The 244,887-nt window shown below is 42.3% G+C and overlaps 13 protein-coding genes, 1 long non-coding RNA gene and 1 other non-coding gene across 26 annotated transcripts in view; 5 read left to right on the top strand and 10 right to left on the bottom strand.

Annotated features, from left to right (window-relative positions):
• Window positions 1–2,561: 2,561 nt before the first annotated feature.
• On the bottom strand, window positions 2,562–23,458 carry LOC132993946 (WD repeat-containing protein 37-like). Of its 4 annotated transcripts, none has more exons than XM_061063941.1 (15): window positions 23,308–23,458; window positions 20,811–21,066; window positions 16,791–16,887; window positions 16,602–16,697; window positions 15,479–15,543; window positions 15,126–15,209; window positions 12,301–12,439; window positions 11,932–12,003; window positions 11,733–11,777; window positions 11,527–11,603; window positions 11,127–11,361; window positions 10,885–11,026; window positions 6,508–6,642; window positions 6,156–6,270; window positions 2,562–5,690 (listed from the first exon to the last, which is right to left on the bottom strand). In XM_061063941.1, the coding sequence occupies exons 2-15, from the start codon at window positions 20,961–20,963 to the stop codon at window positions 5,559–5,561; spliced, it is 1,587 nt and encodes a 528-aa protein (XP_060919924.1). In that variant the 5' UTR covers window positions 20,964–21,066; window positions 23,308–23,458; the 3' UTR covers window positions 2,562–5,558. The 4 variants fall into 4 exon arrangements, with proteins under 4 accessions (XP_060919924.1, XP_060919925.1, XP_060919926.1 ...); XM_061063942.1 differs by lacking the exon at window positions 23,308–23,458 and adding an exon at window positions 22,804–23,105; XM_061063943.1 differs by lacking the exon at window positions 15,126–15,209 and having other exon boundaries at window positions 23,308–23,447.
• Window positions 23,112–27,488, top strand: idi1 (isopentenyl-diphosphate delta isomerase 1). Of its 3 annotated transcripts, none has more exons than XM_061063945.1 (7): window positions 23,112–23,245; window positions 24,399–24,553; window positions 25,217–25,389; window positions 25,482–25,574; window positions 25,674–25,804; window positions 25,904–26,008; window positions 26,522–27,488. In XM_061063945.1, the coding sequence occupies exons 2-7, from the start codon at window positions 24,402–24,404 to the stop codon at window positions 26,732–26,734; spliced, it is 867 nt and encodes a 288-aa protein (XP_060919928.1). In that variant the 5' UTR covers window positions 23,112–23,245; window positions 24,399–24,401; the 3' UTR covers window positions 26,735–27,488. The 3 variants fall into 3 exon arrangements, with proteins under 3 accessions (XP_060919928.1, XP_060919929.1, XP_060919930.1); XM_061063946.1 differs by having other exon boundaries at window positions 23,119–23,245; window positions 24,286–24,553; XM_061063947.1 differs by lacking the exon at window positions 23,112–23,245 and having other exon boundaries at window positions 24,539–24,678.
• A 1,073-nt stretch (window positions 27,489–28,561) lies between these two features.
• Window positions 28,562–40,233, bottom strand: LOC132993945 (copine-3-like). Of its 2 annotated transcripts, XM_061063940.1 has the most exons (17): window positions 40,094–40,233; window positions 38,312–38,460; window positions 37,461–37,640; window positions 36,584–36,658; window positions 36,432–36,503; window positions 36,238–36,318; window positions 35,728–35,817; window positions 34,212–34,310; window positions 33,969–34,055; window positions 33,482–33,541; window positions 33,216–33,349; window positions 32,377–32,431; window positions 32,217–32,268; window positions 31,989–32,122; window positions 31,541–31,777; window positions 31,106–31,218; window positions 29,753–29,893 (listed from the first exon to the last, which is right to left on the bottom strand). In XM_061063940.1, the coding sequence occupies exons 2-16, from the start codon at window positions 38,441–38,443 to the stop codon at window positions 31,108–31,110; spliced, it is 1,599 nt and encodes a 532-aa protein (XP_060919923.1). In that variant the 5' UTR covers window positions 38,444–38,460; window positions 40,094–40,233; the 3' UTR covers window positions 29,753–29,893; window positions 31,106–31,107. The 2 variants fall into 2 exon arrangements, with proteins under 2 accessions (XP_060919921.1, XP_060919923.1); XM_061063938.1 differs by lacking the exon at window positions 31,106–31,218 and having other exon boundaries at window positions 28,562–29,893.
• Window positions 40,234–41,066: 833 nt separating this feature from the next.
• On the bottom strand, window positions 41,067–56,386 carry LOC132993944 (copine-3-like). 3 transcript variants are annotated; one of them, XR_009676607.1, is made up of 17 exons: window positions 56,318–56,386; window positions 53,113–53,306; window positions 52,810–52,986; window positions 52,606–52,680; window positions 52,443–52,514; window positions 51,882–51,962; window positions 51,671–51,760; window positions 48,912–49,010; window positions 48,664–48,750; window positions 48,248–48,307; window positions 48,003–48,136; window positions 47,850–47,904; window positions 47,682–47,733; window positions 47,196–47,329; window positions 46,741–46,977; window positions 46,466–46,635; window positions 44,745–44,882 (listed from the first exon to the last, which is right to left on the bottom strand). XR_009676607.1 is itself a non-coding variant. In XM_061063937.1 (17 exons), exons 2-16 carry the CDS (start codon window positions 53,272–53,274, stop codon window positions 46,525–46,527), a joined length of 1,626 nt encoding a protein of 541 aa, XP_060919920.1. In that variant the 5' UTR covers window positions 53,275–53,306; window positions 56,318–56,386; the 3' UTR covers window positions 44,746–44,882; window positions 46,521–46,524. The 3 variants fall into 3 exon arrangements, 2 of the variants coding, with proteins under 2 accessions (XP_060919919.1, XP_060919920.1); XM_061063937.1 differs by having other exon boundaries at window positions 44,746–44,882; window positions 46,521–46,635; XM_061063936.1 differs by lacking the exon at window positions 46,466–46,635 and having other exon boundaries at window positions 41,067–44,882.
• A 1,002-nt stretch (window positions 56,387–57,388) lies between these two features.
• On the bottom strand, window positions 57,389–70,714 carry LOC132993948 (copine-3-like). Its single transcript, XM_061063949.1, has 16 exons — window positions 70,592–70,714; window positions 68,445–68,875; window positions 68,177–68,356; window positions 68,011–68,085; window positions 66,511–66,582; window positions 66,206–66,283; window positions 66,031–66,120; window positions 65,229–65,327; window positions 65,055–65,138; window positions 64,847–64,906; window positions 64,216–64,349; window positions 61,860–61,914; window positions 61,415–61,466; window positions 61,198–61,331; window positions 60,848–61,081; window positions 57,389–59,223 (listed from the first exon to the last, which is right to left on the bottom strand). Exons 2-16 carry the CDS (start codon window positions 68,859–68,861, stop codon window positions 59,104–59,106), a joined length of 1,884 nt encoding a protein of 627 aa, XP_060919932.1. The 5' UTR covers window positions 68,862–68,875; window positions 70,592–70,714; the 3' UTR covers window positions 57,389–59,103.
• Window positions 70,715–71,749: 1,035 nt separating this feature from the next.
• rmdn1 (regulator of microtubule dynamics 1) lies at window positions 71,750–77,724 on the top strand. The gene is made up of 10 exons (XM_061064870.1): window positions 71,750–71,987; window positions 73,936–74,041; window positions 74,686–74,770; window positions 75,071–75,230; window positions 75,392–75,481; window positions 75,562–75,617; window positions 76,122–76,209; window positions 76,933–76,963; window positions 77,070–77,203; window positions 77,427–77,724. The coding sequence occupies exons 1-10, from the start codon at window positions 71,853–71,855 to the stop codon at window positions 77,466–77,468; spliced, it is 927 nt and encodes a 308-aa protein (XP_060920853.1). The 5' UTR covers window positions 71,750–71,852; the 3' UTR covers window positions 77,469–77,724.
• A 1,058-nt stretch (window positions 77,725–78,782) lies between these two features.
• LOC132994486 (NEDD4-like E3 ubiquitin-protein ligase WWP1) lies at window positions 78,783–114,977 on the bottom strand. 2 transcript variants are annotated; one of them, XM_061064858.1, is made up of 25 exons: window positions 114,808–114,977; window positions 105,063–105,119; window positions 104,725–104,816; window positions 103,358–103,496; window positions 100,835–100,959; window positions 100,488–100,640; window positions 100,185–100,257; window positions 94,461–94,642; window positions 92,064–92,511; window positions 91,754–91,849; window positions 91,267–91,441; window positions 90,120–90,174; window positions 89,762–89,846; window positions 87,391–87,519; window positions 86,593–86,665; window positions 86,422–86,493; window positions 85,975–86,063; window positions 85,679–85,838; window positions 85,405–85,538; window positions 84,856–84,996; window positions 84,637–84,757; window positions 84,421–84,525; window positions 84,202–84,298; window positions 82,726–82,798; window positions 78,783–82,296 (listed from the first exon to the last, which is right to left on the bottom strand). In XM_061064858.1, the coding sequence occupies exons 3-25, from the start codon at window positions 104,792–104,794 to the stop codon at window positions 82,197–82,199; spliced, it is 2,895 nt and encodes a 964-aa protein (XP_060920841.1). In that variant the 5' UTR covers window positions 104,795–104,816; window positions 105,063–105,119; window positions 114,808–114,977; the 3' UTR covers window positions 78,783–82,196. The 2 variants fall into 2 exon arrangements, with proteins under 2 accessions (XP_060920841.1, XP_060920842.1); XM_061064859.1 differs by having other exon boundaries at window positions 92,064–92,508.
• A 17,391-nt stretch (window positions 114,978–132,368) lies between these two features.
• Window positions 132,369–139,960, bottom strand: LOC132994374 (agouti-related protein-like). 3 transcript variants are annotated; one of them, XM_061064691.1, is made up of 4 exons: window positions 139,699–139,960; window positions 138,445–138,806; window positions 135,413–135,495; window positions 132,369–134,626 (listed from the first exon to the last, which is right to left on the bottom strand). In XM_061064691.1, the coding sequence occupies exons 2-4, from the start codon at window positions 138,578–138,580 to the stop codon at window positions 134,438–134,440; spliced, it is 408 nt and encodes a 135-aa protein (XP_060920674.1). In that variant the 5' UTR covers window positions 138,581–138,806; window positions 139,699–139,960; the 3' UTR covers window positions 132,369–134,437. The 3 variants fall into 3 exon arrangements, with proteins under 3 accessions (XP_060920674.1, XP_060920671.1, XP_060920673.1); XM_061064688.1 differs by having other exon boundaries at window positions 132,369–134,629; window positions 139,699–139,953; XM_061064690.1 differs by lacking the exon at window positions 139,699–139,960 and having other exon boundaries at window positions 132,369–134,629; window positions 138,445–139,220.
• Window positions 139,961–165,550: 25,590 nt separating this feature from the next.
• Window positions 165,551–175,641, top strand: LOC132994496 (uncharacterized). Its single transcript, XR_009676704.1, has 2 exons — window positions 165,551–165,654; window positions 175,410–175,641. It is a non-coding gene; the product is annotated as an uncharacterized LOC132994496 (long non-coding RNA).
• On the bottom strand, window positions 175,480–190,807 carry snx16 (sorting nexin 16). Its single transcript, XM_061064869.1, has 8 exons — window positions 190,653–190,807; window positions 188,309–188,882; window positions 187,429–187,515; window positions 183,367–183,515; window positions 183,193–183,262; window positions 181,644–181,780; window positions 181,254–181,376; window positions 175,480–178,853 (listed from the first exon to the last, which is right to left on the bottom strand). The coding sequence occupies exons 2-8, from the start codon at window positions 188,729–188,731 to the stop codon at window positions 178,736–178,738; spliced, it is 1,107 nt and encodes a 368-aa protein (XP_060920852.1). The 5' UTR covers window positions 188,732–188,882; window positions 190,653–190,807; the 3' UTR covers window positions 175,480–178,735.
• A 928-nt stretch (window positions 190,808–191,735) lies between these two features.
• Window positions 191,736–199,851, bottom strand: LOC132994268 (leukocyte elastase inhibitor-like). The gene is made up of 10 exons (XM_061064509.1): window positions 199,713–199,851; window positions 199,049–199,302; window positions 196,671–196,868; window positions 196,190–196,330; window positions 195,091–195,208; window positions 194,841–194,983; window positions 193,172–193,249; window positions 192,952–193,041; window positions 192,261–192,441; window positions 191,736–192,167 (listed from the first exon to the last, which is right to left on the bottom strand). The coding sequence occupies exons 2-10, from the start codon at window positions 199,232–199,234 to the stop codon at window positions 191,941–191,943; spliced, it is 1,362 nt and encodes a 453-aa protein (XP_060920492.1). The 5' UTR covers window positions 199,235–199,302; window positions 199,713–199,851; the 3' UTR covers window positions 191,736–191,940.
• A 2,171-nt stretch (window positions 199,852–202,022) lies between these two features.
• rps20 (ribosomal protein S20) lies at window positions 202,023–204,176 on the bottom strand. Its single transcript, XM_061064507.1, has 4 exons — window positions 204,018–204,176; window positions 203,238–203,337; window positions 202,985–203,058; window positions 202,023–202,244 (listed from the first exon to the last, which is right to left on the bottom strand). The coding sequence occupies exons 1-4, from the start codon at window positions 204,018–204,020 to the stop codon at window positions 202,062–202,064; spliced, it is 360 nt and encodes a 119-aa protein (XP_060920490.1). The 5' UTR covers window positions 204,021–204,176; the 3' UTR covers window positions 202,023–202,061.
• LOC132994717 (small nucleolar RNA U54) lies at window positions 203,128–203,194 on the bottom strand. Its single transcript, XR_009676738.1, has one exon. It is a non-coding gene; the product is annotated as a small nucleolar RNA U54 (small nucleolar RNA).
• Window positions 204,177–205,917: 1,741 nt separating the features above from the next.
• On the top strand, window positions 205,918–218,217 carry LOC132994488 (ankyrin repeat and SAM domain-containing protein 6-like). Its single transcript, XM_061064860.1, has 18 exons — window positions 205,918–206,532; window positions 207,355–207,573; window positions 207,660–207,858; window positions 208,445–208,595; window positions 209,918–209,962; window positions 210,081–210,285; window positions 210,371–210,477; window positions 211,685–211,836; window positions 211,916–212,144; window positions 213,254–213,303; window positions 213,449–213,643; window positions 213,750–213,912; window positions 213,997–214,217; window positions 214,307–214,499; window positions 215,254–215,321; window positions 215,466–215,582; window positions 216,363–216,459; window positions 216,557–218,217. The coding sequence occupies exons 1-18, from the start codon at window positions 206,204–206,206 to the stop codon at window positions 216,607–216,609; spliced, it is 2,793 nt and encodes a 930-aa protein (XP_060920843.1). The 5' UTR covers window positions 205,918–206,203; the 3' UTR covers window positions 216,610–218,217.
• Window positions 218,218–225,809: 7,592 nt separating this feature from the next.
• Window positions 225,810–244,887, top strand: part of ahrra (aryl-hydrocarbon receptor repressor a) — a 77,170-nt gene continuing 58,092 nt past the window's right edge. The window contains exons 1-3 of the mRNA XM_061064865.1: window positions 225,810–226,302; window positions 226,627–226,722; window positions 228,917–229,098. Coding sequence (XP_060920848.1) covers window positions 226,661–226,722; window positions 228,917–229,098 — 244 coding nt within the window. The 5' untranslated portion in view covers window positions 225,810–226,302; window positions 226,627–226,660. The remainder of the gene's footprint in view (window positions 226,303–226,626; window positions 226,723–228,916; window positions 229,099–244,887) is intronic.

The raw sequence follows: 244,887 nt of genomic DNA, 5'->3' as shown, positions 1-244,887 counted from the left end.
GTTTCATCGCAGCTTTATTCGATCCATAAAACCAGATTTACAGATTTATTTTGAGAGATATTACATATAAGGCATGACGACTGATCGGCAATATCGTATCTCAGAGTATAAATATGTAAAGAAATGTATAAACCATGTTGACACAGATGTGACAGATCCTCAGATGTTTAAGATGTAAATAGAGTATATGAAGAACTGCTGCTAAGGTCTGTACAGTCTGCACTTCAGTAACGATTAAAAAGTGAATGTTTGTACTGTACATGTGAATAAAAACACTAAATCTTCTAATTTTACCTCGTCTGGGAACTTTCTTTGGAGAACAAATCTGTTTTATGTCAGAAAAAAACAAAAGATGTTCATCTTTGTCCACATTGTCAGCTGGTCTGTAGCAGCACCGAGCCTGCAGAGCATTCACACAAATATTAGAAGAGTTCTCCCCCCCCTCCTCCTCCTCACCCCTCCTCCCGTCTCTCCCCAGGGAAATCCACGGGGAAATGGTTATCTCTGTTAGGCTCTGCGGCAGGTGTCACACACCAAATTAGCCTGCAGGAAGAACGAAGCGAGGAGGAAGAAGACGAAGGTGAGGAAGGGAGGAGGGTTTAGGTGTGCATCCTCAGCTGCATCCCTTCATCCCTTCATCCCTCCCCCTCCTCCCCCTCCTGGCCCTGGAGTCGACTTTGCTCTACAATAAACATCATAATTGAGAATTTGCCATGGCGGCCGGTCACGGTCAGCCGGCTGTGATCTAATGGACGAGGACAGAGAGCAGACTACTCTCTCTGTCACACTGTTTCCAAACCAAATCTGAAAGAAAAACTATGACACCATTTACACACGAAGACCCACATAAAGGTGTGTTACCTGGCTTTTTAAGTGAGCCCAGTATGTTTAACACGCATAGACTGATTTTAAAATAATGACTTCAGTGTTACCTAATCAGGGGCGTGTCCAAACAAACATCTGCACACTGAAAACTATGAGCTGCCTGTTGCAACACAGCCTGAATAGTTTCAGTTTCAACCTAAGTCCCACCTCTGGCAAGGCAAGTAACCAATCACAGTTAAGGAATTTGGGGGGGCACCTTGGGTGGCCAATTTCGTGGGGGGCCCATGCTACCCCTGTGGACACACCCCTGTATCTTTGTTTCTCCAGAAATCCTAAGTGGACATCCATTGATACACTTTATTTAATTAATTTTTGGATGATAATGAGTCATTTTCCCAATATGTAGGGATAACGGTGCTTGTTTTCTCGTGATAATGGGTTAATTTCTGGTGATCTTGGAAATAGAACAAGAGTCAGTTCCCTGTGAGAGGACGGACCACGTCACTCCAGGTGAGTTTAGCTGTTGGTTGAGTCGGATATCACTACAAAGGTCGTTCTCTGCAGGCAGGTACATATAGTGCACTCATTAAGCACATTAAATACATATTTACCAGATGCTACATACATACATACATACATACATATGTTGAAGAAAACGTTAAAAAGGACAAACATACCTATGACAAAAAAAATGGAAAAACTGGTGTGGAGGGCCTGCTGACCTGCCTGACTAGCTAAATGTTAAAGTGAATATCTCTACCACAACAGTTCAAGCATTGGGGCTGTAAACATAAAGACTGTTTGATTAACTGACTGATGGATTATACATTTATACAAATATATATCCTTAATACATACATACATACATATATATTTACGACCATTTATCTATACAAAAATACATAAACTCACAAACACATATACAAAGTTACACACATAAATTTCTACATTCATAAATACTATACTGTATAAATATTGTATATTTCTTTTCTAATCTTCTGACTACTCAAAGCTCTTTAACACTGCAGGTCACACCTACACATTCACACACTGATGGTAGAGACTGCTCAGTAAAGACTCCATCAGAAGTAACTAAACCATATGCTGGGCAACTTGGGGTTAAGTGTCTCGCCCAAGGACACATCGGACATGTGGCTGCAGATCGAACCTCCAACCTTACGGTTGAGAGGCGATCCACTCTACCAATGAGCCACAGCCGCCCTTAATAGAAATAAACGGACATACAACCACGCAGACTGCCATCCAATCATACATAAACCCAATCATCAACACATACATACATATTTACATAAATACAACCAAAGATGTTTTATTGATTATCTTTTTTTGTGTGTATCTCTCAAGTGTTGTGAAATAGTCCACCTCATTGTTAGACTATTTGTTCCTTTTTGTTCTTGTTCACCTGGAGAAAATAACAGATGAGGGTCCAAGACATTTTACTAACACAGATTTTAAATTGAAGTTTAGATATTTACATTTTAAAGAACACCAGTCATATGTGAAATTATTTCCCTTTTCCACTTTAAATAAAACTCAAACACCGTCTGGCTCCTTTCTCATTAACACTGGGTTTCATTATCCGTCACTGCAGCAGCATTCACATCCTCATGATTAAAGTGTGACTTCCTAAATGATACATATCTTATAGAGCTGAACAAAAAGGGTGAGAGAGGTTTCAGTTAAATAAGATGAAAAGGAGACACGGAGGACTGGGGGGGGGGGGGAAATCACACATTTTTCTTTATTGGAAAGCGTCAGAGAGCACGTACCCGTCACAATAAAGAATGCAAAGTAGATCACATAATGCTGCAGGGAAGCGAAGCCTGTCCACTTTGAATCTGACACACAATAATTTCATATATCAATCCAAGATCATATTTCCTCAGAGTTGTATTCAAACGTGGGCTGCGGATCGGACTCTACCTGCAGAGCGATATCTGTGGGCGACAGATTAGTTCTTTAACAAGGCTTTGATAAGGCTAATGCACCTTCTTTTAAATGCACTGGTAAGGCATTTCAATCACATTTTTTAAGCACGTTTCTATAAATCTATCCTGACTCTATTGTCGGGAGAAGCAGCAGCGTGAACTGAAGCCTACTTTTCGGGTAACGAATACACACGTCTAGATTATACGCTGAGCTACACCTGCAGCAGACACACGAGATCATCGTAAGGATCCCTTACAGCACTGACATGAAGTTAAGAGTATGACTTCTTCTCAAGATATTGCACAAGAGTAACAGAAAAATAAACTTCCCTGGATTCAGACGAAGCCAGACTTTAGTTAGAACTCTTTATGTTTTTCAAGTCACAGTAACTGAAATAAGAAATGATGCTTCACTCAGAGCACGGGGAAACACCGAGGATCTGGGTTATTGCTTCTGTGTTTGGATAAAGAGCGACTTTCACACTGGGGGGGAAAAAAAAGCGACATTTACAGCAAGAGGTGCAAACGAGGCTGAAAGTGTGTTCAGACCAAAAGTGAAGCAAACGAATGAAATCTGAAATAAATAAAGCGATTGCAGAAACAGAATGAGATGTGCAACTGGGATGAGAAACGTGCACATTTGTTTGTTTGAGCAAAACATGAAACATGTGATGAGGGGGGCCTTTCTGCAACAAGATTCTTCTGCTGCTTCATCAGCTCTGACTGGGGTGTTCCCGGTCGTCTTGCAGAAACACCTGACCAATTACAAAGTGCATCCTGTTTTAGTTCAGCATTTTTTTAAACTGTTCTCGGTCAAATCTGTTATTTGGGTTCATAGCGCTGCAGGAAGACAGATTTCAGAAACTGTCACTCAGTGGAGACAGATGGAAACCCCCCCCCCCCCCTCCCCGGCTGAAACAGAGCACCATCAGTGAAATCCTGACCCGAGCTAACAGGTCATCAAACTGGGACCTGGTACTGATCCAGGCTAACAGGTCATCAAGTCGCTGGAAGCAGCAGCACAATTCATCCAGACCCAGTTCATGAAGGAGGAGGGAGATTTACTGATGTGATGATTTTTTATTTTTAATAAACACAAATGAACCGGCGACATCTGCTTCTCTTTTGGTCTGAAAACATTTTCCCCCTCAAAGAGTAAACACAGGGACATCATACTGACCGGCTCTTTGTGAAGCACAAAAAAAAAGAGCAGTAACAAGTTCACTTTGGGATTACAGCAACACGGGGCTCTGACAGGAGGAGTCAGTACTCCACCAACACGAGGAATAATCAGCAGAAATTATGGCTACAAGTAGTGACGCCTTAACCCGAAGCATTCAGAAACTATGATCAACATATTCACAGACCTACTGAAGGAGTGCAGTTGTTCTCCTGTTATTGCTCTGCTCAGAATAAAGCAGTGGATGATTAAAAAATGAAATCCTACTGTAAACATGGAACAAGGCAGAGTATCAGCATCGTACGTTTGAAATCATCACAACATGAATCTTGAAATATTGAGGCTGGATGTGAACTGAAAGCATCATAAAGGTAACAGGTGAGGACTCCAACGTTCACACAGGACAGCAGATTTAAGACTTTAAACCGCCCTGCAGGCTGCGTGCTGCACAGGTCATCTGACAGGTATGATATGTTTGATGATAAAAGAACAGAAGCATTTCACAGAACATCGTCACCTCAGCCAAACTCCACTCAAAAAGATGGAGAACTGTAAGACACTTAATCCAGGAACTAGAACGACCTGCAGGTCCTTTAGTCAGGCCACAACATAATATATACATCAGTTCTGTAGAGCGTCTTCTCCACGCTCTGCAGGCCTTATGACTCTATATTTATAACTCTACATGAACATGTATCTACATGCAACCACTTAGCAGTAACGTAACAACAGTGACGTCAGCAGCGACTGTGGACTCAAATATATACTTTATACTTCGGGGGGGGGATGTGGGGTCAGCGTAGCCATGTCACAATTCACAATTCATGCTAAATAATTTAAGGGTTTGCTCACAGGAGATGAGTTCTGTGGCCTCGCACACACGTTCAAATGCTGGAACTAAGTCAGTCACTTAAAGGCTGGATGCAGTGTTTTTAAATCAAGGTGGGATTTCTGTTTTAAATGAAGTCTAAAGGACTAAAAGGTTAAAAAGTTGTAGGTATTGATCAGGTAGATTGTTTCAGGCGGCAGCAGTGCAACAGGCTGTAACGATTTAAATCCCTCAGGGGGGAAGACAACCAATCAGAGCACGTCCACTGAAAGTTGTTTTTGTCAGTGACCAGCTCATATTGTTATAATAGATAGATAAAAGTATAGCGAGATAGACGTTTACATTTTGAAAGAGTTAGATGATATTTTTAACCGTGAGCAGGGGATGACGTCGCTCTCCTAAAACACACCAAAGACTCCATTGACAAAAACAGCGGACGCACTTGAATGGAACAAGGATTATGTTGCAGCCATCGCAGCATGTTTCACATCTGAAGTAATCTATTAAAGAGATATCAAACTGTAAGTACACATTAGTCATTTAGACCCCAAAATATGATCATGCTTAAAAAACTAAACAATTTAATGAACAATCACACGATGTAGCAGCCTGACATCAGAGAAACACATCAACAACTAAAACGCTTCACAGGTTAAACACGTGCGAGGCCACAGATTACTCCTGCTTCACTCTGTGTGTGTGTGTGTGTGTGTGTGTGTGTGTGTGTGTGTGTGTTTTGTTGTGTGTGTGTGTGTGTTTATGTGTGTCCGTGGTATCACTTCTCCTGCAGCAGGGCGGGGATGTTGATGTTCCAGCCGATGGCCTGTCGGTCGAAGCCGCAGGTGAAAAGGTTGCACGACTGGTTCTCCTCGTTCCACGCTGTACAGCACACCATGCGCCTGTGACCCTGCACACACACACATGCACACACAGGTTTAAAATGTTAGTTTGTATGGGGTGCAGATGTCCTAGCAGTTAGGTCCCGCCCCATGTAAGGAGGCTATAGCCCTCCAAGCGGGCAGCTGGGGTTCAAGTCTGACCTCTGGGTCCCCCCCCTCTCTTACTGGTTTCCTACTCTATCCACTGTCCTGTCAAATAAAGGCAGTAACCCCTCAAACCCATGACTGTTTATAAGAAGTGGTAGCAGCCTCTTTGAAGCCTGGACTGTGTCATCAGGACACACTATCTAGGGTTTTGTAGAACCGGATATGACCATATTTGGAAGAGAGGGTGGAGCTAGAGAGAAGCGAGGGATGCATCTGTCATTCAAGTTAAACTTCAGTAGACAGATTCTATATTTGAGATCACAATTATCAAACAAAATTCAATTAAATCCTGAAAAACAGGAGGATCTGTCTGCTTCTTTTCTCACCATTCTGTTGCTGCGTGGAAGTCTGGCCAGCCTCACTCCGCTCATGTCAAACAGTCGGACTTGTCGATTGTCGTGCGGCAGAGCGATGATCCTTTGGTTTGCAGAGACGCTTATCCTGAAAGATCAAAAAGAAAAAGCTAATTACTGGATCCTCTTAAATATGCTCACTTAAACTCTTTACTCTAAAACTCAGCACTAGATTTATACAAGTATGGCAGTTTGACTTCATCAGAATTCGTCTTTCTTTTCTTTAGTAAAATCTTTATTAGCCTGCAGAGAATAAAAAAAGTAGAACTTCTTCTTTCTTCGTCAAATGCACCAAACAGCCAGCGTCCTACCTCCTCTCACCTACCTGTTCACAGCTGAATCAGTGCGGATGGTTGCTATGGGCGACCTCATGTTCTTCAGATCCCACACCTTCACCGTGCGATCGTCGCTCCCTGAGACCACGTTGTCCCCGACTGTGAACACTGCAGACGTCACCGTGCTAAAAAAACAGGGCACACACACACACACACACACACACACACACACACACACACACACACACACACACACACACACACACACACACACACACACACACACACACACACACACACACACACACACACACACACACACACACACACACACACACACACACACACACACACACACACACACACACACACACACACACAGAGAGAGGAATGGTTACACAAAGAAAACTAATCTGAACAATTTAAAGTGAAGGAAGTTTAAAGGGAAGTGGAGGTGATTCCTGTACCACTAGTTCTGCAAACAAAGGAAAGTTTTAGGAGGGAAAACTTATTCAAAGACACTGTCATCATGCTCTCCCACATTCCCTGTAATTACTCGTACACCTAAAAGACGACACACACACTTGCAGTTATGTGTGTCCATTTTAACTTCAGAGTTAACAGTGTGCGATTCTTCATTAAAATGTGACTCCCTGTTTAAAAACTTGTCGAGGTGTCACCTTCACAGTGAGGCACCGAGGTGTGGGCAGGGTGACACCTGTGCTGCTTTCCTGTTACATAAGTGTTTGCATCAGAAACACCTTGATTTGTTAAGAGACGGCTCACACTGTTCAGAGTGTTCGAGGTGACGTGGAAGGCAAGTTTCACTCGTCTCTTCATAAGTTTACAGTCAGCTTCATGGAGCGTTTCGACGCTTGATCAGATGCATCAATATTTATATTTACACTTTGATGTGATTTGTTCATTGCAGAGCTTCACTGTGGTAGCTTTTCATTTCTCGGGGTGCATTAGAACACAGCTCACCCGGTCAGCCACAACATCATGACCACTGACAGCTGAAGTTAAGAACATCTTTATCGCTTTACAATGGCACCTATCAGTGTGTGGGAGACATTAGGCAGCAAGAGCACATTTTGTCCAGATACCACAGCACACCTTCAGAGGTCTGGTGGAGTCCAGGTCTCGTCAGATCAAGGAGGTTTTGGTGATGACTAGAAAATATAAATAATGCCAAAGAATATATTTTGCTGAATCATTTCATCAGCCATGTTGCTCACATTAGGAGCACCCAGCATCATCCTCTTCCTCCTCCTCCGCCCTCACCTTTAACCAACCAGGCGTGATGCACTGCTCCACATGATAGCACTGAGGTCCAGACCCTTCTTCCTCCATTATTTACAGAAAAAAAAATCTCTGATTATAGATTGAGATTAGCTTCACACGATCGAGCATCGTCCAGAGTTCCCCTCCAATCTTTGCTCCATAAAACTGGCTTCCATCTTAATTCAAACTGACATGGCATTAAGGGCTCATTAGGGGACTACACTGTGCCCCATTAGAGCGGCTGAGGCTGCAGGAAGGCGCTGCATCGTTACAGGAACCCTCTGACACTGCGGGGAACAGCCCACCTGGGAATCCAGAGGGAGGAGAGGAGGGTGGGAGACCTAATCAGAAGAGGTAATTGATTAAAAGGTTGATTAAGGTTAAAGGGTTTGTAGACTGGGTGCTGAGGAGAGGGGGGGAGCAGTGTTACTTAATGGTGTCTCTGCAGTGAGTCTGACAGCCAAGGTCAAGACTCCTAATAATCGGAGACCTGGGGAGTGAAAAAGGAAGAGAGGGAGTAACTGCCAATTTCCACATAGTCTGTGCGCGCGTGAGTGAAGCCGCGAGCAGCTGTACACACATCACAGGAGAACCAAAAGATCACAGGAGAACTACAAGATCACAGGAGAACTACAAGATCACAGGAGAACTACAAGATCACAGGAGAACTACAAGATCACAAGAGAACTACAAGAACAACAAGATCACAAGAGAACTACAAGATCACATGAGAACTACAAGAACAACAAGATCACAAGAGAACTACAAGATCACATGAGAACTACAAGAACAACAAGATCACAAGAGAACTACAAGATCACATGAGAACTACAAGAAGAACTACAAGATCACAAGAGAACTACAAGATCACATGAGAACTACAAGAACTACAAGATCACAAGAGAACTACAAGATTACATGAGAACTACAAGAAGAACTACAAGATCACAGGAGAACTACAAGATCACATGAGAACTACAAGAACTACAAGATCACAAGAGAACTACAAGATCACATGAGAACTACAAGAAGAACTACAAGATCACAGGAGAACTACAAGAAAAACTACAAGATCACAGGAGAACTACAAGATCACAGGAGAACTACAAGATCACAGGAGAACTAGAAGCTATCACACAAACACACACACATGCTCACAGACGCACACACATGCACTTCTCTCAGCCACTATCCATGTGTGTGAAGGCATCTGATGGCAGCAGAGACAAACGGGACATGGCGTTGCGTTTGTAGAGCAGGTTTTCTGTCACTTCTCGTTCGCTCTTGGCCGTTTCGTTAGCTCATGTTCGCTCGTCGTCTCTCTGTAATTATGCCATGGTGGTGGGATAGAGGGTGTGTGTGTGTGTGCTGCACTTTTAGCCGCCGTGGTTTCGCTGTCAGAGAGCGTTAGCTGTAATTGCCGGTGAAGTCGGTGGAAACGAGAGAGGCCGTTTCCCCTCCAGCTCTCAACCTCTGCCGCCTGTTAAACCATTCACACTCTTAAGTTTCTGCAGGAGGGAGGACGAGATTCTGCAGTTCATGAGAACTCGTTATGAATTACTGGAGCGTCTGAAAAATGACCCAGAGAAACGGCAGAGAGACGGGAACGTGTTGTTGTTGTTGTTGTTGTTGTTGTTGTTGTTGTTGAACAGGTTGCACGGAGAAAGGCGGGAATCTGTCCATCAGAGTTGTCATGATACCAGATTGTAGTAAACATTTAAATATCACCACCTGTTTAATTACCACGGCAACAAAAATAGAAGTCCCAAACACCCAATTCATAGCTCTCCTAACTTTTCACCCCCATATGGGACCCCTGAGCTCAAACGTTGTGTATATCACACTCTGAAGACCATCTACTGCCTTTTGGGAAGAGAAGAAGAAAAGAGCCGAGGTGAAACAAAAAGGAGGCGGGCTGCTGTAACCAGTGAGACGCTGCAGCTTAATCTCATTACACCCATTGTCTATGGAGAGAATTAGAGCGGGATCTGCAGGAATTATACATGTTGGGGTCGTACATAATGAGCTCCATGTAATCCCCACACTCGGAATAAAAGGCTGCCAGCCAGCGCACACAGTGTGGCACACACAGACACACAGACACAGACAGACAGACAGACAGACAGACACACAGACACACAGACACACAGACACACAGACACACACACACACACACACACACACACACACACACACACACACACACACACACACACACACACACACCTTATTCCCTTTTCTTAAAGAGTGCTGCCACTGAAAGCCACAGACGAGCCTGACTGTCATCATTTCAAACTGAGCGGCTGCAATTGAGTGTTAACAGCGAGCGAAGTGCCAAATTACACAGAGTGGAGGATTAACGCAGAAACGGACAGAATTATGAACAGGAGAGTGAGGCAGGTAGAGAGACAGAGAGAAGCAAAGCGTCAAAGTGAGGAGAAGTGCTCGATAATGAACGAGAGGCAATTGCAAGGTTTGGCTTAGAGCAAAAAATAAAAAGGTCTGTCAATTAATGTTTCACTGTTAAAATAAAAGTGCAGAGGAGGGAATGACAGAGCAGAGAGATGTTACAGCACCACCCTGTGGACAAAATAAGAACGGCAGGAACCATGGAAGAGACAGATAAACCTTTCACACATGAATTCATCATTTAAGGACAGTCAGGTCCTGATGAGAGCGTGCAGGAGGAGACAGACTGCTTATTAGGATCAGGGGGCTTGCAGGATAAAGTCCTGGTCGGGTACAATCACTTCTATCTGAACCACTTCTCTTGACCGCTTCCATCGCTGCAACACCTGTTGGTTTGACCTGATAACTGGTCTCATATCTGGCAAACCGAGGGGCGTCCAAAACGGCCATGTGGGGATTGCCTTAAACCCGCCTACCTTCTCTGGTCCAAACAAATCCAGATCATTCAGGACCAGAATCTAAAGTTAGAAGGAGGACATACTGACTGCTGCATTGTTGTCAGAGAAGCCAGCACTTCAACATAGCATGTTTCCTTAATGTCTGATCAGATAGTAAGATCACTTTATCATTTCACTCACTACACATGCTGATTGGACCTTTAAAACTGATTGGACCTTTAAAATTTCAGGAGATTTTCAGGAGTGGGAAATATGTGTGACAGGTGTCAGACTTACTCGGTGTGTCCCTGGAAGACGTTGACAGAGTGGATGGACGGATCCCTGAAGTCCCACAGTCTGAAGGTGGTGTCTCTGGAGGAGGTGACCACCAGGCGCTGGGTGGGGTGTGTGCAGCAGTGTGTCAGCTCCTGGTCATGACCTGCAAACACACACGCCATTAAAAAAAAACTTGTTTTCACCAAATATCCTGAACCACTCATCTATTGTCTGATGACGATATGCGCGCTCTGGGAACATACCAGTAAGTGCATGGACCAGTTCAGACGTCTCCACCTCGTACAGGTTTGCAGCTCGATCCCAGGACGCCGTCACCACCTGTCGGCCTCCCACCAGCCAATCAGCTGCGATCACAACGCCCTGGTGGCTCTTCAGGGTTGCTGTGGCGACACGGACCGTGGGGACCTCAAAGGGCCCCTCTCCGTCCACCTCACCTTCCTCTCTGTCAGAAGAGTCCTGGTCTTCATCACACGGGGCCTTCGGGTGCACATAACACAAGTTCAAAGCTACAAAACTGTGAAATTAGGGGCTCATTTTAACGTCATTCATTTACCACAGTAAGACAATGCAACTGTCTGTATATGTTCTTTTTTTTTTTCTAGGATATTCCAGTAAGGAGGAGAACTGTCGATGGATACTCACACTGACATCTGGTGGCGGCTGCGGGGCAGGAAGCTGCACCATGTAGCGCCAGATGTGAGACGTCTGGTCCCCGGAGGCTGCAGAGAACACGAGCACACGTCAACAAACACACACAACCGTCAGATTTGCAGGAAATCATCAGATAGAGACGACAGAGGCCGAGAAAAAAAACGATCAAACAGTCACACCAAGATGTGAACTCTTACCTGTGAGCGCCATCTGCTCCGTGGGGTGAAACTTGATGGAGTTGACTGTTTGGTGAAAGATGAAAAATGTTCATTTGTTATATAACATGTAAAGTAACCTGCTACATTGATTATCATTATTTTTGTTTAAGAACGTTATGCATTACTTGGCATGTCTATGTTGTTGAAAAGTGATGTAATTCAAGCCTGTGAGTATTACCTGATCCTTGATGTCCAGCGTACCTCAGCAGACATTTTCCTGTCTCTATACTCCACAGCAGAGCAGAGTGATCTGTGAAAGGACGGCAACGTGAGCTCCCCCACATTGTATTTCATGCAACAACTCCATGACTGAAAAAGCTCCAAACCGAAGATGGTGTCTTCCACAAATGCTTGGGTTTAAGGACAACAACCAACATTTGCAACATCTCGTTTAGAAACTAAAATTCAAACTATTGGCACTCTAACAAACCAACGTCTTCATCAAAACTAAAAAAACAGATACCAGGAGCACAGTGATGCTCTTCTAGCCTGATGAAACAACACCGCAGTGTGAGACAGATCAGAGAAGTCAAGTGAAACGGTGTACCTGCAGAGGCCGTGCCGAGGACCACCGGCTGAGTCCGTGTGACGCTGAGGTCCCAGATCCCGTCCCGGTGGCCCACGTACTCTTTGAGCAGCTGACATAGAGCACGCGACCCTGCGGTGGCTTTAAAACTGGACACAATCTGAGCAGAGAGGAGGAGAGAAAAGGTTTCATGGAGGGGAAAAGACACGGGCACCAAATTTAAACCCAACAAGGTGTTGCTTAATTCAGAGGCCAGGTGAGATTAAAGTACCTACAGGTGCACCAATATGAAACCTGCAGAGATGATGCTGATGCGGATTTCTTTGGTGAAATATCCTGATCCTAAATACAATCATATGTAATGCTTAGTTAACAAGCACTCGGGATCCTGACAGGTTATACGTTTAATGACAATAAGATGATGCGTGAAGGTTGAGGACCACCAGGCTGAAGAACACGTTTCCCCCCCGATCAGTCGCCCTGAGCGGTGGGCACTACATTTGTATCATCATAACTTCAACCATCGTATCACAACCTTCAGCACAGTGTGAGGATGACAGGAAAACTGGATCCAGTATCTCAAACATGACACAGTTCTTTTTTTTTTAAGTTTTATACTTTCTTGCACCTCTCGTTTCTTAACCAGCCACCCCGAAGGTCACTTTAACATTTCATATAAAGGTGCAGCAGAGACAGGAAACAGACGGGGGTCCTCAGAACTGATGCAAAAACAGGGTGGGGGCGGTTGTTCTGCCTTTATTGAAATAAGACAGTGGATAGAGTTTGAAACTAGGGAGAGAGAGAGAGAGTGTTGAATGAGGCGTGTGAAAGGATCTGCAGGTCAGACTTAAACCTGGGCTGCCCGATTCAAGGACAACATCCTCTGTACATTTTTATGTTTTCACAATCCCTTTTGGCAACATGTTTCTCCTGAACCCACGACAAAAAAACGGAGAGCAAGATATACTCGAGACCAGAGTGCTCCGAGACCGAGACAAGACTAAGACCATAAAAATCACTGAAAAATCATTCTCCTGTGTGCAGTGTGTCACTCACTTAGACCGTAACACGGTAAGGTTGCAGCCGTAGAGTTATATACTGTACATACATATACATATATATATATGTTAGTCATTCTTTTAGAAAGGGGCGTTTTCCTTCTAATCATAGTAATGACGTGGAAAGTAGCCCGTCAGTGGTGATCTTGATTTAAAATCTAAAGTCTGTCCAGTCTGAGACCGAGACAAGACAGAGTAAAAATGCTTTTGATACCGAGCGAGAACAAGACCAGTCTTGAGACCCAAGACCCATATAGAGGTCTTGGGCTGAGAGTCTTCCTTGCAGCGTCCATGGGTTTGAATCAGACCTCAGCCCTTTGCTGCACCCCCTCTCTCTTCAGCTGACCTATCTAACAAAGGCAAAAAGGCCCTCAAAAATAACTTTTAAACACTGTTTGAAAGCATCAACATTATGTTCAGGTTTCCATCTAAGATTTAGAAGTCTGCATACTCAGTTAGAAAGCATTGCTAGTTTACTAAAAAAGATAATTAGTGTGATTCATTCAGACTTCTGTGATGTGTTTATCTTCTTGGTGGCCTTCGTTACAGCCTGCAAATTCAATAGTTTTCATCCTGTTGCCGTATCCGAGGATGTTTCTGCAGAGGCACACAAGTTGATAGCTTCAAGTTCCACTAAAATGACTATGTGTCACTGCAGTTTGAATATTAACTATCTGACCTGCCGATGATTCGAGTGGTGCACATCTAAAAATATCTGGTGTTCAGTTACACATGTCAGGCCTCCAGATGAACTAATAAAAGGCTGAGCTGCAGTTTCAGTTGTCACATAGAGATCATAAGCTGCACCGTGCATGCTGCTGCAGGCCGACAGATGACCACAGCGGTAAGATCACATCACTGGCAGTTATGAGACGCAGCAGCAAAAGCATCTGCTCAGGCTGAGTTAATGAACGCTCTCATTCTGTCTGCGCGGTTCACATTCATGTTACAGTAATAACAGTCTTATTGTTTCAAACACAATGAAAAACAGGAAGCACAGCCCAGTCCTGTCAGGGTCGACCGAGCACACTCTGGAGTTAGTGCACATCATTAGTGTTGGGTCATGTTTCTCAGACAGCTGATGGTTAGCTGTTTGATTATAAAGCATCTAGTTCTGTCAGGAGATTGACGAGTCTGACCTTGACCCTCTTTGCTGACATTCAAATCAGAAGAAAAACCGCCCCTTCTGCTCTTCACCCAGCTGAGATTTTGATGAACAGGAAACATGCAGCAGCAGGTTCATTAGAGCACGGAGATAGTAGAGGTGGCGTGCAGACAGTCTATGGTCGTGCAGCGATCACAGGGAATAAAGGTCACCACCCCCTACTACTGGCTCCAGGGTAATTCTCCTGATTATATCCTGCTGCGTTCTCACATCAGCTCACTCTGACTTTCTGCAGAATAAATACGAGGAGGCTGGAGGAGAAACTCCGGGTGAGGTCAGAGAGAAAAAGTTGTTTCAGGGCTCTGCATGTCAGGAGGAGTTCCACAATTTGTGCAAAGACTTCAGGGGTCACTATGGTATTTCTTTTCTCTCGCAATTCCAGATGTTTTTGCTCCTACTAGGACAAATAATACCTTAGTTTCCCTTCAACTCTGACATGTCAAACCTGATGTACTTATTAGGTTTGAGGTTTCAAACTTTAAAAGCTGTGTATTATTTAAAAATGATGAGACCGGTCTTTAGGATGCATCAGAGTGGAGCAGACGAGGAGTCAAGGTCAGACATTAAAAGTAAAAAACCAGACCCTCCCATGATGCTTTAGCGACAAACATTCAGGACGTTACCCATGAATCTCCTCCCCACAACTCCCATGTGGCCACCCTGAAGTTGCGAGGTCCGCCTATTTTTCGGTGGAGTGTGTACAAACGCTATGTCGACAGGAGATTAAACAGCAAAGAGTCAAAAGAGAGGGAGTTTCCTGACAAACACTGAAAGTTTTAACCTGTTTGAATCCAAAAATCTGATCATTAATGCATCAGCTCTTATAGGTTTCATGTATTTACCCACATCTTAGCATCTCATGGAGCTTTCTTGTCAGTCTGGTAGCTTTACCCCAAAGACTTACAGCCCAAATAATGACACAGATAACAAACATCATGACCGAGATGGAAAGTGGAGGAGAGCGGGATGGAGGTACCTTGCTGGTGGAGGCTTTGTAGGTTGTCTTCAGTTTCTGTGACAGCTGACTGGTGCTGTGGCTCGCTGTGTGACAGACACACAAAGAGCAGTGTTTGAAATTCACCACCCAGTAACAAACTGGTTTCACTGCTGCACTAATGGCCCATTAAAGTGTCAACTCTGTGAACTGCAGCCTGACGACACAAAGCCCCGGGTGTGTTTTCCTGTTATAAGCTGTCACTTTTGTCTGTTAATGACTAAACCAGTGCAGAGGAGTAAAGGCTGCGTAGTCAGCAGGGGTGGAGGTGTGTAATTAATGTCCGGGAGGTTGTTGAATAAAACAAGATTAACAACTCTAAAGAATAAAAAAGTATTGCTCTCTCTGGACACACTTCTTCCAGTAAGGATTTCATTTTACAATCATGCTGCCAAACTCAAACACAAAAGCCCTTTTCAGACTGTTACTTTAGCAAAACTGCATTAATGAAGCTCAGCTGTCACATCTTTGTACGGTCACACTGATTCTGCGACGGCCTCGTCTGGATATCTGTGATGCCCAAGAGACGGTATGATCTGCAGAGGGATCTGCCAGCAAACCCTCTGCAGTCAACTTCAACGGGCAGGCCCCATGTCTTCCATCTGTCTGCAACCAGATGTGCATATCTGGCCTTCTTCCCCTCAGTAGCCTCCTCCATCCAGTCTTCCCATGTTCACCACCTGTCTTGGTCTAAGGGAGGTGATTGTGATGGAGTCAGGGAACAGGAGCCGTTTCCACGGGTCGACCACTGGCTCCGCTGATCCCGTCTCACATCTGTAACGCCTCTGTTACAACCTCTGAAGAAGCTTGTAACAGCAGTCTGAAAAGGGCTCAAGATTCTCCCTGCAGGTCCCTCTTTGCTTATTTGTCATATTTGTGTAATTAGATTCTGAGCCAGTGCAGCAACTCATTTCTATTTTCATTTTTCAATAACTTGACGATTCTTTCTGAGATTATTTCATTAATGGTAGGGATTCTAATAAATTCCTGCAAAACTGATTTCAACAAACATGCTTTAAAATACACTTCAATCTAAATGAAGCTACCTTTGCACCACAGATGAAGCCAGGCAGATTGTGTACAATGACGGTATGAATCAGCGTACCTTTGGTTTTCAGAGCTCCCTTTGTGGGGTCTCCTCCCTCGACCGTCTGTCCATCTCCAGTCAGACGCTCGTTCAGAGAGTCGATCTCTCGACGCACTGAGACGTTGGCACAGAGACGGGACATCAGTGACATCATCACCTGAAGATCGATACAGACTATGTGTGTGATCATAGAAAACAGCTACTCACGTTCAAGGTTTTCAATGTAGAGGTTTTCAAACTCGCGCTCAATCTGTCCGAATAGGTCGAGGAGGTTGCTGCGTAAGGCGAGGGGCAGTTTGGAGTCCTGAAGAGACGGAAAGATAAGAACAACAAGTTAATATAACGGACAAAAGGCTCTTAAAATAAACATATTATAAAATGTAAGAACACTGAGTAGTGAGATATCAGGTTCATGTACTTAGAAGCGCTGTATTTAATTTAAAGCTGGTTATTAAACGGAAATGAAAACAGATGCCTCTTTATGACCCGTACGACCATCATGAAAAATATTTAGCATCATTTATTATTGGGGCCATCTGGTTGGTGTCAGGAGAGGAGATTTACAGCACGCTGCAGAAACAAGTGTGTACATAGAGTTTCAATGCAGAAGACGGAGAGATGGAAAAGAAGAGCAAAATGAAATGGGATTTAGATTTAACTGCTTTACAAAAAAGTGTTTAAGTTATCGTCTGAGTTTACTACAATACAATTTGAATAATCAGAACCATATAAGCACTTAAGTAAAGTTATAAAAAAACATTACATGGCATCTCTCCGCTTTAATATTTAACAGACTGTAAATATTGATGTTTGAGACCTGATAACTGCTCTCATATCTGGCAAACCGAGGGGCGTCCAAAACGGCCGTGTGGGGGTGCCTTAAAACCGCCTACCTTCTCTGGTCCAAACAAATCCAGATCATTCAGGAGCAGAATCTAAAGTTAGAAGGAGGACATACTGGCTGCTGCATTGTTGTCAGAGAAGCCAGCACTTCAACATAACATGTTTCCTTAATGTCTGATCATATAGTAAGATCACTTTATCAGTTCACTCTCTACACATCTCACTGATTGATCCTTTAAAACTTTGGTACTTGTTTAAAGGTCCAATGTTTTGAATTCTTACTGCAGACCCCAGGGGTCAGAGTAACACATTACTCCTTTCACACTATCGACCACCGCTTAAATTACGGTTCTTTCTTGTTTTGATGCTCCAGCTCTTAAATTACTGCCTTGCTTCCTGAATGCTAATTGTAGCTTTTAATACTCATGTTCTTTCACTCTCTGCTTGCCTATTGCTTTTCATATTCATGATCATGTTTTCTTAATTCTGAGTCATTCTGAGGTTTAAATGGAAAGGGTGAAAAACATCATGACTCAAAATGTACAAATGTTGAGACATGCAAACAATCAAACGATGCCGCTAGGAACACAATACAACCTGCAAGTTTACCTGATTAAATCAGCAGCCAGCCGTGCAAACACTGAGCATAGAGAACTACGTCTAAACTTAAACTCATCACTTTTAACTCACCTCCATGCTGACCTCCTAGAGTCACCAGTAAATATCTGACCACCAGTCTATGCTGCACTATCATGCAGAGAGAGAAAGACGTAAAAAAAAGCTGCAGCCAAAACAAAGGATTCAACAGGCTGCGTTTGACAGCTCGCCTCCAGAGAGCTGCTGCTAACTTCTCGAGCCACCTGAAACACGAGGAAACCAAACACTCAACTGTCACTCTTCCTCTTGGCTCGCGTTCAAAACCAACAGTTTGTCACGGTGACGTTTACCGCCTGACCATTCTGTCAACACACTTTGTGAATGAACACACAACAGGCGGACCCTTATGGATTCAAAGCTGCTTAGATGTGGCTCTGAAAGCTGCTGCGGCTAATAATGACAGCATTGAACAGACTGTGTGTTATATATACAGTATATAGATGTGTGGGTTCATAAAGCTGTCTGCGTGAGCTGCAGGGGGTCCACGGGGTGCCTTTAAACAAAGCCGTCATGTTTGGCAAAAGACAAAAAGGTCCGGTGAAAAGACTCATCAGACCTGGACAAACGGCACATATTAAAACTTGATGAGACAACAGGCGGCTGCAAGCTGAGCTCTGGTTTTAGAGGCCCAGAATTCAAGGGCAGAGAAAGTAAAGGCTAAAGCAGGGCCATGGTCAAAAGCAGGGCTGGGAAATACTGACAAAATCTCATTATTTCAGATACTTCGATCCAATAGTTTCATCTCCAACATCCAAAAACACGATACGATATAACTCAGCGTAACTGCACATATTCAAAACCTAAATTTGGAACTTTGTAAGACCCAAACACAGATTCCACATTATTCCATTTTTGCACCACTTTTCTTTTCAGACGTTATGTTGGACTCAACGGCTTTGAGTCCCATTTTCTTGAGTTTAAAAGCCTTCATGCACATCTTGCAAGTTTTCCTCATAATCGTCGTTTGTACTTGCTAACCATTCTGTGGATTTTTCATCTGATGCATTTACCATCTTCTTCTCTATTTCGTTCACAGTTTGTGAATGTGTACGTAATTCTCTGCCGTAAAAGCTGTGAAAAAGCTGTGAATACCAGTTACAGTTTGTAGTTACTACTATCAAAAAGTTTTATGAAGAGTTATGAAGAACTTGAAGCCGTTTGGTGAAATTCTTGGTTTCATATCGGGGAACTATGGCGTGATTAGCAGAACAAGCCGTTTATAGCGCGCTCTGCTGACTCAGCCTGGGATTACTCCAACATACGTTTTCCTCATTATCTGAAACTTTGCCCACGTTTAGTTTGAGCATCCAGCACTGTAACACTATAAAAACGCAGAAAAAGTCGCTCACAAACACTCTTTATTTTAGAGGTCACGCACATAAATATCTCTCTGCAGCCAACTCCCAGCTAACAAGGCAGCAACCAGGATGTTCTTGATCAAACATGAACAGCTTTTATCATCGGAGCTGCTGCAGACAGTTTGCATCAGGAAACGCCTGCTCGTATATAACGGCTTACTGTCCTTCCTCTCTGCAGGAACAAAATCAATGGTAGCTTCCACTTGATAAAACAGGCGAGTTAATAGCTAACTACATGACTCCAGGGAGCTTGAATAGAGGCCTTTGTTTTAAGTAACAGAAATCAGTAACTTACATGTTCATATGCACACGTTTAGAAGAGAGCCGGACTGATCGATATGTCGGTCATTATCTCCAGTTACTGATGTATAGTTATGTTATACATATGTTCTATGTTCCGTTAGATTTCAAACATTTTAAAAATAACAAATAAATAAAAGAAGCCAACAATACAAAAAGACACAACTTCTGTAAAGACTCCATTTATATCGAGTCTGTTCAAGAAGGGGTCCAGGATGAATTCAAATAAAAGTATCTGGTCCTACCCTCTTTATTCCTCTTAAGCTTTATCTATCGACACTTTCAAAATAAAGCTCCCAGCACTGTCTGCAGCACATGGAGCACAGCATCAGGGCTCAGCACTTTCGGTTTGTTATGTAAAATAATGTTTAGAGTTTTTGGTTTGAGAGAGCAGCCTCCAGAGAACCTTCAGAGAGTCGTATCAGTGCTAAGTCTGAATTTCCTGAGGGAACCTTCCCAAGGGATTAATAAAGTTCAACTCTATCTATCTATCTATCTATCTATCTATCTATCTGAGTGCAGAATCCACACGTGATGGTTTTATTTTATTCTGGCCAAAATGTTCTCAGTATATGTTTTTGTATCTTTAGACTTTTCTTGTCTAAAACAAGTATCTAAGTAAAACATCCCGTTTCAATCAGGCTCTGTTGAGAAAATGTTAAATCTAGAAGATGACCCACAAACAACAAGCAGGAACACGTTCACTCCAAAAGCGCTTCTGTGGTTAACTTAACATGACACAAACATTTCCTTCGAGGAGAAACCGCATACAGAAACAAATTGAAGCATGGAGCCTTGGATGTCGCAACACCCGTATAAATATAAAAGCAATGCAGTTAAACCGGCTGGTACTGTACTCTGTCACTGTCACTGACGAAGAACAGCTCTGCTACGACACGACAGCATGACACACAAAACACTCAAGAGTAACTTTCTCTTTTCAGCAGATTATGACTACGAGATACTCTGCCTTTTGAGCTGCAATTTCACCAACATCTTAGTCTGCAGCCATCCTAGTGTGTATGTGTGTGAAAGAGAATAAAAGCATGTGTGTGTGTGTCTCCCTCACCTGTCCCTCCAGCATGTCTCCTCTTGTGATGCCTGGCGTCCTCTCCTCTGTGCTGTTCGTGCGCCGGATGGATAAACTGTGAGCTTTGCGCTTCTGCTTCGGGTGACGGACAGCAGAAGCTGAGCCGCTGCCGCTTCCTCCCTCAACAGGCATCCCTCCTACCTGTCAGGTGGCCCTGCCCCCGACTCACCTCTCACCTGAGAAGCAGGTAAACAAACGCCAGGCTTGCTAGTTGGATTAGGTTATCACCAATTGCCTGCAGATAAAAAAAAGGAGGTAAAGTTCAGGTTCACAGTCTCTGCAGGAACCAATTAAGTGTTCCCAGAGATCCAGACCATTTCAAAGAGACATATGCACATAGAATAGAACAATAGAATAGAATAAAACACAATAGAATAGATCTTTATTGTCTACCAAATGTGGAAATTTGTCCTAAATTCTCCAGATATATATAGCAGATGAAAACATTCAGGCTAGGGCTGCATGATTCTTGCTAAAATGTGGATCAGGATTCTTCTCCCTGAGTTTTGACAGTTCCGTGAGTTCAAAACACGTGCTGTCTATTCTGAGGTCTGATTATTGAATTAAAAATGTGTTTCGCTTTACGTTGTGTGAGTGTGACTAAAGTAGCACTGGAGATAGTTGTGAAGCATATAAGTGAACACGTAAATTATTCTGAACACACGGACGAGCAAGTGAAAAGCCTTCATCTAGAAATGAGATCCCACCTATAAATTTTTTTTATGATTAATCATGCAGCTCTTATTCAGGCAGTCAATAAGACAGACAAACCACATAATGATTTAGATCTCATCAGTCAATGTGTGAGGTTAAGGATGTTTATAACACTTAAATGACTTCTTAAATACAGTTTTTAGTTGACGGCCTCTATAGAGCCCCCCTGAGCTCAGAGGCTCAAACTGGCAGCAGAGAGGTTGGGATGTATCTGCTTGGATGCTCCTCACTTTCTTCCTTGTCCTATCAGGGAATATTCATGGTTGAAGTTTTTCATGTTTTTCATTTTCATTCATTATTATTCTGCCTGCTGTTAACACGATCTTAAAGAATGAATACTTTAATTTCTGAACCCAGCAGGAAGATTAAGATTTACTTTATTGAAATTCTGTTTTTACACTCTGTAAGTCATGCAACACACACATAGGCTGAAATACACACATGCAGAAACAGGATCCTATGGACATGCACTAATGGGGAGGTCTCAGAGTGACGGAGCTGCTCACAGCGGGCGCTCCTGAGCTAGTTTGGTGCCTTGCTCAAGGGCACCTCGGCAGTGCTCAGGAAGCGATCTGGCACCTCTCCAGCTTCCAGACCAACCATATTTGGTCCTTACCGGGACTTGAACCGGTGACCCTCCCGTTCCCAACCCAAGTCCCTACAGACTGAGCTACTGCTGCCCCTAGCTAGCCAGTTGGGGGGGGGGGGGGGGGCAGGTGTGGCAGAGTTTAAACCACAGAAGTGGCTCAAAATGTGCAAGTTTTCAATGACAGAAACCCCCCTAAGGTGGCCCCGTCTGACAGCACTCACTCTTGTTTCCCTGTCAAGCGTTGCTTGCATTATTGCTATGAATACCTACATTTGAAAATGAAAGTCAATATATTTTTTGTTGATGTCAAAACATTTATGACATAATGGTAATGAACGCTGGTTGGAGGGGCCCCCTGTGATTTTATGCCTAGGGCCCCTGCAGACTGTAGGATCGCCACTGCTCATAATATCGTTATGAAGGTGTATGTTTATAATTAATATGATGGCCAACAGGGCAGTGCATGAAAGATACAGCTAGATTAATTTATTTAAAGGCTAAAGAGCAGAATTTACATAATAGTGACATGTTATCTTACGTTGTTATCCCATTTCAAAGCAGTTATAGTAAATATAACGCATGCTAAATAAATATCTAGTGTAGCTGTCATCATTCAGGATCAATTATAGATTACATTTTGACATAAATATGTAAAATAAGGAAACTCACCGCTCACTGATTTACAAGCTAGCACAGGCTAACCACCGCGTTTCTAACGTTTAAAATGAGTGAAAACAACATTACGGAGGAGCTGTAACCTTCCTCACTCGATGTGAAATTATGTTAAGCCTTCAACTGGAATATATCGACATGTTGTCGACTTATTTACGAACGTTTATGACGCGTTTTAGTTTGACAGGTATTAGCATTAAAGCTAAATGTGGACACATCACGGATTCTATTGGTGACGTAGTTTGTATTTGCAATATTTGTAGCCAATGGGCGGCCACGCGGATGTGAAAGCGTCCAATGAAAAGCCGTGATCTCAGACAGAGGAAGTGAAAGCTGGGTTGTTCGACACAGGCTCTCACAGGCTCAAATGATCGTCGTAGATAAACGCACTAAACGTTAACGGACGTGTTTCATCCACCGGGAACAGATAACTCTCTGTGTGAGTAATATGACGTCTTATCGGGTTCTCTGTAAGATGTAAATATGGAGTAGAGTTCATACTTATGTCCAGTTGTCAGAGGCCTGGGTGGAGCGGGCTCTGCTGTGGTGTGATGGCGTGTTGACAATCCGGGTTCAGTGGAAGTCCCGGACTGGGTTTCTTTGGAACGGGTCTACGTAGTCTTACATACCATAAATAAATGGCTAAATGCTAAAGAAGAGGATTAGAGCAACTCAAAATATTTTTGGAGGTCCTAAACCACCAAGCAGCAGCCTCAGTGTTAAAAAATGCCAAAGTGCATAATCCTGCAATTCTTCAAGTGTCTACTAGAGGCTGGCTGCGAAAGCACAGGAAGTCACATACACACCCATTAAAAAAAAAAAGCCTGTTTTTACAACAGAGATTAACATGTTTACAGCCTGGTTCAAAAAAACAAATAGGTGTGATTAGCTCATGTCTCGATCGACACACACTGTACAGGGGGTGAATGTTTTGATGACTCATCAGTTTTGATTTGCTGAAGGATAAGAGTTATTCACAATAAGGCGTGTAGCTGACCTGATTGACAGGTGAGCGCGGTGTAACGGTTTGTCAGGAGGTTTAAAACCCGCCTCAGCTCCAGTTCTCAGTCTGTTGTTAGGTTGACTGAAAGTTAGACTGAGACAGCATTTCCAGCATGGAGACCGCCATCGATGGGACTCCAGCGCCCCCTGCAGGGACAGACGGGGGACGTCACTCAGGCTGCATGCATTAATAATTACAGTTTGCTAAACCTCTTGTATTATGACTGAAAATAAAATAAGCTAAGATTTTTTTGAGTCATGTCTTGTATTATCAATGTATTTTTTCATTTCATGGGGACTTTGAACTATTGAAGAAAATAATAAATATTCTGCCATTTTGTTAAATAGTTACCTATCAACCTAAAATGTAGTATACTTTTATATGTTTAAAAGGTCTTTCAATTATGTAAAAAACAAAAAAATTGGACTCTGATTTTATGATCATTCATGTCAAAGTTCATCCTGATCCCCTTTTAGTCCAGTAGGTATCTTGTGCAGCGTGTCTTTCGATCCTGATTGGCTGAATCCAGTCCGGGTTTTCCCTCCGCCCCTCAGCTTCAGTCCCGTGATTGGTGCTCTGTTTCTGTCAGGCCATGGTGCGGGCCGTGTGGGCGGTGCTTCGAGTGATGTCCTGTCAGGGAGCGGCTGCACTGAAATCAAACGTACCTGCTTCCTACAGAGCTACACCACCGAGGCCAAGAGCTGTGAACACACCTTTCAGCGCGTGCTGCAGAGCGACACACAGGTAAAACAGGCCGCTGTGAATTGTGGATTAACCCGGGATAATCCTGCTGACTTTAAACCGAGTGAACGCTGTCTGTCTGCTGAGCTGCACTGAATCCTGTCTGCACACGCTGTTATACTAAAAATGTAAAGTGGAACCAAACTCCATTTACTAAAGTCTTGAATTTGATTCCGCTTTGCGTGTATTTAACATTTTGAACTTTCGACTAAATAACTCAAAGACTGAGTTTATTCTCTTAACTTCGGCTCGTAAAACTGAAGCTAGCAGCTTATTCTGCGGTATTATTTTAACATGTACTTCTTGTAAACACTGTGGCCGAGCTAAAACAGGTGATGGCTAAAACAGGTGATTTCCCCGTAGACATGTCAGACCTGCTCAAAAGTTTTGTTCTAGTCTGGGGGTGGATTCCATGGGTGGAGATACCAGGGGAGGGGAGAGGATTTTTTTCTTTTTACCAGAGTCCCACTGTGACATCACAAGGAGCACATTTGAAACAGAGCATTTTTCTGTGTTGTAAGACTTATGCAGACCACAAACAAAGGACTGGATGGGTTTATATCATATTCTATGGGTCGCAGCGTCTGTTTTTACATGACTTTAACAGGTTTGCAGCTCTTGACTTAATGTTCATACCCTGCCTGTTACTGCTGATGTGCTCTGAAGTCAGGTGAGACCCCTTCAGTCTGCAGTCAGAATGCCTGAGATCACCACCGACCACCTGGACGAGAAGCAGGTGCAGCTCCTGGCCGAGATGTGCATCCTCATTGACGACAACGACAGCAAGATCGGAGCGGACACCAAGAAGAACTGCCACCTCAACTCCAACATCGACAAAGGCATGTCTCTGACACGTGGCACCGCGCACACCTGAGTTACTACGAGCACTTTTGAAGTTCTGATTTAAGCTCAATTGTTTCTGTTTTATCAGGTATGTTGCACAGAGCGTTCAGCGTCTTCATTTTCAATAGTGAAGAGAAGCTGCTGCTTCAACAGAGGTCTGATGCCAAAATCACTTTTCCAGGTAATCAATGAACCTTCCAGTTAACCTCCTCTTATTGTCCCGTGTCCTCATGGCGTTGTATGAAGTGTAACTACTCTTCCCCGTGTCTTCTGCTCACAGGCTGTTTCACAAACACATGCTGCAGTCACCCGCTGCACACAGACAGCGAGCTGGAGGAGAAGGAGGTGATCGGCGTGAGGAGAGCCGCTCAGAGGAGACTGGAAGCTGAACTGGGAATCCCCATGGCACAGGTAAGCTCTGTGCGTGTGTGCGTGTGCGTGCATAGAAGTCCTGGCTGCTGTAATTAAAGAGGATTATGGAGGAGCGTCTGATCTCTACCTTCCTCTCAGGTGACTCCAGACGAGATGACGTACCTGACGAGGATCCACTACAAAGCTCAGTCAGACGGCGTGTGGGGAGAACACGAGATCGATTACATCCTCTTCATGCAGAAGGTAACACTGTCCTGTCTGATGATTAACATCACAATACCTGATGGGTGTTTGTGTGTTTATCACTTATTCACCTGGAGCCAGTGGGAGGGGTTTTATTCCCTGTGATCGCTGCACGACCATAGACTGTCTGCACGCCACCGCTACGATCTGCATGCTCAAATGAACCTGCTGCATTATATTTCCTGTTCTTTTATTTTTATGTTGTTGTTGTGTAAATTCATATAGTCTGTGTGTGATGTTTGTTAGCTTGTTCTTGCTGTGTCGTCTTTGATCGGAGAAAATCGCAAACTAATAAGTTCCAGTCCAGGAAGATCTCCTGTCCTTACATGTTCTTGGATTTCCTGTTAAATCAAAAAGAAAGAAGAACTTGAACATTGAAGTGTCGGTGTGCCGGTTACTGGATAATAATTAGCTAAAAAAAAAACGCTTGACGCCTGTGACGATGAGAGTATGTCTTCCTGTATTATGTCGTCTTTTTATGAACTTTAACATTTTCAATTTGTGTCTCTGCAGGATGTGGAGTTGAGTCCAGACCCGAATGAGATCCAAAGTCACTGTTACGTGAGCAAGGAGGAGCTGAAGGAGATGTTGGAGAAGGCGAAGCGCGGCGAGCTGCTGATCACGCCGTGGTTCAGACTCATCGCAGAGACCTTCCTCTTCACGTGGTGGGACAACCTGCACAACCTCAAACAGTTCATGGATCACAACAAGATCCACCGCATGTAAACCGGGCAGGGACCCGGTTCACCTCGGGCCGTGTCACACTGCACGCTGATCACCTGCAGACCCTCAGAAGAACACAGGAGAGATGTAGGACGTCTATGCTTACAGAGGAGCAGCGAGGGGTGATGTGGTTTAACGGCAGAGGAAATGTAGGACTGGAGCTCTGAGGTGTACTCGTCTACATGAGGTGACTCAAGTAGACCGACTCGTAGTCTTAAATTCTGTAGAAAACACTCATCAGGTAGCCGCACGCTGGATTTATAGACTGATGGGGAGACATTAAAAACTTATTTACAACTGTATGAAGAAGGAGAATATTTTTTTATAGAAAAACGTAAAGTGCCTGAGTCCAGAGGTGTGTGTTAGGGAGCAGGTTTGATTTTAGCATGCAGATCTAAAAAGTCTGTATCTAGATCAGGTTGATCCAATCCAACTTAAAGCCGAGGGTGACCTGGAGTCACTGAAATTTGGATTTGCAAATAAATCTGGATCATTCTGATAAACCTTTTGAACATCAGAGCCCTGGATCATGTTATCATCATGTGTACAGATATGAAAAACCAGGATCCTCTTCTTCCAACATTTCCCAAATTAATGAAAAACCTGGATTCTGATGATGTGAATGTAAAGGTACCCAGAAACGTCTTAATGTGCTGATGTGAAGCCTCAACAATCACTGTCACTCTGTAGATAGTAATAGTGTCTGGACATAAGCTGCATCTTTGTACACTTTTACACAATAAAAAGTTTGATTGTGCTCAGTGGCTGTGGATGAGTCTGTTTAAAACTGATGCAATGCACACCTGAAAACTTCTAGTGACTTTCAGAAGGACTGCTCGCTCACAGCAGGAGACTATCCCTCCACACATCAAAAAAATCTGCAGGTTGACAGGTTAATTTATTCACTTTGGCTTGCAATGCAAAGAAATGTATGTTAACATTGATTTCTGAAGCACTTTGTAAATGATAAAAAAACAGAGTTCATATTTTTCAGACTGCTCGTCTTCATTGGCTAAACACTGAAGCTTCAGTGTCCACCACATGGCAACCTGTGTGAGCATCAACTCTAGAGAGGCGGGGGGGGGAGACAGATCTCTACAATGTTTAGAATTTGGACTGCAGTACCCATTTTAAACACTAGGGGGTCAGTAACATATTGCTCCTTTAATGTTAACCTTATCTAACAGTTGATTACAAATTTTTTTCCCTCAGCTTAGCCTCATCAAATACATGTAGGATTGTTTTAGTTAAAGAAGTGTCGAGTTCAGTGTGTAATTGATAAAGAGCTTTATTAGCAGGCTGATGACCTTTTGCACAGAGGCACCTCATTACCCGTCATGTTAGATCATAAAGCTGCTGCACAACAGAAAACATGTTTTACAGCAACATGAAAACATTTAAATCACACCTTAAAATACATGTTTTCCTGCAGAACAATGCATATATCTTTCTATGTATATTATACTGTAAATCGTTCCTACGGTTACAGCATGGTTAATACTGATGGTTATCTATATAAGATATAAAAAAGGATATAATCTAAACTTTATGGCCACATGATTGAGTAAAAAAAAAAAGTCCACCTGGGTCCTGTGAGTTCTTCTCTCGAGAGAAACAACTCTTTGCTGATCTACATGTAAAAGGCAAAAATAACTGGCACTAAGGTCGACCACAGAGATCTCAAACAATATTATGACTGACTGACTGACTGATGGCAACAAAACAACCTAACCTACAATGACAACACTTTCTCGCTGTAATCACAACATTTTAGGATCATACTGTAAGATCAGGGTGTAAACTAGAGCCCGACTGATAATATCGGTATCGGCTAATTTGTCTCCGATACAACCAAACTACAAATGAAACGAAGTTATTTGTTCTTTTAGAAAGAGGCGTTTTCCTTCTAATCACAGTGATGACGTGAGAAAATAACCTGTCAGTGGTGGTCTTAATTTAAAATCTGGAGTCCGCCCAGTCTGAGACCGAGTAAAAATGCTTGCCATTCTGAGTCGAGACCTTCAAAAACAGGTAGTCTAGACCAGTAGACAACACTGCTGTTATTCTGGCCAATTGTAAAATAAATCTTGTCTTCCTTATAAATCTTCTTGAAAAGTGTCTATCTATCTATGAAGATCGAAGTAGATCTAAGAAAGATATCGGCCGATAGATCGGTATTAGAATTTTTTTTCTCTACCAAGAAGGTATTAGTACCGGCCCCAATTCCCGTATCAGTTGGGCCCTGGTTTAAACACGCTGATTTTGGCAACTCATGAAGTCAAATATATAAATCTTGGTTTTTGCAGTTCATGATGTAATGTTAGTAGAGTGCATAAGAAGCATGTGCAACATTAAACATTAATTCAAACATTTACCTAATGTGCCAAAACAGCAGCTACTACACACGCTACTCTGCTACATGCACTTTATAATGTTTGTAACAGAGCTGCAGCTGTTTGTCTCAGGATGTAAACATCATTTTGAAGGATTTCCACTTAGTCATTGGAACATTTGGTTAATCTTGGCGAGTATAAATGTTTACAGAACTGCTGGAACTCGATGCTAAAGCCCTGAAAGTGACAGGAAAACTAAAACTTAAAAACCACAGAAGGCTTATTTCCAATGAGAACCTCGCTCAACTACAGAAACAAGAAAAGGTTAAATCCTAATAAAAAGTGAATCCTGCAGAGCATATATGTTCTTTGGTTAACTATTTAAAGAGTGCGTTTGCAAGCCAGGCGACTTATTCTATTAAAAATAAAGGAATGATTGTTTTTTAAAGAATTACACCTCAAATGAACAAACGTGAATAAAACATATCTAAGAACTATTCTGACACTTAACAGAAAACACAGGTTGGTCTTTAGACTGGAGTGTTCATGTTTGATGCATCGTTGTCCTTAAAAAGGTTTCCTTGGCAAAGCTGCGTGCTGATATTTCATAGAGGTCGAGTTCAGAAAGCGTTTGAAGGACTGCGAGATGAGATGAAGCTGCGTGTGTCCTTAATACCTGCAGGAGATAATGAACGGATCAGATGGTCCCTGCAGGGTCCGCAGCAGGATTGTTGGACTGTGGTGGTTTCAGCTTCATGGTGGTAAAAAAGTCCACAAGCTGAGCGGGAACTTCTGCCAACACACTCTTTGCCAAAGCTTCTCGGGGAGCCTGAAAGGGGGAAAAAAAAGGGTTAAAAAGTAGAGAACGGTAAGGAGAACACAGATTTCATAATGCAATATGTGAATATTATCAGCACTGATTTATTGAATGAAAGGAGCATGAACGGGAAGCAGAGAGTAATGCAGAGGAAGACGTGAAAGGGGAGAAATGTTCCTGATATTTCAAAGATTTTCATTTGTTTTTTTTTAATGATGCTACGTTTGGGGGGAAACCTCGAGAAGAGTTGCTCACACGTGCTGCACATGATGCAGTGAGCAGCAGCGACAGAAACTAAAACTGCAACGACAAAAAGGTTTCTTAATTTTCTCTTAGTTTCAAACCAAGTAACTTTGGGAAAAAGCTCAAAACTCTACTTGACCACAGAAAACTTAAAACTAATGTTAGACTATCAGGGCTGTCCCTGAGGGTTACATCCTGGTGTTACTGAGAGACATACTTCTCACATGCATTACACACACTACACACATGCACACATGCACAAACAGGACCTGTGGACATGCACTAATAGAGAGATGGCAGAGTGAGGAGATGCCAGAGCTGTGGGGGGTTTGGTGCTTTGCTCAACGGTACCTCTGCAATGCTCAGGAGGTGACCTGGCACCTCTCCAACTTCCATATCGTTGTCGTTACTAGGACTTGAACCGGCGACCCTCTGGTTCCCAACCCAAGTCCCTACAGACTGAGTTACTGATGCCCCTAAACCGTTCATCACAAGTTTGACCACCAAGCTTTAGATATTTCTGATTCATGTTCAGTTTCTGATGAAAGAAATTGGACTTTGCAGCATTTAGCTCAGCTGGTTTAGCTCTGATCAAATTGACTCGTTGCAGGGTTTCATTTGGTCAGACGTCTGCACTTACACTTTATATATAATGGACACAGACACCCTGGTGCTATGCATGGGTTTGTCAACTGAGTTTATAAAGCCTGAAGTCTGGCATCATGGCCGTCGCCATGTTGGTAATTCATTAGCTGTTATAAAAGATAGTTAACCATTGAAGACTGCCGTTTGTGGAGATGTTAAGACTAAAGACTAAAGATTCCCCTCAAACAATACACCTAAAAATGAAGACTGTATCAGCCCTCATTTTGTTCTTAAGAGAAGTCTTCTCTGCCTCACTCTGCACTGATGATGAGTCTTAAGCGAAGCAGAGGTGGATGAGTTGGAAAGAAGACATAAAAAAGGTTCAAAAAGGGGTACCCCTATGAAGGAGTGGGATCGTGAGGAGGCTTCAGTTTGAATAAACTGAAGAAGGAGGCCACTTGTTGAGGTAACTCAGCCAAAACACTTTGGGCAAGAGCCTGGCTGGGCGCCTGAAAAGACAAATACAAACAGGCACACAGATGAGCTAAGTGCGCTTGCATTTACAGGGCTGGGGGTCGCTGGATCTGGATACTTTTTAAATGCTGCTGGATGGGGAGTTTATTCTGTGTCTGGATGTGTAACTGTGAAGCAAGTTTAACTGAAAATGACGCAGTGAAATGCTCAGAGAAAAAGCTTGATTCATGCAATGTTTTTGTAGCAATGAGTCAGATTGTTGACAAAAATCAGCTGAAATCACAGCAAACACCCGTCACATCTTTTATCTCAAACAATAACAGATATAAAAGACGTCTTCTATCGACACCGACTTACATTTTGAAACTGTCTGAATGGAACAAACTGCACGATGTCTCTCATGGCCGACTCGCCGGACAGAGAGCGCAGCCGTCCATCGTCTCCATCCAGGAACTCCATGGCGCTGAAATCCGCACCCCCGACCCCAATGATGATGATAGACATGGGCAAGCGGGAGGCGTTGACGATGGCGTTGCGGGTCTCATCCATGTCTGTGATCACTCCGTCAGTGATGATCAGCAGGACGTAGTATTGCTTCAGGAAAAAAACAGAAAACAAAGAAACGTTAAGTTTGGATAAAGACTCACCTGGATGTGACGTCGGCTCACATGATCCAGGTGTTTCAGCTGCTATTGGTAATTGTGTGTGTGCATGCGCAATGCAGCAGCCCCCCCAGCTCGTCATAACCAAACAGTTGTGAGTCTACCGTCATGTTCCTATTGTGTCTGAACAGATAAACACTCACTGATGCGGTGGTCTGCTGCAGGGCTTGCTTAGCGAAGCAGGCAACATGGTTGATGATCGGGGAGAAGTTAGTGGGTCCGTAGAGTTTGACCTGAGGCAGACAGACCCTGTAGGCCTCCACCACACCTTCAACACCTACAAACACACAAACATAAGAGATCAGACGCACATCAACTCAACATATCAGCCTGTCTCAATGTACCTGTGGTGCCATGATTAGTGAACATACCTGCACAAAATGGATTTGAAGGGTTGAAATTAAGAGGGAACTCGTGAGACACCTGTTTAATAAAACAAAAAACATCTCATTTCTGTTGCATAACCCCACTATATCCATCATGCATAAAGGAGACAGATTTTCTTGCATGCAGGTAAGATCTAAGTCTTACCTGCCATGTGGGAGGGATCTGAGCTCCAAAGCCAAAGGCAGGAAACATCTTGTCGCTACACAGGAGGGACAAACAACAGTCATGCATAAGTGACAGAATGATTTGACCAGGAATACCCTGTATGATTGTATAAATGTGGTAGTGGAAGGTCAGCTCACACTGTACAAGTGAATCGTTTATGGAGCACAAGCAAAGTTCACGTATGATGCGCCCACACTGTCCGAGTTAAATCAGGACGGAGCATTCACAATGTAAAGTTTTTTATAGCTATTTTCACATCTGCACTCCTGAAAATATCTAGATCATTTCAGGAGGACTGCTCTGAATATTTTCCTGACATGGATGTTCACATATGCACCTCACAGCGGGAGACTATCCCTGTCAAGCAGGAGGGGGGGCGGGGGGTCTCCTGAGGTAAGACGTGACATAAAAAGAACAACGCGAAAGAAGCTGGCGAAGCAACAGAGTCCTCTACACGACTATATAATGAGAATATGTGCCTTTGTATCAAAGCTACATGTAGTTGAAGAGAATCTCAATGTGAACTAAAGAGTGGAGAAGAACATACTGGAGAACAGGAAACATGCAGCAGCAGGTTCATTAGAGCACGGAGATAGTAGAGGTGACGTGCAGACAGTCTATGGTCGTGCAGCGATCACAGGGAATAAATGTCACCACCCCCTCCCACTGGCTCCAGGTGAATTCTCCTGATTATATCCTGCTGTGTTCTCACATCAGCTCACTCTGACTTGTCTCATATATACAACTCAAACACTCTTTAGTGCTACGTCCACGTCCGTCTGGTTCAAATTGGTCTGTATGTCCAGAGTCTTACACACCTGTCGTAGTCCTGGACGACGTTGCCCACAGACCAGATAGCAGACAGGTACTCGTTAACGCCCTGAGGACTGATGTAATGCAGAGACTGAGGAGACTTGGGATCCCCATTTGAGCCGGTGAAGTCAATCGCCACCTGAGAAAAAAAACATTCAAAGAGGAGGCGGACATGCAGGTGAATGCTAGAAATGACAAGTGCAGATATTATCAGTCTCATTAGGGACATGAAGAAATAAAATGAATTATTATTAGAGAAGCAAACACTTACAGTGAAGTTTATTTGACAGCCTCCCATAATATAATCCAGAAAGGTGTACTCCTTCACCACCTGAGAAGAGATGGAACATCAGTTTTATACAAAAAACTAAAATGTCAGCTGGAATTACCTGAAGACAGAGTCAGCTGCTTCTTCCTTCAAAATAAAGTACAGACTTCTCCTAAAGTGAAGCTGCTCCATCGTCACTTCTGGGCCTCCATACATGTGTGGTGGTGACTGTGTCTGCAGAGACTCTGTCCTCTGACTGGATTTTACTGTTCTGCTTTGTTCTGGTTGACTCTGGATTTTTCTGGGCGGAGTTGGTGTGTTTCCTCCAGCCAATGACAGCGCAGCAGGTGAGTTTAGAGTGAGTGAGATTAGTGAGACCAGGAGGAGGGGCCCAGTTTGAATGATGTGTTTACAAGCTGCAACGTAAAATGCTGCTGACTCCACCTTTAAGGATTAATCACACAAATAAACACAAAACAGCTCACTTTACCTGGCAGTGCTTCACGCTCACAACACCAGAGTTCTTGTAGCCTTTCTTCTTCTGCTTCTTTTTACTGTTGACACATTCAAACTCTGCCTGCAGACAAGAAAAAAAGGGTCAATGCAACAAGAGCAAAACATTAAAAGTAGTGCATTGAAAATGTAACATTTTCACATGAAACAAAACCTAATTTATTCACAGTATCACAAATTAAAGTCTTTCCAATATAAACGTACACAATTAAATTCATACCGGGGATGATCGTGATGCTTCTTTGAGGCGTGTCATTGTGGTCTCAAAAATCCCGATTAGATCATGTGATCCATCGTTATCGTAGTCATAACATTCAACCTGGAAAACATGTAAATACACTCAGAGACACTGGAGGAAAGAAAACTGTCAAATCGTTCACGCAGGAAACATGACTAGCCAGATAAAAGTTCACCCAAAACCTCCAAACAGAAACTAATCTTCTACCAAGAACAGTCCAGTCCTTAGCAGTAGTTTGGACTCCTTAAACTCTTATTATCCTCCGTTTTATAGGTCTGAAGGCAGATTCAATACATTTCTGCAAATAAAAAGAAACTATCGGCATGCTTAGGTTTCACAAAAGAAAAAATGTGTGTGTTTTGTATTTTGAGTGAATTCATCCTTTTTTTCAAGCTCATTGAAAAAAACTGGAGATGTAGAAAACAGATGAAACAAAAACGTGCAAAAGTAAGATTGAAAACACAACGTTTCGTTTTACAAGTTAGCCAGACAGACGCTGGAAATAAAATGACTATGAGGGTGTTTTCACATTAGGCTGTTTCGTATCGAGCACACTTGCATATGTACAAAGTCACGTAGTTTGTTTGAGAATCCGTTTAGAATCAGAAAGAAGAAGCAACCATGGCAACCACTCGCAGGCTACATTTGTTTCTGTCTTGTGCGGACAATGGGCGTCCATCCTGCTACCTTATACGAGACGTCAACAATGACCCTGTCCTTACTTCCACGTCTACCGTGCAGCTCAGAGGAAGAAAGGGGCTCGTACTGAACGAACACAACGGTTTTTGAAGAGACAAGAGACGTTCAGAATTTTGGATGTAGCGGTCCACTTCCTTGTTTGAGTTCGGTTGCGTTCACATCTCCTGCAAACCGTGCTTGAATACATGAGCCGTGCCGGAGACCACCTCTTCAAGCGGACTCGGGCATGGTAGGCTTCTGTTCCGATTAAATTAACTGGACTTTGGAGTCAAGTGTGCTCAGATCTGGGATAGGGTCCCTAATGTGAAAGCACCCTGAGAGGGAATCAGGAAAATGTGTTCAGACAGGACTCAGCTGACTAAAGGAAAGTTGGACAGAAGACCCTTCATAAGTGGTGTCTTGAATTCCCCCCCTCCCCATCGACCCTACAAACACACGGTTCATCCCTTCAGTGATGGTAAGATGAAGAAAGACAAACACTGTGACACGCTGGGAAAACTCACTTTTACTGTTTGTTTGGAAACAGCTTCCTTCCTGACATGTTTGCTTCAGAAGTTGAAAAAATTATATATTGATCATCAAACTGCGACATACACAAGTTCATACGTCTTAAAATATCGGACAGAACAAACTAGTTACACCTCCAAGGAAAGTTCTCTGGACCATGCAAGTATAAACTGTAGAGTCTCCAGCATCCAAAATGACCTGTGCGGTTTCAGGTGAGTGTCAGTTTTAAACCAAAGTTTGATGCTCCAGGTGAGTCAGCACTTGAAGGTTAAAGAAAAGGTATCATAGTTACCTTTATAGGTTTGTCGAGGTCTCCTCCACACAGCGACTGCAGAGGGATTCTAAAGGGTCTCCATGTCGGATTCAAGTTGTTCTTCACCACCTGAGGAGAGAAAGAAAGTTCTAACATTGCAAAATGGTGAATGGAGCTTGAGTTCATCAAAACATTCACCCCCCGTACAGTGTGTGTCCATCGAGACATGAGCTAATCACACCTATTTGGTTTTTTGAACCAGGCTGTAAACATGTTAATCTCTGCTGTAAAAACAGGCTTTTTAGAATGGGTGTGTATGTGACGTCCTGTGCTTCTGCAGCCAGCCTCTAGTGGACACTCGAGGAACTGCAGGATTTTACACTTCAGCCTTGGCTTTATTTTTCAACATGAGAGGTTGCTGCTTGGTGAAAACCGTTCAGTTAAAGATCAAAACCTAATTGTTCATGTCCCAACATTTTTATTAACTCTTTCTGAGAAATGAGACGAGAAAATCGGAGCTTGCTTTTATTTGCACGAGTATGTATATACCTCCGTCCTGTGAGCCAGCTGCCATCCAGTTTCTGTCTGTTTGAAGAACTCGAGGTACGGGTCGGACTTCCCAAATAAATCCTGAGAATGAATAAATGCACATCAATAAAAAGCAGAATGCATAATAAATAAAAAGCACCTGATTAACTCAAATGTAATGACAACTTCCAAGATTTAAAAAATAATCAATTTACCTTTTTGTCTAGTTTCCTCGCTTCCACTTCTAAATTCACCACCCGGTTATCTTTAATTTCTTCAGCGCTGATCTGCAACGGAGGAGAAACAGATGAATGAATATCAGGACAATTTAATAAAGTTTATCTGAAGTTTTCTCGAAGACACTCACCGTGATGGTCCCCTTTCCTGCAGGAGACTTGTTCTTCAGGACGAGAGGTCGAGTCAGTTTTTTACTGGACACAACCTTAAAGAGATCGACAAAGACGTAGGGAATAAAGATCAAGCTCGCTGCAGCCTGCACACCACAAGACAAATATCATCAAACAATCCTGCAGAGTGAACGTCTGCGGTCAGGTTACACTTAAAGAGTCGACACAGCAGCAACTTATCAGCGATGTTAACTCTCGATCTCTAACACGGCAAAACAAAGGTATAATGTTACACTGCAGCTTGTTACCTGACACCGTCAGTTTATGCAGCATGTTGCAACTTCAGGAGGGTAAATCTGGGCACTTTTTTAAACATGTTTATGTGTGGTCTACATTTCTGTTGATTAGAAAAAGTTCTGAATTGCTCCAGTGAAATGATTCAGCCAGTGAGGAACTGAGAGGGACCACGATGGTTACTTCCTTCAGTTCTGCCAGATCGAGGTCGGTTCATGTTGTTACTACAAATGAACCCCACCAGAATCCGGAAAAAAGCGGACAGAGACCCACATTTTCAAGCGATCTCTGTACAGTTGTTTGGTCCGCACCATGGTTTGATTGACAGCTTTCCCAGCAGCGCAAATGAAGCGCACTAACTTGGCAAACGGACTCAGGGTTCGTTTAAACTGAACCAAACGGGTAAGGTGTGAAAACGCTGTCAGAGAACAATCAAAACCTGTCAGCTGCAAAGACAAGCACCTTCAAGTGGTACTGGATCAGGGGTACATTTGTACCACAGGATTTTATGTAGCAACCATTACAGAGAGAACAGCCGTTTAGCAACACTGATTGACAAACACTTCCTCATTTCCTTCCACAAGACAAGAGTTAAAGCCTCACCTGGCCCAAGGTGCACTCCAGATGCCCCAGGAAGTCGTCATCACTCAGGTCGACGGATTTGTTGTCGATGTCATAAATTCCGAACTTTAGTTTCTGCACTATTTCAAAGTAGTAGTCAATGACAAACTTCTTCGCAAACTTTGGGCTGAGGCAATTCTGGACCTTCTCAGTGCGATCCACCTGGCAGGAAAGGATGGAGAAATAACATCACGATAAAGAAAGAAGGTAGAGAGAGAATTTCAGAAACCGGAAAAGGACAGGATGTGACTGCAGCTTTACATCACACTCACATTTCCATCATAATCACCACACCTTTGTCATATATCCTGCAGACTACGTTTCTTGCACAGAAGGTTTCTGAGATCTGATTTTGCCATTTAAATATAAATGTTTTTTAAGGACTGATAACAAATTCAAACACCACTGTAGTGGCAATCTAACAACCAAAAAGGCCAATGGAGGGAACTTGAAGAAATTTCCAACTGAAATTTCCAAATGGTGGGTAAAAAACAACGTCCGTCATGGAAAACATGTCAACTCTTTATTGCCAATCAATCATCTTAAAGAACACCTCCAAAAAGACAAGTGTATACTGAATAAAGTAAAAATGACACTACACAAGACAGGACCCAAAACACACATTCACACACACGGTTGAAAAACTGTGTGGCTTCCTCTCATTCCACAGTGACTCCCTCTCCTTACTGCCCGTGTCTGTGACTAGCGCCTACGCCGAGATGCACAGATGACTTACCTGACGTACCACACACACATTACAACACACATCAAATTAGCAATGACAACCACTTTACAAATATCAACTGTAAATCCGTCATCTTTGGGCTACTGACCTCATACCACTGGGACTCAGAGCTGCTCATCAACAGGACACACAGGGGGTCGGACTTGGAGCCGATGTCTTTGTCCAGCAGGTTATCACAGCTGATGGTCAGCTCCACCTTGGTTACACACTGAGCAGCCATGTCTGACTGGTAAGGAGCTGCAGAAACAAAAGACATTATGAGGGTTAGTGTGGACTTGTTCACGCCCAGGGGGAAATAAAAACCATAAGATCCCTGCCCTTTTCCGATCTAATATTGATTCTGTCCCGCCTGAAGTAGCCTACTGATAGTCGTATTAATTATTTACGCTGGGGCAAGTTTGGACTCTCCCACATAATCATTCACATTTTGGACAACAAGGTTATAGAGGTTTCTTTTAAGTGTAATCATCAATGTAGGACTCAGAGGATGGGAAAAATAGAATGAGGAGGAAAAATCTGAAAAAGAGACAGAGGTAACTGCACGGATCAATTATTTATCTGTTGTAGTTTGTTATGGATGGATAATAGTAACGTCTGTTTCCCAATTCCTAATCAGTAGCTCGAGTTAACATCAGTTATTTCCACTGTACATTCATTAGGTAAAGATTATTCATGTTAATAAAATAACCAGTGTAAGTAAAACACTTCTTTTGTGAAGTAGGCTACATTATGGACACAAAACCTACTTATATATTAAAAGACATCTCTGTATTTAGTTAGCTTTCACTCTAGTCGACTAAAATGTTTATTTCCACCTCCTGTTGTCATTCATACTTTTAAGCTCTTTAGAGTATTTATGTCTAAGAGCATGAATGCATTTTGTGATAGAGTTCCTCTCTGAATAGATATGTGTGCATGCTGTAGGTCTGGTTGTAAGGAAAACGTTTGGCCTCACCTGAAAAACTATGCTGAGGTTTCTGTACTGCCCTGAAGAGAAAATAATATTTTGTTTTCACACTATATTATAAAATGCAGATTGTTCTAACATTTAAAACCATCCCCTGCTGTCCCCAGGCCGTCTGTGACCACTTCTGCTCCCTGCACTGTTTGATATTGTTTGTTCTGTTACACTAGTTATTTGTATTTATTTATAATAAATATTAGCGTTATTACCATTTTATTCACGTTTGTTTAGAAGTATTTTTTATTTTAAAATAAAGAAATTATGTTAAATATAAAGCTGTATGCCAGTTTTCTTTACGTGTATGAATATTGTGATTAGTGGTCAAAGTGTGTGCAATAGAGGGGGTAACCACAGTAGTTAGAGCTCTGAGGTGTAAAATGTCCTCTACCTATCGTTACTTCCGATATCTACCTGAACGTTGACGTTAGCTACATGACCTGACATTGCGCTTATAAAGAGTAAATAAATAGTTAATAAAAACTGAAATAAACCCGTTGTGATTTTGTTTAGCTCAAACGTAGCCTGGGGAATAATTAACTTCAGTATGTCTCATGGAAAATGCGACACATTAACCTGAGAGCGGGCTAGGTGTTCTGGTTTAACCAGTGACTCTGTTAACTGGTGACGTTCAGCCTGACCGCGTCAGTGGTGGTCGCAATTTAAGCAGCTTTAACCCTCACGCGCCCCGTTACCACGACAACCACCGAACGAAAATCACCAGTTGACAGGGTCACCCTTTAAACCGAAACACCTGCGATGAGGATACAAACTGTACAGTACAACACATTAGCTAACATTAGCAGTTAGCTAGTGCTAACAAATGCTAAGTTTCTATTTTGGAAACTAGCTGGTTAAACATTTAAACTTCGCACATACAGAAGTGAACATATTAATAAACAAACTTACCGTTGACAGTTGAAGATGTGTTCCCTTAGAGGAAGAAAGTATCTTGTTAGGTGAAGATATAGTGCCTCAATTTATTACTCGGCAAACTGGTAACGCCCTTTCATCTCTACAACTATCGCGAGAAGTCGTAACGTCACGCCCTGGTGCTGGAAAATCCAAATATGTGGAACGCCCAAAAGACCACAGAAAAACAGGCATCACATATGGAACAATTTATAAGTTTCCAAATTATTGACAATTATACAATAACTAAAACACCAGAAGGATTATTATCTCTCTGATCAAGTCCAGTGTTACAAAAACTAAATATAAGATGTGCTAGGAAATAACTTAAAGGTGCACTATGTAGATTTGGTAGTGACATTTGAAAGTTGGAGAAGTGAAACAATTCTCTGCTCTATTTTCTGAACTAAATACACAAAATTTACTCAAAGAAAAAAATGGCTCCCTGAACACTGTTTGGACCTAAACAGCTACCAGGAGAGTTACAGTTTCACTGCTGCGGCCCCCCACCATAACTTCTTGTGCAGCTTTTTATCTTCAAACAGTTCAAGGGACCAAATTTTCCTCTGTGCATTTCTCTAACTTTCACATTTCTATACCAAAACTACATAGAGCACCTTTAAGGTGGGGCACCAAAGATCCTCAGGGTCCTAAGATTTTGCACCTATAAACTAAATTCAAAGTAACACTTTGGTTAGAACAAGTGTGTGTAGATATATTCTGTTGGGATTTTTATCAATGACAACTTTTAAGATTTATGTACTTATGATCTGTCGGCCATGTATCTCCCCCCACCATTGGGTCGTTGGGGTTTCCCAGCTTTTCTCAGATACAAGTGAAAACGTTGGGTCTGTGGACTATGCAACTCATCTTTCTCATATATTAAAACTATGTTTAATCAAATGTTTCCTAAAATAACTTTCAATTTCACTCAAGGATGTGCGACAAAAATAAGGAAATGAATCACAGCTTTGTGAAAATAAACAAAGATTTTTAATGTCAGTAGACAAACACAAGAGCTAATCTTTCCAATAATACAACACTTAAACATAATGTAGTAAAAGATGGCTTATTTCTTCTTTAGTGAATCATATTTACATCAAATACTGATCAAAGCAAAGTCGATGACAAAGACAGATGAACAACACAAAGCAATGCTACGGTGCAAACAAACAACGATATAAATACTTTGACACTAACTCAAATGTATTATTCCATTTGATATAAAACTCAGTAAAGAGAGCGGTCTGTACCTCCTTGTTTTAAGACAGAGTGAACATCTTACATATAGAAGTGTAAACGTGCAGTTAAGAGTTGTTGATAAAAATGTCTTCCAGATTTCCTTGTTGTTTCATACATAAGATATAAAATAATCTGTTAATCAAATATGAAACTGAATTTAAAAAAACCAATAACTGATTGAAGTAGAAAACAGCAGCAGAGACAGACAATACAGCTCTCGAGTAAAGTTACAAAATGTTTCATTTAAAGAGACTCGTTCATCCGTTTTGGAGGCATCCAGTATGTAAACATGTCCGAATTGTTTTTGTGTAGCCGTAGATTTGTCCAAGATTTAAATACAAGGTATTCTTGATTTCTGAGGGAATGGATGCATGAAAAATAACAAATGATGATTGTGTTAGGGAAATACTGGAGGAAATGTTAGCAGTGTAGTCAGAAGACTAGAAAAGCACGATACAAGCTCAAGTCCATTTACCATTTAAATCTCCAGTTGACATTTTCTGTGTTTTCACACATAAAAAAAAATGTGTGAACACGAATGGACGATTTTTCCACTTAGTTTATACCTGGAATTTTCCCAGCCAGTTAACCGACGTGTGAATGCAGCAGGAAATGTTTAGAAAAATACACAGCAATAGAGAGATTGTGACCGGGCCGGGTGATGACGTTTAAACCATGCAACCAGGTAACTGTCAGGTTCTTCATGCACGTGAAGCTGCTTCATCCTCTTTTCTGCTTATGTGTTTTTTTTCAATCATGCATTGTTACTGTGGACGTCGATTGATGCATAGCATTGATTTAAAAGCAAAAGCTGTCATCCAACAGGGAAGGTCTCCCGCTGTGAGGTACATGTGCTAGGTGATAGTGCTTTCACTCCTGCACAAAACTCCTGAAAAACTCCTTAAGTTTTCAGGGCGAGCTACATTCTGTGAACGCAAACAGCCCAATTATTCAGATAATTAATTACAATTACATCAGAGTGAGCTGATGTGAGAACACAGCAGGATATAATCAGGAGAATTCACCTGGAGCCAGTGGGAGGGGGTGGTGACCTTTATTCCCTGTGATCGCTGAACGACCATAGACTGTCTGCACGTCACCTCTACTATCTCTGTGCTCTAATGAACCTGCTGCTGCATGTTTCCTGTTCTCCAGTATGTTCTTCTCCACTCTTTAGTTCACATTGAGATTCTCTTCAACTACACGTAGCATTGATACAAAGACACATACAGTGGGTCTGGAAAGTATTCAGACCCCTTTACATTTTTCACTCTTTGTTTCATTGCAGCCATTTGCTAAAATCAAAAAAGTTCATTTTATTTCTCATTAATGTACACTCAGCACCCCATCTTGACAGAAAAAAAACAGAAATGTAGAAATTTTTGCAAATTTATTAAAAAAGAAAAACTGAAATATCACATGGTCATAAGTATTCAGACCCTTTGCTGTGACACTCATTTAACTCACATGCTGTCCATTTCTTCTGATCCTCCTTGAGATGGTTCTGCTCCTTCATTGGAGTCCAGCTGTGTTTAATTAAACTGATTGGACTTGATTAGGAAAGGCACACACCTGTCTATATAAGACCTTACAGCTCACAGTGCATGTCAGAGCAAATGAGAATCATGAGGTCGAAGGAACTGCCCAAGGAGCTCAGAGACAGAATTGTGGCAAGGCACAGATCTGGCCAAGGTTACAAAAGAATTTCTGCAGCACTCAAGGTTCCTAAGAGCACAGTGGCCTCCATAATCCTTAAATGGAAGAAGTTTGGGACGACCAGAACTCTTCCTAGACCTGGCTGTCCAGCCAAACTGAGCAATCGTGGGAGAAGAGCCTTGGTGAGAGAGGTGAAGAAGAACCCAAAGATCACTGTGGCTTAGCTCCAGAGATGCAGTAGGGAGATGGGAGAAAGTTCCACAAAGTCAACTATCACTGCAGCCCTCCACCAGTCGGGGCTTTATGGCAGAGTGGCCCGACGGAAGCCTCTCCTCAGTGCAAGACATATGAAAGCCTGCATAGAGTTTGCCAAAAAACACACGAAGGACTCCCAGACTATGAGAGAAGATTCTCTGGTCTGATGAGACCAAGATTGAACTTTTTGGCTTTAATTCTAAGCGGTATGTGTGGAGAAAACCAGGTACTGCTCATCACCTGCCCAATACAATCCCAACAGTGAAACATGGTGGTGGCAGCATCATGCTATGGGGGTGTTTTTCAGCTGCAGGGACAGGACAACTGGTTGCAATTGAAGGAAAGATGAATGCGGCCAAGTACAGAGATATCCTGGAAGAAAACCTCTTCCAGAGTGCTCAGGACCTCAGACTGGGCCGAAGGTTTACCTTCCAACAAGACAATGACCCTAAGCACACAGCTAAAATAACAAAGGAGTGGCTTCGGTACAACTCTGTGACCATTCTTGACTGGCCCAGCCAGAGCCCTGACCTAAACCCAATTGAGCATCTCTGGAGAGACCTGAAAATGGCTGTCCACCAACGTTCATCATCCAACCTGATAGAACTGGAGAGGATCTGCAAGGAAGAATGGCAGAGGATCCCCAAATCCAGGTGTGAAAAACTTGTTGCATCATTCCCAAGAAGACTCATGGCTGTACTAGCTCAAAAGGATGCTTCTACTCAATACTGAGCAAAGGGTCTGAATACTTATGACCATGTGATATTTCAGTTTTTCTTTTTTAATAAATTTGCAAAAAACTCTACATTTCTGTTTTTTTTCTGTCAAGATGGGGTGCTGAGTGTACATTAATGAGAAATAAAATGAACTTTTTGGATTTTAGCAAATGGCTGCAATGAAACAAAGAGTGAAAAATGTAAAGGGGTCTGAATACTTTCCAGACCCACTGTATTCTCTTTATAGCGTTGTATAGAGGACTCTGTTGCCACTTCAGCGTTTTTCTTTTTACGTATCCCCCCCGCCCCCCTCCCCCCCCTGCTGTGAGGTGCATGTGTGAACAACCAGATCAGGAGGGTTTCAGGGCAGTCCCCCTGAAAAGTGCATACGTGAGGAAAATGTCTTTGGACTGTTGGATGGACTAATGAGAAGGCTGATATTAGCTGCCTCAGTCTTTTCACAAAGACACTTGTGTCAAGACACACTGGTGTCAAATAATTTTTCCATTCATCAATAAAATATAAAACTCCAAACAATTCTGGCACTTGATACATAATAAATCATGTGTAAAAATCACCTATATCTATGTTAGACACCTGTTAGAAGATGATATCAGTGCACTATGACCTTGTACTGTTGGCACTAACAAATAAAAACATGACTGGATGCTGCATGCTTACATGACATTTGAATAAAAGATCCATTAAAGACTGAGTGTCTGTGCATTTTGAGTTACTGGTACACTAAGGGGAGAGGGTGGTCTGAGTCAGGATGCATCACTCGGGGGTGCGGACGCTGAGATGTCGGGGGGAGTAGTGCCGCTGTTGGGCGGCCTCAGGCTCATGGTGTTGAAGAAACCGGTCATCTGGCCGGGAACTTCTGCCAGCACGCTCTGAGCGAGAATTTCCTGAGGACTCTGAAGAGGAGAGACAAGAGTGACGAGGTGAGAGCCAGAAACATATGAATGAATTAAAAAGGAGGAAGCGGGGGAAACTGAAAGCAGCAGCCACACATGGGAAGCAGAGTGAGCCGTGTGTGAGAACAGTTCATGGATCTGATTAATATTAAGTTATGATTAGTAGGAAAGTGTCTATGCGTTGCATCTGAACAGCACACATGCCTAACACAGACAGTGTCACCTATCATGCACCAGCTGTTTGTTAATTCAAACTTTCAAGCCTTGTATGATCTCTAACTGGATGGAGTTTACATTACACTCTACTAACATGTTAGTCGTTGCATCAGCCGAGATGGTTCCAACATAGATAGAAGTTACACTTTAAATCTTACACCTAGCTCCTTGTAGGTATGAGGTCCTTCATACAAACAAAATGGATGTCATGGTGATGGTTAGAAAAGTGTGAAAACTTTGAGAATGAGGAGGAGCAGAGGATTTTACTGGCTTGTCAGCAGTGTGTTCTCCATTAGTTTAGTTACCATTAGAGGTAAACATCTAATGTTTACCTCATAAGAGACACAGTGAATTTAGTTAATCTGCATTTAAACAAAAAAAAGTAAGACTAAAAATCTGCAGCTTTTTGGGCGTTGTCCGACTGTTTCTTGGCTTTTGGATTACCGGGTATGCAAGGAAACCAAGTACGGTGGCTGGGAGTGAAAACCCAAATGACAAAATGTGAATCACTTTTACAAACCTTGAGACAAATTTACAGAGCAAAACAAATTTACAAGATGCCAAACACTTGTAGGAGTGCTGAGACCAATTCACAAACGACAGAAATTCTGCACAGTCTGTTCCTAGATAAAAGTGTTTTGAATCCGTAATCTAGTTTCAGTAAAATGTTTCACGAAATGTAAATTTGTGTAAAGGTTTATAAAAGTGTTTCACAAATTTTTGAAATGTTGTTTTGCACTTCCTAGCCACCGCAAAAAAAAACGCCTCTATTACATTAAATTTTCCCTTAAGTGAAACAATCCAAAACCTCATTTAAGATGGTGAGCATTCTTGATTTAGTGTTTTAGTCACCCTGATGCTAAATAAACTTAACCATGTTTCTCTAACTCTAATATGTGTCCCTAGTCTGTCTACAAACCCCCCAATGATGAGAAAAGTCCATCCTCTCCGTCTTCAGCCTGCTCCACTTTTCAGAAAATGTGTGCTCAAACAGGCTGTTTGGAGATTTTCCCTTCATGACATCACAAAGGGCAGTAGCCCCTCCCCCAGGTGGGTGACACTCCCACAGCTAGGTGTTTGTTCTGCCCTCTGAGTCTGCCTTCTCACCGTAAACAATAGGACATGGAGTGAGAAAGCCTGAGAGACAAAAGCCTTTCCAGAGAGGGGGCGTGGTCAGACACAGCTCATTTACATATTTAAAGGTACAGACACAGAAACAGCCTGTTCTGAGCAGGGCTGAAATAGAGGGGTTTATAGACATGATCAAATACAGGATCAGAGTGGGTTTAGAACAAGAAACTTCACACACATGTTTTGAGGAGCTCTGAGACTTATTTAAACTGAAGAAGAGGAGGAGAATATGTGACCTTTAAATTGAATGTGGCAGAGAAGAAAGGGAGCATGTCGCGGGGTTAAGCCTACATTTCTAGGATGGGCTTGGCTCGCTGGGGGGCTTCAGTTGCAATAAATTGAAGAAGGAGGCCACTTGATCGGGCAACTCTGCCAGAACACTTTGAGCAAGAGCCACAGTGCCTGCCTGAAATTAGACGTGCAGACATTTCAATGTATGCATGGTTTCAGAGTTATAAAGAAGATACCGTGGTGCATGCCTGCAGAGTTTTTGTTTTATGATGGAGCTTACATTTTGGAACTGCCTGAAAGGAACAAACTGCACGATGTCCCGCATGGCAGCTTCTCCTGTAGCCGAGCGTAAGATCCCGTCGTCTCCATCCAAGAACTCCATAGCGCTGAAGTCCGCCCCTCCGACCCCGATGATGATGATGGACATGGGCAAGCGGGAGGCATTGACGATGGCGCTGCGAGTCTGATCCATGTCTGTGATCACTCCGTCAGTGATGATCAGCAGGACAAAGTATTGCTGTGAAATTAGAAAGTGAAGAGAGAGGAAACAACACAACAGTCACAGTAAAGTTAAGTGGTGGGGGTGTAAAGATTCACCGATCCAAATTTGTAAACAATCTTAACATTAATGATCTGAGTGAATCAGTCCGCTGTGCTATGAACCTCCTCCAAACCATTCAATTCATTCAAACATTTCATTCTGCTTTGATTTATGTCAGACTCCAGCTCACTCACAGAGGCAGTTTCCTGCTGGATGGCCTGTTGGCCGAAACAGGCAACATGGTTGATGATCGGGGAGAAGTTTGTGGGACCGAAAAGCTTCACCCGGGGGAGGCACTGCTGGTAGGCCTGGACTACGCCCTCTATACCTGAAAATAAAGGACAAAAACACGGGTGAACGGAAATAACTCTCAGAGGACAAAAAAAAAACACATATTTGTCCCTGGGGGTCATTCGAAGGCACTTCGAGAAGAAGCATGAAAAACAAAAACAGGAACAGCAAAGACTTTGCAAAGTAAACTAAAATATCAAATTAAATATAAGTAGACAGTGATCAGACTAGCTATGAGAAACAAATGTGTAAACTGCTGCGGGGGGTACACCAAACTCCTGAAAAACTCTTGATATCTACATCTTTGCTGAATTCACTCGGGTTCTGTTCAGTCGACTTCAAAAAGCAGCAGTTTGAGTTCACATTCGTTATTTTGGGTCTTCTATTACCTGCACAGAACGGGTTTGATGGGTTGAAGTTGATGGGGAACTCATGAGAGACCTGCAACACAAAAACATTTAACTGTGATTTGAGTTTCATCACTGAAAGATTTTCATGAACAAGAGAACAAAATGATAAGACAGAGAAGTGCTTTAATATCAAACACAAACAATCACCTGCATCGTAGGAGGGATCTGAGCTCCAAATCCAAACGCAGGAAACATCTTGTCACTGCAGGGAGGAAGTGAAACGGGCATTAACGATTCAAATAGTTTAAATAGTTCTACCTAGATGACATAAAGCTAACACTCACACAGTATTATACGTACCTGTCGTAGTCCTGGATGACGTTACCCACTGCCCAGATGGCTGCCAGGTATTCATTGTAGCCCTGAGGGTTGATGTAATGAAGGGACTGAGGGGTTCTGGGATCCCCGTTCGAGCCGGTGAAATCAATGGCAATCTGTCCCGAGGAAGGAGGGATGGACAAACACAGAAAATATAACTTACAGTTCTGATGACATCATATTAAATGTTAATAATGATGCTTCACAGGGATCGATGTAGTACTCACAGTGACGTTAATCTGGCAGCCTCCCATTATGTAATCCAGAAACGTGTACTCCTTCACAATCTGAAATATTATTCATGACAGAAAACAACACAGCTGTTTAATAAACTAAATAAACAAACATGCTGGGGTCGTGAAAATATAAATATAGACACATCTGAAAACTATCTCTCCATCCTGCAGCTGACTGTGGGCATTATGCCTGGTGCACACTCGACGATTTTTAAACCTCTCTTTAAAATATTTTAAAGGCATTAAAGACAATACATTTAAACTAATCGATGAATGCTGAATTCAGAGAATCACCGGGGATGTCGGGGGATGTGGGAATCTGACCCAAAATCTGACCATTAATCCTCCAGTGTGCAGCCAGAATAAAACAATAAGTACAGAAAGTTAAATACATAGAGCCTACGTACCTGGCACTTTTTTATAACGATAGCACCAGAGTTTTTGTATCCTTTCTTCTTTTGTTTCTTCTTGCTGTTGATACAATCAAACTCAGCCTGAGAGGAGCAAAAATACAGACGAGTCAGACACAAAAAGTGGATCTAACCGGTTTAAAAATACCTGGTAATCTTTATAAAGTACTCGTTACAAGAATAAAATGGTTTTTAAGATAAACGTCAAACTATCACAAAGAGAGCGACGGAGAGTCGGAGCTCACAGCGTATGTTTGTGATGCCTGCAGTATTTGTGCGAGCGTGGTCTCAAAGCATCCAATGAAGTCGTGAGATCCGCTGTTGTTGTAGTCGTAACAGTCCACCTGGAGAGACACAACATAAAACAACACGCTGATTTGATGCAGAAAGAGTTAATCGAATGAACCAATAAACTATCATCAGTGTTTGAAAATCAAAGCAGTCAAACCAAACCATGCTTCAGGTGAGGAGTTGATGTCGTACAAAAACCTAACTAGAGCCCGACCGATTAATCAGCCACCCGATAATACCGGCCGATATTAGCATATCAAGTGAACATTTTATCTTAGTTGCACCGATATTTCTAGATTTATTTACCAGTCAAATAGCATTTCATTTGAGGTTCATTGTATTAGACTTAAGTTGTCTGTCACCAGCAGAGGGCGCTATATGGATTACAACAAGCATCATCACTCCGCAGAGTGTCAGGCGGTGAAGCATGTATATTAGGGCTGTGCTCAAAAAATCAATATGGCAATATATTGTCATGTATGGATGCAGGTGTTACAGAATCAATATGGCTGCAAAGCTGTCACTAGAGATCGATCATAAATCTAAGAAAGATATCGGCCGATATGTCGGTATTGGATTTTCCTCTCTCCTTAATATCGCTATCGGTCGGGCCCTTAACCTAACATTAAAAGGACGAGATGAAACTCACACACAAACCTTCTAACTAAATAAGAACAAACCCACTAAAGAAGAATATACCTGATCAGAATCTGCAGCTTCTGAGCACCATCAGTGTGGAGTGAACAGGTAAAAGACAAACAGGTGGAGATGTCATGGAGCAGTCAGTGCAGCCGAGATAAACTGTGACGCTACAGTCAGTCTACGAGATAAGGAACTCGGAGAACTAAAGAAGGGATCTATCTTAACGGGAAACTTCTACCTGACGGGACATTGTCCTGTTGGTTAACTTACCAGTTGAAAACACATTTTAATTTAATTATTTATCATGTTTTTAAAGCATGAGTATTCAAAGTGGAGGCCACAAGCAGTGACAGATAGGAAGTAGCTTTATCTTACAGCAACAGATTTATATGTTTTCTTTACTTATTCTGCAGAAAGTCAGGGTGAGCTGATGTGAGAACACAGCAGGATATAATCAGGAGAATTCACCTGGAGCCAGTGGGAGGGGGTGGTGACCTTTATTCCCTGTGATCGCTGCACGACCACAGACTGTCTGCACGCCACCTCTACCATCTCCGTGCTCTAATGAACCTGCTGCTGCATGTTTCCTGTTCTCCAGTATGTTCTTCTCCACTCTTTAGTTCACATTGAGATTCTCTTCAACTACACGTAGCTTTGATACAAAGATTCTCATTAAAGCATCGTATAGAGGACTCTGTTGCTCCGTCCGCTACTTCCACGTCTTATTTTTTGTTGATTCTGGTGGTCCTCTGACAGTCACCAATCAAACAGAGACACACCATAAAAACACGGGATAAGTTAACCAACGAGCAACATTTTTTTTTGACATTTTCCTTTAAGATAGATGTAGATGCGTCCCCGTCCTGTCACAGACACTGCATCCTCCTCCGTGAAGAAAGAGAGCACTGAAGGCGAGGACAGAAAACTCACTTGTCTGTGGACTTGAAATCATCTCTGTGTGCGTTTACGGGGTAAGAAACAAAAAAAAACAACACACATGAACTAAAGCTTAAACACATTTCCTTATCAAAGTCATCAGAACGCATGATATGCTTAAAGAGTTCGATGTCCTCTGACACAGAGCTGATAAAAGCTAATCTAAATTCATGGACATCTTAATAAAGTTGGTAAATTCTTGAGATTTTCCCAGTTGTGATATTTCCTGGATATCAGTTTTACAAAGTCTCACATATTCGTTACATTACTTCCCTGAAAACAGCTGTGGAAAATTCTGATTTACTCGTAAAAGTTCATCTCAAATGATTAGAGAGATGACCTTCCTCTTTATAAGGTTATGAATTGTACTTTCTAGCATTACTAACGTTACTAAACCTGGATGAGACAGGAGGGATTGTACAAGATTGCAGCAACAAACATCAGAAGAATATTTTGACATTTTGTAATTTCCTCCTGCTAGCAACCCGACCACAAGGTGGACAGAACTGAAGGCTGTGTCTTAAGGCTGGCAACACACGAGACGATTTTCAAATCTTAACTGATCTTAAAAATGTGAGAGACCACAGACATGAGGACCGTTTCAACCAGTTTTTAACTTTAGAATCCTCCGAACACACACCAAGACGATTCAGCCAGACTGCAAGACCACACACATGGAGGACGATGGGCGTGGTCGGCTGGCTGAGTGGTTTGTCTTGATGTTGTTGCCATGACTCCACAAGCTTCTCTTCTTCTTCAAGACTCCCCTCGGGGCACAGTTGTGTTTATGTTCGCCGCCACGTTTGTGAGCTGTAAAAGTATGCAGCATCCAGTTGGCTGCGCTTCCTGGTCTGCTCGCTCTCATTGATTGTTGCAACTATTCTGTCAGAGGCAGCCTGATCTAGAATCATAGGTTTGATATTTACGTTTCGAGAGAGGGGCGACTCGGACTCGATCAGGAGCAGTGAAATAATCACATTGACGCCAAACGCTTGAGGATTATTTGGACAAATAACCGGTTGAGTCAAACATCTAATTAGGCCACGCCCCTACGGTAGTAGTAATCTGACCTAAAATCATCTAGTGTGTCGCCAGCTTTACAGGTGTTGCAGTCCACTTATGCCTGTGTTTGTACCTTTATGGATTTCTCCACGTCACCTCCACAGAGTGACTGCAGAGGGATGCTGAACGGTCTCCATGTCGGGTTCAGGTTGTTTTTCACCACCTACAGTAAAAACGAAGCACATGCATGAACTTCAAAGTGTACAAAATACATTCCAGATGTTGCTCCTGCAGTGTTAAAACCTTTGAACTAGGCAGCATGCAGCTCTACATGATATCTGTACCTCCGTCCTGTGAGCCAGCTGCCATCCAGTTTCTGTCTGCCTGTAAAATTCCAGGAAAGGGTCGGACTTGCCAAAGAAATCCTGAAAGTAAAGGAAAATCAAAACCTGTGTGCTATGACATGTCATTGGTATAAAAATCTGACCAGACGACTGGAGTTTAAAATGAGCTCGCTGGCTGACAACAACAAATTCACAGAAAAGTTGACTACATTGTTGTTGAGGTTTTAAAGAGTGAAATTAAATCACATTATTGCACACAAACTGTATTAGGAAAAAAATATTATTTACGGTTCTTACAGTTCCTGAGATTTCTAAACATCCCTGAAATATTCATGCTCTGAAACTAAAGACACTTTTATTATTTAAAAAACACAAGATTTTTCTTGTCTTCTAACCCAAACATGTTTTTAAACTTAATGAAAATGTTAAAGATCTGATTTCTCTTCATAGAAACGTATCCCCAGTTGCAGAAATAGGCTGCATCCTCATCATCTTAATATTTCTGAATGTCTTTTAGTCTTTTTTAATCTTTTAATTCAAATGTCTCAGGATTACCAGTACCTTTTTATCCAGTTTTCTAGCCGCAGCTTCGAACACCACCACCCTGTTGTCTGTTCTTTCTTCAGCACATATCTATAAAAAACATTAAGCAGCAGTGAGAAGTGGAAAGAAACACTGTTACTCTCAGATTTATAAACTGTCACTTTGAAAAGAACAAACTCACAGTGATGCTTCCTCTTCCTGCAGGTCTCTTGTCCTTCTTTACAAGTGGTCTCGTGAATTTCCTCGAGGACACGATCTGGACAGAAAAAAACTTTTTCAACTTAAAGAGTAAAATAAGCTAAACCAGGGAAATGAAACAGCACTTTATAAGATACAAAAGCATCAGGATTGTGCAGGATCTGTTCTGACAGCAGAGAGGGCTTACCTGTCCCAAGGTGCACTCCAGTTCGCCCAGGAAGTCAGCATCCTGCAGGCTGTTGTCACTGTCGATGTCGTGGACCTCGAACTTCAGCTTCTGCACCATCTCAAAATAATAGTCGATGACAAAAGTCTTGGAGAATTTGGGATTAAGGCAGTTGCTGATTTTCTCCGTCCGGCCCACCTAATGCAGACACAGAGAGATGTTTCAGGGTGATGGATTTTCTTTTCTTTTCCCTTAGTATAACTTCTTTTTTTTTTACAAACACTTGATATCTTTGCAGAGAAACAACCTTTTTAACCTCCTTACCTCAGTCCAGTGGGGCCCTGAACTGTTGTTCATGAAGAGAACACACAGAGGGTCAGACTTAGAGAAAGCATCCATGTCAAGCAGATTCTCACACGAGACGCTAATCGCCACCTTGGTCACACAGTCAGTAACTTTAGACCCCGGGATTGCCACTGCCGCCATCACAGCCTTGAGGACTCACACGTATATACAAACTGAAACACATGAAAAAATGACTTTTTATATGAGAGGGAGAAGTTAGAGTCAACAAAGTTATCGATATCTGAAGATACTCAAATCCAGGGTACTGGAGTCAGTATTAAGACTTCAAACATGGTGACGCTTAAAAAAGAACAGCATGACACAAAACAAAGAAAAGAAATCAACAAAAGTAATAGTTTAAGAAAAGGAGGATGAGAACAGAGTTTGTTAGCGGTTGATCCCGAGAGAAATTCAAAGCATCCAGTAGCAGGTTACAAAAACGAGGTGAGTTTTTAAGGATTTCTTGAATGTGGAGTGTGTGTGTGTGTGTGTGTGTGTGTGTGTGTGTGTGTGTGTGTGTGTGTGTGTGGGGGGGGGGGGGGGGTGTGATGGTGTGTGATGGCTTTTGAGAGTGAGTTCCAAAGGGTAAGAGCAGGATGATCAAGATATGTCTTTTAGCTCTCACATCAGTAAAGTTTCAAGAACAGCCTACTTTTACCTTCGTAATATATCCAAGATCAGGAATATCCTGTCGCAAAGTGATGCAGAAAAACTAGTTCATGCATTTGTTACCTCCAGATTGGATTATTGTAACTCTCTTTTGTCAGGGTGCTTTGGCAAATCTCTAAAGACTCTTCAACGGGTCCAGAATGCTGCAGCTCGTGTACTGACCAGAACCAGGAAATGGGACCACATTACTCCTGTCCTGGCTTCTCTGCACTGGCTCCCTATACAGTCTAGAATAGAATTCAAGATCCTTCTTCTCACCTACAAAGCTCTAAATGGCCAGGCACCATCTTACCTGAAGGAGCTACTAGTGCCGTACTGTCCCTCGAGAGCGTTGTGGTCCCGGAGTGCAGGCCTGCTGGTGGTACCTACAGTCTCCAAGTGTACTATGGGGGATAAAGCCTTCAGTTATCGGGCTCCTCTCCTCTGGAACCGCCTTCCAGCCGGGGTCCGGGAGGCAGACACAGTCTGTAGTTTTAAGATTAGACTTAAAACTTTCCTTTTTGATAAATCTTATAGTTAGGGCTGGTGCTGGTGTAGACCAGCTCTTAGTTATGCTGCTATAGGCTTAGACTACCGGGGGAACTGGCACCCTGAGCTCCTCTCTCTCTCTCTCTCTCTCTCTCTGCATATACAGTACATCATATTACTGCATGTATCTATCTATAAATCTCAGTCACTAACCACCTACTTTCCTGGGAGCTCTTGAGCTCTCCTAGGCTCCTCAAGATCGTCGGTTGACGGCTTGCCAGAACAACCCCCACCCCACCACTACCCCCTCCCCACCGGATCGTGGGTTGGCGGCCTGCCAGAACAACCCCCCCACACCCCCTCCCCTCCCCACCGGATTGCTGATGGACGGTCTACCTCCCCCCACCCCCTTGCTCTCTATCCCTCTTCCTGCATCTTATCCCATCTCTCCCCCTATCCCTTTCCAAGCCCGGCGCAGTCTAGGCCTGTGAAGACTGTTTCGTCATGAGCCGGGGATCCGGCCGAAGATTTCTGCCTTTTAATAAGGCAGTTTTTTCTTACCACTGTAACTTTTGCTGCTTTGCTAAAGTGCTCATGATGGATAGGCCGGATCTTTGTAACATAGCAATAAGTAAGGTCTTTTACCTGCTTTTTGTAACATAACAATGAGTAAGGTCTTTTACCTGCTTTTTGTAACATAACAATGAGTAAGGTCTTTTACCTGCTTTTTGTAACATAGCAATGAATAAGGTCTTTTACCTGCTTTTTGTAACATAACAATGAGTAAGGTCTTTTTACCTGCTTCTTGTAAAGTGTCTCGAGATAACACTTGTTATGAGTTGACGCTATACAAATAAAAGTTGATTGATTGATTGATTGATTGATGGCCCTGTCCCCCCTGGGCCGATGGTTAGACCTGCAGGAGGGTGGAAGGAGGAGGTTTGCAGGGGGGGGGGGTATGGAGGGCGTTGTAGGTGATAACAAGGAGAAGTGGATACGCTGGAGGATGCGGGGCCAGTGGAGGTTATGAAGGCCGGGGGTGATGTGGTCACAGTTGCATAGATGAGACTATTGATCAAGAATGTGTTGGGGGGGGGGGGCTGGCAGGCATTTGGTGATGTGTTTGATATGATATGTTGGATATGTTATTATCACTATTATATGTTATTTTATGTTCATGTATTGCTCGTTTTTCTAAGTGTTCAGAATGTTAAGTGTAATAAAAGCATGTGATGTAGATGTTGGAAAATAAATGCCTTGTGACCTGGAGCCATTGCCACATAAACTTGAGTAAATCATTTGCTCCATTACCTCAGCAGACGTTCACATATTACATTTGGCCAGATTTCCATGTAACAAGTTGCCACACCCAGAAGTGTTCAGCCTCTGATGATGGTGTTTGATTGAGTATAAATCAACTGCATTTAGATTATGTCTTATAGACATTATGAGTCTGTATGTTCGTTTCTTCAATTCGGCTCATTTAGTTTCAATGAATGTCATGTTTCTTCATCATGGTGCTGCTTTTAAAACGCTAAAAGTTTGGTGCCAAACGCAGCGCATGGACCTGCAGAAACCTGCAGGAAACAGACAAAATATGAACTGACTCTGGAGATGAAGGTGAGACTGTCCCGAACAGAAACAGCGTTTGCTTTAGCCTTTAACAATACATGATAAGAATAATTAAGTCATTAAACAATAATAGAGGATAAAGGTGTTTTATAATGTCTGCCCAACATTAAATACAAAAAACACTTACAGACGTTAACTTTCCTGAACATCGATAACTCACTTTATTATAAAGGAAACACTAACAATCAGAGCTGTCTCTGCTAATGTAAACATGTTGTTTTATTTTATTTAATGTTTTTATTTCTGTTAAAGTGAGTAACGGTTAACGCCCATCTACACTTTATCAAGCTGACGGTCACATGATACGTGTCAGCGACACAAGTTAACAGAAGCTGTTTAAAAGTTCAATTATTAATCTAATTTGATGACAAACTCTACGAAATGTCAACGAAAGACGCCAGTTTTTTGTCCTTACCTTGTTAGCCAGCTGAGTTAGCTAGCAGCTAGATGTGCAGGGCGGAGCATTCATGAGAGCAACTCATCCGGGTACTTTGCCCAAACGATGCCGGCCCCGCCCCTTTCTGAGTGAAATCATTCCATCTGAATGAATGGTGGTTAATGGAGAAGTTGGGGTCATTACCGATTTAAAGTCTTAAAAAATGAAAACCGTAATTTAAAACTGTAAGTATGAGCCTAAATCTGATGACCAGTGATGTAAACATTTAAAATATTTCTGAACAGAGACATTTCTGAACAGAGATCGGCATCATAACGATATAAAATTAACCATGTACGTGAGTGTTCAGTCTCTCTCCGTCAAACTGCTCAAACGAGTCATCAGAGGAAACTGACTTTAAACACCTGATGAGTCATTATTAACCGAGTTACCTGAGAGGGATCTTTATTTTTAAATAATATTTATTTGTAATAGTTTCTAACAGTGTTCAAAGCTGTAATGGAGCCCCTAGCGTGACGGAAGTGACGTTTTAGTTTGTTTTTAATAAGTAAATAAATACATAATTACATTTGTTTTTGTTTTAATTCTTCGGAGATTGATTAGTCTGTTTTATGACAATTCTTAAAATGTTTTATAAAAGCTGGCTTGACAAACTTGATAGTTTGTTTTTGTTCTGGGGGGGGGGGGGGGTTCATTAGACTTTACTATGACAATTCTTGTATGTAATATAAAATTACGATAAACCAGTCCCAGTGTGGACCATTTCTGGAAATTGGTCTGGTATAGTGGGAGGTGCTATATCACTTCCTGAGCACTGCCGAGGTGCCATTGAGCAGGAGCGCTCGCAGTGTGCACCCCACTCACTCCGACAACTTTCCATTAGTGCATGTCCATAGGATCCTATTTGTGCATATGTGTTTCAGCATATGAGTGTGTAGCATTTTCAAGTCAATAAAGAAATGGTGAGTTGAGGGACGAGTAAAAAGGAAACCATCAAACCACCAAAGGAAGTATGAGCATCAAGAGGAAAGTGGGTCAGACATTTTAAGATTATTTACACAATGTGTTTAAAAAGACAATAGATACACATTGATTCAATGGTTTTATTGACAGATGCATAAATTAGCACATATAATAAGTTTTTAATATATATTAATTTGTAAATGTAGAAAAACAGCTCGGATAGATCAACGGATATTTTACACAAATAATCCCTTTTTCCCCCAGCGTATAGCAGCAGATGATTGTACATCACTTGTCAGCTGTAAATCAAATTAAACATTTTATTCATGCTTACAAATATTCCCTGTGAGCCAGTCGAGAGTTTAAAAAAATCAAGGCAAAGCTCAAGCTTGAAGAGCAAAATGCTCACCGCTCTGGACAAACTGACACATATAGCACAGACATTAAGAGCTCACTTCAAATAAATATTAAGAAAAGTAATGACTTTAATAAAACATTCATGGTGTCATCATGCACTTTACACGTCATCATATAATGTTTATTTTACGCACAAATTAAAATAATTACAGGTTTATTTTGTGGTTAGTCATCTGATTAATAAGTATATCTTTATTTATTGAGTGATTTTTAATCCAACATTCAACATCATGCTCTTTAAATCAAGATACATCTCAAACATTTATACTTTCAATCATATTTTTTTTTCTGTCAGTGTTTACTGACGTTACCAGGAGGGTTACAATCATAGCCACAGACACTCAACAACATCGCAGCCAAACCGTTGGCGGGTAGCAAGCAACTCAAAGCAGGACCCTTGAAAATATAAAACATCTCAATGAGAGCTCATCTCAGCTCCGGGTTGTCACGTAAAAGCCGTAACAGCGTTGAAGGTTGTTTTTCTTCCATGGAGACCAAGAGGTGATGACATGTTGTTGTTGTTGTTATTTTTTAAAGATTTATTTTGGGGCTTCTTGTGCCTTCATTGCAGAGACAGGACAGTGGATGGAGTCAGAAATCAGGGAGCGCCACGCAGGAATGGAGCCACAGGTCGGATTCGAACCCATGCCGCCTGCTTGGAGGACTACAGCCTCCACACACGGGGCTTGCACACTAACCACTAAGCCAAGATGCCCCATGTTGTTATTTTTTTAAAGGTACGTGCGCTTTCTGTTTCTCGCACCCGTTTCATAGATTGCGCACGCGTTTGAGCAACTCGCTCGTACATCTTTAAGTAAATAAATACATTTTAGATTTTAGTCACCGTGGGAATGTGGTCTTTATAAGTCCGGCTCTTGGGCTGCAACATAAATTGGCGAGGCGAGACGAGATGTATGCAAAATTAAGATTAGATTTATTGAAATAAATAATTAAATACTGGGACAAACAAAAAGGGAACAGCCGCACCGCGATGCTCACACAAGAAGTGTGAGAGCAGATGGGGAGACATGGGGAGGGGCGGCTGTGCCTCAGTGGTAGAGTTGGTTGACTCTCAGCTGGACAGTCGGGGGTTCGATCCCCAGCTCCTGCAGCAACACGTCCGATGCTTCCTTGGGCAAGACACTTAACCCCAAGTTGCTCCCGCTGCTTTGTCAGTGGTGTATGAATGTGTACAATAGCCTCTACCATCAGTGTGTGAATGTGAAGGTGTAAATTACTAAGAGGCCCGAGTAAATAATAAAACAGGTGCACAAAATAGAAAACATACACGCTTTCATCCATGTCACCTCCTGGGCATCGCAATAAACTTCTATTATTTCTGAAATTAGTATTTTAGGTCTCACACTGATTGTTTCTCTGCCTGCCGTACATGATACTCAGACTGAAACATACAAGTTTTTCTTTTAGGAGGGGTTAGAAAGATTATAAACATTCGGGGGTTTCAGATTGAAAGAGTTGAAGAAGGAGGAGACTTGATCAGGAAGCTCGGCCAGGACGCTCTGCGCCAGAGCCACGCTGTTTCCCTGAAACGACAGCATGACAACAATGAGAGCATGACTGCTGACATGACTGTGTGTGTGTGTGTGTGAAGCTCATACAGACCAATTAAACGTTGGTAAGCACGAGCTGGTTGCATGATTATGCATGCTGGTTGATGGTCACTTTAATATGATGAGCAATAAACTACATAATGATCATAATTATCTATAACGTTTTTCCCGCTCGGGGTCATGGAGGGCTGAAGCCGATCCTGATAAGGGGAGGCGGGGTTACACTCTGAACTGTTCACCAGCCAATCACAGAGCTGACATAGAGAGACAGAGACCCTTTCTGAATTGTCACAGTTCAGTATGCAGTACATACTTTTCAGTAGGGAGTTTCAGTATACTGAACTCTCGTGGTCATTCAGTATGCATTTTTTGGGTCCACCTCAGTATACTGAACATTTCAGTATGGATACTAACTTCCGGGTTTCATGCAGTATGGATCAGATGCGTGCTTTCAGGAAATTAATTGTATTTTATCACCCACAATGCTGTGCGAAATTATACGTAAATCGTCACTTCATGTCACTTCTCCAAATCAAAACAAACGAGCGTGGATTAATTTAATACATTTTTAATCTAGAGTTAAAGTCCTGACTGAAATCACTACTTTAAATTAACAACAGAAAATAAAACAAATGTCTGCATTATTATAAAACCTTTCTCCCTCTATTTAAATAATGATTTCACTATTTAAATGTGTCTTTATTGGTTTATTTTATATTCTGTATATTACTGTCTTTCATTTGTTCTTTTCTTTATGTACTGTATGTGATTTAGTTATTTAATCTGTCTTTTACTTGATTTACATTGTGATATTGTTTTTTGTTTACCTGACTGTATATGCGCATTACTCCTCTTGAATAAAGCTAAAAAAATATATATTTTTTTAAAACGGGTGGATGCAGCCGGTTCGGGAAACGTAAATGACGTCACTTCCTTACTGAATGAATCAGAAGAAGTAGGAACACATATCTGCCTACTGTGCGTGCCTACTGAATAGTAGGTACTAAACAGTATACAGCACGGATAGTAGGTACTGACTACTGTCTACTGACAGATTGAGTAGGTACTTGGCAATTCGGATACAGCCACTCAACCAGCCACACTCACATTCACACCTACAGACAATTTAGAGTCAGCAGTTAACCTAACGAGCATGTCTTTGGACTGTGGGAGGAAGACGGAGAACCAGGAGAGAACCCACACATGAACGAGGAGAACATGCAAACACAGAGAGGCTCCTGTCAGACGGGGATTCAAACCAGGAACCTCCTCACAGAGAGGCTCCTGTCGGACGGGGATTCAAACCAGGAACCTCCTCACAGAGAGACTCCTGTCAGACGGGGATTCAAACCAGGAACCTCTTCACTGTGAGGGGACAGAGCTAACCACTGCAGCGCCGTGCAGCCCTCTTTCAATAATCTAAGATTTAAACCTGTGACTTTAAGTCCAGATCTTATTAGAACACGATATGAAAGGAGCAGTATGTAACTCTGACACCTAGTGTAAAAAATGGGTACTGCAGTCGAAATTCTAAACATTGTAGAGCTACCCGGTTCTTTCTCTGTTCCGGGATTATTGAGGTTGATCTGTTTCTCACCTGGAAGCTCCTGAAGGGCACAAACTGGACGATGTCTCTTGAGGCGACGTCACCGTTTGGAGCACGGAGCAGCTTGTCGTCACTGTCGAGGAACTCCATGGCGTCGAAGTCGGCCTCGCCCACCCCGACGATGATGATGGACATGGGCAGTCGGGATGCCTCGACGATAGCGGTGCGAGTCTGGTCCATGTCTGTGATCACGCCGTCTGTGATGATGAGCAGCACAAAGTATTGCTGCAGAAGACCAGAGGAAACAAACGCAGGACATAAAGTCAAAACAACGACACAACGATTTCAGGAGAATCTGATGAAAAAAAATTGAAAAAAATGAATGGTTAGTGGCGACTTACTGAGGCCACGTTCTGCCGGAGAGCTTGTCGGGCGAAGTGCACCACGTGGTTGATGATGGGAGAGAAGTTTGTGGGACCCCAGAGCTTCAGCTGAGGTAAACACTTCTGGTAGGCGTCCACCACACCCTCTATACCTGCAACACACACCATGAACACACACTCACACATCAGACTGTCACCACAGAAGCTTCCAATGAAAACACAAAGTTTGACTGACCTGCACAGAACGGATTGGCCGGGTTGAAATTGATGGGAAACTCATGAGAAACCTGTGAGCGAGATTTATATATAGGACAATGTTACACTATGACCTACATCTTTAAATGGATCATGTCAACCCTACATTATTCTCATGTCCTCCTAATCAGATTCATAGAAACTTGAGGTCTTTCCCCCACCATGCGGGAAAGGAGCTACAGGTCGGATTTGAACCCGGGTCAGGTTAGGGGGCCGCCCGCCTGGAGGACCATTGCATCCACACATGATACGCGCGCTCTACCCACTGTTTCAAGTTTATTTTCAGGTTTTCTCTAAATAACTAAAAGCTTAATGCAGAACTCTGCCAGCAAAGTGAGTGACCACATAGATGGAGGAAAAAAATCACAATACTATGAGAACAAACGTGTAAAAAACAAACAGTTAAGGTTGAAATATGTTCTTGCCTTCCAGGAGTTTGGGATCTGGGCTCCAAACCCGAAAACAGGAAACATTTTGTTACTGCAGGAAAAGAGAGAAAAAACATACAAAAGGGTCTGAGACAATCTGCTCAAAGATTCAGAGACTCCATGAGTCAGTCTTTGCAGGTTTAACAGCATCGTCTCCGACCCTCACCACACTCTGAACATGAGGGTCCCACGTTTTCATACGCTCAGACTGAAGCACTCTGTTGTTCAGCAGTCAATCCTGTATTTTCTTTTGATGCCCCAAAGTTCAGGAATCTGATTTCTGAATTTGTTTCAAATTGTGAGTGTTTTCGTTGATCTCAATGTGTTTCTTGTTATTGATATTTAGCGTTTGTTGTTGTTTTTTCTTGTTTTAATACGCTTGAAGTCTCTACAGTGTTGGAAATGAGGGAATCCCCTTCTGTACACTCAAAAAAGATTAAGTTCAACGATTCTTCTACTGCAGGAAGAACTCTGAACCCCAGACTTGGAGAACGTCATTTCCTGAGCACTTGAAGTATTCTAGAGCAGTGGTTCTCAAACTTTTTAGACTGCGTACCACCTCCGAAAATATTTAGCTCTCCAAGTACCACCATTATAGTAGATGTTAAAATACACTGTAGGCCTATTTCTACACACATTTTACACAGGAGGTTATTTATTATTGACTGTTGGCAGCCACACTGTAGGACTACTAAGGGATAGCACTAGAACTGACACTTAAACTAACACAACTCTGATATTTGCCCAAATCCAAAAAAAGTGCAGCACAATACAAATGACAACTTAATACCAACAACCTGTTTGAGAATATTTAGTCTCCAGTGTTTCCCACACAAAGACGATACCTGGGCCCAAGTATATCCCACCTGTTCGTATTTAATTTTTCATTTATTCATAAAATTGCTGCGCGCCTGAGAGAGAGAGAGAGAGCGGGGGAGAGAGAGAGCGTGCAGGCGCGCGCTCTGCAGGCTCCATGCAACCAGAGCCTCTGTATTATAAGTCTCTGCGTTCAACATAACAAAACTGCCTTTTTTTTAAAAATCCCTCTCGACTCCTGCGGAGTGTTAACACTAGAACTGCCAAGACCGTGTGACGGTCGCCTTCATATTGACAGCAGTTGAAAATGATACATTTCCCTGGATTGTTTTCGCTCGTCGTTTTCATTTGTATTAGTTATTGTTTCTATTTATAGACTTCATATTTATGCGCAGGAATTGAACAAAGAGCGACAGATAGATAGGATATACAAATAGATAGATAGAGACCATAGACAGATAGATACATGCTCATTCTTGAGCCGGCAAAGAAACAGAGAGAGGAACACCTGCGTGTCAAGTCCAGTCTGACGTCGGTGCCCACTGAGCCACAGCATCCACAAGAGCTGAGAAGGAGGCAGTGTCAGACAAACACGCACTGCAAGAAAAACATGACCACTGTCTCCTGCAAGGGGTGCAAGCACCCTGTGAGTGGGAAGTGCACCGTAAAGGTTGAGCACTTGTGCAGCAGGTTTGTGCATTACGTGCCGCGGCGCTGTCCAAGGTGCTGATCGTTCATTTGTTCATCTGTTTGTTTGTTCACCACTGCATCTGTTATGGAGTTCTGCAGTTCTTTTTGTAGGCTATATAGTTTGTCATGCCCATAGATAGCTGTGTTTTTGTTGTTGTTGTTGTTTTTGGCGTGTGTGTGTGTGTTGGTCAATGATTTCCTTTATGTCGGGGAAACAAACCCAGTTGCAGAGAGGAGGAGGAGCATTGGTGTTTATCTCTTTATTTGCAGTGTTTTTATTAAAATGCATAGCCTAATATAGTCAACAATATAATAGACTGAAAGTTATGTCTGTTTGATTATTGTAGAATGTGTAGAATCAACGGGAGACGTGGAGCAGCAGTACAAAACGGTGCACTAAAAAAGCTGACAGATATTGTAAATTGACATGCGACATTTAAAAGGTTACCAATCCTGCTTTATGCTGATAGTCTATTTGGTTTGTAGATAAAAGTAAGTTGTATTTAACTTCATCAAAAAAAATGCATTATTTGTGTGCTTCTGAGCACAAACACTTTTGGGCAGATTAAAGTTGTTTGTTGCAAAAACTAGATTAATTTAGAGGGGAAAACACATTTGATATTAATACAACTCAATAGATACAAGACAGATAAGAGTATGTCAAAAAAAAATGGCGTTTTATGCTGAACAGGTTTTTTTTTTTATATTGTGGAGATTTCTTTGAGTACCACCACAGGGAGCCCGCGTACCACCATAGTTTGAGAACCACTGCTCTAGAGGTTGGAAAAATCAAACAACACACACACACACACAGGTTAGTGTAGGATGAAGCAGAGTTAGAGTTTACCTGTCGTAGTCCTGGATGACATTTCCCACCGCCCAGATGGCCGTCAGGTACTCGTTATATCCTTCAGGGTTGATATAGTGGAGAGACTGAGGGCTTCGAGGGTCTCCATTAGAGCCCGTGAAGTCGATGGCGATCTGGAGCGGGTCAGAGAGAGGACAGTGATCGAGACATGGTTACAAAATAAAAGATACAGAGCTTCTGCAAGTTTGAGAGAGGAACTTCACCTCGTATCGTATCGCATGTATCATGTTGAATTGCGTTGTAGCTTACTGTATCACACTATATCACATTGTAACACATTGTAATCACATTGTAACATACTGAATTGAATTGCATCGATTTGTATGATATAAATGTAAATTTAAGGACGGATAGAAGAATAATTTATTAATCCCGCGAGAGGAAATTCAATTTAACACTCTGCTGTTGAGTACTCTGAAATCGGTCTTGGTCTCCAGACAGATGCTTTGCATCATATCATATCGTATTGCATTGCACTGTATCCTCAGGCATTGTATCGTTTTGTGAAATATCCATTTTATCCTATCGTCAGCCAGTGTTACAAATTTGAGCTTAAAAAAATAAAAATACTTAAACAGTAACTCTTTCAGTTTGATATTTGCAGACTCACAGTGAAGTTGATCTGACATCCTCCCATGATGTAATCGAGGAAGGTGAACTCCTTCACCACCTGTGAAGGTAAACATGATGTCATCTTTGTGCAACAATGAAACAAGAAGTTGTCTTCAAAACGCCCGATGCAGCAGCTCACAGTGAAAGAATATTGTCACATGGAGGCGGAGCCGAGGTCTTACATGTCCTCCTCTCTTAATGTTTACCTCGCATCGCTTAAAGCAGACGACCCCAGAGTTTTTGTAGTTCCTCTTCTTCAACTTTTTCTGATTAATGCACTGAAGCTCTGTCTGCAAGTGAGAACGTTATTAATGCATGTCTAAATTAAAGTATCAGGTCAGAAATCCAACACACACACACACAGACTACAAAAGTCTCACTGGGCAAACGTGACTTCCTGTTTGCATCTCTGCGAGCGTGGTTGTAAAAGTCCCGATGAGGGCATGGGAGCCGTTTACACGATAGTCGTAACAATCAACCTGAGGACACAAACAGAGATTTACATTCAATAATCAAGCACACATTCTGAGCTCAGACGCTGCTGAGTGTTAAAACAAGGTGGGTAGATATGGAGGATGTGGGGGAGTTTTCAGTTTCGTCAGGATGTGAAACTTTTTATGGAACTTTTTTGAAGTCTTTCAACAAGGGCAAGATTGTAGATTTAACATTTTAACCTGACTACAATGTACTCAAAAAAAGAGCCTGACCAACAACTTACATAGCAGTTAATTTATTAGTTTGCAATTTTAGAAATCATTCTCGTCCCTTATTGGTCGGGCTCCAATAAATAAGCTCCACCCCTCATCCAGAAATATTCATATTTCACTCTATGTAGGTAATTACAATGAAAATAAAACCAACTGAGTAAAAAGAAAAACAGCAGAGCTTCACACCTCGTGTCGTGACGTCACAACTCGTGCAAACACACACACAGCGCTCATCCAGCCGGGTCACAAGCAGCTCCCCGCTTTACGTTTGGGAGCATCGTAAGGTGAAAGGAACATGCAGCAAAAAACATGAATTATTAGTTTGTTAGAGAATAAAAATGGTCAATCGAGCTGATATCAAACGTAATAATGAAGCATAAAAGTTCACACAGTTTTCAGGGGATGTTTAATTTACGGGAACATGGCGTGTTAATCGGCTGCATTGTATAAAACCGGACTGAAAACAAAGACATACCTTCACAGGTTTCTCCACATCTCCTCCACAGAGAGCTCGCAGGGAGATGCGGAAGGGTCTCCATATGGGGCTAAGGTTGTTTTTGACCACCTACATGAACAGGTTGAAAGGAGCCGAACGTTAATTATCACTTATTATGTACGAGGAGGAACGAGTTGTTGGTCAATATTTGTACCTCTGTCCTGTGAGCCAGCCGCCAGCCAGTTTCTGTCTGCTTGAAGAACTCCAGGAAAGGGTCGGACCACCACAGATACTGAACCACCACAACAAATTCATTTTTACAGTTTAGTTCATCTCGTGAAGGGGAGACATGAGTAAATATCAATCATGCAACTGTCCTTCCAAGGGAAAAAGAGAAGATCTTCTTGTCTTCTTGTCAAGAAGATCTTCTTGTCGTCATTTTGAACAGGTCTAACAAGTAGATTAACAGGTTGCAAAAAATCACGATCAAACAAAACTTATTAGAAAGAAATGAAGTACCTTTTTGTCAAGGCAGCGTGCTGAAACCTCAAAGTTTGCAACTCTGGTGTCAGTTATTTCTTCAGCACGGATCTATCGTAGAAAAAAAAAAGGTGCAGTAAAGTTCGGACAATTCCGCTTTGATATTTAAACCAGGCAGAAAGTTAAAGACGCTGTAAAGGCAGTCCAGGGAAGTGGTGGATGGATTATTGTGATTACTTCATAATATCATTTGCCAGCACTCAGAAGCCTCTAAAGACTCTTCAGCTTGTCCAAAAAGCTGCAGCACCTGTACTGACTTAATCTAGAGTGCATATTTTTTCATAGCGCTGTAATACTCCTTTCGAACTCCTAAAATACAGGCCTGCTCGTGGTATCAGCTTCAAAAAGAAGTATCGGAGGTAGAGTCTTCTGTTATCAGACACTCCTTTGAAATCATCTATTAGTCAGGGTCGGGCGGGGGGGGGGGGGGGGGGCAGACACCCTCTCTACCTTGTGTAATGATAAAGCTTATAGTCTGGGCTGACTCGGGCTTGGAGCAGCAGCTAGTTATGCTGCTATAGGCTCATACTTCCATTGCATATGAATATAGATACTTACGTTTTAAACAATACAATACTCCCATGCATCAGAAAAGTAGCATTCCCTCAGTGCTCCATCTACACCTTCCCCCTCCCCTCTGCGCTCCCTCATAAGCCACGCCCCTCACTTACATGCACGAGCATGTCCGATGTCCGCCCAGCTGATCTGTTGTGGTCGTCTGTCCCTGTGCCAAGGCGAGCTAGCATCATTTATATGTTTGTAGTTCCTACCCAACTCTCACAATCTTTCCTCAAAAAGTTCAACTACTTTCCAAGATATTCTTCTTTGTTATGTTTTTCTGGCCTGGCTTGAACTGTTGGCTACTCAACACTGCCCCCCTACGATTTCCGCTGGTATTGCAACATTCGGTCTGAATCTGTAATTTGACAGAAGACTTGCAGAGCAACAAAATGACTGCAGAGTATAGACAGCAGGCTCCGTCCATATCTATATGCTCATTGGGTGTAGAGCATAAATGAGTCTTTTGACTTCCGGAGTCCCAGCACACTGAGCTCCTGCCTCTTTCCCTCTCTCTCTGTCTGTCTGTATGCAATAATATCATTTATATCTGGGACTGGTTGGAAAGAAGACATCCCACTGAGAGGCAGCAGGTCTTTACTCTACTCATCCAAACAGGAAAACTGAACCTGGAAACAGACCAAGACCGTTTCTTTCAGCCCCATAATCACCAAAGTAAGTTCTGAAACCACTCTATAAATCCTCATATATATCGATCCGCAACTAGAAGAGATACTTATTGGAGCACATGTTTCATGCAATGAGAAACTTAATGTGTTATAAGAATCAGAATCAGCTTTAGGTATACTCACACATGAGGACTCATTTGTGAACAGCTGCTGTGAAACATGTGATTCATGTATTCATGCATGTACATAAGCTTGTCACTTATTTTAAGACACGAGGAAGGCGTCCACTGACCGTGATGGTCCCATGACCTGCAGGCCTCTTGTCCTCCAGCAACAAAGGTCGAGTCATCTGCCTGTTGGAAACGATCTGAAACAAGAAAAACAACGGCAGGGCCACAGGGCGAAATAAAGAGGAGTGACAAAAGTTTGCTTTGAAAACCGTACAGAGTGAAGCTCACCTGACCCAGGGTGCATTCAAGCTCCCCAAGAAAGTCGTCATCACTGAGGTCATAAGTTTTATTGTCAATATCATAAACGCAAAACTTTAGCCTCTGCACCATCTCGAAGTAATATTCCATGACAAACTTCTTGGCAAACTTTGGATTGAGGTTGTTCAGGATCATCTCCGTGCGTCCAAACTGATGGACAAAAACAAAAACACACTCGGGTACAACTGTAGGAGACGCTCATCATTATTTATGATTATAGACTTCTCTGTTTCCTTACCTCGTACCAGCGGGAGCCCGAGGTGTTGATGTAGACGGCACACAGAGGGTCCGACTTGGAGAAGATGTCCATGTCCATCAGGTTCTCACATGAGATCGTCAGCTCCACTTTGGTGGCAAAATGAGAAGCCCCCGGAGTTTGGGCAACACCTACGGACTCTGGCATTGGGGGCGCACTTGTAGCCCCTGACATTGGGGACCAACACGAGGCCCCTGATATCGGGGGCCCACATGCAGGTCCTGACATAGGCATCCAACATGAGGCACCTGTCATCGGGGACCCACTCGAGGCCCCTATTACAGGGGACCCCCTTGCAGCTCCTGCCAATGGAGACCCTATTATTGGGGACCCTCTTGTGGCCCCCTGCATTGGAGAGCCTCTTGAGGCCCCTGACATTGGGGACCAATTTGAGTCCATGGCAGCTTTCTGTCCTACAAAGACAAACAATAAAGAATATCAGATGTGGGTTTAATGCCATACATTTAAAGACGGACTCTCAGACTGAGAGGGGCCACTCAGCACAATAACCTTTTACTGTTACTCACATGGGGCCCCTCCACCATTACAATATCGCTATAACCACACCTCCATCACACAAATGACCCATTAAAAGCTTCAAACCAAAGTTGTCAAAGTGTTTCTTCTCGATACCACACATGTTAAAAGCAGAACCAGCTACCTGCATACATGTGACCATAAAACATTTGATGAGGCCCAAAAAATTATGCAGTTAAAAGACAAGAATTTTCCGAAAGTGGAAGAGCTACACATCCCATAATCGATTGCAATTCCAACGAGCCCAACAAACCATAGTTTAAAGCTTCTTTCTGATTTCTCTTAACTTTAGTGCTTGTATTGATGATAATGTTTCATACATTGAAGAATGTTATTGTGTGTTGAACTTCAGTGGTTGCAGCAGACAGAAGTTTGCAGGGGCGATAAACATTTCCATGGTAACAGCGGGCTCCACCAATCAGAGACATCGCTCTGACACTCTAGGATTGTAGGTAGTGTAGTTCTTACCCACCGACATCACAAATAAACCACGTTTGTCTTAAACGAGGCTGCTAGCAGACGAACGAGCATGAATCATCGTTTCACACTCAGGTAACTCGTGATCAGTCTACCTGTGATGGTTATAACATCATGGGGAATAATCAAATCCACTATTCTCTGTAACCATGACAGCATGGTGTCATGTGGCATTGTGTATTTTTATTACACTGTTTTACTTTACTCACTCACAGCCCCATGGCACTTATAAAAAGTTCTTACTTAATATAGGCCTATATGTAAATTTGTAAATACTATGCTCTCTGTCTCTCGTATTGTTGTTAACAGACAGTAGATTTCTGAATTAGCTTTAGTTTCCATATATACTTTTTTGGTAGACTGTAAATACAGCGTGGTTTCACCTTCCTGCTTGTTTAACATCTCTCCCTTTTTTTATCGTTTTATGGCGTTTGTTTACCTTTCCATTCTCCCCTGGGAAACATGTTTCACGTCTCGGTGCTAAGAACTATGGGTACTTCCCTCAGGCTGAGTCTGCAGAGATGATCACTTACTTATATGGTGCTTAAAGGGCTCGAAAAGTCAGCGAGAGATCCCTCATCAAAGTCAGTGAGTGTGTGAGGGTGGACATCGAGATTGGGCCCAAGTATGATGTAAAATGTGCACCGTGTTAGAAGTACCCCCGGTCTCCCCTAATGTTTAATCTGGAAGTTGATATTGTTGTTTTAACTCTTTTATGTTGCTGTTCTTATTCGGGTATGCATCGTTTTTTTTATTTTACATTTTGTTTAAACACGTTAAAAACGAAGATGTTAAACAGAATCATGATAAACTACACGAGGAATATGTAGCCTATGTAATAAAATGACAAACGACACAGAGCTTTGAATAACACAGTGGTACAACATTTGAAGAGTTCTGAGCAAACACCTGATTCAGTAAATTAAGACCACAGACTGTAAGTATTCAGATTAAGGATTAAGACTTATTATTTACAGTCTATGATTAAACAGGCATGCAGTTCCCGTAAAGTGGGTGTGGTTATGCCTGAAACACCCAAACTGTCCTCTGATACAGTTTCCTCGTAAACATACTCTGTTTTCACACCTGTATGAAGTTTAATCATACTCATTTACCTGTTCAGTTGTCTTTAAAAACGTAAAGTTTGTCCTGCTTCTTGCTGCCCACCATCTAAACAAAACGTTAAATTATCTGACATGAACAGCTGTGGCGCAACCAGGGGGCGGAGGAGGGGGGGGCGTGGCTGACATGTTCAGCCTCTTCAGAAGAGTTTCATATTAAGATTTCACGATTACAAATGTTCAGGTTTGTCTGTTACATTGTTTTAATCTCAAATAAATACTTAATAATGACAGAGTGCGGCGTCGATAGAAATTTCCAGAGTAAAGTTAATGCGGAAATCTCAGGAGGTTCCGTTGTTTCCGACCGACTGTATATGAAGGGGACACTTTCTCCAGGGTGCATTCAAGGGGGAGTAAACTGTAGGAATAATTCATTGCCGATCATTTAAAAAGCTATGCTAATACAGGTGAATTACTAAAATATTTCTTGTCGTTAAAATAAAAATTTAATTTAGATTTTATTAATTTAATCCATCTGGACATTTATAAAATGCCACATTAAATAATAGTTCATTCAATTTGGTATACACTTTTTATTTAGTATCATTTCATGTCACTAAAAGTATTACATTTAAAATGTTTTCTACAAGTGAAAGTGATACCAAAAATGATTAATTAAATTATTCATATTATTGTTTTAAACAATATTTATGTCAAAATAAAAACCACATTTCATGTAGTATTGGGTGGAAAGACAATACAGTTATGACGCTTTTATCCAAAGGGACGTTCATTCATTCACAACGTCAGGAAGTGCAAACAAACAGCTTTAAAGGTCACATATTATGAAAAATCCACTTCACCATGTTTCCCTAACACTAATATGAGAGGTAGTCAAAGCATTAAAAACATACAATAATAATAAATAGTTAAAATAATAAAAAAAAGGTAAAGAGTTAATGATAAATAGAAGCACTAATATAGCGATAAAAGTGAGTAGTTGAATTATAGAATAAAATATTTTTCTCTAACTCTTTACCAACAATTTTCATATTCTACAGATAATATTTAAATTATTATTTCATTATTTTTATTTTTCCCCAATAGGCCTGTACTTTAAAAAAAAAAAAAAAAAAAAAAAAACATATAGGGACTGATGAGGTTGAAACATGTTTTCATTACTGAGGCGACTGGCCTGCACCTTTACATCCGGGCATTTCCTGCGTACACAAACGCCAAACACAGTCTGCTGCCGGTTGAAACCATTGAACGCACCACAGACTCATTTTAATCCGTGGGACTTTTTGGCTCTGTGATGGCTGGACTGATGTTAACTCGCTGTGTGAGCGGCAGGACTCTTCTGTCAGCATCTGCTGCAAGATGCGTCAAAACCAGAGCGACAAACCGGAACTACTGGACTGTTTTAACGAGGAATACCTCTGCTCTCACTGTAAATAACAACCTTTATTCATCTTCTTTTACACTGTTTTGTCTTTCCTGCTTGTCTCTGTTAGAATGGGTCCATGGTGGCCTCTCAGTTCGTGAATGTACGCTTTGTGACAGAGGGGATCACTTCTTTGTAAACGTCGATATGTAGGTTAAAGGGCAGCAGAGCTGTCATACTGCAGGTGTTACGGTGTAAGGAGCGATCGTGTTAACTGGTGACTTTCGGCTAAATTAGTCAGTGGCTATCGTTGTTATAATGTCAACAGATATGTCGTTATTGTAAACCAATCAAAAGGGCACTTTTAAGGGCACTTTACGTCTTCAACGTCGGTTGTAACCACGACAACCACAGACTCATTTGGCTGGAAGTCACCAGTTAACACGGTAACTCTTTACACGGTAACACCGGGAAGCGTTAGTGAGTTTTCTAACAACAGACAGATCTGTAAATCTAACCGTTTAACTATAATGTATATTTTTTATTGGTTTTAGTTTATCCATCAGAGCTCACGTTAACTTAAATAAATAAAAAACAGACAGGACAGGGACCAGGCGTCCTCATTGACTAATTAAACATCCTTCAGTGCACTGCTGCATTCAGGGACTGCTTGTACTTTTCCCTTTAGCTAGTCAAAGTCTCACTGTTTACTTACTAACTTTCATGCTTGCTTAGTCCCTGACGTACTGACTGACTTATTTTGGGACTTACTTGCTTGATAACTTGCGTGCTTCTTTAATCAGTCACTTAGGCTACATACCTACTTACCATGTACTTATTTAGAATACTTCCTTGCTAACTTACTTATGTACCTGCTTGCTAACTTACATAAGCCATTTTCAAATATTGGACTGCTCCGGATATTCTCCTGATCTGGCTGTTCACACAGGAGACTATCCCAGTCAGACAGGAGGGGGGAGGGCGGGGGGGTCACCTGAGGTAAGACATGACGCAAAGTGCCCTGTTCTCCAAAGTCCCTGGACCTTTAAGAAGTACATTTCTTTTTTAAGGGGTAGATCTTTTACCCCAGAACTACATTTAGACCCTGGTAGATTTAGTCGAAACACACGCAGTTCTTCAAAGAGACCACAGTTCAGGTGGAAAGTTCTTCCAGTCGAAACAGGGCTAATGTGAACTAAAGAGTGGAGAAGAACATACTGGAGAACAGGAAACATGCAGCAGCAGGTTCATTAGAGCACAGAGATGGTAGAGGTGGCGTGCAGACAGTCTGTGGTCGTTCAGTGATCACAGGGAATAAATACGAGGAGGCTGGAGGAGAAACTCCGGGTGAAGAGAGAAACATTCTGCTGTTTGTGTTCACACATGACGCTCAGCATGAAAATATCAGGAGTTTTTCTGGCGCTTTCTGCAAGTGTGAAAGCCCTTATACTTACTAAACTTCTTGTGTACTTACTGACTTAATTGCTTGTTTACTTGCTTGCATATTTACTTACTGTATGTACTTACTTGTTTGCGTTCTCCCTTAGGTACTACCCTGCTTGCTTGCTTGCTTGCTTGCTTACTTATGTTCTTGCTTTTCTTCATCGCTCTCAAAGCAATACTGGAATTTGTTAAAACAGAAATATATTTAGACACGAGATGGTGATTTTTTAATGAATCTAAAATTAAACTTTTATTATGAGATGATTAATGACATGTTGTTAATGGCTTCAGTACTCAGGATCGCTCTGTTGTGTATAGGAGCACAAATGTCCCTGCAGGGGATTTAAGAAGTATTTCTGATTGTTTGACTGTCATGATAAATGATGTTGCATTAGTTAACATTACAGATAAAGATCACGTCACGTCTAAACGCTGACAGAAACAGACCTTGTGTCGTTCTTCTGACTTCAGTGGCTGTGAATATACTTCTTATTAATGATTCCTTTTGATTGTTCTGACGTCACATGGATGGCGTTCTGGATGTTTAAGTCACCTCCTGTGTGGTTTGCAGCGTGGAGGAGCTGCAGTCCTCCTGGGGCTTCCTTCTCTGTCCTGCCTGCTTTATGAAGCTCATCACAGAGTGCAGCGTTCAGCCGTCGTCCACGCCTTGGAAAAAGGTACATGTCATAGACTGTTTTTAACGTGACACATCCTTTAAATACAAATGCTCTTCTTCTTTATGACATCTATACGATACTGATACGCCTATGGATGTACATGTATATGTGTATATTTATTTATTTTTTATTACCATCACCTCTCTTTTTATGATGGTCACATTATTACATTTATATAATTTTATCTTCTTTCCATTAATGTTTACATGCATATATACTTTTCTTTTCCTCAAACTAATTTTTCATTTATTTATATTTGTTTGTTTTCTCGCTACTCCCCACTAAGTTCCACACTTTAATGCATTACGCTGCCACGAACACATTCACACCTTTCTAACACTCTACCTGAACATGAAAATCATTGCTTGACTTTCATCTCATTTAAATGTATGTTGTCTGTATTGTTGCTCTGTATCTTTGCTTATGTTTTGCTATTTTGCTATTTTGTCCGTTTTATTTATTTTTATTTTTTTGTTTTTGTTTATTTGTTTTCGCTTTAGCTGTCATGTCTATATATTCTTGTTTCATTTTGTTCACCTTATCACCAATAAAAATAAAAAATACAAATGACCACATGCAGAGCTTTTGAGACAGTGTCAGGATTATGGACTTATTGTTTGTTGATTGTGTGTGTGCGTGTGCAGAGGAGGTGCTGGAGCAGGCTGACTACCTGTACAGCTGTGCAGAGACGGAGAAGCTGTATGAGCTGCTGCTGCAGTACAAAAACAGGTAACACCTCCACTCAGCTGTCCTTTACAGTTTCTCACTGCAGAGACTGTTCATTAGAAGTGGATGAGTGCTCCTGGTCTGCAGAGGTGCCTTACAGCTGTGTTCTACCTAATGGAGACAGTGTGCAGGAATTCACATGCAATTGTTTGTCATTGAAATAAATCACAAACTGCAGATTTTTATTGGATCAAATTGTGGAATCGTGACAACCCTACTTCACGCGTCTGCATCTGTAGTTTCAGAGAGTTGTTCGTATATTTCTGTGAAAACAACTCAAACGACTGTTTTTTGTCCGTGCAGTGATGATACAGAGGTCATGTGGCGGCTCGCCCGGGCGTCTCGTGGCCTTGCTCTGCTGCCCGACATGGACGCCGAGCGGAAGAAACAGCTTGTGTTCGAGGCCTTCGAATACGCAAAGAGAGCCCTGGAGAAGGACGACAAGAGTTTCGCAGCACACAAAGTAAGACTGCACTGCTGGGTCATCCCCAGCTCAAACACAAAATCACAGCGGGAGTCTTAATGCGTTTGTCTTCAGATGAATTATGCATGCATTCACACTCGCAGAAGAAGAAATGATAATCAACATCATTAAAGAACAAAGCTCTCCCTCTCCTCTCACAGTGGTATGGAATATGTCTCAGCGATATCGGGGATTATGAGGGAGTCAAGGTGAAGATTGGAAATTCCTACAAGATCAGAGAACATCTGGAGGTAAGAGGACGTTTGAGCCCCCGAGTCATTTCCTTTTACGCACACGTCCGTTTCTAAAGTCCGACTTACTTATTTTACAGACAGCCACCAAGCTGAATCCCAAAGATGCCACCTCCCTGCACATCCTGGGTTACTGGTGAGTTTCATCTTTTACTTAAACTGTAAATCTACAGAAGCTCTAAGCAGCTGTTGAGCAGAGAAACGCATCCATCTTGCAGGACAAAAGATGGCAGACTGGATTTGTGTGCTGCCGTATTTTTCCTCCACCTTCAAAGTTCCTGTGCAGACCCTTCAGAGTCAAACTGTTAGCAGCTAACATTTACACAGGATAAAGAAAACTCTAGAACAATAAGGACACTTACCGTTAGTTAAGTATAAACTTCAGATAGTTTGTCGTCACAGAGCAGGAGACAGCTCTCAAATTTGAATTTGGACTGCAGTACTCATTTTAAACACTAGGCGTCAGACTTACATATTGCTGCTTTAATATTCTTTAAATAACATGAAGTCACTGCAGTCCACCCTGAGAGCTTGTGTTTATAAATCCATCGGATACAGTTTGGATATTAACTCATCTGTCATTGGATCTATTTGTCACTCAGCTCCATTAAGAGAAATCTTTACGTCTTCTTTCTTTCAGGTGTTTTGCGTTCGCTGAGCTGCCGTGGTATCAGCGTAAAGTGGCCGCTGTCATTTTTGCTTCACCACCAACGTCCACATATGAGGAGGTGAGGACTCCTCCGTCTGTCTGCACCCATAATCCTTTGTTGTGTTACTTATTTGCATGAATTATTTTAAGTCTTTTAGGAACGCTTTTGAGACAACTTTAAAACTTATCTCACATTTTTACTATACATGTCAAAAAGGGACTTCTATTTTTGGGGAAAATGGATAGATTTAGAAATTGGGGAGGGGCGCAAGTGGCCTAGTGGTTAGTGCATGCGCCCCATGTACAGAGGCTGTAGTCCTCCAAGCGGACAACCCGGGTTCGTATCCACCTGTGACTCCTTACCCGCTCCCTCATCCCAATCTCCAACTCTATCCACTGACCTGTCTCTCTAAAGTCCCAAACGCCCCAAAAAAAGCTTGAAAAAATAAATCAGGGAGAGAGAGGGACAATGGGGAATGAAATGCGGGAAAAGGAGCCACAGGTCGAATTTTTATAAAGAGTAGGTGTTTGAGATATTCTTCATCGGCTGCAACATGTTGCTTTTAACTCGTGTTGTTTTTTTTGTAAATCTCTTGATCAACACAAAACTTTCATCTTTTTAAACATGTTCCTTTCACGATTTAATTCATGTGAGATCTATGATTAGAGTCCTGTCAGAGTCTTGATTATGACATTTTAAGGTCAAAAGTTGGATGTTGGTTTTAGGTTTGTCTGATTCTCCGGGTGGAAACAGCTGAAAGATTTAGTTTTCTCACATTCAGTTGCTCTTCTGTCTCTTCAGGCATTGGAGTTCTTCCTGAAAGCTGAAGAAGGTGAGAACACAAACTGATCTCCTGCAGAAATAAAAAGGTGTTGAAATGATTTCTTTAGACGTTTAAAATGTATTTAACTAATGTTTAACATGTTTTCTATTTGCAGTGGATCCAAACTTCTACAGTAAAAACCTGCTGATGCTGGGGAAGACGTACCTGGGGATGAAGGACAAAGAGAAAGCTCTGCTGTGGTTAACCAAAGCCAAAGAATACCCTCCTCACACACACGAGGACAAAGAGGTGTACACACACACACACACACACACACACAGACAAAGAGGTACACACAGGTACACACATACAGACACGAGGACAAAGAGGTACATACACACACGAGGACACAGGTACATACACACACAGAGGTACACACACAAAGGCAAAGAGGTACGCACGCACCCAAATATAAATAAATCATAGCCCAGGTTTTAACGTGCTGATGGGACGTTTATTTGTTCCTCTGCAGGTCCATAAAGAAGCCGTAGACCTCCTGAAGAAGCTGGGATGAAGACTGTTAATAACTACTTTAAAATCATGTTTTCTTTTGTAATTACTGTAATAAAGAAGAAATGTAAATGCACAATATTCCTGAAGATGAGGAGTCCCTCTTTTCCAGTTGCTATAGCGAGCTGAGTGATGAATATATTTCTTAAATGTTGCTCGACTTAAAAACTCCTGATCTTTCTGCACCATGAAGCGTGGACTGAGCCTGCCGTCAACATAAGACTCTGGTTGTTTTACTAAAGACAGTTTAACAACTCCAACGTGGGCCTGTGTGGTTTGTTCTCCAACACTTTCCTAATGTTTCTGCTCGTATGTTTGTAAGGAGGTGATATCTGGCCTCAGAGAGGGACTGAACACATGACCAAAGTTTATTTGGGTCTGCGTTAATCTTTCTCCCCCTCCTTGGAGAAGCCTTGAAAAATAGTCTTCTGCTGGGATCGGCCCCAGCCTCCCCCCTACCAGGAAAAGCGATAAAAGATAATGAATGGATGTTCCTGTAAAACTCTTACAGGAGGCATTACTAAACGCATTCAAAATGAAAGTTAAATACACTTTGATAACCGCTTAATATTTAACTACCTGGCTTTTATTCTCTGTTTAGCTCATTAAATGAAGATTTACTATATGCAATTTTTTAAAATATTAATGTTGGTTTAGTAGATTCTGATGATGTATTTCTTACTTTAAAAGAATTATAACTTATAATTCAACAAAAGGTCATATATTCTGTAAATCCACTTCCCCATGTTCCTCTAACTCTAACATGTGTCTCTAGTCTGTCTACAAACCCCCCAATGAGGAGAAAAGTCCATCCTCTCTGTCTTTTGCCTGCTACACCTTTCAGAAAATGTGTGCTCAAACAGGCCGTTTGGAGATTTTCCCTTCATGACATCACAAAGGGCAGTAGCCCCTCCCCCAGGTGGGTGACACTCCCACAGCTAGGTGTTTGTTCTGCCCTCTGAGTCTGCCTTCTCACCGTAAACAATAGGTCATGGAGCGAGAAAGCCTGATACACCCAAATCCCTTCCAGAGAGGGGGCGTGGTCAGACACAGTTCATTTACATATTTAAAGGTACAGACACAGAAACAGCCTGTTCTGAGCAGGGCTGAAATAGAGGGGTTTATAGTCATGATCAAAGTGGATTTAGAACAAGAAACTTCACACACGTTTTGAGGAGCTCTGAGACTTATTTACACTGGTTGAAAATACGTGAATATGTGACCTATAGGAACAGTAAATCCTGAGCAGAAGGCGTCTTCATCCCCTCAATCCTTGAACAAAAACAAACTCATTAAATGTAAGGAAAGCAAGGTCATGGAGGGGTTTATTCTCTTATTTATTGTTTCTCATAAATCCATCTCTCTTCATTAAAATGGCTGAAAGCAGATTAAAAATGAATCTTCTATACACATGGTCTCCAGCAGAGGGCATTCTGTACAGTGTGGTTTGTGTTTACAGTGTGTATCTACACGCGATATGTTACAGATTGGACACGTTTCAGACCGCCTGCAGCTCAGTCACGAGCTCACACAGGTGACACTCGCCATCTGGGATGAAGGCGGTCTGAAACGCGGCGTCTATTTCTGATAAGAACAAAGGCATCACAGATTTCCATCAGCGGAGCGGCGGCTCTGTGTCATTAATTATAATATTTAAGTACTTTATTTACTTTATACATGAATATTCACAGACACAGTTTTGATTTCTTTGATTAAAGGTTTCTGTTCAAAAGGAAGCACAATGTTCTGCAGTGTGGACTCCTTCTGCTACAGCCGATTATTTGTCTTCTTGCTGTTGTCCCTCCGCACGAGTACACGTTATTTACACGGCTGATAATCTGAGCGAGCTCAAGCTCCTCCTGCAGACGTGTGAGGAAACAAAGAGTCGCTCTCTCTCTGTCACAGCTCTTTTCTTTTTTTCCTGCATTCGGACCCAAACATACGTAAAGAAAAAGCCCCAGAGTTTTTCTGACTGATGCGATGTCTCCTGGAGAGACAGAGAGGACGAGCAGGCTGCAAAAACAAAACATAAAGCGATGCATCATCATCGTCATCTTCAGGCTTCCTGCAGTCAGTCTCCGGCTGCACTCGTCTTTTTTGGTCTGTGGCACGTTTAGTGTCTCATTAAGTCTTTTATATACTTTATTCCTAAGTGCATCAGGCTCCTGCACACTGATATGAACACACGTCTGTGTTACATTAAGGCTTTCTCATGTCAGCTCAGATCCTCAGTGACTCTGAACACGGCCTGATTAGATCTGATCGTACGAGTCACACCGGTGGTGGCTGCACATTGTTTCTATTCGTCTTTATAACTCTTTACATGTATGCAGCCTGGATAATACTTTCAAAACAAAGGAGCCCTTTGAATGTTTCTAAAGGCCCTGACACACCAAGCAGACGGCAAAGAAATAGTTTCTTGGCAAAAAAGTTGCACTTAAACGCACCGCAAATACTACAGCCGACAACCAACCACCACATACGTTCTGCTTGCGTGAGAGGAAATAACTCTCCATGCCAGCAGGGGGCGGTAGTCCGTTATGATACGAGAAGACAATTTTCACCTCTCGTATTATAGGTAGTCTACTAATGGAGAATGATGTCTGATAAAAAGTTGAAAATGGGGCTGGTGTTGTCAGCCCTCGTTCGATTCGACATGTTGAAAAAAAGGCCCACGGGTAGCGACGGATCAAGACCCCACAAAAACTAGGGCGACGATTGCTCGGCGACGGTCCATTCAGGACTAACGGCCGACGATCTCCATGGTGTGTCGGGGCCTTAACGTGTATTAATGCCTGTATGCACGCATGCTGCTCGTATGACTCATCATACGTGTTAACGAGACATGAACTGTTTTTATAACAGGGCCTCTGATATCGTTTCTCATTCTGTCTTGGATGATAAAGGTTCAAATGTCTGTTTTTTAGTTGCATGATTTGATGGCGAGGTGCGATGTTGGAGTAACGGGCGGCTGATGACAAATAAGTTCAGACATTTTTCAAACTGGGCTCTTTTTACGATCACGTATTTCAGGCTCAAACCAAAACGTACAAAAAGTTTTGTATTGCTCCAGTAGGTTTCTTCAGCCTGCAGCAGGTTAACAGACTGTAGTGGATATATATCAGAAGATCCTCAGGCAGGAACCTCTTCACTGTTCACTCCTCAAACTTAAAAACCAAAAGAGAGCGAGCGTTTGCTGCACGGGACGACCTGCCTGAGGATCTCAGACGAACTGCATCACTATCTTTTTTTTTTTTTTTAATCTTTGTTGTAGCTTTCTCTATTTTATTGTTTGATTGCTACATTGTTGTTTTTATTTTCATGGTTTGGGATTTTACAGTTGGAATTTCCATACTCTGTAAAGCCCTTTGTGACGATGGTTTCTTTATACTCCATGCAGGTATTAAAATATTGAAATGTTTTTCCAAGGATGCATGAAGCCGAGGAAGGTCATGGTCAAAGTACCTTCCTCCCCTGGTCAGACTTCCAGGCTCATTTGTCCCAAAAATGCGTTGCAGCCTGTTTCAATTGTTACATCATTGTTGTTTCCTGTTTTATTTTGGTGCTTCCTCTAGTGACTTCACCTGGCTGCCAGCACCTGTGGACGACTAGGAGGAGTCAGCAGCAACACCTCTGGTTTGTTTTCAGGTTTTCAGTTACTTTGCCTGCAGACTGCAGACACCTACTGGAGTAATCAAAAAAACGTTTTGTACCTTTGAGTCATTAAGACACTGACCACACGCTTAGCCCAGGTTAAATAATACTCTATGTTCAAAGTAAAGTTTGTTTCGTATAAAGATATCGTGTCGGGTGCTCTGTAAACCACAGCGGCCTCATCGGACTGAAGACACGAAATTCAAGGAGGAACAAAATGATAACAAATAAAAATGAATCACAGGAACAACTGAGCCGTTTTTTTGTCTCTTTCCAAAAAGCTCAAACTTTAAATTCAAAGTCCCAGAACACGTACAGATTCTCCGACTCAAACATCAGAGCTATGAAGCACAGGCTGCGTTAACGCCAGCACACGCACACACAGTCTTTCTTCTTCTCTTGTGGAAATGCAAACCGGAGGATCGGATGATGCTTCCTTCTCTGGGAACTCCCAACTACTGTGTGTGTGTGTGTGTGTGTGTGTGTGTGTGTGTGTGTGTGTGTGTGTGTGTGTGTGTGTGTGTGTGTGTGTGTGTGTGTGTGTGTGTGTGTGTGTGTGTGTGTGTGTGTGTGTGTGGAGGGCGCTAACAGCAGTCTTCAGAGGCAGCCATGCAAACACGCAAAAAGAATGGCAACATTTAATACGAGTCCAACTGGGGGATGAAAAACTCAAATTCAGGCACCGGACCCCGACACTACTCAGACTTTTTCTATTTTAGAAGCTCTATAGAACTAGAGCTTTAAACGAAGGTCGCTCCTCCGCTACAAAATCCTCCCGAAAACACGTTCAGTCTCTTTAAAAAGCCGTCAGTAGTGGGAGGGAAATTAAAAAAATATCCATGATATCTGTTTCCAAACAGACGAGCTGAAATGCTTGCATATTTCATGATTGGGGGGGGGGGGGGGTGTCAGATAGTATTTCAGGGCTGCTGCATAAATAATGCTGCAAATTAAGATTTGGTTTAAAATGACAAAATAGCTTATATACATTGGTGGTTATCTTGTGCAATTTTTTTTGTTTTACTTGACTGAATAATCAGCGATGGGGGAGGAGAGAAAAACTTGAGGACGCGTCCGTCTATTCTTGGCCGAATCCTTCGGTCTCCTCGATGGCGAACAGCAGCTTCTCCTTCAGCTGCTCGAAGCTTTTGTAGGGAGGAAGGTCCAGACGGTTAAAACTGAGGGGACAGAGAGAGAGACCAGAGGTTAAGCCCTGTTGAGCTTTTTCCTGCTCTTCACTGAGACCAAGAAGGTGGATCACATCAGTCCAGTCCTCAGGTCTTTACACTGGCTCCACTGAACACTTCTGATACATAATGCACCATTCAGGTCGTCTGGGACAGGCATGCTTTCAGTCCCCAGAGTCAGAACCATTCTCAGTATATCTGAACAAACTCCCAGAAACCTGCAGGTCTCTCACACTAGGCAATCTGTACTGTGCCCGAGCACGTTCGACTCCAAAAGTCCAGTTTGAGTAATGAGAGTGCTCAGTGCTGTGCCGTTCACTTCCTTGGCCCTGGCACAGGTGGGAGAGGTGTGCTTCGGCACGATATGGGAGCACATGCACAGGTACACAACCTGAATCAGAAGAGGAGCGTTGCACTCACCATGTGTGGCTCCGAGGAAGCCAGGTGTCTTTTCCCACCTTCTCTATGCAGAACTTCTGAGGACCGTTACTTCCTGCAACACAGAAGGAGACGAAAAGACAAGGGGTCAGAAGGAGACGAGGGGTAAGAAGGAGACGAGGGGTCAGAAGGAGACGACAAGGGGTAGAAGGAGACAAGAAGGGGTAAGAAGGAGACGAGGGGTAAGAAGGAGACGACCAGGGGTAAGAAGAAGACGAGGGATCAGAAGGAGACGACAAGGGGTAAGAAGGAGACGACAAGGGGTAAGAAGGAGACGAGGGGTAAAAACGAGAGGACAAGGGGTAAGAAGAAGACGAGGGGTAAGAAGGAGACGACAAGGGGTAAGACGAAGACGAGGGATCAGAAGGAGAAGACAAGGGGTAAGAAGGAGACGACAAGGGGTAAGAAGAAGACGAGGGGTAAGAAGGAGACGACAAGGGGTAAGAAGAAGACGAGGGGTCAGAAGGAGACAAGGGATCAGAAGGAGACGACAAGGGGTAAGAAGGAGACGAGGGGTCAGAAGGAGACAACAAGGGGTAAGAAGGAGACGACAAGGGGTAAGAAGAAGACGAGGGATCAGAAGGAGACGACAAGGGGTAAGGAGACGACAAGGGGAAAGAAGAAGACGAGGGATCAGAAGGAGAAGACAAGGGGTAAGAAGGAGACAACAAGGGGTAAGAAGAAGACGAGGGGTCAGAAGGAGACGAGGGATCAGAAGGAGACGAGGGGTCAGAAGGAGACGACAAGGGGTAAGAAGAAGACGAGGGATCAGAAGGAGACGACAAGGGCTAAGAAGGAGACGAGGGGTCAGAAGATGACGAGGGGTCAGAAGAAGACGACAAGGGGTAAGAAGGAGACGACAAGGGGTAAGAAGAAGACGAGGGATCAGAAGGAGACGACAAGGGGTAAGAAGGAGACGACAAGGGGTAAGAAGAAGACAAGGGATCAGAAGGAGACGACAAGGGCTAAGAAGGAGACGAGGGGTCAGAAGATGACGAGGGGTCAGAAGAAGACGACAAGGGGTAAGAAGGAGACAAGGGGTCAGAAAAAGACGAGGGGTCAGAAGAAGACGACAAGGGTTAAGAAGAAGACGAGGGGTCAGAAGGAGACGAGGGGTCAGAAGGAGACGACAAGGGGTAAGAAGGAGACGAGGGGTCAGAAGAAGACGAGGGGTCAGAAGGAGACGACAAGGGGTAAGAAGGAGACGAGGGGTCAGAAGGAGACGACAAGGGGTAAGAAGGAGACGAGGGGTCAGAAGAAGACGAGGGGTCAGAAGAAGACGAGGGGTAAGAAGGAGACGAGGGGTAAGAAGGAGACGGGGGGTAAGAAGACCTGTAGCTGAATTGACCACCAAGCATCGCAGCCGTAAACGCCAAAACTCTCTGTCCTGTTCGGTCGTTTAGACAACAAAATATTTTAGAATATCAGACCCAGGTTTGGTGTTTTTCTGTTACTGACCCATGAGCTCTGCAAAGCCGCCCAGAGGGAGTCTGCAGGTTCCCGTGACAAACTGCATGAGCCGCAGACGCACCTCGTTGTCCACTTCCTTTACCAGCTGCAGGACACACACACACACACACACACACACATCAGTGTCAGCTCAGACGACCTTAAGATGAGAGAATGTTCTCATGGATGAATATTAACCCAGAAGAACTCTGTGTGAGCTTTGTGTACCTGCCAGAACCAGATGATCTGTTTGCTGTTCCTGGTGTAGTGTCGGTACACCGTGTTTCTCTGCCAGTCCTGCAGGTCCACCTCCTGCATGCCACACAGCATCACCTGGACAAACACACACACACACACATGAATAAACACAGGCATAAGGTATAGCTACAAACACACTGAACATCATCTTTAATGTTCCTCCACAGCTTGTTTTGTTCTGCTCACCTCCAGCTCCTTCTCATCAAAGTACTGCAGCCACTGAAGAGGAACCACCTCGTTAAAACCGTCCAGGAACGCTTTCGTCTGACCTTCGACCCCGCGGGAGAACCTCCACTCTGCCATCAGACTGCAGGGCGAACAGACATCAGAGATAGACATATTAATGAATGACATCGTCACTTAGAGGTCAGATATTATGATTTAAAAAACAGCACTGTTCTGAACCTGATATACTCCTCCTTGTTCTCCTCAGTGACAAGGACGTTGGTCCCGTCGGGTTTGAGGTCATGGGATGTGATCTTCCCGAGGATCTCCATGTCCACGGAGAAATACATCTCCAGGCCGCACTCCTCGATGTTGTTGTCCCTGAACAGATATTAAAATGTGTTTGTGCTGAATGAAGGAAGTGTCGCTCAAAAAGAAAAGAAGTCTCAGTCATGTTTTTTTGACACTTTTTTTCCCATCTTTTCTTTTCTCCATCATGAGGTCATCGTGGTGCATTTAAAGCAAACAGTGGTAATACAGTTCAGTGAATAAAGCTTGTGGAGTGCTGGACTGACTGAAGTACTCCTCAGTTAAAGACAACAAGTGAGCAGAGGAGGTGGGCAGAGAGACTGATAATCATCGTTCAGGAAGACAGATTAAACTCCCAAACACTGACTGCGTCTTATATACCTGTGCGATTTATATTCCAGATTTTAGTGAATGTGTAGTATTAAGGAAAAGAAGATATGCATGCACACTTCTCATACTAAAATCCAGCCCCCCTGATACCTGATCCAGATCAGTGAGTTGTAAAACTCCGGATCGATGGACTCCAGGTCTTTGAGGATCAGCTTCTTGTTCAGCATTCGTTTGTAGAAAGGCAGAGAGAAGCCCGTGTCGATGAACTTCCCGTGGAAAAGTGCCTGACAGAGACAGCAATGAGACTGTTTACTTAATGAACTGGTGAATCTGAAAACAGGATATCTATGGCAGGCTACTGATAAAGTGACAGATGAACGTATATATAACTTGAAACAGCCACCATGGCAGGACGTGAACTGACCATGGCGATGAAGCGTCCGATGAAGCAGAAGTAGGAGAGGTGGTCGGGGTTGATGGCTGAGGCCGGGTTGATCTGCAGACAGTAGTTACTCTTGCCGGCGTACTCGAACAGACAGTACATGGGGTTCAGCACTTCATGGGACAACAAGAAGAACCACTCCCTGCAGAGGGGGGGGGGGGGGACAGGGGGACGAGACGGAAAAAGACAGAGATGGTGAGGGACAAGAGTCGCACATGATCAAGTTGTGCTTTTATTTCAGACAAATCCATTTTCTTTGGTTAAATTGTGCATGTTACCGAGCTAATCCACCGTAGTCGAGGCCCTCCTCTCCTCTGAAGATGACGTAGAGTCTCCTCCTCAAGTCGTAAGGCTTCAGGGCCATGATCTGGTTCACGGAGGAAACACAACAGATCAGCCAAAACAAAGGCGAGCATATAATCTGAGGGAACACAGACACGGTCCTTTCCTTTGATAAACGGATCAATAAACGTGAGCTCCGTTCTCTGCATCCTCAACCCCTCCATTAATCCTCAACTTGTTTCTTCTCTCTCCACGCTCCGGCTCCGATGACTTTGCAGTAGAAAAGACATCAATCTCCCTGTGACGGTGCTGCTGTCAAACTGTCTACAACAGACTGATTGGTTATTTTTGCCCTCCTTCTTAAAACACGAGTCTGTTGTTTTATTGCAGTGATCTACACCCTGATATTAACCAAACATAGAGACAGTGATTCAGACCCTCACCTGCTGAAACGAGTCTTCAAACAGCGTCTGTCTGGAGACGGTGATCTTCACATGGCTAGGGAGGGCGTTGGACTGAAGACAGACGGGGAAAAAACATTTATGTATAAAATGAAAAAATTAAATCTGGAAAAATGAGCAAGAGACAGAAATGGATTGGCAGAGACTACTCACCTGGCACAGGTAGCGGAAATGTGCAAGCTTCCATCTGAAGCTGCGCTCGTAAGCGATCTGAGGACCTTTGGTGCTGAGGAGACGAAAACATTGACAAGGTCAAAATGGAGGACGTAAGAGCCAATAGAAACAAAGCTAATTTTCCATAGCAACTTCATGTTATACACAAATTATATTCTTCTTTACCTGAGCTGTATGAACACTCAAATAAGGTTTCACATCAGGGACTCTGGCCTGGATCCGACAACACAAAGTCCGGTTCAACAGAAACGCAACCTACTCGGGTACCGTGTGCGAGTCTGCTTGAAGAGGTGGTCTGAGGCACGATTATGTGTACTCGAGTACGGTCCGCGGGAAATGTGAACACAACTGTGCTCAAACAATGTGTACCGCTATATGACGTCATTCTAAACGGCTCCTGATGCTTCAAAAACCGTCGTAACCGCGCAGCACGGGCCCGTTTCATCCTCTGAGCTGCACGGTAGATGTTGAAGCAGGAAGAGGGTCGCAGTTGGCGTCTCAGGAATAACACAAAAAATCCACAGTTAGCAGGACGGACTCAGCCTGTGAGTGGTTGCCATGGTTGCTTCTTTCTGCTTTGTGGCAGATTTGCACACCAACTATGTGCATATTGCCCCCTGCTGTATCGGACTGTGAACATACACAAGTGTACTCGGTTACAGAACGGTGTTACTGATGTGAACGCAGACCAGCGGGGGAGGGGGGGAGCTTTCTTTGATGTGGCGTCAGTGATGTAGCACATTAACACAAGTTAATAATTGGCAAATGTTTTCTTACACAGAGGACTTTCCAGTACGCGGGTCGCTGAAGGTGGTGGTCCTGGTGTTGTGATCCACAAAGTATCGGACTCCCTCCCGTGTGTAACGGATCTCCCAACCTTCAGGAAGAGGATCCTCGTTCTGTAGCCTGCACACACACGCGCACACACGTGTATTATATACATGAGATACATGAGATAATATATGCAACATTTCCTCTCCTCTTGAGGCAAAGACTAAATCATAAAACACTTGATTGAGCTCAACAGTTTGGTTCATTCTCTCCATGGTGGATTTGATTATTAGCCATGATGTCATAGCCATCACAGGTAGACTGTTTTAAGATAACCATGGTTTATTTGTGATATGAGGGAAAAGAACTACATTACCCACAATGCTAGAGTGTCAGAGTCTCTTATTGGTGGAGCCTGCTGTTACCATGGAAATGTTTACCACCAATTGTAATTAGAAGGTCCTTGTCAATTAAAAACATTGATATAAAGATTTTCTGAAATGTCAATGGAGCATTTGAACGGGGAAATTTACTTCTGTAACCAGAGCCGCTGAAAAAGTGGGCGGGACTTCACTGTTGAGCTCTGTATCGTCTCATCTCGTTCCTGTGAACCCAATGAACCACTCGTGAGCGGAGTGATCGTCACACCCCCTAGTTTCACTCGATGAAGGTCTCATACTGAAACATTTCCCATAAATGAAGTGTTTCAACACATTGCTTGTATCAAATGCAGTCTGTGGACCGGAGTCCACCTGGCAGAAAAGCGCTGGCTGTGCGCTTGGATGAAACGTTTGTGCACTGAGAATTAAAGCGCTGCACCTGCCCCTTGTCTCTATGACAACAGTCTTTTGACAACAGCCGCTGTATGACCGACACCAGCATCGTTTATTTCCCCTCACTATGAGCATCGAACGGAGGATGCTCGCCCTCCTAGTGTATCTGGATGATGATTTCAGTAATGATGACGGCCTCACTATCACGGCTCCGATCAGACGCATGGCGAGGAGGATGTGGGTACATGTTACTATCTGTAGGAGACAAACATACGGGGACTATATGATTGGCTGAAGAGAGTGCCGATGACGTCATCAGCGCCCGTATGGAAAGTTGAAAGCCTTTCAACACGAAGAGCTCGGAGCAGCCGCACAAAAAATGCAAGAGCACGTCACAGGACCTATGACAACTGATCAGGCTTAGGTAACCACTGAAATACATTGCACGCTGGAGTTCTAGGTTCTGGCCCTGACATTGATTGAATACACTTCTCATACTCTTATCTCTGAAAGGAAAAAAACAACAAAAGTGTCAAACTGCTGCAGTGATTTTCTGGATATCTTGTTCTTCAGATAAAATTGTTTCTTCACATTGTGCTGTCACGAACGTTTGACATTTCAAGAACTTATCTCGGCCTGATGTAAGCGCTTCAGAAAAGTTCACCTCAGAGACTTTTCTGTGCTCAGTGTGCTTCAAACACTTCATGAAACTGAAGCAGCTCTGTGTTTATTTATGGTCATTGTGCTTAAAAACGATGGTAATGTTGTTATCCATTAGGATAAAAAACAAGGCAGGAAGACTTTATTTTCTCACTGGAGACCAGACAGAGCAGGAGGAGCTAAGGAGGGATGAAGGAGGGATCGACTGAAAACCTCTCGGTCAGGAGAGGTGGTTCAAACTGGATCAAACCGGCCAGAGCAAGTTGCTCTTAGAAAGGTCAAAAATCCCCAAAAAACGTGGAGCCAGGTGTCAAATTCAGCACGGCAACTCCAAACACAAATAAGTAATTGGCTCATAAATAAACAACAGACCAGATGAACCAGTTGTATAGACTGAGAAGAAGGATGTGTAACATTGTGTGAGATTTTTAACTGTTTTCTGCTCTGGGTAAAGTTTACTGTTTGGATGATACAACAAACGTGTTTTGCATGAGACGGAGAACATCTCCAGGGCTTTCTCTTCTCGCGCTACATTCTGGTGATGATGATATTCTTCAAATGAGGGATTTTAACAGAGTCTAAAATTGAGTTCAGATGTTTCTCTTTGGTCCTGACCTGGACTCTGGACTTCACAAGACAAGAGAAAAGTAAGAAATTTGGGATATTTTTGTAGGTAAGAATGTTTTTTGTTGTTGAATGAACACAAACACCGGCTTTAACTGGACGGTTAAAATCAGTTTTAAACCTTTAGATGTGACTGAGCAACATCAGTGTTGTGCAGGGACACGGAGAAGCCCGGGAACCTTTAACAATCTTTACCTTTAAATTCTACCTTCCTGTTTATTTCTATTAGATTGTCAGGAGGCTGTGGACCTCGCAGCACTCACACCAGGCTCAGACTTTACGATTTGAATATTATCTGTCTTTTCTTGCACTCGACTCACCCTTGTGTCCGAGGATCCTCCCACTGCGTCGTCTTTGTATTGTGGTTGACAAAGTACACTCGGTCGTTGGAGTCCACACGCCGCTCTGGAGTTTATATTAAAAAAAAAACAGACAAGAATCTGCAGATTAACACACACACACACAGAGAGAGAGAGAGGAAGCAACAGGCCCCAACGAGGCAGCCAAGTCAGATTATCACCAGAGAGATGACTCTGAACACACTGAGAAGATTCAGAAGATAACGAACAGAAACACAAACTTTTTGTCATTTTGTATCAACTGAAGGAACAGCTCATGTTAGGACAGTAGACCCTGAACAAAGTAGAAATATGTGCAGAATGCAGAAAGTATTCTCACCCCATCCTGGAGGCAGCGGGCCGAGAGGATCGTTCTCAGCGGACATCATAGATGCCTGAAAACGAGGGATGCACACGTAGACATCCATTAGGAAAATACTCCAGGTATTTAGGATATTTAAAAAACATTAGAAAGAGAAGTCAGACTAAGATATATTCTGCAGCAGGAGAGCATCTTTAACTGGTTTCTGCTGGTTCCTGTCTTTAGATTTGAGCTTTAAACTAATCATCCTGAGTGGAAGTGACCTCAGTGCTCAGATCAAAGACCCTCACAGAGATAACACGGCCGGGGCGGAGGTGAGCTGATTTTACTGAAGAGGTAAAGTTCTCACCCTTTAGGAAACAAAGTGAGTGAAATAAACTCCCAGAGAACAGACTGATTTTTAATCCTATTTAATACTGATATTAGTTTTACACGGTTAATGAAAAGTCGAGTAAACTTCAAAGCATGATGTTTAAAGTTCTGAAGTAATCGATGTAGTCAATGCAGCAACTGGATTTCACTGATTTCTCTGTTAGTGTTTTCACAACCACACAGAACTCCTGAAGGAGGAGCTGTATGTGTGAACACATTTTTCCCTCGAACTCTCCTCCAGCCTCCTCGTATTTATTCTGCAGAAAGTCAGGGTGAGCTGATGTGAGAACGCAGCAGGATATAATCAGGAGAATTACCCTGGAGTCAGTGGGAGGGGGGGTGGTGACCTCCCTGTGATCGCTGCACGACCATAGACTGTCTGCACGCCACCTCTACTATCTCTGTGCTCTAATGAACCTGCTGCTGCATGTTTCCTGTTCTCCAGTATGTTCTTCTCCACTCTTTAGTTCACATTGAGATTCTCTTCAACTACATGTCGCATTGATACAAAGACACATATTCTCATTATAGCGTTGACTTACTCAGTCACTGCTACAATAATAACTGTATATATTCATTCAGCCACCACAACTGCTTACACATTCACTGAACATTTACATAACTACAAATATATTTTTATATGTGAACCTGATTTTGTAAACACTGCTGTACAGGATTGTAGCTGCTAACTGCTAACAAAGGTAGGAGGGAGGGAGGGAGGAGGGAGGGAGGGACAGAGGGAGGGAGGGAAGGAAGGAGGGAGGGCGGATGGAGTTGGTGGGAGTTGTCTTACAGAGTAGAGGTATCTCTGGTTGAACTGGTGCATAGCTCCTTGCAGCTGGCTGCGCTGGCTCTGCCACTGCTCAAAGTTTCGGACCGACTCCATGGTGGGTCGCTGCCACGTGGTGGTCCGGGTGTTGTGGTCTACGTAATAGATCCGACCCCGGTCGTCCACACGGCGCTCCCAACTGGAAGACGAAAGGAGAAGAAAGGTACAATAATAAAACACACACAGACGCAGAAAGCTGCGAGCAGAGGAACGAGGCAGACTGCAAAGACTACATTCACTCGTATGAGACTCAGATCTTTTTATGACTGAACAGCCCGAGTTACATTTAGTCCACTTTCATATGTGGTCCTTAATCAAATACAGGTTAGATCGTTTGCTATACAAGTCCACGTTTCCACCAAGTGGTCCAGTTTGTAATCGTGCTTAAGCACGGTACAGAACAACTTTGCCAGTGTGAGTGCGCCCTAAGAGACAAATCATGGAGCCTCACCCTGGTGGTAGTGGCTGTGGTCTCTCCCAGGTTGTAGTCCTGGTGTTGTGGTCAACGTAGTACGTTCGCCCATGTGGGTCTTTTCTCTGCTCCCACCTTCAACACACAAAAAGGACATTTTAAATAAGAAAAAAAAGCTCAATAAAGCTGTGAAAGAGGACATGCATAAGATTCTCTACATTTATGTCAATAACAACTTTACTTTTAAAAATACAAACAATATCTCATAAGGTCATATTAGCTTTAAATAGAGTGTGAGGTTAAACTGAGGGAGTGCAAAACATGGGCAGGTGCAGGTGTGTTTTTTTACCCTGGAGGAAGAGGATCTGGGGCCCCTGAGTTGGGGACCTGCTGTCTGGGTTTGGCCCCGTCTGTAGTTGTAGTTGCACTGCTGTTACCGCTCCCTCCTCCACCTGCTGAAGCATTAGCTTCACCCGGAGCTGGGGAGGGGGAGGACGTTGAAGAGGAGGTTGTGACGGCGGTGGCCCCCTGTGATGAGGAGGAGGAGGAGGAAGCGGCGGCAGCAGCAGCAGCAGAAGGCGCAGTAGTGCCATCAGAGGGTTTAGCAGCAGAGGTGGAGGAGGCTGGAGCCTGTGTGGAGGAGGGAGCTGGTGGAGATGTGCTGTCTGTTGCTGTGTCAGAGTCTGGCACGGTGGAATCTTGATTGCAGTCCTCTTGGTTGTCTGCAGGGGGCGGCACATCACCTGTCGTGGCAGACGACATCTCGAGAGAAGCATCACAGGATTCCCCGTTTACTGTTGAGAGAGAAACATGATGATGATGCTTCATGCAACAACTAAACAACATTCATAACTGGACATCAGACAAGTGTCAGGAGAAGATTTTAAACACTTTAAACGGGCAAGTATAAATTTAGTTTTTTTATCCTTTCGGCTGCACATGATTTAAAGATCCCATGTTCCCACACTGTGAAATCATTGTGGCAGGTGTGTGGTCTCTCAGTCTAGCTGAATCGTCCAGTGCAGGCGCAATCCCCAAAATAAGAGTGCCAAGAACTGGGGACCCCTACTGGCCCATTAAAGAGGTAAAGCCTCATACGTTGTGCACAGCCGCATGCATTAATCAAAACACTTGCACTAGAACAACACCAAAGAACATAGCAGCCAATTATATTATTTCAGAGTGTCTGTGTACATTTTTATTTACAAAGAGCAAAAGACACCTACATTGTTGCAGTCTTTTCAACTTGCATTTTAAGGAATTTAAAGACCCCCTCCCAGTGTCTTGCGACCCCCACTTTTGGAACCCCTGGCCTAGTGCAGTGTTTCCCACACATAGACGATACCTGGGTGGGTATTTAAGGCTGCTCAATTATATTTCTGACCTGATTTATTTTTTATTTATTCATAAAATTGTGGTACGCACAAGAGACAGAGAGGGGAGGGGGACAGAGTGCAAGATCGGGCGAGGATCGGGCTCACAGAATTTAAACTGTACCTGAGCCCTAGGCGGCTCCGTGCAACACAACAAAACTCCAGATTTAAAACAAATTCCCTCTTGACTCCTGCAGAGATAAGACCCAGCGAAACCAAGAGAGCAGAATCACATCAGCTACAGAGAAAGAGAGAGCGAGAGAGAGAGAGAGAGAGAGAGAGAGAGAGAGAGCGAGAGAAGGCCCACTGTCCGTTCATCCTCATCATCTTTGAGGGACAAAACACATTTGATATAGATACAAACCTAATATTAAAATATACCCTAAGATAAGAGTAAAATAAAAAAAAGTTGACCCCCTGCCCCTACCCCAGCCGTGAACTTCACCTCCCAGGTTGTGCATAATTCTGTGGGAACACTGCAGTGTTTCAGACGATTATAATGTTTAAGATCGGTTGAAATTGTCCTCATGTCTGAGGTCTCCCACATTTTAAAAATAGGTTAAATCATTAGTGTGTAGCCAGTTGAACGTTTTGCAAACCATCAGATCATTTTGGAATCAGAGCTGGTTCTCACAGCACTAAAACATCTGAGGAATTACCTGGAAGTATTGTTGACTTCACTGCGTAGATGGAAAAGTCGAGCTGTTTACTGTCACTGTTTCATGTGATAGCAACACAAAAACATCAATGTAACATGTTAGTTTTGGCTACCAGAGTTATTTTTCATAAACTCCTTAATAAATATCTGGATTTAGTTGACACTAAAGTGAGCCCTGTGACTGGTAAAGAGTTAAAGTTTTGTCTTCCAGCCTCGGCTCAGTGCAGTTGATGTGCCGATCCTCCACAGAATACTGCAGTCTGCTCTCCTTTTCTCTCTGCTTTTTCTCTCCGGGGAGTTTTTTTTCGACAGAGGTGCTGACAGCAGCAGAGATTGCAGGCCTCACTTAATGAAAATTAATCTACTGATCTCCTCTTCTGTTCACTGGGGCCGAGCGAACCATGAAAGGACTTTAAGTGGCCGAAGACCAGCGCAGGCAGAGAAACCTGCTGGAGAGATGCATGAGCACCTTTGAGGCTGCTGGGTAAAAAATTTGCATTATTCTTTCTTCTTTTTCTAAAGAGTCCTAAACCGTCAAACTTCCTCACTATGTTTTGGTCCATACATACAGTTCAGCTGTGAATTCTTAAAACACGGCCATTCATAAAGAATTGTGGCAACTACTGGGGGAAAAAAAACATGCAAGCTGCAGCATTTCGTCGCGTTGAAAAGGCTGCAAACACAAGAATTATTGCAAACTGGAGATGGAGCTCACCTGTCCTGCTCTCTGTGTCGCTGTCTGACGGTTGGTGCACTGGGGTGGAGTTGGGCGTGGCATCTCCGTTGACCACCTGACTCAGGGCGGGGCTGCAGGAGCTTGAAGGCATCTGAGCGTCCAGACCGTTGGAGGCCGAGCAGGAACCTGACCTCAGGCCGGGGTCTGTACCATTCACTGAGCTGCAGGAGGAAAACACACACAGGGACTTAAAAAAGGATTTAATTTAGAAAACAAGAACAAAAAACTAATCTTTTTCTTCCAGGCTTATAGATTTGATTCACGGAGGTTACTTGGGTTAAGCTGAATGTGTGTCACTGAATGTGTGCGGACGTCAGATGACAGACTCCGACTTGTGTGACATTGAGACTATTGTCTCGGAGGGTAAAACGGGACATAAAGGGATGGCGTGGTGACGTAACAGACAGGCTGAAGAGGGCCTTTTGTATCCCAGCAGAGTTCAGTCGGTGCCACAGACCAGCCCACACTCAGGACGTCACAAAATCTGCCATATGACTCATGTCCAGCCTTTGTATGTTGGCAGGAGGAAGGTTGTTAGCCAGCAGTGAGAAGATAAAGCAAGTGCAGACAACACAGTTAAAGGTCATTTGACTTCTCAGGATAAATTCATCATAGTTGTTACTTTACTAAAACCACAAACAGCTGTTACAACGCTCTGTCGAAGGCCACCAGACCCCATCGACAAACACTGTCACCTTTAGGTCAACCGTCATCTACCACGGCCTCGCTATTTTAGCTTCTTTGCAACTTTGGTGATGAATGGTGAATAGACTTGAGCTTTTCTATTTCTTTTCTAGTCTTCTGACTACTCAAAGCACTTTTACACCACAGGTCACACCTACACATTCACACACTGATGGACTGATGGTAGAGGCTGCTGAGTAAAGAGTCCATCAGTATGAACTCATCCATTCATACACATTCACACACTGATGGTAGAGGCTGCTGAGTAAAGAGTCCATCAGTATTAACTCATCCATATTCACACACATTCACACACTGATGGTAGAGGCTGCTGAGTAAAGAGACCATCAGTATTAACTCATCCATTCATACACATTCACACACTGGTGGTAGAGGCTGCTGAGTAAAGAGTCCATCAGTATTAACTCATCCATTCATACACATTCACACACTGGTGGTAGAGGCCGCTGAGTAAAGAGACCATCAGTATTAACTCATCCATTCATACACATTCACACACTGGTGGTAGAGGCCGCTGAGTAAAGAGACCATCAGTATTAACTCATCCATTCATACACATTCACACACTGCTGCTGACGAAGCAGCGGGAGCAACTTGGGGTTAAGTGTCTTGCTCAAGGACACATCAGAATGTTGCTGCAGGAGCTGGAGATCCAATCTTCCACCAACCTTCCGATTGAGAGACGACCGACTACCACTGAGCCACAGTGGTGTTTTAAATAGTACGCAAGGATCAAACACAATATTTGTGCAACACACAATAATGCAGAAACAGGTCCATAGAGAAGACGTTGACCTCCTGATGAGGCTCGGATGAGGCCGTTATATCTGCTCAGATAAATATTTATATAATATTTCGGCCCTTAACGAACTTAAGCCACTCTGCAAAGCAGGACATTTAAACATCAGTGTTGCAATCCTTCCAGTGTTGGTGGTTTATCCATATTATTTGAAACTTATATTAATGTTTAAGTATCTATAGGTGAATCAGACTTTGATGATGTCGTATTAAAGTATGATGCAGGGAAAAATGAGAAACACAGATTCTGATTTAACAACTTCTGTGAGTGGGATCACAAACAGGACAAAGAGGATGAGAAACTAATTTGTTCCTGCTGCCATCACTTTTATATACCACTAACTGTGTTGCCTCTGTTTCCATCTGTTTCTTATCTACTGTATTTATTTATTGTCCATTTTATGTTGTGTGCTGATTGCGGGCTGTATGTATGTATGTGTTTTACTGCTGACTGCAAAACAAATTGCCCTCTCGCAGGGATAATAAAGACAACCTTGAACAGTCTGAGCAAAATTCAACACTTAGAAAGTCAATGTGGAGTTTTTAGACTAGGCTGTAAAACATCCCGTCGGTTGTCCACACAACCACCGCCGTCCTCATTCATGCACGGCCTGCTCCGACCTCCACCTCAGCGGGGAGGAAGTGTGGACAACAGGAACGTGAGGAATACAAAGGAGAAATTCCTTCCTGAACCTTATCCTATTTTTCTTTTGTAACTTAACAATGAGTAAGGTCTTTAACCTGCTCTTTTGCAAAGCGCCTTGAGATAACATTTGTTACGAATTGGCGCTCTACAAATAATGATTGAAAAGAGGCAAATAAGGCAGGAAATAAAGATATACCCGTAGAAATAAATAAACTAAGGTAAGTAGGGCTGATAGATTAAAGAAGATATGTGCCGGCAGTGAAGACGAGCAGGAGACACATGAGCGTGAAAGTGATGTGAAACCATGAAGGACAAAAAGAAGAATGGCAGAGTTCACCGAGTAGCAGCTAAATTTGTCTGACTCATTCGCTACGAGACGAGGCAAATTTTGAAAAGGAGCCGCGAGATTGAGGTTGAGGTCACATTCTCAATTTAATGTTAAAATTTCAAGGCTAATCATACGCCAACAAAGACCCTGCACAGCTTTTCAAAACCCTTTCAAAGAAGGATTTAACTACTCTGGAAAGCCTCCACACCGTCGATCTTTCTCGCTTTTCATTGCAACACAAGAATACTGGGCGTGAGAATTAGCAGAGGATATTTTTCCTGATATGTACACTTTCACATGCAGCACTTTAACAGCTGACACAGCAGGTTTCTGGATGTTGCAGCTTAATGTGATCCAAGTTTGACTTTCCTCCAGAACGATGTTTGTTGTACCAAATGTTATTTTTTTACTGGTGTTAAGGGGAAACATTTGACTGGAATCTGATGGAAGTATCTGTTTTTCTTGATTCCAGCTCCGTCAGTCGGACAGAAAAGATTCAGCAGTTTCACAAGTTTTCTCACAGTTAAAGTCTTAATAAATAACATTTCTGAATGCCTTTCAGTTTGGATGTTCAGAGAGAAATTACTCTTTCAGTTATTTAGAAATGTTTAAGACCTGAAACAAAATGAAGGTGCTTTATTAGAACTATTATCAGTCTGAACAAAAACCCACGCAGGGTCTCTGGCTGTGTTTGATAGTGAACATACTTTTATTCAACCTAAAGATGATCTGTAATATTATGATGAGTGGACATTGATATAAGAAAATGGTGAGCTGTAGCTGTGTAAGTGCCAAGATAATGTTTCAAATACACGAGGAAGCCAAAAACAGATGTCTTATATTTGAGGACAGTTTTTGCCATTGGTTCATTTAAGGCCCCGTGACCACTTGGGGATTTTTCCAGGCAGAAAAGCTCCGACTGTGCGCCCGGGAGGATGTGGGTACGAGACACGATCTGTAGGCAGCAAAACTACCGGGAATATCATACATTTGGAAAAGAGCCCTGGGGACGTCAACAGCGCTTTTCTGAAAAACTCGCAGACTGGGAAAAGAATATTACGCCGTCGCAGAATCAATCATCTTGCTGCACATGTTGGGAAGGATACCCTTCAACTGGTGTCATGGTACGAAAGGACAGCCAAGAAGTTAGTCGACTACAAGAACCACATTCGTTTCAAATGTGACTCCAACGACTCACAGACGACTACGGGCGAAACTAGGTTAGCAACTAAGCGAACGACTCTCATGTGAGTCATCCTTGATCAATAGCATGCTATTGATCCACAGAGGCTTACATTTGTAGCTCCGTCCACCAGTTATTTTAGAACTGAAGAAGCCTTTCGGACAATGAGAGGTGAAACGTCCTCAAGATCTTCAACCAAGTCCAGCTGCCTTTGGATCAAACTTCCAAATATAAATGTAAAAGACGTGATGAAGGCGGAGCTCGCGTTATGGTACTTTTACTTTTTATATAAACTGTGTGCAGCCTCGTTGTCTTCATGTGTTAATCAAACAGAAATAAATGTGTGTATGTGTTATTTTAGTTGTCTTGTTAAAGGTTTCATCCTTTGGATAACAACAACAGGGGAAATTATATATATCATTAAGCTCCTTTCGTGTCGTACTGATTAGTTTAATGTTTCGGGAACACCCAGGGAGGGAACTCCTCCACGCTTTCAAAACACTCCTGTTTGTGTGTTGCAGTCCTCTCAGCAACTGCAATGCAGAGACAGAGCCAGGCAGCCACAACCCTCCCAACCCCCCCCCACTAGCCTCCCGTCTGTCGAGCCGACAAGCAGACGTGCCTCCTCTGTGGCTTTCCAATAAAAACCCTGTTAGCCTGACTGAAGGGCACTTTTACGGGGTGACAGATAATCAGGATTGGCACCAGTGGGGCAGCACGCAAAGCGGGCGTAGGAGTAGGAGACAGGACGGAGGGAGGAGAGGACACAGACAGACGAGACATTAAGCTGTTTTCAGGAAGAAATAAAAATCACAAGCCTTTTTAACTGGTGCAAGAAAGACAACAGCATGTAACGGATTAACTCTGAAGAGTATGATTAGCCATGTGAAATATGTCCTCATGTCTTCTCCCTGGGCACTTATGAGTATCCTGCAAACACATATCTCTTTGCAGCCTGTTAGCATTCCTCCACTTGAGAATAAGCATGCTCATGACTTGATGGAGTCACTCTAACCCGGCCAACAACCATTTTAGGAGAAGTGAAGCAGACAGGCTGCGTTTCAATAGCCACACTTGAAAATGATTTATTAAGCTAGAGAAAGATCTGTCCTAATATATGTCGATAGCAGTAAGCCAAAAGTACCAAATAAATGTACAGAACATATATTTGCATTTGGCAGTGTGCAAACCTGCATGCTTCTTCATCAGTCCTCTGCACAGTGAACTATCTGAGGGCGTTTTCACATTAGGCACAGTTTTCATACCGTGCCCGAGCACTCCCCTCTCCCCCGCTGGTCTGCGTTCACATTAGTAACATTGTTCAGTACCCGAGGACACTTGCGTACAGCAGGGGGCAGTGTGAACACAGTTGGTTTGCAAATCCGGAGAAAAATAAATACGCAACCATGGCAACCGCTCGCAGGCTGTGTCCATCCTGCTAACTGATGATGTTTTTGTTAATTCTGAGAGGCCAACAGCTACCCTCTTCCTACTTCATACAGTACCAAGAGTGTGTGGCACATTAACAAATATTAAAGGGTCTAAATCAGATTTATCTCACTTACGCCCCTCACTTACATGCACGAGCTCCGTTGCTCCAGAAGTGGACCTCAGCTCATCTCTTGCATTGTGTAGAAACTATGTCGTCTCATGTCTCATTCAGCAGTAAGTAAACTCACAGTATAAACTCCTAAAGTCATCAGTGACTCTCTTTGAGTGTGAGCTAGAGCACGCAAGAGGTAGAGAGCGAGCAGGGAGACAGGGAGGCGTGTGATTGGTTCATCAGATTGTTACCTCGTGGCAGACATTGGTTGAAGTTTTTACAGACTTACAAACTGATACAGATGATGGATTTTCTTTGTTCCCTTTTCAGAGAACATGAGTTATCAGGTTGTCAGGACCTAAAGACAATTTCAACCAAAATCTTAAAAAGTGGATCTGGAGGAAATGACCAGCCCTGTCTTTGAGTGAGTCTTCATCTTCAGGAAATAAGTAGAGCAAATTTATAAAGGCTCAAAATATCTGATTAGTTTCTTAGCTTACCTGTTTGCGGCCCTTGAGGAAGAGGAAGAAGATTCTCCATTTTCATGGATTGCATCGCCATTCTGTTGGACTTCTGGGAAAGATTGGAGAAAATAATATTAACCCACTGTGCAAAGGTGAATATTCATTTGAATATAAAAGATGCATCATTGGACGAAGATGGTATAAGCAGAGTATTTATAGCTCCTTCCTTTTTTATAGTAGCTCGTATTTGTGCCTCCTTGTAGATTGTCATTCTCCACTACACATGGTAATTAAACATTTCAACCCGTCTATACTTTAACGTGTAAACACTGGGCTCACTGGTGCTGTTTGCTGCGTTTCCGTTGGTAAGCGGAGCCAGATCCTCCTGTTCAGAGACCGTCAGGCCATTCAGGTTAACAGTCAGCTCTCCTGTATGGACCGCGACTCCTTTCTGCTCCACGCTCAGCTTCAGCACCTCCTTCACATTCTCCACTAGGGAGGGTGAGAGAGGACACATTACAACAGAGTGACATCTAGAAAATCCAACAGCAAACTACTTCAAGTCATTAGAGAAGAAATGACTTACTGATCTGCAGTTTGGGAAATGAGAACCTTCTGTCTGTCACTGTTTACCACATACACCTACATTATCAGACTTTTGGATGTTTGATGTAGGTTAGTCTTACATTTTCTGTCATGCTGCTCCAAGGCCTGAGTGAGGTCCAGCGTAGCTTTTCCCAGCAGAGCGTCGGCCTTCAGTGTGTGGTGACTCCATACTTTGAAATCCACCTGTGAGTGCGAGGTTACATTCCTGCAAGGACAGAGGACACACACAGACAACATAATGAATTATTTAAAAATGCATATCAGGCAACAGACAGAGTGTAAAAAAAAGATTTTCTGAAGAAGAGATCGACATAATATCTTTATTCCTCTTCCTAATATCTAGTAGGGCGAGGACCTCACGATACAATACATATCATGGCAGTACTCGACAAGAATACAGGAGATAGTCTGTACTTCCAGGTTTTCTACTCATGTGTTTGGGACACTTCTGTGTGTCGGTCATTGTGCAGGAGCTCACAGCAAACAATCCTCAGTTTAGGACTAAATGTAAACGTAGTGATCGGGTCTCGTGCGTCAGTCTGTAACAGACACTAATGTAACTTCTGCATCTTAACGAAACTCCAAAAGTGCTACACAAACGTCAGTATTTGTAATGTGTGAATTTGAACCGTCTGTCTGTGTCTTGGCTGTGTAGCTGCAATCTGATGGGACACAATGAGACACAAAAAAGTGTGCAGATGATGCAAACAATCTCACTCCTTCTTTCACGTCTGTGCGGAGCTGCAAATGTTTTCATTAGTTCTTTAGACTGTGTTTATTAGCCGCACACGCTAGCTCCCCTAACTCTGTATTATTACCACCGCTGCTCTTTCTCGCATGCGGCAGATTTACGGTCAGGGAACCAACCTAGTATCAAAACAGAGACATCTACAGGCTCCAAGGTTACAGGAATTTAACTCTCAGGTCTGGTTCAGTTCTGTACGGTACACATTTATTGGCATTTCCACTGTCAGAAGCTGGGAATGGTACCAAAATAACCGATCAGAACTCCTACTTTTTTTGCTACCCTTCTGTTGGGGTGAGAGGCATACTGAGCCGACCCTAAATAGTGGCATTAGACACACTGCAGTCAGTGGATTGGTCGAACGACTTCCCGTGCGACAGCAGTAATAAAGGACAAACACAAAACACGGCATGTATTACAGTATTTTGTTTTTTTGGGACTAATTTCAGCGAGTAGCACCGCCCCATGGACGAGCTCTGAGGAGCAGACCTCTGCTGGACAACCTCCACTGTTGCTCTTTGTTTACTGTGGTGCGTTCTTCTTATTTTTTGGCGGGCTACACTGTGTGGCGCTGCTATGATGTCACACTATTATGTAGCTAACGCCATCCAGCTATGCTCCGCTTACCAAGTAAGGGTACGATTGGCTGTAGAAACTCAAGCAAGGTCAGGGTTTACTGTACTAATCTGTCCCGAACCAAACCGGACCGCATGTTGGAAATAGGGCTTAACCGTGTTCCAGATAATGTGGTGTAATCGGGATGTAATTGATCTAGATATGATATATTGGGTGTTATACAGCCTACAAAGGAAAAAAAAAAGTCTACAAAATAAATCCACTATTCTCTACTTCCTCCTTCCAGCAGCTGCTTCCCTTCAAAACAAAAAAAACTGACCAAAAACATCTTAATTTCTGCTTCTTATTCTTACAGCCTCTCTTTTTGTAAGCATCCGCCGCTCTCCTAAAATCTCCCGACAGTAAATCTTCCTCGCTGCAGACGAAGCGACTGAAGTGCTCGCCTTACATAATGCAACTTCCTTCCAGGATCTGAGCCGTAAGAAGTCACAGCAGCTCGCAGAACATTCATGCTGCAAGCACAAGATGAGAACCACGGCACCACTCCGAGATATTAGCCGTAATTACCCAATTAAGATAATTAGCATTGTCAATGACATCTCTCTGGCAGTTAGCAGAGCCATTTGGAAACCAGAGAGCAGTAAGAGTCTGCTGGTCGGATACTGAGAGCTTTGTGCGTCATCATGCTCCCCTTCTTCTTACACTTCTCTATAAGAGCCACTTGAGGGTTTTTTTCTACTAAAATACACAAATTTTCCTTGAGCCTTATGATTGTTACATAACGTATACAGGCAGAAATAGGCCCCTAAATTCCTGCACCAAAGCCAACATACTGTTGTTTCATCTTTTTCTCTTCATCTACAGCGTTTTATATAAGCTCAGACCATCTGGAGATCAGCAGAGGCTCTCTCTAGCATCGTTCTGTTGAGGGGGGAGTATTAGGAGACAGATGTTTATGCTACCCTCACAGTCTGTCTCTCATTTTATCTTCTGCAAATAAAAAAAGACGTGGGACTCATGAGTAATCCTACATTCATTTCTGAAGGACACTGTGTACACAGAAGTTGATTTAAACAGAGTAAATAAAAAAAGACAAAAAAAAGGAAGAGAGAGCACACACACACACACACACACACACACACACACACACACACACACACACACACACACACACACACACACACACACACACACACACACACACACACACACACACACACACACACACACACACACACACACACACACACACACACACACAGAGTAAACTGCTGCCTCTTACAGAGTGAGTCTCTCGTCCCATTTCGGATTGGAGGAGCTGTGAGACTTCGCCGTGCGGCGTGACTCCCCCTCCGCTGTCACCTCCACATAGATGGCCGCCCCAAACAGACTCTTCTTCCTCTTGATTTTGGCACATGAAACTGGCAGAGGGAACATGAAGGAAGCGATGAGACGAGTGAAAAAAGTTTACAGCATTTCAAAAGCAAAAATATCGGTCATCCAATATATCATACTAAAACACCTGAAAATGTGTATGTACTAATCCTTTACATACACCGGACATGGCTCTGTTTGTGTTCTCTGAGCTAAACCAGGGGCCATGCAGGGCAAATAGCAGATAAAAGCCTTCTGAGCATTGAACCAGGGCTCAACTTTATAACTTGCCGGCTCGCCCGGATACACGAATACAAGATCAAAATTAAAAACAACACATAAATCATGATTTGACTTTTCGCTTTCCAGTGGTACTTGTGTTTTGTCAGTGATTCTTGTGAGATCATCTCGTTAATTACTGCTGCAGCATCGATGTTTCATAAGCGCCCACTCGTGCATGTGTGTCATAGTGGAAAGGCAGACGCCTCGGACAGTTTCACCCACTCCCACGAGCGCGCTCACTAAACTCAGATTGTACACTCGGACACAGATTCAGTGTTTTCCTAAACATGGATGATCCTTGGGTAGGTGGGCTACCCAGGAATATTACGACCTATTTTCTTCTTTATTCTTTAAATTTCTGCGCTCACGCAGAAGAGAGAAAACATTGTTACGCTGGAAGGACATTTGAATGAATCAATCTGCACGTTCCTCCTATAGATGCACCAGTTGAAATGCAATGCTCATGTCAAAACTGAAGCTTCTCGTGCCTTCGTTTCAGTGTTTTTCTGCAGCTGCTGATGCTGTCCTGAAGTCGTAGTTTATGATGGTTGTTGTGATAAACGTCATCATCAAGCCTCCTCAAGCGCGGATCCCCTCATGTAAAAAGGCCATCGAGTAGAACTTTTCAAAATGCGAGTAACCTTAATTGAGCGTCTTTTGTGTACTGCCCTATGGGTGTGCCTGTGTGGATAAGAGAATAGACGGGGACAGAAGTAGTCGATCGTCCTCTGTATGTATTTATCTTCTTAAGTCACATCTGATCATGTGAGTTTCTGTAAGCGTTATAAAAACAAGAAGCCAGCTTCAGAAAGCAAATCGAACCGAAACAGACTCCTCCAATTTAAATTACATAAGGTGACACGTCATGACCCCTGTTAGGAGTAATCTTTGTTACCTGCTGATCCAGTGCATTGGGGAGTAACAGGGTCTTCAGTAGACCCTGAGGCCGCCCTTTAACCCCCACAGAACATTTCCTTCTGTGTGTGGACTCACCAACGGCATGGAGCTGTGACGTTCCTCTGTGGTTATGGCTAGACTCTGCTCGAGATGAGGCCGTGGCCATGTCATACACCACAGTGGGAAACCTACAAAACCACACACATAATACTTTAAGCCAATAAACTCACAAATCAGAAACAGGTGAACTCTCAGAGGATCCAATAAAAACACAGCTAAGAGGTCTTAGAGGCTGTTCTGGCATTTTCAGAATGTTTTGTGGTTGAAGCTCTTCCAACTTTAAGCTGTTAATATTTCCCTCCTTTTACTGATATTCAAGTTTTTGTTGTAATTATTTCACATAGAAAGAATACTGGAAAGCTTTTTATACTCACGATTGGTGTGCACTGCTCGACCTCCTGGTTCAGCCCACTCCGTGTCCCATGATTCCTCTGAAACATAAACGTGATCACTTTTAGAACAAAGTTCAGAAGAGCCCAAGGAATACCTTCGCACAACGTCTGACCTCTGATTTTTTTTTAAAAACACAGATTTATTACCATATATATTTAAAACAACTTTCTTTATAAACTCTGCCACATATCCGTCCAGCCTGTCGTGTTTCCCGTCATACAAGACCTTTTAATTCACACTCTTAGATTTACCTTTAGGTTATGAAATTAAGCTAAAATCTGCATTTATCTTCAAAACTCTGTGTTCCTCAGAACAGATGTCTCCATTCACAACAGTGAACACACGTCTTCCTTTCAGTTACATTCAGACTGTGCAGTGATTGTATTTCACTTCGCTGCTGTCTCGTGTAAAGGTCAGCTACATTTCAGAGCTGCAGAACTGTAAACACGACAAAACAAATTCATTCTTCTTGGTTCCACTTCAGAGGAGCTTTGTGATATCCCCGATCCTCTTGATTGCTTGCTTTCATGAGTAAGCACGCACTATGCAGGGTGCTTCTTCCTGCCTCTCCAGCAGAAGAAGAAGAAGATATACTTTTACACTCTGTTGTTGAACATGCCACACATATAGGCTGAAATACACACACACATGCACAAACCGGATCCTGTGGACATGCTAGTGTTGGTCTGGTCTCAAGACCACCTTGTCTGATCGGCTTCATTACTGAGATTAGAAGGAAAAGGCCTCTTTCTAAAAAAAACAAACAACTTCAATTCATTGGTAGTTTGATTTTTATCTCCCAGTTACGGACGCAACCTTCCCGGTGTGAGGGTCTAACCCCCAATTCACACATACTCCGTGCACGCAGCGGTCCGTCAGCGCCACGGTTTTGCGCAGTCGGACGGCTCGTGCCCATTCATACTGGATCCGTTTCTGGGACGTCAGTGGAGCGCACCCATGACACATCACAGGAGAAATACAAGATCCCGCGGGAATAAAGAGTAAAACATGCAAACAACATGAGATTGCATTGTTGTCCAATCGGTTCCTGTTTTGGCGTAATGTTGATAAAGTGATGAAAAATACGATCGAGTCCGTATATTGTGTTTTATTTTGAAATTGACCGGATGCTCTGTGCATTTCTTTGTCTGACTTCCTGTCCGGGCTGTCATATTCTGTCCAGCTTGACGCGTGCCTGCAGCGTACTCCGGCGAAAATAGACTTGCTGCATATTTGAAACGGAGCAGAGCATAGTGCCGTTGGTGACACGCTCCGGAGACGGACCGCAGCGCGCCCTGTGTGAACACAATGATAGACTAGAGTGGCAGCTAAGTACAATGTAGTGCGTGGCGCTGACGGACCGCGGCGCGCACGGAGTATGTGAGAATTGGGGGTAAGTGAGTGACACGCCGCCTAAACACAAGATGATGATTTTTTTAGGGATATTTATGGTCTTGGTCTTGTCTCGGTCTCGCCCTGCCTTGGTCTTGGTCTTGTCTCGGTCTTAGAGCACTCTGGTCTCAGTTATGTCTTGGTCTCGGTTAGTGCGGTCCTGACTAAAACACTAGGACGTGCACTCATGGTGAGATGTCAGAGTGAGGGGGCTGCCCACAGCAAGCGCTCCTCAGCTGGTGACGGGGGTTTGATGACTTGCTCAAGGGCACCTCAGCAGTGCTCAGAAAGTGAACTGGCACCTCTCCAGCTACCAGACCAATTTCCGTACTTGGACTTGAACCACTGACCCTCCAGTTCCCAACCCAGGTCCCTACAGACTGAGCTGCTGCTGACCAAGAAATCTGAATATTGAAAAGTTAAATGGAGGCTAGTAGCACGGGAATACTGCCGCCACCTTACGTTTTTTTGCATTTTTTGTCACTCTGAGTTTAATCGTTAAGTGAGAGAATATCTCGAGGCATTATTTGACGAGTGACATATTCGGAATATGTAAAGCACTCGTTAATTTTGTCAGCTCAGGAAGTCACTCCTCCCACCGTTTCCCAGCTCCAATTAGGACCGAAACATTTCTGATATGATTTAACGATCCGAGCAGCAGCAGGTCGACACACAGGCCGATTTGTCACCCAACATAGACCTCGAGTTGGACGAGGCAGCCTTTAAGCAGCTTAGGAGGAACCCAATTAAGAAGATAGGGACGGGGCCAGAATTAACTGATCCGTGGGAAGACTACAAGGCAGTCGGCAGAACCGCGCCAGGCAGGGCCAAGTCTGCTATCTTACCGCTCTCAGAGTTTAATACCCAGTGACTTCACCAGCGATCTGTTCGGAAGTTAATCAGACATTTCAAAGGGAAAGGTCGGAGCAGGAGTTTGAGTTTACCTAATTTTTAAACACACATCAATGCTGTTAAATATCAAAACCTCTCCTGATAGAGTTGTGTCTATTACAGGCTCAAAGATCAAGAGCTCAAGGATGGAAAATGGGAACAAATCACGCATCAATTAACGTATTACAGATCTATCAATATGCAAATCATAGAAACAATTTACATGACAAAAGAAAGGCTGGGAGTTTTAAATATATTGGGAGGCTTTGAGTATCTACATGTGGGTATTGATCAATAACGGGCAGGGAAGAGAAACTTGGAAAGAATATGAAAAGTAGCAGACGACATGAATGTCAAAAATTATCTATCTTCAGCAGGGATGTCATCACAACCCCGCTGCCTTCCTCCGCACAGTCAAAAAACAATTTACTTCAATAATGAGCCTAAAACAAACAGCCTGTTGACAATCTGAAAAGGACCAACTTATTTTTTCTATTAACCGTCTATTAACTTGATCAGGATCAAGTGCAGATCTCTTTTAATCTACAATATAACCTGCTAACGAGAACACCCGTTCAGAGCGCACAGAGCTTCATAGTGAACACACACATTTGCGAGCCAGCTTGAAGAGTTGCGGGTTCGTAGTGACCCTGAGTCTCTCCAGCAATGCAGTGGGCTGCTGTCTGCAGGGGGAGGAGTCTCCCTCGTTTAAGTTTGCATCCTCTGAATCGAGCCCCCGTTGTTTTTGTCACAACTGTAGAAAACTTCAGAAAGCCTGATGCTCTGATAGACTTCCTTTCTAATTTGAACAGCTCATTACAGTTTAAATGTGAACCCCACCCCAATTATTTTCCAAATAAAAAGTGACAGCCCTATCACATAACCATTTCTAAAAACCAGATGCTGATTCTTCTTCACTTGACAAGCTTAATATGATGTCATAAAACCTTTTATATCTAATCTTGGGGGAACAAGATGATGTACTGTCGGAGGGATGAATTCAGTCACCGAGCCAAACCACAGACCCTGACAATGAGAAAAGTTTGACTCTGTTTAGCAGTCGTCCTTACAGAGCAGGCAGGTGACAGCTGGAACAGAAAAAAAAACTGAGGGATAAATGATGGGACTGGGACTGAGTCCAGGAGCGGTCATCTGCCATCACTCTCAACCGTCCTGACAAATGCAGAATGAAAACAGTTATAAGCCATGCAATAGACTGACCCTAAATCCCTCTGACACAGCTTTTAAAGTATCACTGACACCTGGGCCAACAGGTTTCACATGCTCCATGAAATACGCTCTACTGCAGGACTTGTTAGATTTATGAAACTGGTGGGGCAATTAACTAATTGTGTCATGAATATCTGCAATGTTTCTGATGTAGCTGTGCGGTTTAACAGTGTGCAGCAGGAGTGAATAAATTAACCAAAGCTGGGTGACATAGACTTCTTTTATTTTGTCTCTGTGTGGTATCCAAACAGATATCGATATTGTTTGATTGAACTTGTATCGTATTAAAGTTTAAAATTCTGGTATCGTAACATCCCTAGTCATTCACGTTTGCAGGTATGCCTTATGATAACAGCAGCAGCTCAGTGAATAACCAAATGTTTTCCAATCAATTTCTGGCTCTGGAAACTTTTTTTTTGTAAGGCACCGCCTGGACTTCCTCCGGGAGCTCCTGTGCATTGTGACAATCAACTAACAAGTCAGGTGTGCTGCATACTAAGCAAGTACAAATCAAGTTTTCCCCTCTTTTGTCTGGATGGATGCCGATATAATATTTCTCTTTGCTCACACAATAAAAATCCACAATCATATAAAACCAGAGTTAAATGTACTCACAGCTCTCCCTGGGTGGTTTTCTAAAGAGTCTTGCAGCTATTTGTGAATGTGGTTCATTCTGTAAATACTATTCTTACAGATGAGCTTGGGACACCCCTGCTGCAGTCATAAAACATACTATAGGCCGTAATGTGGACTCTTAAATAACTAGAACAACTTGGGGCATAATTCAATGAGGAGAAGCCTTATGAATGAAACGCTGCTCTTTTACCCAACAGGCTCATAAGGGCAGCGAGTAGCACAATTTTATGCAACCTTGGTAATATTTGAATTACGTACAGAATACTAGAAACACCCCACCAGAGCCCCAGATATTTTAACTCCCTTATTCTGTCTGATAATGCAAAGCAGATGGCGAGGTTTAACTTCCTCTGAAATGCCTCCACAGACCGCAGTGTGCACAGGCGAGATGTGACAAATTGATGCATGGAAGACTTCTGTACATTCACTTGCTGTCAGCACATTAGTCATACATAACCAAAGATAGTATCCATTAAGTGCATATTTTAAATGTACTGCCTCATACAGCCAAGAAACGATCTTAATGTCGTCATCAGAAATTCTTCAACAGTCCTCACCTCAAACTCACCAGCTGTAATAAAAACTGTAAATAACTCAAACAGATATCTTAACTGTGAATAGTCTGGCCGGTTAAGTTTGTACCTCTTTAGATACCACAACAACGACCAGAGAAGTCCTCAGCATTTCATATCGGGTCATCTCTTGTTTAAATCAACAAAAAAATGAAGGCAAACTCCTGCACACTGTCTAAACAGCACAAATACGTTGGCAATGTTGAAATGTTGCCAATGTATTTGTGCAATTTTGACAGTGCTTGTTCTCTTTTTGTGATCACCAGCTTTTGGTTAACGATTTGACTGAAGTTTTTTTAAAAGCTTGGGTTCTCTTTGACACAGTCTATGAGTGTGTTTACATGTTACGAGCCATGTTTGTTTTGCTGATATGTCACTTGGCCGAGGACGCGTCTGAGCAGGTTGTCGACAGCTGTCACAGTATCCCGTTAAATTTCGGAGTTCTCCAGGTAGCAAAATCAGGTTTCTCAAAATAGAGGCATGATGTTTACATGCTGAAAAACAAAAATGGGAAACCTAAAAAACCCTGATCAAAACCGGGATACTCAAGTCCATGTAACGAAACTCATTCACTAAAATAACAGGGATCGTATTATATAAAATATATGATAACAAAAGGGCTCGAAAGGATCAAATACTTTGACAACTTCATCAGTAACAACAAAGATTAAAGTTATTTGAAGTTGAATAAAAAATAAAATGAAGTGGTTTGGCAGTTTTAAAAGTAAAAAAGTATAATTCACTTACCGGTAGTTATCTTTAAAGGTTCAAACCATAAAACACAATAATACTCTGTGTAGTAATAAAGCAGTACATATTACAGTATGCATCGTACACTCCTTCCACAGCTGTCTCATGTCTACGAGATAGGAATGACTATGTTAGGACAACAAGCTGAAGGGGAAAAGAGCAACTCTGACTTTATAAGAGCAAAGACAGTCAACCTTGTGTTTGAGGTTTGAGGTTTGTGCACTTTTTCTTGGTTCTCTGTGTTATGATTTCCTGTACTGTCTGATGTACTGGTCGGCCTGTAGAAAGAACATCCTGCATTGCTGCTGTACGGGTGGATTTGCTTACAAAACAGCCATTACCCTGCTTACTGCTACACCACGCACTTTATATTTTGTGATGGATTTGTGTTGAATGAAAACGCTACTCAAAGGAGAGGCAGTCGAGATTCCTCAGATACTGGGGATCATACAAGGACCATTAAAGTCCCTCTTAGTTAACACACAAAAACCAGCACACCTCAATGAATGGATGCGCAGGACCACATACACAGTGTTTGCACTGGAACACATCAGGACCGAGCGTGATGTCAGGGGAGGTGTTAGCTTACATTAGGACTCCCTTTCAGCAGACACCACAGCTCCACAAAAGGGGCAAAGTCACACAGAGTCTCTGTCATCACTGAGCCTGGACTTCTCTTGTTGTCTTGGCTTTTGGGTAAAATTGAACACAAATCTTAACAAACAAATAAAGATGTATAACTACACAGGGCAGCAGGAGCTTCCATGTTGACCTGGCAGAGATTTAAGCCCTGTGAGGATTCATTACTGCGGTACACTGATCCTAAATGTGCTCCACCTTCATTGTTTGACCGAAGCAAAACTGCATTTGTGCGTTCAAGTTCCCTGCATACAATAAAGCACGCTGTTTAAAGGTTAAGTGCATAACAATGTTTAACCCGGCTTTCCGATCTCAACAACAACAGGAGCTGTTAATTCTGACGACTTTCTCTATGCTGGCATGACACACTGGCTTCACACAGTGGCGACAGGCCACAACTCCCACTTTCCCCACAGCTGCTTCCTGGCTTTTCAAAGGTCAAAGTGAGTGAGCGTGTGTGTGTGTGTGTGTGTGTTTGAGAGATTGAGTGTGAACAAACAAGTTTATGTCAAAGCCAGCTAGGAAAAGTTGCTGACCAAGTGACATCTTTACCTTCTAATGAGGCACTTATATATGTACAGAATGAGACAAACTGAGCTGTGGTTAAAAACTGAGAGACATTAAGACGAGCACTATTGCTCCTGAAATACAAAACCCAGGGTGGTACAGAAAACCTCCATCTGCCACTGAAACACAAACAATGTTTGTTCATGTCTCTTTGCCTGTCCACAGAGGGGAAATACAAGACAACTTCATCGATAGGATTTCCATCAGTGAATCAGAAGAACTCACTATAGCCGTTTTCACATCTGCACTCCTGGATATATCTCAATAATTTCAGGAGCAATGCTCCGGATATTCTCCTGACCACGATGTTCGCATGTCCACCTCACAGCCCTAAATCAGGGCTTTCACACTTGCAGAAACTCCTGAAAAACTGCTGCCTTTTCCAGGAGAATACATGTAAGAATGCATAGACCATAGACTGTCTGCACGCGACCGCAACAATCACCGTGCCCGTCATTAAACTGCTGCTTTATGTTTTCTGTTCTCCAGTTACTCTCCAACTCATTGGTGATTAAAAACAATACATTACAGAATATTAAGTGCCTAGGACTTGTGTTTTTGTATCTGTGATATCGAAACAGGTGTCAATATTGTTTGTTTGTTTTTTGATCACGACAACCCTGGTGTATAGTATGAAGAAGCAACTTCTGAAATGTGATTAAGATGTATTAAAAAGTGTTCCCATGTCAGGCAGGTGAGACGCACCAGTTTGCAATGTTTGTCAGCTGAAGTGCAGATTCTCCTTACTTCTATCCATTTCATATTTAAACTTTTTTTATAGGCCTGCACTCACACTGCTCCAGGACTAACCGGGCCTGAGCACAGTTACCTCTTGTACAAAACGTCGTTATGAAACACATGCATGTCTTTATGTGATCATGAAATGAGCTTAGTTTACAAGACAGGCGGATTCAAAACATAAAAAAGGGACATATGGTCGAGCCTGGGTCCACACATCAGAGAACATGACAGCTTATTTTGGAGTTATGTTATCAGATAACGACAGAACACATGATTACTCAATGATGAAGGCTGTCCACGTTTCTTGCCTGTGCTTGTGCTCGTGCATGAACTATACCTTAGTTAGTGCGTGTGTGTATTTCGGCCTATATTTGTGTAGCATGTTCATTAAACAGAGTGTAAAACTGAATTTCCCCTCGCGGGATTGATAAAGAAAAAATTATTATTGAAGCGTGCTTGGGCACTGTACAGATTGCTTAGTGTGAGTGCACCCTGAATCTATCAGAAATTGTAGGAAAACTCCTGCACATTTATAGCCCAAATATGTTTGCAAGGTTCCAGTACCAAAATGTTGTGAACATATTTGAGCAATTTAGACAATGTGCAGGAGTTTGCTTGCAGTTTTTGATGGATTCTACAAAGCCCCTAAGGGAAATATTTTAAAATAGGTTTCTGGTGTGCAGCTAATGCTCTCCATAAAGTTTTACATGCCCACAAGAACATGCACACGTAATATTTTCTTGTGAACAAGCAATACCTTCTCATATTCACGGGATAATTTCTGGTGCACACAAGAACATATTGTGTGTGCATGTTATTGTGAAAACAAGAAATTTCCCAATTTTGAGTGCCTGCGGTTTCTATGTCTGTTGCCTTTGTACAGAAGGTTAAAAATTTGATATCATGACACCCCTATAGTGTACAGGATGTAGACGGGGACACCCCTATAGTGTACAGGATGTAGACGGGGGCTAACAAAACGTTGTAATAAATCTGTATAAAATAGTGTTGTGTGCAAAGTCAGGCCTGTCTTTACATGTGTTTACCTGTGTCTACAGTCAGGTGTTGTGCATCAGCAAAGACAATCATACCTCATGTCATGGTAATGTCAACACACCTTTAAAAGTTACAGGTAACAGTAACAGTAACAACAACCACAGTCCTTTTTGTACGTTTAGATTACCACAGTTCAGCAAACAGGAGGATGGATTATGGGATTAAAAACATTTTTATTATCCGTTTATTAACCATTAACTAACACCTTGTTGATTTGATTTTGACCATCAGACACAAACTCTGATCTGTTCACAAACTGGGACTAACTTTGTATAATCTGCAGTCATGCTGCTGTTAGCGCAAACAATTCCTTGTGTTAATTCTCAATAACTATATTTAGTAAAGTAATCTCCTCTTCAAAGCCCGTGTTAGGTGAGTTTATATCTCCTACAGATTCATCACGTCTGTATCTCTGTGAGGATAGGAAAGCTAAAGTCAGCGAGCTAGCTATCAATAAGCTAGCCCGCTAGCCTCTGAAAAACAATCTCTGTTTACTGATATTTGTTTGCGTAACTATCTTAACACTAGCTGACAATCCTTCCACATCCACCTGCATAGCCAGCAGGTAACACCACACACACCTGAAACAGTTAACGTGTTTGTTTAATCTGTAACTGTACAACTTGCGGCACAGCAGACACGGCTACTTTAGCGGGCTAATGTTACAAACTTAGCTAAGTTAGCTATTATCCGACCGCTGCCTGCTAGCCGGTGTTATGGCGAGATGTGCTGCCTTGTCAGCGTATGCCCCCATAGTGCGAAACGACAACAGAAGCTATCTGTAAACCGTATAAAATAATGCTACCAGAACAAAGTAAACTTATTTTAAATCCCTACTCACTTCATGTGCATAACAGAGTATGGGGAGCCAATTTTGGTACTCTATAAAGATTTCAGATCAAGCGTATCCCCTGTCAAGCAGACTCACTTTAAACACCACTTACACTTTATGGAAACTCTATAATAAAACCCTTTTTTAAGATTTTAGAGTAAGCATTTGTCCCTCGACGTGTTGCCCCAGTAATAAAATGCTCCCTGTACTGCACAGAGTCGCTTGATAGCACATCTCGATGGGTAGCATAATTCGACATAACACCTGCTTGCTAACTGATTTACTTTAGCAGCTTTGCTAGCTGTCCGCCATCACTGAGCTAGCAGAGTCAAAACAGTTTTGTTTTATGGAGATTTTTTTAAAGACTGGGTTGGGGTTAGACTTAGTGACGGTTTAATTCAGACAAGTAGCCGTGTTTACCTCCTCTGTCGTCCCGTTCCTCTCCGTGTGACTCTCCGTGTCTGTGCGGTTCTCTAACGGTACGGTTGACGGTAAATGCCCAGCCTGCAGGCCCCACAGTCCGCTACGGCTCTCTGGCCATCTCTGAGCACAAACCCTCCGAACAGAAAAACACGGTGACAGGCGCGCCACCCCAAATACTGCTGTGTAATAACACGGGACAGCAGCAGAGTCAGTGTGAGTCACTACAGATAATACTCTCTGAATAATGATGTCTCTCTAATCTAACAAAGACCATAATGTCCTCTCCTGTGTTTGCAACTACAAGTGCTATTAAATATTCAGAATGTGTGCAGCTTTTATAGTAAACAAAGACACCATTCACCACATTTGCTTTTCTATATTATCTTTTACTATATTCATTATGTTTTAATTTCCTTTGTTGTGACGTCATCTTCGTCTTATTATTATTTTAATTTGTTCATCATCATCATTTAATCCATCTTCTCCCTAATTCGGCCTACATCATTTATTACCATGTTCATCCTTTGCACTTCTCACCACCGCACTGTTGTCTCGTGTAGGTTTGCACATATTAGTCTTTGTTTACTTGTTGTTTATGGTTTATCATCAACTTTTGCACATGGAGAGCACAGACTGACATCACATTAAGGTGATTCTGATTCTGATTGAGCCCCATCTCTCTAATCTAACAAAGCAGACAATAAAAACAGACCATAATGTCCTCTCCTGTGTTTGCACATCAACTACAAGTGCTATTAAATATTCATAATGTTTTTTAAAGTAAACAAAGACATCATTCTTGTTTGTTATGGGAATGTTACCTTTGTTATTTTTATGTGTTGATTTAATTCATCAGCCAACCAAAACAAGTAAATACAAACATCAAATCTTGAATGAAAAGGAGCAGAAAGAAGAATAATCTCATATAACCCACCCCTCTCCCACAGAGACATTAGGTGATTTCAGACCAAACAGTTCTGGGGACTTTTTGAAGAGGAACTATCCACTAGTGAGAGGTCCCTGAGAACTACACACTGGGGGGATTTTTTTTCCGTCTGCATTTGCACCGCCATGGTACCTACTCTGAAGCAGGAGTTCAAAAAGTTCCTCTAAACGGGATTCTAGGAACTACAATAGTTCATAGTTCCTGTTGTCACTAAAAGAGAGGGAGGATTCCAACAGTTCCTAAAACTATGAACAAAGAATCCTTGTTTCTCCATAACTGTGACATATAAACATTATACCACTGTTGACTTTCTGTCAGACAATAATTCAGATGATATTTCATAAAACCCTTTTTTGTCAGTGTGGGGTTTTAAACATCTTTCTTCTCCGCCTCTCATCTACCTCTGTGGGAAATATTCTCTATGCTCACTTAAACTGGCTCAAATCCATTTGAATTAATTTTCCTGCACGTCTGACTCCTCCAGAACATTATCTCTGCACATTTTTGATTCACCCTGTTTTTGTTTTTTACACTGTGAACTTTTGTACTCTCTGGGTAATATCTTATATAATCCTGGAAAAAAACTCCATCTTTGCACTTTTAAACTAATAGACTCTACATATTTGATAAACAGACTTGGTAGCCTGGTTAAAGTGGCGAGTAAGATTGCAGGGAGGAGTCAAGTCCAGCTGAGCGTCCTCTACAGCAGACAGGTGGTCAGAAAGGTGACTTCTCTCCTGCAGAGCTCTCAGCCTCTCTATGCAGAGTTTAGTCTTCTCCCCCCAGACAGTACAGACTGCCTGTGGTGAAGACTAAAAGGCATCAGGTCTCATTTGTACCTGCTGCTATTTGTTTATTAAATAGAATTTCTTAGTTGAATTTTAATTTCTTGCTCATTGCACACTGCACTTTCACTTTTATCACTTTTATCTGGAGCATCTCTGCTGGGCTTTCATTTTTCATGTTTTATGTATTTATGCACCTAATGTTAGTTGCATTATTTCTTAGTGTTGTCTATGTATTGTATGTTTCCCCTGTGGGGTCAATAAAGATACCTTTGACCTTTGACCTTTGGAGAGGCTGTGGCTCAGTTGGTAGAGTCGGTCGTCCCTCATCCAGAAGGTCGGGGGTTTGATCCCCAGCTCCTGCAGCAACATGCCCGGTGTGTCCTCAGGTAAGACACTTAACCCCAAGTTGCTCCTTCTGCTTCGTCCACAGTGTATGAATGTGTATAAATGGGTTAGTTACTCCTGATTGTCACTTTACACAGCAGCCTCTACCATCAGTGTGTGAATGTGTAGGTGTGACCTGCCTTAGATCAATGCCATTTCCTGAAAGGATGCATCCAAACCATACTGCACAAAACCCGGAAGTTATCATCCATGTTGAAATGTTCAGTCTACTGAGGTGGACCCAAAAAATGCCCTCTGAATGACCACAAGGATTCAGAAAGTCTACACCATACTGAACTGTGGCTTTGGGGGAAGGGCCACGGTCTCTGTCTTCCAGATTCCTGCTCCTCAGGTTTCCCGCCTTGTGTGTCTGCTGTGCCCTGAACTCACTTCTGTGTTGTTGTCACCTGATTGTGTGTGTACCCCTGTGTGTCCTCCCTTTAGGTCTATATTGTCTGCCTTTTTCACCCCCTCTTTTGCCTTCTCCTCTGGATTTGACTGCTCATATTTTTGGACTGCCTGTGTATCGAACTGGACTGAAAACAAACCTATCTTTTTGTACTCTACCCTGTGGAGTTGAATCATTTTTTAAGTTTGTCTTTGTGTCAGAAAAAAGGCTTTACTCATTTGAGAATTGTACGGAGCCCCCGAAGTCCCAAAAAGTGTATTTTTTGAAGATAAATATTTTGTTCTGCTGTTCATGTGCAGACCAGCAGAGGGCGCCAAAGTACACATTCTACCTGTTTCTGCAGTAATTTAAAGATGGTCTGTCAGGTTCCTGCACATTTAAATTGGATTTCTGTGACTCTGTTTTACAAAATGTACTGTTCATTACAAAATGAACTACTTTAAAAACAGAGTGACCATTCATCTCCAAAACATTTCATCTATCTCAGTTTCTCATCAGTCTACAAGTTAGACATTTTGTAATCATCTGTTGGGAAGCTGTTATAGGCAGAGCTGGTCAGTAGTTTGAGTCCAGAGATCCAGAGGTGTGTGCTGATCTGGGTTGAATCCAGCAGATGCAGGAGTGAGATGGAGGCAGGAGTTGATCAGAGGATAACTTCAGGCAAAGGAGAAAAAGTGCGAGTAATTTGCATAAAACAGGTACAGGAAATTCTAAATGGCTGGACCAAAAGTGAAACAGAGTCTGTACCATCTGGCAGAGTGGTGGAGATGAAGCCCATGAAAAGCCATATGTCTGCAAACAAACACACACAGAAAGGGGAAAGAGGAGGGTAAACTGACGAGGATCACAAGGTCAAACACTGACTTCACAGATTAAGGCAATAAATTAAAGCTCTTGTTGTTTAATGTTTATTAAAAAGTCCCTGTGCTTGTTTCAGGAGGAAGTTCAAAAGCAGGTCACAAAGATTTGGAACTTAAAACAGTGTTTCAGTGTTCAGGCCCTAAGCAGACATGCATTATATTTGACTAATTTTTCCTCAACATCTCAACTTATTTATGTCGTATTCTCCAGGTGGCACCACTGATTTCTCTTTGACAGCGAGTTAACTTCTGAGATATTGAGGAAAATCCAGCCTTGTTATTCTGAGATAAAAAGATTATTAAATCGAGATCTCGAATGAAACAACTGGAAAATTCTAATCACAGGAAAACAGAGTGAATAAAATATATGGATGCATGTCCTCTTAGGGCTCCCGTATATAAAGGAATAAATAGTTTACCCATGTGGAACTGATTAAGCAGCATTTTTTATTTACTTACATTTCCAGGAAATATTTCTCTGTAAAGAGGAGAACGAGGACACAACCAGCTGGCTATGAGGCAGAGGTCATGATGACGGAATCATCGGTTTAGTTTTTTAATTCTCTGCACCGTTATATTTATTACAAATGTGCGACCACCTGTGAAATCTTCTTTCCCTCACAGAGAGGTCATGGCATCGTCTCTTCTCTGACCAGCATCCAAAAAGTCAATCAATTCGGGTTCAATCCCAGGTGACGTACTTTATGTAACTCTTATATTCCTCCCACGGCGCTCACTGTTAGATCTGAGGAGAGTAGACGCCCTTCTGAACAACTCCCTTTACATGCTAAACCTTGTAGCTTCATTTCGACTCCAAAACAATCATCAGGTTTTCTGATTAATGAGCTGTGGTGGTCCGATCACTTATGATCTTTAATATCTGCAGGTTTTTACAAGTTGGATGTTGGATATTCAAATCCCGGAGGTCCTGACCTCGGAGTTAGATAACCTCCTGAGACCCCAGATTAGTTTGGTATGAATTTAATTTCTTGTTTCTCTTCAGGATTATTTGTACCTGATGTTATCGAGGAAAACAATAAAATTCAGCCGTGAGGAACAAATTATAAAACTTCTTATCTCAGAGCTTGAACTTTTCTCTACGAAAACAAAACAAGTTCCTAAAATTGTGACATCTGTTGGTTTTCCTGCACAAAGTTTCTCTTCTTTCAACTCTTTACAGAGAAATAACTCCTGGAAATGTATGTAAATACAAAATGCTGCTTAATCAGTTCCACAGGAGTAAACTATTTATTCCTTTACATACGGGAGCCCTAAGAGGACATGCATCCAAACATTTTATTCACTCTGTTTTCCTCTGATTAGAAATTTCCAGATGTTTAATTCGAGATCTCGACTTAATAACCTTTTTTATCTCAGAATAACGAGGCTGGTTTTCCTGTGAGAACAAGTTTATATCAGACATTTCCTCAATATCTCAGAAGTTAACTCGCTGTCAAAGAGAAATCAGTGGTGCCACCTGGAGAATACGACATAAATAAGTTGAGATGTTGAGGAAAAATTAGTCAAATATAATGCATGTCTGCTTAGGGCCTGAACACTCAAACACTGTTTGTTAAGTTCCAAATCTTTGTGACCTGCTTTTGAACTTCCTCCTGAAACAAGCACAGGGACTTTTTAATAAACGTTTTAAGAGCTTTAATTTATTGCCTTAAAGGGGCTATATGTAACTTGAAAAAATACTGTGTTTGTAGCGACACTGCATGGCCGTTAGGTGAACTGCACCAGTAACCTGTTGCTCACTCTCCCTGGCGTGCTCGTCATACGTGCTCGTACGTACACAAACGAGCATCATCACCGGATATTTACCGGCATAATGTTTACAGAGGAGGTAAGTGGTCATACACATGTGAAAGTCTGTGAAGGAGTCTGTGTGTCTGGCTGAGAGCAGGAGTGTGTGATGAGTTTGTCCACCTTTGAGAGCTCCTAGAGCGGATAGAAGTGTGTGGAAGACGGCCTCTGGCTGTGGAGGTGAAGACCTGGAGTGTGTGATGAGTTTGTACTGTTGACCTCTGTAAGCGGAGCGGAGTGAGGAGGACATTAAGAACGTGCATAAAATGTCACTTCCTGGAGCTTTCGCGGAAAATACGACCCGGGGAAACTTTTTATACAGGCAACACAGATAGACAGTGAACATCTGTTTCACATCAGTTAACCGTTCACTTATTAATGGGAGATAAAAAACGATTTATACATGTAAAAAGTTACATATAGAACCTTTAATCTGTGAAATCTGTGTTTGATCCTGTGATCCTCGTCTCTTTACCCTCCTCTTTCCCCTTTCTGTGTGTGTGTGTGTGTGTGTGTGTGTGTGTGTTCATCTTGTCCTTTCCTGTGTCCAGATTTCAGAGCCATCAGACCTCCGTATTCCAACGCCCAGTTCCAAGACCTCAACCCGTGCAACCCTGCAGCCCTCTGACTCCAATGACTGGAGAAACTCTGAAACCCCCAGACACCAGAACCTCGTTCTCCCAACTCGGACCTCCGAGCCAGTATCCAAAATAACAGACTTAAGCCCTGTTTGCACGGGACTAGTATTACCTGGGGACCTCATGTGATTTACAAATTACCCCACTACGTCTGTGTTTCGTGCGGCGCATTCACACGGGATAAGTGAAGTCTGTGTTTTAACTCGAATTTACTGACATTATACACCGAATATGACAAGTGTTAACCTTTCCTGCTTCGCCATTCCGACCGTGGTCGGAGCACACAGCAGAGACTGATTGGTCTGCTCCAGAGCCGAAGTTGTAGCCCTCACTTTAACTGGGGTGCAGCAAGATGTAAACAGACATGAAGAGTCCGGCTTGTTACTTGAGGTGTCGGGCCGTGTATTACGCACACAGAGCTCAAACGGTATCAGATACTGACAAGTTTCTCTGCTCTGATTCTACTCCGGTCCCCGACATCAGTAACGTGCCTCTCACACACACCTGCCTCTCACACACTCCCCTCGTTCTCTCTCTCTCCTCACTCACACTGAGCCATTCACAGACATACACTACTCGTATAACACCACGCTCTGTGTAATCTATGCGTAAAAGAAAAATGTTCCATGCATGTAATCCATCTCATCATCTTTGGAGATTTCTCTCTACTGGTGGATTTGAGCTTGCTCTTTCTGTGAATGAGTCTCCATGCTGTGTAGTTAGATGAGCCTCCTGAATTTGCACCCAAAATGGTGTCAAAACTTTCATTTATAATTGCCAATGCAGCCTCCATAATTCTGGACCGGGAAAAAGCCAGAAAAAAGGTGCGGAGAACACAAAAAACCTTAAAAAGAAAAAAAACGCAAATCACAGAGATGCCGATTCGCACGGGACTAATATTATCACATAACCTCTGTGTTTGGTGAAATATGGTAGGTAATTTGCGGTGGAATTTTTACTTTACAAATTACGGACATGGCAGATTCGCACGGGATGAAGATCACAGACGACCTCCGCAATTATTACAAATTACTAGAGGTCCCCAGGTAATACTAGTCCCGTGCGCACGGGACTCTTTTACGCATAGATTACGCAGAGCCTGGTGTTATACGAGTAGCGTAGTAGAATCAGCTCAGAGAAACTAGTCAGCATCTGAAGTGTATGCACAGTTTGAGCTCTGTGTGCGTAATACACGGCCCGACACCTCAAGTAACAAGCCGGACTCTTCATGTCTGTTTACATCTTGCTGCACTCCAGTTAAAGTGAGGGCTACAACTTCGGCTCTGGAGCAGACCAATCAGTCTCCCCTGTGACCACGGTCGGAACGGCGAAGCAGGAAAGGTTAACACTTGACATCAAATCTGGGGGATAATGTCAGTAAATTCGAGTTAAAACACAGACTTCACTTATCCCGTGCGAATGCGCCGCACAAAACACAGACGTGGTGGGGTAATTTGTAAATCACATGAGGTCCCCAGGTAATACTAGTCCCGTGCAAATAGGGCTTTAGTTAATAAATCAGTGCTTAACCATTACTTCAAGACGGCTTGTCTCCGTATTCTGAGTCAGTCTTTGTTCTTTATAAAAAATAAAGCACACATTAAACAACTTCAAACCTTCAGAGTCGATGAGGTTCTGCTCTCTTCGTCCACTTTTGTCTCTGGATCAGCTCTGCAATGACTTTGCAGAAATGTCTGCCATCACTTTGCTCTGATTTCCCCCTGGGGATCGATAAAGTATCATCTTATCTGGATGTTTTCTGATTTTCCAAACATTAAGTAGATCAATAAATGTTGGTGAATGAGGGTGCAGGGACACAGAAACAGTCAGAGACCGGACTGGAGGACTTCTGTTGAGAACGTCTCTGCTTGGCACAGAAACGGCACCAAAGGACCTTCAGGCCCTGCAAAGATCTGTTTGTTCGGATGCTACTCAGATTTTCCATTTCCCATAGAGAACTCATTGTTTTCACATCAGTGGGATTAAGAGCTTTAAGTCCAAATGTGGAAACAGCACAAAGAGCCACAAAGATCGGTCATTCAAACAACATGTTTCAAGCTGTTTCTAGTATTTGAGGTTTTGTCCCAGAATTGTTACCACACTTTAATTCCCATAAAACCAGCCACACCTCCAACCCCCCCTCCACTCGCGTTCGCACAAAGGAGTTATCAATCAGAACGCTGCATAATCAAGCACCATTAAGCTCGAGCTGCAGTCACCTGTGTCCTGCATTGTTGTGTTAGCATGCTAATGTTAGCGCTCTTTAGTTAGCTCGTAGCTTCACATTTCATGTAAACTGACACAGAATGAGCGTGATCTAAAAACTCTTACTAACATCCAAATAATCAGTGAGTATGTTCTTCTTCTCTCTAGTCCTTCACTAAAACAGCTTTTATACACAAGGGGAGGAGCCGGCCGCAACGTTGACGTCTGGCACAAAATACAATCCTGTATTCAGTGGCTCTCTTTCACGTAAATGTGGCTAAAAAGTGCATAAATAGTTGGTTATAAAATACTATTATTTCCTTGCTTAACCGATGTTCAAAGAATCCTTATTTTGGCCGTCGTTCTTCAGCCTTCAGTTTATTCACAAGCGTTACGTCATGATGTGTAAAAAGAAGATGGCTTCCACGAAGAAGATGTGTTGAATTGGATTCCTCAGAAGTAAAGCGGGTTGCTCTGCATGAACAGCAGCCTCATACAGTATTCAGGTTGAGTGTGAGAGGAATGAAAAATGAGTTGTTCCTCTGAGTTTGAGGTGACTTTCGTGGGAACTTTCTCAGACAGGAATGTGTTTTTCCAGTTATCCTGGGAGTCCTATAAACGCAGTGACACAGCAGGTGATGCTCTCCAAGCTTTGACACGCTCCAGGGATGAACCACTTTCAAGATTTGGGAAGTTTCTATTCAGTCTTCTCTGTGGTTGTTTTTACTTTGACTCGGATTCTGCAAAGAAGATGTATTGACCTCCTCCTTTAAATAAATTTAGGTCAGCTAAGAGGACAGCAGTGTGCTAAAAACATAACGTACAAATAAACAAATAGTTTCTGACACTCAACACAACATCTATGTCTCTCCTTTTTCTTTTGTTATAAGACCCCGTCTAGTCGTGTAGCTTATTTTTCTCATCATTTCTGTTCTGTTTCTACTTACGAGGGCGTTAAAGTAAATGTCCCGAGTCTTTCCAATCACTTAAACACAACTGGAAACAAAGTGTTCAACAGGAGTTCCTGTACTTTGCTTCGAGGCTGTTTCCACAAGGCCACTTAAAGTGAAGAGAATCATTAAGGATCCCACCCATATGGATAATGAGCGTCTCTCTGGGCTGCAGTTTGGGAAGAAGGTGCCGGTTCACTAACTCAGACCCAAAGGCGTTAAAGATCCAGAATGAGGTTTCAGAAATAATTCTCTAATGTGTACTCGAGATCCTTTATCCAAACCTTGAATGCTCAAAATGTCCTTCTTGAAATCAGTTAAAAGGATGTATTTGCAACCAGGGTAGGCCGCCAAAATGTGCAAAACATGGCTCTTACCTACAATGGACGACAGGTGCAAGCGTTCATCAAAGCCTGAAACAACTTACATCGATAAAATCATGCAGCAAATTTAGAAACGCTGCAAATTCAAAAGCAAATGCAATGGCTGGAGCGGCTGCAGATGAAAGAAACATGCTGCAAAATATTCCCCGGCATGGTCACGGGACTGCGGACCGCCGGGAGATTACACTTTGTCAGGCCCAGGAGAAGGGGGGTTCTCGGTGGGGACGTGCCATTGTTTGTTGACAGAAAGTGAAGTTAAACTACAAGTTCAACCTGGACTCGGACTGCGGGGGATGAAGAAGGCACAGTGGGTCAGGCTGTGACAGCGAGGGCAGAGAGATGCATGTCAAAATCCAGCCACTTTAAATCTCCTTGTTGCTGTAATATTTACATTCTTCTGTGCCGTTCCTATCTAAACAAAACTTTCCATGCCTGGTCTCCTGTCAATTATAACCTGTCCCACAGAGCGCCCCCTACAGGCCTGGAGCACATCTGTTGAAAAGCAAAAATGTGGAGCGTTTGCAGTTATTTGCAGTTGTTGTCTGAAGATGTGTGGTTATGTATCTGATGTTAATGCAGCTGTTTCGACTTTCTCAGCACGTTTGTTTCATTTGCAGCCGTTTCATCTGGACGTATGCATTTGTTTTTGCAATCTTTTCAGCCTTTGCTGAGCGCCTGCATCTGTCGGCCAAAGTACTTACTCTTTTATTTAGGATATGCCAGCTTTAAATGAAATGCAGACATTAAAAAAACGATTAAAGAACCATTAGAGAAGTGGCTGGCTCTTTGTTTTCCTAGCACTTCATTGCACACGTGGACAAGAAAAAAAAAAAAATCCTTTGCAGCCAACATATGGCACACATAACGACACCTTGTCTTATGCAATCCACCCAGTATGCATGCAGTAAAAACACAGTGGAAGTTATGTTCCTTAGCTTTATTCGAGCATGTCGGAGAGCTGTTGACTGTTTACGGAGCGTATGTTTCTGAGAGACTCTTGTTTGTTGTTGTTATATTAGACTTTATAGGCATTATAGAAAGTATGCATTGACGTCACTTGTTTTATTGACTTTCACTCAATGTTCTTTACTTCATTTGCATGAGTTTTAAAAAAAAAAGAGGATTTGTTGTACAAGAGTTTAAAATCTGCATCTCAGCTAACCTATATGTAACACGCAAATGAGTGTAATGTGAGGCTTGTGGGATGAGGATGAACGTGTCATGTTGGAATTTGGCTCTCTGTGAAACATCTCCCTCGACTGTCAGAGAGTGATGGAAAGTAAAGGAGGATGAATGGTAGCTGGCAGTGAACCCGTCAATATTCTCAAGTGGCACAAAGTTTTGCAACGTCTGGCTGCTGTGCATGGTGAGTTAAGTGTGTTATTGATAGATCGGACACGTTTGATAAAGAATACGTCCTTCAGATCTCTTTAAGTGATGATTGGTTTTAAGAATCAGAGCGAGTAGAGTTTCTGAGGAAAAACAAGAGGAGAGGGAAACTATTGGACCTCATCACAAACTCATCTGCTTAACTTGAACTGAAGTTATGTCAGCTGCCTGCGCAGAAATACACATAACACATATCAGAAAGTATGTCAAAAGGTTAAGAACGCCGGGCAGGGAGCGAGGGAACGGAAGCTGTATCATCCTGACCACCAGCCGCTGCCAAAACTAAAGGCTTGTTCACATTCGGACAAAACTCCTGAAATACTCCTGAAGTTTCAGGGCGAGCTGCATGTGTGAACGCAATCAGCTTAAATTTTCACTCGGACTTAATCCAGAGTTTCTCCTCCAGCCTCCTCGTATTTATTCTGCAGAAAGTCAGAGTGATCTGATGTGAGAACTCAGCAGGATATAATCAGGAGAATTCACCTGGAGTCAGTGGGAGGGGGTGGTGACCTTTATTCCCTGTGATCACTGCACGACCATAGACTGTCTGCACGCCACCTCTAACATCTCCGTGCTCTAATGAACCTGCTGCTGAATGTTCCCCCCCCCCCCCTCCTCCTATCTGACAGTGAAAGTTTCCCGCTGTGAGGTGCATGTGTGAACGACCAGGTCAGGAGGTTTTCAGATGCAATCCTCCAGAAATTCTCTAGAAAGTGCATATGTGAAGATTACGTAACAGCCCTCAACTTGAGCAGGTGAACATGTGCTTCATCTGTTACAGGTTATACATGTGTACATAAAGGTGGAAGACAAGACGAGCTACGAGTGCAAAAAAAAAAACCACAATAAACATGGTTATTTGCAATTATATATTTGCTTCTTGCACATTGCTTTCACTTTGAGACCAGTCAAAGACGAACAGGTTTTATGTCTGCTTATTTATACATTTGAGGCTCCATCTGCAAAAGTTCTGTTTACGAGTCGCAGAGCAGCTGGATGACATCAGAGAAATGAGCAGAACTTCTATATCCAAAAAAATATGAACATGTGTCAACAGCATCTGTGAATTATGTTATGAAGTTGTGTTCTTAGTAGTGGGAGGCTCTGCCCACAGAAACAGCCGTTTATTTTCCCAGGCCGTATTCTTATCTCATTAGTGGTCTGATAAACTGTCCCCTTCAGCGCCTGGATTCTTGCTCTTGGATGTTCCACTCTACTCTCACCAGAGACCACTGCAGTGTTGGCTGTGCATGCAGAGCTGGTCTTTTGCATTGGTTGGATTAATTTTGCATCCTTTCTTTGTTGGCACTGACTTTTATTTTAATTCTTTTGTTTTCATTTGCGGTACGTTTCTGATGTATTCGTCTTGGATTGTCGTAAATTGGCATCATTACTGTAGCTGCAGCACGCTCCTCTTAATGTCAGCGCTACAGGCTGTTTGCGGTGGCTGTTTGCCTTCATTGGCCAACGTTGTAAACTTCTTATTTACTACAGTACATCATCATTTCCAGCCTTAAATCTGAACTCTCGCTTAATTTGTAGACCTTGTTTCTTGCCACAGCACACCTACAGAGATGTGAAATATGCACGAGTTACATTTCCTGCAGGAAGAAATCATTCTCATCTGTCACCAGAGAGGCGGAAAACTGGCTTAGCCTTCTTCCTCAACCTCAGAAAATTGGAGTAAAATATCACTTTGTTTGGCAGCCAGCTTTATTTCTGGAGGAACACAGACGAGCTCTTTACACTACATCAAAGCAACTTTACACCGAAAATAATCGATCACATCCTCCCTGAAAACCTCCTGCTGCTGAAGTGGGTTGGTTTGTTCCAGCTGAGACACTTACAGACTTCATATTGTTTCTGCTATTTATGGTTTAACGCCCTCCTTCATGTATTCCAGTTTGTATTCTGAGAACTCCCAGCAGACACATCCAACAACTGACCTTTAAATCAAAGATAATCAAAGACGGGAAACAAAGGAGAGGAGGGCGGAGCAGCTGTCTCCATACCGACAGAGATGTTTGTTCCTAAACAAATGACAAGGTGATATTTAATGTGCTTCATGTATATTATTATTGGACCTCATATTGATCATTTTAGTTTTCTATTTTAATTTATTTAATATTGCTCGCTGTTTTGGACGTGGTATCAAGTAAAGCCTAGTACACACTACACGATTTTTAAAATCTTAAACGATTTTGATAAAATCAGACCAGTGATGACATGTATAGCCGCATGTCATTGCTCAACTGCTGGCTGTCGAGGTGGTGTCCAGCACACGATGTGGGCTTCATAGATAACTGGCAGTCTTTTTTGGGAAAACCTGGTCTGCTAGCTAGAGACGGCATCCATCCCACTTTGGACGGTGCAGCTCTATTATCTAGAAACATAGCAGAGGTTATTAGTCCAAAACCCTGACAACAACACAGAGTTCAGACCAGGAGGCAGAGCTGCAGTCTTACACGCTTCTCTGCGCCTCCCTTAGATCTGTCTCCCAGTCACTATAGCTGTAATTCTGAATCTAACTGTAATTATACTATAGGTACTGTGTCCGTTCCCCGGCCCAGACCCATTTTTATAAGTCATCCAAACGTAGACAAAAAAGGCGTAAATCGTCAAATTATTATTATTATTTATTTTTTAATTTAACCTTTATTTATCCAGGAAAGTCCCATTGAGATTAAAAACCTATTTTTCAAGGGAGTCCTGGCCAAGAGGCAGCAAAAGTTACACAGTCACACTCACAACATACAGACAGACAACAATTAAAATTATAAAAAACAGTTACAAGTAAAGGAGGTTGTCTCAAGTGCTCTCAGCCTGGATTTAAAAGCATTCAAAGAAATCAGTTCAGTTATTTTCCAGTCTTTTTGCAGCATGTTCCATGTAGAAGGAGCAGAGTAGACCAAAGCCCTTTTTCCCAGCTCTGTGCGGGCAAATGGAACAGACAGCAACAACTGATCATTTGAACGCAAACCATAAGAATCAACAGTTCTCCGTGTGATTAGGTTACAGATGTAGGAGGGCAGTAGCCCAAGCATGGCCGTAAATAAAAGTGCACCAGTGTCCCAGCCTCCTGGTGGACAAAGAAGGCCATCCCACTCGAGAATACAGTTCACAATGATGGGTCAGGGCTCCACAGTTAGCAATAAACCTCAGAGAAGCATGATAGAGCATCAATCTTACTTAGACATTTAGCTGAGGCATTCATATACATCTCATTAGAATCAAAACTACGAATACGATTTTGCAAAAAAATCAAAAAATTCACTGCGGACTTTTGAACATTAGGTCCTTAGCATCCAAATCTCTTTTAGTGAATGATCTGATATCAGATCAGCATATTGATTTACTTTTTTTGACTGAAACCTGGCTGTGTCGAGATGAATATGTTAGTTTGAATGAATCCACTCCTCCCAGTCATTTTAATACTCATATACCTCGAGACACCGGACGAGGTGGTGGAGTAGCAGCTATTTTTAATTCCAGTCTTTTAGTTAACCCTCGACCAAAGCTGAATTTTTCTTCTTTTGAAAGCCTTGTTCTTAGTCTTTCACATCCAGTCTCAAGAACCTTTCAGCCAGTTCTAGTTGTTGTAGTTTACCGCCCTCCTGGCCCATATTCTGAGTTTTTATCTGAGTTTGCAGAATTTTTATCAGATTTAGACCTCAGCAGTGATAGAATAATTGTTGTAGGTGACTTCAATATCCATGTGGATGTTGAAAATGATAGCCTGAGCACAGCTTTCATGTCATTATCAGACTCTATTGGTTTCACCCAGGGTGTAAACGAACCTACTCATCGTTTTAACCACACCCTGGATCTTTTTTAGCTTATGGTATTGAAATCCATAACCTTACAGTTTTCCTAGAAAATCCTCTTCTATCAGACCATTTCCTTATTACTTTCGACATACTTTCCTACCATAATTATCTCTGCTTAATAAAAATGTGCTCTCTAGAAGTTTATCTGATAGTGCTGTAGCTAGATTTAAGGAAGCTATTTCAGCTGCTTTTGATTCAGTACCGTGTTTCAACCCAGTTGGAAACTCTTATGATAGCTTTAGTCCCTCTCAGCTGCATTAGTTTGTTGATAGTGCAGTGGATTCGCTGAGAGTTACTCTGAATTCGATTGCTCCCCTAAAACAGAAGGTTATCAAACGGCAGAGACTAGCTCCATGGTTCAACTCAGAAACCCGTACTCTAAAACAAACGTCGCGAAATTTTGAAAGAATATGGCGCTCTACCAAAACGGTAGAATCTCGTTTATTCTGGCAGGATAGTCATAGAAGATATATGAAGGCTCTATGTCACGCTCGAGCTGCCTACTACTCCTCTCTAATCGAGGAAAACAAAGGCAATCCTAGATACCTTTTCAGCACTGTAGCCAGGCTGACAGAGAGTCATAGCTCCATTGAGCCTTGTATTCCTCTAGCCCTCAGCAGTAATGATTTCCTTAGCTTTTTCAACAACAAAGTTCTAGACATCAGAGACAAAATTGGTAACCTCCTGCCCTTACCTGGTGCGGATACGTCTGATATGGCAGAGACAGTTCCAGGACCTGTTATTAGCTCCTCTCACTCTCTCTCTCTCTCTCTCTCTCTCTCTCTGTCTCTCTCTCTCTCTGTGCATATACAGTACATCATATTACTGCATGTATCTATCTATAAATCTCAGTCACTAACCACCTACTTTCCTGGGAGGTCTTGAGCTCTCTTAGGCTCCTCAAGATCGTTGGTTGACGACCTGCCAGAACAACCCCCCCCCCCCACCGGATTGTTGATGGACGGCTTGCCTGAACAACAATGAGTAAGGTCTTTTTCCTGCTCTTTTGTAATGTTAAAAGACAAATAGTAAGGTATTTTACCTGCTTCTTGTAAAGTGTCTCGAGATAACACTTGTTATTAGTTGACGCTATACAAATAAAAATTTATTGATTGATTGACTGATAAAGTGAGAGACCCCACACATTACAACAATCATGACTGATTAACAGTTCAGATCTCATAGTGTGTGGTGTGCAACGAGACGATCAACTCGGCACACCACACACTAACCGATTCATTTGCCGACAACCAGAGTCTCGACTATCACAACGTTTAATCTTCCGTGGTGACGACCCTTTGCTGACCTTGGTCGGAAGGGGGAAACGGGCCAAAAATCAGCCTGATTATCTTGCAGTGTGTACCCCACTTTAGGAGATATTATTGTTGCAAAAATGAATGCAAATGTGCACACAGATCCGCAAATGTGCACACAGATCTACATACGTGCACACAGATCCACAAACGTGCACACAGATCTACAAACGTGCACACAGATCTACAAACATGCACACAGATCCACAAACGTGCACACAGATCCACAAATGTGCACACAGATCTACAAACGTGCACACAGATCCACAAACTTAAACACAGATTCACAAACGTGCACACAGATTTAAAAACAATCACACAGATTCACAAACATGCACACAAATCTACAAACGTGCACACAGATCCACAAACGTGCACACAGATCCACAAACGTACACACAGATTTACAACTGTTCACACAGATCATTAAATGTGCACACATACTTAAAGATAGGTTCACAGAACTGTTAAAAAACATGCAGACAGCACGTCAAATTCCAACATTTCACTATTTTATTTTGCTTTAGGCTATAAATCAACAAAACACGATGAGAAGTGGGGCAAATCAACTTTTTGGACAGAACTGCAATAACTGAAATGTTCTCTTTCACTGCCGCACATCCACATGTGCCAAAGTAACTAGTAAAATGTTCAACTCCCCATCAAACTGAGACTCACAAAGATCCACATGTGTACGCTGATCAACGAATATGTTTACAGATTAATAAATCAGAGCAGAGGATGATGCATGGTGTGGCAAAAGCTGCTCAGAACATTGTGGGGGACATAGCTGCCACACTTTGACGATATCAACACCAACTGTCTGAGAAAGAAGGCCAGCAGGATTCTTCTCACCCACTCTTCACAGCATGTTGTCTGTAAAAGGTTCAGAGTAACAAGATTCCACACAAATAGACAAATTAAAGCTTCTTCCCCCCGTGCAGTGGCCTCTCCCCCTACTACCACCCCATTTTAACCAGCTGACACAGATAATATGCTAACAGCAGTACCTCTTTTAATTTGACTGAAGCCTTACGTGATCTACGTATGAATGCAGTTCTGCACCTTGCAAAACTATTCACTGCTATTTGTACGTTATATTAAACATGTTACTTCATCATATAAATATGATGATTGAAGAGAGTTATTGTTTCATGAGGTAGCTCGTCAAAAACCTGACATATCAGGGCGGACAGATGTGCAAAAACTGGAATGGCTGTTTAAGTTTGATGTGTTTGTTCCTTAAAGATTTATTTTTGGGGCTTTTTATGCCTTTTATGGTAGTGATAGGACAGTGGATAGAGCCAGAAATCAAGGAGAGAGAGAGAGTGGGGAACGACATCCGGGAAAAGAGCCACAGGGCTTGAACCCTAGCCACCCGCTTGGAAGACTAAGACCTTTGTACATGGGTACCGACGCCCCCATGTTTGATGTGTTTCAGCTAAATTTGTCTCAAAAGCTTGGAAAAGAAGACGAGATATTCTGTTTAATTATTAGGGTTTGTCTTCCTTTTTGTTTTCTCTTTTGTTTTGTGACGATGAATAGACCGACACTGCACTCTGGAATATTTTTATACATGGTGTCTTGTAAGCTTGTAAGGCTTATAAAAGTATGTATGTAGCACATCATAAAAGACGGTGTTAACGCCTTGTAAGAGTTCTTTTGACAAACCTCATTTATTGATTCATTTTCACAGCAGGCTGCCCAATCTGAAACACTGACAGAACACAAACATGTGCACACATATTTACAGAGTGGGATCCTGTTCTCACCAACATGTTGCACTTAAACATCACTTTACTGATCTGTACAGTTTTATTTTTTAAACTAATGCAGGGCTTTAAAGAATCGTTCTTTCTGCAGGTGAAGTGATTGTCAAACACTTTAAAGACAGCAGAAATACGTTTGCAGGAGATCGATATTATTGTAAAAAAAAAAGCTTCATATAACTTCATGTAACATCGCACTGTTACATTTTCCTTAAGCAGATCAAGCTTAAATGTTTAATCCAAACGATTAAGGACGTCACGTCGGTTTCTCAGGAGATCAACAAAGTGCAAAATAAAAACATGAAACACAAACACCTTCAACAGTTTGACAAAGAATATTTTGTATTTAAAACACTCCAAATAAACACATCGAGATGTTGCAACAACACAAAGAGTTTGATATTTAATATATTAAATGTGTCTTTGGTTAATTTTTCTGTTCTGCATCTTTGTTTTTATTTTGTGGACGTGTTGTCAAGACGCTTTTTTTGGGTGCTAAGGGTTTTATTTTGGGCCTGTCTCCATTTTTGTAGTTTATTTTTTTTAGCGCTGGCATCGCACATTTTCTTCTTTTTGTCGCTCAGCATCCTGAGCACAAAAACGCTCTCCTTAGCCTGATCAGACGGCTCGTTCAGGGTGCGATATTTACGCCCCAGTGACGTCCTGCCTTCACTACAGCTTGTTTCAGACATTTCCATAACGGCGCTGCAACTCAGCTCAACCTTTACATCTTTGCATATTCATAGATACCGCAATGATGTAAGTTTGGTATCCAGTCTGTGAATTCACATTGTGTTACAGCAATGTGGAAGCACGATGTAAAGAGAAACAGTGGGAGCTCCACATACACACTCAGCGCTGATCCCACCCCTGATTCGCCGCTGTTACTACCCCTGAAGACGGCACAGAGGTGGGATCCCTTCATCCACACATTACACCTCCATGAAATTAACCATAATGGCGGCACGATGGGGGGACGAAGTGACAGAAGGGGAGAGCAGTGGTGTGTGTGTGTGTGTGTGTGCATGTCAAAGTGTGTGTATGTGGCACTCCAGCTTTTTCTCTACACGTTGTGCTTCAACAACGCCGCACCGCAAGAAGAATTCAGAGACTTTAACGCCACTATCGCACCTTTGGGTTACAAATATGAATGTTCAAAGACGTAATGAGGGAGGAGCTTAGTTAAAACACTGCTGTGGAACTGCACTCTGAAAAGGGCCATTTTTGTCTCACAGCACAATGTCACGTCTCCCTCACCGACCAATCAAAATCAAGAGGGGCGGGACTTCTGAAATCAGCTTTCTCAACAACAATGGCAGAGGAGAAACTCATCCGAGGGTCTTTCTCTCCATTCCTTTGCCGCTGCTGCAACTGATATCTTGTCATTGATTTCATGTTTACAGAAACTTAAAATAACAGACATTGGCGTCACTACCAAGGGACGCAGAAGTGATGTGAGCCAACTTTTGTAACCTAGCAACAGTTAGCGCTAAGAGACATGCGCTGAAATCTAAGTTGTGGGCGCTGCCAGCGTATGAAAAGGCGTTAATGGACACAGGCTGTAATAAGCACTGTGTTGAGCCTTCAGGGCCACCGTACATCATAATATAATATAAACAAACAACTCAAACAAGCAGTGAAAGACAAGATTGCTGGGGAAATGCTACAAGATTGTCAGCAGTATGGATCATTATACACAAATGATAATAGACAAAATGTAATGTTTAAAAAACTTCAAATACGAACGAATATATTTGAGGAAAAGATGAGTAATATCGTTTTTATAAGCAGCTGCCTTTCATAAGAGGTATACATTCATGGAAACTTCTTCATATACACATTTAAAAGAGGTTAATTCAACACGATGAGTCGCGTTGTGTCGTCATTAGGATGCATCTGTACAGAAGCCTGCAGTGTGTTAGTCTTGAGGTTTTTTTTTTCTTCTCTAAGTTTTTGGTCATGAGCTCATCCTCCGGCAGAAGCAGATGGCGTTGAAGAAGCGACAGTGGCACGTTGCTCCAGCGTCGCAGCAGCCTGACTGCGGCATGCAGCTCTGCGTGAGCTGAGAGCACTTCTGCTTTGTGGGTTTGAGCGCCGAATCAGGAGGAGGGGGCAAGTCATTCAGAGGAACCTTTTTGGGCCTTTCCTTCTGGAAGATAGAAAGAAAAAAGTATTAAAGGTCTCATATTATGATTATCCACTTCTCCATGTTCCTCTAACTCTAACATGTGTCTCTAGTCCGTCTACAAACCCCCCAATGATGAGAAAAGTCCATCCTCTCTGTCTTCTACCTGCTCCACTTTTCAGAAAATGTGTGCTCAAACAGGCTGTTTGGAGATTTTCCCTTCATGACATCACAAAGGGCAGTAGCCCCTCCCCCAAGTGGGTGACACTCCCACAGCTAGGTGTTTGTTCTGCCCTCTTAGTCTGCCTTCTCACCGTAAACAATAGGACATGGAGCGAGAAAGCCCTTCCAGAGAGGGGGCGTGGTCAGACACAGCTCATTTACATATTTAAAGGTACAGACACAGAAACAGCCTGTTCTGAGCAGGGCTGAAATAGAGGGGTTTATAGACATGATCAAATACAGGATCAGAGTGGATTTAGAACAAGAATGTGCATGTCACCCTTTATGCATGCTTTGTGGATCGCATGCTATCTTTTCCCTCGTTTGCACAGGTTTGGAAGCAGCAGCAGCAATGCAGTCCTTTAGTGAATCTAACCCTAACCCTTAGAGTAACAATCTCAGACTGTCAGCAACTAAAACAACAACTCTGAGAGGACACGATTTGATCAGGAACATTTGCCCCGCTTATGTTGCAGCCGTTGAACCTCTTTATTATTAAGACACCCAATTATTTATAAATATGCTCCACATTTAAACGAACCAGGATGCACCTTTGATATGACTAAAAACAAACACTGAACTTACCGGCACCTGGACTCTCTGTCGTTCATACTGTCCTCTCCTCGCAAACAGCGGCCTCTTTCTGCCCTTCTTGGGGTTAACAGGCTCTGAGTGAAGAAAAACATCACCAGGATTAGTTTAGTGCATCACAACATCTTATCAGAAACGTCAGTAAATGCTCTATAAATGTTAGACATTCACCCTGATGCATCTGTACCTCTAAAAAAATGACAATGTTCTCTCTTTGGACGTGCAAAATAATCCGGCATGTCTGTCAAAAACTTTCCTCAGTGCCTAACGTCGCCACGAGTACGCATTCAAAGCCACATACTCATTTGGCCATTACTCGAAGTTTTGCCTCGACTTCTTCCAACGTTCATGATTACCAAACTCATTTCCTGTCACTGCTCCTCAAGGGGGGAACGATTTGCACATTTTCTCAACACCCCTTTTCTTTAAAGTAACCACTCTAACAATTAGGCATCAAGGTGTGAAGCACAATCACACCTGACACTAAATATATGGTGAGCGCCACGAGCATTTCCTCATTATGTCCGTAAACTAAAGAAGGGTTTAGACTATTTCACGATCATAAATCATCTGAGACACTTTCATAACGACTGCTGTGTGAACTCCAACACATGCAGTTGGTGAAGATGCTGCAGACAGAACCTGAGGAGAGATGGAAACTCTTTCTGGAGGGAATCGACCCCAACGGGAGGAGTAAAGCACGTTTATCTTCTTTTTAAAATCAAATGTACCTAAACTGAGCTGTTCAGTAACATGTTCAGTTTGGACATCCAGCATTGTGACACTATATGAGTTTAAAATTAGGATCCGCACAATAGGACAACTTTTAAAAGTCTCTTGTTGAGCTTTATTTCACCCTGAGGAGTTTTATCTTTTTCAGACGGTATATTTTGTTTTAAGGCTGATTTAGCTAACCTAAATGATCACCACAGTTTACATCACATTTACCACAAACTGTGGATGTATCTTTCAAACCAAGCTCGCACTAATGTAGCAAGCAGCTTATTTCTGTTATAAATAACTCCAGTAAAACTGTGCAGAACACAGTGCTGCTCTTACTTTCCATTTTTACCGTCATGAACTGAAATCCCAACACAGATTTTATACCTAATTGGTGGTAAAGTTGATTCTGATGAACCTCGTCTGTGCATATGGACTGTGAAACTGTCTAAACGATCTCTGAAGTGTTCAAACAGCCTGTGAGCACATTTAAAAAAGGATCACTGTTCTACTTTTTAATGTTTCATATTGAGCCCAGACATCATCACTCCTTTCCTCCATCTCTGTTTGAATCAGGATTTAAAGGTATAACTTTGGTTTGGTTGTACAAAAAGTCTCTAATCATTCTTGACTTATCTCCGGAGAAGCGCTTGTGTTGTTGTGTAATCATTTTGTGTACATGGAAACAGTTTCTGAGACTGATACAAGTGTGAAGAGTGTTTCAGGGTGTTTGGCGCTGATGTGCAACAGCTGTCCAAAAAATGATTCAGTCTCAAACTGTGAATGAAGGAACGGCCAAGTTCTCCAAATATTACGAGAGGTCGCTAATGGGCCGACGTGATGTCACTGCAGAAAAGGTGAATGTTTCCTCGATAAACAAAAGTTAAAATATTAAACTTGAAACCTCAACGAGTCTCTGCTGGTTAAATAAATTCAAACTGGATGAAGAGATGATTCAGCCGTCAGAGAGAGGTGAGGATTTGAGAAGTGTCACATGAATCAGTTCTTACTCTCGGCGCACATGTGTTATTATGACACTGTGTGATGTAATTTAATTTGTGCAGCACTGTTCAGTTTACGAGCTGTTACGCCAACGGACCCAGACCAGTTTAGCGGTTTCCCTGGAAGTAGTACATTTTTGTGAACCGCTTTAATGACCAATACTTAAAGCTAACAGTCAGTTGTGTTTTAATTCAGCTAAAATGAAGTATATGCATAAAACAGTCTCTAAAAACGCTGCAGCCATACATATGGTATGGTACGTTTCGGTTTTTGTGTGACACGAGTTGAGTTTTCCAGCAGCGTTCGACCTCTGCAGCACTAAAATGTGTGAAAACTGAAGCTTTTATTGGCTCCTACTGCAAACGACTTGTCAAGAATCACATAAGAAGCACACATCCTTAGTTTGCTTCAAACTCATGTTGATTGTGTGTGTGTCAAATTAATTAGTGTTGCTCTCGTTTTCTCTTCATCCTCACATCTAATTACTAAATGGTAAATGGACTTGAACTTACATTTTTCTTTTCTAGTCTTCTGACTACTCAAAGCTCTTTTTACACCGCAGGTCACACCTACACATTCACACACTGATGGTAGAGGCTGCTGTGGAAAGACTCCATCAGTATTAATTCATCCCATTAATACGGCGTTGACAAAGCAGCGGGGGCATGTCAGGGTTAAGCACAAGCACACATTGGACATGTAGCTTTAGGAGCTGGGGATTGAACTGTGCCACAGCCGCCCCGGTGTATTGAGCTGATCCACTGCACATTCATTCATTATCTGCAGAAATTATTTATATGGACGTCTCCTTTGTCGAATAAGCACACGTGTCCTAAGTCTCATTTTCACACTAAAATCCAAACTCTAGTTGCTTTGGTCATGTTTTTTGCTTGACTGCAATCTTTTTTTTTTAAACTCAAAAAATTGCAGCAATGCATTGATCTTATTATTCAAGCTATGCAAGAAAATCTTCTTGAACACATCATCACATCAACAAAATTGCAGCATCACTGTATTCATTATGAATAATAGCGTTTTGCATGGTCACAGTGTAATATGACACCTTTTTTTCAGAGACAATAGTTATCATTTGTCTATAATTAAAAAAAAAAAACTATTCCCCTTAATTAATTATTTTAAACCTCCAATCAATACTTTTCATTAGGTTTAAAATATTACATTTCACTAGACTGTTATACTGAACACCAGTGCCAGTTTAATAGAGAGATACTTTATTGATCCCGAGGGAAATTCAAACAGTGATAATGAATTTAACAAACTTTCGAAGAGGTCCATGAACTCACCTGCGGTATCCGAGACCTGCGCCCTGCTGCTGCGGGACAGAGAGCTTCCTGCGGTCTGCAGATCGTTGCTGGAGAAGAGTCCCGCACTGACGAAGGACACATGTAGGAAACCAAACATCAGGACCGTCAGCTTCATCCTGACCGTGAGCCGATCCTCTCCTCAGGGTGCCACAGGGAGCTCAGAGAGATGCTAAAGTTCTTTAACTTTAAATCCAGGTTGTGGTTCTGTCGTTATTTGTTCCTTAACTGTGCTCGCTCTCTCTCTCTCTCTCTCTCTCCCTTTCTTTCTGTGTCCAGCTTTTATTTATTTAAGAGGCGCAGGACACACCCCCTCTGTGGCTTCACGCTTTGAGAAAAATGACCTGCAGGGTTGGAGAAAAAGTTTTGTAAAAGAGTAACAAAAAGTAACAAAAAATTACAGAGCTAAGATTTCATCTTATTTTACATTTCGAGAACATTTTAAATATCGAGAATTAAATCGAGATCACTGTTAAAGTGTTCAGAATGAAGTCACGAAAAAGTCCCAAACTTTAATTGTTAAGGAATACAGTCTGGACTGAAATCAAGTTAATGTGAGAAAAAGCTCAAAAAGAAGTCTAAATGTTGAGACAAAGTCAAGAATAAAGTAAACTACGTTTGAAATGAGTAAAAAAAAGTCTAAATATTGAGAATACTTGAATCAAGTAGAAATGTAATGAGCGATTCCTGGCGATGTAAACATGCTGTAGATACGGCTCGGAAAACTCTGAAAACATCACAGACAGTGGGACTCGGGTGTTACACCCATTGTAGACAGTCATGACTCACAGAGTTATTTTCAGAGGATATACTTGATTTCTGAAGTGAATATTCTTCCTTTAATTAATAACAAAAAAATTAAGTGTGGAAATAAGTCCACAATTTATTGAAAAAATAAAAATAAAAATATTTAGATACAATTTAAAATAAAAAATCACAAGTTGAAGCGTCAAGAATCAAGTCACGAATAACGTCAAGATGTCAAGAAGAAAGTGATGATTAACGTAAAACTGTTCAAAATGAAGTCACAAATAACATCAAAATCTTTTGGAAAACGTCTACATCTGTAAGTTTAACAAAAAGCTGAAAAATGCTCTGATATACAAAATGTTTGAGGTGGAGGTTACTTTTGTTTTGACATCCGAGTTGTTTGAGAGTTTTAATATAAAGTCAACACTGGTGGATTTTTTGTCATATTTTTGTTCTCTTTCCCCCCAAAGCCCAATTCACACATACTCCGTGCGCGCCGTGGTCCGTCAGCGCCACGCACTACATTGTACTTAGCTGCCACTCTAGTCTATCATTGTGTTCACACAGGGCGCGCTGCGGTCAGTCTCCGGAGCGTGTCACCAACGGCACTACGCTCTGCTCCGTTTCAAATACGCAGCGAGTCTATTTTCGCCGGAGTACGCTGCAGGCACGCGTCAAGCTGGACAGAATATGACAGCCCGGACAGGAAGTCAGACAAAGAAACGCACAGAGCATCCGGTCAATTTCAAAATAAAACACAACATTACGTCAAAACAGGAAAAGAATTAACAACAATGCATCCTCAGAAAGACAAAGCAACATGTTGTTTGCATGTTTTTCTCTTTATTCCCACGGGATCTTGTATTTCTCCTGTGATGTGTCATGGGTGCACTCCGCTGCGCTGACGTCTCAGAAACGGATCCAGTGTGAATGGGCACGAGCCGTCCGACTGAGCAAAACCGTGGCGCTGATGGACCGCTGCGTGCACGGAGTATGTGTGAATTGCGGGTTAAAGGTGCAAAGGGGTTTGGGGATGTAAAAGAATCCCAAATTCCCATCATTCTGTCTTTCTATATGAACCCTCTTTTTTTTAAAGTTTATTGTTTCTGCAGCTCTCTCTCTCTAGTCTCCGATCCGGGATGCTATTACATATAATATTGTTCTATAAAATTGCTCTAAGTGTATTTCGGTCACCCTGCTGCTCATATGTTCTAAAATGTTCCCATCATGCATCACATAGTAGAACAGGAAACAGAAGGTCTGCATGAAAAATAATCTACACTCTCCATACTGCTAAAGAAAATAATCCGTGCAGGGCAGCAGCACTCAGTTCATGTTTACATTGAACTCTTATGTACGTTTTTCTGACGGTGGGAAGGATTTTTTAGTTCATCAAAACACATTTTACTGCGGCGCTTCAGGGTTTTCTCTCCGAGTCGTAAGTGGCCTCTCCCTGCCAAAGTAAATATGATTTGATTAGATGAATACACTGATTTATAATAAACAGCGTGCTCCAGAATTTGATGCAAAAAGTCAATATTTATTTGGATGAGAAGGAACAGATGGATTTGAACTGTTTCCATCAGTGTGAATTCAAATGTAATTCTCATTTCAGGACTCAGACAGTGATAAGTGATATTGGAGTAGCATTGGGTTTCCATATGTTTCCAACAACCACTTCAAAACCTTTTGACACCTTAATGAATCTACAAAATGTTTAAAGTTTCTGCTCCTGCAGCCTCTCGGATGTTTTCTAAGAGAGTCTTAAGTTTCTGCAAATCTGTCGTCACCTTCTGATGCCTGGAATTTGGGGCCTTTTCTTTCTCTTCTGAATAAATATAATGCATGAGCGGGCATGGAGGATGCATGGAGGATGCAGCAAGGGGGGTTGATACCACAACAGCTGAAGTCAAAAATGCATTGACTGAAGAGCCTGAACTTCTTTGTAGCAGACCTTGATTCTTCTTTATCATTGAATTACTCTTTATGTCACGACTTTGACTCTTGGGACGCTGTAACGAGTGGATTTACTGCAGCGTGGGGAAAAGGACGATCTTATCTTATCTTCACAGAGACTCTTAAAAACAGAACTTGTGATCAAGTTGATCCCAGTCAGCCTGATTTAGTTCCACTAAAAAACTCATGGATTAACGCTATCAAACGTGCATAGCAGGAAATGGATATAAAACAAAAAACATCAATTTAAAAAGAGGTGCACTCTCACTTGTATGTGCCCAGTTCAATAACACTTGATGCATCGTTTCATTCAAAGAACAACGCTACCTCACTTGACTCCCATTAAACCAAATTCTTCTCAGATGTTTATTTCCCAACATTTAAGTATTCTCAAAAGTCCTAAATGTGCCGACACACGCACACTCAGAGACACACACACTAAACAAGCAGACAAACCAACAGTGACAGCGCGGGGCTCTGGTGAACGCAGTGGCTTGTCAGGCTTTGATGTAAAGAATTTTGAAAGTCTGCAAATCACAATCTGTGGCATGCAAAGATTTATGAAAGGCTATTTCATCAGCGTGCCGGTGTCTGTACCAGATCTGCTCAGTGGTCGCATCTGCTGGTGATGTTACACAATATGATTGACTGTACGTTTTTATGATGATGTATCTCATAGAGTCTCGGAGAGTTTACAGATGTAGTTTTCGCGGGTCTTCTTACTGAGAATATGGATGAATGCTGAATCTATGGAGAATTTTACAAAGAAAGTACAAAACTGGTGTAAGCTGTCACACCAAGAGGTTAGAGCACGTGGTGTACATTTGATCTTACACAAGGCTTACTGACTCTTACCAGTAGGTGGCGCCATTACAAACATTGAATACTGGCATGTAAATATGTTAATGTTCATGGCATTCTGGACGCTGTGAGTTTGAATTCTTCCTCTTTCATAAGGAGACTGGGGCGCCAATGGCCTGGCGGTTTTGGAACGTGCCCTGTGTGTCATGGTCGTGGTCCTCGCTGCAGCGGCTGTGGGGTTCGGTTCCGGCCTCGGCCCTTTGATGCATATCATCCCCCCATTCTCTACTCCCAACACTTCCTGTCTGTCTTCAGCTGTCCTATCCAATAAAGGCAATAACTTTGACGGTCTGGTTCTCTTTCTTCAGCTCATATGGAGGCATCCGTCATGTTAGCGTGTTCTTTATTGTGTTGTTTCGGCTACACCATTGAAGAGACTGCATTCTCATTAAAAACCTCTTCAGTTATTTATAAGCCATCAATGTTTCAGCACCACAGGGAGATGTTTACAACTTCCTGTAGCATGCAAAGCATTTCTAAACCGGTCAGCCACGGACTAATTTATCATCTTTAATTCTTTGGCCTTGCACCAAACCCTCAGGAAGTGTGCCAGGCTCTGAAGACAATTTAACACAGTTACCAAACTGTGTAATTTCAACTACAGAATCGGCACGAGTTGCACACGACCTAAAAAGACTTCTCCAACTACTTGAATGATGCATGAGACACGAGGGTAAGACTGGCTACATAACAAATTTAGGCCAATATCTGGGCCCCAATATCTGGGGCTTGTTGCAACTGATTATTTGTCCAATGACTCCTCAGGTGTGTGGTGTCAATACGATTATTTTACTACTCTCGTTACAGTTGGAGCCTCCGTGATCTGGAATCATAATATGAAACATTTCCAGATCTGACTTTTTCCCTCAATTCCCTCAATAGACAGGGTTTCTCTGGCTTTCTTTTTCTGTTTTTTTTTCCTGCTGCAAAACAGAACTCATGCCAGCACAGCCAGCTGACGACATCAATTGCCCTCCATACTTGTTCCCCCTCTTAAGTCACATTTGATCATGCTCGTTTCTATGAGATCTGGTGTCGGTGGATTTGCCACTGTGAAATCATTACTACAAACGGCAGGTGTGTGGTCTCGCAGTCTGGCCAAATCGTCCAGTGTGTGTGTCTGTGGTCTCCCACGTTCATAAAAAAAGTAGCAGGCTTATTGCATTCTCTTACCAGTTTTTTTTCCTTTATGCAATGGCAAAAATAATTTTTGTCCAATGCTATACCTTCACACAGACCATCTGCGATCTTCCATTTTCCTACATCATGATGTTGCAATGAGAAAATCCAACTATGACCTGTTACTGGAGAAGTTTCCTTTGGGGGGTCCCATCAAAAGACCAGCTTTACTTACTCGAGGGGATCATACTCCTCAGTCCAATTTATGGGAGTAGGAATGATTTTGCCGCCATTTTCCCAATCAGAAATCAGTGTACCATCAAAATAATCTTTTGTCAGTGATACTTTTCAAGTTTTTATTTTAAGCCATGTTTGTCTTTGAAATGTTCATTGGCTTTTCCTCAGGGTCTGTCTTGCTGACATTATCTACAGATTATTACATAATGATTTTAAATTGCCGGTAACTAGAGCCTCAAATTGCCGGTTGAGACAATTTCCAATCCAATAATATCTCAACACTGTCTAAACCGGTTTTACCATTTAAACTTTTGCAGTTTAAAGTGGGATGAAAGCCGTTACCAATCCACTACAGGACCCTGAAAACAGAGGTGTGAAGACCACATAGCAAAGACTTGGCTCGCCTGGTTCACACAGGTTTGCTGTTTTTAACTCTGACATTTTCAGGTCGAAAAAACAGAAGAATAATTATTGACAGCCTAAAGGTTAAGTGGCTGCCGGTCAATAAATTCACAATTACCTGACATCTCTTGTAAATAACAGCAGTCTGAACGACCCGTCTCTAACGGCAACATGTGCCAACCATCAGCTGGAGAAGTCAACAAACATCCTGCTTCGTTTGTTTGTTTGTTCCAACACCTGGCATTATCTAATGTTTTGTTTTACTGCATGGATTGGGACATGTTTGAAAAATTCACATTAATGGCTGTTTGCAAACAGAAAATAAAAAAGCAACCTCTATCCCCTTGGGGAAATCAAGTCAAACGGCTTTGTTCAGATTTCCATCAGCTGGTGTTGTCGAGCCTTCATGCTTCAGTGGCAGGACACCGTGAAAAGCTTCCATGCTTGCTTGTTACTTTTAGTGATTTGTTATATTTTATGGGACTAGTACACATTGAAATATACAATATAATTGTTATTGGTTAACCATTTATTTGATAAGGAACAAAAATGTATTGAGATTAAAAATCCACTTTAAGAGTGTCCGGGCAGCAGCCCAATAAACAGCAGCCTAAAAAACAAACATAATGAAGATACATAATTATAAATCATTTAAAGATGAAAAAGGGACATTTAAACAGCAAATTTGGGTCAAGATCGCCCACATCCATAAATATGTCAGGGAGAACATCAACAGTCAGCTGTGCTCAAAGTTATTTAATATCCTCTTAAAATCACTCAACGAGAGCAGCTCGTTTAGTTTCAGGTCTTTATGCAATTTGTTCCAAGTAAAGGAAGCAGCAAACTTAAATGCCTTATTCCCCAGATCAGTTCTGACCTTTGGAACAGGCAGTAAGAAAAGACATTCCTGAACTCTTTTGACTAGTGGAGGTCAGATGGTTTGAAGGAAGTAGACGTCAGTGTTTAAGTCTGCTTGTGGACAAAGAAGATGATCCAATACGTGCATACAACAAACAATGATTGGGGAGGGATTTAACATTAAATGGTGAATAGACTTGAGCTTGTATATTTCTCTTATTGTCTTCTGACGACTCAAAGTGCTTTAAAGAGCCCATATTATGCCCTTTTTGGGGTTCGTATATTTAATCTATGTATCGTTCACAATAGATAAAGTCTGAAAAAAGTCTCTGTTTTCATGTACTGCTCCTCCTTGCTCCCTCTCCGCTCCGAGTCCGTCAGATGCACTCTGCTGTGCCCCCACTGTTAGACCCCACGTGGGCCAAGTCTGCTCTGATTGGTCTGCCGATCCGCTCTGTCGTTATTGGTCAGTTGCTCAGCACGCTTCTCGGAAATTTCAACATGAGCTGCAGGGCTTGCCACAACGAGCCAATGGACTTAGATCAGTGATCTCACACTGACAATGACGCCACACTGACACATTTTTATCGAGGGGGGCTAGAACCGAGTGTTACATGCGGCTAATGCTACAGCTAACAGGAGGACGTAGGAGAAGCTGCGTTTCCTCGGACTTTGAATTTTTGCACATAGATGTGTCTAAACATACACAGGACACATGGAAAACACACTAAAGGGCATATAAAACCAGAAAAAGCATAATATGGGACCTTTAACACCGCAGGTCACACCTACACATTCACACACTGATGGTAGAGGCTGCTGAGTAAAGAGTCCATCAGTATTAACTCATCCATTCACACACATTCACACACTAATATTCAAGAGAGAGAGAAAGTTTTGTGTAACAGTGTTGAAAACAAGTTGTAACTTTAAGAGAGCTTGATCTGGAGTGGCTGCTGAGCAGTTCTTAAAAGTGTCATCGATGAAAGAATAAAAAAAAAAAAATATTGAATAGGAGTGACCCTAGGACTGACCCCTGAGGGGCACCTTTGGTAACCGTGAGTGCCCATGCAATAGTTTGTAGTTCACTTCAAACAAGTCCAAATCCTTTCTCAATGGCACCAGAACATGTTGTTGCATAAAAATAATGACGTTGTTTATAACACTCCATAAAAGCCAGTCACCAGGTGCTTAACAAAAGACATAAAATCAACAGACAAAATGGGCAATAAAACACAAGTAACCACAGGGAAGCATTAAACTAATTGAACTAGACAGAACAAAGGCATTAATGGGACAGGATGAAACACTTATAATTAAAAAACAGTGAGTTAATAAGTGTTTGTTGTTGTTGGCAGGTCATGAAAACAAAGATCCTGTCTCCTTCTTTCAGAGCCACAAATTGGGGATTACTTATGGAGACCCACCAGAGGAGCCTCGGCTGGATTATTAAAATCTGAAAGTCTACTCTAAATCATAGAGGAATCCATTACATTACAGCCTCAGAGTGTGAAAAGTAAAGCAACTGCAGAATTGTCCTAAAACTTCATTCCAGCAGGTGGCGACGGTATCTGTTGCAAAATGAAGTCTAATTGAGTATCAGTCTCTGAGAAAATTACATCTTTACAGCATGATGTTCATTTACTAAATTATCTTAATTTACAGTAAAATCATTAAGTGTATAAAAGAGTTGGCAAATTATTATGTTTTTTTATTTAGGGATCCCGAACTGAGGTCAAACAGCTCAAAGGAACAGTAACAAAGGTCAATGTGTGATGTCATAAGGTCAATGTGTGATGTCATAAGGTGTATATTACTTTGGACTCGACAGCTGAGCTGTCTGAGAGTTTGTTAAAGTGAAATGAGACATTCAAAGATGCAGCAGTGTCCTTCTTTTACATCACTGTGACTATAGGGAGACACTGAGGACCACTATCTACGGTGAGCATGAAGGGACAAAAAAAGGGAAACCTTGGACCTTAATCCCATAGATTGACGCGTTAATGCTGACAGCCCTAGTTACGCCTCCCTCCTGTTTCACAGATTGCATTTCTTTCGACCTCTTAGTCACGAGTGAGATTGCAGAATAGCCTCCTTGATCATCTAATAAACTCATTCTAAAAAACTCAAAAAAGTTTACTGAGGGGTTAAATCAAATTGGGAGTAGGACCCTTTTGTCACAGACTCGCCCCCTTCTGACGATCAGAAATAACACAGTCACTTCTGCCAACCAAGCTAGCGGAAATGCTGGATGAAAACTGTTATCTTGTTCCTTCTCCAGCTCTGTCCTTTCATCCAAATATGATCTTGGTCTGGCTCCAAACAAAAACAAATTGGTGGTAACAAAAATTCCAGACATAAAACTGAACTGTAGGTTTGAAATGCAACACGATGAAAAAGCAGCTTCAGTTTGGACAGTTTGTACTGACAGAGAAAGGACTCTATTGAGTTACAGTCAAAAAGAAAATAAAGATGATTAAAGAAGTGAACAGAATGGAAAAGTACTATGCCGATAAATTGTGTTAATGTTCTGAAAATGTTGTCAGGATCAGACCTCTGGGTTTATTATGAGTTATTATGAATCTGTTGCCACAGCTTTAGCACAGTTGGTACACAGGAATACATATATGATAACGTAGCACAGGAAGAAACACATACACAACAGGAAGAAACATGTAGACAGTGAAACAGGCCAGTCAGCGGGGAAGCTTACTAAAAGCTTCAATGGCTGAGGGAACAAAGCTCTTTTTAAAGCGTGCTCTTGTCCAGGTCAGAGTCCTGGAATTCCGACCTGATGGTGGTAAAGAAAGGAATGGGTGACAGGGGTCCTGGGCTATGGTGAGTGCTCTGTGAGTCAGCTTCTTATTATTACTGTAATTAGTAAAAGGGCTGTACGCAATTCATTTCAATTGAATTTCACCACCCTTCCCTCGGGCAGACTAAGAACCCTTCACACACGAACAGAGTAAGGAACAGCTTCTTTCCCAAAGCTGTAGACAAACTCCTCAACCCATAACCCATATATATATTTTATATATATGACCAAGATGCTGCTGGACAGGATTGCTGCCGACAAAGTTTCGTTGTGTTCCGAAATACAATGACAATAAAGCACCTATCTATCTATTTTATCGTCATCGCGATATGAACTTTCACAATAAATACATCAAAAAAGTCAAACTTTATCGCAATAAATACAAATAAAAAACTTGAATGTAATCAAGCAGTATTTTATCCCTCAGCATGTGCACATTGCTCCTATTGGATGGAAGTCTGAATATAATGTTCATGCTTTTAAACCATTTTGATGTAATCAGATGAAGCTACAGCTAGCAATTGCTCCCCTTGGATTTTTTTTTGTGATAAGCCATTTTCACATCTACACTCCTGAAAATGTATAGATAGTTTCAGGAGGACTGCTCTGGATATTCTCCTTATCTGAACAGAGTCACAATATGAACTAAAGACTGGAGAAGAACATACTGGAGAACAGGAAACATGCAGCAGCAGGTTCATTAGAGCACAGAGATGGTAGAGGTGGCGTGCAGACAGTCTATGGTCGTTCAGCGATCACAGGGAATAAAGGTCACCACCCCCCTTTCATTAGCTCAAGGTGAATTCTCCGTAGAATATTCTCGCATCATTTCACTCGGACTTGCGGCGGAAATAATATTATGAGGCTGGAGGAGAAAGTTGCTTAGTCCGGGGGAAAGAATTTGGCTGTTTGCGTTCACACACACAGCTTCTCCTTTTTCAGGCGTTTTCTGCAAGTGTGAAGTTAAGTGGACGAGGATATAAAACGTTTTTGGGATTTATTTTGGATTTAGAAGGAGCATCCTGCCAACACAGGTATTGTATAAAACATTAAGAACAGCAGATAGCCAAAGAAACTGACTTAAAGGTATATGCACTTTTTAGTTTTTGTTTAGCGCTATTCATATCGTTATTGCAAATTTAGAAAATTTTCCGCATATTTGTTGCATATCATGTGGATTTATGGAATTGTTTTTATAAAAAAATGTATGATGTTGCAAAAGATTTACCCAAAGGAAACATTTTAATGGGGACCGAGGAAGGATCCCTGTGGTACCCCTTTTGTGTAAAATGAGTAGCGGATTATTTATAGTCCTATGTAATTGAACTAAAGTCCAACACAGTCAAACGTATTTCGAAGAAAAAGTTCACAGATTAGATTCCTGCCAGGGCCTTTGCTCTGTCCTCCCACTTACTGTATATCTCCAGGAAAAATGCCACATGGGGCGGTATCTGACATTGCTGCTTTTTGGCAGAAGATATTTATCTCCATATTGGCTGAGAAGTGAGCACTTCTCATCGTGGGTATGAACTTTTATCCTCTGTGTTGTCAGTAAATCAGCACTGGGGCCCTTCACTTCACTCCACCTGTAGACCATCAAACATCCACACATCCTCCTCCCGTGTTATGCAAGTTCATACACATGTTAATTCATTTCGGTGGACTGACATCCTCCTCCCAACCTCCCTCATCTTCTGTGAAAATGGCATCTCAAATATTTAACCTAATTTGTTTTACTCTGACCTAATTTTAGGCTCATGTTGTTTCATCAAATTCATGATTTCCTTTTCAAATGTGCCCACTCTCGAATGATGAGTTATATATAGGCTGTGTAGATAAAAGAGCTCCTTGTTCTGATAATGACTACAACTACACTACTCCATAATAATTATTTCTCCTGGTTCATAAAATTACACTCCAATATGGAGCAAAACTAGAATTAACTCCTTGTATACCTGCGCCAACCAAACACTTTTGTTACTACCAATCTCTAGAGGTGGGAAAAAATCGGTTTGTGTAAAAATCGAGATTCTAATACTAATACAAAAATAGACTTTGAATCCATGGATCGTTTTGAATTGAAAATTGATTCTTAATCAAATCATGACCCCAAGAATTGAAATTCAATCGACACCCAAAGATCACCAGACCTACCAATCTCTTTTTGAGCTTTGCCTTTATTTATTAGAAAGATGTTGAGAGTTTGAAGTTGAGTGGGGATGACGTGCATCCAAGTTCTTACGGTTGGGATTTGTAGGGCTGACACCCTTTAGCCGGTTGGTTGATTAGTTGGTTGATGTAATGTTGTATGTTTCTTTTCTAGTCTTCTGAATAGTCAAAGCTCTTTCACACCGCAGGTCACACCTACACATTCACACACTGGTGGTAGAGGCTGCTGAGTTAAGAGTCCATCAGTATTAACTCATCCATTCATACACATTCACACACTGATGGTAGAGGCTGCTGAGTAAAGAGTCCATCAGTATTAACTCATCCATTCATACACATTCACACACTGATGGTAGAGGCTGCTGTGTAAAGAGTCCATCAGTATTAACTCATCCATTCATACACATTCACACACTGATGGTAGAGGCTGCTGTGTAAAGAGACCATCAGTATTAACTCATCCATTCATACACATTCACACACTGATGGTAGAGGCTGCTGAGTAAAGAGTCCATCAGTATTAACTCATCCATTCATACACATTCACACACTGATGGTAGAGGCTGCTGAGTAAAGAGTCCATCAGTATTAACTCATCCATTCATACACATTCACACACTGATGGTAGAGGCTGCTGAGTAAAGAGACCATCAGTATTAACTCATCCATTCATACACATTCACACACTGATGGTAGAGGCTGCTGAGTAAAGAGTCCATCAGTATTAACTCATCCATTCATACACATTCACACACTGATGGTAGAGGCTGCTGAGTAAAGAGACCATCAGTATTAACTCATCCATTCATACACACTCACACACTGATGGTAGAGGCTGCTGAGTAAAGAGACCATCAGTATTAACTCATCCATTCATACACACTCACACACTGATGGTAGAGGCTGCTGAGTAAAGAGTCCATCAGTATTAACTCATCCATTCATACACATTCACACACTGATGGTAGAGGCTGCTGAGTAAAGAGACCATCAGTATTAACTCATCCATTCATACACATTCACACACTGATGGTAGAGGCTGCTGAGTAAAGAGATCATCAGTATTAACTCATCCATTCATACACATTCACACACTGATGGTAGAGGCTGCTGAGTAAAGAGACCATCAGTATTAACTCATCCATTCATACACATTCACACACTGATGGTAGAGGCTGCTGAGTAAAGAGATCATCAGTATTAACTCATCCATTCATACACATTCACACACTGATGGTAGAGGCTGCTGAGTAAAGAGATCATCAGTATTAACTCATCCATTCATACACATTCACACACTGATGGTAGAGGCTGCTGAGTAAAGTGACCATCAGAAGTAACTAATCCATTCATACACATTTATACACTGCCGATGAAGCAGCGGCAGTAACTTGGGGTTAAGTGTCTTGCCAAAGGACACATCGGACATGCTGTTGCAGGAGCTGGGGATCAAACCCCCGACCTACACAGACTCTACCAACTGAGCCACAGCCGCCCGTGCTGTTTTCCAACCAAAATCCCTAATCCGACCTCGGCCCTTTGTTGCATGTCATCCCCCGCGCTCTCCTCCTAACATGTCCTGTCTCTCTTCAGCTGTGCTTTCTAATAAAAGACAAAAAGGGCAACAAAAAAAACTAAACTGAAAGTTTATAGAACTGATCATTGGACGCATCTGTGTGAACTTTCACTGTGAGGTTTGTTGAAAGTTCTAAATTAGGTATGAGCTGCTGTTAATACTGGTAAGTGTAACTACAGGGTTCAAATTAATTAATAACATGTGAATTCTCACAGCATGTAGAATGACGTTATTGTTACAGGTCTCAGGCTGGGACCCATAAACAAGTAAGGTTCGTGTGTAAACAGGAGAAAGATGAGGAAGACAACAGTGCTTCTGCTCAGTGCAGCTTCTCTCAGCATAATTTATTTGTTAATATTCAAAATAAATGTATTTTTCTTGACTTGTATTTTCTCTGCATGACAGCATATTACAGCATTTTGTACAGAATCCACAAATAACATAGGGACACAATTCACCATACTTCCAAATGCGAATAATAGAAAATTACCTAAATAAATCTTTATTCAGCCATTAAACTGAGATAGTTTACCTTAACTTAAAATATGAGGTAAGAGAAACTAGCACATTGCTAGTATCAAACAAAAACATGCATGAGCCAAAGACTGACATAATAATATTAACTTTCAAACTTACAAGAAACACTATATTTATTCCTAAATGAAATGTACTGGAGCACAAAATTTAACCAGTCTCTTATTTTGAAATAACCAAAAAGACATTGCAATTGGCAGCGCCATCTTAGACTGCACTTGACACAGAGTACACACAAAGTCCCTGCTTCTTCACAAAACCATTCTTAAAACATACTTTCAAATTCGACTTAACTTGCTTTTAGTTTTAAACCAAATTCTTACATGTTGACATGTTTTAAAAGCTTCACAAACCTGTGTAAACAGGAGAAAGATGAGGAAGACGACAGTGCTTCTGCTCAGTGCAGCTTCTCTCAGCATAATGAAGAAGCGACGAGAGTCTGCAAACAAAGAGCGTCCAAGGGAGAAGCACAGCGCCACACTGCCTCCTACTGGCAACACTGACATGTGCAGTTTATTCTAAATTGAAACTCTTCTTCAAAGAAATATTTCACTGGCCAACATGGCTCATATTAAAGTGCCCCTTTATATTATTTATAAAATAAAACAAACCAGATATAAACATAAAATGTGACAACACCTTTTGTATGCGTCACATTATCACACTGAAGGACTTCTCTAACTTGACATCAGTCACTTGAGAAAAGAGTGAACATACAAGCCAGAAAAAGTGTCTCCTGTTCTACAAAAGGTAGGCCATGTTTGTCATTAGATCTTGTGCAGCAATGGTTGGCTAAATATTTGCTTATATACTCAAGTTGCCGTGTTTGGAAGTTGAAACAAAAGCAACACGTTGAAAAAGAAAGTCTTGTCTGACTGTTGTTTATCCCAAACTGTTGGCTACATTGGAGGCCTCCAAATGTCGGCTGATGCAGCTTAATTCCATCGAATAACGCCATCAGATGATGAAGAATTCCTTGAATTTTACGGTGGAATCCTGAGAAATATTGGACTCTTTCCAGATTTCATAAAACCAATACTATCTTAGTTCCATATAAAGTATTTTCCATAGTAACTGGTTTATCAGTCCACTTCAGCGCCTGAGGCTGGTCTCATGATGAGAAGTGACGGAAATACATCATCTGATCTTCCAGGGCTGAACTGAACCTGCAGGGTGGACGCTCCTGATGAGTCAGGGGAAAGGTTGGCGCTAAGGAGGGCAGGTGATTTATGTTCATGTTTTTAGGATTTTCAAGAAAATAAAACAGATAATTGATTTCCACTGTAACCAGTCATTTTATTGCTATAAACTGGTAAACAACTACATTTTGGATGATAATGACTCGATGGAAAATTAAATTAAATTCAAAGCGGTTGTTGTTACATTAAAAATATCTGAATTCAATTTGGTCTTATTTTGTCTCCTGCTGTTTACCAACTAGTGCATGGTTCCCACGCTGATGGAGCCGCTCCGTCTCACTCCCACTTTCCACTAACTTCCACTACGCCGCCGTTCGTTGCCACTCTAGTCAGTGATTGTGTTTCCACAGCGAGCGCCGCAGTCCGTCTTCTGAGCCTGCCAGCAACACCACTACGCTCTGCTCTGATTCAAATACGCTGGGAGTCTATTTTCGACGGAAGGACGCGGCAAGCATGCGTCAAGCTGGACAGAATAAAACGACCCGGACAGGAAGTCGGACCAGCTAGGCCAATACACCGCCATCTGCTGCCACGTTAGTTAATGATTGTGTTTTCACAGCGAGCGTCACAACCCTTCTCCGGCGTGGGCCAGCAGCACCAAAATGCTCTGCTCTGTTTCAGGCTCGCATCAAGCTGGACAGAATTAAACAACCTGGACAGGAAGTCAGATAAAGAAATGTACAAAGCATCCGGTCAATTTCAAAATAAAACACAATATACAGACTCACGATCGTATTCTAAATCCCTTAATCAACACTACATAAAAAACAGGCACCGAATAAACAACACATCATCCTTAGAGAGACAAAGCAACATGTTGTTTGCATGTTTTTCTCTTTATTCCCTCATGATCTTGTAGTTCTCCTGTGATCTTGTAGTTCTCGTCTGATCTTGTAGTTCTCTCGTGATCTTGTAGTTCTCTCGTGATCTTGTAGTTCTCCTGAGATCATGTAGTTCTCCTCTGATCTTGTAGTTCTCGTCTGATCTTGTAGTTCTCCTCTGATCTTGTAGTTCTCTCGTGATCTTGTAGTTCTCCTGAGATCATGTAGTTCTCCTCTGATCTTGTAGTTCTCTCGTGATCTTGTAGTTCTCCTGAGATCATGTAGTTCTCCTCTGATCTTGTAGTTCTCCTGAGATTGTGTAGTTCTCCTCTGATCTTGTAGTTCTCGTCTGATCTTGTAGTTCTCTCGTGATCTTGTAGTTCTCTCGTGATCTTGTAGTTCTCCTGAGATCGTGTAGTTCTCCTCTGATCTTGTAGTTCTCCTGAGATTGTGTAGTTCTCCTCTGATGCGAGTACACCTGCTCATGGTGCATGTTTTTCTCTTTATTCCCTCATGATCTTGTAGTTCTCGTCTGATCTTGTAGTTCTCTCGTGATCTTGTAGTTCTCCTGAGATCGTGTAGTTCTCTCGTGATCTTGTAATTCTCGTCTGATCTTGTAGTTCTCTCGTGATCTTGTAGTTCTCCTGAGATCGTATAGTTCTCCTCTGATCTTGTAGTTCTCTCGTGATCTTGTAGTTCTCCTGAGATCGTATAGTTCTCCTCTGATCTTGTAGTTCTCTCGTGATCTTGTAGTTCTCCTGAGATCGTATAGTTCTCCTCTGATCTTGTAGTTCTCTCGTGATCTTGTAGTTCTCCTGAGATCGTATAGTTCTCCTCTGATCTTGTAGTTCTCTCGTGATCTTGTAGTTCTCCTGAGATCGTATAGTTCTCCTCTGATCTTGTAGTTCTCTCGTGATCTTGTAGTTCTCCTGAGATTGTATAGTTCTCCTCTGATCTTGTAGTTCTCTCGTGATCTTGTAGTTCTCTCGTGATCTTGTAGTTCTCCTGAGATCGTGTAGTTCTCCTCTGAACTTGTAGTTCTCCTGAGATCGTGTAGTTCTCCTCTGAACTTGTAGTTCTCCTGAGATCGTGTAGTTCTCCTCTGATGCGAGTACACCTGCTCATGGTGCATGTTTTTCTCTTTATTCCCTCATGATCTTGTAGTTCTCGTCTGATCTTGTAGTTCTCTCGTGATCTTGTAGTTCTCCTGAGATCGTGTAGTTCTCCTGAGATTGTGTAGTTCTCCTCTGATCTTGTAGTTCTCGTCTGATCTTGTAGTTCTCTTGTGATCTTGTAGTTCTCCTGAGATTGTGTAGTTCTCCTCCGATCTTGTAGTTCTCGTCTGATCTTGTAGTTCTCTCGTGATCTTGTAGTTCTCCTGAGATCGTGTAGTTCTCCTCTGATGCGAGTACACCTGCTCATAGCTGCGCTGCCCTCCAGAAACGGATCCAGTGGGATAGGGCGCGCGCCGTCGGACAGGGCAAAACCTTGGATGTGTAAATTGGGGGTGAGGCCTCATGTCTGTGAAATCGTTACTATAAACAGCAGACGGGTGGTCTAACGGTCTTCTTGAATCGTCTCGTTTGCGTTCGTTAAAAATCAGTTGAAACTGTCCGTTTGTCTGTGGTCTCCAACATTTTTTAAGATTAAGATTTCTGTCAGCCTAATGCATTAATCACCCTGTGTGACCAGTGCCATAAAACTCTGCTGATCAACAGAGACGCCGATCAGATCAGCGCCAGCGGCTGGTCTCATGATAATGACAGTCTAACATCAGGAACAATTAAACAGAACCTGCAGGGCAGCTTTTTTTTCTTCTTCACGGTTTGGGGGGAATTTGTAGCTAGGAGGAGATAAATAAGAAAGCAGGTCAGAGATATTTGTGGATCCTGCAAGAAAAAAACCCACTTTGACCTTTGAACCCAAGCTCTGACCAGTTCATCTCAAACTATCCTGCTGTCTCAAACTCAAAGGATCTGTCAACTACTTCCTGAAGATGTGAGATTAAGATGTATGGACAGCACAAAACAACAAACTTGTTGTCCGGAGTCTGATATTCCCACCGGGAACTGCAGGAATCCTTAACGAAGGGTGAGCAAAAAAGGGAAACTTATGATGTTTATGGCAAAGTTCTGTCTTGACCTAAAATCATTTTCTTTGACTGAAGAGAATCGTGGCGTTTCTTGAGACAATTAATCTGACATTTGAAGGTTTGATAAACCTCTTTGAATGTTGGGGGGAGAAATCTGATGTTCCTTATTTTATTCATTTCAGTCGGTTGTACTAAACTTTTAACGAGTTCTTAAATGCAAGTAAAAATGTTCTCTGTCAAATTTAATCACATTAATCTTTTTTGTTATTGACATTTTTTATTATACATTCTTTATTAATCTCAGAGGGAAAATCTGCTTTACACTCTGTTACTGAGAGTCTTGTTTCTCACACACACAGAGACATGAGCCACACATACACAAACAGGACCTATATGTGGAGAGATGTCCGAGTGAGGAAGCTAAACAGGTGTGTCAGGGGTTCAGTGCCTCGCTCAAGGGCACCTCTGCAGTACTCCAGAAGTGCCCTGGCATGTTGCTAGCTACTAGACCAACGTCTCTCAATCGGAAGGTCGAGGGTTCGATCCCCAGCTCCTGCAGCAACATGTTAGATGTGTCCTTGGGCAAGACACTTAACCCCAAGTTGCTCCCACTGCTTCGTCGGCGGTGTATGAATGGATGAGTTAATACTGATGGACTCTTTACTCAGCAGCCTCTACCATCAGTGTGTGAATGTGTATGAATGGATGAGTTAATACTGATGGACTCTTTACACAGCAGCCTCTACCATCAGTGTGTGAATGTGTATGAATGGATGAGTTAATACTGATGGACTCTTTACTCAGCAGCCTCTACCATCAGTGTGTGAATGTGTATGAATGGATGAGTTAATACTGATGGACTCTTTACTCAGCAGCCTCTACCATCAATGTGTGAATGTGTATGAATGGATGAGTTAATACTGATGGACTCTTTACTCAGCAGCCTCTACCATCAGTGTGTGAATGTGTATGAATGGATGAGTTAATACTGATGGACTCTTTACTCAGCAGCCTCTACCATCAGTGTGTGAGTGTGTATGAATGGATGAGTTAATACTGATGGACTCTTTACTCAGCAGCCTCTACCATCAGTGTGTGAATGTGTAGGTGTGACCTGCGATGTTAAAGTGCTTTGAGTAGTCAGAAGACCAGAAAATAAATATACAAGCTCAATCCCATTTACCATATTTGGTTGCCCCAGACTTGAACTGGTAACCCTCCGGTCCCTACAGACTAAGCTACTGCCGCCATCATGTCCAGTGTAATGATGTCATAAGGTTTGACGTGTAGCTAACGTTAGCATTGCTAACAACGTCAGCCTTCAGTCCTCCTTGCAGGTTAACGCGCTCGTGCCTGAGCTAAGTGTGGTTACACATCCCTCCAGTCGATATGCCAGTTTAACCTGACACAGCGGACATATAACTTTATCTACATTTTAAAGATGAAAATACTGTCAAACTGCACCCTGCTTCGGGAGGCCATTCTTCTCCTGTCTTGTTTACTTTCAGGTCGTTGTGCAGCAGGCTGGATGACAGCAGCAGCTACTGACCGGAGCTTCATGCTGCATTCAGGTGCTCCTCATATGGTCACAGTCATTCATCTGACTTCAGTGTGTTCATGTAGTCTGAATGTCGTAACAGCAACTACAGACAGCGTGGATGTTACGATGACGAGATTCACCGCACACAAGAAGGCTGAATTTGTCACGGTTTCAGGAAAATCAACGTAGAGAACCCAATTGCAGAACCGAACTGAAAACTATTTATTTTTAACGAAAAGGTAAAAACAAAAGCTTACTTCCAAGAGTACAAGTCCATCCAATGAAAAAACACAGGGAGCCAGGAGGAATCAAAAGGAGAAACTGGCACTGGAAACATCTGACAAAGACCAACAATTAACCTACGACAAACACACAAACTACAATGATCTGACACAGCAGGGAAGAAACACAGAGACTAAATAGACACAGGGGTAATCAGACAGGGGTAGTGAGACTAATGACACAGGTAAAGACAATCAGGGCGATCAGGACTGGAGGGAAACAAACAAAGGCCCGATCTCGATGTCCACCCTCACCTCACTGACTTTGGTGCGTGTTCCCAGTAAGTCTGTGAGGATTTAGTGCTGTCCCACTGTCAAATCATCAAGTGTTTGAGGGATCTCTCGCTGACTCTACGAGCCCTTTATGCACCCTGTCCGTAACTGGGCATATCTACAGACTTAACGTGAGGGAATGACCCAGAGTTCATAGCATTGTGACGTGAAACATATGATTTCCCGGGGAAGCCCACAAGAATTGAAAGGTAAACAAACGCCATAAAACGGAAAAAAAGGTAGAGACGGTAAAAAAAAAAAACAGGAAGGTGAAGCCATGCTCTATTTACAGTCTACTAAAAAAGTTGATTTGGAAACTACATCTAATTCAGAACTCCTTTGCAAGTCTATAAACAAAAACAAGAGAGACAGAGAGCATATTAGTCCCGTTTTATTTACAAGATAAGATAAACCTTTATTTTTCCCACAACGAATACATTTATATAATAGGCCTATTTTGAGTAGAACTTTTTATAAGGGCCATGGCAGTGAGTGAGTAAAGTAAAAAAAACGTAAAATAAGCTTTGCTACATGAAATCATGCTGTCATGGTTACAGAGAAGTTGCAAAGTGCTGTCCCATTTGTACAGAATTCCTTTTTTTTAATTCAATGATATCACAAATCTGACGAAGCCATGCAGGCGAATATGGGTTGTTTGTTTGAGAATATAACTGAATAAAAAGAAAAAATAGTTCATGCATGCATATGGGCGGACAAGGTGCTTCTAATTGGGGTTGACCGAGGACGAGCGAGTAATTTATTGTTTTTAAAAAGAAGAAGAAAAACACTGATCACAACGGGAGCAGATAACTGTACTGCACTAACTGAATAACAAAGTTAAGATAATTGAACAGATAGAACAAACCACCTGTGATTGACAAAAACAACCAGAAGGACAAAGGTTGAAAACAAAGTCAGGAAGAACAAAGAATCAAGAAACAGCGGCTGAGGAGGAGGAGATAAACTTTAATAATCTATGCCAATTTCCCGGGGAAAATTAGAAGTCTTTTGGATCTGAGTATCTGATCATAACCTGCCCTGGAAAAGAAACGGTTCAACCCGTCACTACAGACAGGCACCCATGTCTGACTTCTTTCTGTTAATGCGTCTCTAATAGCTCATAAATCCCTGATGATGAACACAGTCAGAGCGGTCCACCAAGACCAAGACCGCCAAAGGCTGGTCTTGTGATGTCAAACGGCTTTCTGCTGATCAGTGAAAGCTGCGCAAACCTGCAGGCCTGAACTTTGCTGAAGGGTCAGGACAGGAAAAAGGTTGAAGCGATGGAGGCGGATGATTTATGCTCCTGTTGTTGGATACTGAGATATAATAGAATTAATTATAAATTGATTTCCACTGTAACCAGTCACTTGATTGCTATAAGCTGGAAACTACTTAAAAGTGGGTGACAATGACTCAACGGAAAATGAAATGAAAATCACAGGGCTGTGGTTAAAGTAGAGAACCTGATTTCTATTATCCGTAAGTGTCTCCTGCTGTTTACTGATTGTTGAGGGTTTGTCCTCACATGGACACACTGGTGCGGTCTCCTGGTGAGTGGGATGTTTGTTGGTTTAAAGACAGCGCGGGGGGGGGGGGGGGGGGGGGGGGTTTGATCACAGAATCCACCTACGCATGCACATGATCATTAGAGAGTTCAGTCATGCTGCTTTGTCCACGGGACATGGCGCAGTGTTGACACAGAATGAAAGTTCCTCAAGGCTGATGGTTCAGACCATCGACTGTATGAAACATGGACGTAGTTGTGAAGCCACCTGGTGATTCTGACTCAACCTTACTGCTAAATCTCAGCAGATGCATGTTCAGTCCGTCTCCGCTTTGTCACGGCAGCAGAGCTGATAAGTTTTTACTTTAGTCAATGTGTCAGCTTCCTCACGCCGTCACAGCTCCAGCAGTCCGGAGTCCTCAGCAGAAGATACGAAAGGCCGGAGCCCGGCGCATCAATTTACCACAGAAAGGATCAAGATCGAGTGGACACTTGAGGAACTGCAATTTTTTGCACTTCAACACTAGCTTAATTTTTCAACATTGCCTAACTCCTGATTTCCACATACTGTGTGAGCACGCTGCTGGGCCCATACGGTTTCTGTTTTCAGTTGTTTAGGAAATTGAATCATTTAGTTAATCTCTTCGGTTGAATCTTTGAGTTTAATTGGCATGTTGTGCCATTTACTATCCCTGGTTTTGCTTTGAAGATTTTATTTGTATTTGCCTTTGAGGACACATTAGGAGACATGCAACAAATGCCACCCAGCCAGGAATGGTTGGTATGAGGTACAGCTCATCTGAGGTATAACCTTGGGCTAACAGGGTGGTACTTCCCTGCAGAGCGTGCATTAAGCTGCTGTCTCCCACTCGGTGCTGGAAAAAGAAGCTGGACATAATAAAGATGGATGATCAGATTTTTGCGAGAAACCTGTTTCTAGCAAGTTTCTAGCACATTTTAGGGGTCATTTGAGTCATCAAAACATTCACCACCCCGTACAGTGTGTGTCGATAAGTTAATCATACCTATTTGTTTTTTTGAACCAGGCTGTAAACATGTTAATCTCTGCTGTAAAAACAGGCTTTTTAGAATGGATGTGCATTGGACTTCCTGTACTTCTGCATTGGCCTCATTTTGAAAGACCGGAGGTTACCGCTTGTTGAAAACACCATAAAATGAATGTTGGTATGTTTGAAATACGTTTTTTCTACATGTTGTTATTTGTTAGAAAATATTGCCACAGCTACATTTAAAAAAAGGGAACATTTTGAGTCCTGACACCAAAACAATCGAACATGAGACATTTTTAATCTACGATGGAGGATTAGGGCCACGTTAAATTTTTTTTTTTTTTTTAATTTACGAGAATAAAGTCGTAAATTTACGAGAATAATCTTGAAAATTAAGGGGTTTGAGACCAGCCTGCGCACATGATGAAAGTAGAACTCTTAAAGTATTTTCCTCTGCAGACATCTTCCTCCAAGTCAGTGTGGTTCTTTCTTCAGTTTCTTCAGTATCTTTTCAGGGTCCTGATATTTTATGACAATGTGAAGATGATGATGTGCCAAAAGCATGTGTAGTTTCATATCTGCATAAGTAAACAACACAACTATTTGTGTCTGTTATCTGTCTGCCTTGTTAAAGTGTCTCATGTGCAGAGACAGTTTGTGTCCTGTTCCTCATTTTACAAATAAACAAGGTCTTACAAGTTCAAGTGAAAACTTCTCTTGAACTGTTTTTACTGACTACACAAGGAAGTATCCTATTTAATTATTAGTGAAATCTTTACTAAAGTATAACAAGATGCTCCATGTTTGTCATTTGAGAACAGGAAGCTGCTGCTCTTCTGATATAGACTAAATAACGACTTTATTATTTTATTCTTTAAAGACTTTAAGAGTTCTACTTTCATCATTTTTGCGCAGGCTGGTCTCGAACTCGTTAATTTATGAGATTAAAGTCTCAAGTTTATTCTCGTAAATTTACGACTTAAATTTTATGGAGCTTAGTTCCATCCCTACGGTGAAAACACGGTCGGGTCGAGGGTAATGGTCACGGTTATGGACGGATCCTTAACATGTTTAGTCACACTGATAAAAAACGCTCAATGGAGCATTTTATTACATCATCTGCATTGAAATTAAAAGGAAATTAATGACCGGGCACAATCCCTTTGTCACACTTGATGAGTGTTCAGAGTGTTCTGACCTCCGGTTGTTTGTTGTGAAAGTCAAGAGTGAACTCTCATCAGTGTCAGACGTCACCGCTTCTCTTTAAGCAGCTGTGAACCAGGATGTAAAGAACACATACATAAATCTCCTTTAAGACAAACAAACAGCTGTCAGAGTCACAGGGTGCACGCGTCTCAGTGAGAAGAGCGGGACTTTCTATTGTTTCTACATTCAGGACTAGTGTAGGATCAAAATGTTCAGGGGATTCATGAACATTTGAGGGTTTAAAAAATGTATATCATGATAGGTTTATTGACCTACTGTATATGACCTTTTAGAAATGGGTCTGATAGAGAAGAAACTTTAGGAACAAGGACAAATTTACACATGCAATATATCTGTTAAAAGGTAATCATGATTACAGGAAGAATGTGCATCATGTTCCACATAAATATCTCATGAATCCAGTCTCTCCTGTGTAAATGTGTCTCTGAGTCCTGACTGTCTACAATGAGTGAGAAGCTCGAGTCCTGCTGGCTGTGTTGTTGTCAGAGTCGTGTTTACATGGACGGGACGGCCGGCTCCTCTCCTTGTGTATAAAAGCTGTTTTAGTCAAGGACTAGAGAGAAGCAGTTTGTTTTGGTTTAGTGCTGGTGCTCAAGAGTGATATCTACTGGATCAAAAAGTCACACATTCTTCCTTTGAATATAGTTTTGCTCATTTAAAGAAGTTTGAAAAAAGGTGGTTAACAAAAATAAAAGTCAGGTATGATCATTAGTGTTGATGAAACTTTGAGATGGATCTCTAACCTCGCAGTGACGATGACAGATTCAAAACAGTTGCATGCAATTTTCAGTTTCAACATTTTATATTTGTGTTATCCGGGAGTGTGTGATGAGTTTGTACTGTTGATCTCTGTAAGCGGAGCGCAGTGAGGAGGACGTTAAGAACGTGCATAAAATGTCACTTCCTGGAGCTTTCGTGGAAAATACGACCCGGGGAAACTTTTTATACAGGCAGCACAGATAGACAGTGAACATCTGTTTCACATCAGTTAACCGTTCACTTATTAATGGGCGATAAAAAACGATTTATACATGTAAAAAGTTACATATAGAACCTTTAAATACAGAGTTTCAATGTTTTACAAATCATTTTTTAGACACTTTACTCGACATCACAGCTTTATTGGATTTGAGGTTGTAAATGCATTATGTCTTTGTAATTTAATTTGTGTATTCCAAGTAGTCGTTTGCTGAACAGAAGCTAAATATACTAATATAACAAGCTGAATTAATTTATCATCCTGTAACATTTGACAGACCTCCTCACAGATGACATGTGACCCATCGGCGTTGGTTGCATAATGTGTTTGACAGTTTTGGGGAATTCTTTCAACAGGCCACGAGTTAAAGTTGGCAACCAAAGAGAGGAAATTAATAGGCCGCATCATAAAAACAAACGGATAAATATCCCAAAGCAAAAAAGTCCTTTAACTCAGAATGGGACACTTACAAATAAGTGTTTATTTCCTGTGTTTTTTTCCCATGCTCTTCTTCATGATTCACATAATTGCTGAGAGTTTAAAAAGGAACAACATCTGTTCAGGAGGAATGTCAAACATTTAACCTCTAAATTGATCTACAGGTCAACGTAACGAACATGGATTAAACATGTCAGTAAAGTGGTGGTACCTTTGCTTTGTTAAAAACCTTTATAATAGCGCTTTCACACTTGCAGAAAACTCCTGAAAAACTCCTAATATTTGCGGGAGGAGCGTCATATGTGAACGCAAACAGACACATTTTTCTCTCAGACTGGTATTTATTCTGCAGAAAGTCAGAGTGAGCTGATGTGAGAACACAGCAGGATATAATCAGGAGAATTCACCTGGAGCCAGTGGGAGGGGGTGGTGACCTTTATTCCCTGTGATCACTGAACGACCATAGACTGTCTGCACGCCACCTCTACTATCTCTGTGCTCTAATGAACCTGCTGCTGCATGTTTCCTGTTCTCCAGTATGTTCTTCTCCACTCTTTAGTTCACATTGAGATTCTCTTCAACTACATGTAGCATTGATACAAAGACACATATTCTCATTATAGCGTCGTGTAGAGGACTCTGTTGCTTCATCCACTACTTCCATGTCGTTCTTTTTACGTCACGTCTTACCTCAGGAGACCCCCCCCCCCTTCTGTCTGACAGGGATAGTCTCCCGCTGTGAGGAGCATATGTGAACAGCCAGGTCAGGAGAATATCTGGAGCGGTCCTCCTGAAATTATCTAGATATTTTCAGGAGTGTAGATGTGAAAAAAAGCCCGATCACAGAGGAACCCTCTCACCCTCTGCACCCTTAAATGTGTTTAGAAAAGGGGGCTAATAAGACCATGTTCAATTAATTAGAACAAGATCTAAAAGCTTGTTGACATCCCGTGTGATCTTGTTTAAAGATTCCTGCAAATGTTGGGCGCCGGTAGCCTCGTGGTTGGTGCCCGCACCCCCGTGTACGCAGGCTTTAGTGTGCCTCTCCTGCGCTCTTGTTAAATTCCTGACCCCAACTTCATGCTGACTTGTTCCTGCCAGCCCTCATTTAAAAGTCTGAGAATTTAAACGCAGCAGGTCATTGTCTCGAAGATTCAATCGCAAGCAGGTGAGCGGGGATGATGATGCCGTACATGTCGTGATTGCTGCTTAATTACTGCCTAAGAGGCAAAACGCCGTGCAGAGCGTGAGAGTCTCACACTGTCACCAAACACATGGACTGCACATCCCCTACTAGGATTTTATTCATGGATATCTCCTTTGTATATCTACAGAGGACCCCTCTCACCCCTTCACCCCGATCACAGCGGACCCCTCTCACTCCCTTCACCCGGATCACAGCAGACCCCTCTCACCCCTTCCTTTCAGTAGCTGCCATCAGGCAGATGCTACAAAGTCCCTCTGGTCCGGATAAACATCTACAATCAATCCTTCGTTTCCTCTGCAGAGCAAACTCTTCCCAGTTTGCTCACAAACTGACCCAGTCTTGTTCCCTGAATGTCTTGGTCTTGTCTCGGTCTCGGAGCACTCTGGTCTCGGTCGGTTTGGTCTTGACGACAACACTAATATTTTATTTAAAGTGTCTGAATAATCCCACAAGAGATGAGGGGTCCTGTCAGGTATGGACAGGCCATCGGGCGTACCGGGCAATATTTTTGGGCCGGCCCGGGGCTGTCATAATTTAATTAAAAGAGTATATCATTCTTTTATCGAAGTTATCCACAACAAATCATCATCTGAAGTCAGTAATGATTGGTCGGAATTGTTGTCAATCTTGACGCAGTACAACAAGCAAACCTATCAAATGTCTTTGCGCAGACAGACAGGTATACGTAGGCTACACACGCCCGCAGTCAGAAAGACGCTGGAATGACCCAGAAATGATGCTAGCCCGTGGAATTAACAATGAAAATGTTTTGGCATGTGTGTACATCTTCACTAAATAGTATCTGGGGAAATTGTAGGCTAAAAGTGTGCAAATGCTCAACATAGGAAATTAATACAGGACTCATTTTATTCAGTCAGACTTGAAACATGCATAATAATAGTACCCTATAGAGTTTTGTGCACAAGCTCGTACTTGCTGGTTTGGAGGTGGTCACCCTAGTGTGTGTGTGTGTGTGTGTGTGTGAGAGTAGTGAAAGAGCGTATACATTTTTTGACATGGTTACTCTCTTCCATGTAGGCTACTGCGCTTTGTTTGAATTTTTTAAACAATAACGACAAATCATCGCCCCGAAGAATCTCTCTAAAAGCCTTTCAAGTCGTTTTCAGGGTCACAGTCCTTCCCTTCCATCGGGCTGTGAACGAGCCTGTATCTCCTAAACTTTACATTACTCAGCGGAGCAGCCATTAAAAACTATATATAAACTAAAATGGTCATTAAAATCCTCCAAACATCAAAGAACAATACACACTATGCACACACCTTGTTAAAGTTGTATTTTGGGAGTTACAGCGTGTGGTGAAGTCGGAGGATATTTACGTGGTGATCATTTATTAGCATTTCTCAAAAGGTCTTTCTGTAACTTTAAACCCACCAAACAGAACACACACACATACACACACATGGATTCTCTTTCAAAGTGCAACTATCAGTGTCTACGTGAACTAAGACTTGATTATATCGTTTTTAATATTACAAAAACATTTCAGTTCAGCCTCACAACACCAACAGAAGAGGGAGAATAAAAAGTGGAGCGAGTCTATAAAGCTGTTTACACACATCAAAAGGAAAGTGAGAGATCGCTGCTTAATTACTGCCTAAGAGGTAAAACGATATTTCCTTTGTATATCTACAGAGGACCCCTCTCACCCCTTCCTTTCAGTAGCTGCCATCAGGCAGACGCTACAAAGTCCCTCTGGCCCGGAAAAACATCTACAATCAATCCTTCGTTCCCTCTGCAATAACACCCCCCCGCCCCCCCTGAAGAAAGATCAAATAAACCATTTTTTTTATCAGGAATTCACCATCGAGTGTGTGCTGGCATTTTGCAGCTCGGTGTGGTATGCTGGCTGTCAGTTGGCTGCTGACAAAAAAGCTCAACAGAGGTTGATTAAAAACGGAAGATAAAAATCATTGGATGACCTCTGCCTTCTCCACAGGCCCCACAGGGGACTGTCTTGGCTCCCTTCCTTTTCACCCTGTACACTGCAGACTTCTCCCACAAGACACCTAACTGTCACCTGCAGAAGTTCTCTGATGACTCTGCCATTGTCGGCCTCATCACTGATGGGGACGAGGGGGAGTACAGAGAACTCAACCTGAACTGCCTCCAGATCAACGCGGGTAAAACCAAAAAGCTGGTGGTGGACTTCTGCAGGCGCAGACCCACTTCTCCCACACCGGTGAACATCCAGGGAAAGGACATTGACATAGTGGACTCTTATAAGTACCTGGGTGTTCACCTGAACAATAAGCTGGACTGGACTGATAACACACAAGCTCTCTACAAGAAAGGCCAGAGCAGACTTCATCTGCTGAGGAGACTCAGGTCCTTCAGTGTGCAGAGAGCACTGAGGACTTTTTATGACTCTGTGGTGGCATCAGCCATCCTGTACGGAGTGGTCTGCTGGAGCAGCAGCACTACAGCTGCAGACAGGAACAGACTAAACAAACTGGTGAAGAAGGCCAGCTCTATCCTGGGCTGCCCCCTGGACCCTGTTGAGGTGGTGGGAGACAGAAGGATGATGGCAAAGCTGTCATCCCTGATGGAGAACGTTTCCCACCCCCTGCATGGAACTGTAACAGCTCTGGGCAGCTCCTTCAGCGGCAGGCTTCGCCACCCGCGGTGTCTGAAGGAGTGATACCGCAGGTCCTTCCTTCCTGCTGCAGTCAGACTGTTTAACCAAGCCTGCTCCCAGTAGATCACAAAACACACACGCAACTGGACAATTCACTCTGACATTGTGCAATAATAATGTTATATTAATGTTATATTATTTTTACCAAATCCACTTTGTGCAATAACATGTTATACCTTATGTGCACTGTATTACACGGAATAGTCTGACTACATTTTTGTCAAAACTGCAGCTCAGCTGATCTATTTTTTATTTTTTTAAGTCTATTTTGTATCTATCTATTTTTTTATACATTCTTAATTTTTCTTTTTTTATTTAAATAGTACTGTGTTCACTTTCTGTTTGCAATATTTGCTCTTTGCTGCTGTAACACTGTAAATTTCCCCGTTGTGGGATAAATAAAGGATTATCTTATCTTATCTTATCTTATCTTATCTCCAGCTCCCCGTGCCTCTGCAGAGCAAACTCTTCCCAGTTTGCTCACAAACTGACCCGGCCTTGTTCCCTGAATGTCTTGGTCTTGTCTCGGTCTTGGAGCACTCTGGTCTCGGTTGGTTTGGTCTTGACTACAACACTAATGTTTTATCACCTTGCAGTGTCCTCCTGATTGCTATACACCTGCTGTCCTCTGGGTTCAAAATGACCCCGTCTGGTTTGACTGTAATTTGAGGCATATAACATAAATTAAGTGTTACACCTTTAGTCTGACTTCAGTCCAACACATTTTTCATTTTTTTTTAAATTTAAGGCCAATTGACCTTGTTTACATAAAAGTATACCCTGTTTTTGAGTGAAAAAAAAAAAAAAAATCACTTTATATCATTTTGACTCTGACTTATCACAGAGTGGTATATGTCTATGTCTAAGTATAAGTTTAGTGATGATGCTGTGTTTGAATCATTTGAATTTTTTGAATGGCAGCAAATAATAACACCAGCTGTCCTCTGGGGTCAAATTGACCCCGTCCGGTTTGACTGTTATTTAAAGAATATAAAGTGGATTTTTTTAATTATTTTTTTAAAGATTTGTTTATTAGGAAAACATAAACTTTATAAGCAAATCCACTGTCAATATGAACATTCTGTGGTGTGTTTCAAACAGACATAAAAACATATAAATAAACAATAATAATAATAAAAAACAATAATAATAATACATGAATAACCATAGAAAATCTAGATGTATATACTTAAATAGATTTAGCAAGTGTACTTCTAATATACCCCTATATCAATTAGGCAATTCTATATAGTCATAATATAAGTATATTACAACTATACTAATAATAATACTGTTAACAACAGCATCAATAATTGTAGTAACAACAATTACAATAATAGTACATATGCAAAGTAATGATTGAGAAAGAAATAAGAGAAAGAAAACACAAATCCAGTGTCTATTCACTTGTAACATATTTAATTGTAACAATTGCTATTATTGTTTTAAGTAATATTAATAAAAACAAAGAATTTAGAGAAAAAAAAAAAGAAATAAATCCACCCATCCTCCCATATCCCACCCTTCTCCCCAGTATGGCTCTCTATTTTCTTTCATTTATCTACGTGTACTTGTGTCCACACATATTCACATTTGGCTTAATCCGGGTGATTCACTTTGAGTTGGTCTAGGAAGAGTTGCACTTTTATGGCCATCCTGCTCTAAAGAAGGCAAAATGTCGAGAAAGGGACCCCAGATTTTATTAAAGGTTTCAGGTTTTCTCCTTAAATTATATAATATTTTTTCAGGAGTGCAGTAGGACACCAGTTCATTTATCCAATGCATCGTTGACAGTGGCTCTTCAGATTTCCAGTGAGTTAAAATACATTTATTTGCTGCAGTGCTAGCAAGTAAGATAAAATATTGTTTATAATGGAACGTATTGACAGGGCTTCCAAAAAGATTCTAACACAGGACAACTCCAAAACATGTGAAGAAGATCACCTTCAGTCATTTTGCATCTCTGACACATAGGAGATACATTGCTGTCAATTTTATTTAACCTGTGGGGTGTATAATATGTTCTGTGGAGTATGTTGAATTGAATTTGCCTGTGTTTTGTGGATATTAATACAGTCTGCGATTGCTCTAAGAGACGTTGGCAAGCCTCCTCATCATAAACATGACCTAGGTCTGTTTCCCATTTACTTTTAATGGGTGTTATGTCGTAGCCAGGGAATAATACCATATATGCATGACATAAGTCCTCTACGTGTAGTGGGCAGTCTATCAAGCAGGCATGTTTCAAAGGGAGTCTCTTTAGGTATATCTGGGAAATAATGTTTACTATTTTCCTTTACCCACTGGCGTATTTGTAAGAATTTAAGAATTTGTAAGTCCTGCGTATGAAGGTTGAACTTTTCAGTTAGTTGTTGAAAGTTGGCAAATGTGTCGTTTATATACAAATCAGCAACTGTTTGAATGTTTTTGTTGTTCCACCTTTGTAATATTCTGTCAGCAATATGGCTTGAGATGTTTGGGTTACCCCATAGGGGAGTCCTCTTGAGGAATTAAATATCTAGGTCTAAGAGTGAGTGAGACTCTTGCCATGCACTAAATGTGGAGAGTATTATAGGGTTCTCTGTGAGAGTGGCTACATTTTTCTTAGTACTTAAAAATGAGATCATATTTAAAGGAGTAGTCCTCATCTCATGTTGCTCTATTGATACCCATCTAACCTCACTCCTTTCTGCATGAAGCCAAATCCAAAGTGGTCGGAACTGGGAGGCAAGATAATAGTTCCTAAAGTTTGGAAGATTTAGTCCACCCTTTGAGTATGGGGCTTGTAAAGCCATTAGTTTAACGCTAGGAGTTTTATTTTGCCATAGAAAATGGGTCATTGCTTTATTGATTTCTTTAAAGAATGTTTTTTTTATCTTTATTGGGATACACTGGAATAGATAAGTGAACTTAGGTAGGACGTTCATTTTGATTGAGTTAACTCTGCCGATGAGGGATATAGGAAGATCCATCCATCTTTTAAAATCAGATCTTGTTTGTTCAAGTAGTTTTATAAAATTATCTTTAAATATCTGATCCTTTCTTATGCCAATATTTATACCCAGGTACTTGAACCCATTAGTGCTCCATTTTAGTGGGTTAGTGAGAGATCTGATGTTTCTGTCTTGTATATTCAATGGGAGAATCTCACTTTTAGTATAATTTAATTTGTAGCCAGAGGCTGCACTGTACTCCTTAAGGCATTGTAATAATGGGGTTAATGACGTGTATGGTTCAGTTATATACAGCAAAAGGTCATCAGCGTAAAGTGATAATTTGTGTTCATTATAACCAGATTATGGAGAAGTTTGATCGAACTGCAATTGCTAATGGTTCAATTGCTAGTGCAAAAAGTAAAGGTGAGCTGGGGCAGCCTTGCCTGCATCCTCTGGATAAGGAGATACTGCTAGAGAGAACATCATTTGTCAAAATGTTGGCTTTTGGAGCTCTAAAGAGTGTTCTAATATATTTAATACATTTCTCTCCAAATTCCATAGCCTCAAGTGTCCGGAAAAGAAAACTTGGTTTAATCCTATCAAATGCTTTGTTTGCATCCATAGATATTATTAGCATTTGCTCACCATTTTTTTGGACTGCATCCACTATGTGGAGCAGTCGCTGTACATTGTCAGCTCCATGTCTTTTTTTGACAAACCCTGTTTGATCAGGGTGAATTATCTTAGGTATTACGCTATCCAGTCTGCAAGCGATTAGTTTTGATAAGACCTTATAGTCTGCATTTAGGAGACTGAGGGGTCTGTACGAGTCACATTTCTGTTTGTCCTTGCCTGGTTTTGGGAGCAGTATGATGGTTGCTTTTTCCAATGAGTCTGGTAATTTTTCTTTTTCTAGAGCTTCTTTAATCATGTTTGTAAGAGGAGTCAGTAATTTCACTGAAAATGCTTTAAGATATTCTATTGGGAAGCCGTCTGGTCCAGGGCTTTATTATTCTGTAGGGAGTTAATAGCTTGGAGAACCTCCCTCTCCGAGACATCGGCATCCAGCTGTTTTCTATCGTCATCTTTTAATTTTGGCAAAGGTATTCCGTTCGCTTGAATTCTGTATTTATGGCTGTGGAGCCATTCAGTTGCCTACCATCTAATATTGGCTGTTAATATTGAGTGTATGAATTTATCAGCATTCTCTTTCTTTATTTGCCAAGCTAGGAGTTTACTTGTTTTATTTCCAAATTCATAATAATGATATTTGGTGCGGGCCATGGCTGCCTCTTCTTTGCTTGTACATAGATTATTATATATTGTCCTTGTTTTTGTAAGGGAATTAAGATTTTCATCAGTTTTGGAAGTGTGATGATCCTGTTCCATTTTTCTCAAATCATTTTCAAGCTTCGCAAATTTTTCTCTTTTCTCTTTGGCTTTATGCGCACCGTATGAAAGTATGTGTCTCTTCTCATAAAAGCCTTGAGTGCTTCCCATATATTAGCATGTGTTGACGAGTTTTTGTTTGCAGCCAGAAAAATGTCAATATTATTGTTCATGTAAGAAATGAATTCTGGGTCTTTTAACATGTAATTTTTAAATCTCCACGTAAAGGATGTAGGTTGTAAGGAGTCGTCCAGATGAGTTTTAAGGGATTGTGATCAGAGAAGGTAGCTGCTAAATAACTACAGTCTTTTATTGAAGACATCATATCTTGTGGTACTAAAAACATGTCAGTTCTGGAGTATGTATTATGTGTTCCTGAGTAGCAGGAAAAGTCTTTTTGTTTTGGATGGAGTGATCGCCATACCTCAGTTATGCCTATATCTTTAATACCTTTCTTTAGCACTGTGGCTGCTTTTGACAGAGAGATGGATTTGGGTGAAGAGCGATCCAGAGAAGGATTTAACACCAAATTAAAGTCTCCGCCCACTATACTATACCCTTCAACTGTAGCAAGCCTCAATAATAAATTATTGAAAAATACTGGGTCGTCATAGTTGGGTCCATATATATTTACCAAGGTTACTCTGTCCCTATTCAGCACACAGTCTACAAGCAGGAACCTTCCATCTTTATCTCTTTCAACTGTATTTAATTTAAAGTTCAGATTTTTTGTGAATACGCAGAGCAACTCCTCTTGTGCTTGAGGTATATGAAGAATAAAAAACATTGCCAACCCAATCCCTGCGCAATTTTGAGTGTTCTAAGTCTGTGAGGTGGCTCTCTTGAATAAAAGCTATGTCAACACTTTGTCTCTTAAGATATGTTAATATTTTTTTCCTCTTTATAGGTGAGTTGATCCCTCTAACATTCCATGAGATGCATGCCAGTTGCCCCATATGTGTTCTGTAAGGAAATATGTCTGCAGAGTAGTATGTTTTATGAGCACATTACAGAGTGTCTGATTCAAACTCTGCTGTAGCTCCAGAAGTGGTGGTGTAATGGCAAGCCTCAACCTAGACCAGAAAGGAATATTTGTAAAATGTGGGTGTAAATTTTGATTCCAATGAGAGTCCATACGAAACCCCAAAACTTTGAACTAAAAACCTGCCTAATAAAACCCCCAAAACAAAACGACATTAGGTAGGTACTTATCTTTATCAACTGTGGCTACCCCTGGAACTGCTTTGGTAAAAACTAAACCTAGGCTACTTATAACAGTCTGAACGTAGAGACATTTTTAACATCAGGTAGCCTAACCATTAGAGAAAATGTATCCATAATATACATATACCCTTTAAACCAATTATATACATAAATTATAAGCTGTAGTGCTAAACTAATTTTTTCTTGATAAGGGAAATCAATGTTTTTAGGCACCTCGGCACTGTTAAATGAACAAAGAGCTTTAGGCTGTAAATAGTCAAAGTATAATCACACATCAACCTCTCTCAATCTGTTCAGGATTCTGATGTTTGATCTTCTGCTACGATTTTCCAGATGGATTTCCGTCCACGTCCTTAATGTCATCCTCGTTAGCAGCTACTCGTGTCTCCATCTCCTGCACCGGCTCTGATCGCATGGAGAGTGATGATTCAATTTTGGTAAGTGCAGCTTGGATGTCGGCTGTTTTCTTGTCGATATGTTTGGTTAAGTCTTCCTTAGTTTCCCGGAGAGCTTTGAGGAGTTTGGTGATGTCTTCCTTTTCCCCGTCCGCCATGTTTCTTGCTAAAACGTGCGGTTGCTGAGAGCTCGTCCCTGCAGTTTTACTTCTATTTTTACGCCGAAAGTTGTATTTTTCCATACAGAGATATTCTAAATGTCCTGTGTTTCAATTAGTTCTTCAAGTTACGAAATAATTAGCAGGATAAATGCAGTTGCCAGGGTGTACCACCGGGAGCTCACAGATACCCATCCACACTCCTCGGCTGCATCCGGAAGTCCCATAAAGTGGATTTTTAAACCCAATTCTGTGTTACACCTTTAGTAACAACTTCATTCAAACACATTAGCACCATTTTTTTTATTCCATTTGAGATTTAAGGCCAATAAGACCTCATTTACATGCCTGCATGCGAGGCAGGTAGTATTGGCATGATCTGTATATGCACTGCATTTTTGGCACATTTCCAATGTTTTGAGATCACTCTGGCGAGGGCAGAATTTGCACCTGTGTTTTGGGTGATGGGTCAGGAGGGGCTGCTGGGTGAGGGGGAGCTGCTGCAGAGGCCAAAAAGATACCTACTAATTTAACTAGTGGACATCGAGGCACTTATTCCTTTAGTAGTAAACTGTACGGGGCTTTACTAGTAAACTAGTAAGGTGAAAACTGCTCCCCCTAGTGTGACTAATTGACATTTTAGCTACTACTAGTTAACTAGTAAACATTTCCAAGCCTATGGCAAGCCCTTTTAACATTAAATCATTAAGAAATTGCAGATATCAATAATTGCTTTTTGACATGTTAGAATTCCAAGCCGATATATCCACAATGTAATTTTCAACTCAATTCTCACTAAAAATGTTCATTCTTGATATCAAAAATTAAATTATTTGAGTGACAAAGTTAATTTATGATATCTACAATTGTTCTTACATTACAAATATCACAAATTAATTCTAGATATCTAAAATGCAATTTTTACGAGTCGAAATTACATTATTGATATGTTGACCAAAATTACATTTTGACATGTTGAAATGTAAATTCCAATAGTGAAAACTAAATTGCCACTTGTCAGCCAGACTCATTTAAAGGTCCCATATTATGCTTTTTCTGGTTTTATATGCCCTTTAGTGTGTTTTCCGAGTGTCCTGTGCATGTTTAGGCACATCTATGTGCAAAAATTCAAAGTCCGAGGAAACGCAGCTTCTCCTACGTCCTCCTGTTAGCTGTAGCATTAGCTGCATGTAACGCTCGGTTCTAGACCCCCTCGAAAAAAATGTGTCAGTGCGGCGTCATTGTCAGTGTGAGATCACTGATCTAAGTCCATTGGCTCGTTGTGGCGAGCCCAGCAGCTGCTGAGCAACTGACCAATAACGACAGAGCGGATCGGCAGACCAATCAGAGCAGACTTGGCCCACGTGGGGTCTAACAGTGTGGGCACAGCAGAGTGCAGCTGACGGACTCAGAGCGGAGAGGGAGCAAGGAGGAGCAGTACATGAAAACAGAGACTTTTTTCAGACTTTATCTATTGTGAACGTACAAAAGTAGGTACATAGATTAAATATACGAACCCCAAAAAGGGCATAATATGGGCTCTTTAATGTTAAAGGAATAGCCTCACTAGTTAACTAATAGACATTTTGCACCTTACTAGTTAACATGAAGAGTTTTTGCTGTCTACTAGTTTACTAGTAAATCTTTCAACTCTCTACTCGTAAACTAATGCAGTCAAAGACATCACTAGTGCAGGAAACTGAGTTTTTTGTTGTTGTTGTTGTCATAACTATTGCTTGACCCCAAACATCAAACATCCAAGATAAAAGATGTTTTGGAAAGCAGTATGGTGTGATCATTTGCTCCAATGCACCACTTTATGCTGCAGGGTCATTTTGACCCCAGAGGACAACAGACGTTAGTAAATTCAATAAAACACCCATAATTCAATCAAATGACCTCAAATTTATTTTAATCATGGAGAGCATGGTACTGAATAACCCCCATTATTTTCAGGACCCCAGGACAACAGGAGGGTAGTGTCTGAATAATCCCACAAAAGATGAGGGTCGTGTTGAGCGACCAGACATGAAAAATAAAGATGAGATCACTCACGACAAATCATCGCCCCGAAGAATCTCTCTAAAAGCCTTTCAAGTCGTTTTCAGGGTCACAGTCCTTCCCTTCCATCGGGCTGTGAACGAGCCTGTATCTCCTAAACTTTACATTACTCAGCGGAGCAGCCATTAAAAACTATATATAAACTAAAATGGTCATTAAAATCCTCCAAACATCAAAGAACAATACACACTATGCACACACCTTGTTAAAGTTGTATTTTGGGAGTTACAGCGTGTGGTGAAGTCGGAGGATATTTACGTGGTGATCATTTATTAGCATTTCTCAAAAGGTCTTTCTGTAACTTTAAACCCACCAAACAGAACACACACACATACACACACATGGATTCAATACATCATCCATTTATTTATGTGAGCATTAAATATTTCATTCTGGTGAACATCTCCGATCTACACACCAGAGCTCTGTCTGTATTCATGTGGAGTATCCCTTTAAATCCACCACGTTAAAGGTGAAATGTTATTCATAGAAATCTTTCAAAGTGCAACTATCAGTGTCTACGTGAACTAAGACTTGATTATATCGTTTTTAATATTACAAAAACATTTCAGTTCAGCCTCACAACACCAACAGAAGAGGGAAAATAAAAAGTGGAGCGAGTCTATAAAGCTGTTTACACACATCAAAAGGAAAGTGAGAGATCGCTAAGGCACTTAATGCACGAGAGGAATTTACAGAAAAAAATCCTAAAACATGAATCACATATCAACACATATCAACACGGGATCAGAATGAGGACAGATTGAGCGGTTGAGAAGGCACGTTTCTGTCTCAAACAAATGAATGAGTTACACAAACTAAACGTTATGGGTCTCCATTCATCCATAAAGTGCATCGTGAGACGTGAGGTCCGCTCTGAGACCGTTAAAACTTTAACTGTACTTTCACACTTCATGAAACTCGTCATCAAAGAGAGAAAACAAACATCACTTGGAGCGAGACGTTGGCCTTTTTAAAAAGTTTCTCTGCTCCTAACTAATATGGCTATTTAAGGATGAAGTGGAGGATCGTTAACAGTCGGATTCAGAGCCAGCTCGGCTCAGTCGTGTTCAGCGTCAAACACCAGCGACATGGCTCTGATCTTATTTACAGATTTATAAAGTCTTGTTTCCCCCTCTCAGGTAGGTTCTGTGTTTTTATGATTCCTGTAAACTAACAGCCATGTGTGAATGATGGGTGATCTCTTTCTGCATCCCTCACTGGAAAGAAATAAAAGTTTTCAAAAAGGTAAACCGAAGCTCTGTTTGCATATTTAGGAATCGGAGTAACTTAAACGTTTTCATGCGTCCGATAAGTATCTGGAAACATCTCAGAGGAGGAGCCCATCTCAAATAGCATCTTTAGAGAATGTGGAAGAGGGAGCTGCTTTACATTGAGCAGAAACAGCTGTTACATCACCCTCTCTAAAGACACCACACTCCAAAAGAAAGCATTTGAAACTTGGAGAACAGACGAGTTACTGTTCGGACGCCGCCTGAAGCGATGCTTTTCTTTCTGTTTATGCATGTTTGGACTAATAATGTCCTGAATCTTATTTAACCTTTCTACATAACAAAGTTGCACAGTGACACAAAGACCAAAACTAGAAAGCAAGTTGAGTCCTGAGTTCTGTGATGTGAAATGACTGATGTGAGAACGCTGCGATGAATGCAGAAACAGAAAGTGTGGATATGTGCAGACTGCAGACACATCACCTCGTGGTGTCAAAGAGAAAAGATAACCTACGTCTGATACTTTGCACAAGGCTTTGAAAATACATTTTTTTCGGGCTGCAGATAGTCTAGTGGTTATGTCATGCCCCCCATGTACAGAGGCTAAAAGTCTTGTTGCAGCAAGCGTGGGTTAGAATCTGACCTCGGTCCTTTGCTGCATGTCATCCCCCCACTCTCTCCTCCCAATATTTCCTGTCTCTCTTCAGCTGTTTGATCTAATAAAGACAAAAAGGCCCAAAAATATGACTTAGAAATTGACATTTCCACTGAGATTTGTGAACCAGACTTACAGTTGCATCTGCAAAACACCAAATAAAACCAACCAGAATATTTTACTATGCAAGATAAAATCACTGTTTCTGCATCTTCCTCTGTAACAACAAGGTCTACCTCTGCAGGGATCCTTTCTGTGATGTCGTCAGATACTTAGATTAACAGAGCAGCTCTTACGACCTCTTTCACTACTGTCAACTGAAACAATCTTCTGGAGCAAATCCAAAAAAGCTTTTAATAATATTTATGAAAACCCTTAAATCTGTCAAAACCAGGTGGGAAAAAATACCAGAATTCCTCATTCAAGGGGTCAGCTTAAGGGGCACTAAGGGGGCGCATTACAAAACCAACCCCAGCTTAGCGCGGCAGGAAGTTGAGCTCCTGAGATATCTCCGCTTCACCGTTGAGCTTTTCATGATCACCACAAACTAAAGTCCGTTCACGTAGAGGCAGTGAGTGAATATTTTAAAATCTTATTCAATAAAATCTCAATGTAAACAGAAACATACTTTTATAAAAAGGGCTGAACCCCCTCAGTGGAGTTTTAGTAGAGCCGACTGTTCTGGCCCTGTCGACTCTTTATTAGGACGCAAGGCGCCTAAAGAGGTCTGCACGGACTCGACTTAAACTGGCATAATAAACACGGAGCAGCAGAAGGAGTGATGTGAGTGTACATGAAGAATGAGACTTGATAGTGTTTACATCGGATGTTACATTCCTCTAAAAGCAACAATCAGCCACAGAGCCTTGGCTTGCTCTCTGTACAGTATGTTCCTAATTTTACTGTGTCTCTCAAGACTTCACCACAGATCACACATGGAACTACAAACAGGATGAAGTGTAGGAGAGGAAAAACTGTGACTGAAGGTCAAAGCTGTGTCTCAATGAGAGGCCATGGCGTGATCGACCTGCAGACAGAAAGTCATCAATCCTCTGATACCCGCCTGGTTTCTCATGTTGATCCTGAGATATTTAACAAACACAGACATTTTTTCCCTTATCTCTGCAGCCACAAGGGGGTGTTGTTTCTCTGCTTTTCACACTCGTCTGCAGAGACCCATGAGATGAATGTTCAGACTTTCTGTAGATTGTCACTTTTTTTTTGAAGTCTTCAAACCACCCGTTGACCGTGTGAGTCTTGACGGAGTTTTATTTATTTTTGGTCAGGATGCCAGACCCTCGCTCTGTGACCGCAGGATCACGATGATCCGGTGAGGCGACCACCTTTGGAGGTTCAAAAAGGGAAAGAGGAGGACTGAGGCGTCCCCGCACAGTTTGAGTCTGAGGTTTCAGAAGAATAGCCGTGTCATTTCAGATATTGTTCTCTGAGGATTCCTCTGCAGATGCCAGATAAAATATCCCACCACCACCACCACCCATCATATACGTGGAAGTATGTGTGAAACCGACTGCTGCAGAATAAAAACGTTCCCTTTTAACCTTGTACACGCTCATCTCGAGTTCAAGGCTGCAGCAAACCAACGACTGGAAGTGGAGGGGGAGCTGTGGGGGTCAGGTCAAAGAGAGGGCAGGAAGAACCCAGAAAGGCCTAAAGGAAGAGGAAAGCAGGAGGAGGGGGAGGTGCAGTGGACGTCGTTAGTGTTCCAGTTTGTGGTGGTAGAGCTGAGTGACCTGGATGACCGGAGGAGAGGCGCTGAGCGACGGGCCGCACCAACAGGCAGAGGATCGCACCGGCTGGACCTCACATCTTCCACTACAGACAGCGAAGAGAAACAGTCAGCATGTGATTTATCTAACTCGCTAACTCAACACAGAGTGAGGACTCAGACAACATGAAGCCAGACACACTAACAGGATCCAGGAGAGGAGAGGGGTTAATATATCTGAACCGGTTAGCCGTCCTTGTAGAAGAAAACAGAAACTAAGTCACATGTTATTAATGTAACGACACCAGAAACAAAGCGGGAGGACAGGTTCAACGTTTGCAGCAGTTCAGCGTTACAGATTTTAGAGTCTTGGAGAGTTGAAAACTGCTGCCGAGGATTTTAAACTTGCAGGAAAAAAAACCTGAGTAACTTAAAATAAAGGAATCAAGACTTCAAATCAAGCAGCCCTCTCTTATATCCGGCGTCTAACAGCAAGTAGAGCATCACAGAATCTTAAACATGAAACTGCTTCTTCAGTGTTTAAATCTGTTTGAATCACTCATCTTGTGTTTTGTAGAGGAGGAGATCTCTGTGGATAATTCAGTTCCTTGTTAAAAACCATTTTGACCACTGAAGGCTCCATCGAAGTTTGTAAAGTTTACAGCCGCCATGTTGGTTTTTCTCTGTAGACAGTGAAGCAGCTAAAAAAATAAAGTGCACAGATTTGACTGAAGGAATGCAAGACGACATAGGGTCTTTTCAACGCACAATTATAAACGGAAAAGGTCAAATATGACGTGCACATATCAACTAACTGAACAAAGCTCCAGGACCTTTTTTAGTGTCAACTGGAAATCAAGACACTAAGCAAAAAAAAACATTTTTTTTGTCAGACTACCTTTCTGATGTTGTGAACCAATAATGTGATTTAATCAGAACATCTTCCCCGTGTGTCCGGCAGCAGGGGGGTGGGAGAGGGTGGAGGAACACCTGACATCACAGACCGTACGGAGCTCGCTCAGAGAGCTCACATCACCGTGTGTGAGAAGAGGAGCGCTAACAGCAGCCGTTAGTCAAGGACGATGCAGGAAGCCACAGTCAGCACACAACACTGCAGCACCATAACAACACCACATGGTTGGAGACGAAACGTTCTCAGAGCAAATAACAATACTTCACTACAATGTCAGAGAAATGTTCCTGTACCAAAACATGAACGCTTCAGTCTCTGGAGTTCGTTCATGTTCGTCATAGGTTTGTGTAAATTTGGGACCACTCTGCACAGTTTTTGAAATGTTGAACTCAAGCTCCTTCTGTACGTACGGTGTACATCGTCTGGGATACAAAGCAAACACCTCAACTGTATGTGTGTTCACTGTTTGTGCAAAACTGAAAATAAAACAGTCAGTGTTTCCCACACAAAGCGATACCAAATGTATGGCCGCCCAAGTATATATCTGACCTGTTTTTATTAAATTTTTCATTTATTCATAAAATTGCTGGGTGTGCGACACAGCGAGAGCGGGGGAGAGAGAGTACGTGCTCTCTGGACCTCACGACAAAACCGAGAGGGCTGTATCACATCCGCTTCAGAGAAAAAGAGAGAGAGCAGATCCACTCTCCGTACACCCCTCTTTCTCGCTCATATCAAAACTGAAGCTTCTCATGGCTTCGTTTTAAAAATGTTAATGTACAGCTGACTGCTGCTGATGCTGAACTCCTACAAATAACGGATTATCGAGTGGAACTTTTCAAAACATGAGGCGTACTCCTGGTGTTTGTGTCTGTGCGCGTGGATAAATTCATCAGATTTAAGTTGTTTGTTGCAAAAACTAAATGAATTAAGAGGGAATAAACACTTTTGATATAAATACAAACCTAATATGAAAATATACCCTAAGATAAGAGTAAGAAAAAAAGAAAATCATGTCTATCTCCTGCACATGTTTTTACTGAATTATCTGCACTGAAAATGAACCGTCTCCAACCGTTATAAACGTCCTGAAAACACCGAACAGACAGGTTTAAGTGCTCACATGTCGTATGTACAGTTGTAAGAAAGGGTAAATTATTCAGCAATGACTATCTGTACATACAGCATGTGAGAACTGCATCCAGACGGACTTTACACTTTACATCACATAAAAACAGTGAAGAAGTCAACAGAGGGATGCATGTTACTGAGAAGAAGAAGAAGAAGAAGAAGAAGAAGAAGAAGAAGAAGAAGAAAAAGAAGAAGAAGAAGAAGAAGAAGAAGAAGAGATGGGGCCAGAGCTCGTCTGCTGAGCTGTTTTTAAAGTACCTCACACACTTTACGGACTCTGTCAGATTGGAGCGGCACTGCTGTGAAAAATAAAAGGGTGAGAAAACACAACAGGGGACACGTTAAAGAAAAACAAACAGGTGAGTGCGGGACTTGGCCGAGTGACTTGGGTTTGATCTCCGTGTTCAGTGCATGAACTCTCTCATCATATTCACTTCTGCCTGTGTGGCGTGTTTTTTTTTACCTGCTGTCTTCAGTCATGTCCTGATCAGCTTCTGCTACCGACGACTCCACGTCCACTTCTGCGCCGCTCTCACTGCTCTGAGCCGACAAACCGCACAGAGACCCAGGACTCACACACTCGCCACTGGGACACACAAACACACAAAATGACACGTGGTCGACATTGAGTTTCTTACAGCTCCAGTAGATTCTCTTTTAGCACTGAGGATGTGTTTGCAGAGCTCAGCTGCTACGCTACACTTATTTCTTTGAACCAGATATGACACCTTCAGGTTGAATGACCAGATCAGGAGGATTTCAGGGGCAGTACTCCTGAATTGATCTAGTTATTTTCAGGAGTGCATGTGTGAAAGTGGCTTGTGTGTGTTTATGTTCATGTCTGTCCACTGACTTGATTTTCTTCTCCAGCAGCAGGATGGCCTGCTCCTTCTCCTCCAGCTGTCTCTTCAGGGAGCTGATCTCCTTCTGCTTTTCCTGCAGCTCCTTCTGGAGGCGATAGTTGCTCTCCTCCAGAGTCTCGCAGAACGCCTGCAGGGCACAGCAGCAGAAGAAAACACGACTTGAAGTGAATATTATTTTTCCAGTGGAGACACAGGGCGGCAGAATGTGTCAGGCTGCAGAGGAGAGGTAGAGGATAACATTTTAATCTAAAGCTCTGTGTTGAATCTAAAATTAAATAGTTTGACACACACAGTTTTGTGTCTGAGAATGTGTCGGGTAAAGTCAACTGTTTAACAAAGGTTTTTCTATAAGGGACAATAACAGCTTGTAATGAGTTTATTGGCTGCTGTAATAATAGCGAGACAGCGCCCTGACATACTAGAGTTTATCCCTGAAGAAAGAGTATCATTTCAAAGGCTTTAGCACAGTGTCCATGAGACACCTGAGACAAGCTTTTGAGCTTTTCAATACAAGCTAAACAATCTTCTCCTCTCGAGACCCAGTTATTAAAAACGGCTTCAAGCACAGAAGAAAACAGTCTCAGGTTATAGCTGTGTCTTTACGATGCTCTGCAGCTGACGTCCATGCATCCATTTTCTTTAGCTATCTGAGACCAGGTCGTGTTGGCAACAGGCTAAGAAAGTCAACCCAGACTTCCCTCACCCCAGCGATGTTGTCCTGGGGGATCCTGAGGCGTTCTCAAGCCAGACAGGATATATATTCCCTCCAGCGAGCTCTGGGTCTACACCGGGTCTCTGCCCAGTTGGGCGTGCCCGGAAAACCTCCAAAGAGAGGCGTCCAGGAGGAATCTTAATCAGATGCCCAAACCACCTCAACTGGCTTCTTTTGAAGCTAAGGAGTAGCTGCTCTACTCCGAGCTTCCTCCAGAGGTCCGAGCCCGAAGGAAACTTATTTCAGCCAGTTGCATCCGCCATCTCGTTCCTCCGGTCCCTACCTGAAGTTCATGACTACAGAGCTATGGCACTGGTGAACGTAGAGTGACTGGCAAATCGAAAAGCTATGCCTTTCAGGCTCAGCTCCCTCGTCAATGCCAGCCATACTACATCGCTGCACAAATCTGTCTGTGAATCTCAACATCCATTTTACCCTCAGTGTGAATAAGATCCCCATGTCCTTGAACTCCTTCACTTGAGGCAGGGACTCACTTCCCACCTGGAGGGAGCAATCGATATCAAATAAATAATGTTCAAAGCTTGTCATTTTCATAAAATCTATTTCATCATTCTCCTGTATCTGTATCTTTGTTGTCTGAAGTTTAATCTCTGTTGTTAAACTGTGTCTGCATCTGCCAACAATGATCGAAATATGTAAATATGTGTCACTAAATGTTGTAGCCTTGATTCAGAAGAAAAGCAGCCTTAGTATCTTCATTTAGAGTATGGAGAGCTATAGTAATATTTACACAGTCAAATTAAAAGAACCATCTTTTAAATCCTAGTTAGTAAACATACAATACATGACACAAATATAAAACTTACTCTGCTCTCCTCCAGACTGTCAAAAGGTCCAGGCGGGTCGTCCAGACACAGAAACTCTCTCACTGCCATGCTGGTTAAGAGAACAAACACCATCAGAACATTTTCAGTCATTTTTTAAGCAAAGTGAAAAAAAAAATCTGCTCGTTACATAATCTACATAATCGTGTCTCGTACCAGTTGGCGATGTCTTTGTGTGCGACCAGGTTTTGCAGAAAGGCCTGCAGTCCGAGCTGTCTGTCCTCCAGGAAGTCGGTGTCGTAGTTGTCCTTGAACCAGCGCTTCGGAGGCAGCGAGAGGCGGAAAACCGGGAACATCTCCTTCAGCTAAAAACACAAACATGCACAAAGGCAGAGAGTGAGGATCATGTGATGATGTCCACTTTGTAGAGCAGTTAAAAATAAATATTCTCTCCATGGGCAAAAGTGTAGAGAGAGAGAATTTCTTGCGGGTGGCGTTCATGTTTGGGGTCATTATGTCCAGCTGAACTGACAGAGACATGAGGTGGATGTTTAAAAGTCAACACAATGACACTTCACTGACTGCACAAGATTTCTCCAAACACATCACCAAAAAAAAGCCTTTATACATCTCAGAAACATCGCCCGCCTCCGTCCATCACTCCCTCTCCTTTCCAGCTGCTGAGACCCTCACCCACACCTTCATCACCTCCAGACTGTACTACTGTGACAGTCTCATCGGGTACGGGTCGCTAAAACCAAGAATACTCACAGCTTAAAGGTCTCTCACCTTAATGCAGTGGTGGGGATGCTTCAGTGAGTTCAGCAGGAAGTATCTGACTGATAATCTGATTCAAAGAGAATGTTCTTTCTATTCAGAGGAGATTTGATCAGAAGTGGCTGAACAAATTGACCTCTGGGGATATGAAAGATTTCTTTGTGTCGTTGTGCTGGTTGAATTTCGTTTGGTTCGGGCTCCTTGGTGGTCCTCGTTTATTCTTTGAGCCGTCCCCTGAAGCACAAGGCTGCTCGTGTGTTTTGTTGCTTTAATCCAACGCGTGTTGTCAGATGGCGACGGTGTGACCTTTCATGTTCAGCAGAGTGCCAACCGACTGTTTTCACTGAGCTTTCAGCTGTTTGATATTAAAAATAATCCTTCTGGTGCCGGATAAAATATTTGACACTTGAGTAATTTAGCAAGTGACATGAAAACAGTCAAATGCTTCAGATCTAAATGTAAAGGCTCTCAGGGAAAGAGGAAAGTGTGGACACTGAAACATGAGTTCTTTTAACCAGAGTTCACATTAAATATAGAAAGATTTACATTAAAAGTAGACATCAAATATCTTTGTCGAGCCTGCAAGTGATTCTTTGTAAGATGATAAATAGACATAAAAAGCATAATGACTATCAACTCCTTGCATGGACTCTAGAGAGGAGGGGACGGAGGGAGACAGCTCTCTGCAATGTTCTGAATTTAGAGTGCAGTACTCATTTTAAACGCTAGGTGTCAGAGTTACGTACCGCTCCTTTAATATCTATATTTTAATATGAAAAAATACGGCACCCTAAACCGTTTTTTAAGAAAAGAAGTTAGATATGAAACTGACACCACTTTCACTTTTTAGGGGCATTTCATATTCTTCAGTTTATCAAATATCGTGATGCATCATTTTATGATTGTCCTGCAATAAATCAATAACCACAGAGCCGCCGTATCGTGATATTATCGTTAACACAGGACATGTATCACATATTGTATCATAGCATGGCGCTCTTACCGTGCAATCCCAGACCCTTAATAAAATAAATGTGCAGTGCAAGCTTTGTGGCCTCTGGGGGACGCTGAGGTTAATCCCTTTTGTGTCTCTTTCCCTCTCTTCTCACATTCTATAGTCCTGGGAATTCAGAAGGAATGCAACAAACACACATTTCCTTATTCGATAACCCAGTTACCACGCACTCTGAGATGTGTCTCACAGAAGGACAGCAGCGTGGTTGCCGGCGGCTCGATGATAAATTCAGTGAGGTTTGAAGAATATAGAACATGTTTGGCCGCAGTTTCTAAAAACATCTACAGTTTGGAGGATGGCGATCATACTGACACTCAGCAGGGAGGAGGATCGTGTTACAGGCGGGGTTGAGATGTTTCTATAGATGATGTTATGGTTGTCACATTTCGTTAAAATCTCTGCTGCATAAACTTCTGACCTGCAATCTCACAGTTCCCCGTCCTGACCTGGCCGCCTCAGCAGGACTCCGATGGAAACAGTCAAAGGTGTCTAGAAATTAATTGAAATCTTCAGGAGATGTAAGCAGATGAAGATAAAGCACTCCGATGATAACTGGGATTTATGTTTCCACTGTAAGGCAGATTAAGATACAGCAGTTTCTGAATGTGTTGGCAGCTGTTGGAGCTGGTGTGTGTCGACATGAATGCACACCTGCTTATTTCATGACATGAGAAGTTGTGTTGCAGGATACCAGAATTTTAAACTTTGATATTTAACTAATAAAATCAAACATTATCCCTACCTGTTTTGGTACCAAGGAAACAAAAAGTCTTGGCTCGTATTATTGGGTCATTTGTTTTTAATTCACCAAGGCTGTAGGCAGCATCCTGCACACAGTCTTATTGTAAAATCTGTTGGCAATGTTTAGGTACAGAAGCGTATTTGTGCCATTTTGGAACTCATCTGCTATTAGTTGACTACCATAACGATTCTGGGAGTGATATAGTGCTTTCACACTTGCAGAAAACTCCAGAAAAACTCCTGATATTTGAATGAGGAGTGTCATGTGCGAACACAAACAGCTGAATTGTTCGTTCTGACTTCACCCGAAGTTTCTCCTCCAGCCTCCTCGTATTTATTCCCTGTGATCACTGAACGACCATAGACTGTCTGCACGCCACCTCTATCATCTCTGTGCTCTAATGAACCTGCTGCTGCATGTTTCCTGTTCTCCAGTATGTTCTTCTCCACTCTTTAGTTCACATTGTCATTCTGTTGATGATTGATTCTGCGATCTGTGAACATTGAGAGATGTGTTGAAAGTTGTTGTGCTATTAGGTCAACTTTGAGACGACTGGAGGCCGAAACGTTCCATATTGTTGTTTTAAATGTTTGATTGATTATGTGTGATGCATTTCAGGGAGGTCGGGAAATCTCAGCACTGATTGTCTTTTGGGACATGGCCTCAAGATTTGTTACTCAAGCTCAGTCGGAGCGCACTCTGCTGGACAAACGACATGATGATACATGAGAACTGTTGGCACTGCACTGTATGTTCTGTTCAACATAAGTTGAATTGGTGCATATTCCAACACACATACGTTTCTAAATGTGATGCAGATTGCATCAACTGGCTGATATATCGGAAAAAAGAAGTGGGTTAATCTGGCCGTGTGAACAAGGACTTAGATGAGAGTGATGTTGGCCGAGGTCCAAACTAGAGAACAAATAATGTTTGGCAGCAGCCACACAGAGAGGAAGGAGGCAGCAGCTCTGCATACTGAGAACCTGTTCATGTGCCACCACTTTGCATCACATGTTTTTCATTGAGCTCCATATGCAGCTGCAGGTCCTTCTAAATAACTATTCTGTCATAGTTTACAGATTAAATCAAACTAAATCATGTTTTGCATCATCCAAATGTCAGTGCATGTGTCCAAAAGTGGAAATATTTCCATGCAGTTAAAGCTATTTGATCAATGAGTCGTCTAAACATTCAGCACATGCTGAGAAAGACGGTGCAGCACATGGGGAAGATTACAGCTGCTTCTTTGTAAAAAGCCACAGGAATGGAGGAGGATGTCCACACCCCCTCCCGTCCTCGCCCTTCTTATTGAAAGTACATGTAGGGTGTTCCCAGCTTCTGTCTTTGCTCTTTCCCTGCCTGTGTTTGCATTAGTAAATTGAGGTCTGCAGTGTTAGGTTTAATCAATGTCACGCAGGCCGAGCTACAGAAACAACTCCTGCCGGTTTGATGCAGTTTTCCAACTTAGATTCTTTCTCCTCAAAGAGAATCATCACGTGTTTTGTTTTTTTCTCCGCTCTGTAATCTGTGACCCAAAACCATGAGAGACCTGTTCTCCCAGTTGGCTCAGACCTGCTGGGAATTTGGGAATAAAAGCTTCTTTGTGCGGCTCTAATCACTTCCACAGTGTGCTCTGAAAGCGTGCTCAAAGCAATGAGCAGACGGTCAAACCGGTGTCTTCAAATACACAGATGAACAAGCACAAAATAAAGCTTCAGTGAGACGACACACAGACACACACCTTGTCGTTGAGTCTGGAGAAGTCTGTGTACCTCCTGAAAACGACCCAGCTCTCGTCCGCGCTCTTCCTCACCAGGACTTTGAACACCTGCAGCGAAAATAAGACGATAAAAACACAAGTTAACGACTGTAAATGAACACACTCTGTACCTGTTTGCAGGGAACTTGTGAGAGATTTAACCAAAGTGATGACGATGCAAAACAGCTCCTACTCTTTTGATGTCGTTAAACTTTACAACTGTAGCAAATCCTGCAAGCCTCGTTCTTTTCTGCATGATTTGAACATAAATAATAAATGTCTGTGTGCACAGTAGGTGTTGACATTAAACTTATATTTATCTAGTTTAGGGGTGTTGAAGTTAATCACTTATACGACGCATCGCCATGCCGACTTGGACATTTCTGCATCGATGCAGCAACAGAACTTGATCCTTTATTTCCCACTGATGTTGCTTGTAGGTTTTCCGGCTGCAGCTGGACTTTTATAATTCATTTATTGAGGTTTACAAAGTAACAACAGCTGTGCTGACATTGATTTCTGACGCACTTTCTAAATATTAAAAAGGGGAGTTCATATTTATCTGACTGTTCGTCTTCATTGATGGAAAAGTAGCCATGTGCAACCCATCAGGGTATCGAATCGATTTAGATTTTACCGAACGTAGTCACTACCAGGTAGAACAAACTTTAACACTTAGTCTAAACCCTCGTCATTCTTTGTGCTTTTTGTGAGGAGAAAATTGCAGCGGCCAAAGAAGCCAGCACATGAAGTGTTTTTAATTATAAAACTTTGACAACTACAGGTTTTAATTTTAATCAGTTGTTCCAAAGATTGTACCAAAGTTCCCGAAGGTTTTCATGCAGATTTTCTGTTTTCTTACCGTGAACTTGGCCCTCTCCTCCATGACCTCATAGCCCAGCACAGTGGGCGTTATCGGCCTTTCCTCCTCCTCCTCCTCTACTTGCTGGCTCCCCACAGGATCAGAGATGGAGCGGGGACAGGTAGAGTACTCCACGGAGTGATCCAGAGACCCGTTCATCCTGGCCCGAGTCACCGGGCTCTGCAGAGGTGGTGGCGTCCTGCTCCGGCTGCCCCTGTCGATGCAGCGAGATTGCCGCTGAGAAACCAGCCCTCCACATCCTCGTCCGATGAGGTCCTCCCCCGCAGCCCTGGGGAGAGACGAGTCTGAGCTGCTGGAGACACTGCCGAGTGATGAGGCTCGAGGGGGCCGTCTGAGCTTACTGCTACCTCCAGCTGAGACTCTGTCAAAGGGCACAGGGACAGGCACGAAGGGTGATGCCATCTTTGGGAGCCGTGTGCTCCTGTCCCGCCACCGCCAAGGTTGACACGGGTCTTCACACAGATGCTGAGCGATCACTCAGAGAGGCTGTATGAGGATGATGAAGTGAGGCGGTAATGCTCACCCTGATGGACTGTCGAAAAACCTGAACACCCTGTGCAAAAAAAAAACGAGATTTGTAAAGTTTAGAGTATTTATAATGATTAAAAGGACTCCAAGCTTCAAGTTACACCTACTGGAGCATAATCTGTCAGCAAACATTAACCTAAGGGTACCACCGAGTGGGGGGCCGATGAATAATTGACACGAGCCACATGTCATTCATATTTTATGGATTTGTAAATTAGGTGTAAAATCCATGATGGAAAAACGCCTTAGAAAGCGAGTGTGTCCGATCATATAGTCAGGTGGTTAGCTTTAGTCTCCCTGCTCCAGATGTTGCATGAAATAAATCAGCCATGATGATTTGACTCCACAAAGAGGAAGAGGAACCTGCCTGGTGGATTTCATGCAGAAGCTAAACCTGACATCGATTTTGATCCGATACAGCTACATGTCAAACATTCAATCAGAGCCAGTGGGGCTTCGAGAAGCTGTCACTGCTAACATCAGAGCTGATAAGTATATCAAGGAGTAAAATAACATGTTTAGCCGATTGCCAATTCCGTCAACAAATTTTTTCAGATTTTTTCTCTGATCTGACAGGGACTAGCCTACATAAATAAAGATTAAAAAACGAACAAGCGTCAAAGTCTTAAGAGGGTTTAAGTTTGATAATGTGATGCAGACGCTGTAAAATCAACGAGTAATCCTTTTTAATAATCATGATCTCAATATTAAAACAATCATAGGGGCGCTGGTGGTGCAGTGGTGCAGTGGTTAGTGCGCGCGCCCCATGTATGGAGGCTATAGTCTTCCAAGCGGGCGGCCCAGGTTCGAATCCAGCCTGTGGCTCCTTTCCCGCATGTCATTCCCCACTCTCTCTCTCTCCCTGATTTCAGACTCTATCCACTGTCCTATCCCTCTAATAAAGGCACAAAAAGCCAAAAAATAAATCTTTAAAAAAATAAAAAATAAATATTAAAACAATCGTGATTAGGATTTTGCCATAATTGAGCAGCTCTACTACTGATAATTACAATAACAGATAATGTATCGTAAAACGCGGGGTATCGAAAAAGTATTGAAGAATCGAAGATTATTATGACAACCTTAGTAAGGAGTGGATAAAATGACAATTAATACCGGTGCTCTCTTTGACTGGCAGCTGTTTGATGGTATACATGTATAAATATTAGAGCTGGGACTGAACAACACTCCGCCTGCCAAACATCCGGCTTAACACTTCCGGTCATGATTTTAGCATCAGGCGGCTAACGACGTAGCTAACGTTTGGTAAAGGTGACGTTAGCAAGCGAGCTAATGATGACGTCCTTTTAACTGAACAATACAAAACTACTTTGGCAAATTGTGGCAAAATGGCAGCTCTACACTCAAAGGTTAACACTACAGATACTTTAAGTCAATTTACTAATTTAGAAAAAAGAACAGTGGAGGATTAAAGTACCGAGCAGACAGGTAGATACATGTCATCTTCCGTTAGCAAGGTAACTTAGCTACGGTTTGACAACAGTCCAAGCAAAGTAGGCTAACTGAAATATAATTAAAGCAAAAGCTGCTCATGTTGTTTTAATTACGCCGAATAAAGCAGCACCACTTAATCTTTACACACACATATACTTGTGTTTTCTTTGAGGTATTCTGTTGATGATAAATGAGCGAACACTAAATCAAGGAATTTATAAACGAGGTTCTGCGCGTCATGTACCCCACTGACAGGCTTACCTCCTTACATTTACGCTAGCAAAGGAAGCTAGTATGCTGCAATGTTAGATGACCTACGATGACAAGGACTTTCTCTTACCGTGGAAGGTCACTTTGTTCCCCTGCAGAAAATAATTCAATCACACACATGAAGCCCGGAGGGTCGTGTTGCTGTTTATCCTCCGCCCTGTCTCCTCCCCTGACCGCCTCATGTTCACTCGCATGACTACAGTCACAAACACAGACAGCTGCAGTACGTCTGTGCGGCCGGAAGAGGGCGCTGTGGCAACACATATGTTACCGAGCTGTAATTCAGCAGAATAAGACTAGATGTTTTTATATTTTTCTAGCTTTAAATAAATGTAATAACCGGTAGATCAAATTAACAAAAACACCGAGCCGCTGAAGTCCCAAAAAAGCAAACAAAAAACCCCAAAACAATGTATGCACACATGATATCATCAAAATTGTTTTGTTGTTGTTCTTTGTTAAACATCTTTGAGTATTCAGAAAAGCAATATAAAAGTCCAATGTAATATTAGCCTATTATTCATACATATATGTATTTATATTCATGTGTATTTTTTCATGAATTTATTTAAGTAGAGATCAGATTTTTGATTTCACATAAACACAACTTTAAATGACAAAGTCTGGTTAACTATTGCAAAATGTTTAATTGGAGTGGGATGTGAGGGTGCAGTGTGCAGGACGTTGATCCCAGATAAAGAGGAGTTGTTCAGGATGCCCATGAGAAAACCTGTGTGACACTGAGTACAGAGGACTGACGTACATGGTTGAAGTAGAAGCAAGATTTGCCATTTTTCTTAAACCACATCACATCAAGAAAATCACTTGTGCAAAATGCTTCCATGCAAAAGATTTAAACAGGATTCAACCTGACTGATTCATCACTCTTTTCAAATCAAGCACCATAGTTTCCATTCAAAGACCTTTAAACATATCAGGGTGCTAAAAACACAGGACAGGAACGCAGAGGAGAAATACAGGAGTGCACGCCCACAGTCAGGGGATCCGTTGTGTCCAAGAAAACATGATTACCCTCTCAGCTACAGTAGATGGATCTCACACCCGGTTGAATAACGATGCTCTGCAGGCATGGACGGACTACTGAGCAGGGGGTCAGGGGGCCCAGATCCCAGAGCGTTTTTATAAGTGACTCTTAATATTTTTTTTTTTGTTGAAGTCAATCAAACTTTAAAGAGGCTGGAAACAACTACAAAGAGACACAAAACTACAAGGAGACACATGCAAGCATCGAAGAACAGAGAGCAACCGAAAATAAACAGAAAACAAGAGAAGAGACACAACCCACACGTCTTTTAGTCCCTCACATCCCTCCGTGTCTGCAGGACCTCCAGCCGGGTTCACTCTGGGCTGCAGTATCGACCTGCAAAGAGGGTGGTCTTGGTGGGGATGTGTTTGATGAAGAAGAGGAAGGGGTGGTCAGCGATGAAGGTGAAAGGGATGTCGATAGAGCGTATCCCCATGACGATACCAGTGGCAGCGGCCGCCTCCGTCCCCTCCTCGTTCACGTCCACAAACGCCTTGTGGACGACCTTGGACAGGAACAGGTCGTTGGCTGGAGACATGCCTGTCACAGAGGAGCGGGAGAGCCCGCTGGTCAACCATGCAAACTGAATCAGCTTATTCATTTTTGTGTTTAAAATACGCAGCTGCGTCTCACCAGAGAAGTCACTCATGGCGACATCGAAAGCATCCAACATGCCCATCTTCTTCAGGACGTTGTTCAGTTCGTACGTCTCCTCCAGCTTGAATCGAGGAAGTTTCACCTCCACCGTACCCTGATCCATCATGTCAGGACGAGACCAATCCACAAACTTCTGATGGGTCAGCTCCGTCTCCAGCTGGTGTGGAAACAACGTCAACCATCAGTGTGTGTGTTCACTGTGTGTGTGTGTGTGTGTGTGTGTGTGTGTGTTTCACATGTGTTCACTGTGTGTGTGTGTGTGTGTGTGTGAGTGTGTGTGTGTGTGTGTGTGTGTGTGTGTGTTTCACATGTGTTCACTGTGTGTGTGTGTGTGTGTGTGAATGTGTGTGTGTGTGTGTGTGTGTGTGTGTGTGTGTGTTTCACATGTGTTCACTGTGTGTGTGTGTGTGTGTGTGTGTGTGTGTTTCACATGTGTTCACTGTGTGTGTGTGTGTGTGTGTGTGTGTGTGTGTGTGTGTTTCACATGTGTTCACTGTGTGTGTGTGTGTGTGTGTGTGTGTGTGTGTGTTTCACATGTGTTCACTGTGTGTGTGTGTGTGTGTGTGTGTGTGTGTGTGTGTGTGTGTGTGTGTGTGTGTGTTTCACATGTGTTCACTGTGTGTGTGTGTGTGTGTGTGTGTGTGTGTGTGTGTGTTTGGTCCTGTACATTCTCCAGGCCTGTGCTGTCGTCCTCGATATCATGGGGCAGGAAGATGATCATACTGAGGTCCTCCCCTTTGTAGGGCATCTCTAGAACCTGTCAAAAAATTACTCAATTATCATACAATCTCTCATTTCCACCAAATGTGTGAAACATAATTCATCAGAATCTGTTCACAAACTATTTAAATATCACGTTGCATAGTGGAAAAAAAACCCAGACATACCTTGATGTTGATCTCAGGAATGGACCTGTGAGCGAATTTGCTCTTCTTTTGCATCATCTTCACCAGTTTGGTGTCGTTCTGTAAGACGACAAAGAGACAAAACAAAGCTTCAAACTCTTACACACAACATTTAAAAAATATCAAACAGCACACACATCCAAAAGGTTGAGTACTGGGTGCTGGACAAAATAACAGATCCAAAGACAGAGAAGACTAAGTCCACACACCAGAAGCTGCTCCAATTAACATTTAATGGGAATTATCACCACATGTAACTGTGGTTCCCTTGGAAACGCAACATTTAACCCTTAAACAGATCTAAAAAATGTGCATCACTTCAGCTGGAATGTGCTTCTAGTTTCAAGTTACACTTGAGACGACCAATCCAAAAGCTTCTCAAAGACTTACATGCACAACAGTGTCATAAAAATACAACTCTGGACGTACTTTAATTTAAAATCAATCCTTTATTTATACGACTCCCCTCATCTGAATCTAGGATATGATTCCTGCTCATTCCATAAATTCAAAGAGCAATGGGAGCATTTTGTTCTTCACTCAAACCGATGGAGTGAAACAGTCTCTTCTGTAGGCGGCTGATGTTTGAGCGCCAGTGTTTTCGTTTGGACCCGACTCTCCTGACGCTGCGACGCTCTGGAACGATGCATGACTTTTTAAAATCTGTTTATTTTTCATTTTGTAAAACATCTTCTGCTCTAACAGCTTTTTCTGTGACAGGAACACACTCCTGAAACTGGCTCCCCGTTCACTTCATCTTTCAGCAAACAACACCACTTTTAAGAGAGCCACCTACTCCTGGTTAGTTCAGCAACAAACTCGTACTCATGTCAAATTTGTTTCTATCTTTGTCTCTTCTAAATGTCTCTTATTATATCCTGCTGTGCCCAGTTAACTCTTTCTTTTTCCTTTTTAACTGTTTTTTAAAAATCTTTTATTCACACATCAGCTCTTCTAGGGACGACTGTTACAAATTAAATACAGGGTTGGTAATTTTCTAAAACTAGCATGATTTTGAAAGTAGCATTCCCTCAGCGCTGTGTCTGCAACCACCCCTCCCCTCTGTGCTCCCTCATAAGCCACGCCCCCTCACTTACATACAGAGCTCCGTCCCTCCAGAAGTGGACCTCAGCTCATCTCTTGCATTGTGTAGAAACTACGTCGTCTCATGTCTCATTCAGCGGTAAGTAAACTCACAGTATAAACTCCTAAAGTCATCAGTGACTCTCTTTGAGTGTGAGCTAGAGCACGCACGAGGTAGAGAGCGAGCAGGGAGACAGGGAGGCGCCTGATTGGTTCATCAGATTGTTACCTCGTGGCAGACATTGGTTGAAGTTTTTACAGACTTACAAACTGATACAGATGATGGATTTTCTTTGTTCCCTTTTCAGAGAAGATGAGTTATTCATTTCTGTCAGGACCTAAAGACAATTTCAACCAAAATCTAAATCTAAGTGAATCTGGAGGAAATGACCAACCCTGACTTTAACATCCACTATAAACACTTTGATACTTATATCTATATTGTATCTGTCCCTAACAAATAAATAAATATACTATAATAAACACGATAGAAACATAAAATGTACATCCAGCTGCAGAGATGCCAGCTGCGGAAATACAGAGTGAATGACAGCTGCTCTTCAGTTACCTTATTTACTCTAAACTGATACTCCACAGTGTCCTGCTCCTTGAACTGTTGGTCCCATGTTCCCTTGAAGTAGACGGCGTTGATCAGCGCCAGCCGGGTCATGTCGTCCACTGCACCCTCAGCCAGCAGGTCCTTGATTTTACCTGCAGGTGAAGGAGAAGTTTTATGACATCATGACAGATATCGGCACAGTTGCGTCTCTGGGGGGTAGAGACATCAGAACAGGGGAAGGAGTCTTATGAACTCCTACCTTGTGTGTTCTTCTCAACCCAGTCGTTGATGTGGACCCGGGCTTCCTCTGCCTTCTTTTTGAAATCCACAGACTTCAGCTCAGCGTTGTAGTGTTTTTTTGTGTCTGCTATGTATTCCTAAAATGGTAAAAGGCAGGTTTGAATATACCATCACACAGGATCGAAACCAGGGACTCCAAGCAGGAAGAACGTAACAACGAGGAAGGATTGACTTAAAGCGCCTTTATGTATATGTGACCACATATCGCTGCGGTCACACCACAGATGTTTGTTTATGGGAAAATGTGCAAAGAAAAGGTAGCAAGTGTGAAAAGAAGAACAAAAAGGGAATGCTTTATTTCTCTCTGCAGTCTTCTGATGAAAGGATATTAAACTCTGGGAGACCGGGCTAAGACTGACACCATCCTGGCTCGGCTAGTTTTCTGAATGTCATAGGCAAACATCCAGACGCTCTATGTACTCTTTGTTAGTGTAGGAAGAAGGAGAAGAAATGTTGGTTTGCAAGCCCTGATCAAGACCAGAGATGCTGTGTGTCAGAAGTAACTAATCCAGTCATACATATTCAAACACCGCTGACGGGGTTAAGTGTTGCTCAAGGAAACATCGTACATTAAGCTGCAGGAGCTGGGGATCAAACCGACTCTACCAACTGAGCCACAGCTGACCCACATGGCAAGGCAGGCAACTGCTTGGGTTCCTTCCTGGTTTGAATCCCCGTCCTTCAGGAGTCTCTCTGTGTGGAGTCTGCATGTTCTCCTCGTTCATGTGTGGGTTCTCTCCTGGTTCTCTGTCTTCCTCCCACAGTCTAAAGACATGCTCGTTAGGTTAACTGGAGACTCTAAATTGTCTGTAGGTGTGAATGTGAGTGTGTCTGGTTGTCTGTCTCTATATGTCAGCTCTGTGATTGGCTGGTGAACAGTCCAGGGTGTAACCCTGCCTCTCAGCCCAATAACAGCTGGGATCAGCTCCAGCCCCTCCGTGACCCAGTTGAGTGACCCCGAAACGGGACAAGCGGTAAAGATAATGGATGGATAGTGTTGGTGGCTGATTATTTATAAACCCCCCACGCCCCCCTTCGATGTTAAACCGAGCACACACCTTATTAAATCTGTAGGACTTCTCTCCGTACAGCCTGTTGGCGACACTGAGCGCATACGGAGCGTCCTCCTTGTTGAGCTCGCTCAGCAGCTCACCAAACTTAGCGTGGACTTCATCGTCACCATTCTCTGGTTTGAGGCACTGCAAAGAGCCAGAGGAGAGAGAAGCATGAGCACAGCTGTGTGTAAGGTATTTATTCAGTGGGCCCTTTGCTGAGCTCACCTGTTAAACGATGAGGAAAGACCCCAAACATCATCACAACCTCAACACTCACTAAAGCCTGTTAGCTGATCTAAAATAATCCATGGCTGAGGTTTTTAAAGGAATGAACGCTCCTTCATGTTGTTTAGTAGATATTTTATCTGCTTGTTTTATGCCTCAAATGACTCTTTTTGCAAATCCAAATTCTGTCATCAAAGTTTTTGCAGATTATTGGAAACATCGTCACTTAGCATTTATTTCGTTCTGTCTTTGTTACAACCTGGCGCAGGTACGCTGGCAGCTTGCTTTTTATCTGCAGCTGCATCTTCATCTGCAGCCGAGTCTGCATCTGCCTCTCAAAAGGGTAATGCATCTGCGTCCTCAGCTGCGACTGCTGTTCTTCCATTGGTTGGTCCCCCTCCTCCTTCGGTTGGTCCCCTTCCTCCTTCGGTTGGTCTCCCTCGCTGAAGCCCAGGACCTAATGGGGCAGGAAGACTGTCTTATCATGCGGATCATTAAATTCAACATGTATCGTTTTTGTGTGTGTTTGGCTTTGCAGACCGATGCACAAGTTAGAGGAAACGTTCAGAATAAAAAATACAGTATGCTCCCCCCCTGAGTGTCAGAGGACAGTGTAGGGTCCTTGCTCTCGGCCTTATCTGCGTTTTAGGCTCCTCTTCAGACACCTTTGCTTTTACAGTAACATCCTGTAATGTAAAAAAATCATCGCTAACTTGATTTTAACTGAATTGATCTGATTAATCATCCCCACGCACACATCCATCATCCCTTCTCTGCAGTTTCTCAGAATATGAAGATCAATGCTTTAAAAAAAGCAACACCTGCATCTCTGGGGTGCACCTGCAAATGTTGTTAGTTTGTGTCCTTGGAGGGGGGGGGGGATTCCCACCAAATATTGTTGCATAAGTATTCAACATAATGCAGGGAAAAGTGTCCTTTTTATATTTTTCTCCTCCGCACCTCAAACAGTCAGAGCACGGCAGTGGATGTGTTTTAACAAGAGGACACAGTGAAATGCAGTGTCATGATCCTCAGGCTGTATCTGCATCACGCAATGCATCCTGGTACATGTAGTCACTGACGACACCACTCTGCAAGGAGGACAAGATTGATCAAAACCAAAGCTGTTCAGCTGCACACACACACACACACACACACACACACACACACACACACACACACACACACACACACAGGCACGCATGTACTTCCTAGACTTAGACTTAGACATAAACTTCCTCTCCCTAACTGATGACTCTCAGGCGGGATTACTTTATTTTGTTACCCTGGAGACAGGTCGCTCTCAGTCACTCCTTCTAAAGCTGCGGCTGCTTTGATCAACTTCACATCTGGCTGAAGGGCAAATGTTGCACCATCAACATCACGTGTTGACAGACAGGTTGTCACTTTGGAAACTCCCTCTCCTCTTCTCCTGCATTATCTGCACCAGTGAAAGGTGAATCATTAGATCTGTATTGTAATTGGTCGTAAAAGGACATAAGATCACACTCTGCGTCAGGAGGATTATTTATCAGCCTGTCACAGGAGCAGAAATTGGAGCTGTCAAACGATATTTTTTATGATGGTTAGTCGCTGAATTTCAATAGTTGATCACGATTAATCACATTTTATTTATAGCATGTTTTAAAGGAGGTGTTCAAACATCCAACTATCTCATGAAGAATATGATATAAGAGCAGTTATCAGGTCAAACCAACAGGTGTTGCAGCGATGGAAGTGGTCAAGAGAAGTGGTTCAGATAGAAGTGATTGTACCCGACCTAAAAAGCCTCTGCATGTTTCTAATAAGCTCCACGAGCAGAAACGTGCTCAAACTAGGATCAATATTGGAGATGTTTTTGAAAAATGGAGAGAGGTTAGAACACAGAAAGGTTTACAGACCCATGCAGAGTTGGATAAACACTGAAGCTTCAGAGTCCACCACATGGTGACCTGTGTGAGCATCAACTCTAGAGAGGAGGGGGGGGGGGGGGGGGGAGACAGCTCTCTACAATGTTTAGAATTTAGACTGCAGTACCCATTCTAACCACTAGGGGTCAGAGATACATACTGCTCCTTAAACTTTTGTGTGTTGGGAACCTTCATGTAAAAACTGTATCTACTAATAAATACAATGAAAACAACAATATTTAGATTTCAAAAGGCGTGAAGTGGAGGAATAATGTAGAAGCCCGTGGTGGTGCTCCCATATTCACCGATAGTTTTTCTTTGGTTGACAACCTGCAGAGTGATCATAACTCTTCCTCTTTCTGTAAAGTGAGTCATAACAGAACTAATAATTCTCTCTGCCACACCTTGTCTCCCAGACAGAGAAATGAAAAACCTGCAGTGACCAAAAACTTGTCCTGTCGTCTCCTCTACCACAGTGTGAGAATATGTAAGTATCTGTGTGCACATGACACGACTTGAAGGTCCAACCCCACCCCTTTCTTCTTTGTCTTTTCCTGCAGTAATAGGGGTGGCTTAATTCCAGCAGCACGATGAACCAGATCCACTGACTTCATGACATCTGAATGTCTGATTCTGCTCCAAACGGGTGTGTTAACATGCAGACTGTGACTTTTCCCCTCCTTATTATCACACTGTTTGAGCGAGTGTGTGTGTGTGTGTTTTGTACCTCCGACATCTGTGCAGCCGTGTTGGCTCTGGCCCCCAGCATCACCATGGCCAGAGCAGACGAGATGCTGAGGGGAGAGTAGAAGATATTCGCCGTCTTGTCGTCGTCACTCAGCTTTTTGAACAGATCCAGAGAGAAGGTACTGTTGGCCTTGGACAGAGAGAACGGTGGTGATGTTGAAGCCATTGTGTCCAATAAAAAGAGGAGACTCTAAAAATGTAGCATCCGCTGGTATATCGCTGAGTCGCACTGTCCTGTATGAAGAAAATAAAACATTTCAGTCTCTTCACAAGTGAAGGTGAGGAAGTTAATTCTCCTGCAGGAAGAAGCTGAATGATCATTTGAGTCTTCGGCTTCCTGGTTTGATTCTTTAAACTCTCACCTATCTAATGCAAACTTTTAAGAGAACTCTGCAACTACTGGTTTTTATTTTGCAACCTGTCGATATCCTACACTTTCTAAACGTGTGCAGACAGCTTCCACCCACCTCTGATGAATTCACTCAGCGATGAATCTAAAACGATTTAGACTCTTTAAACCATCCCCATTGCTGGCTAACCAGGTGACAAACTGCATGAACCACGATCTGTTAGCTGTGTAACACCTGGCTGAGTCCTGCTATCTCTTCTTAAAATTCAGATCTCAGGTGCTGTCCTGTACTCACCTTCAGACTCTCCTCCTGAAGACAGAAAGTGATCCAGTGAAAGAAGGAAAGAGAGAAAGACTTGTTCTGGCTCTGTGTGGTTTTCTCTCTCTCACTGCGACACACCCAGGATCACGCAGGTCCTGCCACAGCTTGACAAAGTTTCTACAAATCACACCCATCAATGAGAGTCACACCCAAACATGTTCACGGCCTGTGCCAACGGGTGTGCTCTGCAGGAGATGGCACACACACACACACACACACACACACACACACAATAGTGTCAGTTATTAACACACTCAGTTTAACACTCAGTTGATTCTCTGAGTTGTTGCCAAAGTTTCAAGTTTTAACTTGCTGTCATGTCTTGACCCCTGACCCCGCTGTCCTCCTTTAGGGGACCTCTCTTTTGGTGTGTTCTGGGTTTAATTTGGGATTTGAGCATGGGCGAGGAAAGTGTGGGGGGAAAGGGGGACCCGGCCTGGCTGTCACACAGAAGTGTTGTCAGATCATTTGAATTCTGACACTCTCGGTCCAGACACGCCTACTCCCTGTCGGAGTTTGAATAGAGGCCGTCGCTATGGGCCCTCGTCCTACAAAAAGGTCACTCAAGGTCATTCAAAGCAGATGAACTCATGACATCATATTTTCTCCAGGACAGGAGACTCACCTCAGACTCAAAGACATTTCTGACGTCAGATGGTTTAAACTTTAAGATTTTCCGACCTGTTTCTTTTCCAGTAAATGTTTTCGTTTTGTTCAGGCTTCATGTGATGATTTTTTCCTCTGAGCGAGGAAGAGACAGAGACTAAGTGAGGAGGCGTGGTCGACCCGGTTGCTAGGTATGACACATGTTTTCAGAAGCTGTGATTGGTTAATCCAAATAAACTGAGAAAAAAAGTCAATCACAGAATCTAGTCAGACATTTTCTAATTATGAACATCCATATGATGGACTTTAAAAGAAAGAAATCACATGCCCACTGCTGCTGCAGCAACTTCTTCACCTGCTGATTAATCAGTGATTGGATGAACCTGTGGATGTGCATGTCCCACTTTGCACTGAAAACAGAGAAGGGCTGAAATGTCTGCATGAATTATTTTAGTCAACAAATCCATTATTCATTAAACTAAGAACACTAAAATTTTAAGATTTGATTGACTATAAAACTATTCAAATTATGTACAAAGCAAACTATCAGCAATTGCCTCATGGTATCCAGGAGTTGTTCCAACCGAGAGAAAGCAAACATAAGTTGAGAAGAACATGCGTATTCAAAACCAATCAGAACTAATGCAAAACTTCACTGTGCAACAACTAAGGGTGTTCGTGATGACAAGCTGAAAAAATGCAACTCTATATTTAAACTAAAAAAACTATTCAGGAATAAAATATTGAATAGATATGAGCTGGAGGAGTGACTTTCTATTTGGTTATGTCTTGGTTAATCTGTTCCCATTATTTTTTGTTGTTTTGTCTAAAAACTTAACTTGTTTTGGCCAACATCATACACTGACTGATTTTTATTTTTCTGTGAATAATGCTCAAAAATAAGAAGGGTTAGGACCAGAAAAGTTTTTAACTTCTTCCTATCCCTTTTGAACATGAACTATATTATTTGAGTTATTTGTTGCTATGGATCCGTTTTTTATTTGTGTTGTTTTTAAAACAAACAACAATCAATAAATTGACTAATAAAAAAAAAATTGCCTGTTCTGCCTGACTTTAAGTCAGACTATTCCTGTCATGTTTGAAGAACATGTTTTCTCCTCAGCTTGAGAAACTCTTCATCCTGTTGAAAGTCCTCAACATGTCAATCTAGCTCTTGAAGGCTCAGAACATTTGGGAATAACTTTCATCTGTACACAGATCTAGACTGAGATTTTTAAGGAAAATTCTCATCATGTAGCTTCATGAATACAACCCCTGGTGTGTCCACATCACACTAGCCACACATTGCTTGTAAGGTTTTGCTTTTAAAGCTCTGGCCCAAAATGAAACATTATATCTGAACTGCTGTCCCCTTACCAGATCCTCAGGACCCTCTTCACCCCTCAAAGTTAAAAACCAAAGAATGAATGTTTGAACTCAGACAAGCTACATCAGCATCTTAAAGACTTAATTATCATTTGACCTTATCTCCTTTAGTCATGTCATTTTTAATCTTTATTTTCATGCTTGTTTTAAAAAGTGCTGCAGTCATCTTATGTCAATGCACAGTTACTTCCCAGCACAACACCTCTTCCAATGAATCCTGATCAGAAATGTAATATTCAAACAAGTTGTCAGCTTTCACTAAACTTGAGGAACCAGACAGTAACCACCACATCAGTTTCTTTTTTCTTTATTCAATCATCGGCATCATCTTTATGCGTCTGCGATGGTGACCTCGACCTCTACACCGGGCTCGATGCTGATGGAGGTGATCTGCTTCACAATCTCAGACGGGCTGTGCAGATCGATCAGGCGTTTGTGGATCCTCATCTGGAAGCGATCCCAGGTTTTGGATCCTTCACCACAGGGGGTCTTTCTGGTGGTGATACGCAGAGTCTGGAGAAGAGAGGAGAAAGCAGAGATTCATTTGATGACGGATTTTGGATTTTTTTTGGCAATATTTGTCCTATCTGCAATACATGTTATGATTTTTCAAATATGGTCTTTTAATGTGCATCAATTATTTTAAATTTCAGTCAAACTTTGTGTTTGAGTCATTTTCTGATTTTAGATCTATACATACTTTGATCACACACACTGGGTGCAGCCCTCTGATGATGTTGAAAGTTATGGTGAAATAGTATGAGAATAATATACTATGAGTAAACCAAAGCTCACTGTAGCCCTGATCAGCATGCCGTGATGTTAATGTCCCTTCCTGAGAACCTTTGCCTTCAAGCTGAATGACGTGGAGGCGTAAAAGAAAAGACGAAGAGATCCACCTCTGTACCGTCTTCAGAGGGAGTAACAGAGGTGAGATGGGATCAGCTGAGCCAGCACCGTGTGTGCATGTGTCTGTTTATGTGGAGCTCCGCTTTGCCATGCTCATCAAAAATGCAAATTCAGAGTGGGGGGGGGGGGGCAATATTACACCACCACCTAAACAATGTGGCCACAGCATCAACAAGCAGATACCTGGTAGGGGGGCTATTCTCACTTTAAATATTCTCGTGCTTGAGATCTCAACTGGCTTGAAAGTAGGACACTTCAATCTGTGGGACTCACTTTCCTTTTCTACCAGCAAATTCGTATTTCTTTCATATCTAATAAAAATGTTTAATTGACGGGTTCTGTACCTTGGTTGGCATGCGGACGGGTCCCTTCACCTTCAGGTTCTTCTCCTTAGCCCCACGGATCAAGTCTGCGCACACTGAGGGTCAGAAAAGACAAAACTTAAACACCACAGATTGTGAGAAATGATTTCACATTACACTGAAGGCCTCGGCTCAGAATAGCGTATACAGTCGTCAGGGTTCATCAGGCGTGAATTCTATCCTCATTGCTCAGGTGTGTTTTAATCTGAACGTGAACTTTGTTGGTGTCACTCACCCTTCTCCAGAGACTTGACGTTGCGGCTGGTGAGGGTGATGCGAATGCGATGGATGGCGACCTCGGTCTCAACAGGTGCCTTACCGGTGTCCTTAAAAGCCTGCATGTGTAGAAACAAAGAATAAAAACACTGACTGGACCCAATTACTAACATTACACCTGGAATGAGGACTCCTCGATTTTAGCCCCATTTTTCTAATTTGAATGAATTATTTTAATTGTAGGCAACTTCATTTGCAGCACAAAGCACATGGAGCCACTTCTACTCAAAGTGTGGATCATTAAGTGAGTTATAAGTGTTGCTTTGCTTTCTGTATCACCGTCTTTAACTTAGTTATATTTCAACGACCACATACAAACTTTACGTTTGTCTGAACACGTCACAACGTAAAATAATGTACATTAAAACCTAATGATCGCTTTAAAGATGTGATGTCTGGTTAAAAGGCCTCTTAAAAAGAGTATATATGATTGAAATGTCAATTCAGTGGCTTTATAGATTACTTCAGACCACTTTGATTAAGATGTTTTTTTAAGTGTGAGAAATAGTCGTGAGTTATGTTCTCTAGATAAATAAAAGACTTATAAATCCGTCATTAAGGCGGGTATAAATTATAATATATAGGCCAGATAATGAAGGCTTTCCGGCGGGAGAGAAGCTCACGAGCTAACCAACCGGAGCCCGGGGATTTCTACGCTCAAATTAATCTTATTTTGATAACAAAGGTACAGAAACGTAAGCGTGATATAAAATACAGTTTATATGTAAAGAGTACGTACCATTGTGATTATTCCTGACCGACTTATTCGGAAGAAATTCAAGCGAACAGCGGTGAGTCAGGAACGGGAGCCAACAACGTGGTTAGCTACTCACAGAAAGAACGAGAGAGGGCCCGTTTCCAGATTAAGTACTGCACATCCGGGTCTCTAGTTCTTCTTCTTCTGTTTTCTATACACCCTTTGCCAACAACGACACCAAGTGGCTACACCTGACTGTTACAGTCAGTACTAGGTTGTAGTTACAGACCATCACCACTGGGTGGAAGCAATCCGCATACCTGACGCTCACCAACATCCAACTCCAGCGGTGTTTGGTCAAGTTAGACTTGACAACAAAGTGATACATCCGGTTTCTATTTACAAAATAAAGCAAATATTGACTGTGCTGAGATTACTTAAATCTTAAATAATAAATGTAAGCAAAGCAATGATAAAAGGGATACATAACTATTTTAATGTCAATCCAAATGAGGAGGCCAAAGAATGTTAATTAAATGGTAATTGGACTTGAGCTTGTATATTCTTTTCAAGTCTTCTGACGACTCGAAGCACTTTTACATCATAGGTCACACCTACACATTCACAACCTGATGGTAGAGGTTACTATGTAAAGTGTCCATCAGTATTTTGCCGCAGATAAAGCTGTGGGAGAAACTTGGGGTTAAGTGTCTTGCCCAAAGACACATAGGACATGTGGCTGCAGGAGCTGGGGATCGAACCCCCGACCCTCGTCCTCCACTTGAGAGACAACCGACTATACCACTGAGCCACAGCCACCCCACATTAAACTGGTTACACTTTTGATCATTGCCAAGTCAGATATTTAGAAATAATATTGTTCAATAATGGAACTCCGTTATCTTGATCAAGTTGGATAAAGTTGGACACTGACAGACTTAGGGGTGGAGGTTATACAGGGGTGGTAGGGGGCATTTCAAAATGTTTTGAAATGTAAAAAGAAAGAAGAAGTAAATATATGTTTCCTTCAGAGATAAAGTGAAGTTCGTCCTCTAATTATGACCCTAATTCCCTAAAAAAAAGAACAAAATAGATAGATAGATAGATAGATAGATACTTTATTGATCCCAAGGGAAATTCAAAAAATAGGACAAACAATAAAGACAAAAGCAGATTAAATGGTTTTTCCAATACAATTGTGATGAAGATAATCTTTCTGAAGCCCCCTGTTTAAAAAGAATATGCCCCTCCGTTGGCAAAAACGCCCCCAGAGTGGCCCTCAAAAGACTTAAACACTAAAAGGGGCCACCTGGGGGTGTGCTCTTCCAGTAAAGGAAATCCAATACAAGGCCATACATATATGCTTACTAATATTTTTGATTTTTTTCCTGAGGTTTTGTCTGTGAAAATGCATAAGCAATAAGCTAGCTTTCCCTCTAAACCAGGGGTCTCCAACCTTTTTTCATCTGAGAGCTACTTTGAAAAAATGAAAGTGGCCAAGGGCTACTTGCATCAAATCGCTTGCATTTATTTACATAGCTCAGCTGAATTAAGCTACTGTTTGTACATGTGTGAAATTGCAATAAGCAATTGCAATAATCAATAATCTTAAATTCACATCAATGTCCAAGAAAACATTAGTACTTCATACTTGTTTTTATGGGCCAAATATATGAATAGTGGGAAGAGGTGCATTTACCGTTGTCAGATTTTTATTTTTATTTTTAACCCAGTCGGTCAACCTATAGGCGAGCTACTGAAAACCTGCCCGCGGGCTACCAGTAGCTCCCGAGCTACCTGTTGGAGACCCCTGCTCTAAATGATCTGCCTTCTGCTTGAGCTAATGACAAAAAACATTTGCAGTGGTATAGTTCGCTGGGCTTTTATTCTGAAAAACCAAAGCGGAAGTTGTGTGTTGTGTCGTAGCTGCGTTGATGCGAGTCAGATTCCAAAACAAGTAACGGAACCGGGGCAGCGGCGGCCGGTTGCCAGAAAGTTGTTGTGTCGAAACCGTGAAGAAACCACGAGAAGTTGTTAAGTAGGAATGTAAAGACGACAGTCTGCGTTTTCTTCTCGATAAGAAGAAGATTTATCTTTAATCAGGAGATTTAATTAGATTTATCTGCGCGTCAGGCCGTTACCGAGTGACAGAGGAAAAGTCTGGACCGTTACCGTCCGTTAAAGGAACCGAACATGAATGGAGACCGGCTGACACTTTAACCGAAGAGATGAACTTCGGTGTCCCCGCCAATTCGCTGCTTCTTTTCCGAGCCTGCGACGAGGGAGATTATGACACCGCCCGGGGGATCCTGGAGCCCGGAGCCCCGAAGGAGTCCGGGCGGCAGAGCAGGCTGCGGTCCGAGGCCGGTTCGGAGTGTAACACCGCGGACATGTTGTCTCTGGTTCCGGTGGACTGCACGGACGAGGAGGGGAACACCGCCCTACAGTTCGCCTCCGCCAGCGGTCATGAGAACCTGGTCCGGTTTCTGCTTCGGAAAGGAGCTTCGGTGGACAGCCGCAACAATTACGGCTGGACCCCGCTGATGCAGGCTGCGAGGTGGGGCCGGAGCTCTCTCACTGCCCGCCAAACTCCATTCAGAAATAACAATATTTACATGTTAACGCCTTACAGATGATTGTGTATAACTTGAAAATACCACGTAGGATTAGTTAGAACCTGCTATTTAATTCGGCTGATAGAAACATAAAGTTTGTCAAAAAATACCTCGTATATTTTCTAATTTACCCCGAGTATTACCTTACAGCCTGACATGTTATATCTGGCTTAAGGTACTATAAAGGCAGAGGTGCTGCATGTCAACAGGCAACTGCTTGGGACCCCAGATTAGTAGGGGGCCCAAGGGTTGACAAACTTTAAACCATAACAGTGGCTCAAAATGTGCAAATTTTGCAATGACAGTAGGAAAACTCCCTAAGGGGGGGGGGGGCCCATGTGACAGCACTCACTCTGGTTGCCCTGCTAAGTGTTGCATGTATTATTTCTGGGAGAACCAAAGTTTGTTAATGAAAGTAAAGAAAGAAAAATGAAGAGAGAGATTATCTGTCTATAGGAGACACTGGCAGACATGTTGGGGATGAACACTGGTTGAAGGGCCCCCAATTAATTTTTGACCCAACAGACTAAACTAAATTGCCAGATTCATGAATGGAGTTTGGCTGGCAGATTGATTGGTCAGGCTCCAAAAATATATATATGTAGTATGTAAGGTTTAAATTTGAGGATATACTTCCACAGGACCATGTTTAGAGTTGATTTAGTTCAGAGAAGATCTCTTATGAGACATGTTTGAAGTGCTATCTGAAATTAGGAAATATCATCCCTGCATCATTCTGGTCTGTCTGTTTTTTCTCCATCCAGGTTCGGCCACCTCACTGTCGCCCACATCCTGCTGGAGAACGGGGCAGAGATTAACGGACGTAACCGTCTGGGAGCGAGTGTCCTGACTATGGCGGCCCGCGGGGGACACACTCATGTATTGAAGCTGCTTCTGGAGAGCGGGGCCTACGTTGATGACTACGATCATCTGGCTGTGGCTGCAGACACAGTCTCCAATGGAAACAACAACAACAGCTGCAGGTTTGGACCTAAGCTTTAAACTCCACCTAGAAATCATTCGAATAACATCTTTGGTCTTAAATCCATCCGTCCGTCTCTGTCCTCAGTGGGGGTGGCTTCGGCGCGACTGAAGGCTGTCCAGGAGGAGACGGCAGAGAGTTCATGGACATCATAGCTCTGATGGTGGCAGCTCAGTACGGTCACGAGGCCACAGTGCGTCTGCTGCTGGAGTGGGGCTCTGATGTCAACTTCTCCCAGAAGACCACTGGCTGGGGACCTCTGATGGTGGCAACGCTTGGCGGGAAGGTAAAAACGGGACTGTTGCAACGATTAAGCATTTTGATAAATCTGCAGTTCAAAACATTAGAGAGCTGTCTCTCTCCCCCCCCCACTGTTCTGCTTATTAGAAACATGCAGAGGCTTTTTAGGTCGGGTACAATCACTTCTATCTGAACCACTTCTCTTGCCCACTTCCATCGCTGCAACACCTGTTGGTTTGACCTGATAACTGCTCTCATATCTGGCAAACTGAGGGGCGTCCAAAACGGCCGCGTGGGGGGTGTCTTAAAAGCGCCTACCTTCTCTGGTCCAAACAAATCCAGATCATTCAGGAGCAGAATCTAAAGTTAGAAGGAGGACATACTGACTGCTGCATTGTTGTCAGAGAAGCCAGCACTTCAACATAGCATGTTTCCTTAATGTCTGATCATATAGTAAGATACCTTTATCATTTCACTCACTACACATCTTACTGATTGATTCTTTAAATTAACGAAGATTGAATACTTTTTAAAACATGTGGCATTTTTTTTTACCCTTAATGCAGAGTTATACGTTGTTGGAAAGTTTGTGTCACTGAAGTGCCGCCTCATAAACTTTTGTGTATTTGAAGGTTGCCGTAACTCAGCAGCTTGTGGAGCGAGGAGCCGACCCTGACCGAGTCAACGTCCTGTCCAAGACGCCGTTCGAGCTCGCCATGCAGCTGAAGCAGAGAGACATCAAGGCGTACCTGGACTCCATCACCACCGTCAGACCACAGACAGGTGAGGCTGACCTCTCTGTGTCAAAGTCGAGGAAATACGAGGAGGCTGGAGGAGAAACTCAGGATAAATCAGAATATAAACTTTGGCTGTTTGTGTTCACACATGCAGCTCACCCTGAAAACTTCAGGAGTTTTTTTAGAGGTTTTGTGCAGGTGTGAAAGCTCTGTCTGTCTCTTTCTGTGGGTGTGTCTGCACTACAATTAACACTGATGTGAGAGTGAAACCAGCAGTGCTGTTTCTCGGCCTCTTTCATGTCTGCTGCTGTTTCTCAGGTTTACTCTGGGTTTAAGCACAACTCAGTCAGAGTGCTGTTTGTTGTACTTAGTCCCTCCAGCCACTGAAGAACAAATGCATGAAAACCTGAGTCGATAAAAAAGATTGAATTAACCGTCTGGTTCTCCTTTAGTTGTTACTCCGAGCTTAAAGCAGTATGCTGAAGGAGCAGCAGTTTCAGTCTCTTTGCTTCTTAGGTGAAGGCATGCAGGCTGCAGAAGCCTGAAAGAGGTCTATGTATTGTTGTCCAGGATTAAAACGAAGGGCTCCACAATTAATCAAAGTATTTGCAAACACGTGGCCAAGTGCAAATTTACTAACCACATTTGTTTTTTCTGGGCGCTGCATCTTTTCTCCGAGCAGTCGCGTACTCTCTACTCGTTGGGAAAGATTGTAAAACAAAGCAGGCGCTGAGAGAAAAATGGCAGGTGGACACGAACAGTAACTTCCTACCTGTTTATCTGCCACATGTACAGTGAAAAGGACAATAATACAATTAAGCTTATACTTTCTCCTCCAACATCCTTCAATATTATTGTTATTTTTTTAAAGATTTTATTTTTTGGCTTTTTTGTGCTTTTATTGGAGCGATAGGACAGTGGATAGAGTTGGAAATCAGGAAGAGAGAGAGGAGCCACAGGTTGGATTCGAACCCGGGCCGCCCGCCTGGAGGACTACAGCCTGCATACATGGGGCGCACGCACTAACCACTGCGCCAACGCCCCATCCTTCAATATTGTTAATATTTCACTAAACACAATGTACTGTTTCAGAATAATCCCCTTTTCTCTTTTTCCAGCTGAGTGTTTGTTTCTGATGGTTCTTCAGTTTCAGATCCGTGCTCTCTCTCTGCCCGGTTTCTTCTTTCCTCTCTCTGTTCACAGTTCTCTGTTTTTAGTGTGAGCCGTGATCTGCACACTGATTATTTACGTAACCCCTCCACACTAACAGATGATCCTGAGCTATGTGGAGCGTGTCCAAGAGGGACTGTTGTTTCAGAGAACATCAGAACTCTTCTCTGGTCTCACTCTTTTCACTTTTCTCCACAGACGACGAGCGGAGGAGACCCGACGTCTTCAGCGCCCTCAAGTTGGGTGAGTTACATAAAACATTTAACAGTAATGTGTTCCATACAAAAAAGACAAAATAAACCATGATGTATTTGCGTTTCTTCATGTCATATATTATAAAAATGTGTGTTTGATGTTTCAGGAAATTCCCAGCTGGTCAAAGAGATCTTGGAGGAGGATCCCACTCAGGTGAATTCGTCCAATCAGGAGGGAGCGACTCCTCTCATGATGGCGGCAGTGAGCGGTCAGTTAGAGGTGGTGCAGCTGATGGTGGAGAAGAAAGCAGACATCGACAAACAAGATGGCGTCCATGGGTGGACGGCTCTAATGCAGGCCACTTATCACGGGTGAGAAGGAGCTGCGGGTGAGACTCTAGATTCCTAAAAGCGGGACCATTGATGAGTTTTTGTTTCCTTTCTTTGTGTTTTTCAGTAATAAAGACATTGTGAAGTATCTGTTAGGTCAGGGGGCGGATGTGAACCTCCGAGCGAAGAACGGATACACCGCCTTTGATTTAGTGATGTTGCTGAATGACCCAGGTACCTCGATTATTCATACTTCTTCCATTTCAGAAAACACACTCAGACCTTGTTAATGACTTGCTGACTCCTGATTGGCTGCTCCAAAGACACTTTACAATTACAAACTGGACAAACGACTACACGGATCAATGTCGGCTCTGCTCATCACTTTTTATATTCTTTTTATTTTTAACTGTAGGCAAACCATACAGTTTGAAAATGAGGCTCAACTGAGGCTCCAAAATAATATATTGATGAACTTCAAACGAACCGCACCAGATTGCCAGCTATCACACTAGCGCAAACAAACCACACTAAGGGTGCACTCACACTAGGCAAAGCTTTTCTACATCATGCTGACACGATTGCTGGTGACTGTCAGAAGAGATTGTGTTTAACCGGTTTAAAGCCGGGTACACACTGCAAGATAAATTGGCTGTTCCAACCAAAGTCAGCAAAGACTGGATTATCTTGTCAGACTCTCCAGTGGTCTGAGGTGTGTTTTAACCTCCCCGGTCTTCTCGGAAGACAATCTGGGCCGCCCGATTTGAAATCGTAAATATTAAACATTTTCAATATTTAGGATTAGAAATCCTATCGTGTGGGGAGAACACCGAGGATGGCCAAGCACGGACTCTGTGGATGGTGACGTGGAACAGAACAGTAGCCAATCAGGAAGCAAGCTGACTGAAGCAGGAAGCACAAGAAACATCACCACGACAACAACAGCAAATGTGAAGCATAAAGTTAGATGGATGTCATACATTCAGGAGCAACTTGTAGATTTGTGGCAACAATCCAAGTGTTTATACAACGTGTCTGACAATCCAGCTGACAAGGAGTTGGACCAAAAGGTTTACCGTAATGGATTGACCAGCTAACAGTTAGCCACATTTAGCTTGACCATCATGTTTGTTTACTCTTTAGTCACGGTTGACGGCGTGAGATGACGAGTTTTGATAGCTCTGGTTGTTGGTGAATGAATCTGAGTGTGTGGTGTGCTGAGTTGGTCGTCTCGTTGCTCTCCAAACACGATAAGATCTGAACTGTTAAATCTGTCAGGATTTCTCGTCATGTGTGGACTCTCATATTTTCAAAATAGTTTAAGATTTAAAAAATCTTTTAGTGTGTGCCAGGCCACAGTGACCCCGTCCGTGTTAAGGGTCTTTGAAGCTGTAAATCTTGATATTTTGTCTTAGTGTGTGTGTCTGGATTTCTCTCACAGACACTGAGTTGGTGCGTCTGTTAGCATCCGTTTGTATGCAAGTGGACAAGGACAAGTCGAAACACCGCGGCAGAGCCTTGATGACGCGATCAAAAAGCCGACAATCACTCAACAACGTCCCCGTGCCGCCTGATGACAAGGGAGGCCTGAAGGTGAAAAACATGAACATTGTTTTTGAACTGCTTCCTCTATAATCCAGACTCTTACGTGTTTGGCTCCTCCCCCTTTCAGTCTTGGTGGAGTCGGATGTCAAATCGGTTCCGGCGGCTGAAGTTGACTCACACCCTGAGACACGGCCTCTCGTCCAACCGCCTCGCTCCGTTTCCTGACGATGCTGAAACCTCATTGGATGCCACAATGAAGGCGGAGAGGAAACCTGCTGCCGGGTCCAACGGGGCGAGTGCAGCTCTGGGAGGGAACGACCTCAGCAACGCCTGGGCTGTGAAGAGCAAAGATGCTGGTGAGACAGAGTATGAATGCTGCAGGCTGTAACACATCAGATGTTTTGGTGAAAGGTCCAGTCAGTAAGATATGTAATGAGTGAAATGATAAAGGTATTACTATCTGATCAGACATTAATGAAACATGCTATGTTGAAGTGCTGGCTTCTCTGACAACAGTGCAGCAGTCAGTATGTCCTCCTTCTGACTTTCTAAGCTCCTTTGATTGGAGACAGTAGCTTTGTTCACACGAGCAAAATTTGTTTAATCCAATTTAAATAATTCCCATCAAACACTGAATCAGAATTGAACCATTATGACGCAGGTAGATCTGTCCTTATTGAACTTGTGAGAAACCGATCTCTGTTTTTTGGTTCAGGTATGTGTCCCGTTAATGGGTGTGTGTGTCAATAAAGTTTTTCTCTGGGTTGAGGTCCAGTTCCAGCAGAACTCACAGCCCTGCTGTGTGTTTATTCTCTGTTATTTCTTTTGGTCTAGTTTCTGATAAACCCGCCAGTGTCGCCGTGCAGATTATCTCCTCCTGTGTTATTAAAAAAAAGAAAACCGCTGTCGCTGCACGTCTCCAGATGTCGCTCCTCCGCTGTACCTCTTGCTGTGTGACAGAGATTTCACTCTCCTCCTCTTTCCCCCTGTGACTTTGGATGTTTGTATTTAACCTTTTTCTTTCTATTAATCTGCGAGCTCAGCAGTACATAATCGCCCTTTGATCAATGAACAGGGAGAGTTCAAGTCTGCAGGACCTTCAGACATGCGCAGTAAGAATAGTTATAGGTCAACCAGGAAGACACGATCGGATCAAGCATGTCCATGGAAATTGATCAGAACAACAATCGGCACAATCCACCGTCTCGTTCAGAAGAATTCTTCCTATTTGAGCCAGAACGGATCAGATCGGAAAATCTTTCACATGGAGACATTTGGATCGACAACACTTAAAGTAACGAAGGAAAAATTACAATTGTTATTTTTTTTAGATCAAAGAAATTGATGAAATTTTGGATCTTAAATTGTTTATGTTGAGGTAAAAAAAAAATTGTTTTAAAAAATTTGATAAGATTTTAGAAATCGTGTAAAAACCCTATGTGATCAGACGTTGTTCCTTTTTCAGGTCTTTGCAGGGCATCCTCGGAAAAGGAAGACTTTCTAATAACGACTATGGTAGGAGGATTTAATTGAATGTAAAAAATATATTGGTTAATGTTTGTGTAATGATTCTGAAGTTAATGATTTAAATCTGTATGAATCGGGTTGATGGTTATCGTGAAACAATTGTGATTGTTTTCTGTGTTTTCGCCTCCTGTAGCTCAGAAGCGGCGCTCCTTTGACCCGACTGCCCAACGACAAGCTGAAAGCGGTGATCCCTCCGTTCCTTCCTCCGTCCAACTTTGAACCATGGAACTCAGACCGCTCACGCCTCCTCAGGGAGGGAAAGAGCGAAGCCCCCCGCCTGCCGATGCCCCCCCAGAGGAAACTGAACAGCAGTGGAAACTCAGATATTGTGAGTGTGAGGGAGAGAACGTTTGTATTCAGGGTAAAACGTGTATCTTTGTCATCATCCAAACGTCTTTTGCCCTCTTTTCCCCTCTGTCTCCTTCCTCTCGCAGACGTCCATCAGTCGTGTGGTCAGCAGGTCCATTAAGTTTCCCAGCATTCCTAAGGGGCCCTCGTCCTCCTCGCCATCGAACTCTGGACACTACCACTCCCCCCACTCCTCAGGAGGCTCCAACGGAGTCGCTGGGATCAACCGGGACTCCCACAACAGATCAGGTTTACACAAATACAGAAGTGCAAACAAAACCTGAGAAACAAGGTTAACCGAGACGCTAACCTCTAACCACGCTCTTCCACCAGGGGGCAGTGCAGACAGCGTGCTCTCACAGATAGCAGCTCAAAGGAAGCGAGCAGCAGGCCTTATAGACGTGAAGACTCAAACTCCAGAGAAGCAGCAGAGTCAGACTCAGAACACACCCTCCATCCCCTCCTCAGCCTCCGGCCTGCCGCTACCCGACATCAGCCTCCCTGACATCCACTCCCACCCCAGCCTGGTGGCCTCCGACCTCCACTCCAGAAGGGTCTGTGTTTCCTTTCTATCATAGCTCTGGTAACTTGAAATGTCTCCTCTCGTGTCACTAAACTGGTGCTTCCTTTTGTTCCTCTGCAGAAGATGGAGCTGAAGAAGAGACCTCAGTCAGGAAACTCCTCCACCTCCAAGAGCACGTCGCCCACTCTCACTCCTTCTCCTTCCCCAACGCCAAAACCTCCCACTGGGCCGGTAGACTCTCTGTCCTCAGCCTCTTCACATCCTCGCTCCAAAAGCAGCGGGGGCTCCAGCAGTGGGACCATAACTGATGAAGGTGAAACTAAAGACATTATTCTGCACATGCACTAACTCCACATTTATGCAGCTTATTTATTCAGGAAACAACTTACAACTTAAATCATACACTGAGCTCCTGGTAGATGTAAAGTCCTCCGTAAAATACGGTTGTCATGGTGATCAATTAAGAAGTGGGGAAAACCTTGACTATGAGGAGGAGCAGCGGGTTTTACCGCTGTTTGGTGTTGATTTAATTACTCATAAATGTAAGATGACATAGTTTTGTACTCCCGCTTTAGTTTTCCGATGAGCCAGATTATTTAATAATAGCAGACTGTTAAATGACCTTAAATTGTAGTTGAAGTTTTCACCACTATATGTCACTGTTGTTATTGGACACTAGCTGTAGATGAAGCTTAGTTCTCACCTCATCATGATGCTTTGTCATATCGTACAAACATTAGAGTTTGTAGATGAATGTCAGAAGACAGAAGTTATTTTAGCGGTTAGTCTGTTCAGAGATGATCAGACACGAGACGAAACAAACACTGCAGGAAGAAAAATGCTGCTCACTGATTGGTCACATCGAGTTCAAATGACATTTTCGACACTATACTTTAGTTAGTTTGAACCACTCGCGTATATGACCTGTGTGTAATGTTGCAATGTTTGTTAGTTTGTTCTTACGGTTCTGATCTTTCTTTATTTTTTAACAAATGTACGGTGTCTTTGAGTTTCTGAAAAGCGCTATTGTTATTATTATACTGAATGTTGTTCTCATGTTTTTTCAGATGAGCTTTCTGGTATCTTGAAGAAACTGTCATTGGAGAAATACCAGCCAATCTTTGAGGAGCAGGAGGTAATCTTTGATATTTACTTCAAATTAATGTGAAATCTGTCTTTTATGTTAAAGAGGAGTTTCTTTAATGTTCTATTCTGTTCATTCCTCTATTTAAAATACAACACCGTGCGGTTTGATTGATTCTGTTTTCTCGTCCTTTAGGTCGATATGGAGGCTTTTCTGACTCTAACAGACGGAGACCTGAAGGAGCTTGGCATTAAAACAGACGGACCCCGACAACAGATCCTCGCGGCGATATCCGAGCTCAACGCTGGAAAGGTGTGTTTGGTGAATCGTGTATGATACTTTATGATAGTTAGCATGAATTTGGTGTGTTTCCAGAGAATGTGGGGCTTAAAGTCAGGGTTGGTCATTTCCTCCAGATCCACTTTTTTAGATTTTGGTTGAAATTGTCTTTAGGTCCTGACAGAAATGAATAACTCATCTTCTCTGAAAAAGGAACAAAGAAAATCCATCATCTGTATCAGTTTGTAAGTCTGTAAAAACTTCAACCAATGTCTGCTACGAGGTAACAATCTGATGAACCAATCAGGCGCCTCCCTGTCTCCCTGCTCGCTCTCTACCTCTTGCGTGCTCTAGCTCACACTCAAAGAGCGTCACTGATGACTTTAGGAGTTTATACTGTGAGTTTACTTACCGCTGAATGAGACATGAGACGACGTAGTTTCTACACAATGTAAGAGATGAGCTGAGGTCCACTTCTGGAGGGATGGAGCTCTGTATGTAAGTGAGGGGGCGTGGCTTATGAGGGAGCACAGAGGGGAGGGGGTGGTTGCAGACGGAGCACTGAGGGAATGCTACTTTCAAAATCATGCTAGTTGTCGATTATTACCAACCCTGCCTTTAAGTCCTGTAAATGTATTTCACTGTTAGCTACCTCTATGTCTTTAAACGATGTAAACATTGCCATCAGAGACGGGAAGAATCTCTCTGAGCCAGGGTGGAAACGGCTAAAAGGAATAAATATCAGAAACCAGAGGAAGGAATATATGAAACTACAGTTAGAGCATCTACTTGAGCATTGTTTGCTTTTATCAGGGACGAGAGCGGCAGATCCTTCAGGAGACCATTCATAACTTCCAGTCTTCCTTCGGCAGCAGCGCTAGTAACCCACGGCAACCAGGTGAACCTCGCTGTGAGTATCAACGGTTAAAGCTCAGCAGTAGTTGTAGTAGCACTACACATCATCACAATCTGTATCTGATTACCTTCTCTCCACCGGTCTTCCTCAGCACCAACAGGTTGGATGAGACAAGATCAGGTGCGATCGGCCAACAAAAGGTAGCCTGGCAACCCCGATTGAAAAACCAGGAAGTCCACCAAAGGTACCTAGAGTAAGGATAAAGTGCAGGTGACCTATAGTCAAGGCACCAATGACATGGAGTCTTCTGGACGCCAGTGTCCCAAACTGCTGACCGAGTTAGTGCGAGAGGACGCTGCAGCAAAACGACCACCAGACCCAGAAAACCCGACTTAAAGGACCCTCCAGGACTGACTCATGTGTTAGTTTTATGGATCGTAAAGCAGAGGAGGCGTGACCGGGTCGGCAGAGTCCAGAGCTGTCGGATAAAGCATGTGACGTGTGACACATTATATTTGTTGCCGTGGTGATCGGGTTCATGGGTGACACACACACAGACTGAAAGGAGGAGAAAGATGAGCGGAGCGCCGGAGCGCAGGGAACGTTTTTTTAAATTTATCTGAACAGATGTGAGAGGTAGAGCAGATGTTTACAGCTGCATGGATCCGTGAAGTAGTTAGTATCATATTCTGTGTTGCACAAATATTTAGTTTAATCTGAACTATGAATCAAAACACAATTCATGAAATGAAACAAACAAAATGAGAGATTGAGGCAGCGGGAGACGACCGAGTTTGAAGTGATACATTCAGTGTTTCTGCCACTGGAGTCTGGTGGCTTTTAAGAAAGTGATCAAACAACTGATTCTGTCCAGTGATCTTTGTTATTAGACTACAATCTGAGCCATGTCCCAGGCTGCATCAAAAGACACACTTTTTAAAAGACACACATGTTAGGGAGTATTTCCCCCTAAAGGATCACGTTACAGCCTGTTCAGCAGCTGCAGGCTGAAAAAAAAAATCTACAGCTGTGGCTAACACAAACTGAATATGTACCTATCAGTCATGTAAACATTAAATTATTTAATAACAGAGCCCAGGTTTGAAGAGAAGAGAGTTGATGAGAGAAGTCAAAATGTCACTTACAGCTCGCCAAAGTGACCACGCCCCCTGTTGGGTGAAAACAAGCCCTGAGAATGTATCTGCGGTGGATTAGAGCACACTGGTAGCAGCATGATGAAACGCTATTACAAAGCTATTTGTACTTTTTTTTTGTACTATTTACAAAATGCTTTTTTATCTACAGAGACAAATGAGAGAGAAGAGGTTTTTGTGTTGTGGCTGAAACTAGAGGATTAGGCCTTGTGTCCACCTGGCGTTTTTTTCTGAGCGCCAGCGTCTTTTTTCAGTTGTTCTCTGGAGAGAGCGTTTGCAGCAGCAGCCCGGAGATAAAGCGCAGCGCCCTGTTCACAAAAGTCTCCCAAACAGCTGTTAAACAAGTTTTTCTTATTCTAACCTTTTAAATCTCGAAAGTGGTCTTTTCCATTTATTTTAGATTTAACTTTTTCGCCCAGAAAGGGGCGGGGCCGGCGTTGTTTGGGAAAGCACCCTGATGGGTTGCTCTCGTCAATTTCCTGTTAAAGGAAGGAGAATAGAGGAGAGAGAGGAATCATATCGAGACTTTAAAACGAATTAAAGGAGAGAAAATGTGATTTTAGCCATAGATGATGTTTGACTCTTTCTCTGGTGTGTCCGTGTCTTCTCTCTGTGCAGAGCTGTCCTGAGTCAATAAATGATAATATGATGATGATGATGATGATGATGATGAATTACTTCATGTTTTTGAAATGTCTTATTGGATTTGGGATGAGAAAGAAATTGGCAAAAACATTTTGAGCAGCTTAGATTCAGTTTAAAGGATCTGCATTGAGCAATAGTTTCCACTGAGCCTGTTCTTTGTTTGTGTAACGGCAGACTGATGGAGCGCTTTATCATTCCTGAATAAAATATCACATACAAACGCTCTAAACCTGAAACCTGAAGGACGAGTTGAGGAGTCTGCAGATGGACCAGAGACGAAAACACAACCTCTTTATTCATGAACCGTGTTGATGAAAGAAGGAATCTGGATAATGAACGAATCAAAGAAAACAGAAATAATGGGTCGCCGGTAGCGTAGAGGTTGATGTGTCACATCTGATGTGATGCCACCTTCTCTCCACTAGATGGCAATGAACTTCTTTGGATGAGTGTTGATGCTGCTGCTGTAGCGTCACGTTCAGGCAGAACTATATTAAGAAATATAAAGATGCTCTCTCACCAATGAAAGTTACATTCATGTGCAAAACAACTAAAAGGACCTTCAAAGTAAAATCCAGTGCATGAGACAAACATTTGATGCCTGCTGTTCCATCTAAAAGTTGTCTGCATCTAATATTCCAGATTTCATGGTAACTACGGTCATCTGGAAAGGCTCTGATGCATCGGGCCTTCACTGGAACCAACCTGTCTCATAAATGTTCAGCATCAGTTTTGAAACAGTCAAACCTCCTGCTCCATTAGATCAGGTTTCATGGCTACGTGTAAAGTTCTGTGAGGTCAGAGATATAACGGACAGCCTCACCTGGTCTGATGTGAGCAGGAGCTAACGGTGGCTATTGTGAGTTAACCTGAACTGAGAGGGTTTTCACTCTGAAACGTCCCATTGACTCGAGATGAATTATCCGGAGAATATCCTGCGGCGTATTCAAATCAGCTCACTCAGACTCACTGCCAAAAATACTAATGGTGTGTTAGGAGAAACTCCGGGTGAAGTCTGAGTGGAAAATTTGTCTGTTTGCGTTCACACATGCAGCTGATCCGGCAAATATCAGGAGTTTTTCAGGAGTTTCTGCAAGTTTGAAAGCACTATAAATAAGTCCGATGACCTCTGAACTCTTCCCTATTTGTGCTGTTTTATTTCTACATTTAGCATTGTTCCGCTTTAAGAGAACTGGAAGATGTTTTCATGCCACCTGTTATTTTTGTCAGTTCTTTTAAAGAGACGGTGGAAAAGTTGGTGGCCGAGAAGGACAGTGTAACAGAGGACAAAATGAGTGAATAAACTTTGAACGAATGTCACTTATTATCCTTATAAAAATGAATAAATAAATCATTGCACTCATTAACAGATGGGATTGGGACAGTCGCATAACTTCTTTCACATGTTTTGTAGAGCTGACAGACGTGCTGGGGATTCCTCTTACTGTAAAGTCTGATAACGTGTGACCCCCCCCTCGAGCCAATTCTTGTGCTGTGTGCAAATCTCATCTTTGAGAAAACACATTAGAAGACTGACAGAACCGCCGTCTGACAACTTTGAGAAGTGTGGAGTCAGTGTGTGTGTGTGCCAGTGAAAACAGCAGCTAGTTAGATATTGGACCGTGTTCGACTTCCAGACGTTATGATGACACAAAATCCTCCTCGCAAATGTTAATGTGAGATTTATGGTGATCCTCGAGAAGCGTCTCTCTCTCCAGCGGTTGACATAAAGCACTTCCATCAGTCTACACAGGGAAGCTCAAACATGCACGTTAAGTAACAACAAGAGAAGGACATTTTAGACCAGAGAGGGCCTTTAGAGAAACACATGCTCTGTGTTTACACCACAGTCCTCCATGGCTGCACGTGAGCGAGATGAGCTGGAAAATGTGTTTGTTAAAAAAGACAAATGTTTTCAACCCCTCGCACCAAAGTTCAGAAACACTGACCCTCCCCCCAAACACGACCAAATAGCAACACAGCACGGCGTTGTTGAAACGGTTATTGATGACCTGGATGAGGAGCGGGGCCGACAGGCAGGCGACAGGGTTCCTGTAGAGTTTAATGAAAAGCATCACATAGTGCAGGAAAAGCTCGGCTCTGCAGACGCTGTGGCAGATTGAGTGCTCAGATCTTCAGCCTCATGTTAGAAAACGTCGCAGAGACGAATACATTTGGAATATATTATCATCGCTGTGGCATGTGGGCAGCAAATGGAGTGACTCATTCGATTTCCTCCTAATTGATTTCCCTCACAGAAGGTTTTGATGGATGGAATAATAATGATACTGTTTGTTTCTGTCAACACAGAAGTCCTGTAGTAGTAAGACACATCATGGTGACTCAGAGATAATGAATAAATTATTTTCTCCAACTCTCGAGTCCACGCAACTTTAGATGCCTCGTGGGCTCTAAGTGGTCGCCTGTCTGCGGTGAGATCAGCTGACTGGGGGAACCTGAGTCTGTCTGGGTTCAGATCCATGGGAGGGATTCATCCAAGTGCCAGTTTTCCGATCTTTATTCCCCGTGTGCTCCGTGATTACAGGACATGCTGTTAGCCTCAAGAGGACGGCTGTGTTGGGGAAAGAATTTGTCGAAAAATCACGACACAGGGATTTTATTCAATATATGTAAAATCAATAAAATCTGGCAAAGCATTAATTATCTCGATACTACTGTTAGAATTAAACAATTAAATTAAATCTTACTACAATACAGGAGTTACATTTCACTCTTCTTATATGTCTTGTATCTGGTGGAAGGATTGAGGAGAGATGAACTGAAATGTGTCCATTTGCATTCACACATGAAGCTCAGTCTGAAAACCTTCTGAACCATTTCTGGAGTTTTGTATGTATTTGTAACGCCATGTGCCCGGTTTCTCAAGATCATTTAACTAAAGTAAAATTTTAAAAATCAGTCAATTTTTATAGATATCGCATCCATTTCCAAAGAAGCAAAAAGATCCCAGAACAAGAAAGAATGTGAGGTATCCGTCCTTTAGTCAGAAATATCCTTCTGTGAAATTAAAGATTTTAGGATGTAAGCGCTAAACTTGAGTTGAGAACTGTGTTGTTACGACGCTGATTTCTGTCAGGTGTGTCTGTCAGGTGTGTGAATAGATTTAAAGTTGCAGTGTGATGTGTCAGCTGGGAGATATTTTTCTCAGATTTTTTTGGTGTCTTCTCTGAAAGCTTGGGTGCTGTTACCATGAAATTCACTTTGTGGCCATTGGCCTCTGGCTGTACAAGCTGGCACGGTTTTCACATGTACATAACCTAGGGCAATGGCTTTACTGCTGTGCGTGCGTGCGTGTGTGCTGTGATGCCTAGTAATGCTCAGACTCTGTGATTTAGTGGGGAGCAGGGATTGCAGAATTGAGCCCTCTGGACCTTTTCTCTCCGAGCGCGCAGACCACATATTTTACACTCTCTCTCTCTCTCTTGGTGTATATCTCTAACCCACTCTGCCCACTTTGCTCACTGCAGACCCCTTATCCATCAAACTCTATGAGCTTTAAACAGCTGTTAATTAAAGCCAAAGCAGCCTGTCCAACTATCATAGCGTTGTGTATTGTTTGTACAAATGATGTCCAAACAAACAGTCGCTGCCTGATCTCACCACTGTCGACATTCATCCTCGCTCAAGTGACTCAGTCGCTCATTTCCCAGCATCCTCGGGGTTACACAACACCGTAGCCCTTTCGCTGCCTCTCTGTCCCCCTTCTCTTTCTCCACATAACCACAGCAGTTTACAGAGAGGATGATGGAAACATGGGAGGAGGACAAACTCCACCTGACCTGTGAGTAAATCCAAATGTCAACAAAGGATTATCCCAACAGAGTCCTGAAACACAATTTTCCATCTCAAAGTGATTGCCAGAGTTTTGGATGCTCGGATGCATCAAAATGTGACAACAAAACATGAGATTGAGGTTTTTGTTGTTGTTGCATTTGGATGCTTCGGGTAAAACTAGCAGGATTCTCATCTGCAGGTCCTGAAACATCTGAAACATCTGAAACAAACATCTGAAACATTCGGTCTGTGTGATTCATTTCACATTAAACAGAGCATGTAAACACTCGAGAAGAGGTTCATGAGTGTGTTCTTTTTTAAACATGGGACTTATAGTTTGGGGTCTTTGGCCGTTTGCGTTCACACATGCAGCTCACTACAGTTTTGTGTAAGTGTGAATGTACTATTGGTGTAACACACGACCCCAGCACCTACTTTGAATCAGGCACATGACAGCTTGTATCCCTGAAGTCAGCTGAACAGGTCTGCTCGAAATTCCAAAACGTTTGTTGTCATTAAGTCCCTAAAATCTAGAGAAATAGGGCCTAAAGTCGTGAGATCCAGAGTAACATCAGCACTTCAAAGTCTCATAGTGATCATGTTCTGTTTGCAAACTCCTAAATTCATCATCTAATTTGTTCCTGGATTGAACTTTTGTGGTCCGGTGAGATCAGAGCCGAGCGATCCCTCGTCCCCAATAAAAACAATCCCTTCGAATGTGGTATTAAACACTTCAGGGTCACTGTGTCGATGGTCGCTCCAGCACTTGTGAAAGTGGATGTATCTGTGCACAAAGAGAAGGCTGTCAGCTGAGCGATGAAGCCATCTCTCCATCAATCGACCGTCCCATCAATAATAAATGCCCATTAGAATCAGACATGTCACGGCTCTGCACACTGACTTCTTAATCAATGAAAACCACATAAATGCACCTGGCAGATGGCTGTCGGTAAGTCCTACTGTGGTCATTATTATGAAATGTGTATTAGGCTACACACACACACACACACACACACACACACACACACACACACACACACACACACACACACACACACACACACACACACACACACACACACACACGCTGTTACCACACAAACACGCTGTTACCACACAAACACAAGTGGACATGGACATGGGCATGGGCATGCACTCACTCACACATACATGGTTGCGTGCGAAGGTCTGCCCCCGCAGAGTTAGCACGGCTTTAAGCCCGGGCTAATCTGGACGGCAGCTTGGATAGGGTTTCTGGTGGATTTGCATTGATACCAAAGCTCCCCGTGGCTTTAATGGCAGCCACTGACGGTGTTAACGGGACCCCAGGACCTCTGCAGATCCTCAACTCCACCTGTCACAACAAACAAAACATCACCCCTGATGGAGGCTTTTATGCTTGGACTTAATCTTATTGGTGGACTTAATTTAAGGCGGTGGAGCCACACCGCAGCACCACATGTTGGCTAATGTCCCTCCATGCTGTCTTTATAAGAAATACAAGCTATTAACTGTATGTGACAACTTAGTCAAAGCCATTTATAATCAACCAGGTTAAATCTATAATTAGATAAATTACATAATCGGATATGTTCAGACCTTGATGAGAATTCTAGTAGTCTTTAGTCAGCTGTATTAGACCTGTGTATTGAGTTTATGTTGTTGATTTTATACATCCTGACTAGATTAATATAGCGAGTAAAACATTATGCAGACACTTTTATCACTCAAACCCCCTTTCTTCCATCTGTAGGTGTACGTTTGTGCGATCACGTGTAACACATCACCTGAGGATCCTCCTCTACTATGTCATCTTTATTTAAAGAAGTGGAAGAAGTGAATCCCAACCATAAGCCTACATGATTAAGTACACATAAATACACAATAAGCATGTGTGCACGCTGGGGGAACACTTGGCTGCTTGTAGTGAGTGGATTTGAACACTAGGGTGCAGTACAGTAAACTGCCATACACACTGTCAAACTGCAGATATTCTCACTATTTCTGTTGCAGCAATGACAAGACACCATGTAGAGAAGTGGTGTACTTTATTAGGGTTAAATTGTGCAAAAACCTTACAAACATAATTAAAAAAAATACAATAAAACCACAGAGATTAACGTGTTTGATAGTTAGGCATTTGGTTCAAAATATTATCTATGAATCATATTTTATTCCCTCATAAGACATACCTTGCATTCTTGAATTAAAACACTGTGCGTTAAGTAGGATCATATGAGCCAGGTAAAAGGATAGTGATGATCTTTATGCTTTTTTAACCTATTTTATAGGTGTTTACAGCTGCAGAGGTTGGTTTTAATGCAAAGATAACTTGGATGTAAGGGCTTACACTTTGCAGCAACTGGTCTGGTATATGAGAGACTTGCATATCACAATATTGAACAGCCTCAGTGTGAGGAAACTTCTATTAATGGCTAATAAATAGACTTTATGGCATATAAATATAAATTTGGTAAAAAACAATCAATGCAGCACAGACACTTTATATGCCCTGTGTAAGTCACTGTTATCTTAGATCAGACTATTTAAATATTGCATTGTACAAGCTACATTATATCTCAACAACCAGACTGTTAAAGGTTTAATTTGATGGGGGGAAAAGCCTAATTCTCAATAATAATGGAATTTAATTAGAACAAATGGAGATTTCGACTAAAATAAAATAATAATACAAAAATATCTTTAAAAAATTTAATTCGGTTTTATAAAACCAGATTGCCGCCTCACTTCCGGTTTTCACATTCAAAATAAAGCCGAGAACTGGAACAAAAACGCTGTTGTAGATTGATTAAATTTAACAAATGTATTAAACGATTTCGTTTTAATCATTTTCAATAAACAGTAAAGTCTGTTTGAAGCATATTCTAGACCAAATAAAATACTAAGCTCGCAGAATGACATTCATTTTTACACAATACTTAAGAAAATAGGATATTTATGACGTGTATTAGTCCTGTCACACTCACAGCAGCTTTAAAATTTATTCCAGACACTGAAGAGATGAATCCCAATACATTTCTTACATTAAACCCATGAATTATTTATATGTTTTTGCTTTGAAAGGAATAACATTTTCGCAGTTTTTACGGAGCGCGTGAAGCAGCTTCTAAATATTTCCCGCCGAGCCAGCTTGGTTTCCATAGTTACATCCACTGAGTTCATTAAAAAAGAAGCTAACTCCCGTCCTGCGCGGTGTTATACTCAAGATAAGTTCGTAGTTTTTCGGTTAACGGGTCGTTGTAATGAGCCCCTCCGGTCCGTGAGCTCCGTCGGCCGCGAGCAGCCTCGGTGTGTGAACGCGGAGATCTGTGCCTCAGCTGCCCTTCGCGTGTGATCCCTCCCCTCCATAGACTGTAAATATTACCCTCCCCTCCATAGCTCCCCTCACGATGCGCGGCTGCAGGCTCGGGTCGGGCAGGGCTACTGCTGCTTTCAGGTACGCCTCGTAAATACCACTATTCATCACTCATTTATCAAAGCAAAAATAATTTAAAGTCGATTTTAAAAACAGCTGTAACAGGTATGGGACGCTAGGACAATCATTACTTATTTATGTTTTTCAATTATATTATTTTATTTATTATTTTCCGTAATAGCGGACGTTTCTAAAATTAAAACGTATAAAGTGGTAGCATCAAAACAGACAAATTCATTTCATTTTTTGAGCTGGGTTTATCAATTTACTCAAACATTAAACAGTAATCATTATTATGTTATGTATTGTTTACATTTAGGTCAGTATCGTATGTAAAATAATTACACACATAGAACACACGCAGTCATGTGTAAATTGAAAGACCTTTATTTAAAAAAACAGAAAGGCCTTGAAAGCAACATAGACTAAGCCTCGTGTGTGTGTGTGTGTGTGTGTGTGTGTGTGTGTGTGTGTGTGTGTGTGTGTGTGTGTGTGTGTGTGTGTGTATGTGTGTGTGAAGGCTCCGCTGTTTGTGAGGCACAGTTGCGTGCGAAGAGCTCGACATGTCATTCAGAGGAATCCGCCACCTGAAACGCGAGGAAGTGAAGGCGACTCAATTGGGTATAAAGCATCAGCCAACATCTGCCCCGAGCAGTGCAAAGCTGATGAAAACATCAGCTCGGAGCTCGTACAGGACCTCTGCGCTTTATTTTATTCTCTGTTTTATTCTCTCCTCTTGGATTTATCATTTGGTTTCACCGAGCCGGTGCACCCGGAGAGACTCATCTCTTTTTGTGCAACTTCACACAAGAGTGTCTCCACACACAGCACTATACTGGAATTAACTCGTACCCACCGAGATTTCGGGTCAGTGTTTTTTTTTATTATTTCACGTTTTGTTTGTTAAATGAATTATATTATTATTTACAGGAATGTAGCACACTAAAAATATTGATCAGAGAAGATGCATCATGCAGCCTTTGAACTTTTTTATTTTATTTTGAGGCTTTGCGTTTAATCTGAATATTTCACTAAATCACATGTTGATTTGTTTGCATTCTTAGTGCAGCCTAATAAGGGTTATTTCACTTTACTGTTTGGGGTGGCATAACGTGCAGCGACCAGTGTGGACATGTTTTAGGTATAAAGTTTTGTGTCATTAAAGTGAACGTGTGTGTGTCTCCCCCGCAGGAGCGCACCTGTTACCTCCACGGAGAGCAGGATCATGATTCCTCCGGGAGACTGCATGTATGCGGGCAGGAAGAGGAGGAAGCCCATCCAAAAACAGTTAAGAAGCTGCTCATTATTTCTGTTCAATCAATGCATGTTGATTAATAATGTGCAGGGGAAACCTCACTCTCAAACTTTCATTAAAGATTTTGCTAAAATTATAATTTACAATCACAGAAAGTTCTGACTGACAGCAGCATGAAGGAGTTTAAAATGAAGTCCAGTTTTAACAGAAATAAATGTCGCTGTAATTAAATTAATATTATCACAAATGTAGCTTTGTATTTTTTTGTTTACAAAATGAAAAACTATAAATATTGTTTATGATTTTCTATAAAATAGTTTATACGTCCTCATCTTAAAGCAGGATTCTTTGCAGTGAGTTTATAACCAGCACACAGTTGTTGTTGTTGTTGTTGTTGTTGTTTACTTTTTGTTGACTTTGCAAATGTGTGTGTGTGTTTACAGTCAGAGATTACAGAGTGTGTGTTTTACACAGTTTCAGGCGTCTATGCTTTAAGTTTCAGAGGGTGAGGGTGTTTTTTGGGACAGTCTTGTCAGCTGATGTGATGAATAATAAATGGTCGAGGAGGTTATGTAAGATTTTAGGAGGAGGTGGTTCTAATTTAACTAGCTCTGTGGCATTTATAAAGTTTTTATGTTTGTATGTTTGCGGCTGATCTGAGAGGAAGTCTTTGCATCATCAAACTCTGTATGTGCACTGATCGGGGATACGGGATATTGTTTTTTAAGACACGAGACATTTCAGGACTTGAATTAATAATTATGAGGCTCCTTTATCGATTGCTTCTCCATTTTTATCTTGTGTGTTTAAATGGATGTTTTGCAAAATTTAGATATTTGCTTCAGTTGTAGGAGAAGTAAAGTTTAGACCTGCAGAAGAAAATCTGAGCAATGTGGATTCTTTTATAGATTCTTCAAACTAGCAGATCAAATTTTGAGTCCATAAGCACGAAACAAAAGTGTCCTCGATGGACAGAAGCTCTCAGCTGTGGAAACATGAGCTGGTCGTTACACGTACGGATCATGTTAAGTTCAGCTGACAAGCGACTTATTAAAACACACAAATAACTCTGAACGTCAGGGGCCGTTTATGGTCGTTCAGAACGCTCAGAAAATATCTGAACAAAATGTCAAATAACTCTTCCAACAAGTCTGTGAGCCACAGAGGATCTCTGTAAATACACATATATCATTTTATATTTTTCATAATGTTTCAAAGTGTGGAGAGATGTTTGTCAGGTGATGAAACTTGATCATTTTCTTATTATAAAGGAATGAAATAAAGAGACTTGTTATTGTCGGACATGAAGAATCAGTGTGGTGCGTGGCGTTCACTTTAATCTGTAGAGATGACTCTTTATTCGGTCATATGTCTCAGTGTGGGTTTCCAAAGTGAGCACGAGTCCTATAAAAATATGATCAATTCGTAATAAGTGTTCATCAACATGACAGGCAACTGTTTGGAAACTTTTTCAGAAAACAAAATCAAACCAGGACGAACATTTTGTCCTTTTTTTAATTTTAATTTTGCATCAGGTGTTCCACCCCAAAAAGGAAAGTTATTAAAAGAAGTGTGAAAGAGGATTTTTTTAATGTAGTTTGTTGAAATGTGCACATTTAGTACAAAGATAAAACACAAGCTCTGCTACGTTAGCTCAAACATGAAGGAAAGATAAGATTTCTCTCGTCATCTATTTTGAACTTTAAAGTGAAACGTTACAACTATGAAAATAATCACACTTTTTACATCATGTCAGTTACATTTTTTCTAAAACCAAAAGAGCACCAAACTTTACAGAGGCTGGAGAGTTTTTAGTTTATTGTGTTGTTGTACTGACGTCCCAAAACTTTAACCCTGAGTTAAATTAGTCCCAATTTTATGTAAGATTTATTGATTAAAGTTTCAAATGATTGAGAGAATTGTCGTATGAGAGGTGACTCTGTAAGCTGTAGAAGAAGTTTTGTGTCGTGTTGTTTTGATGACTTTTAAACTGAGTTAATAAATCCTCGTCTGCGTGCAGCTGTCGCTAACTGCCTGCTGAGGTGGTCAGATGTGTGTGAATGATGACGCTAAGATCTTACATCTGAAATAATGCTTATTTGACTTCTGATTATCTTGAGTCCGTCCACACAAACCCTTGTGTGTGTGTGTGTGTGTGTGTGTGTGTGTGTGTGTGTGTGTGTGTGTGTGTGTGTGTGTGTGTGTGTGTGTGTGTGTCGTTATCAGGAAGCCGTCCTCTGCCAATGAGAAAACCAACCCGTCCAAGCGGCACAGAGACAGGCTGAACGCCGAGCTGGACCGGCTGGCCAGCCTGCTGCCGTTCCCCCCGGACGTCATCTCCAAGCTGGACAAGCTGTCTGTGCTGCGTCTTGCCGTGTCCTACCTCCGCGTCAAGAGTTTCTTCCAAGGTAAGAAAAACAAACAAATCTAGCTCCAAATTTAGACTCCCAGCCTGAGGTAGAAAAAAGGTGGAGAGGTGGTGTTTGTAGAGGCAGGTGGAGGAGCTTTGCTTTAAGTGTGTGTGTGTGTGTGTGTGTGTGTGTGTGTGTGATATCTGCTGCTGTAAACCTGCACACACACTCACAGCTACTTCATCACAAACACCTTCACCCTCCTACATCAGCTCTGCCGTGAAGGGTCACACTTTTACTCCTTGTTTACTGTTCAGGCCGATGAGGAGGACGCGGGTATTCATGTGTGTTCAATCCAAAGATGCTCTCGTACTTTGCCCCCTTCATGTATTTAAATTTAATTTTTTTGTTAAATGAACCCAAACAAGCCTGTCACACATGTAAGGCCTAAAGACAAGATGCTTCACAAATCTCTCTTTATCGACATCGTCAGTGATGGTGATACTAATATTTCACAGATAAGTTATCTTGTTGTGAATCTTGTGTGCAAACTTTGGGACTTGATTCGTCCACGTCGTGTGCTGAGATGATGTGTGATGGTCAGAGACTAAGAAGTAGCTGAAGCAGCAGAAAGCTTCGTCTCTGATGCTTCTGTCTTTTTATCATCTGTCAGTCAGGGGGAACAGGGGGAACACCGCTCTAATCGAGCCTTAAACTGACACGTGGTCTCTGGTGAGAAGAAGACAGCACGATGAATGACAGGAGTATCTCTCATATGTTTCTGGTGACGTCGTTCGCTCTAAACGCAGACGGCAGAGAAGGCATCTTCGAGCTTTCTCATTCTCTTGTGTTTCAGCCTTTTTCATTCTGGGATTATCTTTTTTATAGTGTAAAAACATTCATTGTTTCTTGTTGTCTATTAGCATGCTCAGTAGTTCTTTGTGAGTCATTATCTAAGTAATGGTTTGTTCTCCAGGACAGAGTGAGAGCAGGCCGGTGACTGCGTTGTGTTTCCTGCAGTAATAAAATTTCTCCTAGATTATTGTCCACCTTTATTTGCTCTGCCCTGTTAGCTGTTTAGCTTCTAAGTATGAAGCAGAAATATAAATCAGTGAAAAAAAACTAAACCAAAAATACATTTGTGTCAGGTTTATGGAGGAGGAGAGGTTGTTTTATTCTGTCACACTGGGTGGATATAAGGACTGTTATTTATTTATTTCAGGTGGTAAATAAACGGGGGATACATGTTTGTGTTTTAGTTGTAAATAAATCTGAGAATTTGTTGGAATAATTTAAGAATTAATAAAAGAAAAGTTAGAGGCTATATAGGGGATATATGAGTTTTACTTCTACCCTTTCCCCTTAAAACATGTGTTACTTTAGTTTTGTTTCTTTTTAAATTTTTTAATTTAGAAAAATAGTTGTTCATTCATAAGTCACAAACTGAGCAGAACATCTTCACATCACACTTTGCGTCTTTACAGCTACGTCTTTATGTATTCCTGGTATCAGGAGCGGCCTGGTTGTAGAATATATTCATGCAGAATAAGACGTTCATAAAGAGCCTGCATTCTTCTAACTAACTACTTCATGGGGAAAGTGTGGTCTCTATTCTTCAAGTGGTGGCATGTTAATAATGAAAGGTTTCTAAATGTATCGAGGATGATTTGTGGAAGTATCAGTGAACACATCACCGTAGATATGAGGTGTTATTCGTCTGTTCGTCGCCATCATCCCGCCGTGTGTTGTCATCACATTTAATTAAGAGCCACAATGAAGCCCACGCTTGTTTTCCCACCCTCCCACCATCCCCTGAACGCCTCCCTTCCTCTCCTCACGTTGCTCCACAGTCAAATATTCATGGCTCGCTTTAGAGCGTGTGTGTGGTAGGCGGCTGCTTCTCTCGGGACAGAGTTTAGTGGCACAGCTGGAAAGACGAGGTGAAGTTTCTTTATGTTATCTGAAGGAGAATGAGCAGCTTCCGTTTGTCTCTGGAATGAAAAAGTGTTAAAGTAGAGTGAGGGTGAGGTGAGAGAGAGGAGGCAGAACGCTCACTGCCTCCCTCGTCCTCGTGTCTGGCAGAAACTCCTCATGCAAAGCGGTCTTCTCAGAGAAGTTTGCGAGGGATTTGTGAGTCTCCGACCGACTGAAAAGTTTTGCAGACTTCTCCTTCTGGACACATGGGGCTCTCCTCTTTCACCTTCCCCTCCTCTGATCCTCGCAGACCCCTTAATCTTCATCATCTGCTGCCCTGGTTTGGCATGGAACCAAACAACTGGCATCCTCTTGGCCTGAGTCATGCAACATGCGAGAAACACACACACAAACACACACACACACACACACACACACACACAAACACACATGTTAACTTGTTTTACCCTGAATGCTCGTTTAGCTTAGCCATCACGCAGAGTCACAGGTGCTAATCGGACTTATTAAAGGTGCCTTTCCTGGATAAGGGATCACGCAGAGATAAACTCCACAACCGCTGTGTCGATGAAGAGTGATGCTCAGGGAGCTCAGAGCCAAGCGAGCGCTGTCACAGTCCTCCATGTTAGAAGGTTTAGTCACGGGTGTGAGACTGCTAAAAGTGTTGATAAGGCTTTGTTGAAAGTGGGGTGTGATGTTGCTTTGACATCGCTAATAGCTTCCAGAGGTACAGGATGTTTTTAGGCACCTATTTAAGATGTTCTTCTGCGAACGCTTTGCTTAATGCCAAAGCCCTATATTTGTTCGCTCCACCTCTGCTGGGCGCCTTGTTATCAGTGGCAGTAGTGACCAGCTTAACTGCCCTTTGATGCTCTGCTAATGAGATTAATCAGAGTGGAACATGAGGGATTTTGGCATGTGCAATCTCTCCTCCCTCCCTCCCTGTGTGGTCAGCTCACTTAACCCACACGGCTGCAGTTTTTCAGCTGATATTTAAACATGCAGTGCGGCCCGAGCCTCACTGAATCTAACATGAGCAGAAGTACATTTCCACATCCGTCCTGTGGTTTGTCACAACAGTCATACTTGTCTTTTTTTTAAACAGTGACTCACTCACTGAGAACATGCTATGAAAACCACAAAACCTGCTGCCTTGAGTTTCGTTTGTATTCAGGAAGAATAAAGAATTTTTTTTCTTCTCATGCAGTTCTCCTTTTAGTCCACTAGGGGTTACTGTGTGAAGTTCTTGTGATGACTTGTGTCCACTTCAGTTATGACACACAGGGTTTGGCTGCAGGTTGGGCTGCATCTTTTGTTAGTGCATTAATGAAACGCAGACTTACTGACTGTTTGGCTCCATTATAAGACATTAATCTCATGCACCGCGCAGGACGAGAACTAAACCGGGCAGCAGGTGTTGTCAGAGATTCTACCTGTTGTCTCTGTTGCGTGACTGCTGAAGGGTGGAGCGCTGTGAACAGTGTGTACCTATGAACTGTATGCAAATATCCCCCCAGGCTGTGTGTGTGTGTGTGTGTGTGTGTGTGTGTGTGTGTGTGTGTGTGTGTGTGTGTGTGTGTGTGTGTGTGTGTGTGTGTGTGTATGTGTGTGTGTGTGTGTGTGTGTGTGTGTGTGTGTGTCAGCATCAGAGACAGAGGTTCACTGGAGCTGGTTTCCCTTATTCATCATATTCCACAGAGTCAGTTGTGATGTGTTTACAGGCACAGAGAGATATACGGCATGCCCTGAGCTGACTCCATGTTAAACCTCACATATATCCAGAGTCAAAAACAGAACAGGAATAAAGTTTTTAATGCATGAGGATGCACTTTAAATCGTTTATATTTATTGTCCTTGAATAATTTAGTTTAGTCTGCCTGCAGGGTGCAAATATCCACTGGAGGACATGTCCAACAGAATGTAGTCAGAAGAGTAGAAAAGAACACAAGCTCAAGTCCACTGACCGTTTACTTTGCTGTCTTTGCACTGTAGAAGTGCACGTTTTTGTTTTTAATATGACCATGGCCATGGCTCAGGTAAATCAGGCCAAGCGAGTCAAAAGAATCAGGCCACAGGTCCAGAGGGGAGTCTTTCAAAAAAATGAAACAGAAATCATCAGTTTGTAGCCTGCAGCCTGTGTGAAGCTTTTTGTCCTATGTTTTTAATTTTTATTTTAGGTCAGGAGATCCATATTTCCTAAAGCGTGTGTGTGTGTGTGTGTGTGTGTGTGTGTGTGTGTGTGTGTGTGTGTGTGTATGTATGTGTGTGCGCCCTCTCTCTATCTTCCATGTTTGGTCCATAATTGCTGAGCTTGTTAAATATTTACCCTCAGGATTAACTTTACCTCCTCCTTTGTCTTTCTGCCCCGATTGTCTTTATATCTCCTCCGGTGTGTGTTTTCTTTTGGAGTCCGATTGTTTTTCACTGCTCATTATTTAAAACTAGAATCTTTTTAGTTTTGTAATCAGGTTATGAGCGTTTACGTTCAGAGGGGGTCAGGTAATGAGAGGCAAGGCTTCAAGGGGATCTCTTCTCGTTAATTAATTTGTGTTTTTGCTGCTGATGTGCTGACAGGAGGATGTTTTTTTGGATTTGAGTCGTAATCACCTTTAATATCGTCTCTCATTAATCCTCCTGGGCTCCTGGACCAATGAATGAAACAAGCTTGAACTACTGCAGTATCTGTCAGTGTTCGTGATGACAGGAAGGACTCAAAATATGAGTTTGTCCCATCTGCAAAAATATCCCCTGGAGCAAAGCCTTTAAAGGAAGAATGTGCGACTTTGGTTAGCTCGTAGCTTCACATTGCACATAAACTGACACAGAATGACCGAGATCTAAAAACGCTTACTCGCCATTCTCCCTGTTGGAGGTTATAGTTCTATTAGATCGACTTTAAACTGACTGTTTGAAGGAGGAAAAGTTACAGGTTGTTGCTTTAAGTAGCTAAGGAAGAGTAACCTTGGGTGTAGCCTTGCTGTAAATGTTTTTATGCACCGGGACGCCGACCATCCGTCTTAATGTTGAGTTTTTCCCCCCGAGCTAAACACGTGATGTGACGTCCTTTCTTCCTTTATATTAACACAACCTGACAGGTACATTTGAATGTGTGAGCTGTATGATTGTTTGGTTTGTCTGCAGACTGCGTGTAGTATTTTTGTACTCGCCCTTGCTGCTATTTCGCACCGTCTGTACTGTATTTTTTGAAGAGGTGCGATGGAGGGTTATTTTGACGGCGTCTGTCACCGTCTCCGGTATTGACCCTCGCCGCACTGCGATCAGGTTTCCCATCACCTCCCTGGGAAAAAGACGCGGAGTGGGCCAGATGCCACATTTATTTCTTATTGCCCGTATCCACTTCAGTTCGCCCACATCGTCATTCCTGGATCATATGAGAGGAGTTTATCCTTCTATCTCCAGACTAAACCCTGAGCATTGACTGAAAGGAATCTGCTGTTTTGTGGACCTTTAAACCAAATCACCCTTGTTTCATTGCATTTTTACATCAATTAGTACATTTTAATTTCCACAGGCTATGCTCTGATGGATACTATTAAGTACCTGGGTCCCCTAAAGGCTGCTCATAGCTGTCTGTTCTAATAAACATCAAGTTTCAGTGGCAGCAAAGAGATTGCAACTTGCTGCATCCTTTAAGATTCTCGTCCCGACACGTACTGTGTTAATAATCAAACTGTAGAGGAGTGACCAAGACTACAATGTATTTGAGAATATTCAGAATTGTTGCAACAAGTTTATGAAAACAGCAACAGAAATTTAAAGAGGACATATTATCCCCCTTCTCCACCTTTTCAAACAGTCCCCTGTGGTCAATATAACATGAATTACCACCATGAAGCACCAGAGGAGGTTTGTGACCCTGCATAAACCAGCTCTCTCAGAACGCTCCGTTTTGGTGTGTGTGTCTCTTTAAATGTAATGACCCCCCCCTGAGTTTTCCTGGTAGACATCACTCTGTAGAAAGAATAAAAATGTAGGACCTGCGCAAAAGTTTTGTTCTAGGCTGGGGATGGAGTCCATGGGTGGAGATACCAGGGGAGGGGAGGGGATTTTTTTTTTTACCAGAATCCCACTGTGACATCACAAGCAGAGCACATTAGAAACGGAGCATTTTTCTCTGTGTTGAGACTTATGCAGACCACAAACAAAGGACTGGATGGGTTTATTTCACATTTTGTGGGTCTGTAGACACTCAGGTTATCCAAATATATGTTTAGAAACACTGTAGAAGAGGATTTTTCATCATATGTCCCCTTTAAATTTTATGTTTATCCTCATTTCTTTATTGAATTAAAGAGATCTAAAAATCGGTTGGGACTCGTCTTAAATGTTCCTTCTGCATCACAACAACAACAACAAGCTGAAAATCATTAACACAACTTGTTCTCTTTGTTGTCTGTCAATAATCTCCCCTAAGAATCATCATAACATGCCTTAAAGCTAAACAAAGCTCACGTCCACATATACTTGGTGGAAATGAACCCACATCACTCGGAGAGGTGTATTTATAAGTGTGTGTGTGTGTGTGTGTGTGTGTGAGCTCTCAGTAAAGCCCCACCTTCCCTCATATCTGTCAGGACGATGACAGCGAGCGAGAACACACACACTGATGTGATGAGAGACTCTGGTGTAAGTCTACCTGTCTCTGCCAAGTTACTGCTACACACCATCCGTACCACAGCGTTTAAATGAGCCCGATGCGTCTGCGGTGCTGATCTCCGGGCGCGTGCCAGCCTCTCTCGGTGTGTGTGTGTGTTGTTGTCTGCCTCTAACTGCTGTCTGAGCTGTAATAAAAGAGGAAGAGAAAGGCCACAGAGCCGCAGACTCACGCCAGGCGTACGCCACTCGTGACGTCAGCCGGTAGACAGGACACGGTTTTGAAACTAACCCTCCATCGTGCAATAGAGGAAGGAAGCAACAGGAGAAAACAAGCAGTCTGCATCATTACTCTCTCATGTTTGAATCTTAACAGACTTCACAGATGTAAGCACCCTCTCTCCGACTATTTGGGTTAATCCTTTTCATGTCGAGTCTGTATCTAATCGAGTCAATACAAAGTTCAGAGCGCTCGATTTCCCAGAGAGGGAAGTGCTGCAGCGTGATAGCTCTTTCTGAATGGAGCCTTTGCTGAGGGGTGAAAACGGGTATCAGGTCACATTATAGTCTGACTTTGTGTTTACTAAACTCTCAGTGACCTCGCTCTTTTTCCTTCCCCAAACTCAGCAACCCGAAGGCAGACAAGACGGCAGGGCAGAGCGCCATGAATCAGTACGCCGCATAGTCTGTAAATGAAGTGAAAAGGTTCAGCAGGAGAAAGGTCAACATGTGGTCGACGCACTGTTGTTTTCAAAAACAGGACGTCTGAATCATTGACTGCAACCAACTGTTACTCACATTGCTAAAAACTATTGCAAAAGATATTATTTGCAGCTTGGCCACCTTCTTTAGGACAGATCTTAGAGTTCAGACCTTTGCATGTTTTTACCCTGAGTCATATTTGGTTTGCTCCTTTAGGGCGATATTTAGAAGAACTAGGCTTGTCAAGATACCAGAATATTAAACTTCATTATGATGCTCGTAAAAATCTAATTATATCCAAACGTCTTCTGATCCCACAGCCACAAAAATAAAAGTGCTTGGCACCAGATATCGAGAAGCAACCAACATTTTTTCAAGCTTCGGTTTTCAATACTTTGGATTTGTCAGAGAATCGTTTGAAAACACGAACAAGTATAGAATATTTTGACAACCTTTCATCAAACACACATCATTTTCACTTCCTCGCTGAAGGCTAGATGAAATGATCGCCCCTCGTTTTCTTCTCTTTATTGTTAATATTTTAGCTGCCCACTTCATCCAGCAGCCAGTTAGCTTAGCTTAAAATAATGTCACTTTCATACTCATCATTTCATTTTTCAGACAGAGTGATCACTTTGATATGACATAAATATAAAGTTAGAGGTGCTGGTTGGAGGATTTATTACACTTAAATGACAGACCTCCAGCTGTTTCATGCTTTTACAGACTCTTTTCACACAAACACAAAACTGCTGAAACTTTCCCAACATGCTTTGTCCGACTCCCACAGCGTCTTTTTTTGCAGGGGAAAACTTCCTGCTGTGAGGGACGTGTGAGAGAGCATCTCAGGTCAGATTTCAGATTCAGGTCATCCTGAAATCTTCCAGAGTGCATGTGTGAAAATGGCTCAGGTTAAGCTAAGCTAAGCTAACAGTTTGCTGGCTTTATTTGTGTTCATACCAGAGGTAGAGAGTTGCATCAATCTTCTCATCCATCTCTCTGCATTAAAAGGAAAACTGCACGTTTCCCAAAATGAAAAAAACGATCTTCAAACATTTTTCCCGCGTTGACAGAGTGTAACTTTGGCTCCGAGCCCAGCTCTGCATCATGGGCGGAGGGTTGGGAAACACCTTTGTCGGCTCCTTTAAAGTCATCATCCACTAACGAACCTGTTTCAATATTTATGTTTGATATATGTTTGCATATTTGGAAAAAGGGCAGAGCAATAAAATCGTTGTTATTTAGTTCTAATTAGTTTTCTTAACAGATGTCAGGTCTCGTCATAAATCAATTATTCAAAGTAGGTTTCCCTTCTTCGTATGTGTTATGACAAAGCTTGCATCTGTTGGACCATACTTTAATAATACAATCTAAATGGACATCCAAGTGTTTGGGCACATTGGATGACTTCAAGGTTTTAATGAAATGTTAAACGTCTGTCCTGAAGACTCCTCTGGGGTTTTATTTTCAAAGCTTTAACGAGTGTATCAGTGACCAAACAAATGAACATGAAGAACTTCTGTACAACAGCTTTAAAGACTAGTTGTAGTCACAGACCAAAAAGCTGGAGAACAACAGTGAAAAGACACAAGCTCCTCTTTGAGTTCTTTCAGGGAACTCGTCGAGGTTGACCTGTGGCACCAGTATCATCATAAGATCCCACGTTGTGACATCACACTGAGTGATCGGCTGCACGCCTCATTAACCCGTTTGTTACGTCTGTCTATACCTTTTTTGAAGTGAACACTCAAACTCAGTGAAGGTTGAAGCCTTTGACCTTCCCCCTCACCCCCGTTGTTTGACTCAATCGCGGCGTTAGAGCGACCAGCGGAGAGGAATCAGTTAAACTTCTGGGGTAATTAGTCTCAACTTGAAGAGGAGTAAATCAATGCTGGTTTTTGATGCCGGACGATTGCATATTTTAGTCCTGCGGCACGCAACGCACCAGTGCCCCAAAGGATGCTGGGACTCCTGCCACTCATCAGCCCATCATATCAGTTAAATGTCAGATGTCACAACAAGCCTGCAGACAGATACAAGCAGACTGGCCAGCGCTACTGTGCAGTTGGTGGCACGCCATCTCCAGTTCACCCTCTTACATTATGAACGATACAAGGTGATGCTATAAATCACTTTTTTTATACACGCAGGTCATATTCTCTGGATTTATTTTGGCACTTCATGAGATTATAGCATCTTCTTACTCTTCTTATTGATTAAGAGCGTGAAGGGAGACAACGACTCCCAACGCAGCGCTCTCTGCGTGACGCCACTGAAGCACATCAAATTTGCTCTTATGCGAGATTATCATCTTCACACGAGAGGTATAGAACCACTCCGTCACCCCATTTCATACATTTCCGTCCCTCCTCCTCCTCCTCCTCCTCCTCCTCCTCCTCTTCTCCTGGTCTTCCTCCCTGTGGGGTTCTGGCCTTCTGTTTGTTTCGCTGACCCCTGTAGAAAAAAAAAAGAATCACCTCTCATCTCCATGTGCTCCATGAAGAGTGCGTGATCAGGCTAAATGCCAGTGCTCAGGCTTTTCTCTCCTTCCTCTTTCCTACACATGCGATGTCTGTAAATCCGTGCAGCGAGCTCTGTATACAAAGGTAGATGTATGGCTGCTTAATCCGTTTCCACTGTAAATGTTGATGCTTTGTTATGACTATAAGCTAATGCCACTGCTCAGGGTCTCATCATTCCTGTCCGGTATTTTGGCCTGTTGAAACCCTGCTCATTTGTTCTCCATGGGGTGAGACAGTGATGTTGGATTTTTTGTTTTAAGCTACACATGAAAGAGCTTCAAGTTCGACGATTTGCATACCACAAATAACCAGTTATTTGGTTTTACTGGGTTATCTTTACCCTGGATTGATGGTTTTTCTTGCTATTTTTGCTTTATTTCCTTTGTTAACTGTTTTGCACCAATACACTAAAACAAATTCCTTGTATGTGTAAATGTACTTGGCAATAAAACCCGATTCTGATTTTGATGATTGGAAAAAAACTGGGTCACTAACCAGTCACCGGGTTTTAAGCCAGTGTTGGAGTTGTTTTTGGAGACATAGTATGAAAGTCAACTGTTGGGCTCTAACTCACAGAAAGCATTAAAAAGCATTTACAGGTTTTGTTTGATTGGGACCCAATAGTTTTCTACCTGTGGGTACTGGGTAATGTCGACCATGTGTTTCTCTATGCTCTTTAAAATCAAAGATAGTGGTATTTAAGTGTCTATCAGGTCTGATTTTGTTGAAGTTCTCTGCATGTTATTGAGAGAAACCACACTGGCACTAGCTGCTTGTATGTTTGCAGCCAAACATACAGTTATTACCCGCCTAATGATTCATGCTAAATTACACATTAGTTGCATGTCGGCTCGCTCTCCCACCCTTTCGCATGTGTGTTGGCCCCCTCAGTCACACAATAGCTGTTAACTAGTGCAACAGGGCAGCCATGAAAATCCCTTGTATGTGTCGAGAAGCATGAATGGCGGAGCCGCCGTATGCGTTTAGGATCCTCACAGCTAACTCATTAGTTGCTTGAATCAAAGGCATGACACTGTCTTTGTCCCTGCCTGGCCTCTCGTGCCACAGACACTGAACTCGCTTGAGTGGAGTTGGACTGTGTTGGCTCGGGGGGGGCCCGTAGCGCCCCCTGGGATCACAAAAGGCCATAAGTGAATTACTCAAATCAGTGCCGAGGGGGGCCCCCCGTTAGACGCTAACTGTAACAGCTAGTGGCGGCCGAGCGGCAACGGGAGGTGTGTTTGTGTGCAAGTGTGTGTGTGAACAGACGGGTAGAGTGTGTGTTTGAGTTTGAGTGAGTGTGAATAGACAGCCAGGGCTCATGCAGAGGGAGCAGAAGCCTTTGTTGGCCCAACACTATTGTTGGAAGCTGTCTTGTGTAATTACCGCCACAGCTACCGCCTAGCGCGCCGCTCTGCCTGCACAGAGCACACAGGGACGGGGAGGGGAGCGACCAGCGCAGCAAAGCCCCCGGAGTTTAACTTGAAAATAATATCATGGAAGCACTTTAAGCATGCAGCACTGCTACAAACACACTGACTAATCCCAGAGGCTGTTTAACATGGTGTTTGATATCATTGTTTAAAGAACACACATGCTGCTCTGAGTCTCGTCTTGATGATAAAATGATCTCCATACTGGGCTGTAATGATCTCAATGTCAATAACAATCAATCATCTCCTCCTTAAGTTTAGAAATAAGGGCAATCTGCAGTTGATATTGATACTGAGCGTTCAAACATTTTTACTCCTGTTAGTGTGTCATGCACATCCCTGTTGCTTTGTTCATCTCTTTTGTTTATAACTCGTAACATTTGACCAGGATTTAACTCATTAAATAATGAGATTTTCATCAATGGACAGTGGATAGAGTTAGAAATTGGGAGAGAGAGAGAGTCGGGAATGATGTGGAAAACAACATTCTCTTCTTGAGACAGAGAGAGAGAGAGAGAGAGAGAGCACTCTCTAAACTTCACAAATACATTAACAAAGATTTTTTTACCAAAGCGTTGCCAATGTATTTGTAAAAAAATAGGCAGTGTGCAGGAGTTTGCCTGCAATGTTTGGTCATTAAAAAACATGAATTTAGCCAATATTGGTAACCTAGGACTTCTGTTTTTGTTACTGTAACATTGAAGAAAACCGTCATCAAAATGTGTGGGACACAATTTAATGTGTACACCACAGACGCCCTGTGGTGTCGTCAGGCTGCAGTCAGGAAATGTTTTAACCGAACATTTTTCTCAAATATGTTTTGATTCATATTTAGATCGATCATTAAGAGAAAGCTCTGTGTTTTTGCAACATTGCCAAGCCCTCTTCTGACTTCATGGTGTACACAAGCTGTAGTTATTCTGCAGGTAATGAAGGGAAGTATTACAGTCATATTTCTTATTACTTACATTTGTTCTGCTTCTGGTTTGCAGTGGCTGAGCTTTTTCACATCACTCCAAAAAACTTAAATCCAACTTCAGCCCTTTTGGCTTGGATTAATTTATTTCACATTTTTTCTCATTGCTCCCTCACAACAAACAAATAGACTTTGTTGATCTCCATGCAAACATGCAATATGGCTTACAGATCGAGCACCGCCCAAAGCCACATGTTGAAAGCACATTTGATAACTCATTAAGCCTCAGAACAGTCGCTTTTTTATTTGTTGTGACGTTCAGGCAGAGAAACGGCTCCCTGAGTTTAGGAAAAGTTTTCGGGGTCTGTTTATTGTGGGATTACTGAATTTGAGAATCCATTTAGGAACAGAGCAGGAATGCAAACGAACAAAGGCTCGTAATGGGCCTTGATTGGAATTTAGCATCCCAGAGCTAACCTAATCAATAGCAGCATCCGCGATTCAGACCGCCTTTTGCCAAGCCCGTCTGTGTCCCTCTGTTGTCCGGCTTGCATGCTTTTAAAGACTGAACACAAAGAACTGATTGATAAACGATTCACTCTCCTGAACTGGACACTGGCTGTCATCCTGGCTCAAATAGCCACCAGTTTCCTCCCAGTGAACACCCAAGACCTATTAGCTACAGCACAACCAATTTAACATGGCCACCCGCATAAAAAGCTCACTGGTGTCAGTAATGCGATCTGTTGATGACTAAACCGAGCGGATGGAGAGGCTATTCACTGTGGCTGATGGGTGAACTCAGTGACACCGCTGCTCTGGCTCGATGTGGATCAACAGCACAGACCAGTAACCAGCCAGGAAGTATAAGAGGGAACTCAAATATTTTTAAACGTGGACCCTTTTTTAACATATTTTAGGGTCTAAATCACAATGAAAATGTTTGGAATTGCTCCAGTAGATTGCTTGAGCCAACAGCTGTGAAATGTATTAGCTGCCATGTAACCTCACAGTAGGTCCGCTAAAGAAGCTTGTGGACTCAGATTATCTTTCAAAGTGTCAGACAAAATAATGAAATGCTTCCTACAGAGATGGACCCTTTTTTTGTAAATAGAAAGATGCTTGTGTAAATCTGAAACAGCTGTGAACATCGTCCTCTTCAAAGCCACCAGACTCCATCGACAAAAACAGCTTTTTTATCCTGCAGCACAACGGTGTACCACAGTGTCATGTGGTTTATTTTAATGTGTTACAGTTGGTTAAGAAATACATTTTTGCATTGATTTGATGATGTATTCACCAACTTCCACCACCAGGGGGTGGGGAATCCTGGGAGTCTCTCTGCTGCTCCCCATCCCCACCCATTAAAATGATGACCGTAGTTAAGATGACCGAGTTGACCGTAGTCATGACGACCGTCTGAAACCGACCTGAGGAAGAGAATATGTTTACAGACGAGTTAATGTATCAGAGTATAATTTAAATGATTTTTTTTTATCACAGCAGCTCATACAGCAACAGGACGGCAGCTTTCAGTAGCAGCTCACGCTTCCTTATGCAGCGCTATTTGATGTAACATCCGGTGTTTCCACAGCAACGATAAACATGTCGTTTCTGTCATGGCAGCTCAACATGGCTGTGGCCATGAAAAACACACGTCCCGTTACAGATATAAAATAACAGATTTCTCTGGCTTTGATAACTGTTGGAAATGTTTGAGTTAATGAAAGTATTCAATGAGAAATATATATATATATATATATATATATATATATATATAACAGGTTTCATACATTTTTAATCAATTTTGATTTTTTTAGTGTAAAATTCTACATATTGCACGTTTAAATGACTGTTTTTGTCAGTGGGGTCTTGTGGATTTTTAATCACAAATGTAACAACAGTTTCTGGATTCAAAAAGGGGAACCTCAATCTACAACCTCATAGGAATTAAGGTTGTCAGAACTTGTGATACGTCTTCGTAAAGTAGTGAAACTTTCATTAGGCGGGTGCATTGGCTTTGGTACCTAAATGTTGCCATGCCAATGTTTTTGTGATTCAAACAGTGTGCAGACGTTTGCCTGCCACTTTCCCATCATTCAAAACAAGAAATGACCCAACATCGTGGGCCTAGAACTTCTGTTTCTGTTGCCGTGGTACCAAAACAGGTATTGAGTTTTTGGCACCTGAATGCATCATGACACTGGACTGGAACACTATCAGCAAAGCCACAAAGAAGGAAGGCAAGGCAAGTTTATTTATATAGAAGTATATACCACATAGAAGTTTATAAGAAGTGCTAAATACTTTATAAATCCTGTCTTTTTTCTGCAAACATTCAGTGTGTTTAAAGAGCAGCATTCAGGTGAAAGTGAAGAAACATGGGCCTTTTGTAAATTATATTTCTGATAAGAATCAGGGTCATGCTTGTTCTCTGAAGGGTTCCTCATGTACTACAGGTCTGCCTGTTTGTTTTGTCTGTCACCGCCGTTTATCTTAATTGCAGCATGCTTCAATGTGCAGTAGCAGTGGCGGTGGCGGCAGCCCGGTCTCTGCTGCAGTTTCCTGATGTAAATCGATACGTTTCCATGTGGTTGGAAAGATCACTAAGCAAAGGTGGCATCTGACCCGATCCAGCTCGATACGCTAACTACCGCCCGCCAGATGAGGTCCCCTTTCATCAGTGCTTGATATGGGGAAACAGGAGCGCGTTCCTCGCCTCAGTAAAAATAGTTCCTTGGATCATGTCATATACAGTTAGGATTATTTGGAGAAGCTCAGAGGGCCGATCCATTTTTCAATCTTCGACTTACCGTCCTGTAAATCAACCAAATTAAACCGTTATTAGCTAAATATATTGCTTTATTTCAGTGGCAAAGAAGGGCTAATTAATGAGGACTAGAGAATGTGAGGCGAGCGTTTTTTTGAAAGGGTTAGTGTGATTTTATTGGCAGCCGACTCTGCTGCACCCGCTGCTCAGGCTGAACTCTGATTGAACTCCCGCTCTCCGCTGAATTATGATCGAATGAGTGAGCCTCACTAAATATTTTTTGGATGGGGAGAGACACAAGCACAAGGCACGCAGCAGGATGTAGAGGAGATTAAGACAGTCCCTTCTTTATTGTACCAACACACACTTTGAGTCGGGCAGCACAGAGAGAGACACAAAGAAGTCAATCAATCAGTCAGCAGCAGGATGCCCTCTGACTCGACAGCGTCCAGGCACATTGTTAAAGAGGAGCAGCTCTGCAGGGCTAAATGTCTCACCCAGGCAGCCAGGTACCCAGTGAGTCAGGATGGAGAGAGTGTGTGTGTGGAGAGGAGGGTGAGTCAGAGAGAGAGAGAGAGAGAGAGGGAGGGAGGCGGTGGTTGCGTGACTTGTGCTTGTTTCAGCCCTTCAGCCCCCCAGGCTTTATTTGTTAGCCAGGAGAAAGGAAGGTATATCTTAAGTGTTCAGCAGTAAACAGAGCCATGGAGGAGCCCTAATGCTTACTGGGATTTATTTGAGATCTGTGTTTGTGTGTGTGTGTGTGTGTGTGTGTGTGTGTGTGTGTGTGTGTGTGTGTGTGTGTGTGTGTGTGTGGGGGGGGGGGGGGGGGACACCAAGGGCAGCCGAGCACGCTGCCAAGCCAAATAAACAGCATTTTTATTTTAATTAAAATGTCAATATTTGGCACCATCGATTTAAAGTTCAAATGACACAAGTCAAGGTGACAATAAATTGATA

The sequence above is a fragment of the Labrus mixtus genome, chromosome 19, assembly GCF_963584025.1.
Source record: "Labrus mixtus chromosome 19, fLabMix1.1, whole genome shotgun sequence".
Taxonomy (NCBI): Eukaryota; Metazoa; Chordata; class Actinopteri; order Labriformes; family Labridae; genus Labrus; species Labrus mixtus.
Note: the sequence above shows the minus strand (reverse complement) of the source record. Positions and strands in the feature narration are given on the sequence as shown.

What these genes read in the sequence shown, in the direction of transcription:
- LOC132993946 (XM_061063941.1), bottom strand. Translation starts at nt 20,963, where the DNA reads ATGCCTGTTGAGGGAGGAAGCGGCAGCGGCTCAGCTTCTGCTGTCCGT. An exon ending in TGTGGGGAGGAGATTCATGG is followed by an intron (nt 12,440 to 15,125) that starts GTAACGTCCTGA and finishes CTCTCTGCTCAG; the next exon opens with ATTGTGTCCAGTTTTAAAGC. An exon ending in CCTCGGCACGGCCTCTGCAG is followed by an intron (nt 12,004 to 12,300) that starts GTACACCGTTTC and finishes GTCCTTTCACAG; the next exon opens with ATCACTCTGCTCTGCTGTGG.
- idi1 (XM_061063945.1), top strand. Translation starts at nt 24,402, where the DNA reads ATGGTGCGGGCCGTGTGGGCGGTGCTTCGAGTGATGTCCTGTCAGGGA. An exon ending in TGCTGCAGAGCGACACACAG is followed by an intron (nt 24,554 to 25,216) that starts GTAAAACAGGCC and finishes TGTGCTCTGAAG; the next exon opens with TCAGGTGAGACCCCTTCAGT. An exon ending in CAACTCCAACATCGACAAAG is followed by an intron (nt 25,390 to 25,481) that starts GCATGTCTCTGA and finishes CTGTTTTATCAG; the next exon opens with GTATGTTGCACAGAGCGTTC.
- LOC132993945 (XM_061063938.1), bottom strand. Translation starts at nt 38,443, where the DNA reads ATGGCTGCTCAGTGTGTAACCAAGGTGGAGCTGACCATCAGCTGTGAT. An exon ending in GCTGTCAAATAAACTTCACT is followed by an intron (nt 33,350 to 33,481) that starts GTAAGTGTTTGC and finishes TTTTTTTCTCAG; the next exon opens with GTGGCGATTGACTTCACCGG. An exon ending in AGATCCCTCCCACATGGCAG is followed by an intron (nt 32,269 to 32,376) that starts GTAAGACTTAGA and finishes TTTATTAAACAG; the next exon opens with GTGTCTCACGAGTTCCCTCT.
- LOC132993944 (XM_061063936.1), bottom strand. Translation starts at nt 53,274, where the DNA reads ATGGCGGCAGTGGCAATCCCGGGGTCTAAAGTTACTGACTGTGTGACC. An exon ending in CAGGGCCCCACTGGACTGAG is followed by an intron (nt 52,987 to 53,112) that starts GTAAGGAGGTTA and finishes TGTCTGCATTAG; the next exon opens with GTGGGCCGGACGGAGAAAAT. An exon ending in ACGTGGAGAAATCCATAAAG is followed by an intron (nt 49,011 to 51,670) that starts GTACAAACACAG and finishes GTGTCTCTCCAG; the next exon opens with GTGGACTGTTACGACTACAA.
- LOC132993948 (XM_061063949.1), bottom strand. Translation starts at nt 68,861, where the DNA reads ATGGACTCAAATTGGTCCCCAATGTCAGGGGCCTCAAGAGGCTCTCCA. An exon ending in ATGTGGAGAAACCTGTGAAG is followed by an intron (nt 65,328 to 66,030) that starts GTATGTCTTTGT and finishes TTGTGTCCTCAG; the next exon opens with GTTGATTGTTACGACTATCG. An exon ending in AGATCCCAAACTCCTGGAAG is followed by an intron (nt 61,467 to 61,859) that starts GCAAGAACATAT and finishes TCTCGCTCACAG; the next exon opens with GTTTCTCATGAGTTTCCCAT.
- rmdn1 (XM_061064870.1), top strand. Translation starts at nt 71,853, where the DNA reads ATGGCTGGACTGATGTTAACTCGCTGTGTGAGCGGCAGGACTCTTCTG. An exon ending in CTGCTGCAGTACAAAAACAG is followed by an intron (nt 74,771 to 75,070) that starts GTAACACCTCCA and finishes TTGTCCGTGCAG; the next exon opens with TGATGATACAGAGGTCATGT. An exon ending in AGAGTTTCGCAGCACACAAA is followed by an intron (nt 75,231 to 75,391) that starts GTAAGACTGCAC and finishes CTCCTCTCACAG; the next exon opens with TGGTATGGAATATGTCTCAG.
- LOC132994486 (XM_061064858.1), bottom strand. Translation starts at nt 104,794, where the DNA reads ATGGCCACGGCCTCATCTCGAGCAGAGTCTAGCCATAACCACAGAGGA. An exon ending in CGTACTGGAAAGTCCTCTGT is followed by an intron (nt 86,666 to 87,390) that starts GTAAGAAAACAT and finishes TCGTCTCCTCAG; the next exon opens with CACCAAAGGTCCTCAGATCG. An exon ending in AACTCACTGATCTGGATCAG is followed by an intron (nt 84,997 to 85,404) that starts GTATCAGGGGGG and finishes ATATCTGTTCAG; the next exon opens with GGACAACAACATCGAGGAGT.
- LOC132994374 (XM_061064688.1), bottom strand. Translation starts at nt 138,580, where the DNA reads ATGAAGCTGACGGTCCTGATGTTTGGTTTCCTACATGTGTCCTTCGTC. An exon ending in GCAGGTCTCGGATACCGCAG is followed by an intron (nt 135,496 to 138,444) that starts GTGAGTTCATGG and finishes TTCTTCACTCAG; the next exon opens with AGCCTGTTAACCCCAAGAAG. An exon ending in GACAGAGAGTCCAGGTGCCG is followed by an intron (nt 134,630 to 135,412) that starts GTAAGTTCAGTG and finishes TCTATCTTCCAG; the next exon opens with AAGGAAAGGCCCAAAAAGGT.
- snx16 (XM_061064869.1), bottom strand. Translation starts at nt 188,731, where the DNA reads ATGGCATCACCCTTCGTGCCTGTCCCTGTGCCCTTTGACAGAGTCTCA. An exon ending in TCTCCAGACTCAACGACAAG is followed by an intron (nt 183,516 to 187,428) that starts GTGTGTGTCTGT and finishes TTGTGTTTTTAG; the next exon opens with CTGAAGGAGATGTTCCCGGT. An exon ending in CACAAAGACATCGCCAACTG is followed by an intron (nt 183,263 to 183,366) that starts GTACGAGACACG and finishes TCTCTTAACCAG; the next exon opens with CATGGCAGTGAGAGAGTTTC.
- LOC132994268 (XM_061064509.1), bottom strand. Translation starts at nt 199,234, where the DNA reads ATGGCTTCAACATCACCACCGTTCTCTCTGTCCAAGGCCAACAGTACC. An exon ending in GGTTGAGAAGAACACACAAG is followed by an intron (nt 194,984 to 195,090) that starts GTAGGAGTTCAT and finishes CTTCACCTGCAG; the next exon opens with GTAAAATCAAGGACCTGCTG. An exon ending in ATCAGTTTAGAGTAAATAAG is followed by an intron (nt 193,250 to 194,840) that starts GTAACTGAAGAG and finishes GTCGTCTTACAG; the next exon opens with AACGACACCAAACTGGTGAA.
- rps20 (XM_061064507.1), bottom strand. An exon ending in CGTCAAGTCTCTGGAGAAGG is followed by an intron (nt 203,059 to 203,237) that starts GTGAGTGACACC and finishes TCTGACCCTCAG; the next exon opens with TGTGCGCAGACTTGATCCGT. An exon ending in CCGTCCGCATGCCAACCAAG is followed by an intron (nt 202,245 to 202,984) that starts GTACAGAACCCG and finishes TCTCTTCTCCAG; the next exon opens with ACTCTGCGTATCACCACCAG.
- LOC132994488 (XM_061064860.1), top strand. Translation starts at nt 206,204, where the DNA reads ATGAACTTCGGTGTCCCCGCCAATTCGCTGCTTCTTTTCCGAGCCTGC. An exon ending in CCGCTGATGCAGGCTGCGAG is followed by an intron (nt 206,533 to 207,354) that starts GTGGGGCCGGAG and finishes TTCTCCATCCAG; the next exon opens with GTTCGGCCACCTCACTGTCG. An exon ending in GCAACCAGGTGAACCTCGCT is followed by an intron (nt 216,460 to 216,556) that starts GTGAGTATCAAC and finishes GGTCTTCCTCAG; the next exon opens with CACCAACAGGTTGGATGAGA.